General features: G+C 32.6%; 12 protein-coding genes and 1 pseudogene across 16 annotated transcripts in view; 5 read left to right on the top strand and 8 right to left on the bottom strand.

Moving 5' to 3' along the window:
- The first annotated feature begins 4,178 nt into the window (after positions 1 to 4,178).
- On the top strand, positions 4,179 to 19,813 carry Nacalpha (nascent polypeptide associated complex protein alpha subunit). 2 transcript variants are annotated; one of them, XM_067277433.1, is made up of 7 exons: positions 4,179 to 4,253; positions 9,948 to 10,042; positions 14,100 to 14,194; positions 14,975 to 15,199; positions 15,280 to 15,417; positions 15,487 to 15,609; positions 19,703 to 19,813. In XM_067277433.1, the coding sequence occupies exons 2-7, from the start codon at positions 9,979 to 9,981 to the stop codon at positions 19,715 to 19,717; spliced, it is 660 nt and encodes a 219-aa protein (XP_067133534.1). In that variant the 5' UTR covers positions 4,179 to 4,253; positions 9,948 to 9,978; the 3' UTR covers positions 19,718 to 19,813. The 2 variants fall into 2 exon arrangements, with proteins under 2 accessions (XP_067133534.1, XP_067133533.1); XM_067277432.1 differs by having other exon boundaries at positions 14,963 to 15,199.
- Positions 19,814 to 19,980: 167 nt separating this feature from the next.
- On the bottom strand, positions 19,981 to 26,124 carry LOC136981160 (guanine nucleotide-binding protein G(s) subunit alpha-like). The gene is made up of 12 exons (XM_067277431.1): positions 26,053 to 26,124; positions 23,856 to 23,985; positions 23,719 to 23,791; positions 23,589 to 23,643; positions 23,071 to 23,190; positions 22,907 to 23,004; positions 21,371 to 21,425; positions 21,211 to 21,308; positions 20,968 to 21,147; positions 20,778 to 20,905; positions 20,509 to 20,567; positions 19,981 to 20,444 (listed from the first exon to the last, which is right to left on the bottom strand). Exons 2-12 carry the CDS (start codon positions 23,965 to 23,967, stop codon positions 20,247 to 20,249), a joined length of 1,176 nt encoding a protein of 391 aa, XP_067133532.1. The 5' UTR covers positions 23,968 to 23,985; positions 26,053 to 26,124; the 3' UTR covers positions 19,981 to 20,246.
- A 13,593-nt stretch (positions 26,125 to 39,717) lies between these two features.
- On the top strand, positions 39,718 to 40,716 carry LOC136981198 (zinc finger CCHC domain-containing protein 14-like). The gene is made up of 2 exons (XM_067277480.1): positions 39,718 to 39,924; positions 40,043 to 40,716. Exons 1-2 carry the CDS (start codon positions 39,798 to 39,800, stop codon positions 40,714 to 40,716), a joined length of 801 nt encoding a protein of 266 aa, XP_067133581.1. The 5' UTR covers positions 39,718 to 39,797.
- Positions 40,717 to 42,217: 1,501 nt separating this feature from the next.
- Positions 42,218 to 44,291, bottom strand: LOC136981150 (S-adenosylmethionine decarboxylase proenzyme-like). The gene is made up of 5 exons (XM_067277422.1): positions 44,284 to 44,291; positions 44,036 to 44,209; positions 43,893 to 43,967; positions 42,961 to 43,041; positions 42,218 to 42,894 (listed from the first exon to the last, which is right to left on the bottom strand). The coding sequence occupies exons 2-5, from the start codon at positions 44,201 to 44,203 to the stop codon at positions 42,760 to 42,762; spliced, it is 459 nt and encodes a 152-aa protein (XP_067133523.1). The 5' UTR covers positions 44,204 to 44,209; positions 44,284 to 44,291; the 3' UTR covers positions 42,218 to 42,759.
- Positions 44,292 to 44,793: 502 nt separating this feature from the next.
- Positions 44,794 to 69,431, top strand: Orc2 (origin recognition complex subunit 2). The gene is made up of 12 exons (XM_067277479.1): positions 44,794 to 44,924; positions 48,082 to 48,174; positions 53,571 to 53,624; positions 54,803 to 54,891; positions 56,180 to 56,388; positions 60,045 to 60,177; positions 65,051 to 65,150; positions 65,227 to 65,370; positions 66,367 to 66,600; positions 66,673 to 66,791; positions 66,868 to 66,961; positions 69,174 to 69,431. Exons 1-11 carry the CDS (start codon positions 44,819 to 44,821, stop codon positions 66,949 to 66,951), a joined length of 1,365 nt encoding a protein of 454 aa, XP_067133580.1. The 5' UTR covers positions 44,794 to 44,818; the 3' UTR covers positions 66,952 to 66,961; positions 69,174 to 69,431.
- Positions 66,881 to 73,792, bottom strand: LOC136981173 (atrial natriuretic peptide receptor 1-like). Its single transcript, XM_067277454.1, has 15 exons — positions 73,712 to 73,792; positions 73,297 to 73,417; positions 73,142 to 73,219; positions 72,998 to 73,075; positions 72,629 to 72,733; positions 72,495 to 72,566; positions 71,959 to 72,112; positions 71,719 to 71,886; positions 71,384 to 71,552; positions 71,163 to 71,312; positions 70,972 to 71,095; positions 70,656 to 70,899; positions 70,480 to 70,578; positions 70,049 to 70,140; positions 66,881 to 67,222 (listed from the first exon to the last, which is right to left on the bottom strand). Exons 2-15 carry the CDS (start codon positions 73,312 to 73,314, stop codon positions 67,154 to 67,156), a joined length of 1,620 nt encoding a protein of 539 aa, XP_067133555.1. The 5' UTR covers positions 73,315 to 73,417; positions 73,712 to 73,792; the 3' UTR covers positions 66,881 to 67,153.
- Positions 73,793 to 74,408: 616 nt separating this feature from the next.
- On the bottom strand, positions 74,409 to 77,661 carry LOC136981196 (atrial natriuretic peptide receptor 1-like). The gene is made up of 6 exons (XM_067277478.1): positions 76,860 to 77,661; positions 75,406 to 75,569; positions 75,193 to 75,327; positions 74,989 to 75,127; positions 74,657 to 74,748; positions 74,409 to 74,591 (listed from the first exon to the last, which is right to left on the bottom strand). The coding sequence occupies exons 1-6, from the start codon at positions 77,575 to 77,577 to the stop codon at positions 74,409 to 74,411; spliced, it is 1,431 nt and encodes a 476-aa protein (XP_067133579.1). The 5' UTR covers positions 77,578 to 77,661.
- Positions 77,662 to 80,229: 2,568 nt separating this feature from the next.
- Positions 80,230 to 102,315, bottom strand: LOC136981174 (glutamate-gated chloride channel-like). Its single transcript, XM_067277456.1, has 9 exons — positions 102,238 to 102,315; positions 101,481 to 101,546; positions 90,336 to 90,439; positions 90,195 to 90,262; positions 82,974 to 83,197; positions 82,821 to 82,903; positions 81,525 to 81,659; positions 81,045 to 81,430; positions 80,230 to 80,780 (listed from the first exon to the last, which is right to left on the bottom strand). Exons 2-9 carry the CDS (start codon positions 101,531 to 101,533, stop codon positions 80,547 to 80,549), a joined length of 1,287 nt encoding a protein of 428 aa, XP_067133557.1. The 5' UTR covers positions 101,534 to 101,546; positions 102,238 to 102,315; the 3' UTR covers positions 80,230 to 80,546.
- Positions 81,797 to 143,666, top strand: LOC136981169 (fasciclin-1-like). 3 transcript variants are annotated; one of them, XM_067277448.1, is made up of 14 exons: positions 81,797 to 81,894; positions 111,070 to 111,144; positions 128,777 to 128,924; positions 131,225 to 131,340; positions 133,793 to 133,986; positions 135,746 to 135,884; positions 136,640 to 136,787; positions 137,869 to 138,052; positions 138,556 to 138,712; positions 139,234 to 139,369; positions 139,451 to 139,598; positions 139,825 to 139,996; positions 142,405 to 142,519; positions 142,596 to 143,666. In XM_067277448.1, the coding sequence occupies exons 3-14, from the start codon at positions 128,840 to 128,842 to the stop codon at positions 142,784 to 142,786; spliced, it is 1,785 nt and encodes a 594-aa protein (XP_067133549.1). In that variant the 5' UTR covers positions 81,797 to 81,894; positions 111,070 to 111,144; positions 128,777 to 128,839; the 3' UTR covers positions 142,787 to 143,666. The 3 variants fall into 3 exon arrangements, with proteins under 3 accessions (XP_067133549.1, XP_067133550.1, XP_067133548.1); XM_067277449.1 differs by having other exon boundaries at positions 81,809 to 81,894; positions 111,098 to 111,144; XM_067277447.1 differs by lacking the exons at positions 81,797 to 81,894; positions 111,070 to 111,144 and adding an exon at positions 111,899 to 112,444.
- A 233-nt stretch (positions 143,667 to 143,899) lies between these two features.
- On the bottom strand, positions 143,900 to 204,754 carry LOC136981167 (dipeptidyl peptidase 9). The gene is made up of 21 exons (XM_067277444.1): positions 204,563 to 204,754; positions 179,207 to 179,251; positions 168,209 to 168,693; positions 167,960 to 168,134; positions 167,781 to 167,891; positions 167,576 to 167,695; positions 165,687 to 165,748; positions 164,389 to 164,489; positions 160,700 to 160,868; positions 159,686 to 159,851; positions 159,543 to 159,613; positions 158,842 to 158,912; positions 158,678 to 158,759; positions 149,406 to 149,541; positions 149,126 to 149,315; positions 148,917 to 149,028; positions 145,175 to 145,277; positions 145,054 to 145,103; positions 144,845 to 144,987; positions 144,661 to 144,772; positions 143,900 to 144,594 (listed from the first exon to the last, which is right to left on the bottom strand). The coding sequence occupies exons 3-21, from the start codon at positions 168,689 to 168,691 to the stop codon at positions 144,502 to 144,504; spliced, it is 2,550 nt and encodes an 849-aa protein (XP_067133545.1). The 5' UTR covers positions 168,692 to 168,693; positions 179,207 to 179,251; positions 204,563 to 204,754; the 3' UTR covers positions 143,900 to 144,501.
- A 27,111-nt stretch (positions 204,755 to 231,865) lies between these two features.
- LOC136981172 (patched domain-containing protein 3-like) lies at positions 231,866 to 247,899 on the top strand. 2 transcript variants are annotated; one of them, XM_067277452.1, is made up of 4 exons: positions 231,866 to 231,944; positions 242,032 to 243,051; positions 243,124 to 243,438; positions 246,524 to 247,899. In XM_067277452.1, exons 2-4 carry the CDS (start codon positions 242,991 to 242,993, stop codon positions 247,771 to 247,773), a joined length of 1,626 nt encoding a protein of 541 aa, XP_067133553.1. In that variant the 5' UTR covers positions 231,866 to 231,944; positions 242,032 to 242,990; the 3' UTR covers positions 247,774 to 247,899. The 2 variants fall into 2 exon arrangements, with proteins under 2 accessions (XP_067133553.1, XP_067133554.1); XM_067277453.1 differs by lacking the exon at positions 231,866 to 231,944 and adding an exon at positions 237,093 to 237,167.
- A 3,760-nt stretch (positions 247,900 to 251,659) lies between these two features.
- Positions 251,660 to 252,628, bottom strand: LOC136981149 (programmed cell death protein 10 pseudogene; annotated as a pseudogene).
- A 17,866-nt stretch (positions 252,629 to 270,494) lies between these two features.
- Positions 270,495 to 273,508, bottom strand: part of LOC136981195 (patched domain-containing protein 3-like) — a 3,788-nt gene continuing 774 nt past the window's right edge. The window contains exons 1-3 of the mRNA XM_067277477.1: positions 273,430 to 273,508; positions 272,646 to 272,960; positions 270,495 to 271,744 (exon numbers count right to left, since the gene is read on the bottom strand). The exon at positions 273,430 to 273,508 is cut by the window's right edge and continues 774 nt beyond it. Coding sequence (XP_067133578.1) covers positions 270,495 to 271,744; positions 272,646 to 272,960; positions 273,430 to 273,508 — 1,644 coding nt within the window. The remainder of the gene's footprint in view (positions 271,745 to 272,645; positions 272,961 to 273,429) is intronic.

Below are 273,508 nucleotides of genomic sequence, written 5' to 3'. Positions count from 1 at the left end.
CATATGAAAAAGTGCTCCTTAAACTTGCAAAGTGGCTAGCTGAGACTTTACTACCCCTACTATCTCTCGACCATCCACTGTTATGCATATACTCATTGACAAAAAAGTTACACATCTAGTTATAATTCCTCCGATTACTGCAAAACTGCACACAGTAGTCTCAGCTAGATAGGTAAATGATTACAGTTGTGGTCCAATTGCACTCTAGATAATTCCTCCAGAGTGCCTTAAAATTGCGACTCCGGTATCCTATAAAAAGATTCGCAGAGGTTTACTGTGTGTCAGAATTTTCAGTGTACCTGTTTGGAAGTCTTCGAATCAGGGTTGCCAGATTGGCTTTTTTGATGCCAAATTTGCAAAATTTGGCTTTTTTTCAGTCTGATTGGCGTAAAAAATTTTGTTTGGCTTTTTGGCTTTTATTTTATTTTTTATTTTTTCCAGTAGGCATTCTAAGTTTTATATTATAAATTCTAAGTTGTATATTATTAAAAGAAATGATCTTGGATCAGACTAATTATCTCTGTTTCCATTTGCAACTCCAATAGTTCAAGAATTTGGAAGGTTAAATGGCTTTTTTCAACAAAATAAAGCAGAGCCTGCAGTTACATGAAAGTTTATTTTACACTACAAAACTTTAAAAAGTAGACTTTATTATGGTAATTATAAGAAAATTGATTTTGGAATGAATTTTTTGAATGAATGAGATAAAAACCTCAAGTAAATAATAATGATGAAAAAATCATGCAACGATTTCTAACAATCAAAGAAAGATGTTTTCACATGTTAGAAGAGGCTTTAAATAAAGTTCAACAAAGGCTTCCGTCGGCAATGAATTTATTTCAAGATCTAGTGCAATTAAGCCCAAATATTATTTTAAACCAAGCTTTACGACCAAAGTTTTCTGAATTGCCATTTTTGAATTTAGCACAAGACAATCTTAATATGATTGAAGAGCAATACAGGAAATTACCTTTTGTCAATTGGATAGACGAAGATCAATTTAAGAAATGTGGAATATCCAATGAAAGTGAGCTTTTTTGGCAAAAAATATTACAAAATCCCCAATTCAAAAAACTTGTGACTTTTGCCCTCAATCGCCTAATAACGTCCATTAGCAATGCTACAGTAGAGAGGGTGTTTTCACTTCTAACTCATTTTAAGAATAAGGCAAGGAATGGAATGCAACTTTCTCTTCTAGATGCAATTATTAGGATTAGGTCACAACTTTTGTCCTCAAATATATGTTGCAAAGAATTTGTCCCTTCTCATAAAATGTTAGAGTATTTTCCTTCTGAGAAACTGTATTCCTTTGATCCAGTTTCTTCCCTTAATCATCAAGATATGCTTTTTGAAAAAGAAACATTAACATAATAAAATAGCATTCAAGTATAATTAAAGTATAATGTATATAAAATATATAAATTTTGGCTTTTTTTTTACCTTAGTTGGCTCTTTATAAAAATTTAAATCTGGCTACCCTGCTTCGAATGTCAGGCATTTCTGTGTGACGAAATCAGAGACGTCACACAGCTGACTGAATTTGAGGAAGGTGGTATTATAGGACTGAAGAGAATGGTCGCTTTGTCGAATTTTCCATCTGGGCCGTTCTGACTCGACTAAGGTTCTGGAATCTTTGACATCTTTGTTCATTATCCAGACGTAAAAACTTCGTTACGGTACCCTGTCTCTTCCCGTATCATTGACAAGCAACTAGCGGTGGCAAATTAATTCGATCGGATATGTCGGACCCCCTCCCTCATCCGGGCGCCATTGTAGGTCTGACCGAACCTATAAGGACCTTACTAAAAAGACCCGTTTAATGTCTACGGTGCGAGAAAAGTTTTAAAAAAGCAGTGGTAAATTTGCATGCTCGGTCTCGTTTGCAATAGTGCTCAAATAGAGAAGCACGGATCATTGTTGGTGGCGATCTCGATTTGTTGGGAACAGACGACCGACCATCAGGGCCCTCGAGAACTTGTATAGAAGCCCAGAAGTAGATCGTTCCTCTTTTACAGAATAGAATACAATGCATTAATGCCTCTATGTTCGACCGTATCGACGTATGTATGCAGGCAAGAAAAAAATCCTACAAGGTATTAAAAGTTGTTTTAAATTGTGTCATTGTTCCACAGGAAAATTCCTCATCGTTATGTTATTGTAATCACTTATTACCATTGTCATTATGTTCACAGTAAAATGTTTCATTTGACCGCGAAGAAAGTTTCATAACTTTTTTTTGTCTCTCTTAGTCAACTGCATTGTTATTCTGTATACCTACCTATATTGTAAAAATGAATAAACCACGTTATGAAAAAGAAACTGTGTTTTTTAAACTCCACCCTTTTAAAATTCCTGCCCACGGGCCTGGTTTATTGACGATGCAATATTTTTTAAGCGATCGCCGAGACGTTAAGGCTTCAGCCTACCGCTCTTGGGACCCAGAATCGAATCTCGTTGGGCAACCTCAAGAATATTCATGGAGATTTCCCGGATATGTCATTCAGCCCTTAACAACCTAGCTAGGCTCACAGTTTTCTTTATTCCAAGGTTCTCTATATGGTACAACCGAAAATACGCAATATAATAACGAAGCTAAGTTAACAATAGTATAGAAATACGCTAGAAATAAAACCTTTGAAGAACTAAATAAATTTAATATAACTTATTTAAAACTAAACAGAAGACAAAAAGGAATAAAAAAATGCTTATCATTTTTAATTTATTACATTTAAAATATATGCTCTCCGCGTTAAATTAGTAATGGCTTGCCCCTTTACATTATACTTTTCCCTTAACAATAGAGTCGTGCCAGTCATTATCTAACACCATTTAGGGGAAAATTTTTGAATTAAACTAATGTAACTTCCAGTTTGTATCCGAAGTTCGTAGTATATAGTTAATTGGAGCCTCTTGCCCGTACGATTTCCATATATGGTCTCTTCTTTCCTCTATCTAACTCCGTTCTCGAAATTGAGGAAAGACAGCCGGACGGACGATAGTGAGAATTCATAGGTCTACAATTTTTTTCAAATTGCACCCAAAAAAAGAATTCAAGAAAATGGGGATATTAGAAAGCCACACTGGGTGTAAAACCATCAACTTACTTTCCTAGGGGATCCAATTTCGAGTTTTGAGTCAGAGAAAATTCTATAGATGAACTGACTCGGAAATGCCCTCATCACCTAGCCGCCTTATTCTGGGCCTGCAAAACCCATAATTGATTTGTTTAAAAGGATCATCTTATGCCCACTACCGGTTGCTTTTACCGTGAGCTTGGTTGAATCCATAATGGATATGGCAAACGATCCCCTTAGTGTACACAGGTAAGAAAGGGCCCATTAGTAGCCAAGCGGTTCCGTTCCCTGAACACAGAGTTCGGTCGTGGGTTCGCGCTTCTCCAGGACAGGTTGACCACGTGCAGTTTCCACGTCTGTAACGCGGAAACTGCACGTTACAGACAAGGGTAACAGCGTTTAAGGGAAACGCTGTTACCCTTAAAAAGACCTCGCGGAAGACATTTTCCTGGCAGATCGCTCAAGTGTTGCGTTGCCGTAAATTAACAGATAAACAGACTAACTGATAAATGACTTTTTTTTTAATAATCAGACTTATTTTGTCAAATAAAACCATTCCCCGAAAAATAGCTCACAGTTTAAAAAATAAACTAATAAATATTTCATAGAAAAAGTAATAATTATTCTCAATACACAAATTGCATTGGCACATTAAAGCTACATGAACGACCACATTTTATTCTAATATGAATAGGCTTAGTCTATAATGGGATTGGCCAGGATGAACAAACGATGTATAACGCTATCCTCATTAATAATACTCATTCTAAATTATGGAACTCGAACCCGGATCCCCTTGGCGCAACGACAAGATCGGCACAAATTTAAAAATGTCTAAAGTTAAATGGATTAAAGTTATTAATTTACTTTCTAAAATTTAATTAAATTATTTTTCATTTATATTTATTAATATTAAATGTATAAATTTTTAATTTATCAAAAATTTTTCTTAAAAAAAAATAATAAAATAAAAATATATAAAATAAATTTTTAGACAATAAATAAATACTTAAATATAATATATTAATTTAATATTTACTTTAGTTTTTTTTAATTAAGAAATAAAAATGTAAAAATTATTTTACAATAAATTTATTTTAAAATGATTTCTATAACGCAGAGGTCGCTTTACGTCTTTACCATCTTCGAAAGTCGTCTGGAAGAAAGAAAATAAATAAGGTATGTTTATCCATTAACATCGTCTTACAGTTGATCGTAATAAGTTTATAAATTAATCGCACATCATCGAGACATTATAAATAATATTATAATTACATTATTGATTGATTATTTCCTTTCTGCGCGCATAAAAAAATCCTTTCGTGAATTGTGTTGTGGTGTGTTGCTTGCTGAAATCATCCATTTTGATATTTGTGTTTCACTCTATACATTTTGTTAGTGTTATAAATACATTTTAGAAGCTAATTTAGGATCTGATATGCTGTAACTGTATGTTAGTGTGTGGTTTAATGGCTTTATTAATTGCGTAATTATGATTAGAATAATGAGGTTATCCGGTAAAAACTTTATTTATTGTAGTTACTTCATTATTTGTAACACATCAGGGGTGGATAAGCCTTGTCAGAAAACAAACAAAAATACTTTATATGAATAAGTTATATGTACCAAGTTTATAAAGGAAAATTATAGAGCCACATGTGTTTCGTGAGTTGCTGTTTGGTAACTATGGCCTATATATAATTAACTTGGTAGAAGTTACTTTAGGTAGGGGCCCAACAGTGGCCAAGCAGTTCTGTTCCCCGAAACACTGGGAGTTTGGTTATGGGTCCGTGCCTTGCCTGGCTAGGCTGGCCATGTGGTTTTCTGGGTTTTCTCCACGTCTGTAATGCCCGAATAGGGGCCAGTTACCCTTAAAAAGGCATCCCCCTAGGCAGATTGCCCAAGTGTTGTGTTGCCATAAGAATGCAACTATGCAGAAGCGAGCGAGTGAGCGAGAAGAAGTGATGATGTTTGGCGTTCTCTGTTTCTCGCTTTCATCTGTGTGGTGGTAATAAACGAGAGCGTGAAATGTCATCACCTCGCCACACATTCTCATTTGCTCGGAAAATTTGTTCGTTCATGTCTGAATAGTCACAGCCTAACTTAACAAAACAAACATACTTTAGGTAGGGAGACTAGATATCACCCTATTTAGGTTGACCATAACATTTACAATCCAATTGAGGACACACTTTAGAATCAATGAAAAAAGAGTCTAAAACTGTTTGATATTTAGTTATTTTTTAAATTTATTGGGGATACTATAGATTACCATCTATGGAATTTTAGGTCTTTGGGTATATATCTGAACTCAGGAGACCGAGACGAGTTCAACGATACCCTACTTTTGGACCGGAGACGAAAAATAAAAAAAGTTATTGTTATTTTTCCAGCGATCGCGCAATGATAGGGAGCCGCGTCGCTCTCTCCACTAAGTCGGCCTTGCTGTCGCGATCGGGAGTCGCATTGCTTGCCGTTAAAATTGCCTTTAGTAGACGTTTTCCCCTTTTTTTACTTTGTTCAAGAACTACTGTGAATTAATAACTAGTGACGTTTAGCACATGGCGGCCTGCTGGCAGCTCCCCTCCGGGAGGTCAGTCGGGAGTATGAACAGTGGGAACTGCCGCCATGTTCGCTGCCATAAGTAACATTAACCGAAATGGCGATCGTGCGATGATCAGAAGTCGCGTCGCTCTCTCCGCTCTCGTATCGCGTGTTTAACCCTACAGGAGACGACTGTAGTCCAAAGTCATGGTTTGCAGACTTTACCGCAAGATGGCAGTACTAACAACTAAGGTGCCGTTTTCATGAGAGCATTAAAAAAAGTATGATAACTTTTTTATTTTTTGTCTCCGGTCCAAAAATAGGGTACCATTGAACTTGTCTCGGTTCCCTGAGTTCAAATATATAATCAAAGTCCTGAAATTCCCTAGGTGGTAATCTGTAGTACACCCAATTTATTTATTTATTGATCTATAAATTGGCGATATTATATTAGTGTGCTAATCAGGGCTGGCACCAGCATATGTGCAAACTGGGCATTTACCCAGAGTGGCACATTTTTCTAAATTTATACAAAATTTTTGGTGTATTGTTTTTTTAAATATTATTTTAGTTTTATTGATATTACATGTACAAGTTCAATATTGATTGACAGAGCAAGGTATGGCATTTCAAAACAAAATTTTGTTTCATTTTATGTTGGGGGATAAGGGACGTCAAATACATGTCTTGCTCCGAGCATCTTAAACTCTAGCACTGGCTCTGGCACAAATAGAATTGCTGTATTCACAGATTGTTTCTACAATCAAATATTAAAAACAGGCAAAACCGAGGACAGTACCCAGAAATTGAGGATATCTTGTCACCCTACCCTATTTCCACAGACTCCAGTTTTGCCTGTTTTTAATTCAGTAAAACAGAATCAATCTTTGAATAGAGCAGTTTTATTAATGTGCTAATATGATATTGCCAATTTATAGATCAATAAATAAACAAAATTTAAAAAATAAAGTTAAATCTGTTTTAAATCCCATTTCCACTGATTCCAAAGTGTGTCCCAGTTGGATTGTAAAAATTATGATCAGCCTACTTTAGTTACTATACATAAATAAATGACCTAAAAAAGTAACTTTTACTATTAATATTTATTAATAGTTTGATTTCTTGTTTCTATTGACAAATTTATGAAAATAGAGTTGTTATTGTTAAATCATCTCATAAAAACATGATGGATGATCAAAATAAATAGCAAATTGTTTATGGTTTTCTGCAATGATTTTTAAAATTTTATATTTGAATGATACTATTGTTATATTACTGAATTATTAGTGGATTTTATTATAGTAATCTAATTGAGATTTTTCTGAATTTTAGTTTTTTTTGTTAATAATTCACTTTATAATCCTGCCTCTTCGTCGTCTTAACTATCAGCCTATTGCTTGCAAAGATCTGATTTGAACCATGCTCAGATTTTCAAATTTTTATGATAGTTTGACCCCAAGAATATTGACTACAAGACATTTCATGTATGTTGGCTGATCAATGGATGGTACTCAATTCACCCTCTTGAATTTAAAAAGTTGAAGAGGCCGAATTGATGTATATTGATTTCAAAGATTTGTCAGCAGTATGTTTCCCTCACTAATTAAATAGACTGGTCCTCACTACTATGCATTTTTACAGCTGGGTCAAGATTTGTGAAACTAGTTGAACCTCACTACTATTCTGCATATTTATGAGACTAATTGAACTTTTAATTGACATAATAAATGGTTCTTTTAGTGTCTGTAAGATGTAAGGAGTTAAAATAGATGTGTTGAACAATATCAAATTTTCTTGTGATATAGTAATGTTTCTGTCAATAGAAATAATACTATAATTAAACATCGCATTTATAAATGTTCAGTATTTTTTCGTTTCTATTTTTTAATACAATTTCACAAGAGAAAATAATTACAGGAATTTGAAATTTCTAACATTTTTTTTCCAAAATTTCACACAGAAATTTAAGTTATATTGAAGAAAATTTTACGAAATACTGTAATGATAAACAATTTATACATGTTTTCAAGATCCATAATTAATAAGGAGTTATTTAAATCAAGCATAAAGTCACTAAATTAGTCTTTGAGCTCATCATATTTAATGTTTTTTCCATGCATAACAGTGTATGAAAGTTCTCTGGGAGAGTTAATTGAAACATCCTATACTTTTTCCTGAAATAAATCTATATTTTTCCACTCTGTAGTTAGAAAAAATATTGCCTTATTTATAGAACATACTGATGATTTTCCATTCTGAAGCTTAAGTTATATTTTACATTTCCTGTATTCTTTAAGTCATGTTGTGATAAACTGAAAATATACTGAAAATAGAAACTGTTTTGAAAAAAGTTCAGAGCCTGTTTTATTGTGATGCATATTTTCTGTCTTTAAACAATTTTTAATTAGTAAACTTTACATTCTTACAATTTTGTCCTCATTATTAGAATATATACAGATTTACATTTGTTAAAAATAGGTATAATTACAGTATGCAAGATTACAAGACAATTCTACAAATATGTAATAAACAATAGTCTGAAATATATGATTTTACTTATGTATAAACCAAATTGGCAACAATTAAAGGCTGTATTTATGCTCTAAACTGATTGAATTATTAAAATTTTATTAATAAATTAATCAGTTTATAGCTTAAGAATATTTTGTAATCCATTGATTTTTAGTCAGTCATAATACGAACAATCTTTGTGTGAAAATAATACTATACTTTAAAGCAAAAAGATAATGAGAAAAATGATTAGACTCTCAACTAACTCATCAATTTTTAGACATAAAATTAAATATTTGCCTTAATTTAGAACTGTGATGTAATCAGTTTGTCCACATTATTAATTTTAATATTAAATGAATCTCTCTGATATCAACAGAGATATGTAGTATTGAGATATTTTATTTACTAAGCTGCAAAAAAAGATTACAATAAATTGCTGCTAGATAATTACATAAATAATAATCAGTGTCATATACAGTTACAAGTAAATAATGTAAAATTGTATGCAATAAAATCAAGTAGTAAAGGAAAATGTTGGAATGCAAAACTTGTCTTATTAATTACATTTTGGCACATTAACCATCTGATTATGCCTCTGTCTCGAATATTTCTTCTGTCACGGTATAAGCACATTTCGTACACTTTGATGAGGCATTCGGCTTTATACGATGTATTAGAAACTGCTTAGTTAAACTGTTAATTCTTATATTGGCAACATCATAATATTGCATTTTTTTATCACAAATTTCTTTGTTAGACGTGCATAATATTCATTAATATATATAGATTTGTTTAAACAAAGCGTACATTCCAGTATGTGTCAGACTTAGTTACAACTGATGAATCAGTGAATGGTTCAATAAGCTTTTAGTGGAATGTCTGGCAACCTAACAAGATGGTGGAAGCAAACTGCAATATTGGCATTTACAGACTTGTTTTGTCAAAATAACTTTGGGTTAACACAACTGAGTAGTAAAAATGGTGTTAATAATATAACTACGGGAGACAGCTGTATTACTTTGTCAGAGCTTGTTTTCCACACCTCGATGATGCAATGTGTATCAGTTGTTGCACTGACAAACTCCTAGGTGAATATCAGAATGTGTTTTAGCACATTGCGATTCACCAATGAGTTGTTTAATGCTTACTAGAATGTACTCAAACCTCTTAAAGTTTCTGTCCAATTGGTGTGGAAAAACCCTTGCAGAAACTGCAATATCAGAAATAATTATTTTTTTAATACTCATAATCAGAAATTCATTAACAAATACTTTTCTAATTGTTATTTATTGACTAAATGTCAATATTCCTAAGTAGAGAAATATGACTATCTTAAGACAATATTGGTCATGAGTGAGAAAGCTTCTGGTAACTCTGACTTATATTAAATGTTGTTTATATGAATTGTTGTGCTCTACAACTATATTATTTGATATTTAACATTATTTCCATTTAAAAACTGATAAGTATGTCAGATATATATTCAGAGTCAATGATATTACCATGGGTTTGTGTCTGGGAATCTTGGTTTATAATCTAATTAATGAATTGTAATACTATATGTTATTCAAATTATTTATATAGTTATTACATGTTGCAACCAAATATATTTAATTTCTCAACATTTTGTTTGTAATTCTTAGTCTTTATGTAGAATTTATAAAAATAGAATCAGTTAGTGATATCCTGTTTATGAAATATATCTATAACTTCCAATCTTAGAACAGTTTTATGTCTTCTGAGTGAACTATTCAATATTATAATTTAATATAAGATAATAATATTAAATTATTTTTATTTTGAATGATTTTACAGTTTGGCTACCTTACCAGTGCATGAGAACAGTATGCCAGAGTTGAGTACAGCCGAGGTTGATAAACTAGATAAGAAAATGAAGAAGACAGATGAAGGTATTTCTTTTAACTAAATTGTTTTTGAGTTAATAGCTATTTTACATTCAGTTTTTATTCATCGTAGTCTGCATAGAATATCCAAAAGTAAACATCAAAATATTTGTTTTGAAGTACTGTACAGTACATAGGAACTTGTTTGTAACAATAAAATGTTTTATAATTTACAGTTACAGAAAAAAAAACAGTTAATAAAGTGAAAAGAAAAACAATTTAATAAATTCTAAGAAGTGGAACTTAAAATTTTGACTGTTTTTTTTTTGAGTTTTATGGTTCCTTTTTGTAGGTACTGTTATCTTAACTACAATAAATAAATTGATGATTATTTTCAGTCTCACCTACTGCAGATTTTTATTTAAGAAAAAGAAGCATTGAAACACTTTTAGGATCTAGAATGCTTTTTTTCTTTCCACAAATTCAACTGGAGATGCCAAGGAGTTGCTGTCTGTACATACAGTGTGATATTGGAGATATTTGTAGTATTTGAATGTGTTTTTTATCAACATTATATTTGAGATCTTGATTCTCAAATACAGTAGACCCCCCTATAACACGAGTTCATATAAGATGGATTCATATAACATGACGAAAAAATTGCGATTGGTTTCGTATAACACGCTAAAAGAGGCTAGTATAACATGGTAACAGATTGTCATGGCCGACTTGTGTCTTGACAGGATTGGTCGAATCTGGACCAGTAATGGACATTGCACAAATCGTTGAGTTTAAATGAGCAGCAGACCTACTAAAAAACGTTTATTATTCAACGACCATAAAAATTATATTTCTATTAATGATGTCTCCAAAGTTCAGCAAATTTTTTGCAGAAAGAATAACTTTTCAGGAAACGTGTCCGCCATTTGATGAGCCACTCTGTGACGAAAACAAGCTTAAGCAATGGCAAAGGCAAGCTCTGAAACAACTGTGGAGAAATAGATCAAATAGAACTAGTGAGACATATTTAAGTTTGAAAAGATGGTATCAGAACCTGTGTGTTGCCAAGAATAAGAGATATTTTGAGAGATTGAATTATAGAAAAATCACGATCAGTGACTTTTTTGGAATTTGGTTAAGTGTTTCTGCAGCAAGCACGTAATTTGTGAGAGGATTGATATAGAGACCTGGTTTTTGTACTATTTAAAGCTTGAGAAAACTTATGATTCTTCTTTATTGTATAAAGAGCCAGTTCACTTTGCTGATTTACTTTTAGACAGACCTATGGATACTGATGAGATAATAAATACAATGAGTACTTTAAGAAACAAAGTCTCCAGACAATAATATTATTAGGAATTATTAAAATATTCTTCCTTTGAATTGTGTGAGTGTCTTTTTAGGTTATATAATTATATACTACGTAAGAAAGTTATCCCACACGAGTGGAAAACAATTGTGTTGAAATTGATTAATTTATAAAAAAGGCAGTGTTTTGAATCCATCCAACATATTTAGTAAAGCTATTGATGGAATTACTGATATCTTCTACTGTTAAATATTTAGGCATTACATTTTCTTTTGACAAACAGTTTACTCATCACTGTAACCATTGTTATATAAAATCAACTTCCAAAAAATTAAAAAAAACTTTTAATACAGTTAAAATCGGCCAACATTAAAACATGTTTTACATTTATAAAATTGCCAGGACTATAATTGTAAAATTAATATACAGTTTAAGACTATACAATAGTCTTTTGATGTCCTTTCTCACATTATATATATTGTGCCATCACCAGAAGGAAGTTCTGTAATGTTTTGCGTAGTAAAGGTCAACATAGTAACACTTGTTTTCCTGAGGCGCGAGAAATGACATTGAAAGACTCATTATTGTATAGTCTTAAACTATATATGTTTTTCATTATTTGATTCTATTATTGGTCAGATGTATAGTTATTTCCTGCCTATTTGGAGTATAAGTTAATTATTTGGACAGAATTGGGGAAAATGCATGTTTAAATTAGAACGATCTATATCTGGAGTTATACTTTACAAAGAATTTGGGAGGCAACTTCTAAGTTGCTGTTATATCAAATCACTATTAAATTTCTGGATTTTTTTGTTGAGACTACCTGAGGATGATTTACAACGAAAAGTTTATGATTTTTAACTTGAGGAGATATTTAAAGGAAAAGACTCCACTTGGCTTGCTGCTTTTAAAAAATTTCTGGATGGCTTTGGTTTTTCATATGTTTTTGATGCTCAGTTCTCCAATTAGGTTCAGACTTGTTCAGCAGATATCATACAGACTTATATTGATATAAAATTACAACAGGATAGGTTAATGCTTGGTACCTTGTTAAACTGTGCTTTGTATTTATTATTTCTTTAATTATTTCTTTGTAAATATATTAATTTATATATTACTAAACCATGCACTTCTGTGATGTTACTCCTGTGTTAGAATGGTAACATACTTTTGTATATTGTAGAGTTCTGGAGCCTTTCTGTAGGCAGATATTTGGCATTCATGGAAGCATTGTAAACTATTTAGTCTCTAGATATTAGTTATATGGGAGTTTGTAAAATTTTTTTTATTTCTTTGTGAAAGTTTGTAAACAGCTAATCTAATTTGTGCATACATTTAAGTACTCCTTGTACAAAATAAGTACAATAAAAATAATCATCATCATCATCTAGAGTTACTGTATGTAACAAAATATGTACAATAACTTTAGATTATTATTATTTAAATGTCATTGGTAATTGACTTCATCAGTGTCAGTGCAATTGAATGCTTTTCTGCAGATCAGTGAAATATTTTTGTGGACCAGTTGTTGAAAAACACTGATGTACTGTACATAAATTTTATAAATGACAGAGATTTGGAGTTGTAGAGACAAGATCTAATTCTTAGCACCCTTGAATTATGGGTATTTTTGTTATCTGGCCAGCATTATAATGAAACAATAACAAAATATTTTTAATAGAAGATTTATTTGCCAAGTACAGGTAATTAAAAAGCACCATTAATTGCAACCATGTACTGTATTTCAAGAGATGTTTCTCAACCAGTTTATGCTATCAAAATGTATTCACTGAGCTTTGAATTTATAAATGACATTTCAGTCCATAATTCGAGATACAGAGGTTTCTGGGAAAAAATTAGAGAGGTTGCGGCTGTCATTTTCAGCCAAATACATGAACGTTGGGTGCCGAGCGCTTCGATCTGGCAATTCTAGAAGGTTGATAATGGCATTTGCTATGTCTAGCATGGCAAGTAAAAGTTTGGCCTAAACTTTGTGTTTGGGGTTAAAATTATGACATATTTTTTAAAATAATGATTTATTAAGCATTTATGAACAATATTGTAAAGAAATAGACAATTTTAATCCAGAAATTATTTAATTATTCAATATTTTTGGCAAGTGGTGTGAAGTGCCTATAGAATTCACATATATTTCTGTTCATAATAGCTTATCATAATTCTGTAGGAGTAGGTTTTTTCTTTCACAGCATCTTCTACCATCAGGAGTATGTTTGTAACTTTTCTAAAAATAATTTTCCGAACTACTTTCGGATTTACACGAGCCACTACTTCCCTCGCCAAAAGTATGAAGTAGTCCTATTGTCTTATCGTACAGCAGGAGAATTAAAAATAATTATTTAGTGTTATTAAACTTCCTATAAATACTTTAAAATAATTTAATTTGTTTATTTATCTTTGCTAGTAACATGCGTCATTGTTAAATATTTCTGCCATTTTTCATCAATATTCCATGAGTCAGTGCGCGACATGAACGTATGGTGCAACATATTTTACTTGGAGTTCAAACGTCAAACGTGTACTTCTGTTTGCCATACAAGTTTAATGTTTGAACTTTGGCCGCAACCTCTCTGTTATGAATATGGAAAATTATTGAATTTACGTTAGAAATCCAAGGGAATAAATAAATTTCAAATGGAAGAGGTTTTAGAGATAAGCATGTTTGAGATAGACAGGTTCAACTGTAGTTATTAAAATAATTGATTGAATTATGTTTTTGTTTAAATAACACAAGCAAATTATTCATTACAATAATTTATTTCTATAATATCTAAATGGAAACTTTTTTTGTAGTTAGTGGTTCGGGGACAGATTCTGAAAGTGAAGATTCTGCAGCAGAAGTTGAAATACCAGAAGGCAGTGGTGTGAAAATTCAAGATCAGAGCCAGGTCTAATAAAACTTTCATTTTTCTTTTGCAAAAATTTATATAATAATAATAATAATAGTTACATTCGGGGCTGTGGAGTCTGTAGTCCGAGCCTCTGACTCCAACTCATGGAATTTTAGCTATTCAACTCCTAAATAATAATTTAAAATATATTTTATATTAACTCATGGCAAAACTCAGTGATCAAATTTGATACCATTCTAATACTTTCCCATGTTATATACTATACCTAACAAGCTGGGAAAGTAACTGAATTGGGGTCAGTCCATTTTTACAGACTTTGACTCCTCTAGCAATTTTCTTTTGCCTTCAACTCCAGAGCCCTGGTTTTATTTACTATGTTAATACTGTTTAAAACACTCTTCATTAGTGGTATGAGAAATGCATTTGTGTTGAACAGGTGTTTCCACTATCATATTGAGACTTTGTTGAAAGGATCTGTGATGAACATGTACTATACCATTATTTATTTTTTTGTTTATCTGTATATAAACAGAAGGATAAAAGTTTAATTAATACAAATTAAATTAATAATCAGTTTAATGCTTAATGTGAATTTATTATTTATAAAAACACATAATATTAGCATTGAATAGTTGTTGTTTAACACTGAAAATCTCTTGGATATACCTGCATTCTGTGTCACAATATATACTCCAAAACAAATGCCACTAATGAAGGACTAAATAATGATTGTCTTAAAAAACTTAATTGAATTATTGAAAAAAAAACATTTTTAAGTTTTAAAGTTCATTGTGGAACATTTAGTTATTGTTTCAGATGGCACAAGCTGCGGGTATCAATGAAGAATTAGTCAGCAAAGCAAAACAGAGTAGAAGTGAGAAGAAAGCTCGTAAAGTAATGTCAAAACTGGGATTGAAACAAGTGCAGGGAGTAGGGAGAGTCACAATTAGGAAATCAAAAAATATACTTTTTGTTATTAACAAACCAGATGTTTATAAAAGTCCAGCATCTGATACGTATATAGTCTTTGGTGAAGCAAAGGTAAATAAAGCATTCTCATATCAATAAATTGAGAGATTTGTTAACTTTAATACTTAATTATTAATAATTATACTAATCAGATTGAAGATCTCAGTCAACAAGCCCAAATGGCTGCAGCTGAAAAATTCAAAACACCTGAAGCTGGTGCTTCTGTGGGAGAACCTGCCCAGACGACAATATCTCCTACTATTGAAGAAGAATCAGAAGAAGAGGAAGAGGTATTCATTTTAACTGTTTGAGAATTCATTAAGATGTGAATGTATTTACATGGTTTTAAATTTATATAGGTTGATGAAACTGGAGTGGAAAGTAAAGATATTGAGCTAGTAATGTCTCAGGCTAATGTTTCTAGAGCAAAGGCTGTGAGAGCTCTGAAGAACAATAATAATGACATTGTAAATGCCATTATGGTAAGTTATTTGTTACCTAATTTATATTTGTATTTACTACATAAGAATTGTGAATATTGTTCACAAAATATAAACAAGCAATATACTTAGTTATGGATTTCTTCTGTATGGTTGATCTTTGAGTTGTAATACTTGTTCCAAGTTAAATATTAGCAGGAATGTTAGTTTCAATAGTTGATGATTATGTAGCTAAGCACCATTGTTAATTCTTTGACTTTAAAGTACAGGCAGTCCTCAACTCACAGACACACTTTATTATCCTAAAAATATGTATGAAAGCTGAATGAAGTCAGGCAATAGAAGTACATATTATAAAAAGTGTTTAATTCTCAGAAAGCTAAAAGTTGTTAATATCTTGGGTAAGAAAGTATTGGTTTTTTACAGTGACTATATCACAATGAATGAAACATTATTTGAATTGATACGTTACACAAATTAAACAAAAAACAAAGTAATGAAAATTAACTTTCACTGACGAGTTTGCTGTTGCCAAAAATGGCACAGAAAGTGGCATTGTATGATTGCTTGAATGTTTTATTTGTGAGTTGAAAATGTGTGAATTTGGTGAATGAAAAGCAGTTCAAGATTATAAAAGTGATGTATTATCTATAAGTCAAAGATTGCATATGATGTAATAATAAAATTAATTTTATTGTTGTAATATAAAAGAAAATACTGTTTGGCTTATTTTTAATATGATAATTTATTTTGGAGTGGAAAATTTTATATGTTAAAAGAAACTGTACCAAGATTATTTATATTTAAGAATATTATTGATTTTTGTTTTTGATGAGATATATCTCATAAAAAACAGCTGAATGTTGTCAGATTGTTTGAGTTATTAAGTAAATTGTTTAATTTAGTGACATACCAATTAAATGATAGATAATTGGTAATCGATTGAATTGGCTCCTTGACCAATTAATCAGTAATTAATAATGATTAATAATAAATAATAAGTGATAATTAGTAATTATCACTTATTATTATTAATCATTACTTCTATTAAATTTAAGCTGGTGAGAATTACAATTTAATAAATTTATACTTCTATAGCAGATTAAATTATGATTAATATTTGCTTTGCTATTGCATGCCAATGTTCTGTTGTTTTCTTTGTTAACCAAAGTTCTTTCAGTTCTTTACATTTGAATGAGCCATAGTCACATCAAATAAATTAATAACCAAATTTTTTTTGTCTGTGAACAATAATATATCTAGATGATGGAAGTGGGAGAAACATTTTTTCAAGCATCTCCATAAAATCTCTGTTGCCTCCTTCTGGGAAAGGCAAGGAGAATCTCCCTCTCATTTTAAATTTTACAGGTGCAGCTTATAATTGAAAAATAACTTTTAACAATTTACTGATTCTAAACAATTCATTTTAAAAATTAAATGTTAATTAGAAATTTCACTTAATTAATTAAAAAATAGTTAGACACATTAAACTATTATAATAAATATTAGCTGATCATACTGTAAACCAGATGTCACCAAACTTTTTCACAGCCGGCCAGATAACTGAGTGAATTATGAGCATGGGCCACACAACCATTTTGTTCAATATAGTATACTGAATAGACAAAAAACAAAGAAAACCAACATATTTATTTACCAATACACAAACACGATGGCCGCAGCAATTGTGTTTGTAAGCTTGTAATTGCTTTTCTTAGAAACTTCATTGCTGGTACTTACACAAAAAGCGCTCCGATATCCAAAGTTGCAAAAATCGTTAAATTTTTTATTTCGCTGATTTTCCTAAAAATTATATTACTGTCAAATACAAAAATCAGATTGGACCAATTTTGGCATTTTTACTTATACTTATTTTAATTTTTTCTACATAGTAAGTTCATCTACAATCTATGATATTTCCATATAAATTATATTTTAGCTCATATGTAGCACAGTGAGGTTGTGGGCTGGATCTGGCTTGCAGGCCATAGTTTGGTGACCCCTACTCTAAATAGATGAATGTATTTTACTAATGATTGAAACCAAAGTATCGTATTAGTAGTAGAGATATATGTATGTATGTATAATTCTTATTAATATTAATTGGCTATTGGATAAAGAACAAAATGTTTATTGGTGCATTGTTTATAATGAATCTAATTAATATAGCACGTATTAGTCAGATTCACTTAAAAACTTTGCCTATTGGTTAGGTAATTAAAAACTCCTTATGATATGGGCCCATAAACAAAACTTATGGACTTAAAATTGTAAGTCTTGAATATGGTTTTGCAAATCTTTAAATTGTTTAAATTTTTCTGTCCAAAAAGTTCTGAAGGAAACAGACTTCAGAACTTTTTGGACAAAAAACAGATATTCAGGGAGACAAAGGAGTTTCTGGAGAATGTAAATTATGACAGAATTTTTCAGTTTTCTTAATTTTTTTCTGGATTTTCTTTAAAAATAATTGGTAAATTGTTTGTATTAGAGTACTGTTTTGGTTGTAATAATTGTTTGAATTGAAGGAATTCATAAAAAATTACCTTTATTATTTCACAAATAGTAACATTACATTTTATGGTTATAACTCAAAAACTACTGATAACAGGCTCTTGACATTGTATTGTAAGCATGTTCATTGGGTATTATTATAGAGAGTCCATCTCTATCTTTGCTACATAACTAGTCTGAAAAGTTTGTTTCTCATACAATGAAGTGTGTATGTTCACATACAATAACACTGTCCAAGCAGTTTTACTGCAGGCATTCCTGAACAGTGTGAAATAATATATTTTGTTGCCAATTGTCTTCGAGTGATAGTATGTAATTAAAGCTACATTTTAGAAACATACGCTCAATTTATGGAAAGTAAAATGACTTATGGTTTTCCAGAACATCATCATCATAACATTTTTGTAGATATAAATTAAAAACATTGGTATGTAGGAGATATTATAGATGATTGCAAATATTTTAAATACAGTAAGATCCCACTTAACACTGGGGATGCATTCCTAGACGACAAAGCATTAAACAAGGTCATTTTAACATAGAGTAAATAGGGATAGGGGAACACGCAACCAAAAATAAACAAATTTTACTTTAAGTTATTTTTATATTAATTTGTATAATAATACTTGTTAAATAACACACACATGCACACAGAAATGTAAAGTTCATTTTATGTGATGAAGGTCCTGGTTCTTCTGAAATTCCTGTTTTTTTGTTTTGTTTTTTTTTTTTTTTGCAATAAAGTCTTGACGTTTCATTTGTCACTTTTATCTTTCCTTAAGCAAATGGTAGCAGGAGATCACATCCAAATGCCTCATTTTGCTTTTGCACTCCTTTCAAAATCTGGATTGTTTGCTACAATTTGATCAATGATTTCAGTTATTGTTACCAAACTTTTTCTAAGGAAATCTGTAGAAAAATTTTTTTAGGTTCTTCATTTTCAAAATTATTTTCCAGTTCTACTTGAATTCCTTGTTCTGCCAGTTCTTGAATGTCGTCATTGGTAACGCTCTCACCAGAAACCTGCTGTAACTCTCAATATCCTTTTCGTCTACATCTCCTAGTCCTGCTGTATCGATTAGGTTGAGTTTGGTCAACCTAACGATACAGTGATAGGCTCTTCTTGTTGAGAATTCTTGGATACCTTCAGCCATAAGTTCTTCCACACTTTGTTCATGTAATTATCAGTTAATTGTTGCCAAGCGAAGCCAATTATTGCCTATGGCATCTATGATGTTATATTTTTCCAAAACTGAACGAAACAAATATAGATTTAAAGAAAGTACACGTTTTTGCCACCATTTTGCTGATTGGTTTGTGTTTGTAAATAATTGTATTATATATGAATCAATGAAATGCCACAGTAATTTGAATTGGCCTAAATTATGAGCTTTCTTTAGGCCTCGAGCAGACTGTGTTATATCAAATCAGCATTAAGCAGAGTCTTACTGTATTAAATTACTACTATTCAAATAATATACCAATATAGTTGTTTTTAATCTAAATTAAAGTTAAATTCATTTATTTCTCTATATAAATGATTTTATTTCATGTTGATTTATGCTTTTCATTAAATTTGAATTTAAAAAAATTGATATTATAATTATATTTATTTATTTTTCAGGAATTGACCATGTAGAACAACAGAGAGAGATATTTTTGAAGATTTCTTGATGTTTATAGGGTTTAACATCAAATTATTTGTGCCGTAATTAAAGTTTTTTTGTTGTCTTGATTTGTTGTCATCAGAGTTTTAAGTTTGACAGCTTTAAGTTTTTTACATACACAGTTTTGATGATGTTCTTTTAACTGATTTCTAAGTTATTTAAACATGTTAAAAATTTTTATTTTTTATATGTTCGGTCTTACATCGCTTGACTTATGCTAAAGATAATTTGACATAAGTTTATTATCAATAAGAACCTTTATTATAGAATGCCTTAGAAAGTTTCTAAACTAGTTTCAAATGTTAACTATGGCTGTACAGCACAGATTTACATTAAAGTTTGTAATATGCTTGTAAAAATATTTAAATTATAGACTTTTAGTTAAATTTCCAACAACTGTCATTGACTTAACATGAAGATAAACTGACATTACTATAAAAAAAAGTAATAGTCTGTTACAAAACACCAGAAAGTCTACTGTTTCTAACCTTATCCTACATTTCAGTTAGGAGTAATTTTTTCTAGATTCCATAATATGATCATGGTATGGATGTCATTGAACACTGTCTTAATGTTGTTGGTGTCGGTGGCCACTGTAAAATGCCAAAAACATTCTCTTTTCTTTAAGTCTTTATGAATGTCATAATACATTTCTGAGGTACTAAATCTTCGAGGGGCTTCAACTTTTTTTGTAACTTCCTAAATAAATAAAGTTATGTTTTTAGTTCATTATACATAAACATATCAACCTAAATACACTTACCATAAATTTGTCTCTTATAAAACATCTTGCCTTCTGATAATCATCAATGCCGTCACCATCTAGAAAATTTTATAACAATTTTATAGAGTTTACATTAATTTTATGTTGGCTCGTGCAGTAAGGTATTAGATTATTTACGTGGAAATGGGTTCAAACCAGCATGCCTGCCTATAACAAGCATAATAGTGACAGACCATACAGTCTAAATATGGTGTTTATTCGTGCCAATTGATATTAATTTTATAAAATTTTAGATTTAAAATTCTTACCAGCAGGATTTGTAGTATAATTAGAATAGTCTGGAAAATATTTCTGTAGCTTGACACCTCTTTCAATTTTCTCTTTCAAAATATCTTGCTTATTCATGAAAACTATAAATCCCGCATCTCTCAGAAATCTGTAATGATCTTTGATTTTTACATAATAGATTGAAATGTAATTTGATTGATAGATAAATACCTGCTATACCATACGTCTTCAAACAGTTGAAGCGCTTCAGTTAATCTGTTCGTTTTTTGATCTTCTCGGAGTTTCATATCGAATCCACTGCTCGAAACGAGAAAAAGGACGGCGGCTATTCCGTCGAAAACCTGTATCCATTTTTTCCTCTCTCCTCTCTGTCCTCCGACGTCGAACATCCTACGGTAATAATATAATTAATTACATTTTCACAAGAAAGAAAAGATTTGTAATATAATTCACCAAAATGCTTGTTTGCCTCCTCCATATTTCTTTGGCACTTTTATTGTAAATTCAATTTTTTGAATCTCGTTTGTCCTCTTTCTACAACATAGAATATCCTGTAAAATAAACAATTGCTATTGACACAACTCTGTATTTCTGCAGAAGTATGATCGTTTACCTGATCTGAAGGCATATAATCCACTTGTCTGATTGTGTTGATTCTGTCTAAAAAACTAAAATTAGATAAGTGTCATTTTTAGTTAGAATATAAATTTTAAATAATTAATGTATATTGTATTATTGAAAATTAGGAATTATTAACCAGAAAAATATATATCTAATGAAGTTTAAAAGAAAACATTAAAAAAAAAGCAAATTCTAGTATCTAGATTTACATTGTAGAATTGTAAATCTTTACTATGTTAATACACTACAAATGACTATTGTTATGTAATTAGAAAAGCTGTAAGATATATTGTTGGTACACAGATCTTTTATGGATATTTATAAAATTTCTCTTGATTGCTTTATAGAACAGAGTATTCACAGAGTATTCTAGTTCCCACAGGGGACTAGAAGGTGCGCTTTAACCATAACCTTTATTGATTTGATCAGGCATGTGATGAAGACAACTGGATGTTGAGGGCAAGGCCAGATGTATCCAGGATGGATTGCCCATGAAAAATTCCAGGTTGTTTTTTAATTGCTGGACTGCATTGCTATGGTTAAAACACACTCTAAAGACCACAAATTTGTAGCACATGATCACATTAATGGCATTTAAAATGCAAGTCTGTTTTAAGTTTAAAATTGCATTTAAAATTATAAGTATTGATAGTATAGTATATATTTTCTCATTTATCATATACAAGGTTTTCCAAATACTATTCTGTCCAATGATATGTTGTCTTATTATAACGTGACGGTTACCATCCAATCCAAAACTATTCAATGTGTTTCTTGGCAAAGTGCTTTTCCTGCCGCTGAATTACCCCAAAATGTATCGCCAACGCATTGCATAGAGTAGAAAAACTTTTTAAGCTTTGGATCGTGATCCAGAGCTTAAAAATATCCAGCAAAAAGCTTAATTTTCAGGGTAGGGATGAGTTTTATAATAATGAGTAAAATCGTCATTAATTAAGACCGACGCTACTGGAGATACACACGCGACCCCCTTTATCTCCTCACCCTGTCGACCTTTAACAAACATTTAATAGCATCAATTCTACGAATTGATGCTATTAAATGTTTGTTAAAGGTCGACAGAAATTACCCCCAAATTTCTTTTTTGCATTTCTCGAAGTTTCAGGTTCACCTGTTGCACCTGCTTAATTACGGCACTGCCGGGTGATCGTAATTACCTCTATTCAACGCAATGTGGAGGCATTTTAGTGCAATTTAATACGGTACAATGGCATTTCAGGACACGAGAGTATTTTCAAAACTTGCCATTGTGATACTTTTGGTGCTGTAAGCAACGAAAAATGGTTTATCGAGGACAAATTTTGCATCATTGAAAGACATTTAAAATAAAATAACTCTCTGGTCTTTTGTTGAAAACTTGTATTTTGCAGGGAGGTTTGTGTATTAGGGATATCAATCCTATTAAATATTTATCTACCGGGACGCTATTCAAAGTTTAAAAAAAATGTTTAGGATGATGACGTTGATTTTTGAGGCTCTTAAAACAACAAAAGGCATTAGATTTACTTACTATTTTGCAGAATCGATAAGGTTAAACTCGTTAGAGCGTGAGTAGCATTCTTGAATTCCCAAATCTCTCCACAATAGCTCCGTGTGATCGAAGAATTCCTAAATAATAGAACATATTTTAAGTTATATTTATTTTAATTCTAGTATTAAAATTAGAAAAATTACCTGAGGGAAATCGTATTCTTCCACCATATTTAAGCTTTGTATATAACCCAGGCTGTCCTGCAAATCGGGATTATTCAGATCGATGGGTGGTTTTATGTAAGCCATGTTTCCTGTTAGTTCCTTGAAGAAAAGTGATTTTTTTAAAGAATTAAAACTAAGAGAATGCTTCAAATTTCACTTCTTTTTTGGTAAATTTACAAAGTATCGTGGAAGCAATACGCAACATGTATACCTTCATACAGAACAATACGTCCCAACTTAATACTTTATTAACAATGGTTTTATGATTAGCACAATGAGGAATGTGCAAAACTCTACATGATTTGATCAAGTTTGATGGTATACCCACAACACACGAACCACGTAAATTGACACTTTAGAGCGATATTAAGCAGATTCTCTGTCTAAAAGTTAAATTTAATTGTTCTATGTAGTATATTAATTTAAAATTTCGAACGAAAAGTCAGCCATTTTGATAATTTTCATTAAATGTTATATATAATATAAAATTTAATTACTTTAATAGCTTCTAATATATTTCTTCTGATGTCTTTAATCTTCTCTTGCCTTTCGCTGAAAAAAAATATATTAAAATAAATGAATGAAAAAGGCATAAAATATGAGGCTTATTACTAAAATAAAGATAACCTGTCTGAAAATCCTTGAATGTGAATGATTTTCATTTGTTTAATGATAGTGGTTTTACCCGATTCTCCAGCGCCTGAAAGAAACGTTTTAGTGAAATATATATAACTATTATGAACAGTCAGTAACCGATTACTTACCTAGTAGTAATATTTTAATAGTCCTGCAATATTCCTTCATCCAAGCTGCAATCTTCTTATCTATTGATTTACTAGTTCTTCTCGCCGGATCACTGGGTTTGCAGCATTCCATCTTTGAACATGAATTTTCCTTAATGAACATTAAAGGGTCGAAACTTATTATTAAATTTTAGTGTTACCACTGTTTATTTTACTTATTTTAACGCATGGAGCAGGTGGTGACTAGAATACTCCTGCCCCGTAAGGAAAGTAAAGGAAATGCTATGGGAATGGAAGTTTCTCAGGAGTTCAATATGGATGACATGAAGAGATGCAGAGAAAAATTTAATTAAAATAGAGATTAATGTTCCCCTCTATGTATAAGCTTCCTCTCTTTACATGGCTTGTCACAATTGTATAACAGTATAACAATATAATTATATTGTTATACAATTGAATGAAGCAAAGGGCAATACACTTGCATATTGTATATACTGAGCCAGTTCCTAGTGCCTAGACTTTGAGGCAACAGGTGAATGCTGTCGGTAACGCCGTTCGGATACAAGCCACCACATTTAAAAGGGTGTGTCAGTCCATAATGTAACATGTGCATGCTTGAATATAGATCCGTGGGGATACTTCGAGCATTTGCTGTGACATACAGTTCTGTAATTTTGTAATAAATCTTTCATTTTCTGTTAACTACGCATTTCCGGAGACATGTTTATAAGAGCAGTTTTGTTTCTTGTCCTGACAGTAATCACCACCCGAAGTTTGCCCCTCCCCTGTTTGGAATCATTATTTATTTTTATTTCTTGGTTATTTCTGTCTTGCTATTTAAAAAAATAATTCAACCCAGAGAATGTCGACTCTTTCAAAGTATGTTCACCTAATCTTGTAAATTCCTTAAAAACAAAAATCATTATATGTCAGGCCCCCATTAAGACTTCATATTGTTTCACGTGCTAATAACTAAATTAAAACTCGTGATGCAAGATATCACAGGACAGAATGATCTTGTGTTTCTAAGAATCGTCTGTGCCATTTCCTGTAAGTCTGCCAGCCATAGTTTTAATTAAGTTTTATCTGTTGATTTAAGCTTAAAAAGTCACTTACTCCACTGTACTTATTTTGTTTAATGTTACCTATGGTTCCAAGATGGCGGCTCTTCTCTGATTCCAGCAAATAGAAGAAGGGAACAGTGAGGGCGCACGTTCTAACCTAACCTAAGCTATTCTAATAAATTACCATAATTATTACCAACAAAATTATTAGAATAGGTTAGGTTAGGTTAGAACGTGTGTCCCCACTGTTTCCTTGCTGGAATCAAACAAGCCGCCATCTTGGAACCATAGGTAACATTAACCATTATTTTAATAATGATATACAATTCATATTTTCTGAAAGAGCAGTATTGAAAATCACACTATTTTTCTAGCTGAAAAGAAGTAAAAACTACAAAAATATTTATATGTAAAGAACAGAAGAGGCCTGGCGTGTCTAGGAGGTGCTTGGCAATACATTAATAACTGGTTGATCACGTGATCGTAATGGCGTGAGTTAAAGTGTTGGTCTGTTATTATCAAAAGAAGCTGTGGAGTTTGTTCTAAATTAAAATCTGAACATGGCACTTTCGAATTTTAATTTAGTCTACACTAACCAGTAGGAACCACGCTTATTCCTTCCACGACCCAGGAAATGAAAAATAATTCCGATTTTAACAGACACCTCACAAGTCACAGCAGCAGGCCGGATTTGCACATAAGCTAAATCAGCTGTAGCTTAGGGACTTGCGTTATCAGCCTGTAGCTTAAAGTCTCACATTTTTATGTGTATCGTTATTTTGTAGAGAGGAAGGCCCTGTTATGTGTTATTGTTTAGGACCACAAGTCTTAAATCCATTCCCGCTAAGGAGAGGAAGTTCCAAATATATATACATACATACATATTAAATTAATAAGATTATTCACAATTAATATATCTTTAATTTAGTTAAATATATAATTATCCTTATAAACTGCTTTAAAGGAAAACGACCTTGTTACATCTTTAATGATATCATTCAAATAAAAAGCTTGTGAAATATCTATACTATCCTAATTTCGCTTTAATGTTTTGAAATCACAATTCAGGCTAATACTAAGAAATATATATATTTAGAATAATTATCCATGATTAAAAGATACAAAATAAATTATTCAGATAATATAAGTATTACCTGTATTATGTTCTACTTAAAAAAAGATTAAATATACCCTGTTCTTCTACTCGTAAACCATTAAAAACATGGCGGAAGTAAAGATGGAATTATTATCTAATCTTATTGAAGATAACGTCAACAGATTACTATTTACTCGACTTCCCTGACGATATGTGAATTTATTTAACTGTGATTTTAGATATTTTGGCACAACGAAGCGCAATTTTCGATTACCAACAAAGTTTCAAAGATATCGAGTGACAATACTTTCAATGGCGGATGCTTATGATTAACGCTTCTCGATTAACTTTTATCTCGTTGCTACGCATTGCAATTCATTTAAGTTATCATTTTTTAGTTTCATTTTTCTCAGTTTTTAACAATTATTTATTGTAGGAGAGCTTTTGTATCGAGTATGAAGGAAAATTGTTTAATTGTGGTTAGAAACTACAGGTATACACGGTTATGTGGGGTGAACATAATTAAAGTAGTCATGTTCAATGCTGTTTATAGAGATATTTAACATTCCAATCGTAATGATATTTGGTAACGTGATAACTTAGGACACGCGGAAAGCATTTCCGTAAAAAATTATATCAAAATTCACCACTATGACCCTTACGGCGCTAAAAGCAATGTTAAAGCAGTTTCCTTCGCATGAACGGGCGTGTTGCAGCCAGCGCCGTAACTAGCCCGGTACGAGGATCTGTAACTACGCCCCAAAACTATGACACAAAACTCGGTCCAGGTCATTTCTGCGCCCCCAGGGTCTACGCCCTGTGCCTGGGCACCGCTGACCCCGCCCTAGTTACGGCACTGGTTGCAGCTAACTTCTGAATATAAAAGTGGCCACAATTGTTGAATGACATTATTATTAGTTGCAATGGCTATAACCTTGACGGAATGCTCATTCCTTCTCAGGCTGTTTTATGAAGACGAGCAATGCTGTAGCTATACTTCGGAAATTTACGCTGTGGGCTATTGACTCCACAGCTTTGAAGACATATTATGCTACTAATTTTCGTACTAAACACCCAGCCATGACTGGAGATTTCCCCTCACCTCACTGCTCATTAATAATATGTTTGTTCTGTATCTGTATCTGAATCTACGTAATGCCTCTAAATAAATTGGACCAGTGTCTCAAACATGCTTAAAACAGCCCTACATATGAGCCCCTTAAAGCCAAAGTGGTGTAACTCCACTTTTGAAAAAATCTGCGTTAAATGTGGACGAGGCTAGATGCTTTAAAGAGGAACAATTGTCAATGACCATAAGATATGCGAACGGTTTAGACATAGTCGAAAGATTTATAGGTTTTACAAATTGTTCCACCTCCAGAGATGCGCAAGGACTGGCTACATTAATTTTGGACACATTGAATAAACACTATTTGGGTGATGTTTCAATTCTTGCACAGTCTTATGATGGTGCTAGCGTCATGTCTGGTAAAAATCGAGGCCTACAGGCGATTATCAAAGAAATTCATCCTCATGCAATTTACATCCATTGCTTAGCACACAAATTAAATCTTGTGGTGACTCATGCGCAAATGTTTCACTAGCAAAGACATTTTTTAACGGCCTCGAAACTTTGTATATTCATTTCGCACAACCTGGTCATCACGCGAGCCTGCAAATATAACAAGACACTCTCGGAATCCATACCAGCCGTGAAATGGGAAGTCTCGGTACTATCAGACTGAGTTGTCTCTACGAAATCTGCCAAACAGTACTGACAAATTATGAGGCAATTAAATTGACTTTGGAAAAAGAGATCACTGAGAACCGTGACAGGCACACAGTGGAAGCACTTGGATTGCTAAATATTATTACGAAGTCAGAGTTCGTCGTTTCCTTACACACATTTCACTCAGTTCTCGCTATAGTGAATGTAGTGAGTAAATTTTTCCAGACTCAAAATGCCACTCTTGGTCAGGCTAGTGACCTAATAGCAAGTACTATAGATACTTTCGAAGCATGCGGAAATCAGTTCAAAATTTGGACAGAAATAGAGCAGTTTTCCGAAAAGCACGAGATTTCACTAGTACCTGTTAGAGCCTCAAAAAGGAGGCGTCAACAAAAAGAATTTTATACAGAGTCGACTGTGGGCAAAAGCAATACATTAGATTTTTTCAGCCGATTCACAACCAGAGGATACTGGAAGATCGACATTTACTACCAAGTGGTAGATAATATCATAGTAAATCTGAAACGCCGATTTGAAAATCTACGGTTAGCTCGTGCGGTGGACTCATTTCTTAAATTGGACACGAAAAACGGAGAGGATTTCATCAGTAATTATAAAAATATCTTAAGAATTGATACATCAGCCTTGGAAGCTGAAGCGATGGTCACGAAGAGCATGATTCAATTAAAAAATGTTGAGATGAATGCTGAAAGTTTAAGAAACCACATTAAAAAAGAGTACTGCCCTAATTTATATAAACTTTTTCAAGCAGCAATAGTATTCCCCGTGAGCAAAGTTTTCTGCTATGAGGCGGATAAAAACGTGGCTTAGCAGCACAATGCTTCAAGAACGAATCTCTCACATGTCATTGCTCAATATAGAGAATGCCATTGTCAAGGAAAAAATTACAGCCGAAAAAGTGTTGATCATTGGTTCCCAAATTAGACGCCCCCTGTAAGCGGTGAGAAAATGTAGAGGGCGAAAAGAAGCAAGTGTGCGGCAGGGGAGTGATGGAGGCAGGGTACTGAACTGTGACAATATGAGAAGGTTGGGGTCATTAATAACCTATCCCTTTTCTTTGTTAAAGAAACATTGCATTTAATAGTTTTAAGATGTTGAAAACAATCTACAGTAAGAACACAAAATGGAGATTCATTGAAAAGTTTTTCTAACCTTTCTCCAAGCCTTTTTCGTATCAGGGAAAATCGATTAGGAGGCGTTGGGTATAACTTTATGGAACCAAGGGGGTGTTGGCTCGAAAAAAGTTTGGGAATCACTGTTCTAGACAGGCGTCTTACAGTGTGTTGGCTAATATTAGTGGCTTCTCCAACACAAGCGACAAACGTAGGCCTTTCGGAAAAACGTCGAAATTCTCTCGTTTTAAAATCATATATTGCTTTGGTCTTTTTTTAAAGGACTGCTTATAAATACTACCTAAATTCGGTTTAGAACATTATTTATTCGTAAATATCGTTAATAGTATGGGATGTCTTCAAGATTCCCGAGAACTCTCTGAATCAGGATGAAAAGGAATTGATTGGATAAAATTATATACATTTAATTATAGAAATGTATAGAAATGTTATGTTAAACCAAGTGTTAAGATAGGATAGATTAAAGAATTACAATAAAGGAGATTTTGGATTTAGAGTATCTTTGGAGTTTATCCATGTTAATTCCATATCTATTTTTTTGTTTTTTTTTAAATATTAAGTAAATTATTGTAGTTTTCATTAAAAAAAGGAGCTATGATATATATTATTCACAATTGATATTGTGTTTATTAATTAATGAGATATTTATTATATTGGCAATTAGAAAATGTTTTCATTCATCTAATAACAAAAAAATTTATTCAATTATTCAAAATTATATTTTATCTGATCAGAAACTTTGAATCTTATAAACAAAACGTAACTTTTATTTGTTGCGGTGTTGTAATATTTATAAAGGAACCATCTGCAAACGCGTTGTAGTAAAATTGTAGTAAAAATGAATATCAAAAAATTAACAAATAAGAAAACTTAAGCCACAATTATCATCAAAGTCAATAATTTTATTTACAACTAAAAATCTTTGCCAGTAAAAAAACACTATACAGCATCTGTAAGGCGACCTTCTCACGGGAAAGTGTATTTAAAACAATAACATTGATTATTTTAGATTATCTGTTTACTGATAATCACATACAAATTAAAACTCGGCGCGCTTTCGTCACATCAAACATGGAAATATAATTTCAGAAGAATTCGTAAAATGTGTTTATGTGTATAAAATGCCAACATGGGAAATTTACAAAAATGCACTTTATATAAAAAGCTTCAGTATTATCCTTCGTGTCTATTTTACACAGCTATATTCCATACGTGGAAATTCTATTTTTTAAATGATATTATTTTTACAAAGTTGACAAAATATGCAAAATTTAAGGCACAACAGTGGCGTGCCGTCATTGGAAGCGTTGGAAGCGCCGCTTCCCTTGTATTTTCTAAAAAATAAATACATATTGCGCGATTATTTTCAAATTTTAACGTATTTTGGATTACTTAAAATTAATATTTTATTATAACCGCATTATGTATCTTATTACAAATTTCTATACTACACTTGAAAAAAAAAAAAAACGATAAGATCGCTATTGTATATTCGAATATCAGTGGCGGAATGGAAGCGCCGCCAAGACGCGTTTCTATCAGCCAATAACAATTAGTCTGGCAGTCACCTGAGAAAATACAATCACGTGGTGTTTTAATGGCGGAAAGTTCGACGTCGTTAACCGAGATAACTAACATCAGAAAAAGAGGTAAGAATAATAAATTTAACACAAATTCTACACAGATACAGTAATCATACATTATTTAATTCAAAGAACAAAACAACCGAATCTTACTCGAAATTGTATTCTTTATCGAGAGATCTTAATCGAAGAATAAGCCTTTATCGATCCAACAAAATATCTCGGTAAGATTCTTGCCGATATGATATCTCTAATCCAAAATCTTCATTCGAAACTTCGACGAAATCTTCTAGCTAAATAAAACGAGCCGTACAAAACAAAATTTGTAAACACATGGAGAGCAACAGTGCCGCTATCGTTCGCCATTTTGAATACTGAACGCATGCGCCGAAATGTAAACCGATTGCCGCTTGTGTGGTTGCGCTGCCGCGTGGCGAAGACGCGTTTGCGACACCGCATGTGCGCATCCGGCTTAACGCTTCCAATGGTTCAGGACCGGTTCTGGGTTCTGTTAGCCGCCTGCCTACTAGATATTTGGCCGCCCTCGCCCGATTTTGTGAATCAAAAGTACATTTATAACTTAACCCAACCGTTAGGAATTTACTAGCATGTTTTTATGATAGTTCTGTATAGTTGACAAAAGTTAAAAAAAAAATCCATTAAAATATTTGATATTTTTATTCCGCTCTTCCATATTATATTACTTACGGATTTCAATGTTAAACCGGTGATATTACGATTTCGTATGTCCCATCTATAAGGGTATGTAGAAGAAAAACCTGTACAATGTTAAAAAATTAACTGTTACTTTGGCAGCATCATTTACAACCAAATTTAATGAATGAGACGCACAAGGTACAAAAAAAGCTCCAGAATTTATTTTTCTTAAATTTACGATTTATGTACCCTTTGTCGTAAAAATTCCACTTTTTTCCCAAGACTACAAATATTCAGGTACAAAGTAACAGGTTTCGACTTATTTTTACTTAAGAAGTAATTAAATAATTAAGAGATTAGGGAATCGGAGACATAAATAAAACCCTGCCGAAGGAGCCAAAATTTTATTTAAACAAAAGCTTAACCGAACTAATCTCTAGCCCAGTACTGTGGGGACCGATTTCTTCGTAATATTAGATAATAGACAGAAATTTTTCCAGTTCAACGAGAGTGACTAAAAGGTTGTAAATTTTGGAAATTTTCGTGGACACTGGTCCTAAAACGAATTAGTTAGAAAACAAATGACGGACAATCTACTTAGTATTAAGTTTAGCATATTTCGATTTTTACAGCTATGGTGAAAAACGTTTAAAATTTACAACAACCCCGTCGCGTTCTTTGAGGTACACTAGTGATGCGACAAGAGGCATTTGACATTGACCGGTATCGGCACCCTCGGGATTTGGCACGCACGCACTGCACACCTACCTGGACCGTCTCTGATTCCATCCATTGGCCACTCGTCGAGCTATTTGACTAAGTGGATTGTTTTAAAATTTAAAAAGTAAAGAATGTTTTATGTTATTTTTATGTACGTTTCTTTACAAAGCTACATTTGATTATAATTTTCTTTAAAAGTATATTAATACAATTGAACAATATATTGTACCAGGTATGTATATCCACCGCACATTTTATTTCACCGAGTAAGTTTTTATAATTTATTTTTAATTCTAGCCCTTATATCGTGGCTAGCGATTTAGAATGTAATTGTGATATTAAAAATACATTTAGAGAAGTCTACGGTTTTTACTGGCTTATCGAACAAATGAATACGAATGGACCCTAGACCAGGGGTAGCCAACACTTTTTGCCCCCGGGCCGAATTGGAAAGAAAAATTTTTCACGGGCCGAACGAAATATTAAAATTAAATCATGTTAAATACAAATACGCTGACCCGGGCGGCAGGTCAGATTTGTTCGAACAGAAGTTCCTGACGCGTGCGCAGTGTCATTTTACAATGCAAAGAAACGTACATGCAAAAAAAAAGTGCGTCACACGTCAGCATAAACAGAGTGACACGGCGGAATGGCAGATGAGTTTCTGTGAATGTGGGGTCTTTCGTTCTTCAAATAGTGTAAATTTATAACAGACGAATACAAAAGTTGTAAATCCCTACAATGGAATTTTTTTTAAAAATGACGAAGTATCGCGAATCATCCATTCGACCAATTATTCGAAGTTAAGTAGCTAATAATGAAAAATTAATCGCGGGCCGCATAAAACAATTATGTTGGCCACCCCTGCCCTATACCATGATTGCCCCTGGAAGTCGGCTTCTTACAGAAACACAGCTTCCCTGTCATCAAATGTCACGGCACAAGTCGTATCCTAGGACTCAATCCTGTTCGAGTTTTTCGATTTGGTCCACGTCTTCGGCATCCAATCGGGTGATCTTGCGCTCCGAAACAGAAAATTCGTCACGTTTAAATTTTTCATTCGTGTTCGAACTTAAGAAAACACGAAAACCAGTATAATTATCCCATTTCACTTACTGAAGCAATCTTCAATCTTTTCTAACATGTCCATTGTTCTTTATTCATCTATCATGTTTATGGCAATTCCAGATTTTCCGAACCTCCCTGTACGCCCAATTCTACGAAGGTAGGTCTGGCAATCCACGTTACCATTCTGATCGACGGGCAAATCAAAGTTTACCACTAAAGTAACTTGTTCGATATCGATACCTATGGAAAAAATTGCATCTTATTAATATTATGTCGAAGTGAATGCAATTTACATTAATTTAACAATAATAAGAACTCGCATACCTCCCGCACAAACGTTGGTTGTAATGAGGACCTTCACTTTTGCATCTCTAAACGTCTTGATAACAGCAATTCGTTGCTCGATGGACAAATCACTAGATAAAAGGGCAACTGCGTGTCCCTCTTTTCTCATCATTTCGGACAGCCAAGCAGCGGCACGTCTTGTCTGCAATATTCGTTTAAAATATTTCAAGTTTTTATTATAGGAAATGAAATATTTAATGAGTATTTTCTCATTTCTCTGCTTGTTACGCAAACTTTTGCCTTAATTATAAATGATATTCAATGGCGTATTAACAATATTACTAATTTCTTACAAAAACATTTTAAATAAGAGCTCAATTTCCGTCTAATTTTCGCATTAACGCAACACTTGGCGATTTGCCTAGGGGATGCCTTCCGGGAGGTCTTTTTAACGGTAACTGGCCCCTATTCAAGCGTTACAGAGGTGGAAAAAATCCGGAAAACTTTACGTGACTAGCCCGTCTTGGCGATCCCACGACCGAACTCCAAGTGTTCAGGGAACGGAACCGCTTGGCCACTGGTAGGCCAGACTCTCGTAAGAAATTCTTTAGGACAATTTTTTGCCTTACATTTTACAGGTGCTCACTTAAAGATGGTGAACTATATTAAAGAATGGTTAAAAAAATAATTGATTGGTTAATTTTTGTTTAATGCATTGCTAGAGTTTGATATTAATGTTACGAGAACTTATGATTAAAGGAAGTTTCATATTATATGTGTGTAATTGTCGATTCCTATAGAAATTACATAACTATGAACATTTTTTATTGTTGCATTAACAATAAGTGTTAACAATATTCAAGAAGTATCAAAGTATTTTCGAAGCGAATCCTTTATTAGAAAATGAATTTTTTAAGTAAGTCAATCAATTAGTTTTATATATATACATAATATATATATAAAAAGAAGAATAAATCAATATTAACGATATTTAAATCTGCTTTAATTTTCCGTATACAACATTTTGAGCATAGAATAGATTTGTGCAAATATAATTTTATTTCTCAATGTAATCTTACACATATGAATATCTCTTTCCATCACACGCTTCTACAATTTTTATTCTATAGATTTTGTAAAACGAATTGAAAATTTCTTATTTTATATTTTGTTAATACATTAGAATAAATTAGTATTTGTCATTCTGTTTACAATAACAATTATGAAATGATTATTTCTAGGCGAACAACGATCGTTCGATGAAAGTTACATTCCTGATTTAAATAACATCGAGGTAAGTTTATGAGAAAATTTTATGATGTATGTTTTAGTTAAAATAGAGCAAATAATATTCAGATAGCAATAGAAGTCAAATACATAGAGAAATATGTAACTATATTTTGAGATTTCTGTTTATTTAAATATAATTTCACCTTAGTTAAGGGGACTGTATCCCTCCGATCCCCCTTAACATTCAATTCTCAGTTTCTGGCTTTTTGATCTCGAAGATTGCAATAATATATTCAATATTAAATGGAATTTGTTTCTCATTTAGACTAAGATACTTAGGTTTTTATTTTATTTTATCTCCAGGAAAATTTAATATTCGATCAAGTAAATTGTTGGACTTACATAAAAAATGAAACCGAATTTAATAAAAAAATTATTTATATTATTTGACACCCTTTTAAAATCGAAATGAACGTGTTTAATAACTGTTTGGGGTCTTGGTCTCCTGGTATAACTTGAACGAATACAGTTAAGGTATTTTAAACGCCTATATAAATTAGAACGATCGATACCTGGATCGATTTTAAGGCTTGAATTGGGAAATTAATATTACACCAAACATTTTAATATTTTGATCTAAAACAATAGCTTTACCTTGTGAAGATCTTCGTTGTAGTGTTTTCAATTCATTATTAAAAATTGAAAAATTTTCTTTAAAAAACAGGGTTATCTCTTTTCATAAAATATTGAATGAATTGCTTTACATTATTTATTTATGATTATACAAATGTTCTCGGAGTTGATAGAAAAAGAAAAACATTTTAAGATTCTTTATATAAATTAATCTACAATAAACTCTTGAATTTAGATTTTCTTATTGTTTTATGTTAAATTAAGGATAAAAGCAAATTTCCAAATTGTATTTTACAGAAAAATCAAAATTTGGAATGTAAACGAGAACTTATAATAGCGTGTGATCGCGAAGATTATTTTGACAGGCCCTTGAAAAGGGCGTTCATATATTTAGAAAAGTATAGTTTGGTAAAAGAAGTAATCCAGGAGGAAGATGAATGCGACGTCGAGGATGATTTGTTGGAAAATGATGCACACGTGGTATTTAGTGAAAATGCATTTTCTAACAATGACACAAATGCAATCGAAGAAATTGATGAACGTAATGTCGACGTCAGGTTATCATCAACACCAAATACAACCGATAACATAAACGAAAAATACGATTGCATGAATGATATCACTGAAACATTACCATTCCAGCAAATATCAACAAATGATAAGGATGGCGATGACTTGGAAAAATCATTTGGAGTCAAAGAATTTGAAGAAAGTAAGATTACAAATAGATGACATCTTACGTTATTTTATTTCTTTCACTCAACGTTGGTTAAAATTATTATTTAATTTCAAAATTGTTAACAAATTGCTATTACACGTAAAACACATGGTTAATAATTCTAACGTATTTTTCTAAATTACAAAGCTTAACATTTATATTTTTACATTTACTTTTTATGTATTTGTTTAATATTATTACCATAAATATTCAAAATAAAAAATAAATCGGGATTTTACTATGACACGGGTAACGTCTATTCAATGCAAACAAATCTTTTGTTTTTTATAATTGTCACAGTTTAATTTACATTATATACAGTATGAATTTATTAAACATTGAATAATTAATTACTCCTTGGCAAGAATATTTACATTATTTCAGCAACCAAATTGAATAGTTACAGGAAGTGGTATTATCTTAACGTATAGATTGTAATTCATTATTTTGTCAAATATTTATTTTCGTACATAATATACAATTTTCATTCGATACGATGATGATAATGTGCACACTATTGATCGTCTGTTATAGAATTTTTACACATTTACTATAGACTTAACAGACAGCCATCAAAACAAATGTTGAAAAATTTCATGTGTTTTTCTATATACTCTGAATAAAAGTGCGAAATTGCAGTTAACACATAAATATACAATAAACGCTTGTATGATTTTGACATCAACAGTAATATTCGAATTCTTCAGTCAGAAAATTTGCCGTTGTCTCAGAAAGATGATTTTGATCTTCGGCATTGACGTCACACATTTTGGGGCATAAGTTAATTGTTATAGTTCCGGGAATTATTTGATTAGATGCTTGTTCAATATTTTCCAAATAGAATTCATTTTTAAATGTGTTTGTACACAAACAAAAATTACTTTAATTTTCTGTGTAATGAGTAGTTATAACTTACCAAATTTTGTAAAATTAATAGTATACAAATTGACTTTCAAACACATCTCGTGGATTATATGCTGAAGATCAGAGTAGTTTTTTAATATTTGTGTTTAAATTATTATATTTTTTCATTACTCTGATTCTTTCAGTATCGGAAAGATCTTAAGTTTGTATCTATTTTCACATTGTTTAGTCAAATATACTCAGTATTATTATGTATAATGCAGTGCATTTCATCATTTTCTACGACTCCATGTTTTTACGTTATATTTATTTAATATTTGAAATTCAATAAATCCTGTATGACTCTGCACAGTTCTAGTCTTTATTGGATCATTATTTTTCAAGATATTTCTGAAATTCAATGTTATTTGAAATTGAAGAAAAATATTAATATCCTGCTGTATTATATGTTTTTAATCATTTCGTGTCTATTTAATAACAGCATTGTAAATTTAAATTAAGAAAAAATAAGATTTAAAACATAAAATTTATTTTTAGATGTGAAATCTAAACAGAACATCAATGGAAGAGTAATGGAGATGACGAAAAGCGTTAATTTCAAAGAAATTGAAAGTGATAACAACGAAAATTTACTCGGCGATGATGAACACGATGAGGTTAGTAAATATTTTTAATTTATTCCTTAATTTATATTCATATAAACTGATTTTAAATGTTGTTGTTGTGTTTGTTGGTAATTGAAAAATTAAAGTAATTTCATTTACATTTGGAAATGTTTAATAATTAAAGTAATTGTTGACATTTAGTTGTTATTGATAAATATTGGAATAAACAGCAGCTTTTCAAGTCATGAATATAATTAAAACATTTCACTCTTGATTATTCTATACTTGAATTATTTCATTATTGTTTAATTATTTATATTTTGTAAATTTGAATAATTCACAATTCGAATAATTTGAAATTCTACATAGACTCTAAACAGTATAATTTGATGATATATTTACACGATATTTGAAATTGCTTTTATTATTTTTGATTTACGAAAACATTTACTGTTTCTAGAAAACAACAAACTGCATGGATGTGTTCATCCAGTTCTTTAGGGAACTTCCATCGTTAATTTTATCGTGTTTCAAGTCGTCATCTAAATAAAATTACTGATAATTATAAAGGTATGTGAAGGATTTTTATGTTTTATATAACATTCACGTGAGAAAAGTTAATTAAGGTTACATTTATCTTGTCGAATAGAATCATTTATAACGAAAAATTAAAAATAATTCTTAAATCGCTTTTAAAAAGCAATAAACTTTTAAACATTTCAAATTTAAATAATAAGTTTCTGCAAATAAATACTTATAAAATTTTATCATTACTTTTTCAGATAAAACTGAAGAAGTTAATTAAGATCCTTTAATTTATCATATTTCGAAACCGTTCAGTTAATTTTTGTCGATTCATAAACTCCATAAGGTTTAGGTACACGGACACTTGGCAATGTCAATCAAAAAATTTATTTCAGTCGGTACATACACCTGTATTTGTGTAGATTTCGTGCTACATAGGCCCCTCTTCAGCAGACTAAAAAATATCAGAAACGACTTCAGATCTTTAAGGATTTTCCCTGGAAATCTATGCAGTTCACGTTATCACATAACTGCGGTCTCTGCCGGTTCTTGAAAAAGGTCCTGTAAGGCTAAAACCGACCCAAATCGGTTAAAGTTAATTCTATATTATTCGGCATAAGTCCGTACTGTTAAACAGTCGATACATATCTCTATGGACACTATATGTAAACATTCTTCTTTGACCTCTATCTTACAAGAGGTAAAAAATATTTTGAACAAACCACTAGGGTTTCGCGAACTTTATATTCGAATGTTTTAGAGACGTTCCTCTTGACATTTAAAACATTTGAAGAGGAACTTTTCGAATGTTTTAAATGTCAAGAGGAACTAAAACATTCGAATGCCCTTCCCCCTCCCACTAATGCCCCCTCCCTCTATCCCTCTAATGCCCCTCCCTCCCTCCCTCTAATGCCCCCTCCCTCCTCCAATGCCCCTCCCTCCCTCCCTCTAATGCCCCCCCACTAATGCCCTCCCTTCCTTTTTTCTCCCTCCAATGCCCTCCCTCCTTTCCCATTCCCTCTAATGCCCTCCCTCCCTCTTACCCCATTCCTTCTAATGCCCTCCCCTCCCCTCCCCCTCCCCTAATGCCCTCCCGTTCTTCCTCCCTCATTCCCTCTAATCTCCTCCCTCCTTCATTCCCTCTAATGCCCTCCCCCTCCCACTAATGCCCTCCCTTCCTTTTTTTCTCCCTCCAATGCCCTCCCTCCTTTCCCCATTCCCTCTAATGCCCTCCCTCCCTCTTACCCATTCCTTCTAATGCCCTCCCCTCCCCCTCTCCCTAATGCCCTCCCGTTCTTCTTCCCCTCATTCCCTCTAATCTCCTCCCTCCCTCATTCCCTCTAATGCCCTCCCTCCCTCCCTTTCTGTAAAACATTTGAAAGCCCAGTAGGGTTCACGAAAGTAGTGGTTTGTTCAAAATATTTTTTACCTCTTGTAAGATAGAGGTCAAAGAACAATGTTTACATATAGTGTCCGTAAAGGTATGTATCGACTGTTTAACAGTACGGACTTATGCCAAATAATATAGAATTAACTTTAACCGATTTGTATCGGTTTTAGCCTTACCATACCTTTTGCAAGAACCGGCAGAGACCGCAGTTATGTGATAACGTAAACTGCATAGATTTCCGGGAAAAATCCTTAAAGATCTGAAGTCTTTTCTGATATTTTTTAGTCTGCTGAAGAGGGGCCTATGTAGCACGAAACCTACACAAACACAGGTGTACGTACAGACTGAAATAAATTTTTTGATAAACATTGCCAAGTGTCCGTGTTCTTAACCTTATGGAGTTTATGAATCAACAGTTAATTAACTCGAAATTTTAATTGATAAATTATGAAAATCAACATGATAATTATTCTGCAATTTGATTTATTAAATTAAGAAAACTTCTTTCTTTATTCTTTGGATCTTTTAAAAATTTAATTGGATTCGAGAAGGAAGACTTGTCAAGACAGACAAGATGGCGACTCATATGAAGAAATATTGAAACGTAATTATTAAAGTTAATAATAATTGTCTGTATGAGCCATGGTTTGTAAAGAAGAAGTATTCATGTTGTTCAAAGAATTAACTGGTTCCAAGCATATAGGAATTGTTTGTGGATTGTTAAACATGTGTTATCCCCTGGAGCTAAGATTTTTATTGTTTCCAAGAAGTAGAACAGAAAGCAAATAACGTAAACGAAATCAGAAAACTAATCGATCTTAAAGACAACGTGACCTGGTGTAGGTTTATCGTGTCTCTGGCACTGCTTCATTCTTCCAACCATGTTTGATCAAATACTCTTTACCAAACATTGTCAAAACATTTGGATTGTATTGAGTTATTTACTGATCAAAGATCGCTCAATGAAATGCTTTTGGTCATCACAATGGCTCTCAATCATCCCGCATTCACCTTTGACCAGAAGACTGTCTTGACGCAACATCTCTTATCTGTTGAGAAATTAATCAAAGAAAATAATCAGACAAGTCACGAGAGTCATACTTGGCAGCGATATGCATCTGCTGTCATTCCCGATTCTATGCAGCCAGTTGTTTCTGCATGCCAAAACATCACTTCCTCTGTTTCTACTGTTGCAGTGACTTCAGTAGCACCAGTAATATCATCAGTTGCTGTGACTACTACTCCCTCATCATGTCATCATAACCAAATGGTCAATTTCAGAGCAAATGAAATTATTAATCAAGCAAGGATTTCTAATTTGAAAGTAAAATCAGTTTATAAGCGAAGGTCATACAGAATAAGAGCTATATGGTCAAATGGTAGATACAATGAAGTGTTAAAAACAAGTCATGAAATTATTATCTTCCATCAAAAGCTTTTACAGTTGTTTCCTCAAAATGTTTATAGTAATAATCAAGATAAATACATTCCTCCTTTACCAGTTACTATAACTAGTCAAAATGAAGAAATTACTGAAGAAGCCATTTCAGCTCTAATTTAAATGGTGTAAGCAATCACTTATCAGGTATTAACTCAGTTACTGCCAGTAGTATTTTGTCAAACCAAGGAGCTATTGATCAAATTAGTAGTGAAAGTTCTCCATCGTGCTCTTAATTGGATTTATTCTGAAAAAAAATAAATCAATTTACTTAAATTCAAAAAACATACATACAAACATTTCAAATTTTTTTCTGGTTAAAGATACTTGTGTATGTATAATTGATAATAAAAAGAAATAAATATCTTTTAAAACAAAGTGTACAGAATTTAATTTGTACTTCTTAATTTCCTATTAGCTGTATACAAACTTACGGCTTCGACCAGAAGTCACGTTGTATCAATTCAAACATTTTTCTCTGAACAGAGTTAGATAATTGACCGGCATGACTGGATTGTTAACAGGAAAAGTATGACGTACAGGAAGCGAGATACTACTAAAATCAAGAGTATATATTTTAAATTAAATAAATTTTAAATATGATTAAAAATTGCAGTCCGGCATTACAATTATATAAAATTACGTTTAGGCTAAAATTTATTCTAAGTAAAATGTCGGAATTTCAAATGAAAATACAAAATCTCGTAAACGTCTAAAGAATTGTAAGATTTATTTGTATAAATATAAAATATTCGAAGATTATTTGTGTGACAATGCGCGAAAAGCCCCCTATGCTTCCGCACCACTTGACCGAAGGGTCGACATCGCTTCGGCGATGACTACGTCAGGATAGATGACAACTCACGGCAACTAAGACTGTTTTTGGTTTAAGTATGCAAAATACAATAGTCTAGTGCTTCTCAATTTTTGTGTAAAGGACGTTTTTTTCATTTCAACCCTTCACTGATTAGTATTTTTTGTGCGCCATCCATAATACCACGCTCAACTATATACGATTGTATTACCACCAAAGGTGGTCATTTTGAATACGTTCTTTAAGAAATCGAATGACATAAGACGTGTGGGTTTTTTCACATTTCGTCATTCTTTTTCGTTTTGACCTTCCGACATTTAATTTAAACAATTTAATTAACTTATTGTCTGCCTCTCACAATCTTATTATATACGAATCAATGAAATTCCGCGAGAATTTAAATCAGCGTAAATTTTCAGCTTTTTTTAGGCTTCTTTATATCGAATCAGCGTTAAGCAAGGCCGCGTTAAGCGCAGTCTTGCTTAACGCTGTGCTTCCAAAAACAAATAACGGCTTCTGTACAAACTGGATGTTTGTACAGAACCCGTTATTTTAATTCAAAATTTTCCCTGAACTGAGATAGCAATAGTCGTGCCAATCATCTATCAAGAAAAGTATGATGTACGGAGGCAAGACAGTACTAAAAAATTGAGAACATTCACAAAAAATTGCAACTCAGTATTGTGATATCACAATAAATAAATGCTTGTTTGTATATTAATTTTATAATAATTTTGTAGACAATGATCTAAACCTTAAAACATTTTGAAATAATTTATTTTATTACCAGTTAACATTCAGAATTTATAAAGAATTATACAGTTGAAAAAATCACCTTATCTGGACATACCTCATTTGAAAAAGTGAATTCTAAAATTTAGCTACAAAAATGTTTCCAAATCTTCAAAATTATTTTCTAAATCTACATATATAATACATATTATATAATATACTGTATATATAAAGTGCAAAGAAAAAAAAAAAAATATATATATATAAAATAATTTCCAATGGCTTCTCCTCTCTCACCAATAAATATTTTCCTCCCTTATGCAATTTTACCAGGGAATTTCAGACTTAAGTATGAGCACGCCGGAATTTGCTGCAGTCTGACGCATTGTACCACTCTAAACGAGCTCGAATTTGTGATTGATCTGTCATTCATTTGACCAAGACCAATCAAAACAAAGCTTACAGCCTTCACCACAAAATATGAAAAGATGGATCACGATATTCTTTCCCCATAACACGTGTGGAAGTAAGAGACTGTAAAATTTACTTATGGGCAAAGGGCTACAAAAGAGAAAAACATTAAACAATGAGGTATGTCCAGTAAGGTGTTTCATTCGTCCTCAACTGGGAGCTTTGGCAAAGAGGGTGTAGGTCAGATCGTAATTCTTGAAGCGGCAAAACTGTAGTTCTGTACGACAGTAGTTACGAAATTCGGCACAGTGAAATTCATTGTGTGTGTTGATGGCCAGAGATAACTAAATTAGAAAGAAAGGTTTGTCAATTTAAAAATGAATTATAAAACTAACCCTTAAATTACATACCTTATTTGCCAAAATGGTCATAATGAATTTTCCTGGATGAAAAGTACGCAGTAATTGAGAAATCAATTCATGATGACATTCCTAAATATTAAAGATAAAATTCTCAACGTAAAAACCAAATTTAAACAAATATAATGCAATTCTATAATTCAACTGCATCCTCTAGACCTGTGGTTCTCAATTCATGGTCTGCGGAACACAGGTGCTCCGTGAAGCCACTTCAAGTGTTCCACAAAAATTAAAATATACAATTAAAAATTGTTGCAAAAGAAAAATTGATACAATGTACAATAACTTTTGTATGGGAATGTAATCAGTAAACACCAATGACATCATACTAGACAGTGTGCGCTCTTGATTTCAAAAAAGTTTGCCACCCCTGCTTTAAAGCTAGTGTACTGTGGGGGGTTGTCAAAGTTTAGTATTCCCTGACTTCAAAAAGATTGAGAACCACGGCTCTATACCAGTGTTTTTCAATTACTGGTCTATGGACTGATATTTTTCAAACTAGCACTGCGTCCACAGAAAAATTTTTGATCATACCGACACTGGCACAGTTAATTACAGATGACATTTAAATAGTAATCTACAATTACATACAGAAACTGTAGATAAGCATAATTCATAGTTGCATATAATTATTGGTCCATGCAAAATTATTCATAATTTTACTGGTCCATGGATAAGAAAAACATTCAAAAACACTGCTGTGACAATCTACAGTAACAAGTCTTGCCAAAACATTTCTCAAATCCTTAACTTTTTTGTAACATCCTAGTTACAAAATGCATTTCGAAACTACACCGTTAGAAAAGTTTAATATTAAGAAATAAAATGTGTGTTTTGGCAAGACTTGTCTTATTGTAGATTTTGTCGATAAGACTGAAGTTGAATTACATAAATAACCAAATTACCTATAATTTATTACAAACCTGAGGAATATTAGTTTCAAAACTCACATATGAACAAAGTGGTTCTGGTGTGATGTGAATTGTTATGTAATAACCCTACATATAAATAAGATCATTATTAATCATCAATTTTAAATTGATTTCAAAGATTAAACAAAACTTACTCCTTTCAGTAAACCATTCATAGAATATCCACATGGATTAAAGAGAAAATCATCAATAGTCACCCCTGGTAGCAGTTTATCAATTCCTGACTTCTGAGTTGCATCTTTAGCAGACGCACTCACTTCTCTTGTGAATATTTTCATTATCTTTTGATCTAAATCTTGCATGATAATGTGTTTTTCATTAAGGAATATTTTAAAGGAATTATTATGTCAGTTGAAAAAAAAAAAATTAATGAAAAGGATATCTCCAAAGTTTGGTGTCGGAACTTGAATTCCTCCAAATTGTACAGATGGATTCAATGTATACAGATAGACGGCCGGATGGCCGAGCGGTCAAGGTGGCAGCCTACTGCTCTGGGAGACCCGAGATAGAATCCGAACGGGTCGAATAATCCCCAGGAATTTTTCGGGGGGTGGTCCGTTCGGATATGTCGGGCCCCGTCCCTCACCACCTGGTCGCCCCATTGTGGGCCTGGCCGAACCCATAATGGGCCTTCTAAAAGAGGCCCTCTTAGTGCCAACAGGGCGGAAAGAGTTAAAAAAAATGTACAGTACATAGATACCTGTAATAAAATTTAAACTTCATAAATTGAAAATGATTAGATTTTAGTTTTAAGTTTATACTTCAAACAATGAAAGAAGTGCACATGAACATTAACATTTAAAATTTGGTGCTTCAGTTAAAACCAAATCAAACTTTTACTTAGCGATAAAACTTTTGCCAACTTTTATCACTAGGTGGCGATTATCAAAAATGGCGGTAAAGTTGTAAAAGTGATAATGACAGAAGATAAAGACGGCGAAGTCGTCGTGAAGTTTATAGGCGATGAAGACGTTTTCGAAAATATCGTACATATTTCTCTCAAAAGGGAGAAAAATAAAAATGGTAAATGCGTCGTATAGAACGTATACTTTTGTTTTCGGTGGAATTAATTGAGTTTTAATTGTGACGTAATGAATTTTGACAGCATGAATACACGTGTGCCACGTGTATTCTTGCTTTTAGGTCCTGTTTATGTACATTTATATACAGAAAAAAAGATTTAAATGTAATTTCTACTCAACGTGTGACTACTTTTCTCTTTGAGTATTGTGAAGAGAATTTTTCAACTCTTCCATGCAGCAATTGAAGATTTGAAAGCATATATTGAAGACTACTCTAATGGTTTCTAATTGTCATTATTGATAATGATGATCCAAAGTAATGTGGGAATAAATTTAACATTTCTGTGAAAAATGGATGGAAGTTTATTAGATAACTTCTAACTAGTGTCCTTAAGCTTTGGTCACACCTTGGAATTTCCAGCCATGCAGACGACGGCAACCGTGACAGTTGTTCTCGTTAACTAATACACCCCCTTCGGAAACCAGCGCGACTGCAACCGTGACTAGAAACAAAAAGTTTGTTCTACTTGTGCCGATTGCAAATGCGCATCCAATCGACAAACACGTTTGTGCCATGTCGTACGGTGGCAACATTGAAAATAATGAAGTATCAACAAAAGATGTTCTCCAGGTGAAATATGCATCTTTGAAGTTTTATCTTTTTTATCTATTATGGAGGTTATCCTCCTTAAAATACTTTGGAAAGTATTCTTATCCATGTGAATATATCCGTGATAACCTTTGGCATCCGAAAACCTTCATCAGCTGGTGGATGCATGATTGTTTAGCCCATTGATTTTCATTTTTCCAAGTTTTAACCCAGAATGAATGTTTTCTGTTATTTTTCTCTTTGCATACTCTCTCCAGCTCTAACAAAATGATTGCCTTTTTTTTATTCGTTGCAGAAAAGGATCTGCTTGTCATTTTAATAAGAAAAGTGGCTAAAATTCTGTAAATACTCTGAAGTAGAACGTAAAGTGTCGGTAAACTCACTAAAGTAGTAAAAACAATTTACTGTAATTTTATTGGTTTATGCATGTTTTGGAGTTGTGCAGTGCCAACAATCAATGTGACCAAGCCGAGGCACGTGCAACTCGCGCTTGTTGCAGTTGCAGTCACCTGCTTGGTTGGAAGTCTCTAGGTGTGACCACTGCTTTCAGTACAGATTGAGCTATGAATGACATGCTCGGCACCTTGCCAGAGCCGTGGCCCATGCCCATAGGGGCAAAAATGTCAAAGGAACTGATAGCCTAAACATGAGCCTTCATGAGATGCAGACCCGTCAAAATTGGCTTATTTGGAATTTCGAAGACATTCAAAAACAGGATGAAATTTAAAAGTAAAAAATCCAGAACTATCTCTTATAACAATGCTAAACATGAATCCACGATAGTCTAGGGTTGGAATATTGATGGGAAGCATTGATGTTTGATGTTTTCAACATCGAATTTTAGTAGCATCAATGTTATCAATATATCATAGAAAAAACATTGATCTTTATGAAAAATTAGATAAATAGAAAAAAAAATGAAAGAATAAATAATTTAGTTTTTACATAAATTTATTAAATAAAATAATAAATAATTGAAAATATTATCGTAGACCCCAATATTTATTATCCGGAGAGCCTAAAAATACAATCGTTCCTGCACGGGATCCTGTCGTATTACTTCTCTCTGCTGTGATCATGTTGCCTGCCTGAGAAAATAATCTTTCTGAAGGCACTAGTGTGCCAACAATTGATAAATACTTTTATGGTACTTTTTGCAAAGGTGAATTAACTCTCACCGTCTCTTTCCATATTGCAAATGAATTGTCTCCATGTCATCCAGGTGGACTGGTGAAAATTGTGACAGTTTTGGAATGACACCCACTCCCACTGGTTTCAAGACAGTATATATACATTTTTTTTTGCTATGTTTCGTGAACAACCTGCTAGTGTTCACTCCATGCAGAAAAAATTCCATTTGAAAACAAAATACAAAGTTATAGTTATGAAAGTGAAATGTTAATTAATAAATTTGTTTTGAGTATTCAAGATTACCTGAGTCAGCAACAGGACCACAATCAGATTCTTCAGACTAGGATGGATTGCTTTCAACCTCTTGTACAAGTTTAGCCGATCTACCGACGGTTCTTACTTTATCATTTGAGTTTACGAAATAGACATCTGTGAATCTGGGATCTAGGATTGTGATTAAAACCAGTATAGCAGAATCTTCTATTTTCAAAAATGCTTTTTAAATTCAGCAAGAAGAGCTTTTTGAAGTTCTTGAGTCAATGAACATTCAGGTGTAAACTGTTCTATCTACTTTCTAATATTACTGGCTATTGGAATAATTATGCTACTCGTGACATATATGTAAGAGAAAAACAGTTAGTTTTTATACAAAGTATTCTTTTTTCATTTTTATCTTATTTTATATTCCATTTGACTAAAAAAGTTTAAAAGCATAAATAACAAATATGAAATAATAATGATGTTTTGATCCTAAAACATCAATGTTATTGATACATTTAGAAGATTTCTATGATTATTATTATACACCAGAAGAAAGACATCAATGTTTTTCTCCAATGATGTTTTTAAAACAGCAATGTTCCAACCCTATGTTGGTCTGTGCTGTGTTACTGCATATTACTGCAGCCAGCCGTGATTTGTGAAACATATTGCAATATCTGTTGTAAAATGAAGGTTTTTATTAAAATTTATAATCTGTTATGAAAACATTGTGCAAAGTAAAGTTATTACACATTCGTGTAACTGATGAAAGCACATAGCTACAGTTACAAATATGACTTGTAGTAAATTGACTATGTGCTTTGAGATGAGACTGCCTGTGGCACTCCTAGCTGTAATATTTGGAAGTTAATTATCCTAGATTCGTGATACGGAAAAGGAGTCAGTTACAAAGTCGTAGGGCATGACTGATTTAGTACAAAAGGATACTTGGTGTAGAAAGCCAAAAAATTGTTCATGTCAAGCACAGGCGGTAAAATGTGTATTTTTTGTGTGTTCTCATACCTTTATCATGTTTATATATAGTGTGTGAATTTGTTTGTCTTTCTATTTTATTCATTATTGCCTGTTGTACATTATATATTGTATATGTTTTTTTTTTTTTAAGTTAAATGAGAAAATCATTTTGTTTTATTAGTTGGAGTATCTACAACAAAGTTGAATGCTTGTAAACTTTCTACTGATCAGGAATTGATAACAGATGAAGAAGTAACATGTAAAAGAGTCAGAAGTAAGTAATAAAGAAAATTTATTATTAAAATTACATAATGAATTATGAAAATAACAACACTTTGATCTTTATGCATTTGATATAAATTGCCTATGTTTTAATTTTATACAGTTTTTGAATTCTATACCATGTGTTGTATTTATATACATACAAGATATAAACCTATTTATGCTTCTATGTCAGGTAAACTGGGTCTCCAAAAGGAATGCTATCATTTGTAAATTATTATAAGAGAATGTTTTAATGTACATCAAAACTTTGGAAAATTATTCAAGTTTCTCAATGTGTTGCACATTGAGAAACTTGATGCACATTACACATCTGACTGATAGTTAAATTCTTCTTACACCTGCTATGGCATATCACTCGCCCCATGGCAGCCATAATTCTATGGCTCTCGTGGATTACTCATATTGCAGAATCAGACGTTACTCATGTCACTTTGGATGGTTACTCTATTAGTTGGTGTACTTACACTTCTCAGGTAATAATTAATGTAATTACAGTAATTTAAAATAGTGGAATTTATTTTGGAAGACACTGTATGTGACAAATAGATATTTTGATAATCATTCAGATATAAATATTCATATAATCAGTCAAATAACCTCCAGTTTAAAAGTATAACATTCAAAATTGAAAATATTTTTGGTACAGAAAAAATTAAGTTTTTTTTCTGATTCAAACTATTTTTCTTGGAATGTAAACTTTTTAAAATACTCTAACACTTGATCAATTAATTTCTGATCAAGGACTACTTTAAAACTGTAATTTCTACTGCTTGGGTATTGTGGTAGTGTGATTTACAAATACTGTGCTGCTACATATTCATGTATACATTGAGGTATTCATCCAGTTTTATGGTAGGGAATGCATACTTTATAAAGAATTTTTGGTCTGTTTGCAGAGCTACATTTAAACCAAGTTAGCTGGATACAAGTTGTATGGCATATGGCCCAGAACCTTCTAGTAGTGTTACGGAAACAATTTAACATAAACTTTGGATCTTGACACTTTATAACTACCATCTGTGTGGCTCTGTGAAGAAACATGATCTCCAAAGATAGGTTTTCATTAGATGACAAAGTATCCAATGTGATCGTTTCACACATTGGACGGTCAATAGTCTTAAGGCGAATATATATGGAAGTACAGTTTATATATTCGAACACTGTGCCACCGTAATACTAAAATAGCAGGAGTCGCAGTTTTGAAATAGTTTGTGATTAGAGTTTGTTTCTTGAAAACATAAAGTATTAATAAAGAAAAATTAATTTATTCTATATAAATATTTATGTAATTGAATGATGTAAAAAAAAATTTGATATTAAAATGTGTAATGTCTTGAGGTATTTATCTTAATATTCTATCTTAGTTTCTGTTGTATAGTTTGAACTGCATTTATATTTTGTATGCGGTTCCTAGAAATTGCCATTCAGAATGGTCGAAAATGTTTGTAATTCAAATGTGTTTGATGAGATTTATGGGGGTTTTATTATCATCTATTGTATTTTTGTTATGTCGGTCTATTAATGATAAAAGAAAAAACTCTATTGTATCATTATCATACCACCAAACAATCTGTCAGATATCTGTCAGGCTGTATTAATACTAATTACTACGAATTTGGCTAGAAGTTTATTGATTTGTTTACTACATGTATTGTCATACGAATGACAATTTACAGTAGCAGAGTTTATAAGTTCATAAAACATTAAACACACACCAAAGATGTGCAAAATCCTTAAAATCAATTAGTGGCCACATTACAAATGAAGATGTGGATCAAAAAAGATTACATCGTGACAGAATGTCAGATGTTCTTGGCTGGTCATCTACTATGTACAGTGGAACCTCGCTTAAAGAGCATAATTTGTTCCAGAACTTTACTTGTAATGTGAAACACTCATTAAACGAAACAATTTTCCCCATAGCAATTAATGTAAAATATGATAATGCGTTCCATGCCGAAAAGTATACTCAAATACCATATTTACTTGTGTATAAGATAATGTTTTTATTCATTTTTCACTGCTTGAAAAACCTAGGTTGTCCTATATGCGCGAGCGAAGGATTTTTTGCATTTTTGCAATAATTTTTGTGAACTGTGTATAGTTCATGCTGCCATTATCGAGTGCTATCGAGGTCAAGGTGAATGTCGCTTTTAAAGAGATGATCCGAAAATAGCTGGTCAGTTAGCAATGATTATAAATGTAGTTATTTCATATTTGTTAAATTGGTATTTTTAATGAATATTTGTACATTCTGAATCATTAAAAACAAACTCTTTCCTGTCAAGTGCATTATGATCTTTTCTTTTTGCTACATGGGTATCAGGTGCGTGGAAAGGCAATAAAAGCAATCTTCAAAAGCTAATAGCAGTCATTCAGGAAATACTGCATTTTAAATTCACTTGACAGATCAGAGGTCGATGCTTTGTGGAGTAAGAGTGAAAAAGAGAAGAATTGTAATGAAGCTTCAGAGAGCGAGTTCAAGTAGACAAAAGGTGATAGCGTCAAGAAAACATGGTTGTTTGCCTAAATTGTCATCAAATGCACATAGTGCATTTTATGATAATTTATTTCTGGTTAAACGAAATAAAATTAGAATTGTATTAATAAATCTAATTTTCTTTATTTTGATCTTTAAAGTCACACTTCGTCCTATATGCATGATCATCTTATACAAGAGTAAATACAGTATTTTATGTATAACGTTTATTCAAAGAAAATTATACAATGTACATTGCTAAGGAGTATGAATCATCTTCATCTTTTCTTCTAGTATGGAATGAACCAACCTGGAATGCAAATTCAATTTGCAGGAAGCAAAAAAATCAGAGATGATGGCATGATGGAGCATGCACGCAATCTGGGACTTCCCCTCTCCTTGTCACTCGTTGTGCGAAACATTGCTCGTTAAGCGAGTCATTTTTTAAAAATTTGATTTGCTCGTTATGTGAATCACTCGTTATGCGAGGTGCTCGTTAAGTGCGGTTCCACTGTATATCAGATCATAGGCATTTTAAGACTTCATTTCAGTGAATGTCTTCCAACAGAAAAAAGGAAGAGAAATAAGTCCAAGCAAAACAGCAGTGTATGTTCAAAAATGGAAAGTTCTTGCTGCGCAATGTATTCAATAGAATAGTCAAATGTAATGCACTTTTATTAATTTAAGAAGTTAATTTAAGTGGATTCTGAATAATCCGAAATCACACTTTTTTTTACATTACTTTTGATTAAATTTCAACTAGTCAATGATAAAATACTCAGAAGAAATTTTTAATTTAATAATGAAATTTTCAATATGAGTATATTTTAATTTTTATGTTAGATAAGAATAAAACTAATATTGAAAATAATGATTTATGTGAATATATATAAGGGGCAGTGGCATGCTGTAACATTTGATGATAAGGGAGCTGTGTTTCTGTAAGAAGCAGACTTCCAGAGGCAATCAGTTAATTGCGCATTAATGGTCTAGGGTCCATTCATATTTGTTTGTTCGATAAGCCAGTAAAAACTGTAGACTTCTCTAAATGTAATTTTAATAGATTATCTGATGTACTTAATAAATAAACAAGTTGAATATAATTACCTCTGTTATTAAATTCAATAGATTCCGCCAGGCCAACAAAACAATTTTTGCATTTTTATGCATCTGCAAAGCTGTTTTTTGTCTTCATAACTTATTGTGAAAATGTCGAACAAATTTTTTCGTTGAAGTATTTATATTTAATTTAGGCATTGGTCTTCCTCTTTTAGTAATGGTTTCTTTTTTATTATATGGTCTTGAGCCAAAAGTTTCTTAAAATAAATTTTTAATATCACAACTACATTCTGAATTGCTAGCTGAAATTAATCTTAAAACAATCCACTTAGTCAAATCGCTCCCTATGTGTGGCTGATGGATAGAATCAGAGACGGTCCTGGTAGGTGTTCAGTGCATGCATGCAGGCTGCCAAATGCCGAGAGTGCCGATACCGGTCAATGTCAAATGCCTCTTTTGTTACATCACTAGTATATCTGAAAGGATGTGACAGGGTTGTTGTAAATTTTAAACGTTTCTTGCCATAGCTGTAAAAATCTAAATATGTTAAACTTAATAGATTGGCCATCATTCATTTTAGAACCAGGTGTCCACGGAAATTTCCAAAATTTACAACTTTACGGTCACTCTTATTGAACTGGAAAAATTTCTGTCTTTATTACATCTAATATTACGAAGAAATCAGTCCCCACTGTACTCTGCTAGAGATTGGCTCGGTTAAGCTTCTGTTTAAGTAAAATTCCGGCTCTCAGCTGGGTTTTATTTATGTCTCCGATTCCCTAATCTCTTAATTATTTAATTACTTCTTAAGTAGAAATAAGTCGAAACTGGTTAATTTGTACTTGAATATTCGTAGTCTTGGGAAAGAAGTGAAAAGACAAATTTTTATGACAACGAATACATAAATCGTAAATTTAAGGAATATAAATTCTAGAGCTTTTTTGTACCTTGTACATCTCATTCATCAAATTTGATTGTAAATGATGCTGCCAAAGTAACAGTTAATTTTTTAACATTATACAACAATTGTACATGATTTTTCAGCATTCCCTTATAGATGGGACATACTAAATCGTAATATAACTGGTTTAACGTTGAAATCCATAAGTAATATAAGATGGGAGAGCAGAATAAATATATCAAATATTTTAATGGATTTTTTTAAAATCCTGTCAACTATACCGAACTATCATAAAAACATGCAGTAAACGCCTATCAGTTGGGTTAAGTTACGAATCTACTCGCGATTCACATAATGGGGCGAGGGCAGCCAAATATCTAGTGGACAGGCGGCTAACAGCCCAGGACTGGTCCTGGATAGAATCATTGGAAGCATTATATGCTATTTTGGTTTGTATCTTCCACCAGCTAACTGTGTGAGGTTGGTGCTCATGCACAAATGCCTATAATCTGGCTGCTTTACACCATTCAAATATTTTGGTCATGGAAGCTATCCCATATTCGACAATACAGCGCTTCCATTGGGAATATGCATATACGAATTTATATTCCAATATACAATACATATTGTTTTTTTCACATGTTGTATAGAAATTTGTAATAAGATACATAATGCGGTTATAATAAAATATTAATTTGAATTAATTCAAAGTACATTCAAATATGAAAATAATCGCACAATATGTATTTATATTTTAGAAAATACAAGGGAAGCGGTGTTTCTGCCACTTCCAAGGACGGCATGCCACTGATAAGGGGTCATTTTTAAAATGTGTGTAAAATGTAAAATATTTACATTGTAAAAATTAAAAAAATATAACATGTTTTTAAATAAGTTAATTGCTTTTATAGAATATAAAATATTAATTTCTAATTTTATATTTTAGGAAATGAAGATAACGCATCAACAAATCCAAAGAATTCAATAAAATCTACAAGAGGTATGTATACGTTGGGATACAAATAGTGAATGTAAGTTAGATTACAGAGAAGTTGAGTTAGATTTAATCGCTCACAGAATTGTCAATAATTCACTAGCATATGCTTCGAATGTCCTTTGGGAAACTAAAAATACAAATGTCAAATGAAGTATCCAAGTCAGCATTGAGAATGCTTCATATCTACAGAGTTATTGCAAAGTTCTGGAAATAAGTATAGCAGAATAATTGTTTCAAACCTAATATATTAAGTAAAAAATAAAAGGAACATGGCTGGCATTATTTACATTTAATAAATAAAAATATGAATATGCCGGCCATGTTCCTTTTATTTTTTATTTAAATGTAATATTATGATAGTGCCAAAGAACACCAGAGAATGTTCTATCTGTTTTTATATTTTTACATTTTCTTGCGGAGGCAGTAGCCTAAAAAGGAAGGTCGTCTCTGTAACTTTGTGAATTTTAAGGATTGCTGATGGTGTAATGGCGAAAAAGAAGGACTAAAGCAAGGTGTTTACCTGTGTGAAAAAGTCTTATTTATATTTTTATTTACCTAATATATTATTATAAACTATAACAAAAGATCACAGAGTAATGCAAAATGTTTGTGTTCTCAATGAAGAGAAGGACCTTTAGTATTTAGTGTAATATTTAAGGTCTTCATATTTATTGTATATGCTGTTTGTTTAAACAGCATATACATTTAGAACTCTTATCAGTACAGAACTTTTTTACAGTACAGTTTTTATTTTCTGACTTATTGAAAGATAGTGAAATTTTCAATGTTTGTATTTGAACAAAATGTGCTTAAGAATTTACTAGGAAGATTTTAAATGATGTATAAAATAAGATGAATGATGGAGAACATTATGCAAGGTGCAAACTTTCAAGTTTTTTTCATATGTCTAACACCTAAATAGGAGTCAGGTTCCCATAGAACTTCTGCTGGAAGGCTCTTCTTGACAGATTGCACATGTGTCGTTGCATTGCCATTTCCCATTACTCCTATTTTTAATTTAAAAAATGTTAACATTTAAATTATTAATGTTAAAGTTCACCTTATAATTTTTATATCATTGTAATTATATTACAGCTTTGATAAGATAATGTATTGATAATGAATGCTACAGTATTGAATTTTTTATAGATTTATTGAATATTTATATTCGATCTTTTCAGTTAAAAAAGTGGTTCATCCTCAGCATATATCTGATTCTGATGATGGAGGTGATGATGGTGATGAAGAGGACAAAGAAACATTTATAAAAGTAAGTGTTGGTTAAATTAAAATGATGGTGAACATTAAAAATACTACTTCAACTCCATTTACTTCTGTTAATTTTCTGTATGTTTTCCACTTGCTCGTCTGCTGCAATATGCATCAGGTTGTATTTGGCTCTTTTTCAGTTGCATTAATAGAGCATAGCATTTACATTTCTCATAGAAACGAATTAATTATACAGTAGAATGTACTGACTGGTATTGCTTATTTGATGGTAAAGTATATTTAAAAGTTCACAAAATAATTAAGGGATCCATAAAATAAAGTGAAAGTGTCTTCACGTTTCATTCTTTTTTACATCACGGAAATGTAACATACTTGCAGCAAAGTCACTCTTTTATTATAGGCTATCATCTGTCTCAATATGTAAAGCATTAAAAAATTTCATCCAGTGATGGTACAATAATTATGTAAATACAGTTAATGAAATGGCTGTTTTATTAATATTTTTTCAATAAATTGAGATATTTTTTAGCTGTCTTTTTACACTATTGATCTCAGTGTAATAATGATTCAAAGTAATTCGTCTAAATGGAGCTTTAAGCATCAAAAAATTTATCATCTTTAATCATTATTTGTTTGCACTAAGCAGTTTAAATTGATATTTTTTAAATAATATGCTGTATGAAAAAATGGTAATGCAAAAAAGTCAGCAAGTAAACACTGAATGAATGAATTAATGATTATAATCAATAAAACATTAAAACATTGAAAAACTGTCCTAAGTTTCACATTTGCCATTGCAGTTTCTCAGCGTGTGCATTTCATGTCACATGGCACACATCAACTAATACTCGTATTCTTTCTATGCTTGCTATGGCATATCTATTGTCATTCCTCCATGGCAGCTGCAATTCTATCGGCTTCAGATTACTTGTGCTGTGCAATGACAAATGATTCTAGCTTTGTGAACTGCAGAATTGAAAATGCCTTCTCTGTTGTGGAGTTGTCATTTTTGTTTATGATGCTTCCTAGAGGTAGTAAACAATGAGACATTTGAATGCAGATTAGATGAAACTATTGATAGGAGTACGTCACATATTTCTTAGATAATAATTAACATAATTACACTAATATGGTAGCATTTATTTTGTTAGACCATATAGTTATTTAACAATAGAGATCAGTCTTAAGCTCAAATTCCATAAATAATATTAATTTGTATTAAATTTATTAAGTAAATTTTATGTATTTCACATAATTTATAAACTATTTTTAAAATTAATTTCGGATTCAACTTCTAGAAATATATATATATTTTTTTTAAATTTCAGGATTTTGAATTTAACAATTACTTCATTCAAAGTGGAAATAATAAACATAAAACGTCATCACATACGTTAGCAGAATTGAAAATGACTGTAAGTGATGATAATTTAAGGAAAGATTCGCTCAAGAGTTTAAAAGATCTACACGAAAAAGAAAAGTATTTGCTAAGACAAAAATATCGTCATTTATATAATAAGTGGTACATTCTATTAAAGTAAGTATTATGATTTATTAGTTATAACTATAAACTTATCATCTGTTATATTTTCGCTTGGTCTTATTTTCCAAATAAAACCTAGTGTGTGTACTTTATATTTCATTCCACAACATGAGAATGAATGTTTATTTACATCATGTAATAACAGTTTACGAAATTGATATCATTGTAAATCGATGAATGATTTTACTTTGAATATTGCTTAGATACCTAACTTGTATTGTTGGGCATACATCCAATGAAAAATAAACTTTTCAAAGTCATTTCTGATAAGTGATTAGTCAATCTTGCTGACATTTAAGACATAAATAAATAATTTTTGTGCTGATAAGCTATAACTGTTCGTTTTTTCATCATTATGAAGTGAGATTGAATAATAAAATAATTGTATATGTTTAAAACAAGTTTACTAGCACGAAGAAGAACCTTTCATTTGACTAACCTAAAGAAGGCATCACTTAGTGTTAAAAATATCATTATCTTTGATTGGCCAGACGTAAGAAGAGCCTGTTCAAACACAGCCTTACACACATTTTTTGACATCTTGATAACAAAATTGAAACCAAAGATGTCTTCATTACCATTTGGATTTATTTGCTTCAATTTTTTAAATCTTAATTGCGTAGAAATCCATTTTATATTAATTAAAATAACATTCTTATATTTCAGGTTAGAAAACTAATAAAATAAACAGTAATTGGATAAACGAAACTGAATTACATCATCTTGTGAATGGCCTGACTATTAAAATCCATTAGTCTAACGTATTAGGAATGTCATCTTTTGTTAAATGAGATTTTCTGTTACCTTTTGATTACATTAATAAATATATTTGAAGCAATTTCTTTCAATCTTTATATCTAGAATGGAATTTGAACCTGGCATAATTTATATTGATGCTATAAAATCTGATGTAAAATTATAAAAAATAAAATAAATAATTATGAATGGATATTAAGAGAGTATCTAGCAATAATAACAAATAAAAACTTTAATAAAGGATTAGAAATAGATAAAATCTGGTAGGATTATGTAATTCAAGAGGAATCTTATTTTATTATACATGTAATTTATGACTTATCTTTACCTATAACATCATTTCAACATTTTTCTGCATCCATATCTTTATTTAAACTAATAAGACACTTATATTTCATTATCATAAAATGTTTTTTTAATTTCCTTTTAACAATATTTTTTTTTACATGATGTTTAACGTTATTTTTATCAATATTACGATAAAATTGGAAAAAAATGAAAGTGATATAGTGTATTGTACTTCATATAATGTACATACGAAAATAATAGTAAATATCATATAGATGAAACAAAACAGAATTTGAAAGTATGAATTAAGGAACATGAAAATGCAATCAGTAAAAATACAAATTGCAATATTGATAAAAATAATGTTAATATAAGTTTGACTATATTAATTTCTTATAACTGGATATCTGTAATTTGCCAGAACATCAAAAATGCCTTTGTAAATCCAGTAAGATATTTAATATAACATCAAAAACTATACGTACCGACAAACGTTTTCAATCCCAACCGGATATTTATTGGGTCAAATAATGTTCTACATTTGGAGTAATTAGAGGAAGAAGATTAATTTCTAATTTATATCTAGAACGGGATTTAATAAATTATTAATTTATTAATAAGAAATTAATTATGGCTAGTATTATTAATCTAAATAAAGGTGTGGATGTAGATATGTACTAGGATGATGATGTAGATAAAGAGATGCATTAAGTCACGTTTAATAAAATAAGACAAATGTTAAAATGTATTTGGAATGTTAAACTGTTTTCAACTTTAAAGCTTTTAAAGTTGTACAAGTTAAAAAAAAGGACTTGTTGATACAGATAGTTTGTATTTTACAATGTAAATAATGGATTAAAGAATTTTCAATGTAGATGTGGCAGTCTAGTATCACCACACAAATGTTCGTTAAGATTTGAAATATCCGAAGCCAGGTTTCTTTCCAAATGGATTTATTTACAGTAATCTACAATACTTGCTACACTTGTAGAGTAAAGAGATCTCACTACAAGATTTACGATAGAGCAGTACAAGTCATCCGCAGAGAAGTGAACGAGCCAGAAAAGAGAGGGGAAAAGCTGTGGTGGGCGGCCAGCACGAGTTTTTATATTCTCCCGAAAGTGCCACCTGGATTTTCGTATGCAGCGCCAGGTTATGATTATTCGGCCGCCACAAATCGCAACTTTTGCAAAATTTATTATGATAGAAAACTGAAGGCGGCCAGATTTCACCATGGCTGAAATGCTTGTTTTACATTGAAATTGTTAAAAAAATATATATATTAAAGAAAGAATTTTAATTTTGTCTGTGCTATAAAATACTCTTCTGTATGTACAGCAATCCCAGAATATTAGTGGTGTAGGCTATAAGAGATTAGAGACAATTGTTTGGTAATCTCCAAAAACTTTTTTAAAGAGTGATAAGCCACTCTTTAAAAGAAATAATTTTATTAGTTTTTATTAATAAAGTTACTACTATTTTTATTTGCTTCTATTGCTAGATACTGTGCTAGAAGCAGGCATAACTCGAGAGAAAGTGAAGTATGAGTGAGAAAAATGGAAAAAACAGAGACAGAGGTAGATTTCTTTAAAATAGAGGTTTTGAAACTAATGTTTTGATGATGTAAACCTGTCTTTAAAATATGAAATTTTATGAAGAAGGAACCAAGACTGAAGAAGGATTTAAAGACAGAATTAAAAATGCTTATACAGGATGTTTCCCTTGAATATTCCTAGTTTTATGAATTAATTTTAGAAAACGAACACAAGAAAGCTGTAAAGTACTGTAGAGAAAGTTAATAGAAAGTGCATCTGAAAAGATTAGTTACTACATTAAATCAGTACATTTCCACATATGCTGCTGATGTTATATCCAGTCTGTGCTGGATTATAGCCCATATCCAAGCTAGCATGTTAGGGCTAATGATGTTAATGGCATCTGCAATTCTCGTATGTCGGACTCTCGTGTCTGGCACTTTTGCAGTGTACACTCGATCTTTGACGGGCCCACAAAGGAAAAAGTTTAGAGAGATTATGTCGGGTGATTGGGTGGATCAAGAAATGGGCCCCCGGTGATCTAGGCTGTGAGACAGTTGAGGCCCAAATCACCACCACGAGGCAGCGGCAGCATTTTCAAAAGTGTGCACACGAAGCTTGGAGTGTTGACCAATATTCTCCAACATATTTTATCTACATATTGCAAATGGATTTTACAGGAGAGTTTATAACTAGTGACATTAAGAAGAAAACCCTGTATTTCATGAATGTATATGAACAGTAATTTGTAAAGGTAAAATAAATTGAACTGGTTTCTCGGAAGTGTATCATTTTATTATTGAACAGTAGTTAGTTTGTCGAGGAATTACTTTAAACTAAAAAATTTAGTCACGGATGATTAGACTAAAAGATTATAATGTATTTAATTCAGTGTAATATATTACTACATCAATAATTTTGTGAACAGGGAAGTGGAAAATTATGTTAATTTGTTTTTACTGTATTTCTGCTTTTATATTATCATAAAAAAACGTCAATGTATCTCAACATTTTTTAAAATATATTTTTAGAAGTTAAATAAATTAAAAATTACGAAAACTTAATTTACAGGGAGGGTTTCAACATACTTCTGTACGGGCTTGGATCAAAAATTCAAATAATGGAAGATTTTTATAAAGAAATGCTAGGAAATTCTGAAATTTTAGTCATAAATGGTTTTTTTCCAGGATTAACAATTAAACACGTAAGTATACTTTTATTCATTATAATAAAATATATTATTTTATAATTGCTTTCAAACAATAATAACAACACTTACTAAGCATGAACGTCATCACCCAAAATTGCCCATAGAAAGGATAATTCTTCCTCGTAAAGGTGGTCTTTCTTGGCCTGACTAATATAGTTAACCTCAGGACAGTGCAGGAATTTTTTCACAAAAAACAATAAGAACACACTTTTAAACTTAAACTCTGAGCACCTGGACATAGCTCAACACACAAATAACATAGACACCATTAACCTTGACCGGGCTGTTAATGCCGATAGGCATATATCACGTGACTTTCCATTAATTGGTGATGCGGCAATGTCCTAAGGTGTAAATTAATTTAAGAATTAATCAAAAAAATTTGATTAATTTGCATTATATTCAAGTTTTCCAGTGATCTTAGCTTTGATTCACTCTTCTGTAGGTCGATTGACTTTGTTGAAGCCAATGAGTGTTTTGTTACCACCCCTGGGCAATAAATATTTCAGTAAATACATCCCCCTACCATTCTACAGAAAATCTTTGCAGTTAACTACACAGTTGGCTGAAAACAATCAAAAAGAAACTCGTTCTAAAGTTTTATTGGGTATCTTCTGTCTTTGTTGACATTACTTTATCTAGTCACAGACTTGTGAAAGCAAAAAAATTGCTGCAAAAAGCCCTGCCTTCGACCTTTGAAGTAAAATGTAAACAATCGCAATAAATACGCTTTTTAAATTGTTTTTTTAGCTCTAATTAGCTAATTTAACGTTCTTAAACATTAAATTAGCTAATTTGACAATAGTTAGGCACATAAATATGTTTTTAAAACTATGTAGCAATAAATATTCCCGGAAAACTCCACCTCCCTATAGTAAGTCTATGCTATGCTAAGTCTATCTTCTTGCTGTTAATTGGTTTTAAAATTTTTGTTTATATGCCTTTTAACTCTAATTGGTAATTTATATTATGACTGAAACAACTTCAACGAATGTGAGTTTTTTCAGAACCATCTGGTCTGGATTGTCCTGCAAACAACCAAGCCACGTGATTGGAGTCAGAACGTAAACAAATGTTAAAAAATAGCTATATTGTTCATTTTAGAGCATAATTCTACTAGTTTTCGTGTTGTTTGATTCTACTTAGACAAGAAGATTTCTTATCAAAAGCTTCCAGCTGTAAAATTTATTGGGAAACTCATTACTTCTGGATATTGCGTAATTGTCGGAAAAAATTAACTAATTGCTTATTATAGTATATTATTGTATATAACATTGACAAAATATATAAAAAGTGTCAAATATTCAGTATTTGAAGCAGAAATGTATAAACTTAGGCACGTAGCTTCATGATAACAATTGACTCCTCTCCCAGCTAAGTAATTAGAGACATGGTTAGAGGATTTGATCCTGGGATCCGGACCACTTCTTAGTCCCGAAATTTTTGGGATTAAGTTTTCCTGATCCTAAGATTTTCGGGATTGACATCATTTTAAAAAAGTTGCAAAATAGACTGCATGAAGCGAAACGTTCAGTGCGAGTGCTCTTAACAGAAATGCTTGCCTATCATTTTAATATAAAACTTCTTGTATTTTGAACTAAAATGATAGGCAAGCAGTTCTCACTGGGTTACCTGTTAGATGACCAAGGCCGGATTTAACAGTCAGAGGCCCGTGGGCACAAATACGATGGGGGCCCCTTTTAAGAGTAGGCAATTTGATGATTTAGAAAATTTACACAAAATACTGTACTTTCAACTAGATTTCAACTAGGAAGTTGTAAATTTCATTTAAAAATAAGGTTATTGTAAACATACATATATTTTATTGTGTAAAACTAATTATTTTAATTTAATTGAAAAATACCTACGTAAAATATTTTTCCCGGAATTTTCTGATATGTTTCATAGTTTTTTTCCCGGGTTTGGTTTTCTCTGCCTGTGGCCCTCATGATTAGGCCACACTAGGTTGTCGCAGTAATAGAAAAAAAAATTTATGTTTAAACATAGTTTTGTGGTGGCCCTGGGCACTGGCCCCAAATGCCCTTATGTAAATTTGGCCCTGCATAAAGGTTTTTTCAATTTATGTATGTTTAAAGAGATATCACTAATGCTTAAAAAAGAATAACTTTAACATGAAGACTGAGTGATTTTAAGTCTGGTTAGTCTGACTGTAAGTCTGATTAGTTAGAGTAATTCAATTAGCTAGGTGTATACAGTAAAGCACGTTGATTTTTGTCAAAATTTTGATTTGTTGATTAAAGAGCTGATTTCTGTAAGACTTTCTTATTTTTTATTTTTTATTAATTCTCAATACCGAAATAATCCCAAAATCCCGGGATTAGAAATAAGGGCTGGGATCGAATTCCCTAGACATAGTGAAAATAATGACAATAACTTGTCCCCTGCTCTAGCTAGAGAGCTGTGGTTTGTTTTGTTTAAAAGATGACAGATGTGTCTAACTAACAGATGTACAAAGTTCAGTGAATCTCTGTAAATTAATTTGTTTTTTCTTTTGTTCATAAACTTCAAATTTTAATATTATTTTAAATTTGTATTAAACTACAAATTAAACAATTATAAACTGTAATATGTTTTCAGTCAAACACAACAGATTGAATATAATGCGATTTTGAAGCGAAATGTCGTGATTTAAAAAATTATCCAAAAAAAATGCACCGCATGACAAATTCTACATAATTATTTTCTGTAGATCACCAGCCTGGAATAGGTTAAGCAGTCATGGGCCCAAAATGTACTTCATTACTGGCATGCCTAGCTTAGGACTACGTTGATAACACTTTGACAAAGTACTGGCTGACTAGGAGCTGTCTGTTTGAAGAGATGAGTTTATGGTTATCATTCATGATCAGATCATAAATGCTAAAAGCTATAGAAAACACATTCTGAAGGATACATCATTCACAAATGACTCTTGCAGAAAATGTCACATTTTGTCATAAGCAATATAACATGTAACATCTGATTGCAAGCTCTCAGTACAGACAGACAATTTAAGTAGGCTTAATCAAGTATAAAATATATTACATCAAGAGCTTGCACACACGCAGATTATTAAACATTTGGGTACCATACTACAAATATATTCTGTGGTCAGTACTAGATAATGATACACAAAATATACTTTGACAGAGCCATAATCACAGATAAAACAATTCATCACAATAGACCTGACATCACTCTCATTGACAAATGCAGTAAGTTTGCTTATATAATAGAAATCTCTAATAGAAATTTGTAGGAGCCAAAGATTGTGATTCCCACAGATTTCTATTAGTGGTTTCTTTCTTATAAGTATTTAAAAGTGGGAGCAACAATTGTAATCTCCCACAGATTACTTGCATTACACAATAATGAGTGATTCCAACTTTGCTAACTGCAGAAAGCAAAACACCTTCTCTGTTGCAGAGTTGCATTTTTGTTATGGTGCTTCCTACAGATAGTATTTCTGAGTGCAGGGGAGATGAAACTCAAATGGTCAGACAAACACTCGTAACACAAAAAATGCTCTCACTGAAAAAAATCAACAAGTACACTCTATTTGCCCAAGAAATAAGGCAAATGTAGAGGATGGATAGGGTATTTATTGTGCCTGTAGTCCTCCCTTCCACTGGTGTCATACCACATATATGACACAAAAGTCTAGAAATGTTAAACATTAATAAAAACACATACATGACACTACAGAAAGCTGCAATATTGGAACACGTTACGTTCTTAGGTAATTTCTAGATGTGGACACACACTAATAATACAGAAGCTTGATGTTACACTTGTTAGTTATGCCTTGACTTTAGTCTGGCATAGTAACTTGGTACCAGTATCAGCTTAACATGACATTTGCAACATAATAATAATAGTGTCTTCCAAAAAAGGATTCTTTGATAACAAATAACGTAATTTCAATAATTTAAAATGGTAGGAATGCATTTTAAATTATTGTAGTTATGCTCTCCATGTTGCATGGAACACATCCAATCGATACTCAAATTATTTCTGTGCTCACTATGGTGGCATATCCATTGTTACTCCTCTCACAGCGGCTATAATTCTGTGGCTCCCACAGAGTACTTGTGTTACAGAATGATGAGTGATTCCAACTTTGCAAGCTCCAGAAGGCAGTTTCTAATATAAAGTTATTAGACATTAAAAAGAATTATAGATTTCTAAATAATTTAATAGGGCAGCATTTCTCAATCCTTTTCACTCATGTACCTCCTAAATCTTCTGCGTATAGACTTGTAGCACTAATCGATCTTTCTTGCTTACCCCTAGAGGTACGGGCACCACCGTTTGAGAACTGCCGCATTAGGGAATGTTTAACTAAATTCAATTTTGCAAACATTTTTGCAAAACATTCATGAAACTGTCAAAGAATCGCATTTTTGTTTATGGCGCTTCCTAGAGGTAGTAGATGATGAGACGTCTGATTGCAGATGGGAGATGAAACTCCGACTGTTACTCTATCAATTGGCATGCATCACATACTACTTTGATAACAATTAACGTAACTACCATAATTTAAAATGGTAGTGTTTATTTTGGAAGACCTTGTATAAAAATTTTTTAATTCTGTGCAATTGTATATAAGAAAAAGAACATTTAATTAATTAATTTTATTTCTGGTAGTTAAATAAATGTTAATAATTATTAAATTATTAAATAGAAAATTAATAAATTATCATTGAAAACATTAAAGATAACTAATATATTTAATATTAGTTATATTCAATAATTTAGTTTTAATTTATACAAACTATGTTTTAAAAAAATAAAAATTTGGTTGTTTTGATTGAAGAATATATATTTTTAATTACAGTTAATGTTCAATTCATTTTTTCTTTTAAAGATTTTAAATACGATAACAGAAGATGTGATCAAACATAATAAAACTTTCAGAGATCCGCTCGATCAAGTAAAATTCATAATGGAAGAAATGGATAAAAAAAGTAAGACAGTTCATATTATAACAACATGCATCTGGAGTATTTAAAAGAGTATTAATAGAAAAATTATCATTATCAGAAATGGAAGAGCTGTATTTGATTATTAACAACATAGATGCACCTTTACTTTGCTCCGAAAAAAGCCAATCACTTCTTAGTTACTTAATTCAGTCTCCTCGTATTCATGCTGTGGCATCTATAGATCATATAAATGCACCTTTAAGTAAGTCTAATTTATACATATTTTTTCAGTTTGATAAATAGATAGATAGAAGTTAAATAGATAGATTTTTCTAAAGTCTAATGTTAAATTTATGATGCTGTCAGATGATTTAAGTCATGTATATTTAAGAGAAGCTTAAAACGCACAAATAAAAACCAAAAGGTTGTTTTATTTGACTAAATAATTCAAAGTTTGTGAATCAGATGAAAGCCCGTCTTTGGATATGTTACGGATTTGAAAAAATAATACAAGAAAACATAGTAACCACTTGACAATTTGAAATAGGAGAAGTCGGTCGTACATAAGTTATATTGCTTTTACATAAGATTTCGAACTTAAAATGTCTTTTAAAGATTTATGAAGTCTATTCATTAATTTTTAATAATATAAGACTTTGCCTGTATCTTGGAAATGCATTACTTCCAGAAAGTTTATTTAAACTGTTAATAATTAATGAATAGTTCTTTTTAAATCTTTAAAATAAATTTGATATTTTGTTTCTGTTGCGATTAGTTATGACCATAAAATATTATTTTTTTCTCTTCATCGACCAGTATAATCTTGAATGAATCAAATGGATTATCTAGTTCAGCAAATTCCAAACTACTAAGATCTACACACCTTCAATATATATATATATAATACTGTAAAACTTAAGCTATATAGCCACAAAAATGAAAGTTGTAGATGAATTTTGGCTGTATGTGGATAAGATATACTCATATACAGGCTGCAGCCGATGTATGAGGATGAATATGGCCTGAATACGGTACTGCATGTAGTCTGATAATGGCATTCGACCAAGGTTGAAAATGTTAATAATTAAACAAAAGTTTTGCTAGAATTTCTTGGTCTGTTTTGATTTTGGCTTTATTCTTTATTGTTACTATTTTTGAAAATGAATATATAATATATTCTTTTATAAGAAATGTTACAAGAAAAACAAAGATATACTCTAGAAAACTAAATTTTATTTATTATTTTTCTTTATTACAGTCTGGGATCAAACTAAATTAAATCGATACAATTGGATTTGGTTTGATGCCACTACATTTTCTATGTATAGCAATGAAACATCATACGAGAACTCTTTACTAACACAGAAACATGGAAAATTGGTCCTGAGTTCTCTAATACATGTGTTTAACAGTCTTACACCAAATGCTCAAGGCATATTTATGATATTGGCAAAGTATCAGTATGATCAGAAAGACAATAGCAATTATACAGGTGATTAATTGAATTATCATCTTACAAGATTTTCTATTCTCAGTTTTATTAACTTAATTTTTAATTTTACAGGAATGTCATTTCAAGATTGTTATCAACAGTGCAGAGAAGCATTTTTAGTAAACAGCGATTTGACATTAAGAAGCCAGTTGACTGAATTTATCGATCATAAACTCCTTCGTCTCCGAAAGGTAATGCAGTTTTTTAACATCTGCGCACTCAAAAAATAATTGAATTCTTAAACTTATTATATATTTTATTACACAGAGTTTGGACGGAACAGAAAATCTTACTCTCCTCTTGGATGAAAATACCCTTCAAGAGTTTTTAGAATTACAAGATGATAGTTAGTTTGATACAAGTAATAAATTTTTTCCATTTGAATATTTATTGTATGTTGTTTATTATTAACTAAATTATAAAGTTATTTTTTTGAATTGATAATGATTACATCTAACGATTATATCACTAAATCTCTCTCATTTATTTTAATTGCAATTAAAAATACTTGGATGTAAGTACTATTTAAAAAGTATAATTGATGTACGAATAATCATTCTTTTCCAAAATGACATTCTCCTGTTTCTCCCTCCAACCAATATGTTCTCATTACTCCTTTGCCCTGTGATTTAATGAAAGAGGACAAGAACATATTATTAATACAGGTTTTGAATACATTAATATAAAATATTAGCAGAAACAATTACTTTATAAGAGTAACCTTATCAAGAACTACTTTTTTGATGCAGGTATGTGCCACTTAATGACAGGAATATGTTCCGAGAAATTCGTCGTTAAGTAAAGATCATAGACAAACCTATAGAGTATTATGTCTCGGACTAAACAGTAACATAACGATAATTATCCAAACATATTTAAATACAGAAAAATACTGGTGTCTATGAATTTATCGGCTCCATAATAAACTTATGGGACCATCATTAAATGGAACATTGTTAAGAGGTGCATACCTGTAATTTTTTATGAAATGGATAGTAATAGTATCTTTATTATCAATTTAAGTTTGTTTTTTTACTTTTTGATCTTGGAATATGAATGAATATTGATATTTTTATGCCATTGAGAATGTGTTTATTACATGTCTAGACAACTACTTATCTCATAGTACGCTAAATATTTACATAAAAAGAAATAATGTTTTATTAAAGTAAAGAAAACTAGAAAAATTCCAATGAATTTTATAATTGTTGACAAATTCAAATGAATTTTGTTAGAATCAATAAAGCCAAGAAACATTTTAATATCTCAGTTTTTGACTTTTGGATGTAAAATATTCTTTAAAATATTTATGAAAGTCAACCGATACAGTTGCATGTTATAAAGGGGATTCCATTTCCAAAAACTATAAAGAAAAAGTTATAAAATCTCTCATTAAGGCAGGAGGCATACTTTTGTGTATGTAGCAAAATATAAAACGTTATTTAAACTGTTAAAACCATAAATTAAACAGAAATCTCAATAAAAATGAACTTTTACTAGTGATTTTGCTATTACCAAAACCCACACTAGCAGAAATCATCAATTTGTTATAGCTTGAGGTTTTTATTTGTTGGCCGAAAAAATTTACAAAATAACAAACTTGGAATAGAAAAAATGAGTTAAACGTATCAAAGTATTGTGTACGAAAGAATGAATTGTACAAAACACAAATTTATAAAAGTCGAGGACCACTTCTACACTACTACTTACCTATTTTAGGTATTCTTTAAAATTTATTTTAAAAGTGTACAGCTCTTAGAGTCTTACAAATGATTTTGCTAATCAAATATATATCTAAAAACAGATTATTCTAACATACAATTTAAATGAATGGAGATGAAGTAAATTAACTAATGCAAAAAAAATTTTGATATCACATACAGTATGTTTCTTGTGTGTGTTTTATGAGAAAATATTTGGTACATTCTTATATGCATCAGTCTCAGCCACAATGACGCACCAGTGAATAGTTTAATAAGCTGTTACTGGAACATCTGAATAGTAAAATCATTTTTAATCATCACAAAATAATTTTATGCTTGAAATATAATCGTGGAGGAGCCAATTACTTTATCAGAGCTCATTGTATTCGTAACCCAATGAATGATGTGCATGGTTGCACCGACAAATTCATTAGTGATATTGGAACATACGTTTGTACCTCACGGTTCTCCTCCAACATGCTGTTTGGTGCATACCGGAATGTACCCATTTAAGGAATGCCTATGTGAAATTTTTTCTTGTTATGATAGAAATATATACTTATTAAACTATAGTCAACAATATATATGGTGTGTTCCGTAAATTGGAACCATGGAATTATGTTGATTTTTGTTTATTCTTTTGCAGATGCCAAGTAAGGAGAAATGAAATTACATAATTTTGATCATGGTTACCCGCAAGAAGTTGCCGAAGAGTTTAACAGGCTGCATCCAGATTGCCATATATGATTAGGGGAAGTCTAGAAGAAGCCAGGTAAACTCTTTGACAACTTCTTACCAACTGCAAATATCCACCATCAAAATAACTTGAATTTGTTCTTCCTTACTCGGCACTGTGGTTTACTCGTAAAGGAATAAACGAAGATTAACAAAACTCTTGTGGTTCTAGACTTACGGCACGCCCAGTGTATTTTTTTAACATTTACAATTTACAACAATTGGAAGATATTTTGCGCTACATGCTTTTGAAAGTAGCAGTATATATTATTAATATATTCCTCTACAATGTTAATATTGTTAAATATGCATCATAAAACATTAGAAATGTAATTTAAACATATAATTTTTAACTAAAAACATCAAGATGATGACATTGGAAGAATTATTTTGTATGAAAATACAAGTTCTTTTAATAATTTATCAGTTTTTAATTAAAAACTTCAAACATTTTATTCTATTTCTTTTATTACTTTTGATATTTTTAATTAAGATTTATTTTCTTTTCAATACAAATGCTCATTTGTGTGTGTGTGTGTGTGTGTGTCTGTAGACCCTTCAGGCAATAAAATGAAAAAGTTTATATGTTATATTATTAAAATTTTATTTTGTTTAAATAGAAAAAACATTTTGGTTTAAATATTTAAGTTATAACCACTTAATTATTACTAAATTAGCATTTAAGAGTTTGTATATTTTGTAGAGAATTGACTGAAATTTTATGAAGTTAAATTAAAATCTAGAAAAATGAATATTTTTACATATGTTTTAAAGTAATTAAATGAAATTTAATTAAGTTTTATTTACATTTCATTAAAAGAAGAAATTAAAGTTCAAAATTAATAAATTAAAGCTTTTAGAATATAATAAATATGCATGGAATAAATTTTTTCACTGATTCAATAATACCAAAACATGGTTAAGGGATTATTGTCAATTAAAACTTATCATAAAAATGTAATTTTTAATTAAAAAATAATACTTTAATATTAAAACTACAATAAACTTACCTTAATTTCTATATCACCTCTTAATGTTAATTTAAATGTTCCAAATATATCCAAAATGAATTTAGTGTCTGAACTAACGTGTATTTTCATGGCTGAAATATACAAATGTACATATTAATTTGTTAAAACGAGTAATATTAAAGACGAATGCTGGGCATGATGTGTCAAGAAAAGCAAGTTTTGGCAGTAATTATCTTCTGTGGTGCTGCTTGGTGTCGGGTGAAAGTAGACTTTGCTCATTTTTGCATATTTGCAGTGTTGCCACAGTTATGCATACGATCTGCTATTTTGAATTAACACCACATAATCTTTTAATGTAGTGACTTTCTGTGTCGTGACTGCTTCTTTGCTGACAGCATTGCAATTTTGAGAGCCATTTTTCCTTCCCAAGCCACAACGTGCATCCATCTTAAGAGTAAATTATTACGTACCTTGTCCGTTAGATTCCATACGAGAAGCCGTGTTTACGGTGTCTCCAAAAAGACAGTAACGTGGCATTTTTAATCCCACAACGCCAGCAGCGCAAGGACCTAAACAGACAAATAATTTACAGAATCATTCATTGTCAAATAATTATAAAAATGGTTTGGCAAATGTATTTGCTTACCGGAATGAATTCCTATTCTTACTTGTAGTTTTCTATCACTTCTGTGCCTGACTTTAAACTTTCTGATGGCACGGAGCAGTGATAGCGACATCAGAGCGATTTCTTTTGCGTGCTCGTTTCCATTTCGAATCGGTAATCCCGAAACTACCATGTAAGCGTCTCCGATTGTTTCGACCTTATAGGCACTGTAGTGATCGATAATGTCGTCGAAACACGTGTACAAGTCATTTAATAAATCTACAATCTGCAAAATTTGATTATGTATTAAAAATTTTAACTCTGTTTTATTTTGAAGTTATAATCCCAAAAATAAGACCTGAATTGGTGTGCTTTCTGCTGCCAGAGGTGTAAAACCGACAATATCACTGAAAAATATTGTCACAGATTCGAAAGCCTCTGGTTTTATGTGGTTACCTTTCTTCAGTTCGTCTGCTATGTATCTAAAATAATGTATATACCATGTTTAAAATCATTAAAATCTGTAATATAACTTTAAGATTATCTTACTTGGGTAGCAACTGATAGAGCAATTCGTCCGTCTTTTTTTTCTCGTCGATAAGAGATAACGTCTTTGCTTCAACCAGTTGTTCTAAATTATTTGCATACTGCTCCATGCGAGATAACAGGTTATCCAAAAAGTTTCTACTGGAAATTCCTCTGAAAATGTTAGGTATTTATATGCAGATTTGTTTAACATCAGTAATAATTTTAATTGTAAAAAGAACTACTTTGTTATTTGCTTTAGTTGACTTTTAATTTCTTGAAATGTAGGTCTGTCATCAGGTTGTTCTGCCCAGCATCTTCTCATTAAGTCTAAAATATCTGATGTTGCATCTTCCGGAGATAGTTCTGGACGGAATGGAGGAGTTGTTCCCATTTTTACCTTTTCTAATATATCTAACAATGGAATTAAAGTTTTTGTTATAAAAATTGAGACTTGTATATATATATTTTAAACTAAAAAGCCAAAGAATTTTTTTAAAATTATGATAATGAGAGTCTTATTAACAGTATTTAGTTCAAACATATACATTTGTTAGCTTTTTGTGACAACACCACTAACCTTCAGGCAATAAATTATTTTGTTTCTTCACTAATCTTTCAAAAGGACCAGTTCTAGTTATGATTTCTTGCAATATAATAGCAAAACTGTAAATGTCACCCTTCTTAGATCCTTGCCTCTCTGGGTGTGGGTCTCGGAGATGTTCAGGAGCAGTCCAAAACAATTTATCTATAAGACAGAGGTTTGCCGTCTTGCATTGATTTTGTTTAAATGATAAAAAAAAATATCATTAAAACTTACATGGATCAACCTTTTCTTCATTTGATATTTGACTGTATAAGGAATTCATACCGTAATCAGTTATTTTTACCATAAATCTTCCATCTATAACACAGTTTGTAGATTTGAAATGGCCGTGATAACCAATGACGCTCGAATGTAGGAAGACCATTCCCTATTAGAAATAAGTTACGTCATAATTTGAATCTGGAGTCTTCAAACAAGAATTCCATTATACAGAATGCAAGCATCTTTATGAACTGTTTTTACTAACTAAATCTTAAGATGTCAGGCAGATACTGCCATCATAGAGAACCGTAGTTCCAAACTGATTGACTCCCATAATTTATCACAGATGGCATGGATCTGCATCATTCTCCATCCTTCACCAATGTTGATTGACCCCATTGTGGATCAGTGCTGTTTGAATTTAGCATAATTATCCCATTACAAGTGCAGCTGGTCTACAATGGTGCCATGTAATACTGTTCCTCGTGTTAACTAATCAATCTTAAATTTGATCTATGAGACTAAGGAAATTTTACAAAGATGCTCACCTCTACAATGTCCGAAATCATCGCGTAACGAAATACCCAATCTAGTTTCATTGCATCATTGTGAATAATATCCTGAAATATTACGTAATAAATATATTAATGATGATTAAACTATTTTAACGATTGTTAATTACCTGTAAACTCCCCCTGGGACTGAACTCATTGAAGATAGCGATATTCGGTTCTTCTATACACAATCCAATAAATCTAACCAAGTTTTCGTGTGTTAGTTCGCGCATCTGTAAGAACAGTTTATCATCAGGAGCGTATGGTACAGGAGGGTCTAATGATGTGTTCACTTGTTTATAATCGATCAGCGCCGCCGTAACTTATCCGTTACAATTCCCAGACACGCACCTGTTATCAAAGAGTTGACCGTTACGATTTGACCGTTACGAGATTGACGGTTGCGATTTGCGCTGATCGATTATAAACAAGTGAACACATCATTAGACCCTCCTGTACATCTTTATTATGTATTTAAATAGAATATTCTATTTTACCTGCTTCATTTCAAGTAGCAATGTCCTATTCACTATCAACTTTTTGACATAGAAAGTTTTTATAGCAACTTGAATACCCTGTATTAAAGTGAGGGAGTTAATAATCATGTTAATTTAATCCACGACAGGTAAACGAATCATCACCTTATAAATTCCAGTGGCTACTTTGCCAATCTCTGTTTCGTCTAAAGTACTCTGATTTGATATCGAAGAATATATTCTCTAGAAACAAAATTAAAAAATTAATTTGATATCGAGAAGTTTCAATCAAAAAAAAAATGTATATATATTTAAATTACTCTGTTAGGATCATCCATGATGCTTCCTAAAGATTTTACTCCCAGTCTTTCTGTGAAGATTACGTCCTCCCAGCGAACCCTCCACCATAAGTCTGAGAGTGTAGATTCAAATTTGATTTTTCTAGATGTGTTAATTGAATGTTATTTTACAAATTTTTTGCTCCTCTGCACTCAAAGCTAGAACTATTTAAAATAAGTAAGACAAAAACCTTTCACACTTTGTTTCTAGCAGTTTAATCGCTAAATACAAATGTTTTCGGCCATTTTGAATGGCCTTCTTCAGGTACAATAAGGTCAGTTGGAATATCGGTTAGCAGATATTTAAATGACATCACAGTTTATAAAGATTTCTTCTTATTAGTGACGTACAAATTTTTGCATTTTAAATGGTGAAAGTTTTCTTCTGGAGACTTACCTATAGAGATGGAAACCAATGACAATTCCTACAAGTATCACAATGGCAAATACTATTCCAATACAAGCATATATTGGAAATGGAACTGTGTAATTTAATATTCAAGATGAAATTTATTGATTTACTGCATAATTCATTTCTTTAATTAATTAATTACACACAGTGGTTCCAAACTATGGGGCAAACTTCAGGAGTGGATTCCTGGCTGGACAAGGAACAAACTGGTTTCTATTAATGTATGTCTGGAAATGCACTGGTGCTGAGATACTTGTAGATTACACTGCATACACAGGATAAATCATTGCAAAACGGTTTGGCATACATACATCGGGCAGAACACAGTAGATGTTCAAAGTATCATCCATAGGTCTCAATGCCAGTGGTCATTCATCACTTTACAGTGTAAGCATGGTAGAATTGCTTTGTTTCCTGACCATTCCTGTTTGCTTTTCTGTATGAGAATATCATGTCCACCTGTTCCTGATAGGAATAATGAATCATTCCCACATCACTACACCACACAGTTGCACAATGGACCTGTTCAGCAGATGGACAACATGCTGCACATGCCCACTTTTACTGGACGTGGATAAGCAGATTTTAATGTCATGGTGCATTTATTGACATGTGTTAATAGGACCATTTGTGTTTTTTGCCCTTTTAGGAATACACTAAAATCTATTCCCATAGTTTGGAATCAGCATGCATAGTATTGGATAGAATTAAAAAATTTGCCTTCATCCTGACAGTGTGGCGCGTCGCCAGTGAATCCACATTCTGGGATATCCGGTGGCGGATGTTGTGTCCTTCCAGGCCAGTGTATTGATACGTCGTCTATTCTTTCGTAAATTTTCTTAGCACCAAAATAAGTAGCTACGGGCTATGAATTAATGTTAGGATTTTTGATATTGCCAATTACGGTAGAGCAGTAAAGCTACTACTCACTCTCATCGCTCCGGTTACAGGATCCAGATCATTGAGTGTGTAATCCGCTTCTCTGTCTCCGTTCTCGTTGATATAAATAGGTTCTGTCAGCCCTACTTAAACGTTTAAAACATGTTTTATTTTTAAATTTATTATCCTTATCTCTCAAATTCACTACTTAGCGAAAAGGTGGCTTCACCGCAAAGCTCCGTTTCGTGCAGAGAAGTATGATTTACAGGCGACGCGATATATTTTAAATAACTCTTCGGGTTATAAATTAAATTTAATGAAAGTGCTACGTTGTCTAGTTTAATTAATTAACATAATTAATATTATAATTAATTAGAATTTACCCCTTTGAAAGGTATTATTCCACAATTTCCTAGCTAAACTGTAACCATCGTAAGGATCGTTTTTTTCTTCTAGTGTTTTGTTTAGAGACCAAGCGTACATCAATATACAGTCGTAGAAAGCAGCTACGATGGGATTAACCTGGAAAATATAAGTAATTTTTACGTATATTTGCTGGTAAAATCGTTATATTTATCGATAATTACCGCTGTCTGATTTAGATTGGTATCAAATTCCGATTTGGACATTTTAATCACTTCTTCAGCAAAGAATTTATACTCTTGACTGGTCGGTACTCTTACAGCCACGATCATTAGTGCTTCGAATATCTTTCTAGACTCCTGTAGACCGGAAAAAAAAGTTTAATAAATTGCCACTGGAGATATCCAACGTTATTTTAAGGTAGTTTTTTCCTTAACCTTGTTTCTGTCATCTCCATATCTGTACCATAGAAGATCGGATGATCGATGATTTTTAATTAATTCAATACTGAGAAAAGTATATTCTCCGTTATCCATATCCAATTCGTAGGCATCCAAGAGAATTTTTCTTACTGTATCGCCAGTTGCAAGAAGTATAAATACTGTAATTTATAAGTACAGAAAACGTGGAATTACATTACATTAAAATGAATTAAATTCGTATTTTTTTATGTAAAAAAATCATAATTTGACACGGGATAATCCTATAAAATCCAATTTACGGAATTTATCCTATAAAATCCGGGATGATGATGTAAAGTGCACGATACGTAGAATCTCTCTGCTTTATTTTTGCATATTTTCACGTCATTTATTCAATGACCTTGCGTAGAACTGACTCGAACCGGATATAGGTATTAAATATATAAACTTTTAAACGATAAATCAGTAAAAAAAATATATATATATAATATAAAGGTAAATATAGATCTGGAAAAAAGATCTGTGAATAAAATATCAAGAGGATTATGTTTTGAAAATCGTTGTAAGGAAGAAAAACGTTCTCGTAAAGAAGTAATTAAGGATTTATGGCTATAAAAAATGACAGAAATAAAAAAATAAACTTTCTAATTGTTGTTGAGTAACTTATAAAGATAATTGATGTCAACAAAGATGGCTTTAAAAATAAATAAATATATATATTTTTTACACTGTTTAAAGATAAATGAAGCCAATAAAATTACAAAGTCTCTCCAGTAGCCATACTACAGTACTATTTTACGTATTTTTAGAAATTTTTATCACATATAATTCTGATAAATGTTAGGAATATGATCATAGAGTAATAAACGCTTCCTTCTTGCTTCGTGTTTAAATATTAATCTGTAAAATAAGCAAAAAGGTGAGCTGCTACTAGGGGACAGAATCGCATTACGCTAATTTTATATCCTTGATATGTTTTCTAGTTATTAAAAATAAAATTTTATAAACAATAATAAATTACTATTTAATATTTAAGTATACAAAAATCGTGATTCTCTTTGGAAAATATCAAAAGTTCAAATGGAGATTGGCGATTTTTTAATTAATAAACTTGTTTGGCTTTAAGTTAGATGTTTTTTATTATTTATCTGTTTAATTTTAAATCTTCTCGAATTAATTTCGACTTAGTAGATTCGTTTGTACGTGTTTTTGTTTTGTTCTCTCGGTTTAACCAATCATAAAGTTTTTATTATCGATATGAATAATTTAGAAATGTTTACCTCTGTTTAAAATTTATTTTGTATACTAGTACTTTCTATATATTAACAGGACTTATTATACTGGAAATTATGGTTGCATCCATAATTTCCAGTATAATAAGTCCTGTTAATATATAGAAAGTACTAGTATACAAAATAAATTTTAAATAGAGTTAAAAAGGATACAAAGGCATAATAATTAATGTTTACCTCTGGCTTGCGTGCTGCTATCTCGAAGAATCTGTGTGTAATTAAAGTCTCGATCTTTCTTAGAAAATTCCTTAACCAGAATAAAGTAAGCATCGTCTGATTTCTTTAAGCTATGAACGATACTAGCCTTGAGGAGTAGAGATTGCAAATCCGTATCGTCGACGATTATGGCCACGTGTTTCCAGTTAAATTCTTTTAATACTTGGAGGACAAATCCACCCGTACTGTCCAACGATAGGGAGACTCTGGTCAGTGTCGAAAACGTCACTTTGTCGGCGAATTTAGTATCGATGCCACCCGCAGTGAAGACGGGAACGTTCCAGTATGCTGCCATTCTACCAACAGGATCCAGGGCCAAGCTACAAGCTGGACCAACGAATGCTGTAACCCTGCGTAGATAATACTCTTCTGCAGCGAAAACTCCCGCAAAATTTGCCGTGCATGTAGTAGATCCATTCCTAAAAACGATATTGAATTTTATGTTCGGGTAATCTTCTCTGGTCTTCTTGATGGCTAACTCCAGAGCGGGTTTGATCACTTCTAAATTAACGTCGAGCTCCGACTGGTAGACGAATATGCCCACTATGAATGCTTCAAAGTCATATTCACCTCCAGTTATCCATAATGCTACACATAAGGTCATCAGAAAGAGACGAGACATGGAGTCTTTGTCAGGAGACCACCCGCTGAAAGGAAGAACTGGATGAATTAGGCTCATTTCTATATCTATTGTCTACTATCACGCCATCCTTAGAGTGGCGTAAGAGAATTTTCTGCACCTCCACATCACTTTGGTCCTCTGCCAATCCCCGTAGAAAAAGAGAAATAGAGAGGAAAATCAATAAAGTAAATACGAAAATATAAATTATGGGATTTGTAAATTGTTTAATTTTATTTATTAAATATTATATACTTCGTTACATCGTTTGACTCAATGTTATTAACTCGTCACGTCATTCTTCGTTCTAATTCTACCCCTCAGGAAATTGCCTTTCGTGATCATATACGAGAACACTCATTTTTGTTGAAGAAACCATTAGATAATAATTGTATTTACTATTTTTACGACTATTATTTGTTCTGTAGACTTATAAGGTCAACTAGGTGATTATAAGGTCGTGTAGGTTGAGGGGTTGAGAGCTGTCGTAGTTTCCTTAATACGGAATTAACGCCTTGTATGAAATGACCAACCACTTCGAACTTGTGTTATTAAAATCCTTGACCTGTTTATCCTAAGAGAACAGACAGAAAACACAGACCAGCTCCTATTCTTAGTGCGTATGAAATTAGAAAATCTATGCTTAAAAAAATTAGGAAAGAATTGATAAATTTGACTAACATACTCATTACTTTTAATTATAATTAATTAGATGACTTTTTAAACTTAAAAATTGGATTATTTTTAATGACTTTAAGATTACAATTATATCCATTTATATATAATGTAACCTCATAAACGCAATTCTTATTAATATATGTAGAGTTATGTAAAATAATTATTCTTACGTAAACATTTAATAAAGGTCTACTTGCTTAACTAACTGTAAACAATTAAGCCATGTATATATATATATAAACTTAATGTAGTTAAATATTTTTTCTGTTTGATTATACATTTATATAATCATTGAATATGTTTTTAAATTTAATAACTTAGAATTAAATGAAAATTATTAAACTTTCTACCTGTTTACATCGTTTAAAATACATTTAAAATTTAATTATATTTGATTGGCATGCCATCATTATCACTTCAAATAAATATGATTAGTATGAGAGATTTCAGTAAAATTTTCCAGATAATTTAAACATTAATATTATTATTATTATCATCATCATTTGAAAATCATTTAAATATAATAATAATAATAATAAAAAATTTAAAAGAAAAAAATATATATAAATAATTTGCATTTAGATAAATATTTCAGGTATTATCGATTTTAATCTATTTTCTTTCATTTTAAACGGCTAAATCTTTGTTTCATTACCTCCACGAGAATTTTATTAGTAAGAAGAAGAAAGGGAGGAAAAAATAATAAAATTTACACGCGCTGTAAATTCACTTTTATATGGAAGAAAAAAAGAAGGGAAAGAATTATTTTTAGAAGCATCAACCTAATAAAAGTGAAAGTTTCGTGCGATCTCAATTTATTTTTAATTGTTGAAAGCGCGTGTATCGTTTGGAAAGTGAAAGAAAGGCGCACATGCGAAATTTGATTAATTTTGTAGTCTGCTGAAGTTTCTCACCATCGGCAATTAGTAACTTTTCTTCGGTAGAAATCGCTCGTTTATTTTAGTTATTTTTTAAAAAAGTTACAGACTTCTTTTATCACGTGCGGATTTTAAAAGAAATTGTAAATTGCTAATCACGTGCTCATTTAAAAAATTATCGATTACTTCACACGTGCCCATTGCTGAAATATTGCCGATTACCCACTACGTGTGCATTTTAAAAATTGTCGATTACTTAGCACGTGCGCATTTTAAAAATTGTCGATTACTTAGCACGTGCGCATTTTAAAAATCGTCAATTACCTAGCACGTGCGCATTTTAAAAATTGTCGATTACTTAGCACGTGCGCATTTTAAAAATTGTCGATTACTTATCACGTGCGCATTTTAAAAATCGTCAATTACCTACCACGTGCGCATTTTAAAAATCGTCAATTACCCAGCACGTGTTCATTTTAAAAATTGTCGATTACTTAGCACGTGCGTATTTTTAAACAGTCGTCATTTCTAACCACGTGCTGTTCGTGTTATTGGAATTGACAGATTATTATTTTGTAATTAAATAATCGAACACGTGCTCGTTATTTTTAACAATTTAAACGTTTCAATATTATAAAAATTAAGAAATAGTAATAATTCCGAAAGCTGTTTTATATATATTTACGGACATTTAACAGCACGGCATTTATAAATTGTTAACTTTTTATAGATTAAAAAAAAAAGACTTCGGTTTTATATTTGATTATTTCTTTTTTAATAAGTTTAATAAATAAAAATTATGTTCTCCAATAACTATGCATTTTCATTAAAGTAATTTGGCCTTGAATATTTTAAAGAAAATCGAATTTTTTAAAGGTTTCTCTGGTAAACAGTCTATCGTTTAATCGAAAGAAATATATAGACGTCGTCTAGAATTGTAAACATAAAGATGACTACCGGCATAAGATTACTTTTACTTTATATAAACATCTTAGTTTCATATTATTAAATGATAAAATCGTGTTTTCATGTTAAAGCGTGGAGAAGCAGCCGAAAATTATATATTATATATATATATAATATATAGCCTCAAATTTTCTTTATTATTGGTAAAATTTATTAATTATATAGTTATATTATATTATAGTTCATATATATGTTTATATATAAAAAACAATAATAAATAACAGAATTTTTAAAGGAAGAAACAGTTGTGATTTGTTTATAAAATAGTCTCTGTCTGTAATATATTCTTTTGGAAAAATACACGACGTCGATACCATTATCAGTTCGAAACATTCCCTTCGTTTCAAATAACCTTCGACAGCGGATCCGTGGTGTAGAAAAGGAAGCTCACGTGCGAAAAAAATCGCCCGCGTGACCAAAGAACTCATTCATTTCATTGGAGCATAAGTCTCATAAGAACAGAGGTCGTTTTCCTTTCTTTAAAGGTTGATAGATGCCTTACAAAAATTATTTATGCTCTTCTTTCTCTTCTCGAAATAAATAGGTGGTCCAGTATACTAAATTGAAAAGTGCGAACATAATCGGGAAGAAGAGACGTGAAATGACGTCAATTCTTTTGGATCTAGAAGGGAATTTAGCAAACCAAGCTTTACAGTAATTGGTGTAGGGCGAATGGATGTGGACTTCACACTTTCTTGTCTTCTCGCTGTTTTCCGAGTTGTGGTTTCTAAATAACGGTTTCTGGAAGGATAAAAAGGGTGTAAATAACTCAACGCCACTCGAAAAAAGTTTAATCACGTCTACTTTCGCTGACACTTTTACCACCTGCAGCTACCATCAATAACACCGAATTCGGCACTCACAGCCGCACTCCTTTGTTACTTTTTCCCGCTTTAAATCTACACCATCCCAGATTATTTTTAAAAAAATTTTAATTAAAAACATAATTGCGATTAACGGCTCCAGGTGGTGAAGGTGTTCAACGAGACACACGTTTTCCTATACCATTGCAAAGTTGGCTCCATCTTCTAAATGATCCACCTCCTGCGATCGTCGCTGCTGCCTGTGCACTTCACTCCTGGAAGCGTAATTAACTAAAGCGAACTCCAACAGGGCACCAAAAACGAAGGTCAAGCACACACCCGTCCATATATCAATAGCTTTAGTGTAAGAGACAGGAGGTAGAGCCGAATTAATGCCAGATATCTGAGTAGCCATAGTCAGCAGGGTGGTAACACCTAGAGAAACTCTAGCTGGTATGGCATTCTGGTCCAACCAGAAGGAAACCCACGACACAATAACCAGCATACAACAGGGGATGTATATCTGTATGAGGTAGTAGCTGAATTCTCTTTTGAACAGTAGGTCCACTTTCAGGCAACTGTATTCACCTGAAATGCACGCCAGCCATTTGAGACGAACCTGCTTTTCTTCTACCGTAAGGTGCTAGTTCGTACCCCCTTTACCTTACCTTTATCCTCTTACCTGTATTAGTTCTACTGGAGCAGTAATCAGTTTCGTATCTTTCTAGTGTGAAGCGTGGCAGGTGAAGGTTTTTAATGAGTTGTATGGGATCATCATCCTTCCAAATGAAGATCAATTCTTCTTTCGTGTAGCCATCTAAATTTATATATTGAAAACAAATAAAAAATATACAGTTTAATCTTCTAGAAAATACTTTATACGGATCGATCTTTACGTGACTTATTTCTCTAAGAACTACTATATTTTTTTTAATGTTTATAGATTCTCTCCCCCGATTTACAAGAAATAATATTTTCGACTGGTGGATCAGCATAAATCTTTAAGGAAAGAAGATTTGAATTTATATATGTTAATTCTCTTATAAATTCTGGTAAGTTGAACAATTTCTATGTACTTTTTTTTTGGAAATTTATTCGAGTACAAGTTATAAAAGTGTGTTTTACATATCGCTCTATAAATTGCTCTTGTTTACATGTTTCTTTAGCAATTACATTTTTCAAAATACAGCAAACTAGCTGCTATTAATTACTGTAGTTAAATTGTTTTGTGTGTTTATGTACAGAAATTTATTTCAATGTGTTCTTTTTTTTTGTACCTTTTAAATATTTATTCTGCATTTTTTTCCTTTTTTTTTATTTATAAATTTTGCATTTTATTTTGACAGTTTAAAATGTGTTTATCTTTTCAATAACTTGCTTATTTAAATATATATTTTCTGGATTAAATGCGCATTTATTATATACGGTCGAAACGCCAATAACTTCCACCTGTAAATGGCGGCCGCCCAGGAATGTTTCTTTTTGAAATGCATACAAAATAACCTTCGAATGCGGCCATATATTATGTTCTGTTTCCGTGAGTGGCCGTTGTTCAGAGGTTCGATTGTACTGTACGTCTATATATAAGTTATAGGCTATATATTCGGGCTTAGGCAGAGATGGGATCAAGTGATCGTCGTTTAGAGGTTCTACTGTAAATTAGGACGTAGGCTAAGAGATGGGATCAAGTGATCGTCGTTTAGAGGTTTAACTATATATTAGAGTTTAGGTAGAGAGAGAGTCAAAAGGTCGCCATTCAGAGGTTCAACTATATATATATATATTCTATATAACTAGTTATGTAATTATGATGTATAACTCCTCATAATTAACTACATAATTACAGTTTACAACTATATAACTAGTTACAGTTCCAGTATTAATTGATATTTCAATATTAAAGCTCATTATATTTTATAAAATTCTCTAGAATTTATAGAGTAGACTTATAGAGATATTTATAAAGTAGACTACTTACAACTGACCATAGTTATAGTACATATCTGCTTATCAAGAGGATAATATTTGAGATCCATAGGGCAAGAAAGCACCAAAGATATCCTAAATTAATAAAGGAAATTCAATTTTAAGTCACGGACTCTTGACGTTACACTAAAAATCACCTACGTACCTGATACTGTAGAGAACGTCTCCTTTGGGGTAGATCCTTAGCAAGACATTTGGCATAATGATTTCGTGGAAGTGTCCCTCCTTTTCATTGGCGAAAAATAAGTCGGGTTTCCAAATTTTATCCGGATCCGTCAACGTCAGATAACGTATCTGGCCGTTATAATCGTTGAAATGCATCCTCTCGTCGGCCCATTGCTCCCTTAATGTGAGCTGCACTGTGTACTCCTGTAATGAGATCAGATACGTCACACACGCACTTATCATACATCAGAGACTAATATATTTATATATAATGGTAAAATTTATGAGTTGAAACGTGTTTATTTCATTAAAGAATCTTTTAAAGGTGCTTACTTATTACTTTCAATAAAGGTAGGGCCATTTTTCTTCTCTGTTTTGTCGTTTCTGCCCACTCTAAACGGGCAGAAATTATAGTAAAGTAGGTGTTAATTAAAGTAAACCGTATACATTTTTATAGTCAATTATAACCTGTTTATTAAGGACATTATGGGAGGATGTTGGTAATTACTTCCACTAAGTGTACACGAGTTTTCTCATCCTATAAATCAGCGGTTCCTAAGATCCACTTGAGTTGCTGTAACAGAGGGAAAGTATGGCGATCGTCAAAAATGATCCCCAAGGTTTTGACAGTTTTGGACTCGGGACCTGGGGAAATGCAAGAAGTGGGAGGGGGGTCTGTACGTATGTGTATGTGGGGGGCACGATTTTGTTCGCTCAATTTGAAGCTTAATAACTCCCGTACCCTGTGTCAAAAATTTCTGAAATTTTGACGGGAGATTTGTGTATTAGGGAGGTTGATGCTGTTAAATTTTGGAGGTTAAAGGTCGAAGAAATGGGGAGATGAGGGGGATCACGTGTCGTATCTCGAGTGGGGTCAGAATTAATTCGTTAGCATTTACAATTTTTTTAATAAAACTCTTTGAATTCCCAAAATTAACAATTTTGCTATGTTCCCCCTCCTCTTACCCCCGTTTTTCTGTCTTTTAGGGGCAGAAAAACGGGAGGAAAATAAGAAAACTATTAGAAATTTATCAAAATTAAAAGAATTCTGCCTAGGAAAATTATAGATCTGTGAAGACGAAAAAGTTGAAGAGAAACAATTTTGGCAAAGGGTCAACTTTCTCCAATATCCAGTTATCATTTTAAATAGGAAAAAAAAAAAAAAAACAGAGAAGAGAGAGATTCACTTTCATATTTCATATAAAATCTGCATATTTTTCTTCAGTTTCGTAATAGATTTCCACGTGTATACTTAGAATAAGATCTTTTATTTTTAAGTAAAATAATGAAGAGATTTATGAAGAATATTTGTTTACGAAACTCGATGAGATCTCTCATAAAAGAAGCTCTCGAAAATGAGAATAAATTGATTTTACGCTTTTTAATGACGTCTCAAAAAAAAGATAAATAAATTCTGCAGAAAAATCTTTAATGCCATCCTTTTAAAAATTTAAGAATTGTAGAAAAAATATGCATACAATACGAGAACAGAACAGAATAGAATTTAATTAATCTTCATTTATCTTCAGGAAAAATATGTAATTTAATTTGTTGTAGAAGATAGTAACGAATTGTAGCAATCTCCTAGAACAAATTGTCTTCCAGCTTCTTCGTTCTTCAGTCTTGTATTAATTCGTAATTTGTGCTAGAATCTTGCTACCATTCGCTATAACGGGTATTTCGGTTCGCTATAACGAAGGTTAATCGTTGAAGATAGTTTGTTATAGAAGGTTGCTTCCGAAATCTTCTGAAGAACGAGGCTCGAAGACAACGTTATAACGGGTATTTCGGTTGGCTGTAACGAAGGTTAATGGTTGAAGACAGCTTTTAATAGAAGATTTGAAATTGTAGATTGACGATAATTTGCTCTAGAAGATTGCTACAATCCGTTATAAAGACTGTTTATGTTCGTTATAACGAAGATTAATAGTGAATGATGACTTGAAGATAGTTTGTAACGGAAGATTTACGATTGAAGATAATTTGTGCTAGAAGATTGCTGCAGTTCGTTATAACGATGATTAATGGCTAAAGAAGATTGAAGACTGCTGCAGTTCTCTATAACGACTATTTTACTTCGTTATAACGAAGATTAATGCTTGATGAAGATTGAAGATAGTTTGTTCTACAAGATTACTACTGCATTTCGTTATAACGAATCAATTAATACAAGATTGAAGATCGAAGAGGAATTGTGATAGACGATTGCTATAATTCGTTATAACGTAGCCTACTGAAACATTCGAACAATTTCCGAACCTAAATCATTAACTAATACAATAATTTATGCTAGATGATGATGATGTGAAGATATTATCACGTAACTAACTATAATTAATCTTCGATGATAAATTATCGAATTAAATTATGTATTAGTGTACAAACAAGTTAAAAATAACAGAAAAGTTTGGAAAACAAAGAAAAATAAACTGCAAAAGTTACATAAGGAGTGAAGAATTAAATACAAGAGAGAGGAGGGTTTATTCATTTTATTATATTTATTTCAATTGATTGCAGACCACAATCAAAAGAGCCTTGAAAACCAAGCACAAGGCTGAGCCTGAGCAAAAATCGCTTACAATTAAACAACCAGAAAACTGAAAATTTATAGAGAAATCCTAATAGACGGCCGAGAAATTATAAAAACTACGAAATTCAAGTACTTGGCTCCTTTATCTCATCGAATGGCGAAATAACACACACGTGCACGAATCAATGCTGCCCGGATGAAATGGAGAGAGGTAACTCCCTCCCTCCCTTCTAGTGTGGATGTCATTTATGGACAGCCCTTAAGATTACTAACAAAATATTACAGAAACACATGTATCATCGTATTAATAAAAGCACGTATAAAAGATATATGAAAAGTGCAGGCATGCGTGTGTGATCACTGTTTAAAACACTACAGAAACACGCATGAGTATCCTGTTAAAACATTACAGAAACACGCGTAGAGTATCGTATTAAAACACTACAGAAACACGCATGAGTATCCTGTTAAAACATTACAGAAACACGCGTAAGACGTATAAAAGAAACCGACCAAACAATTAAAAACGCAAGTTCCAGAACGTGAAGAATAAATTTCAGACTTTGAAGTGGTCACGAATAGATAAATACGCACCGAAAAACACAATTGAAAGAAAAGAAAAGTGTGTTACACACGAAGAGATGATGGAAACGAGTGATATACGCACTCAAAGAATGTAAGAAAATATATTGTCGATTGAAAACACGGAATGACACTATCGATTTTTCATTATTTCGATATAACGTTTTCGTCTGTCATCATAACCGAAATTTATATAATGCATTTTGTCGAAACTCTCTTATTTCACCTTTCTTCTTTTAAGGATGTATTCTCCTCTTCGTGACATTGAACTATTTTTTTTTTTAGTTTTGTTTCTTCGCCTTTATCTTGCCAAGTGTCTAATAAAACTTTCGTTTTTTATATTACCTACTGATTTTTTTCTACATGTTTTCTATCGAATTGGGACCGTTCCAGGTCATTCTTGCACTTCGGGAACTTCTAAATTGCGTGGAGTTAAATTGGGTGGAGTATGAGATTTGTTTGATTGATAAATTAATATTGCTGGCGTGTGGAATGGAACAAATCACTTTGTTTCTTTCCTATTTTTTTTTGTGGGAAAATGGAGATAAGTGTGGGAATTTAGCTCTAAACAACTGGAAATTCAAGAAATACAGTGTGTATGTGTGTTTTGGCGTATATTTCGTATAATACCTCGGGATGGGGTAAAGATTAAGTAACGAAATTTGGCACGGCAGCTTGTGTATAGGGGGCATTGATGCTATTAAATTTTGGAGGTGAAAGGTCGTGAGGTTGGGGAGATAGAAGGGGTCATGTAACTCGAGAGAGGTAGGACTTAATGAAGATTTTATTTGTTATTAACATTAACATTTTTCTTTTAATAAAACGCACCCCTATCCTCAAAATTAAGCTTTTTGCCATTTTATATTAATTAAAAATATTAAAAGTTTTTAATAAAAAACTCTCATAACAGATGGCGCCACACACAATTTTATTTACTTTGCTGAATAATATAAAAGTTATTTTTTTTTATTAATAAAACTCATAACAGCCGGGAAAGTTATGCAACTCTGTTGCTGGATTTTTTAGGCTATAAGTTGATGAAATTGTTGAATTTTCATCCAGTTTTGTAACCAAAGAAAATACTTAAATATTCAGCAAAATTTGTTAAAAATGACTTCAAAGTATAGATTTTTGTCTTTTTCATTGAAAGAAATGTGTTTTAACTTAATTTGTAACCTTATATTGGTTAAATTAAAGTCTAGTAAAGCTACTTCATTGGCTCATTAAACAAATATACTGATTATTTTTCTTCTAATCACGTAATTACATTCCTTTTATCTATGCAGAAAAATGTAATAAATACATTGAAGCAACAAACACGTATACATTGACATCGAACTGTAAACATTAAGCTATAAATTAATTAAATCTTTTATGCATAAGGCTTGAGAGGGATGAGTTAAGGCCCTTAAACGTTACAAACACTGGACTTGTCTGTGAAAACCATAAAAAGTATGTGAACAAAATCACTAAAGAAAGGGCATAGATGATTAAATTTTGGAACCCCTTCTCTGTTCGAGACCCTAAATAAATTATAAATATATTGGCCCAATATAAATATGCAAACCTCTGAGCAATGGCATTTGACACACACTTTTCCTGGGCTCTTATATACATACAATTAAACCTCTGAAGAATGGACCTTTCTACCTAGGTCCTAATATGTATATTACATATTAGGATAATCTAGGTGTATATATATATATATATAGAACGACTACTGAACCTCTCTCTACCTAGGCCCTAATATTTAGAGCCTAGGTAGAGAGAGGGTCAGTAGTCGTTTATACATATGCACATTAAAATCAATGAAGTATGGCCACGACCCCTCTCTCTAAGCCCTTATATGCTATATATACAATAAAACCTGTGAACAACGACCGCTTGATCCTTCTCCTACCTAGGCTCTTATATATATATAGCCTACAATGACACTGAACAATGGCCGCCGTTTAGGGGGGGGTCACTTTTGGAAGGTGGCCTTTATTTGAGGTTCGAGAGTAAAAACTGTTCATGATTTTATCAGACTCATCTAAATTTACATTTATTATTTTATTTTATGGAAAAATAAACTTTTATATCTCTCTATCTTCCTGTAAGTTCGTTTATAATCTAGATTTTTGCTACGATACAGAGCAAATTAGAGTAATTAGCTAGGAATTTTTGGTAATTTTAACAAAGCATTATATTTAAATGAAATTATCTTCATTAAAGTACATTCTAACGAAGAAAGTTTGGGATTAATTCACCTTTCTAGCCCAATAATCCATATACAACGGGCAAGGACACTTACAAAATTAGAAAAAAATTAACATTTTTTATATTGTTTTATCCCGGTTATAACGATGTAATTGACTTCTCTACATCGAATTTCTACGAAGAAGTAGCGATAAGTAGAGGTAACTTTAATGTGAGGTATCTTCCATGTTACATTAGGGGAACTCTGCCGGCCCCCTCTATCTGGGCACAGAACAAAGGTGGGCCAGCAAAGTTTCCCTCTATCCATCTCCATCCTCTTTAAGTTAGTGTAAGCAGGGCCTGGATGAAGTCAGACAGAGTCTATAGAAGTTGGCCCTAAATTCGTAACGGGCCCGGCTCCATCTCATATCCCCGAGCCTTTCTTAAAGTCATTCGCATTACTTGTTTTATATAAAAATTCCGAAAAAAAATCAATACAGTCAAATCTTCGAACAATTGCCGTCGTTCGGGAGTAATTCTGTATGCAGTTCGAAAGGAAATGGCCCTGAAAAATGGCCGTCGTTTACAGGTGGCCGCTGTAGGGAGGTTCGACTGTAGTTTAATAATTATTTTGGGCCATTTTGTAGCCTATATTAAAAACTATACTCAATTTATATTAAAAAAAAAGAGAGAGAGAGAGAAAGAAACTACTCGATGAAGCGATAAACACTTAAGTAAATCAAATTAGAGATTTTCTAAAATAATAATAAAAAATTAATTTATAATGTTTAAAATAATAAACAAAAAACAGGGTGATAGACCATTAAATTCTTAAAAAATCACATTTTTCACTTCATAAAGCATTTGTTAAACACGTAAAATAAGCGAACTATACCTTTTAAAATAGGGAAAATTTAAGAGAATTAAATTTAAAAAAATTAAAGGTGGAAAAAAAATCCCTTTTATACATCGTTTAAATATAAATTACCAGTAATTACAATCTAGTAAAACAGAGGGGAGAAGAGGGATGAAAAAAATCAATTTATCACAAATGCAACCTTTTAAAAGTGGACGTTATCCAGGTTTTTATACATTTTTAATGATACTTTTCCCACTACCAAACTACGTAGAAAAATGTATTAAAAATAAAAAGTCTTAATAAAAAGTACAGGAAATGTTATTTGATTTTATTCCAAATCGTTATTCTATTCTATTCGAAAGAGAATAAAATTGTTTACTGCTCATTTTACAGCGTGCTTTTATTAGTTGTAGTTGCATTTGTCTCTTTAAATAATACAAGGGAATAAAAGTCTAATGGTTTTTTAAGAGATGCGCAAAAGTCAGATCCTTCTAGAACATATTTTTCTATAACTCTACAATATTCTAGCATTTTGTTTTTTATTCGTTTTTACTTTCACGGCTGTTATATATAACTTATATCAGAGGGAAAGTATGGCTATCAGTCAAAAACGACCTCCTAGATTCTTACATTTTTGGATTCGGAAGACGTTCAGACGTCGAGAAATGAGGGTATGTTCTGTATGTATGGATGTATTCTGTATGCACACACTCATTTGTGTGACACGATTTTGTTCACCCATTTTTAAGCTTAACAACTGCAAAACTTCTGAAATTTTGTAGGGAGGTTTGTGTATTAGGGAGATTGATACTGTTAAATTTTGATGGTTAAAGTCGAAAGGGTCACTTTCATATCTCGAGTGGGGTCGGAGTTAATGAAGATTTTACTCGTTACCCTCAAAATTAAGCGTGTCGACATTTTATAATAATTAATAATAAAAACAGATGGCTCCATACACAATTTAAAAGTTTGGCCGGGAAAGTTACACAACTCGTTGTTGGATTTGTTATATTATATCGTGTATAAGTAACATTAACATAATTATCTCTTACCATATTCAAATCATCGATTTTACTGATACTCCTTATATATACATTAACTCGAACTATACAGGGCCCATCTGTAAATTTAACGTAAAAAAATTAAATTCAGAAGTTCCTGTAATGTATAAAGTATTAAAAAAAAAGAATTACCTGTATTATTAACTCCCAACGGCCTAATTCTACTGTCGTAACGTCCAGGCCCAATGATACTGTCCAAAATTCGTTTTTCGATTTCTCTGAAATTCTCTTTGGCACTGTAAAAGTTAATTTTGTTTCATTAATAATTAAATAATAATTGAAAAATACGTCAATCCTCAACCATTATTATGTATTCTAATCATAGCTGTGAAGTCATGGTCTGGCGATTGTTCTACGTTATTTTAAATGCCATATCGTATTTTAGTCAAGAATAAAATATGTAAAGGTGTGGTCTATTGTTAAAAACTACTTTTCTTAATCATATTTTTATCTACGAATCTCCCTTTCATTACTTACATATTCATAAATATGTGTATTTCGTGTACACGTGATTTATATTTGAATTTTGTTTGTTGTAATTTACTTTTAAATTTAAAACAATCTATCGATTTCGCTCGGTAGCACGTGAAAATTCATCGTTTTCATGTTAAAAATAATTCATCAGTTTCAATGTGTAACACGTGAAAATTCATGTTAAGAATCGTTTACGCTTTTCAGTTTCATTAACAATGCAAATAATTGTTCAATTTCAATTTAACAATTGAAATAGACGTATTTTTCGATTGAAATTTAAATAAGACATCAATTTCGCTTGCATTTAACACAAGAAACGTACTGTACATAATAAAGTGAGAAAAAATCGTATATTTCAGTTGAAAATTGATTACGATTAAAATAAAATTGAAATAAAAAAAAATTCATCGTTTTTGCCTCACAAACACGCGGAATAAATACATTCATCAATTTCATTAACAGTTGATATAAACAATACATTACATTATAATTAAAACAAATAAAAAGATTTAAAATTTGAATTTTAAATAAAATATAAAATGCACGTTTTTCCTTAAACGTAAGCTTAAACAAGTCATATAGGCTATACACAGAGGGACCCAAAAAGTCGGTTAATCATGTTTTGTATGTTCTGGATGTACAGTACTTGTGAATATGAATCGTAAACACACGAGACAAAAGCGGAGGAAACGTGACGAAAACACAGATGAATTAATTATAATTTTTAAATTAATTTAGTTAATTACAGTGGGGTTGCGGGGTTGGTGTCAATAGGTAAGTTTGTGCACCACTGCAAACAGTCCCAGATGATTACTTAGACACTTACCAGGCAAACCATTAACAGAAAAACGTTAAAATGTGCTAAAAACGTTACGTTTCTCGTTATATATACTGAATATAATAATAATAATAATAATAGCTTGTGAATCCGTGAAGACAAGGGTAACCAAATCATTCGTCATCCGCGTATAAACCCTATTTAAAACAAGAGCCTACTGTAATTGCAGTTTTATTCTTTACTATGTTAATCGACTTTTGGACTACATTCGACACCATTAATCACGATTAAAACACAAGAAATAACACGCGAAATAAAAATTCGTCGCTTTAATTTCACGAGTACGGAGAATAAATGCTTCAATTTCATTAACATATGATACAAATAGTTGATCAGTTTCATTTAAAAAAAGAAATTTATATTTTTTAAATTTGAAATTTAAATAAAATATCAATTTCATTCGCTTTTAAGGAAGGAATTCGCTTTCGTACGAACACGTGACATAAAAATTCATCATTTTCACCTTACAAGCAGGTGAAGTAAATTCTTCAGTTTTATTAACAAGTGGCTCAAGTAGTTGATCATATTTATTTCAAAAGGTGCGAAAAGAAGTAAATAAAAATTATTTATATTTCAAATAAAATATTACTTTAATTATATAGGCCTACTGTACTAGTAGCTACATGTGACCCACGTTGCTCGGAATTTTGAGGGAAGTGAGAGATTGGTGAATTTGAGTTGGGAGAGGGCGATGAATGGTCTTAGTAATTAATTAAAATATACATTTATTAACTTGACGATATCTACAATAAACGGACTTAAGAGGGGGTGGAGACCCTCACTGTATTTTACCTAGGATGTCGAAGAACCAAATTTAGTGAGGATACGTATAGAAAAGACTGGCATATTTTGGCTTTTATATACTTAGATGTTTAAATAGGGTAGCTGTACTCTTATTGGTTTAACTTTATAATCTTTTATTCCAGGTATAGTATTTCCTACAGCAAACAAATAGCCAATGGTTTAACCACGCACAATTTATTATTCAATGCAGAATAGAAAATTGAATAATAAATTGAATAATAAATTGTGCGTGGTTAAACCATTGGCTATTTGTTTTCTGTAGGAAATACTACCAGTATACCTGATATAAAGGATTATAAACTATATAGATGTGACTATATTTCTTTATACATTTAAACTTAGTATCAGTTTGCTTCTATAAAGTGTCGGCATTGATGTTCAACCCACGGTATTTCTGTAATTATATTTTAATTATTCATCTTCGTAATACTCGATATCGATTCTGTTTTATTTTGAAAAATGAATTAAGAAACGTGTACAAAAGTTACAAAAATTTTCTACATCTAATTTACTTTTCCCCCTTTTCTGCCCCAAAAATTTTCTGCCCTATATGTTTGGTGCATGTTTTAATTTGTGTAGAATTTTCTACACGTTTTTCAGGATTTTAAAATAATTTTTTAACATCACTTATTTCGTTGATAACTATGTAATTTATTTCAACGAAACACGTGTTTTTTTGTTTTGTTTCTTTTTAATCTTGAAAGTGTACATTTCGTGCTTTAGGTATAAGCGAAATTGATATTTTATTTAAATTTCAATTGAAAAGTATTTGTTTTTTAATTTTTAAAGCGAAATTGGATCAATTATTCACGCTCTCTTTTAATGAAATTGATAAATTTATTCCACGTGGCTGCGAAGATAAAAATGATCAATTCTCTACACGAAAAACACGTTCTTCTTCTCAACTTACATTGACAAATATAACTCGAATAAAACGAAAGGTTTTTGGTCCACCTTATATAATTTTATTTTATTTCTTTCAGCCTATGAAACAAAAAATGAAATCGATATTTTACTTACATTTTCAAATCATTTTTTATTGTTTAATTTTTAAATTTTAATATAAACAAATTGCTCAATTACAATTTACGAAAATGATCGATTGTTCGTATTACCTGTTAGTGAAATTGATGAATATATTCCACGTGTTCATGACGAGGAAAAAATTAATTTTTAACCATTGATAAAACACATGAAATAATGTATAAAAGTATAAACTTTATTTTAAAAAAGACGAAAATATGTGTGTGTAAATTCAGTCAAACCTCCGAGTAAGTCCACTGAAGCGAACATAAAAAATGGCCGCTGTTTGAAAGTTATTTTGCATGCGTATTTGTTCAACCTAGCTGAAAAAACGGCCGTCCTTTAGAGGTGGGCCTTTATTGGAGGTTTGACTCGACTGTGTGTATTTGTGTTTTTTTTTTTCAACTGAAATATACTCGTGAAATACACATTTATTTTTCGTCTTGAATGCAAACGAAATTGACGTGTTTTATTTAAATTTCAAACAGAACAAATATCTCTTGTTTTTTTTTAATTTTAAATTGAAATTGATCAATTGTTTACGTTATCTGACAATGAAACTGACGAATTTATTCCACGTGTTTTTGCGGAATGAAAACGACGAATATTTATTTCACGTGTTACAAATTGAAATCGATGACTTTTTTTATTCCACGTGGCTACAAATTGAAATCGACAATTTTTTTTATATTATTTTTATTTTTTTGATTCCACGTGATGTAAATTAAAATCGATGATTTTTATTTCGTTTCGTATTTGAAAGTATTGTTTTTCTACTTCGTAAATATTAAAAAAAAAATAACAATAATAAAAATAAAATAACAATTTAAAACGTAAACATTGTATTTAAAAAAATATTTTTAAAGATTTTCAATTAAATTTCTATCATTTTCAGCTCCTGATATTACAGATCAATAACTTACTTAGAACTAAATAATGGTTTACGGTTGCTTTAAATTAACGAAACCTCATATTTTACTATTCGATATTGAATTTCCGCTTATATATACGGCTGTAAAACAAATAAATCTTGAGAAACTAATAGAATTTTCAAGGCTTTATCGTACTTTTTTTTTCTGAAATCTTAAGTAATTCGAAACATAAATTCTCTTATTCAAAATGGTCAAATAACCTATATATGTGTGTGTGCATGGGTCTTCGAAAAATGTCTTTTCGCATCAAAGGAATGTGAAAATACATTTATTTTTGATAAAATAGATTTGATTTCTATCATAAAAGGATTCGAAAATAACTTTTCTCGAGGAATTTTTATATTTCTTTTATTATTTTTATAGAAATGTATATACATATAAAGGTGTAAAAATTCAGTGGGATCTTTGTGTTTTTTTCTCTTTTTATTCTTATAAGTATTAAAATTGATTAAGTAAACACGTCTACAGTATAAATGATCGCTTTGTTATAGCCTATAGATTTTTTTTTTTTTTTTTTTTTTTTTTTTTATATATGGTAGATTTCCCGCCTGTCGGATTTAGCTTATATTAAACACGAAAAAGAGAAACGAAGTAGTGAATGTTTCTGCATCCTCTTCCACTATGTGTCAAGTTCTGATGTTATCGTGACAAGCATCTTATCACTTATTTTTCTGTTTTCAATTTGAAACTCAGCAACGTCAACAAATCGTAAAGACTTTAAAATTGTTGAAAATATCGGAGGGGGGAAAAAAATTAATTAAATTTGATCGCTAATTCGGAAGATAATACGACGTCGAGTACACATTTAAATTCAAATTTGCGGTTAAAAGTAAGAACGAAAATTTATTGGCTTATTTAAATTTAAAATTTAAGATTTAAAGATGATTGGTTGGAATAAAATGACCGCACGAGCATGGAATAAACATTATTGGTGTATTTAAATTTAAAATTTTCGTATTCGCGAGGTTATTGGTTCGATTAAAACGACGCTGTAAGAACGTAGGCAAATTTTCACCTGTTTGAATTTAAAATGTTTTTATTTGAAACGTTATTAGTTCAAGCATTTAACGGGTATATATATATATATTTAAAATAATTTAATTTGTCAGTGTAAATTTAAATTCTTTTGTATTTTAAAAGCGTTTGTTTAATCCAATTACGCATTAAATCCAATGTACTTTCGTGGAGATTTGATTGGTGTAATAGCATAAAGAAATGCGATTGGTCAATTCAAATTTACAACGAAACTGATAATATCGATTCGAACGAATTCGTTAAAACTTAAATTAAATCCACATCTAAGAAACCAGCTTAATTAAAATAAAATTCATTAATGTATATTTTGTCAAGCTGTCATCTCGTACGGTTCGATGACGATATAATCTTATCGTCTTAATTTAAATTGCAGATTTTTCCAACTGTACTCGTCTCCTCCGAGAAAAATATGCTCTTTTAGTCAGGATAATTTTAAATTTTAGGCATTTTTTACCCATCTCTCCTCTCGTACATTATCATCATCAAGTGAAATTCGAATCCATCAAGTATTATTAGTATTTACGGTACTTTTGCTTGGCTTCAATGTATCGTTGTATTTTATATTTTAGTATCAAAAGAACATAGAAAATCACTCAAACTTGCTTTTTTTGGGTGGGGGAAAGAAACTTATTTTATTCCCCACGTCACTCCAACCAATTTTCCATGTAAAGGAGCAAGAAGATGCATCTAACAATCAGTAAATTTTGCATCATAAGTAACTCCATCCCTCATCTATTTTCGTTGTATACTCTGCTGATGATACTCTTGTCCAACTTAATCTTTCGGTAATTAATTATGCTATTTTTGATGGGGATTTCATTTCTGAAAGATTTAATTGCTCTTCATTCTTTTCGTTTACTAAATTGTTTTGTTATTCTTCAGAAGTCTAATCAGCTTATACTGTATTATTAGTCCTTTGTGCATTGTGCCATGTCTACGTTAGATTCTTTCGTAAATAGTCTCCCTTACATCACGACAGAATAAAATTTCCATTTCGTAAAAGGTGAATTCCATTTCCTGTAACGTGAAACTTCTCGGAGAGAGAAACTAGAGATTTTTTTTTAACGTTACTTTTCCATGAAATCTACGCTGTCATATTGCTTTTAATGAAAAGACAACGTTAATTTAGCGAGACTTCAATAAAATATTCTTCGAATTTTATTTTCTTGAAGATTTTTAATAATTCTTCTCGTATATTTTCTCTGTAGGTTTATAAATTAACTTTAATACGATAAAGATCATCAAGTTTATGAAATATATTTTTAATTGAAAGAGATAATTCAAAGTTTTACTTAAAATTCTTTAATATCTTCTTCCAATTAATTATTATTCTTGTGACATCCTCTTCCCAGATGGGTGCAACTGATGATTCATTTCTCTCCATCTTTGAGAATTCCTCACGAAATTCTTGGTGCCTTCCTTCTATATCTTTTTGGGCATTCCTCTTGGCCCTTTTTCCTCTACCATTCCCTCTATCAGTGTCTTTATTAATTGGCCCCTGGTCAAATGCCTACTAAAAGCAGACTTTCCTTTCTTAGTGCTGGTCGTTAATGTAAAATTAAAATTAATTAACAATTAAAATTTTTCACATAAACTGAAGTCCTTCATGTAGGCTACTGTACAAACATGTATATGTACTGTAGGTGTACAGTATATTAATATGAAGAATCAGAACAGTAAGGCGAAGGATAACCGCTCCTTTAACCTTCCTTAAACGTAATTTGCATATAAATTTTAAATTGAATTTTTGAATAAATTAAAGAACGTCAATCCATTCGAATGGATCAAAATTAAATTCTATTCAATCTTCAGATTATCATTCCCATTTTAGACAAGTATGATAATCGACTAGGATATTGCTACACTCACGGATAGTAAACAGGATAAAGTGATACTAAATATAATTCTATTAATATCACTGATTACAGCTATAAATGGTCATGAGATGCTGCGGTTATTTAGGCTATTCCTAATTAATCGATAACGTATGAATTAGAAATGTAACGTATATGTCTAATGTTCCACTTTTAAAGAGAATCTAAGTAAATATTTAATCAGTAGTTAATGTTATATGATGAATTTAGATACTTAAAACATTGTTGACTACAAAATTAGAAGAGGAAAACAAATATTTTTTTCCCTACTCTTTCACTGTTTGAAGTTTCGAATTTAAGAGAGAAGTAGAACTGTTTTAAATCTAAAAACAATATTACGTAATGCTGAATAAGTAAATTATTTTTGCGAGAGAAATATCAAATTACTTTCGATTTGATGCTTAAGGATGGAAAAAAAGACGACGTTGAATGGATTCAAAACTTTCTTATTATCCATTGCATTAGGGATTCTCGACTTATTTCTGCTTCCTATACGCCTTAAATTTTTAAAATGAGCTCTTGCACCCACATGAAAAATTGTTTAAGGTATATTAAAACCCATTTTCTCGCATGTATTTTATGATAAGCTTAATTAAGGAAGAACCAGCGCAAAATTCGAATGGATATAAATGAAATTAGGGCTTAAAATTATGGATGTAATAAGGTAAATAACGATATATTTTTGAAGAAATGTTTCATCTGTAATACAAAGTATCGCACCCGAGGTTAATGGCATCAGATAATGAGTGATACAAGGTATTAAGACATGAATATGTCATTTAATCTGAACAGATTTGGGCTTTTAATGTCCCGGAGCAACTAAACATGCCTTTAAAATGCGCTAACACATCAATATTTCCATTACTTAATTTTCTCTAATTTCACGAAACCGTTGATAATTGTTACTTGGAGCATAAACATTAGTTTAAAATTATATATATTAATCATAAGTTAAATTATAAGACGTAGGCGTTAAAAACTTTTTTTTTACATGTAAGAATATACGTAGAATATTTCACATTTAATATATTTCATAAATCTTATACAAGGCAGTCAATATTAAAATTTTAAGTTATGACTTAGCTGCAGCTCCTATTTTTAATAATTTTTCAGTTTAAAAAGATTGAATTTATGCGTAATTTACTCTTTAAATTTCAAATTATAAAATACAAATTAAAAAAAAAATCGGTTAAATAAACAGAAATGAAATCGAGGAATTAAAAAAATTGTCAATTAATAAAAATAAAAAATTATTTCTATTTTGTATACGTAACAAACGGAAAATAAGGGTCATTGTTTTCATTTTTAAATTTGAAAACTGAAAAAACCGTCATTTTTATTTTTTATTCATTTTTTACGTAAAAATTGAATTAATTAATTTAAAAATTGTGTAAATTTAAATACTATAATAAAATTATTTTTTAATGCTAATTAACCATTAATTTAAATATAATAAAAATTAAATAAGTGAAATAAAATTTTACATACCGAGAAAAAAAACTCGTAAAAATTGTTTTTGCTCATTAATAATATAAAATATGAAACACTAGTGAATATATAGCGAGATGTTTTTTTTTTAAATTAAAATTTAAAAATTTTAATGAGGTACTTTTAATTGTCAATAGAATCAAATGAATTAAATATCGTTAAAGTTCAAAGTTGACAATAAGAGAAGCACTCGATATAGTTACATAAAAGCACTTAAGAAGAGGAAGATTGTGTGATTTTGTAAATGGCAGCAACCCCTTTGTAGTGCATTGTTTCTTTAATCAATAAGAAAGTTTTGTATTTTTATAATGGAAACAGTATAAAAATTAAAGGTGAAAAAATAATAAAAATAAACTGGAGTAAGAAGTTTGTATAAACTTTCGTAAGGAGATCGAAATTTTCATGTTGTATAGGGCCCACCAGTGTGGCCGAATGAATAAAACCATTGAGGTCGTGGGTTCGCGCCTCTCCAACGGTGTTTTCCGTGTTTTTTTTACGTTGTAACACCTAAATAGGGGCCAGTTTTCAGTAGAAAAGTTCCCCCATTTGTCGCGTTGTAGTATACAATCGGTTTGTGCAGATACGCTATACAGGCCTAATCGTAGGGGGGGACAAGCAAGACCGTTTAGCTCAGGCCTCAAACATATTGGTTACAAATTATTTATTATTAAAAAATAAATTTAATATATTAATTGCAGGTATTCACGCCGTTTTGTTATTTTTAATACACCAGGGGCCTCGAAAAAGATAAGTGACTTGGCCTCTCCTGAAATCCAAAGGACCCTACTGGGAGGCTGAAATCTGTGAACTATTATTAAATTAAGTTATATAGAGTTAAACTTCTGAACGGCGGTCACTGACGGAAAAACGAAAAATAGGTCGTTGTTTGGAGGTTATTTTGTATACATTTGAAAAGAAACGTTCTTGAGAAAATGGCCGCCGCTTAGAGTGGTCGTTATTGGAGGTTCTCCAATAACGACCACTCTGTAAAGGACGGAAATGAAAACGATTTTTTAAAATTATTAATTAATAGAAAAAAAAAATATATATATTTCTATTTCTCTTACGTAACGAACAAAAATTAACGGTCGTTTTTTTTTAAATTTGAAAAACGAAGAAACCGTTACTTTTTTTTTACAGAATTATAATTAAATGACATGAAATAAATTTTATAATAAGGAATGGCATTAAAATGAGCAAATTAACTGAAATTTCAGAAGGCATTTAAAAAGACTTTTCCAGAAAAATCATTTATATTCATTTATACATTACAAAAAGTCTACGTTTCTGAGTTAAAATGCAAAAAGTGATGAATAGATTTATAAGTGAATTTAAATAAATCAAAGAGAGTTTAGTTAAGCAGACAGAATTATTGATATTATTGATTAATAAGACAAAGTTTTCAGAGATTCTCTTTTAAACATGATGGATGAAAAAATGGAAACGTGTCACAAGAGTATAGGACATCGGATTGAAATTAATTGATGTTTATATGTAAATTTGAGATCCTTAGAAGTACTGTAGTATTGATGGCATTCAATGAAAGTTTAGTGTATAGTTTTTGATATATGATTACAGTTTTAAGAAAGTTTGGTCTGGATATTATGTTATCCTGTATAATCCGCACACGCCTGTATATATATACTACACACTGCAACCTAACGTGTTTTGTGATAAGCAAGTATAGAATGACGTAGGTGTATCACGTAGGGCCATCGAGAGGGGAGGAAGTTAAGACTGTATTTCTGAGCAGGAGTCCGAAATTCTGGTTTGGTTTATTTGTATACGACAACACTACACGTAGGCGATTTACCGGAGGGAGGCCTCCCGGTAGGACTTTCTATAGAAAACTGGACTCTAGGTGGCACTAACATGAAGAAAACCCAGAAAACTCTATAGTTTGTGGCCAGCCCGTTGTCAAGCTCGGTGTTTTATCCATTCGGTCATTGGTGGGCCATTTTAATTGTGTAGTGTGAAAACTAAATTTATGTAATTTCAAGTACGTAAAGGGAGGAAAAGGAAATGTGATAAGCCGAGAGCGGAAAGACCCCTCTATATAGACTTATTGCAGAATCCTCAAGGTTCTAGATCCATGCCAGTAATTTACGTACACAATCCTGATTATAATATACAGAACCACATAGGTATATACTTTATACTCAGAAGGATCCCTATGTATAGGCTTGTAGAAGGATCCTGAAGGACCTAGTCTCACGGTCCGTGATTTCTGTACACAGCCATGGTTACAATGCACAGAATCGAATAGGTGTATACTTCATAATAAATAGAATATCGTAGGTATGTAGGTTACAATGCCCCAATTCTTGAAAACGTGTTAAGCTATATTTTCTTGAAATTCGAATATCTTGTACAATATACAGTACACATCATTCATGTATATAGATTACAGGGCAAAGAATAATATAAATAAGTCAACCTTGTGCTCTTTGATATACGAAAGATTGTAGGGGGATTTAAGAGGGTATAAGGAGGAGAAAAAATAAAAATAAAAGGTTTATTTCGTATAGAAATTACTAAAAAAAGATCTTTAAATAGAAAAATGTAAAAGTACTGTAGATGTACAGTAATATTCAATTATATTCTTAATGTAAATGTTTTAAATAAAAATGAAAAAGAAGAAATTTCGTATAATTTTACATCTCGGATTTTAAAAATAAAAAGGAATTGCTTTTAATTTTATTAAATTTCCTCCTAATTAATACAAGAATTTAAATCCACGAGGATAATTATATAATAATTAGTTAGAAAGAAAAATACGAGAGATAATTTAGGAAAAATTCGAATTTACCTGTAGAAACTTGCGAATAAAATAAGAACGATCAGGCATCTTAAATGCAGCATCACTTTTTATTTTCTAAAAAAAAAAAAAAATAATTATAAATTAAAAGAAATATTTTCATTTCTTTCTTCTACTGTAAATAGAACATGATGATAAAATTATTTCTGATTATTATAGCCGAATTTTTGTTCTAGAAAATAATAATAACATTTCTATATCCTCTTTTTCCCGATAGCCTATAAATTCCTTGGGATAATTTAGTTAAAGCTACATATAAATCACTACGTTTGAACTTTTGTCGTGGCTGCGTGTTACACTCGGGGACTACATCCTTTATACTCATGATCAGCTCGCGTGACCGCACAATTTCATGTGATTTGCAACTCATTCCTATATTTTCGGGATACCTGGAAAAACTTTCTATTACTCAAACTGTACGCGTATAAAGTAATTACATAGCATATTTATATGTAAAAATACCTTTATATCGTATAAATAAATAATATAGACCCCGTAAAGTTATTAACAAACAATCGTTTTACACAGGAAAACCGCGCGGAAGAGCGCGAGCGTGGTCGATTGCTCTGTGTGACTTCATCAGAATTAATTTGAATTACGCTCGTTAGGTACGTCCTAAACGAAGTTAAGTTTTATACATTAAGTTTAATTTAAGATTAAGTTATTTTTAACCCTTACGAAGTTAATAAGATTTGGTAATTCAATATGTAAAACCGTGACAACGTAAAGATTGTTAAAGGTATCTTACCCCTTTGTATCTGGAAGTGGTGTGTATGGAAGTGTGCAGTAGTCTTTATATAATAAGCGTGCACAACATAGTGTGAGGTAGAAAGGATGGTCGACCTGTCTTCAAACACCGGTTGCTAGGACGCGACCAATAAGATTACGTCTTCTAAATCGATTTTTGAATTCCCACGTGCGGCCGAACTCCGCGCATAAATATAATCTATCACATATAAAAGTATATAAAAATGTTTGTTTTTATTACTCTATAAAACAATTATTTTGGTTAGTTCGTTAGAAGGAACATATTCTTTAGAAATTACGCGCGGTGTTAGCTTTAGGGTGTATTGTTTTGTGTTACGCTTTTAATTTAAATATTTATGACCGGAGAAAAAAAAACAATGAATAAGATTTTCTTTTCCTCCTGCTGAATAAAAATTTTTTTAAAAATAAGGGAAATTCAATGTCTGCTTTCTTAACTTTTCAATTTTCTTTATTTTAATAAATTATATTGACTTCTCTGTGGTTCTTACTTAAACTGGAGAGTGCATGCACTCAGGTATGCCTTCTGGGTAGTGCCAGGCATCTTTTCTTAAGCTGTTAAACACCCGTTCTGGGATTGAGAGTGAGTTTTTTGGGGGCGTTAGAACCTTTTCTTAACATGTGAGACATTCTTTCTGGGGTTGAGAAAGATTTTTTGGGGTGTTAGGTACCTTTTTCCTTTCCTTAAGGTGTGAAACACCTGTTCTACGATTAAGAGAGAGTTTTTTGGGGGTGTAAGGCACCTTCTCTTAAGGTGTGAGACATTCATTCTAGGAGTGTGTGAAGCATCTGTTCTGGGTAGAGACACTTTTTCCTAATATATGAGACATCTGTTCTGCAGATCAGTGAGAGATTTTATTTGTATTAAATTTTTATCATGACAGAATTTAAATACATTGATTTGTTATATTAAGTAAAATTAAATTATAAAACATCTTTAAATTAGTAATAATTTAATAATAAACAGTGTTCTTAATTATGATTAACAGAAACACTTCAATTTTTACCCCCTTTCTAATGTTTTAAACCACTGAAGAATGGTTCAGATTTGAACAAAGGTACCTAAAGTATAATTTTATGGAAATTTAATTATTTCAAAAAAGTAATATTAAATTATTAATTCTAAATTAATTAATTGAACTTTAGTTACATAGCTTCAATTTATTCAAATTTTCTAAAATGTTTAACGTGGAGAACTAATTAAAGTCATAACTGCAATTAACTGCCACGTCTTTATTGGATAGTCTGATTAAATTTAATATTATATGTTAAGCATTTGGTACTCGAAGGAATATAATTTACAAGATATTAGTCAAGATATGAACAAAATTACTTGTTCTATAAATATATAGCGGATAAATTAATGTGAATTGCGATTTATCATTCACATCGAGCAGTGTATGGTGTGAGTTATTGAGAAGTAAGTTTACTGAATGAAAATATTTACAAATTAATCTCTTAAAATTGTCTCAGAATTAACAATTACAAAATGGAACTGTAAAAATTCCTAATTGGGAGCATTACAAAATGGAACTTTAAAAATCTCTCATAAAAATATATTTTGGGGTTTAATTAATATTTGGGGATATTATAAATGGGGAGAGGTTTATGAGAGATTTTTTAGGGTTTAATCCAGAGGTTTTCAACAGTGGTGCCGCACACACTAGGCTGCTACAATGACACTTTAAAGGTGCCACGAAATATAGTGTCCAGCAACACAATAACACTAATACTATCAGAAGGGGATTGTCTACTATCAGAGATCAATAACTCTACATTGTTAAAGAAGTAAGGGTGCTGCAAGAAAAAAAAAATTACTAAGTTGAAGATGCCACTATTATAAAAAGATTAAAAACTCTGGTTTAATCTAATTAAGAGATAATTAATTGTGATAAAAAGGAACCCAAAAAATCTCTTGCAAAGAGAGATTTTTTGGGTTCCTTGGAATTTTTGGGTTTGAGTTTTTAAAAAGATGTGCTGAACCCAAAAAATCTCTCTTTGCAAGAGATTTTTTGGGTTCAGCACATCTTTTAAAAAGTGAGATTTTGGGATTCAGGTAATATTTCAAGACAAATTAACAACCCAGTTACAAAAAGAGAACCCTAAAGATCCTTCACAAAGAGTGATTTATGAGATTCAGCTAACACTTCAGGACAATTAACAATTATATTAAAAAAAAGGAACCGCAAAAATCCCTTTTTATAATTACTAATTGTACTACATATCAGCTCCAAATTCTGTATCGACCGAGATCATTACAAATGACTCCAAAAGTCACTTTTTATAAGATATCACTTGCAGTGATTTCAGTTGGCAGGTGAAGGAGAATTTCTCCACGCCAATGGGGAGAAAAAAAGTTTAATTTTGATGGATTTGACGGATGTAATCAATATTAGCACAATCTGTAAAGAAAGAAATGTATTTTATTAACTCTTAGTTAAGAGGAGAACTCGAAAATAATTTAGGAATGGTAAAAAAAATACAAAAAATTTATTTATTAAAGAGATAATGAAGGTTAAATAATTATTAATAAGCTAAATATTTATTTAATTTAACAAAAAATATCGCAAGAAATTGTTAGTGTTGTGTTTTTTTATTATAAATTTACACAATAAATTATGTATTGGAGTAATTTTTTAGAGAAAGTAAAACTGTTTGTACAGTGGAGCAATGCCTCGACGTAGAACTTAAACAGAGCATTAAATGATAAATGGAAAGAAATTCTTCTTGACATGTTTCCTAATTTAATTTAAACAATTTGAATGCATACTTTGAAGTTATTTTAAACAGGGAAGGTGTCTTTATGGAGTTATTAAATTTCATTTTATTCAGAAATTTGCATTTTAAATCTTTTGTTTAATTCTCTTCTATTGATCCGACAAAGATATTGTTGTAATGTTTATAAGTATTGTTTTAATTGAATGCAATGTGATATCTTTTGTATTCTTTTTAAATAAAATAATGTAGAACATAAAAAAATAAATAATAAAATAAAAGAAACTGTCCGAACAATAATTGTTATTTCTTCCAAGGTAATCTTAGATGCCTTTATGTGATTGTTTATGATGGATTTTTTATGTTTATCATAGAAGACCATTATATATTTAATTTTTAAAAATCAATTTTGTTTTTTTTGCTCAATTTTTAAAGGCTATTATATTCATTTATTGTTTACTCTAGCATATAATGGATTTTCTTTTTATATGGAGTATTTTTAGACATTTTCTGCTAAGTAAAAATGTATAGTTCTATTTAAAGTTCATAAAAGTTTTTTATAGGAAAATGAGCATATATAATCTGAAAATTTTGAAATAATTATTGAACAGGCTAATGATACTTCTACATGGGTTTTTTAACAGTCATAGATAGGTTAAGAATATTGATAGTTGACTAGAAATGCTTAAGAGAAGCTTCTTCATGTTATTAATACATGGAATTCAATGAATTTCTACTAAAACAAGTAACCATATTTCTATTCAAAGCTCAGACATTTCTGTCGGTACGACCCATTTCCCTAAGCATGTGAGCATAGAACCATAAAAAGAGATGCCCATTTATTCTTTCTAGCTGTAGTTCTATTGGAAGTTCACAATACTTCTTATCAGTTCGACTCATTTCCATAGACAAATAGCCTCAGAATCATAAAAGATGCTCATCCATCTTACCAATATATAAAATTCAATGAATATTTGAATTACAGTCTACTTCAAATGTTAGTATAATTCAAGGTAAGTTTCCATTTTTCTTTATATCAGCATTCACCCGACAACATCAATATCTTTAATCTAAAATTTTATTTACTAATAAATAAAGACTATTTACATTTGTTTGAACTATGTAAATTTGCTTGACAAATATTTAGAAATAACAAAAGTGTTCAGAGACAGTTTTTTAAATGTGTAGTGTGTGTGTGTGTATTACTCAATTGCTTTCTAGAAAATTAGGAAAATATAAGAGAAATTAATAAATAGACAGTGTAATTTATTAGGATAGAACAAATGTAAGCATGTATTTTTCTTTTTAAGCTTATAGCAGATTTCAATAAACAGCAAACCCACTCTTAGCAGAGTTATTGGAAGTTCTTATGAAAATTTCAGAGTCGAGTGTCTATAAAGACAATATATCATAAAGACTTATGCATTTATTTGTGGAATTTATATTAGTTAGGAGGAATAACCTTTCTAGTTGTTTATTTGTCTACTTTTTTTTACTTGCTGCATTAAGTCTTGGATATCTCATAGAAGCAATGATCCCACTATACCCATTATTAACCTCAGTATAGTGTTGTTCTCCTCTTTGATCCGCTTTGTGATTGATAACGGTGAAGATGCCCTCTTCCATACATCACTAAGTACTACGTCCTTTCTTTCAAAAGGAAAAAAAAAAAAGAATTCCAGACATTGGGGTCAGTTGGGAGAGACATTTAATTTATGCATATATTTTTCATAAAAATGATTCAAGAAAACCAGGGCGGATATTTATCACAGCTCTGTTAATGATAGGAATGGTTCACAGCGCACTATACGCACTATACGGCAATTTTTCTTTAGTACGAAGTTACTTAAAAGTATTCATATTTAGATAAAAAGAATATTTGGGAATGTGTTTAAGACACGTCAGCTGCTTTACATACTTTTTCCGGTATATAAATATGCAAATTCTTGCCCGAAATTTTTATGATGCTTCCTTGACATGCTATCGTAAAGACGTAGATTGCGCCAACTAATAATAGGTACAACCACTTGTATTGATTGCCTACACACCAGGTGCAACCGGATAGAGTACTCGTTCTAAATGCCCCTCCCAATACTTTTATGATATATAATATATTAAACTCGTGCCATTTTATTTTACTGCTTTCTACGTGAAATTCATTACTCTTTACCAAATTTTTGTATCATTTTTCTACGAAATCGAAAGGATACACGAACAAACTATTTGATTATTAAACACGTAAGACAGAGAAAGAGGGGGAATTGCCCTAAACGAAAAAAACTATTCAATTATTAAACAGGTAAGACAGAGAGAGAGAGAGAAAATCGCCCTAAACTAAAAAAACTATTCGATTATTAAACAGGTAAGACAAAGAGAGGGGGGAGTCACACTTAAACGAAAGACTAATGTACAGAATCGATATCAAAAGATCTTTAAGCTGTTGTAAATCCTCTATATTTCAAACCGACAAGCTCTTAGTTGTGCTAAAAGTAAGATTATTCGACTCAGTTTTGTAATGTATCAATTTTTCTCCTCCTCCTCCAAACTGTTGGAAGAGATTAACCTTGAAGAGAATTATCTTCCGACGTAAGAGAGCACGTGACCGGGAGGGGTTAACAAACTTTTCGTAACGATTAATATGTAGGAGAGATGACAAGAGTTTAATAACAGATTCGATCACGCGAAAAATAATTGCATTCTTGTCATTACATATGGTTAATGTTAGATTCCATTTAATCTAAACGGTATTATTTGATCGAATTAATAATATTGAATAAATCTGACATCGATATGTCTACAATAACAATCAGTATCAAATGTTTACTGTTTCAGAATCGACCATAACTAGTTTAGTTACTCGATCTGCTGATCTATATATCGATCGGTTAGCTTTAAATAACCTAACGTCTATATTCTGTTATAACAAGAGAAATTGACAATAACTATATAATATCGATGTATTTTGTAATCAGCTGTTTATATCGATTTCAACAATGAAGTCGATCAGGTGACGAAACTGATGTTTTTTTCTTTTTCGATCAGCTGATTGATCGGCGCGCAGCGCCATCTAAGTTCGATCGTTAAACTGCATTTTCGTTAACAGAAAAAGCCAGTTTTTATGTGAAAAATTATCATTTATTATTAATTTTTTTAAATAAAAAAATACAAAATTATTATTTTACAATTCTTTCATATTTTTTTTTATATACACGTTATATTTTATATATATTTTATTGTATTTATATATTTGTATATAGTATATAAATTAAATAATTGCCTATACCGTCATCTATCGGCTGTTAATCTCACTAAACATAAAATTCTGATATACAGTATTTTATTCACGGACGTACAGTACATCAATTATATTCGTGACAAAGATTCGAAGGTTTTAATTTATATTTAGATGTTTGTATATATAAATATATATATATATAAATAACAAATAATGTTAGTTTGTATACGAAATTCGAGTTTATAAATAAATAATTAAAGAAAATAACCGGTGAAAATTCGACTGAAGTGGGTTGGTAACTTAGTTACTCGGATATCTAATTATTCATCACACCACCTAACTGGATGATATTGTGGTTTTGTAGTTAGTAGAAACGGGCCTGAATCCGTTCTTTGAATAATTTTGTTTTTGTGGTGTTTTTTGATAACTGGACACCTTGTAACTCGTTCTGATAGGTTGACCCTTAACGGCCGAGTAACTGGGAGCGCCATATACTGACTGAGGCAGAACGTATCGTGTGTTACCACCCTGATACGGTTTGAAATACTTCTGTAGTTGTCTATAGGGTATGACCTGAGGTTTGTAACTGCTTTCCGACATAAATAAGGGCTTGGAATTTGCTATATTTTCCATTTTGAATCCGTTAAAAAGGTAGTGGTTCGGATAGAATTTCTTCTTATCCCTTCGGAAGAAAAGGGCATTCATCAGGTTCCTAATCCTGGTGGTTATCCCCGGTCGGTAGGCTGGACTTGTTTGGTATCGGTAAGGTGATAGAACGTGGAAGTTGTTCCCGTATAGATTCTGGTATCCATTTAGGAATTGCTGATAGTTGTCTAACGTCGACTGTTGTGCCGATATGCTGCTCCGACATGTATTACATGCCAGAATTACAATGGCTAATATCTAGAGGGGGAAAAAATACAATTACTTAAAATAAACTTCATAAACAACTCATTTAAAAAGTGGCCACGAAAGCAATATATAAATACAGTGGAAGATAAATTTTTTAGTGTGTAACGTGTCAGTTTTAATGCCCATATTAGGTGGCGATGACCTCGCAGCTTGCTTTCCTATCTTCCATAATTTTTCATCTCCCGTGTCACTAGAAATATCCGAAAAATCTTCCTATTGGCATAAGAGTTAAACCAGTTTACTTTACTTCCGTGTTTAAATTCACCTAATGAACTTGACACTTGTTAAAATCACAACTGCGTAAACATTAAATTTTATCGATTTTTTGAAATATTTTTGAAGGATGACGTCTAATCTATCTTCTACACGAGAGCTGTTAAGCAAAAGGATCGTCTCGCTGATGTCTCGTAAAAATAGATGACACTCGCGTAACGGGTACAGTTTATCATCCGTTAAAACAAAGATTGCCAGGGAATTTAACCCAGTTCCCACCGGATAACACTAAATATAGTGCATAGAACCGTATTAAAAACTGAAAATCCTACAATACAAATGCGTCGTGTTTGCACGTATATCAGTCAAACGCGAGGCCCACTTCCTGATCCTACCCAAAGCCGTGACCTTCTCTGCATTCGATACGAGGTCACATCTTTAACACCCGGAGCTAGCAGTGACCTATATCTCCCCCTTCGATTCCTCCTCCTGAAATTACACAGTCTACAAGGAAAATTTTTACGCTCTATAGTCTATAGTTAACACATATTTACAATCAGAATCATACTTTAAGTGAGAAAAAATAAGAATAAAAATGTCCACCCACGTCACTTATGTATATATATATATATATATATATATACATTCTTTACATATATATGATTTTTTATAGATACATAATATAAAATTGAAAAATTAATCAATTAAAAAAAATATTTCAACTTAAAAATTATTAAAATTTAAACACAATTAAACTCTTCACATATGTTGAAACTAACAGAAAAATGGGTATTTAGTGATTAGCGAGTGCGAGGCATTAAAAAATTAAATTTAAAATTAATAAGAAACTCGTCTCCATCAGATTCAATAAGAAAAAAAAAAAATACTTTACCTGTAACCAGCTGTTCTTCATTTTACAGAAAGGATGAAGCTAATGTCTTTCCAGTTCCGCGTTGAACTTGCCTTATATAGCTTGACATCTTCTAGGTCAATAACTGGGAGATCTGTACCAATAAGAAGCCTCTTGCAGATTAGGGTCGATCATACACCGCCTTCAATGAACGTAAAACCTGTAATAAGTATATCTTTAAGCGAATTTAAACAGTGTTAATGAACAAATTGTTCAATAAATCTTTCGAATGTAGCAGTAAAAATGAAAGAAAGAAAGAAAATTAATTTAAATTAAACTAAATAACACCAAAAAGTCGTAATTGTAATTATAATTACTGTTTTAAAATTAATTCTACGTAAAAATATGACTCAAAGTGAATTTAATTTTGATAGGTTATAAGGTCATTTTTGTAATGCTGTTCCCATTTTTATTACTTATTTATTTATTTATTTTGTTTTTCAGGAAATCCGTAATTTCTCAAGCGCTTAAAAATTAATTATTATGATTACTTACTTATTTAAATATTAAATTATACTACCGTTTAAAATGTTTGAAAATATCTTAAAACTACATTTCTAAGTTGATTAATGCTAATTAAATGTTTTTAAATTTTCGACTTTACTTGATTTTTTAAAAATTAAATAAATTAATTAAAGTAAATCTTATGCAAATTCATAAAAATAAATTAAATGCCTTATACCTTCAAAAGTGGATATTTAATTAAGTCTTATTATTACTAATCGAGAGTTAAACATCATTAAAACCGAGACGTTTATTGTGTTTTAGAAAATATATACATTTGTATATACATATATACATTTTTTTCCTTTGTTTTTCTGTTTTTCCAGTTAACAAGTGTCGTATTTTTCACGCTAGATGGCGCTGCAGCAGCTGAATGAAATATACAAATTAAGCGAGACCGAGTAAGTGAAATAGATTAAAATTAACTTTAATTGAGTTCCATTTCATACTTTAAATTTCATTTAATAGGTTAATCGCGGTTAAGAAATGTGTCGATTACGTTTAAACGCATTTAAAAAAATTTAAATCCATTTCTAATTTATATCTGTTGCATATTTAATTATAATTAAACAACGGCAGTGTTTACGGAGACGAAAGTGTAAATTTTTAACGCGGTTATTTTTCTTTTTTTTAACCTCTTCTTAAAAAATCCCTTTAAAGATTAATCTTATATTTAAATAGCATTTTGTATAATTGAGAAACGAAATAAATAAACAAACGAGAGGCTAATGTAAATTGAGTTTTTAAGTAAGATTTGTCTAGTTTAGTAAATACATTTAAAAAGAAAAATTAAACAAGAAAAAAAAGTGAGATTTTTTATGGCTTACATTATACTGAGTTCTATCGAGAGAGATGGAAGGGTGAGGTGAAGGAAAAAAAGCCTTTTATGGGCCATTTTTCTTTTATTCTATTTTTTTTATTTAACGGATGTAAATGCGTGTTAATTATTAAAAAAATAAATTACGTAAAGTTTTTTTTTCTCTTACGTAAGCGACTAACGATAAGCAAAACTTGACCTTAACAATATATAAATTCCAAGTGGGTTTATTAACAACCAGCCTACCAATTAACATAATTGGTAGACCACATATATAGGCGATATTATTTCCTGTTTAAGTCGAAAACATTAACCTGAAAATACGTGACGCATCGACAGGTGTAACAACATCCCTTACGGATGGTGTTTGAACATCCACCCTTGGATGTCACGTGGGGGGGCGACGATATCCGACCGGTTGGCCCGATTCGCATCCGAAGTGTACATTCGTAAATTCTTAATAGTTAAATCAAACCGGGGGTAGGCGTGGCATGGGGTATAGCTAGCTAATGCCATCTAGTGATGGTAAAAGTTACCACAAAAGCGGTTAGTTGGGAAGGATCATCTACCGAGGAGCGAGAGAGAGAGAGAGAGCGAGAGCTAGTGTGTGTGTATGTGTGCATCTGACAGAAGCCCTCTTAGGATTGTGTGATAGCCACCTGACTTTAAGAAATAAAGGATTATATCCCTTATTTTGATTTACCTAATCTGTCCATAACGGAGTGATTGAAAGGAAAACAGGAAAAAAAGGGAGAAGTGGAGAGGGTGCAACTGTGCCCAACTCGGCAGCCATGAAGTGCATCTTGGTGTTATTTTGTCTTTGTGTAGTCATCCGGTGTGAGAATATTTTAGATGCCATAAGTAAAAATCCAAATCTATCGAAAGTAAGTTCTTTCATATATACGTATATGTAGATTTTTTTTTCCTTCGTCGTTACGAGGTGTAAATCCCGTAACAAAGAAAAACCTTATCGATCCGAAGAAGGTTAATTTTTTGAAGTCGGGATAACATTGATTGTTTTGTATTTAACGCGAAACGGGCGATTTTTTTCCTTTAAAAAATTAAAAAGAAATTTTTTCCCCCAAATTCTTTCGCCGGTTTTTTCCCTAGTGTTAAATACTACCTCAAGGGCTGTGTAGTTACCATATTGAAACCGTGTAGACAGTGTAGCGCCTTTGAATGACTCAGCCCCTACATAGAATCGATTCTATATAATGTCACTCTCCTAAACGTATCCTGTACAACACACTCCCATACAGTCAATACTAGAGGATAGCTTTTCCTTTATGCACCTTTTAACTGTCTCCTTTCTGTCGAAGCAACTCGTGCTGCTCTAGTTTATCTCTTGTCTTATTTTCGGTCGAATTAAAGTTAGTTTCAGTTCTCTCTTTTTTAACCATGAATATAACCATTTGTCTCGTAATTAAATTGAAATAATAATAAAAACTATATTCTTGTGTGTTCGGAGAAAGACCTCCCGAAAATCGATATAGAGTAACCAACTTGATTTGCCTGTCGTTGACAATAAAATGTTATTTAATTACTAAATAAGGGTCTTTTTTCGAATTGTCACCATTGCAATAAACCTAATTTTTTATTCTAATTACTTTAATTTATATGAGTAAACGTACGTAGAAGTCTCCATTTTTACAACGTAAACAATAGCTTTTTTTTCCATTTTTATTTTTATTTTTAGAATAATCTTTTATTTTATTTTAAAGACATAATCTGTAAACTTTCTAAAAAAAGATTCAATACAGGATTCATTTATTTTCTCTTAAGAGATATTGTTTATACTTACTAAAGATAAACATTATTCAATTACCTGGAAACGTTAGAGTTAAGGCTCTGAGGCCCTTCCTCTGTCGTAAACATTAACGAATTTATAATCGCGAGGCCCTAAACTGCACCTCGACACGTGAATATTACGTAGTATTTTCCACCTGCTTATATAAAAATATAATTTTAATAGGTTTAATATAGTACAGTAATATATAGTTGTAGTAGCACAGTGTAGTGCGTATTTTTCCGCTTACAACGTTATCAATAGAGAAAGAAACAAGAAGAATTGGGTACTTTCATGTACGGTGTCGAAGAAAATAATAAATTATTTTCCCAGAAGTCTCATTGCTAACAATGAAAGAACAACAATGCTTTATTGGAGTTCTACTAGATGATTCACTCATCATCTGGCAAAACTCCATAATAGAGTTTAAAAGAAAGAAAGAAAAAAAAGAATTGTTTCACCCAGTAGCCCCTAACAGAAGGGGAATTAATTTATGTCTAGTTATATTTAATTGGGATTAAACCGTGTGCCCTCCTATTGTTGTATTCTCTCTCTTCGTTATCGAGTTCTGTCATTATTAAATGCATCATGCTTTAAATATGTAGATGATCTTTAAGAATCTTCTTACTCTTCTTCTTTTTGTGTTTGAAATTAGTTAATTTTCCCCTCTTTTCGTCCGAATTTCTCCCCCCTCTTCGCCCGAATTTCCTCCGTTTTACATTAAACTGAAAAAGTTTTCTTTCAGTTCGCAGCTCGCTGCTCTGCGAACTCGTTTATTGACGTCTCCCCTTAATGAGAAATTGTCGAAATTTGAACTTCGTGAGAAATACGGCAGATGATTAATGCCGCAGAAATTGCTTTCCTGCGTTTTTAAGTGGGTTAATTATTGTTATGATGCGTTACGTTACGTTTATACATGGGCGTGATTATTATCTGTTTATATTTGGTGCGTAATGAAGTCCTGTTATGCGTTAGCTCTGTTTAGATAATTAGTATTGTTCGATGTAGGTCAGAAGGGTTTGCAATATATTAGCTGGTAGTGTAATCGAGTAGGATTTCGGGGAATTTTCGGCTCTCCGGCTGGAGTGAACCCCCCTCAAATTCTCCCGATTAGAATCGGAACAGGTGGGAGACGTCACCACATTCTGGACCGCAACCCCACCCAGTTTGAGCCTCTTCTTATTCTTAGCTTCATCACGAACAGCCAATCGAAGATCATTGCTGTAGGTGGCCAGAGGGGCCGGAAGTCGTAATGAACGAAAACAATTCTGACCCCGAGGGCATCCTACAAGACGGAGGGAATCAACAATGAATATAGTTAAAACATAGAGCAATGGGGCCTCCAAACAACGAACTAACGGTGCTTTGTAAGGAAGCCCAACTCTTATCGATTCCGGAGGGGTGTCCTACTTCACTCCAGATATTTACGACTCTCTCGATCCCGTCATAGCTTTACGACTTCTCTCGATTATCGCTGATTCCCCTAACCAGTACATCAAGTTGGAATTAGAGAGAAAGAGGGGGAGGAAAATCGAATTTAAACCATTAAAAAAATTTTTTTTTCCTATTTCCTGGGAGTGGGAGCCTAAATTGACAATTAAAATGCTAATTCGGTTCTAACAGTGTTTTAAGGTGAAGCACAGCAGGTAACTAATTGAAGTTATCAATGGACTGTACACGTTAACCCCTACGGGCACGTCCCATCACTCAACAGTCTGCTGAACATGAATGGCAAATTAAACAAGTAAAAAAAACATTTAAAAAAATGTGACGATGAAAGGCAAACTGTGTCACATGACGTCATAGTATCCTGTTTTATTATACAAAAGAACTTATTACTACTACTATGTTAGAAGATTACCTTTCAGAATTCGCTTCAATGTTTTCTATCTTATCTTTACCAGACTTTCATAAATAATGATGTTCTTAAACTTGTTCACTTGATATTTTTTGAAGATAAAAACTTCTTTTTTCACCCCCCACACTCCAATCAATACCTTCCAACCAGATGTAATACAAATAGGTACACACTTATATATAAAGAAGAAAATAATATTTTTAGTAAGCAAAAGTGTACATTATTTAAGCCATTTCCTGTTATTTTATCGCACGGTGAAGAGAAATCTATAATAAAATTGATTTATAATTTAATTTTTGAATGATAATGGTGAAAAATTACTCGACGGAGCAAGTAGATTCAGTTCTCTCCTCTCATCATCTTCCCTCTCCACCTACTCCGCTGTCTCGAATCCGAGGAGGAGGAAAAAACAACGGAGCAAGAGGTTGCAATTGCTAAACAATTGCTATCGTGTATGAAATTGTTAAGCGGGCTCGATACATTCTTAGAAAATTAAAGGTGCGACCATTATCGAAATATCCATCTAAATTATTCTCCCATATTAAAAGCCTCTTTAAGATAATTTGGAAAAAAACAGATTCCATAATAAGTAAATCAAATTACGCGGCAATAAAATGCATCTATGATTGGATTTCTTTTCTCTTTTTTTTTTTTTTTTTTTTGCTTCTTATTTTTGTGCTCTTTTCCCTCTTAATATTCCAAAAATTAAATTAAACAGAAAAATTGTTTCAAAACAAAACAGAAAATAAATTTGCATAATAAATGAAGTAGTAGCCCAGCTACTACTAAGTTTTAATTTGTTAATTACTCAAATTGGATTAATGTACAGATTTTTATTTGCCAACGTAGATAAAAGTTAATTTTTTGGCCAATTGACATTCCGCCACGGTTGTAATAGGGGTTGTTATTTAATGTATGTATCCCATTGGATTTCTGCTTTCACTTCGTTTTCTACATATTGCTCTGGTTTGTTCTCAGAGGGGAAACATCTCTCTGCATTTTTATTTATTTTTTTCCCTCTTATTTTTTAGTCTCCGAAACATTATTTTCCTTTCTTTATTCGAGTTTCAATACTAAAGCCAATTTGGACTGATTCCAACTTCTGTTCCTCTTCACTTCTCATTAATTCTCTGTGTTATGGAAGGGTAAAAAAAAATTTATATATTGTTTCTTTTTTTTTTTGTCGTGACTTTTTCAAATTATTACAAAATAATAGCTATCATGTAATGGTAGTTTATCTTATAAGAAAAAAGGGTAAAAGCAGTATTTTATTTGTAATTAAAATTTAATAAAAAAAAACAAAGCAAAAACAGGGGGGAAATACTGTTGATGGAAATTTAACTTTCAATAAAATATGGTAAAAGCTTTTGGGCTATCTGTTTATAGCAGAAAAAATACACTTAAGAAGTTATCATCGCCATCTGTCTAACCTTTAAGAACTTTAAACTCGACAGAACATTTGTGTCTGATAGAATAACTATCAAAGAACCTGTAACTCTATGTAATTCTCCGCTTAAAAAATATTCTTGTACAAGAATCCCTTTTATTTAAATGACATTAACAAATTATAAATTTATTTAAAATGCTCTGTTTTTTTTATTCGAACAAACCTAAATCACGTATTGCTCCCAATCGAAGCCACGTAAAGTAATCGAGTTAGTCCAGAGTTTGCATAGCCGAATGTAGTTTGTCGGACGATGCGGCGCACGATACACGAATGCTCTTGCTCTTCTCGGAGACTGTTTCGTTGCATACGGGATAAGGAAGAGCTCGAGTTGCAATTTTACTGCTTCGGCTGAACCTATAAAAACTTTTTATCTGAAGAACACCTTAAAAAAGTTATTCAGGAAACTAATTCATTTCTTATAGAGAGAGGAGGGGGGGAGAGAGAGAGAGAGAGAGAGAGATAGAAAGACATGAATCAAATTAGTTTTAGATGATACAATTTGATAAAATTTTAAAAGGAAAATTAAAATATTTATTGAGATAATCTAAATTTTTACATAAAATGAAATGTTAAAAAGTTACTCATTGATTAGCAATTTTTTTCCATTTGTACTTTACTCACTCATAGCTAAAATATTTTCCACTACATTTTATTTATTGATGTTAATAAATTAAGAATAAAGACTTTTATAGGAAATAAAGGCAAATTAAAATGCTGATATTTGAAAAACTGATCAATAATTCTTTTAGCCAAAGTGGAGTGGGAGAGACAAACATAAGAGTTAATGTTTAGCGAGAGGAACATCTTCATCTCTAATTTTCTTCCCACTCGCGGAGTCATTTAAGAAAGTTAATTTTCTTTCCAGCTTTATGGAGGGAGATAAATTTTTTCTTTTGCATTTTTCTAACCTTTACTGGTATGTGACGCTCCGATACATATGATAATTTAGTCGATTTTGGGAAGTGTGTCAACCGGCCTTACACCTTACGGAAAATAGAAATGATGCAACATTCATTTTAATTTCAAATTTGCAAGGAAAAAGAAGAAACTTGCTAAGGAGATTTATACATTTAAGAGAAGTTAATGTGCATAATTGTAAGTGATTGAACTGTAAAAACAGAAATGTTTTCATTTTATTTACTATACTTGATTTCCTTTCTTCAACCTCACCTAGGGATATGTATGAATACATTATTTATTTATTTTTTTTTGTAATTTTTTTATTTAAAAATTTATGAAAAATACACAATTTAAGGATCATGTTACATTATTATGATAACACATTTGGGATCCTCCTGTCAGATTTGCTGTCCATCCCTGTTAGGACCTAGTTGTTCGACTCCTAGTCTTATGCTGTTTACTTTTGCTTGAATGTCTTTTTATAAATGGCTTTGATGCCCCCAAATCTTATGAAAAATACATCAACTTAGAGCTGAATGTGACAAGGGAATTAAAGATTTGTAAATTTAATTATAAATCTTAATAAGAAAACAAAACTGTTTAATCTCTTCATTCTCCAGATATTAATTCGAGTGCTTTTGTAGGAGAGAAAAATAATCTTTCGAGAGACATCACTTTCCAAATCTCCAAAAGTGTTTAAGGAAGACAAATAAGACATCGCAGAACTCTACTCTGTCTCTGCTTTTAAAGAAAGGTGTAAATATAAAGACTGGCAGTTGCTGTGAATAATTTATTTCCACATAAAATAATAAAATGCTTATTCTTTTACCCATCACAAGTAACATCCTACTGACCTCTTGCACCAATAACTTCTTCTCAAACGGAAAAGAAATAGTTTTAATCATGTTAAATTTAAATGGCAAATAAAAGCTTCCGACTCTTGTCAAAACCGGAATTCCCATTTTCAAACATCACAAGTGAAGTAGGTGTAAAGATGGCTAGAAATGGAAGCAAACTACAAATTGTATTGTGTAATTATCATAATTATCCAATTAAAAATAAAGTTGTAGTATTTTTATTAATAATTATATCTAAAAATTTTCAAGTATTTTTTTTTTTATAGGATAATAACTGGTGTAGGTCTCCCTCTTGATCTCTCTCTCTCTCTTTCTCTCCTCTACATCAGTTTTGACATCACAGGCAGATGTGGAAAGCAAGGTCATGGAATGTTGATTTACAGGTCATCAGTCAGAGCGACCTTACATTTTACAAGTGATGTCACCTCTATAAAAATATTCCACTTTAATATTATCATATTTTACATCTATACCATGGTCAGAAGTGCAGGAAATGAGGAATTTTTTTTTATTTGCTAGTCTCACCTGCTTTTTGATTATTTTGTGTGTTATTTTTCTAACAAAAAAGGTAGGATAAAGGATGTAATTATGATTAAATGAGTGTGTTTCATATATAAAAGGAAATCTTTTATAATCGAGAAGTGATTCAGTGCCTCTAGCTGCATAGTGTGCATTTTTTTATTATTATTATCTCATTTGTCAGGTTTCCACTAATAATAAGGAAGAGATTAGACACTTTCAATAATAAGGAGCTGATACAGGATACTTTTAATCACATTATAACATTTTCTCTCCCATTTTTAATCTGGCGTAAATAAATTTTCTGAAGGGTAAGGTGCGGCAAAACTAGTTAAGCAGGTGAAGGAAAGAGGATAGCTAAGGGACATATATTCTTCCCATTTTCTCTTGGGTTTATTAAGTGAGAAAATCATTAAAGCTGCACATCAGCACAGACCTAAACACAATTTGAATTAACCTTTTAAGATTATCATGAAGTGGGTCAAGTAGTTGTAAAGGGTTGAAGTCAAAAGTATGGGAATATTAACATGTAAACAGGATTTCCAATGATAAATGTCTTTGGATTTTTCTATTAAGAGAATCAATCTTGCTTACATTAAACCAGGAAAAAATGTAAAGAAAAAATGGCAGAACTTTATAATAAATATGTAAAGAAATGGGGGAGGGGAAGGATTGTGTTTTCAATAATTCTACTCCAGACATTTACATTCATCAAATATGGAAAGAAGAGTTTTTCTCACGCAATATTTTTTTTTAATATTAAAAAATAAATAAAATAAATCTAGATAAGACAATGATAAATTAATGATTATTATATATATCTACAATTTATTTACTATAATTTTTTTCATAAGCGTCATTTGTAGTTTTGCTTTCCCAAATAATATATTAGTGCAATCATTTGTATTCGGATGCGATACTACAATCGATTTTTCAGTTTTCGTTTCGTCCCATTGATTTTTTTTATCTGCAGACAGACCCTTAAAAAGGAAGAGAGAGGCTGATGGGAAGAGGAGGAGGAGGAGGATGGAGAGGAGAAGGAGGAAACAGGGATGCCCAGAGGGAGGGAAGCAGAATTGTTTCTGAATAATAATCAGAACCAGATAAGAATAAGATACGACAACCCCTATCAATAATCCACGATTGGAAACTAATAAATTTACGGCAGTGTGTCGGTCTGTAACTGCCTTCTTACAAATGTGTAAAAGGAGAAATAGAAATCTGTTAGGAAGAGGATGCAGATTAGATGAAGAGGACTCGATTTGTAAAAAAAGTCTTTTAAAATAGAATGAAGCGAAAGGGGAGAAAAATGATCATAGACCGGTGTCGGTGCCACATCACTAAATTCAGCTTTATCTGCAAAATTTAAATGAAGTAGAAAAGGACGACGACATCAAGAAAAGGGTGAAGGAATGCGAAGAATGGATCCCACGATTCTAATCTTTTAAAAGAGAGATAGGGACCGAGGGAGGATCGGTCACGAATGGGAGCATTAGGAAGGAAGAGGGGGATAAGGAAGGGGGTGGTCGGACACAAAACCCGCACAATTGGAAAGTGATAAATCCAGGCAACACACAGATAAGAGGGCATTAATGGAATGCCACAACGTGCCCTTGTCGAGCTATAAGCAAGCATTCATATCCTGTGTCTCGTATCTGGCTTCGGGCCAATTTTCAAATTACCTGTCACCTATTTCCGCGTTGCACATGGTGATATATGGCCGGAGAGTGTCCTTTTGTTTCTGTCGTTGCTGTATGGTTCGGTGTTGTGCGCTATTCTATCCACTCCCTATTTTAATTTTTGTGCATAAACCGGATTGAAAGAAGATCCTGCGAAATCTCCCCGTAACTCAATCGAAAGCTCCTTCACGCTTCGTTCGATTTTCTTAACAGTAATCCTAGCCATCTCTTACGTTCTTACGTTACGTTGCGTTTCGTGTTACGCACCCACCTTTACCATAACAATGGCAGGAAGCGCCGTTCAAGAGGAAACACACACATATATATATAGAGAGGTTTTTTCTTCTCCCTCGATAGCCTTTACTTCTTCCTTTATACTCCCTGAATGGATCAAATCACCTCAATACTATTTTATCCTCTTATCCTCTCTAACTGTTGTTATTGTCGTGGCAATCCGGTATTATAGCGCTATCCTTATAATTGTTCCGTTAGAAGCACTCGCAGTTTTAGTTGTATTCTCCACTATTACTTTAGCGGAAATTACGTCAATAGTCGCTCTTAAAATTAATGGGATCCTGTTACTAAAATAGCATCCGAACTTGTTGCTGTAGTGGCACATTATGCAGTTTAATTCGTAGCGCTCTTTGGCATCTATTGGTTGTACACGGATCACGTCAAGCAGTTACTTGGAACTCTAGTGTAATTACTCGTCAGGTATGTCACGTTAGACAGAGTGTCACCCACGATCGCGTGGTATTTGAGGATTACGTACGGATACGGAATCACGAAATGTAAAGCACCGTCCCGAATTCGGTTTCGGTCACGTGACGCCGATCCGCTAATTCTTCTCTCCCCCATCCGAAAATTCGGGAAGCCCGTGGGAGATGGTATACAGTGGAGGTTCACACTGATTCTTATGTCAGATGCATTGTGTAAGGGGACAAACAATAATTGTTGTAAGTGAGTGACTAATGACGGCCATTAGAGACTTTAATGAATAATTTGCAATGAATTTATTCATGACACACGTTGCTGACGTGATTAACAATCGTTACAGAGTTTCTACCGCTGCCGAAGACGGCTCCCTCCTAATGACTCGGGTTTTCAAGGATTGGATCTTCAGGAGGACGGCTCACCCACCCTCTTTAGCCACCCGTTACGCCCTCCGTTTCCATTGTGTGCCACGGTAGCTGCACCTTGACACGAGACGGACACATCTCACGTCGCTCGAGTGACCCCCGAACAAAAGGAATCCCCTTTTTTTCCTCCTGCCTGAAACTTCCATTACATACCTCCGGACGTCTGTCAGACGGATAAAGATAGCGTTACCATGAGAATCTAGCGAGATAAGATAATCGTTACGTGTGATATGAATGCAGATTTATTCTGGAGCACGGATCATCTCGAAGACAAACTGATAAAAAGGATTATTTTTTTTCCTCGAAATATTTTGCATCCAATCTTATCACGCACCAGATAAAACTAATCTATAAAAAATAATGCTCCTATTATCTTCTCTTCGAAAACTGATTATCATCGTCATCAGAACCTAACCGATGATAATTTTTCATATAAATCTTAACCGATATTATTATTATTATTATTTTTACCTTTCCTGCAGAGGATCTTCTTACAAGAGGATTATCCCACGGATATAGAAACCATAAAACGATGTTGGAATGATGGAAAGAGATTTTTATTATCTCAAATAGTAAAGATAATACACTTTATGTGTAAGATAATAACAGTCTTTTAAATTGCTTCTTTTTTTCCTCTCTTCTTTTTTTTTCATTCTCCGGCACAGAGGAGGGGAGGCGATTGTAGAAAATCAATAAGAGGAAATAGTTTAAATAGAGTTTCCTTTCTAGATAATTTTAACTTGGATTTTTTCCCTAACTCTATTATCACTGATGCCTTTTTTCTTGCATTTAAAAAAAAAATACAATAGTAAATATTCAATTTATATTTTAAAAAAAATCAATCTAATTTCCTCCTCTTTTGAAGTTTTCTAGAGTTTCCAAAATAATTTATTTTCCATTAATCGGATTTTTTACTTATTAATTTCTTGATATTTGGTAAGGAATTCTTATCGATTTGAGCGGAGCTCCTAGGAATTTTCTTTTTTTTTTTCTTTTATTAAATTGTCAAATGTCGTTTAGCACTCGAAGCGTCGTCTCGTGTGAAACACTCCGCCCAATTTTACGCCACGTTAAACATGGCGCACTCGAAAACATATAACGTTTAGTGCAAGATTACCTTATCGAACCGTTCCCAGTTTGTAGTATCGATTCTTCATTTAGCTGGATCTATGAACTCCGCCCGAGCCAAGATAGTTCGCCATAACCCAGTTCCATTTTAATTTCTACTATGGTTTATCGTTAACCTCACCCAAATCGACCTTCCAGCTTTTAGTTAGAGTGCATAACGAGGCCCGAGCTCCACCCGATTTTCGTAGCCACTTCAATTACAAAACCCTTTAGCCGATTCATATCTATGTTTAACCCATTAACTCCACCCAATTTAAGAACGTAGAAGTCATTTAAACCCCAAATTTTTCCGTTATAATTAAGAACGATCGTTGAAACCGTTACATTTTGAACGAGCTCATCCGTTGTCATCAATTTCAAAAAATCCTGTAATCGTTTCCAATTGGTTATTATTGAAGAAACCACGTGGTATCGATCAATAATAACGCCAAGTTAAGGGCCATTTTAAGCTATTAAATTTAATGCTGTTCAGCAATTCTTGGTTAAATAGGTAGTATACCACTTTTACGAAAATCCCTGATAGAAAACGGGTTAACAGCATTCTGTCTAGTATATATTATTATTTAATCAAGTTCCGTCCTTCTTTCACGATAGAGTAAACTCGCCCTTTATAGTAAACTCCATCCAAATTCCAGTTTCCGAACTGATAACTGTGTTTCGAGCGCAGTAGAATATAGGATCCTGCAACCGAGATCCATTTTATCAGGCTTTACCGGGATAAAGGAACCGTCTTCTTCCTCCTAACATTGCCGAAATCGTACCTGGAAAACAGATAATCGCTGGAAATCGTCAGATAAAAACCCTCCCATCCACAGTCGTCCCTCATAAAAATGGCTTTTAAACTTTTTTTCAGACCAATCATTTTATTGCAGTTTGGCCAAGTCGCTACAAAACGATCTCCAAAATAAAAAAAATAAAAATGGAGGAAGAAAACTTCAATCGGTACAAAATAAATCATCTTTCTTTCCCTTTTATAAGTTCGCAAAACTTCTCTTTAAGATTTACTTTTATTCTTTTGATAAAAATTGCTCCTGTCCTAAATTTTTTATGACCCTTCCAGTGTTACGTGCGACTAACGATATACGGAAAAATCACTAGTGGATATTTCATTTTACGTTTTTCTCACCTAAACTCACCAAAAAAAAAAAAAAATTATATAATTCAAAGAAAGGAAGGAAGGAGGGAAGGAAGGGGGAAGACTGAGTACAACAAACTGCTTCCAACTTTAACTAAGCTTTCAAACTAAAGTGCCTAAAGGTTTCGTCTTCCTCAACACAACTTGTTCTTGATTAAAGTACTTAATTATGAAACGTATTTAATGTTTAGTCGAGGCGGAAAATGATTATTGATTTTTATGAATACAATTTTTTTTGTGTGTGTGTGGCACTCCTGTTTCTTTATTGAGAAACTTTGAATTAATTTCGAGAAAAGGGATGTTTCTGTAGTGTGCTCCTGAAAAATTCTGATTTATAAGAAGTGTTCCTACCTTACAATTAAGCTCTTGTCGGGGGTTTTTTTAAAAAGAGGTCCGGCCTCGTTACACGTAAAAACTCTGAACCACTTCACGTTGAAGAACGGGTTTAAATGCCTTGAATCACATTGCACATTGCTGTAAATTTTATGATGAAAATCCATCCAGTAACTTCTTGATTTTGTGTGATTCAATGTGAATTGATGATCTTTTCACCGGGAAAAACGTTCCTCTTTTTGTAGTGTAAGCGAAAGAAAATCAAGCGAATCATATTTGAAGAGGATTTTTTAAAATATTTATACGAGTCTCTGGAGAACGAGCACGCTACTAAATAGATAATATCCTTATAGAAGATTCAAAACTGCATCTTTAATTCCGAACGGAAGATGCATTGCACAACCCTACCCTTGAAAAATACAACACAGGAATTAATTTAGTTTGTTTACAATTTAATAACACGTTGCTGAATGAGGGGAAATAAAAAATGAAGAAGAAAAAGAATATTAGGAAGAGACCTTGACCCTAAATGCCGATCCATAATTTTCAAAATTGGAGTAAGAGGAGAAAAACCTTGACCACAAATCTCGCAGTTAGAGCATCGGAAACAAATGTCAACAGGCTTTAAAGGCTGTTACTCCGCAGCGAAATATCTAACAATTGCCGATTTGCATGGTAAATTCCGTTGCAAGATCAATGACGTTGGGGATTGGCGGGACTACCATACAAATTCCATCCAATTTAAATTGCCATTACTACTTTAATAAATGGAGAAAATGAGGTGTAACAGAGTTGTTAACTATCCCTTTTTATCTCTTAACAATAGGGAATGCCTGCCTTAAAAATAGGAATTGTCGTATTTAATCCCTCAATTACGTCTCCCGATAGCTGTGCAGTTTCATCCCTTTCCCTAATTCTTGTGTTGATTCAATGCAGACGGTTGGATAAACATTTAGATAAGAAATCTCCTTATCCGCCAAAGAATCTTATTTCTTCCACAATTTATTCTCTATGGTGTTAAAGAATCACTTTTATTAAATCCTCCAAGTCCCAACAGAGCGTAAGCCATTAATCCCCAGGCACTCGAACAATACTCGGAGAAGAAAAGGAGTAAAAAGAAAATAAATAAAAAAAAAATGGATTTGCCACTATTTACTGTCGAAACTTGAGGCAAAAATCGGAAATTTTTAAAGTGCATAGAAGTTGTGGATAGGTGGAATAGTAGCGCAACCGACTATCGATCCGGAGGCCCCCCAAACCCAGTGTTTAATCCCCGCTGGGGTACCACGCGACAGGGTTGTTTCCTCTGCGATATCGACCCTCCCTCTTTGGAAGCGGTGGCCAAAACGAATTTTTACCATTAATAATAAAAAGATTAACGAGTCGAAATCCGGGTCGGTGGTGTGTGTGGGGGGGTCGGCCTACGAAAGAGCCTCACTCGAATCGAATGTGAGAGGTTTCTTGTCATAAATCAATAAAAACACATTGGCTTCATAAAGACGCGTTGCCTTGGCAACGTCTCCGACCCTACCCAGTGTCCGTCTCCTGTGGATTATTCCATTGGGCCGGGGCTGAGTCACCTAAGTCCAGCGTGTTGGCGCCTGGGTTTCGATTTTTGGCCAAGGTACTACACGCTCCAATGATAATAGCCTCTCCGAAGGGAGTGGAGATGTGCCATTGATGCCCTCCTAATCGATGACACAGGTAGTACCACCGGTTCTAATCTCCCACCACTCAGGAAAAAAAAAATGTCCACCTGGCCTCGGGCGTTGTTTGTTTGCGTCACTCGGCCGAGGGGGACGTCACCCAGCCTCACCCGCGTTACGCGCTAGTTATGACGTAATTAACTAGGGACGTTCGTTTCCCCGTGACGTCGCCTTCACGCTCTACAGAATGTGACGTCCGAGAAACAAAAGGCAAGGCTGTCGTCGAAAGAGGCGAAGAGGGGTTGGGAAAAATCGATAATACCCTTCAAATTAGTGCACGACGGAGAGAGAGAGAGGGGGGAGAGCCACGGTGACGTCAACACCCCGCGTGGTTTATCCTTAAATATTTCTCTCGAACTGAATGACGTCTTACACGACCACCTTTCATCTTGTCATTCCCTGAGTGATTACACGATCCGGAGAAGATCCGGATATAACGATCGTTCCTGTTCCTCTTTTTTAAATTTAGTTTTTATTTTATTTTATTTATTTTTTTTTTTTTACTTTTGAAATGGCTCGCCACTCGGAAAACTCGCTCGCAGCAGTGAAGAGCCCCCTGCAGCCTTTTTTTTTCTTTTGGTTTGGAGCAATCGATGTTGCATAAACTGTGCCGTTAATCGCGTGTAAAGTCACAAAACATATTAATAACTGTATTCATCGAATGATAGCCGACGTTAGTGTCACATCAGCGAGATAATTTTGACATTTCTGAAAGATCAGCGCTTGCATCTGATGCGCTTTGGCGCTCCTATCGGCTCTAACTCGTCGTTCTTTGCAAATTTCCACGCGCGAAAACCGGCCCAGTACCTATTAAAGGGCATTAAAACCCTCTAAAATCGGTACGGAATTGGTTGAAATCGCTAGGGACCTACTCTAATATCTCGCTAACTGGGAAAGTAAAGCCTTTAAATGTTCCGTATTCCACCATTGCCCGTGTTTTAAATGCCAAATTATGATTATTACAGCGTAGGTGTGCCTTTAATTTCCACTCCAATTTCAATCGAGCGTAATTATAGGTTCTTGGTTTCCTCTTAAGAAGCATTTTGGCTACTTTAAACTGATAATTAGCGTCGTTCAAAATTCCGAAAAGCGAGAAAAATTTGCCTTTCGGGGCGTTAACATCACGAGAAATTCCCGTTTTCCCATTATTGTCTGGCGTGGAAAAGGACGACACCTCACTGTGACGTCGAGTGGACGTTTAGTTTTTATTGTAACGTCACGATAAATGTCTGTTTCTGATTATTATGACTTTTTTTTTTTTTAGCAAAGGTTCATTGTATTACTGAAAAGCCTGGATTTTCTATTGTTACATTTTAAAAAAAATCTGTAGAGATTTCGTTAATAAATCCCGAAAAAGCTTCATTTTCTATTGTTATGTCACAAAATATTCATTATTACGTCACAAAAAGTGTGCTCTTTATTATTGCGTAAATAGAAAGCCAGATTTTTCTTATATTATTACGTCACAGGAAATTTTATTTTTAGTTGTTACGTAACCCAAACCCGTTTCCCGTTACGAAAAACTCATTTACAATTAGTAAACACGTAAAAGCTTAGTTTTGTATTATACGCCACGAAAAAAAGATCTAGCATTATTACGTCACGAGTACTTTATATTATTACGTCGGGAGAAAGGACCGTGCGTTATTACGTCACATAAAAGGCCTTTGTTTTTCTATATATTGTAACACATCACAATGGAGTCGAACGCATTGAAAAATTCGCCGAACTGAAATGATCCATTAATGATGACGTAATGACCCGGCGGAGGTTACGTCACAAGCGACGCCGGAAATTACGTCACGGGTGGACGGAATTTTATTTTAGCGGAGGGAGGAGAGAAAGAAAGACCATTTCGAAAATTTCTTTAGAAAAATAATCGAATGTTTTTCGCTACAGTGACGTAATTTATATTCTACCCCTTCGATTACACATAAATAAATAAATAAATATATATATTTAATTAAATTTCAGATAGGATAAAAATCAAACTAGGAAAAAAAATTCATTATTTTATTAAATATCTAATTACTCCAGTATTTATTTTTATTTAAGAAGTAATAAAATATTATAAATTTTTAATTAAACTAAAGAAAAAACGAAAAAAAAATTATCCAACGAAAGAAAATTAAATAAACACCTCTCGACACATTCTTCTATTTTAGCCATTAAATTTAATTATCCTCTATAAACAAATTACAAAAATTTATCAAGATATTTATTGTAAACTTTTTCTTAAAAAAAGTTAAAAAAATAATAATTATAATAATAATTATAATGAATAAAAGAAGAATTTCATAAAAATTACTTTTAAACAATAATAAATAAATTCTGCTAATTTATTGTCAAAAGCTATTTAAATTTGAAAAAGTAAGTGTGACGTAACACCAACGTCACTCTTTTTAAAACTAAAAGGGGGAGGGAGGGGGAAAACAATCCCGGAAATGACGTCGAACGTTCTTGGCAGCATTTCAAGCATTTTTCTGTTTGCTAAAAAGCTAATTTATTAAAAACGAATTTACGCCATTATGCCCAAATAAAGGCATTTTGTACAAATGATAATTTCTTTTTTACTATTTGCCCCCCACCCCCTTTAATTATTTTCAATGAGTAAATATTTAATTAACGTCGTCTTTATTCGAATGATGACGTTTACCGTGCCGTCAATTTATTTATGCAAATGACTCTTTTTACTTTCTTTTCCTCCCCCCTTCAACCCCCACGTGCAGTTCACGAACATAGTAAGGAAAGACAATGTCCTGGTCAGCCATCTACAGTACAAAGTCAGCACAATGTTCGCACCCACCAACGACGCCATCGATAGAGCGAGGAAGTGGTCATCGAAGAACGACGACAAAATTGGATCTTATCACACAAGTGAGTAGTGTTTTTCTCATATAAAATTCCATATATCGCCGTGTAATCCCCCGCTGTACTAGATGTAGTAAATGGCCTGGAGCACTCCCTCCTGATCTACCCGGATGAAGGATAAAGCTCCCTGGTACGCACCCGAAATAAGAAGCAGAGGATGGGAAATTAAAACGGGGTCAAAACGGCGTGCAAATTAATTTCCTTGGCTAAGATCCCTCCAAATAGCGAATCGATACTGTCTTTTAAGATGTAAATGAGATCTTACCACGGACTGTTGTCTTTTATTTTGAAAATCCCCGAGTTAACATCGTCCTAGATTATTAATTTATATTTATTAACAGCGTTAAATTAAGGATCTTGATGTAAATTTTATAGAGTACCAGAACCTTCATCAAGTTCTTTAACTCTCTTTTAACTAAGATTCCGTGACGCTTCCTGTGTTTTGGTACTTTTAAACGCCCATTGCAAGCCCTCCTTGATTAGATTTACCAAGTGTTTAGGCCTTGCTTAGAACTTTAAATTATATTTTATCACGGTCTGAGCCATTGGTCAGGACCATTATCTGGATTTAATCGATTCCCAAAACTTTGCTCGGAATCATTAATCGGGAATCACAGTGTTCCCAATAGTTAATTGGTTGCCCCTCTTTTCTATCTAAAGTTTGTGCTGCTCTTAATCTTTATCTGAACCTTTCAATTAAGGACTTGTGGAGATTTCTACTTACTCATGAGTTATATTTTTGCGAAAATGCTCCCGATCCTAGACCGGGACAAATTAGGAAGTTTCCAGGAGCAATTGGAAAACGTCAATAGCAATTTTCAAAGCTGCACGACTCACTTACCAAACTTTCTTAAAAGGAATTTCTAACCTTTCTAGCTTAATTTTACTTATATTTTTAAGCGAGCGCACACGTCGTTAAATATTTTGAGTGGGAAGAACCAAGATTGCTGTTTACGATTGCCGAAAACGACGTTATCCTTCTACACAAAACCGCAGCAGGAATGTAGGGTAAAGGATTCGGATTTAAATAAATCCATTCAGAATGAAGAAAATGTAGAAAGATCTTGCCGAAGAGTGGGAGGGAAAAATCTATTTTGTTCGATTGGCATAAACGTTAGAATCGACTTATTAAAAGTCCGATAGATTTCCTATCTGAGCATCGTTTGGACAAAGATAATCCAAGACTCTACTCGATCATCAACCTTCCCAAAAATAACGATCGGCATCATCTGATGTTACCATGGTAACAGATGGACACGGGGGAGATGGAAGTTTACGTCAAGATCAATCTGATATATGAAGTAATAGCGAACACCTTTGCCAAGAATATATCGACGTGTCGGCCCAGATTTTTTGGTTTATATGTCCAAATTAATTTCGTCCGTCGACTAATATCTTGGGATATTTCTTTTCGTCACCAAAACTTTGGGAAATTTCGTAAAATAATAAAAGAAGCTAATGTTATAATCGATACGTAATAAGCGGGATTACCTCACGTAGCGGTTTAGGATGCCAGGCGTGAATATTTTAAGTCCTATGAATTTGTAAAGACGTGGCAAAGGAGCAATAAATTTTCTTAGGAGGGAGAGGAGGAAAAAAAGTGGTAAGCGTGAAGAAAAACACATTCACGTACAGAAGATAAGAACAGTTATATTTATATATTATCGCTTTATACATTCTATACACTCGAAGGATATAAAAAACAATAATTCTAAGCTATCTACGCGTGTTTCCACTTCTAACAACGAGCGGATAATGCATCATTTATTATCCAAACGACTCGTAATAAGGAGGAATTTTGCCAAGACCCAACTCAAGTTTTATATCTTCCCTTCTTTGGGCCCGTCGGAAGCGTGATGGGGGTCCTTGCCTCCACCAAGAAAGAAAAATTTGCTTTATATAAATGCCCACGTTGGCACCGAGCTTGCTTTTTTCTTTCTTTCTTTCTTTCTTTTTTTTTATTTCTTCCGCTTCTTCCTTCTATACTTTCGCCATATCTCGTATCGGGAACGCATTTGCCCACTAAACTGTACCAAATTTTGCTTAAAATGTAAGAATTTCATGGTTTGCTGGACATCAAAGCTACTTTCTTTTTACATATACGCTGCACGAAAACATGCCGGAACGATACATTCGATAAACAGTCGAATGTACTCTTCCCCCTCCTAAAAAAAACATGGCGCCCATTCACAATAGGGAATGGCATTACAAGAAGTGGCTTTTTGGCCATTCCTCGAAAGATTTTTTTAACATTAATTTATTCTTCTCTTCTTTCTTCTTATTGCTTTATTTTTTTTTTATTCCAGTAAACTCTCTAGTACCAAAAGAAGTCTTTGACAAAACTACAAACCCATCCTCTATGGTAGGAGGCCCACTTTTCTTATCAGTTCTGAAAACGGAAAAGGATTCTAAAGTAGAAACGGTAAGTGAAATCCCTAAAAAATATACTAAACCTTATTTATTACCCAGATTTATCAGATACGTAGCAGTCGATCCTTCCTCTAGAAATTAATTCCCGAAGATTACGATACTCCCCGGAAAATAAATTAATTTTTAATAAGTTCAGATTATAAATACAAATTCTTGGGAAAATTTTAACTTTTCTTATTGCTTTTTCATTAATCTTATCGGCAATTTAATTCGGATTTTTAAGAAGAAAACTATTTTTTTTTTTTTTTTTTTTTTTTTTTTTGCACGGCGCTTATAAGCCTGCAACGGCTCCTCCTCCGTGGGTAATTCAGGAAGACTCGGAGCACCCAAACTTAATAATTGCATGGAATTTTTAAAGTTCTGTCCGTTATACAACTCGCATTATTTAAGATTGGCCCGTGGGATGAATTGGGTGCGACAGTGAACCGAAACCGCTTTGCTTCGGAGTAACAAATCGCGACGCACCATTGATCCATTACGAAGCACGCGCTTTCACGAAGTTCGAAAAGTGCCATGCAAGCGATTTTCTCAGAAACGTCTACATTATGAAAGATTTCAGGTTAAAAACCGGGGTACAGATTTCTTCTCTTGATCCCTACCACGCTATAGAACCGGTGCTTAAGCGAAGAGTAATGGAGCCATTGTACTCTACCGGGTCACAAATCGAGCCACCGAAATGCATTTTTAATGTTTATTATGGAAAAAGGAGCGCATCAATCAGACTGACAGTTCCTAAACATCCGGAAAGTCTTCATCTTTTCCATACAACCATCCGAAGAGGACCCTTTCAACCAGATGAGATAATAAAATAACAATAATATATAAATACGCGCGCATTAAAAGAAATCTATGGAGGAGATTAAAAAAGTCGGAAGTAAAAGGGAATGGATTTAATTCCGGATGGATTCGGAATGACGTCATTTCCGCGCGTTATCTACGGGTTAAGCTTTTTGCATGAAGAGAGAGAGAGAGAGAGAGAGAGAATATAAAGAAAAAGATTGCATTTTGAAAAATATGACAGCTTGTCGTTTGGCAACATGTGAAATCTCTTGGTCGTTTGTTGTTGACAGTTGATATACAGAACTACTCGGTTTGTTTTATTGATGATACTTTATCAAGGAAATTCCATCTATTCCGACCATTCGATACTGAAGAGAACAATTCAAATTGATTGTTTCGATAATAGATATTTTATTTAAATCGCTCCGGGACGTTTTCTAGGCTTATTCCTCTATTCTCTCCCCCGTTCTGTGACGTCGTCGATACGTAGACAAATTTTTTGAATTTTACCATATTTATTTATTTTTCCTTCTGCCACCTCGTCGGTGTTTGGCGGTAATGCGCCGCCGATACGACGTCACAAAATCGGAATTTCAGTACCGTCCTCCCCCCGGATAAAAAGCCAAGAGCAGTCGAAATTTGTTAGAATTAAATCCCTTTCTTCGCGTATAATCCGATAGCGCATTATACGCGGTGTACGGAATTAATTTCTAATTTCTTTCCTCTATGTTCTTCGGGCGAAATCCCGTGTTACCGAAATTCGAAATTAAAAACATGGTCTCGGCTTCCGGAAGAATAAATCGAAACGTCAATTTCCCTGTCCCCCTCCCTTTTTCCGATTTCTTCCTCGTCAGTGACGTCAGCCAAACGAGAAATTCGAATCGGGGGGGAGGGATGGAAGCTTAGAATTAACTCCCCCTCCCCCCGACTGTGTTAATATTTAGAAAAGTTGCGTGAAATTTCATTAAACCGTGTGTACGTTCGGAGCGTTGCGAAACTCGTTAAAGGCAGTAAATTCGCTTTAATTTATGCTAATTAATGGCCGCTTCGCGTTTATCCGTAAGCCAATTCGAAGCCATCGACATCATTAATATATTTCTTCACGTTTTATTTTACTACTACTCGAACGTACAAGTATCGGAACGATGGCTTTAAAGGGAAGAAGACGAAGAAGAAGAGGAGGAGGAGGATAAAAAAAAGGAGCATCGTGCCGCGATTAATTAGCAATTAATTAATAAATACATCATTTAGGAATGTTTACTTCCGAGAAACCACTGTTTCCATCTCTCACTCTCACTCTCTCTCTCCTTCTCTCTTTCGCTACTTATTCCCACTGAGCAATTGCTTAATTACTCATCCCACACTAATTACAGTGAAGAAACCTTGACACGGCTAATCTACTTACTTTCTATAGGTTACTACGTATCAATGTGAGAGTTTCGACAGGGGTGGAAAGAAAAAAAACAAAATAAAAAAAAGTCGGAACTTCCGGAATTCCTTTATTGTCTCCGAGGGATGTTTCTCTTAACTGTGATTGTAATCAGTAAAAGAGTATATCGGGAAACGGCACTCCATTGCAATTTTTATTATGTTTGCAATTCGTGAACGGAAAGTTTATTTGTTTTCTCCTCTTTCCCATCACCCCGTGTTCTTCTCTTTTCCAGGAGTATTACGTCAACAATGCCAAGATCATCGAGGAGGTCTCTTTCAAAGATTCTAGCACGGGAGGGACGTGGCAGATCCTCTACATCATCGACGAGATGCTGGAACTGTATCTCGACAACACTAACACTCCCTCTTTGGATGCACTCAAGTTTATGGAACAACCCAGCGCTTATGATATTGGGGAATCTGTCAGGTGAACATCCCTCACAAATCTACTCTGCTGTGTAGCGATGCAGTCTCGAAGAAGCGAAACGAAGGATTTTTACGTGTTACACGTGGGCATTATTATTGATTTGGTTCGTTGAACCTCTTTTACTCGGGAATCTTATTTTTTGTGCCATAAACAAAACATTTTTGTTTTTTTTCGATCGGATGGGATGTTGCATTTGTTTTTATCGAAGAGTTCGGGAGTTTAACCCGTATTTTTACACGCAAACTATGATAATAGCGACGGGTGTGATGTAAATCAAGTTTTAAGACCCTTATCTCGGTTTTAAATTACATTTTACACATTTCTAATCATGTTAAAGTCACCCCCCTGCTTTGTGGTGGCACCTTATCCAAAAACTTCATTTCCCAATTACTTAATTTAGATATTCCTGAATTAAGACAGTGAAGGATTTATAGAGTCCTTCACTGTCTTAATATGGTGAAGGATTCTGTAAATTCCTCACCATCTTAATTCAGTAGTTTTTGAAGTAAACCATGATATAAATCAAGTTTTTAAGACACTTTTCTTAGTTCTAAATTAATTTTTTTACATTCCTCTAATTATATTAAGCTCATTAATGATTCTGTTCTGTTTTTTCAATGAAATCTTACCCAAAAAATTCTATTATTTTCTGATTACTCAATACAAAGATTCATAAAATTCACTCAGAACCCTTTGTAAGATTCAAGTAATTTGATAGATACCTACTTATCATATAATCAGCTAACTAGACCAACCCCCCTCCAGTCTCCTCCTGCAATTTACATAACAAAAAATGAGAAAATTAAAATGTCTAAAAAAAAATCCCCAGTACCAAGTCCCCTACATCATTTTACATCTTTCTAATATGACGGCGGGTTGTAAAAAACTGGCTTTGGACGCTTTATTTTTAAAAGAAACAAGTACCGAGCCTAAGTCTCGGCCGCGTTATCTATCAACATTAAGCCAAAGAAACATTAATTCTAAAATTATCATAAAGACAATTGACATAATTTAATGTCAAGACAGTTAATCATAACAAGATGCAGATGGTTCACTATCAACCATTCATCTTGGTGACAAAGTCAATGATGCACTCCCACCCTCCCTCAGGATAGGCTGTACATAATGAACTCTCCTTAATGCTGCTCCTTCCTACAGAAATTAATAACTCTTGGATTCTCTGGAGTCTTTGTTAAATTTTTACTCAATTGTGATGCGAAAAACTATTATGTGTGTGTGTGTGTGTGTGTGTGTGTGTGTGTTTTTTTCCTCCTCTATGGCTAATGCATTAATTTTAAAATAAGATGATTTCCTCCTTTCTAATCTCTTAATGCTGTTTTTAATAACTTCAAAATTTTTATCACAGAAGCATATTCTTACCTGAGAATGAACCAAACAATTTCCTTCCTTTTTTTTCGGTTCCAAAGATAAATATTTTCCAGCGCTGCGGGCAAGAAAAGCCGAGATAATTATTATTTTTTAAACCCACGATAATCAATTAAAAAAATCTACCTTTTGATATTTCTAGAGGACGGCCTTCGTTTCCTCTACGAGTCCGGAGAAATTCTTCGATAACAAAGCTAATTTCCCACTCGAAAAAATGGCGAGCGGCTTATGTAAATGATCGGAAATTGTTACGGCTAATAAGCGCTTCGAGACTCGCATCCCCCTCCTCGCTCGTCGTCAGTTTACCCTATCAAAAATATGATTGTTTTGATCCATTGCAAAGATATTGATTTTTCTCTTTATCTTCCCGTAGCATGTTTTTATCTCGTGTCAAAACAGAGAAACAGGAAGGAATTTTCCGCCAAGACGGAAGAAATACTTACTTCATTCCGATAGATGTATCAGAAAGTTACGGATCCAACATGGAGAGGCTGAAAAAAATGGATTTGGCAGTAATGTTGTTTTTCCTTTTCTCTTTCTCTTCTCTTATTTTCTTTTTTTTTTTTTTTTAAATATTTCCTTTATTGTATAATTATCTTGATGAGAAAAGTAAGAAGTATTAAATATTCTCTTTTATTTCTTTTTAAATTTCTTTATGAAATGATAACTTTGATAAATTCTTTCTTTATTTATTTTTTTTTCCCTTCTCCTCCTCTTTTCTTTTGTTGAAAGATATTTTTTGATCCTTCAATTTAATTTTAAACTTTTTGTAGGTAGTAAAGAGCTTATACAACAGTTTTTTTTAGTGCAATAAATGTAAAAGTGACTTTACACTTTTGATCTTACCATTTTAATAAAATTTAAGTAGAAAGTTGAGGATGTTTTAGAAGAAAGTATGCTGGCTGACAAACTGCTAGTCTCTTCTTAAAATATCATCCACTCTCTGACTGAATGTAATAGAATTTAAAAAGTGGAATGTGTGTATATTTATAAAGAAAATATCACTCCTATCATACCACACATCAAAAATATTTCTGCCATATATTAAATTATTAAATTGCTTCTTATTTATATCACTGTTACAGTTTACTTTACAAAATAACGTTAAATGGACCCGCAGACTTCTTAAATTGTTAATGCAAATTGCTTCTCGGATTCCGAGCTCCGAGGAAGACCGCCCGGCGGGTTGTTTGTCGGCGAAATAAAATTAAACGGGAGTGCGAGTAAAAAATGAAACCCGATTCAAATTCTTGTCTCTTTTTTAAAGGTCATCAGGGGTCACATCGTTCCGGGGATGGCTCTCTTTACGAGAACCGCGGGTAAGAAGGCCTACCTTTCCGAGACCCGCACCCAAGTTTTGAAAGTGCAGCTGTCCATAGTAAATCAGTCCGATCCTCACGGCGATGGATATATATGTAAGTTGAATTATCACCTTTCCTATTTTTAAATTTTAAGATTCATTCTTAATTCTCTCAATACTGAAAGTGTTGGACCATTCCTGGCTTCCATCAGAGTATTCTACTTACTATCTACTTCATCTACAGTGACCAAAAAAGAAAAAAAACCGAAATGATGCTGATATCAGAGAGGAAATTGAATTGTGCACACCTGGATAATGTTCTCGCTTTAATATCGGCCGGCATTAGTATATTAGCGGGTTATGAAATGTACAAAACAATCAACATTACCGTGCTTTTTCGAGATCTTGATCAATCTAATGAGTCTCTGCCGTGGAAATCGGAGTTCGGAAATGCCATTCCACACTTCTTTCCCCTAAATTATTAAAGCCGTTAGTGCTTTTCCGCGGGAGGAATGCTTTTATCTTAATTATTCCTCAATAAATAACCGCGGCACCGTTACCGCGAAGACACGCCAACAATTTGTATACATGCAAAACATGACTTTGGGCTTTAATATGTTAATTTTTATAAATTTCTTAATTAAATGAAGGATATTACCACAATACTTAAGAGATCAAATTCATATGCTAATATATTGTGCTCCAGGCTTTGCTAACTTTCTTACATATCAGTTAATAATTTCAAGATGAAAGAGTATTCTGTAACTTTAAGCTGTAACCTCTCCTACTAAATTGCTGCTGTTACAGCTTTAAAACCAGAAAATAAATTAATAATTACCTATTGAATCAAATCTAGGGAAAGAGAACAATAATACTTCATTAATAAATAAATTATTAAGAACAGTTTAGTGTTGGATATATGATGAAGTATTGATCCAGATAGGTCCAATATTTCATTAATAATTTAATAAAACATTGCTTGTTCTCCGGGCATGTATCCTAACAGGAAAAAACATGGGTTCACTCAAGATTCAATAGAGGAAGACACATTTTCCTGTTGCGTACATGCCGAAGGAATCAATATTAAATCTCCTATTAATAAATTAGTAGAATATCAGAAGTAATAGAGTTTTTCAGTAAATTATTAATGAAAAATTCTGTTTTTTCCTATTGATTCTTTATATTTTATGTCGTAGTACACGCCGAGAGTAATGTCGTGCATAACCATCTGAAGCAGAGCAACATGAAAGGTCTGGTACTATCAAAAATCATCAGGCCAAACATTCCGGTATCGAATGGAGTAGTTCATTTGATTGAAACTCCACTGCTGATCGTGGATAAGACGATTTGGGAATTCATCCAGAGAGATGCACTGTTAATGTAAGTATAACACGCTACATTATAGCAATTGCCATCAGAATTTCGCTGGCGGAGTGCCTTTAACTCGCCGGTCACGCGTACAAACGTGATACGATTTCCCACACACTTAAAATTTAGGCCTAACAGTAAATGGTGTCGAAAACTCAATTTTCTCGTGGCAAACGGTTGATATTAATGACGTAAAGATTACTCAGATGACGTTAAATAACTTTGACAACGTATCATTCTTTTTCCTTTGATGTACGTCGGAGAAAATCGTTATTTTTCTCTTCTTTATCGCGGTAACATCATGGCCGCCGGGTACTAAACAGAGGGCGCTTTTTATTACCCTTCCGATCGTAAAATTTACTATTTTCATAAATAACAAAGGAAGAAGAAGAGAGAAAAAAAGGGGAAGAGAATGATATAAAATTCCGTAACGAGTTAATAATTTGTTTTAGTTCTGTGTGACGCGTGTTTACGTTTAGCAGAAAATGATGCGTGACGTCACGTTCACCTTTCAGGGAATTCCACAAACTGATGATCAATGCACCGAAATTTACCGAATTGTTGACGCACACGCAAGAGAAAACGCTTTTTGTACCGTCGAACAAGGCGCTGAGGCAACTTTCCGAAGAGAAATTCGAGAAGATCAGAACAAACAGCACCATCCTCACTAACGTAAGTACTTTCATCTGGGCATTTTAATACCAGCCGCCGGGGATGACAAATACTCGATATTGCCCATTTTAAGAGCCGAAAATACTGCCTTACGACGCTCTTCTTACTAAAATTTCCTTAATCGGCACTTAAAATGTGGAGAAAAATCTATTAAACAGTAGAAATTTTCACGTAGTGTCAATAAAACTCTCCCTGTTTACCTAATAAACAGCGATAAATCATCGTCATCGTTTGCTATTATTGGAAATTAATACGGGCCAAATCCGTGGTCGTGTATTTTAATTCAGTCTCGAATTTATCATCGTCATAAATTTAATAATTCCTCCCCATTTTTTATACTCGGAAACATAAGCCCGTAACTGCGACTTGGGCATCCATATCTTTAGTCGCAGTTGCGGAATTCATATCACTATTTTATGTATATCGGATAACTCATATGATTCCGGATTTGTGTTCCGTCGTGAACGCATCAAAGGGATTTAACAGTGACACCTTTTTTCCTTCCTTTCCTCTCCTTCCAGTTACTAAATCTACACCTAGTGATGAAAGCCATTTCGATAGAGGACATTGTATCGGGCTCCATACCAAACGAGTTCATTTCTTCGGATCTCAACCGAAATTTATACTTTAAGGTGGTGGAACAGGACGAGACACAGGGTACAATTGAGACCATATCTATAAATTTTTATACACGCGCCCCTATAATGATACTTTACGTATTATTATTTTTTTTGGCAGTTTTAACGGTAGAAGGCGGAGGAGTCAATGCCACTGCAGAGATAGCGAACATCAGAGCTACAGACGGGGTGATCCATATCATAGACAGGATTTTGGGGATGCCCTTTCAGACCGTCTTCGAAAAACTCAAGAATGATCCGTCTCTAAGGTAATCCCCCTTCTTAATTCCGCTTCATCTATTAACGATTACTTTAATTTCTTCACAGGAACTACAATTTGACTTGAAAAAAAAAGTGTTAAACGCTTTCCGATACAGTTTATTGTCGTATATTTTTTTTTCTAGAGGCGCAAAAAAATGCCTCACTCGAGATAAGAGGGAAGCCATTAAAAAATATATATAACTTGAGATCTTTTGTGTTTGTTTTTTTTAACAGGACCACCTACGAATTTAGTCAGCAAGATTCGTGGAACGAACAATTACACGACGAAAATATGAGATTTACATTTTTTGCACCGAACGAAGAAGCATGGGAGAAACTTAAATCCGAATATCCTAGTTCCTTTAAGAAGATCCAAATCGGGATTGTACCTCTTCATCTGAAAACCGTAAGCGTAAAAATTGTTATTATTTTAAAAAATTTTGGCTACAATTTGGCTATCGATAAAATTGACAAGAGTCGAAATCTGGCATCGGCGTATGACGTTATATATGGCGATCGATAATTGGCTACTGACCTAATTACCGTATCTCTGCGATGAAAACATAGTAACGTTTAAAATTTTGCTTACAAATGGATTTCGTTTTCGCTTGGAAGGATTTTAAATTTAAATATTAACGAATAATTTAATAAATATTTGAAGTGGAGCCAACGTAATTACGTTATTGAATTGTGGAAGTAAAAAAAAAAAAAATACGTTTCTTAATACGGCGGATGAATATGTAAGGAACGGGAGCATCTCCGGCCCCAATTTGAGACCCCTTTTTTTACGGTTCCGAGAGGCACGAGCGACCCGAAAAGCGCTCTTCCGACGTCGCCGGTTAAAAATCGAAAATTTAAATTAGTTCCGTGCCAGCTAATTTATTTCCATGTTTAAAATTAATTTTTACTTGTAGAAAATAGATGCTATCGATACCCGAGTGGCTTATCTGTTAGTTTATTAGACACGAGAGATTATTATTAACAATAAAAAGAGTTTCTGCGATCGATGAAAAGTCAAAATAATAAATGGCATTTTTTTTTTCTTTTTTAAATAGTTTTGTACCATTTAAAGTCGAAAGGTGGCGCCACTTTAGAGAGAGACGGGCATCGCTGCGCGATACGTGCTGCCATCTGGCGTGTCGAGATAAAAAGAAACCGCCGTTCTCGACCTTGGACGAGTTAACAATAGACACATGAATATTCAGGTGTGTTAATGTACACACAAATCAAATTAAGCAGGAACAAATATTTTCACATCTACACGATTCGAACAATTATATAAATCACTAATTAAACTCCCAAGGAAACTTTTAATAGTTGTTTAAGTATTTAGCTGTTTGAACATCCCAACACTTGTAATTGTAATCTTCGGTGTCTAGCCAATTTATTCTATAATTAGTCTAGAAACAAGATGGCCGACCAGTTCCGATTTCGATACGAGTAACCTTTATAATTATATGCGCTTTTGTCCATATCAATACTTCCCGCTCCTTCATTTTGTTTATCCTCTTGGTAATTCGACTGCACAGTAAGCCATCAGCCAAAAAAATATTCTATCTTTCGATTCGAAGTAACTCTTGTAACCGTCCATTAGTTACTTGTACTATAATTCGTGGACCCCCTTGACATTGAAGGAATGACTTTAGTGGCATAAACTAGGCCATCGGTTAGAACTTGCGTCCATGTAGACAATGCATCGATTCCCCTTAAACTGACAAGCGATGGGTGGCCCAAGCAAGCAAATTGATTTTTTGGACTTTAGTTTTAAATATACTCGCAAAGTATTGTGGCACCGTTTCCAGTTGCCGGAAGTTACGAAGAAAAGGTTCTTTCGTACGTTCTGTCTTAGAAAAACTTCCGAGGCTCCTCTAAGAGCATTCCACACGTGCTTAGGATTTCTTCGGTTTTGTGGTCCCGTGTATACATCCAGTTAAGCATGGTAACCTTTTCTAATCCGTCGGATCGAGTGGCCTCGATTGAATTAACCGACTAAAATGAAATTAAATGACTTTTGTTTCCCGTAAGGTCCAAAGCAACGTCCGGGACCCGTCGAACGTTGTCGTCTTTTGTTTTCGGAGCAGTCGAGATGCTAAACTTGACGACGGATTTTCCATGCCGTTATTGCTACGAGTAAACGTGTTCTAGTTGCACTCGGGCTTGCATTCTAGCATTAAAAAAAAGTGTGTGGAATATACAGAGTTAGTATGCTAAAACCGTAAATTCAAATCATATAATTGTGCATAAAATTTAGTTAATGGCATCGCAACTTAGTATGTCTTAATTAGAAAAATTATACTGGGTGGTCCCGTAAAACCGATTCTGTCTGAATGTCCCCGCGGATGCAGTTCGTCCCAGAGTTTGATGGTATGCGATCTGTGTTATGTATTTGTGATGAGAATGCGGGTATGCTTTGTTGCTCTGCCCTTCCGTTGCACCCTCCGATTATGGGTGGTTCGGAGTTTGCGGCATTTCTCGCAAATGTGGTGGTTTAATATGGAAGCACAGACGAGGATCACTGGAGGGATAAATGTTATGCATTTTGTAGAATAATGTTTCTGTTCTCTGAATAGTATGTCGTTGTAATATTTTATATAGAACTTACGGAGTAACCTGTCATGAAGTGAAATTATTTGGGTAACTCTAATGATGTACTTAACCCCTTCGTACCCGCAATGGTAATGAAATTGTTCTGAACCGATCAAAATATATCCCTCTGTCCTGAAACAATGATGCAACAAAGCTCTGCCACATTTTATTCGATAAGCATTGTGTTGCGAGTTAGGAATTAACCACATTTCAATATATTCTTTGTAGATATTGAACCGTCACTTACTTGTGGGAAAAGAATTGTCCATTCAACATCTCGAAATGCACGACGAGATCCATATGCAAGAAGGAATCTTCAAAATCTCGAAAGGTTACGGTTACGGTAAGCGACGAAATAAATTTCTAATTTTGCGCGTTGTCTGCAGCGACTGATTCGTTTGCGTTCTCTCCCTCCGTAGTTCAAGTGAAGTGGGAAGGCGAACTGGCGCACATCATGCGGCCGGGCGTCCAGGCCACCAACGGAGTCATTCACGTCATAGATCAAGTGATGATGAAGCCGCGCGATCTGTCGACGGTAAACTCCGCCCTCGCCGTCCGACAGACCGTGGCCCTGGTGTCGACGTGTTGTCTGATACTGCTGGTATTTTAAGGAGGCCGAAATGTGCATTCCTGTCTGTGTGAGGAAAACTGCCAATCCCGAGTGAAGAACTCCTACAAAAAGAATTTTTTTGCATCACACAAAATGTCTGCCGGCAGCGGCGACCAGTTCGTCGTTGCCAAAATATTGGCGTGGTGGGTCCAGTATCGCTATAATTAGTTAAGAGATTAATTCTCAAACGTGCACAAAATTTAGAAATTTGATGTTTTTTGATCGGAAGTCGTTTATTTCTTCTCCCAAAGACGTGCGGCGCGGAGGGGAACGGGTACTTTTTCTTTTATTCCTCGGAACAATGTTTGTACACTAGGTTTAGTTTCGAAAAGAACAGGAACAATTCCTATTGACAGCCAAGCTGACCAGCTTTCCCAGTTTTATGAAAATTGCTTTTGAATTGTCAGAAGTCATTTGCTTGTATGTTTAATGATGTATTTAAAACAACAACAACCACAAGTGTTTGATGTTTACTGTTGAAGGTCACAAAAAAAAAAGAACCAATTTCGCTTCCTTCTCTTCATTCCATTCACCACAACTTAGCTTGTGATCGATATTAACGCCTCTGCAATCCATGCAAAAACATCACAGCACTCGCGGTGCATCTTGCTATTTTGAAGTCGTACGCTGTCTGTCACATCAACACAAAAATAGCAATAAAAGGGTTTTAAGTTTTAAAACAACTGTAGTTTTTGGTTCGGCGAACGATCGGACCTGAGCGGTCTCACCACACTGCCTAGCGTGAATGGAATCCGGGAGAGAAGGAATCACTTGTGAAAACATTGTATTAAAAACAATACCCTATCTAGGGTCAAATGGTGTAGGATCTGTATTCTGATTGTATATGTTAATAAAGTGCACATTGTGCAATGTAATTTTATATCCTGGAGTACTCAATTGATCCGTGCATGATTTGTAGTCTTACGACTAACCATGTAAACCGATCAGTCTATCATATTTCTACACAATCCTTATATGCAAAACAATTACAGATTATACTTCTTTTAGAAATTTAAAAATTAATTGCCAACATTTTCCGCTAAACTGCGTGACCAAATTATTTCAATCTAAGGAAGCGCATCCCCTACGAATACAATTCAGCAATAAACAGACTTCTTGTTACTGAATTGAAATTTATTTATTCAAAAGAATTTCTGAACAAAACCAATATTGCACGTTGCATAAATTTTCTCTGCCGGGATTGTGGTCTCCCCCTTCCTCTCGTTTCTTTTAAGTATAATATTTGTTCATTTGAACAGTGTCTGTCCGGACGAACAAGATAAATTATGACGGACAAAAATTTTACCACAGAATTTGAATGATCACTTTATTAAACATTGGGCATTGATGAGAGGAAGACTTAAAAAGAACAAAAAAAAATTTAAAAAAAAAGATATCGAAAAAGTCGTTCTGAATTAGATGCATAACTTCGTTACGTCCAATGTTTATGGGTATGGCAATCAAATTTTGGAAAGAGCTGTTCATTTACTTATTAAAATGTCAAGCACCGTGTGACTTCATTGCCGTTAGCCAATGTCAGAGAGATGCTGATAATAAATAATCGAAGAATTAACTGTCCAACTCGTCGCATTTAAAATATCCATTTGTCGGAATCACACGATCATCAGTTTTTAGACCTTTTTTTTTTGAAATCCACCATCAAATAAATCAGAATATTGTCAAGTTGAATGAAAAATGTTTTGTACTTAAAAAATTTATAGGTACTGCTGGAAAAAACTCAATAGCTTAGTGTCGTAGTGTTCGCTGGCATCCAAATGGCGCAGACTGTGCCTCTCGGTAGGATACACCTGTCGAACCAAATTTTAAGTATCTTTTTGTGTAATAATGGATTAAACAATGGACTTTATCATTACCTGTAACTGATATGGTTTTCCCGCTTTGATCATGGCATTGATGAGTTGACTTGTATGAGAAAAGTGAACGTTTTCGTCCATTAAACCATGAATGATTAGAAGTCTGTTCTCGCTATAAAAAAAAAAAGAAAAGCACATGAATTAAAATTCAGAAAACGTGCAAACTGACAGAATATGAACTCACTTGTTTGGCAGTTGACTGACGTACGAAAGCACCGAACCGTTCGAGTAACCTTCAGGATTATTCGTGGGAGTGTCCATGTAGCGCTCGGTGTAACCCGTATCATAGAGATTCCAAGACGTGACCGGAGCTCCTGCCACAGCAATCTAAAAACGTCAAATAGACTTCTATTAAAACACTAATTGAAAAACACTAAATTTAAATAATCCTACCTTGAAGATATCTGGTCTCTGTGCCAAACCCATTAGTGATAAATAACCACCTATGTCAAATAAAACTGCAGATAAGAAAATTGCAATGAAAAAATGTGTACCACAGTATCTAAAAGCTTACCGTAAGACCAACCGTGAATGGCTACCCGGTCCAAATCAATGTAATTTGTAGTTTCTGCCAGTTTTAACAACACTTCCACTTGGTCTGCAATCTCCACAGTTCCCTAAATAAAGAAACAAAGAACATTTAGCACAAAGAATTTCAATAGCAACTAATTACAGTGAATAATCCAGATGCTAAAACATTATTCTTTGGTATTACAAAATGACTTTTTCCATTTATCTAGAACTCTGTTAGCAATCAACTTTGCAAATATATTCATGAAACGAAAAGTGTTCCGCCAAACACATTTATGTAACACTTAAAGAATGTTCATTTCATGAGCAGAGTTGTGAGAACCTGGAGTAAAAGGGAAGATATTTCACTGAATTTATTATGTTAATCTTTTAATTTTTCCATCAACTTGAATTGATAATAATATTTGACTTCCTCTGACTCGGGGAGAAGAATATTTACTTCCTCCCAAAATGATAGTTTCAGAGCGGTGAACCGCCTGAACTCTCCATGCAGTGGCCTGGCTTCCTTCTCTCGATGAAAGTATGGTGTGAGGTTCAAATAATCTTATTGGATGTCAACTCCATATAAAAGGGCAAAGATGACCTTTAGACATTGCTCTTGGCATAGCTCAGCCATTGACTTTAACCCAACATGAGCTGCATTCCTGGTTTGGCACCCTCACTGAGGGACCAATGGATAAATAGTCTGTCTTGTTTCATTGTGTGCCTGGTTCTCGCAAAATGGAAGAAATAGTCAACATTTAAAATACAAGATACTCAAGGTAAAATGATAAGTTGTATATGTTAACTCTTTCAGTAAAACTATAGATTGTAGGTTGATATACTTATCCAATTAGTTTGTTGAATTTATCCTAATATTAATTTTAGTAATTCATTCATTATGATAATCTCATATAATAAATATACTTTTAGGCACTACTTAGACAGTTTAGAATCCATGACATTGTCGGTCCATGTTAATGCAACCCTCCTAAGTTCCAATTAAAGGTTCAATTAAAATCTTCACCCACTCAGAAGATAAAACAAAATTTAACTCATCTTAGTTTGCAAATATAAATAAGTGGTGTTGAGAACTGACAAAAAAGGAAAACCTCAACGATCTTTCCTAAACCATAATAATAATTTACCATCCTGATCGTGAGTGGGATTAGACCAGAATAAACCCACCATTTCAAAATTATTTTCATCAGAGTGGGGTTTAACATACCCTGAGCTCATACCCTTGTCTACATTATCAATTTAAATTTTCAAAACAGAACACTGAACTTCTTTTTACATAAACTTGATTTATGATATATTTTCCTTAAGATATATGATACTGCACCAAGATGGCCAGCAAAAAATATTGGGTGAGCACAGAGATGGAAATTATTTTAGTTGCCTGTAATTTTTTCATAAAACACAAAATTTAACAGTTTGGAGATATTTTAAGTTAATTTATGCCCACACTTGTACACTTCTGCATGTCCACTGCCACAACCGTAACCTGTCGGTAAATTTTCAAACTGTTTCATGCAATGCTGACTTGGGATGTAAAGGATTTCATTCCAAATTCTCTCTCTCAACTCCTCAAAGTTGGTTGGTTCATTGACATACATTTGCATCTTAAGTGCTTCTTATGATTTAAAATTTAGTGCGGTCGTGTTGGATGACCTTACCGACTATCAAAAGATGTGGAACGGATGCTAACTTTTACAGCACGAATGATCAAATTTTATAATTTATTGTACAAAACATATTTACATACTGTAGTTTGCAGATTTCCTAGTTCCAAACTAGGAAATCCACTCTCTGCTGGAATTGTTTTGGACTTGTGTTGAATGCTTCACAAACCCTTTCTACAGCTTTTGTTTGAAACTGTTCATGACCAGGGAGATGATACTGAAGGCAACAACTGTCATTGTAAAAAGGTAACGTCAATGATCATTTCTAGCAAATGTATGGCCTACAGTGATACTCAACTACACCTTTAACTTGTCCTGTGTTATTCCCGAGATATCTCATTTCAGCATTGGAACATTTTTGAAACTAGATGTCGCTAGTCGTTATAATTTTTATATTAAAACTAACTTTTAAAATATATTAATAAATGTAATAACCAAAAAAATTATATCTATTTTGTTTGTGCAAAATAAATAAATAATTTTGGATGATACAATAGCCACAATTATTCTTTTCAAAAACATGTAATTTTTTTAGGAGTAACATTGATGAAAATTGAACATGGCGTCACACGCAATGAAGAAAACTTTGAACATCAGATAGGTTAACATTCTCCTTAGGTTTGTACACAGGTGTTCGTCTTGAGACGAACACGCAAACCACAACATGTGTGTGTTGCCGATAGTGGAAATTGACCGATTGGCAATGAGAATCATTTCTTCCCATTTTGATCACATGATATTAGCACCATGTGGAGACAGCAGGTAACTTTAAGTGGGGTTTCATTTATTGTTTTTATAAATTGATTTTTATTCTCCATGTTAGAAAAATTATAAGTTGTAAAACTTCTACAGTGCAATACCAAATAATGGTAGGGTCCATGAGTGCATATAAGAAACTTTACAGTTAAGCTGTTCATATATTTCACTATCACCTATAATTGAATAATTATAAAGATATGGTAGCATTTCATAATTGAAAATAAGAGAATGCCATGATGTTCAGTATCAGGTTTCCAATTTGTTAAGTGGTGTCATAACATACTAAGCAGTGTCGTTAAACAAAACATGTATCACCCCCCCAGGGCTGTAACATTTAACTGTTTCATTAAAATTTTCATCCAATTCAGCAATGTTTTTCCTGTAAGCAGTTCTTGTTGGCATCTCTTCTGAAATTTCAAGAAAAAGTTCAAGGCAATTAAAATCACTTCCATCTTTCGTGTTCACTCAGTATGGTACTTAAATATAAATTTCTGTTAATGCTATGAAAGGCCGTAAGTATCAAACAAGGATCTATTGAATACTGTTTGGTTGAAAGTTCTTACAAGAATTTTATTGCAATCTTCAATATTTTGCAAATTTTGTAACTTTTAATAAATAAATAATTAATTAATTAATTTTTGTTCCTTAAAACAGAAGAAATTATTTTTCATACAATCTTGATATGTATTAATTGGAAATTAATTGTGAATGTATGTAAATGACAAGCTTACATATTTTTAACATCAATACAACATTTTTCAGTTGAAATTTATCAAATGTAACTGTTTTTTTTCCTGTTTTGTAAATGTATGTCTCTTTAATCCAAATTAAAAGTCTACCGAAATTTAGTTTTAATTCAGATTAAAGAGACATACATTTACAAATGTAACAATTTGCAAGTCTTGTATGAGTTATTATTGTTATTTTTATTACAAAGTATTTAATTTAAAATTTGAAGTGACTAATCAGGTTTTTAACTACAAAAAAGTCCAAAAGAAAAAATAAAGAGAGAGAATAAGTGATTTTTACAAATGAAAATAGCATCAAACATCACCAAGGTTTAACACTGCTTTTAATTTACATTGATTTGTTACAAATTTTAATAGAAAATAATCAATGAGAGATTTAAGATTTATTGCAGTCTTGATTTCAATATTGACTGCTTATGTTATTTTGCATTTAATGATGATGAAATAAAACATCATTTTGTTTTTATATAAAATAATTAAATTTAGAGAAATTTTAAATGTAAAATCATATTTTCTAAAATTATTTTGTAGTAATAAAATACGTATAACTTGCCATGCGCCCTTTTATGTGACTTTCGAAGATGATTCCCCGATTTCTCGAACCTCTGCAGTCGGCTGCTACCACTATGTATCCCTCTTGGGCTAACAGATGCTGTCTCAAATGCCTGATAAAGATAAGCTTGCACGATCATTTCAATTGCAAACAAGATAAAGCATTTACTTGTAAATTACCACCCGTTGATTTATAACTACAAATATTACCTCATGCCCTTATATGTATTAGTAACTAATTGTACCTCCGGACCACCATAGATAGTTAGAACGGTCGGATATTTCTTATTGCTCTGCATAAATGGCGGTTTGAATATCATACCGTATATCGTTTGACCCGACTTGAGCGAGTGACTGAAGAGTTCGGGCTGCAGATATTCAAATTCTGATAACGAAATCGCTACAAAAAGATAAGTGTAAAAAGATGAATATAATATCCAATGTAAACATAAATTTAAATGATCAAGTTTTAAATTACAATTATACTTACAAGGTGGTTCTAAGAGATAGCCTAGAGATTGGGCTGTTAGATTAAAGGGTTTTGACCCGTTCTGTACCAACCGATATACTTCTCCGAACGGACCATGATTTATATTACTCTGTATACTGACAAACAGGGAACAATCCTATAAAATGTAAATATATTGTATTTTAATAAATATTAAATTAAATGTAGTTTATATAGAAAGATATTTATGATGAGTAAATTTAATTTAAAAAACTTTCTTTCCACTACTTCAATCCTTAAATATCTGATGGATAATGCAACATTGTTAAATGAAATTTTCAATTGCGGTTTATCTCAAATTTGTAGCGAAATAAATAAATAAATATTCTTATTGTTCCACAATAGACTTAATTCATCAGCTTGCATCGGCCATGTGCAATTACACATGGAACATTGTTAATGTGTCAATGACTGAATGAAGTAATTTCTTTCATTGTTCAAATATGTTAGTCTATCACAATTCAATCTATTTTTAAGTATGAATGATAAATACAATACTCAATAATCATTATCTATGAAACAGTAATTTATATTAAATACATTATTATTATTCTAATAAAATTCAAAATTTTTTATATAATATATAGTTGCTTCATTTATTTACAATTTTAGCTTCAGTTTTAATAGATGTAAATACACTTTAATTCTATAAGTGAAAATTTATGATAAAATGCACTGGTGTAATTGCTTCCTATTTGGGGCGTCCATAAATTACATAAGGTATTTTGGGGTGAGTGGGGGGTCAAGGATTTCTTACTCAGGGGTAGGGGGTAATAGATCTCGTCTTACGTAATATTCTTATTTTTAAATTTTGATCTCGTTGAGTGGTAGAGTTTTGAATTTGGCTTCAATTTGGCAGTTTCTATTAAGAACGCTTGTAATAACGCATCTCCTGTGACATGATAAAATAATAATGCCAGCAGACTCACGCTCTACACATTTTTTATCACGGGAGAAAGGCCATGTGGTGGTTTTTCTCTTTTTTTTTTTAAATTAGAATAAGTGCATCACTTCTATGGGTATATAACAGTAAGAATACATAAAATCAGTATTCGGCTTTTAGTGAAAACTAGAAACAAGAAATTATAGACTGTTCTTCCATACTTTTTGAACATAATTGTAAAAAGCATCAAACAGTGGCTTCTGAACAAGGCCACATGAAACCCAGCATAAAGATGTCTAATTTCAGAATAAGTCTATCTTGATCATAAATTGGACAACGATAGATCATATGGTCGACGGTGTCTAGGTTTTCTGTAGAGCAAAAGCAAGAGGCAGTTTCTGCCTGGTTATACATCACCAGGTAGCTTTTAAAATTACCATGCTCAGTAAATATCAGGTCAGTCCATAAGTTCATGCGTATTTTTATCTACAAAAAAAGCAGCAAAAAATTTTAATTAAATTTTATTTCAATCTATAATGTATTCACCGTTATTTTGTACAATTTCTTGCCATCTTAATGGTAGCTTTTTAATCCCATCTTCGTAAAATGATTTTGGTTTTGAATCAAAATATTCAGAAATAGCCTTTTTTACATTGTTCTCATCCTCAAAAGTTTTCCCTTTTAAAAAATTCTGCAAACTGCAAAAAAGATGATAATCACTGGGAGCAATATCTGATGAATATGGTGGATGAGGTAAAATTTCCCAGTTGTAGCTTTCAAGTTTCTGTACAGTTATTTTTGCAGTGTGTGGTCTGGCATTGTTATGCTGCAAGAGAACCTGCTTTCTGTTCACTAACGATGGTCGATTTTTTTTTTTCAATTTTTCATTTAAACGCTCTAATTGCTCACAATACATTTGAGCTGTAATTGTTTGATTAGGTTCTAACAGCTCAAAGTGAATTACACCTGACATATCCCACCAAACAGACAAAAGAATTTTTTTTGGATGCAACCCACCTTTTGCAGTCGGTTTTTGGCTGCTTGTCGTGATCCATCCATTGTCTTTTTCTCGTAACATTATTATAGAGGATCCATTTTTCGTCTCCAGTAACCAGCTTACCAAGAAAAGGTTCTAAAGCAATACGGGATAAAAGAGACGTGCAAATGTTTACACGTTGTTGTCGGTTAGCTATTGACAGTTCGTGTGGTATCCATTTTCCTAGCTTTGAAACTTTTCCGATTTGTTGTAGGTGTCTATGAACGGTTCCATGGGATGAATTTAAACTTAAACGTTCCACAATTTCATAAACTGTTAGAGATGGTTCTGCTTCGACTAGTGCAGAGAGAGCATCATCATCAAAGTCAACGGGTCTTCCAGTACGAGCCTTATCCTCCACAATAAAATCATTGTTTCTAAATCTTTCAAACCACTTCTGCGCAGTCCTTGCACTAATTACAATTTGATTATGTACAGTATTTATTTTTTTGGCTGCATTTGTAGCATTCTCACCACTTAAAAATAAAAAGTATAAAACATGTCTTTTGTATTTGTTGGTTACTTCCATTTTAACAAAAATAGACAACTGAAATGTTCACAATTCTGAACAGTATAACACTTCAGTGTAAAAATTATCACATTAGACTGACATGTTTAACAGCAAAACAAGATTTTTCTCAAGGTCATAAAAATGTACATGGACTTATGGACTGACTTGATAGTTTAAGCAGTAGCAAACATTAAATCTCTAAGTGGTGATGAAGCACTACATTCAACACTAAAAAAATAAAGTCTTGTTATTCTACCAGTTTTACTGCTCAATTATTGTTAATTTCACTTTTGCATAGCATTTCATGAATATAATTTTTAAGGCTGCGACATGAGAGAGGGATGTGAGTGTAGTGCAAGCCAGTGTCCTCTGCGGCTGACTTATAGTCTATTTATCCTAACTTGGCAGCTACTGTAAACAAAGATTTTGTTGTATTAATCCGCCGGAGATTTTCATTGGTCAAATCACAATCGGAAGTGGCTAGACACGTGTTGACTAGTTGAGCCCCTTTCTCTGCACTTGTTAAAGTAGGTCAGAGTGGTCACAACAATTTAAAAATTACTGAGATAATACTTAGAAAACTTATTATAGCCTACTTTAATATTTTTACGTAGCCGTTTAAATTATTTCCATCGTTTAAATATAGTTTGTCAAAAATTATTAAATATATATTATTAAGACTTACACAAAACATATTTATAATTGTGTAGTTGAACATACTTCAGAATTTTTATCTACACAACAATTTTATTAAATAGATAAAACAAAACAAAACAAATTCTCTGGCAATCCTTAAAAATCATATTCCTATTTACATTCAAGTTTTCAATTTTTGTAATTCGACAACACACAGTTTGAAATAATGAAGGTATTGTAATGAATGGAAAACAAAACCAAGCCATTATAGTGCGCATGACTGGAAAAAGTTTATTTTTAGTGATTCAGAATGTGAAAATATTCATTAAAATAACAATTTAACAAATATGAAATAATTACATTTATAATCATTGCTAAGCGACTAGTATTTCATTAATGATTTTATAAATAACGAAAAACTATTTTCTGCGGACAAATGAGATGCAACGCAGTTTCTAATTGATGGATGTGGGTTTAAGCCAATAAACAAAGGGAGGTGTGTCTTAGTTTGTTTACAATAGCTGCCAAGTTAGGATAAAAAATAGACTATAGTGTCAAAGTCAGCTTTTTCATTTCCTAGTATGCCAGTATGGCCAGGAACAAATTAAAAGTTATCTTATTAACAAGATTTTTAATATGGTGCTGGATATATGTGATTTTATTGCTATTGCAATTGGGATCTAATAGAGCTTTTATGACAGACTGAGAATCACTGTAAATGTTGATAGACAAAATTTTGTTTGGTAGTAAAGTGGCCCACTGAACAGTTTGGTAGACAGCATCTTCTTCAGCTTGATAGATGGAGGTATGTGGGCTGTATCTGTACCTTCTAACATATTTTGGGCAAAATATGTCAGTTTGGAGGAAGATACAGATACTTGAGCCGACACGAAGGAGACTTTTGGACACATCTCTGTAGATATTAATGTCTGAATGGTTATCCATGGAGGAAACAGATGACACCAAATGTACCCTGGGGATAACCCTTGTTTACAGGGTGATGATCAGAGATAGGGTAATTGCAATGTGGTGGCATATGAACAGCTGTAGATAGGAGTACAGACAGTTGTTGAGCCTTGATATTTGTAGTTTTGATGTAGTAGCTTAAAACCTTTTTCTATACTACATAGTGGCAAAAGGAGCTCTGCTAGTATCAGAGAGGCATTAGTAGAAACAGTTCTGCAACACTTTGAAATTCTGATGGCAAACTGTCTTTGAAGACAAATTTACTTGCTACTAAATTTTTACCAGTTACATGACCCCAGCTAGAGGCCCTATAAAGTAGCATTGGTTGTATTGCTCCATTATGTAGAGTTTTACAAACTTGATGATTTAGTCCCCAGGTGTACCTAGCACATTTTAGCATCATGTAGTTTATTTTCTTGGCCTTAGCCAAGATGTAATCAATATGACAATGGAATGTGGTTTCTCTCTATTCTCTCGTTTTATTCCGTATGACGTTTCTGTTTACATATGCACCAGCTAGTCGATCTGTCAACGTTTTTTGTGTTCTTTTGTGAAAATTAAAATTAATATAAAAATGAATATTATGATGTTGATTAATGATGATGATAAAAATATTGTTAATAATTAAAAAATAAAGTTCTTAAAATAAATTGTTCATTCAAATTCATTCAATTTTTTTATTTTTAAATTTGTTCACTTAAAGTCTTTATAAATAACAGTAGATATTAATTAACCAGTTAATAATTATTTATTTTGTACCTAAGATTTTTAGGGTTTCATAAAAACATTTTTTTTGTTAAAATATTTCCATAAAATCATGCCTAAATATTATGTAAGACAAAAAAAGGGAAGGGGGGATCAAAAAATATTACGGTTAAGAAACCGTAATATTTTCTTTGATCCCCCTTTGGGGGTGGGTGGGGGTCTAGAATGGCCGAAGTCACCCTTATGTAATTTATGGATGGCCCTTTTCATCATAGGTTTTGATTTTTTTATCAAAATTAGGTAGTCCTTAAAAGGGCATTTTTTTGAAACAATTATGTTTTAACCTGGTCGATGATCCAATTTCTATTTGTCATTCGAAAGTGGCATAATGCCACTGCAGTCATACCAACTGTTGCTTTCACTGTCGTCATCATCTGCTGTGTTGATCAGTGTGGCTAAATGACCTTTTCTTGTAGTGCTGGCATTCCATATGTCCACATCTTTAATTGAATGGTGCACATAATTCCTCCAATTTTTGGCAGTCACTTGCAAAAGTGTAACTTATCAGTCTCTGGACATCCTGTAGTTTGAAAGATGTGTTTCCCTGGATATGTTACTTGACTCCCTACCATTTCTATTGGATTTAACTGATAATGGTCTGAAGGAAGACATAACGCTCAGCATCCATAAACTTTTTCCAACTCATCAACAACATTTTTCATGTTTCTCCCTCACTAACTGAAGAAGTTCAATCTTCAGCATGTCTGGGGTATGTAATACTTCCTTTTCATACAGTCACAACAAGATGTGATGTTTCTTCCAAGCTGCAGTTGGGGATTTTTTCAATTTTACACAATGGTATTTCACATTATCATGATAGCTGTTGGGCTCAAATTTCACTAGAACTGATTCAAACCATTTATGGGGTAATTTGTCATTCATTTCTTTTTGATAATTCAGCTGTGTTTTGGATTTAAAGATTAAGTTGGCTTTAACAAATCCACTGTCACTTCCAATGCAAGCCAAAATCAGCCATCTTTTTTCCACTAGAATTTTTTTGAATCTATTAAGTGGCCATCCATGTGTGTTTGCTTGGCTGATTTGATTGTACTGTCCGTTACACTCTCAATATAGTATGTAACCCAGGTATCATTAGTGAAGTAGATTTTCTGTTTAGAATTCCAGATGTTTCTTATTTCACAAAGATCCTTTATCTTTTGTCTCCACAACAATCCCTTTTATCTCATTTGCATAAACCGATAATTCAGATATTTTGTGGATCATGAATTCAATGAGTGCATCAAACCAAGATTCTAATTTAATGGATTGATAAATATTTTCAAAGTCCATTACCATTCCTATCTCCTCATTAGTTACAGTTAAACCCTACAATTTCCATATGACTTTGGTAGATCCTGGGCAACATACTGTCTTCTATTTCAGAGACAGGCAACTTTTTTCTATGTAATGGTCACATTTCACAACTTTAAGTAAATGAAATTTTAATGTTCATCAACTAAATAAAACAGTTCTACAAAATTTTAGTCAGGCATCTCCAGAAAACAGTGACACACCACCGTGATAAATTTGAAAATGTGCTCCGAAATCCATGCTGGAATTCTGAATGAACAGGATTATTGATGGCTGGATTTTGAATGTCAACCTGTACTTAAGTAGCTTCTGGAACTGATGTAGATGTAATATATTGGAAATATTTGGTTAAATATTAGTCACTGCTACTTTTAAATTAGTTTCGATGTGAGTCTGTTACCTGATTTCTTGTTTTAATTTTTACTAAATTCATTGCAGGAAAAACTATTCATATATATAAATTGTAGAAAATAACATTTAAATTTTTGCTGTATACTTCCTTAAGCTGGGAAATTGATGTATCTATTCATATTTTATGTGATGTGGGCTACAAAAAATATTAATGAGGGCCACAGGTTACCCATCCCTGCTCTAGTTAGCTGGATATGTATCTATGTAGTTGTTTTTAAAAAATATAAGTTGATACCTTGCATTTTTCTACTACTGGTCTAATTTTCTTGTGAGTTTTGGTAAAGGCAAAAATTCTTGGCATTTGGAGACTAGGGTTATGTGACCTGTTTTAGAATGTTGAGACAGAGGCTAACAGGGATTTTTTAAGTTTCGTAACTTTTCTGTTTATTCTCACAATAATTTTTTCACCTACTGTTTTACAATCTATTTTTTAAATATAATCTTCCATAGTTTTGTTATAGAATTGGTTTTTCATGATTACCAATTGTTTACTTTTAACTGCTCTTGTTAAGATCAAATTATTCTCCATTAGCCATTGTTCTGTTGTTCTTATGTTTATATTTTTGGTTTTTTTGTTCTATGCATCTCTTATTACTGAGTAAAAGTGGGTGAAGCAAAAATTTAAATGCAGTACACTCTCCGTCTCTTGCAATGGCCATAGAAAATATATATATATATAAATATAAGAGCAAAATTAATGACCAATGCCTAAATGCCAGGGAAGCAAACAAATTACCCTTGGCTAAAAATATATAAAAGAAATTAGAGTATAAAAACCCTTAGTTCTCACATGGCCCTGCAATCAACTTTATTTTTATTTTTGTTATATTTTTAAAAAAATTTTATCTAACATTTTTATGTAATATCTCTTTATTTTTGTTAATTGTATTTTGTTTATTATACATTTATTTTATTTGTTCAAATTTAAATGTAAATTTGAATATCTCAATATTCCATTTTTTGAATAATTTATTATTGAATGTAAAAACCTGAAGATGGCCTATGATAGTAGGTTGAATCAATATACAGTTCTTCTCAGCAAGCATTAGGTGATGAAATAAGATTGTTATATCTCTCTGTTGAATGCACTATTTTATGTACTTCAGATTAGTGAGTGTAATGTGAAGACAAAACAAAAATAATTTGTAATTGTAGCATGTCTTTCTTGACCACAGGAATGTAAACGCAGCTGACCTTACCCTCTGTATTTAAAACCATGTAAAATTGCTATTGAAACCAATTTTATAGGTTTTGAGATAGAAAAGAACCTGTATAGATTTGATTAAATGGCCAGAACAGTGAGTATAAACTTAGAACATTCACAAAAAGAAAAAAAGTATACAAAGCCTGTCCTTTTTACACACCTTAGGAAATAACAAGTCTCATGACAGAGTTGACCTTTCTTTAAATGTTTCTTGTCTGTCTTAATATGTAAAAATGTTACAATCTTCCTTTGAATGATTTTTTAATTGTGCTGTTGCCTAAGGGAAGATTGTAACATTTTACAAACCAAGGCAGATGAGAAGCCTCTAAAGAAATGTGAGATATCAGGCTTCAGATTTTAGAATTTTATTAAAATATTGAACATTTAACAATTTAATAGAAGAGAAATTTTAGAAAAAAAAAAATCAGCCAGGAAATAGTCTTCCTTTCACACAATGCTCTGTCCGGTGAAAGTTAGTCACCTCTCACAAAGAAAGAGAAGAAAAGATCTGATTGGTCGACAATCAAAGCTTTTCTGAACCTGCCATTTTGGGTAGTGATACGAGTCAACAACAGACAAAAAAACATATGGTCGAAATCATCCAACTCAGGTCATTGTCCTATTGTCATGGAAGACAGTTCCATCAAGAGTGAGACTCAACATCCACTTGCTTATTAACCAGGATTACAATGGACAGTTAATGAGAAAATGGAACTTTAAATTCATTGCTAGTGGAAATGATTCATCCCAACTTTGAAGGAACTTTTCATCATTGAAGACATCGTATAACTTAGAGGTATTTATCTATGCACGACCAATTGTAAACTCTCTCTCAAAAATCAGGTTCAGTTATTAAGACAGAAGTTAGAAATAGTATATTAAATAGGAATAGAGTATGTTTGATAAGAATAGGGAGATAGAAGATTTTTGTTAGAATTGTTAGAGATCTCAGAATTGTATTATTTTTCTTATATATTCTCGTTGTATAGTAATCCAAGTATAATCACAAATACATATAGTTATGATTAGAGTAAATATGGTGTTGAGTACTTCCTCCGAACCACCTCATCTCTCTAACTTTCCCTCCTCCATCTGCCCACATTCATCCTCATACGTGACAGCTTGTGTACGAGTTGTGAATCGCATGGGAAAAATGTAAATCAAGAGTTTCTGTATTTGCATTAAAATACAGTGGTGCCAGAAGCCTGATAAGTGCTTCGAGCATTTCACAGAAAGATCAATTCTGCCATGAGACTGATTTCCTAAGGTGTGAAGAAAAGACAAGATGTGAAGACACTTTTCATATCTTTTTTGTGAAAGTTATGTAAATAAATTATTTTTGTGTTTATCTTAAAATTACATAATTTTTCCTTTACAAAAAGTTATTTTATTCTTATGAAAGTATGTTTTATATTATAATTGCCATGAAGGAAGAGAATACTCAAACTATATAAAATCAAAATGTAATATATATACTATATTTCAATTTTGTGTGTACATGTAAAAATACCATAAAAACAATTGCCCTTACCTTATTCATCGCTACGACATGAGAAAATCCAGGAACTGTCAAGCAAGTTATATTCCTTGGATAATCTAAAGAAACTACATATCTGAAAAAAATTTAGTACATTAAAAATTTATTAAATAATTATTTTATAAAGAAAAGGATTAAAAAAATTAATTAATGCTTACAAATGTCTTTCTAAAGGAGTGTCTTTCAGACCAATGAAGAACACTAATCTCTTTTCTTCTTGAACCCAAACCTTATTTAAAATAGTTTTAATTATTTTAGTATTCAAGCATCTTTCTAGTTTATAAATTTTAGATATTGTTTAATGAATTTCATCAATTTTTGTTTAATACAAACAATATCTATAAATGATAAGATATAAGATGGTAACTACTACATTTAAATTTATTATATTAAAAAAATTTTGAATACACCTAGGCCTGTGTAAAATGTCTTCAGAATAGTTACTAAACTTAAAAATTCAAATGTGCTAGAATACTTAGCCTAATATCCAATTCTAATTGGTAATTTAATTATTTAAATCAGTCCAACAGCTACTAATCAGTCATCTTATGCAGTCGACATACCAGAAATAATAGATAATATAGAGAAATATGTAGTAAGATACAGAAAAATATGTTGCATAATTTTAGAAATTGAGAGGGAAGTCAAATATCTAATTTTGACTTTCTTACATACCAACAAGAAAAACATGCTTACTATTTTAATTTTCTGAACCAAATCAACCACAAAATTAATCACTTTATAATAAAATCATACAGAAATTACCTTTACAACTATACCAAAAATAATGTACACAAGCCCAAAGTTACATAATTCAGGGACTAACTTTAACAATTAAAAACAAATAATGATAACTTACATCTTTGTCAGAGACTTCCCATTCTCCTTCAGTTAAAGTAATTTTCTTTTGAACTCTGTTACTAGAAAAAGCTGTAAGAAGAAAATTAGCACTTCAGACCATGGAGAAAATAAATAAATTGTAAAATTTTGCCAAGAGCTTACTTTCTGGTTTTTCAAATGTGTTATTAACGATATAATCAGAAAAGTTTTCCATTAACAGGCTCACAGTTATTAAATATAAATGTCGAAAGCCACTTTCCTCACTTGCCCATAAGAATGTAAGCTCATCTTCTGGTTCTTGTGTGAAAAAATGAAGCACATCATGTACCTGTAAACATGCGAAAGAAAATATTGTAATTAAAAAATATTTGTTAATCAATCTTACTAAGAAAAATTGTTCTGTTCGTGTTAATAAAGTATTAAATTTAACTTTTTAAATAGCAAACAATAAATTAAAGAAAAAAAAAAAATATATATATATATATATATTTGATATTAAACATTCCATGTTCTATTTCTAGTCTTCAATAAACTAAACCTTAATAAATCCAGCTAATAAATTTATTGAAATAACATCATTTTCAATCAGATTTTACTGATCTTCAGTTACAAGTTTCTCAAATTCTTTAGAATGTGTAATTACAAATTCAAAATAATGAAGTCGTGAATACAAAAATTTTAAGAATTAATAATTAAAATGTAATAATTAATAAACACAGAAAATTAAACTTTGTAAGATGTAATTCTTAATTAAACATTCATAAATTATATTTTGTAAATTGCCCTCCAGACATTGGATAAGTTTTCTGCATCCCAATGATTGATGCAGTGTGACATTTTATGTGCTTTATATAGCTCTAATTTTTATAGTAACCCAATGTTGTGTAAGTTAGAAGTGGGCCTAATGATTTTGGCTTGATCCCATTGAACATGCATGTCATTATTCTGTGAATAAGCTACCAGCACTGTGTTACTTCAAGCAAAAACACTATCAGCACTGACTTTGAGGGATTCCTTGAAGTCAGTGCTGATAGAGTATTTTTTGCTCAAAGACTAGTTTTTGAATTTTTAATGTTTAGAATTATAGTTACACAATTAATTTTATAAGAAAATAACCGATTCCATGCTTAACTTAATTTTTGTATTTTAAATAATAATAATAATTTTTTTTCTTACATTAATCCAAACTTTTGATGTTTCTTCATAAATCACTTGCATGGCAGGATGACTAGTGACATGATTAGTTGATACATCTACCATATGGTCTGGAGGTACAAAGTATGAAAGAGGTATTAAAATTAACTGAAGATGGCTTTGTTGTCGTTCCAAAACTTGAGTCCATACACTACAAAATAAACGAATAATTTGGCTATTAAAAATTAAGTATATGATCAGACTGCATGCAAAATTTGTTACTTAAGCAAAAAACATCTAATTAAACAACAAATTAAAGAAGCCAAACAAACTACTGAATTATTGGGCTATAATATGGTTTTGTAATTAATTAAATATTAAATAATTTGTCTAGAGGTAGGCAGTTAAGCTGCCATCTCATGCTAGATTTAATACTTATAATACATTTAATTTAATTTAGAATTTTCTAACCATATTATAGCCTGATAATTTGGCAGTTTGTTTGGCTATAACTATAAATCAGGTTTTTGAGATGATGTAGATGTAAAGAATATACATTTCACCTATCATTCACAAATATGTTTTAAAGATATAATATCTACAAGTTGTACATTTTAATTTTAATTATAATGGTCGCTGCAAATTAAATAATAATTAGATGGGTAATTTGGAATGTGTTTTCAGTCTCAATTTACCTCTTTACATTCTTCTGGGACTGCATAACATAACTAAACACCTACTCAAAAACCTTTAAATATTTAAAGGTTTCTGAGTAGATGTTTAGTTACCTCTTTACATTATGTATAATTGCAATATTCTATTTTCACTACAAAATTTCATTGATAGTTTCTACATTATTTAATTTCCAAAGAAAAAAAAAATTCATCAGCATAATAATGACTAAAAATATTAAACTGATAAATTTTGATTATATTTCTAAATCCAAGCAGTGTAAAAGAATTATTTATGAATTATCTATGATGTTTATTAGTGAAAATAGCAGTAATTATGTGTGAAAAATATATTATCTATTAAGGTCTGATTCATTTTTATTTATTAATAATTTTTAAGAAAATTAATTAATATTAACATTTTTATTTTCATAAACAGAGCATTAATTAAAAAAACAGAAATATACATTAAACTACTTTTGTTGGACTGCAATTCAAATTGCAGACCTATACATTCCCATTGTCATATTTCTGTCCATCCTTCATTAATCTTGAGAATGGAGTTAGAAATGAAAATCAAGATCATATACGGAAAACTTAGGAGTCGGAGACTGCAATTAACTATATACGAACTTCTGATCTAGACATAAATTCATATGACTTTTCAAAATTAAAATATGATTAGAAATTTCAGCCCAGCATTGCAATTAGTCACAATAATATATAATTAATTGTTTTATTAAAATTTCATTAAATTCAATAATATAATTAACAGATTATACAAATCATAAATCTGGTAAAAATGTATTTGATTTGACTACCAAAAATTCTAGAATTTGTAAATTTCCCAAATTTTTCAAAACAATTTCAAAAAAGTACATATTTCTTATCACGTGTAACCCAGTGTAACTTAAAATACAAATGTTATCATTGCAGATAACAATTGTGGCATGTTTAATACTGATTAAATTTTGTGATAACACAATCATAACTGAATCACAAGAACGTATGTTTAAAAATAAGTGCCTATATTTCAGATCAGATTATTTCTGATTTAGATTAAAAGAAATTATATAAAAGACGAGATTAACGAATTAATAATTCATTTCAACAAATAATCTTTATAAACAACACTTTTCATAAACCGAAACAAAAAATTTATTTAATGTTTTCATAAAGGATTGAAAAATGCCTTAAACTATTCTAACAAAAATAAAAAAGCAATGTATCCAATCAATTCTCTACTTAAGAAATTAGTTATCATACCAATAATAGTTTATTCACTTCAACTTTGTTCTATTTGATAGATTTTTTGAAGAGGAAGTTTCCACAATAGAGAGATTAATCACAAATCGTTGTATGAAATTAAAACATTTTAGCTATAATTATGTTTTATAACATTTAATGTTCTCATAAAATATATAATTATTTTTGTTAAAATAACTTATTAAAAGTAAGTGAAGATTTTAAATAAAATTTTTAACTATGAATTCACATTAACCACTATTGTAATATATAAGCTGTATTAAAAAGGGATTTCTGTCCTTAGGAGCCAACAAACTAAAGTTCCTGAATATAATATTTTAAAACCAATAATCCAGAAATAAAAATTGAACTTCAATGGTCATCTTCAGGTTACGTAATAGAAGATCGAACATAGAACGTAAGATATAAATTTAAAATCAGTAAGAGCAACAAACACTCCTGGGGAGATGGATTCTATATATGGAAGAAGAATAAATTCAGAGTGAATGATAGCTTCATACGTGAATGTACAACATCCAAGCTGGATTTCCTTCTGAGCTGTCATTCATTCCAAATTTATCCTGCTTTCATATATAAAATCCACCTCTCTAAGGAGTGTTTGTCACTACTACCAATTTAAAATTTATATCTTGTGTTCTATGTTTGATCTTCTATTATGTAACCTGACAATGCCATTGAAAATTATTCTTTTTAAATTATATTTGCATCCAGCTTATTTTGGTGTTTATTAAAGTTAATGAAAGTGGAAAAAGGCAATTTTTTTTTTAAATTTTGATAAAATCTCAAATAGAGATTTCAGAGAAAAGATGCTTATTCAACAGACTGGTTTCTTTGAAATTGTATATGTGTATATATATGTATATTCTATATTGTAGATGGAACTGCTATAAGTAAAGAATTAATTACAGGAAATCCTCATTAGTTCAAAATTCAGGGAATAAAATATTTACAACTTTGAATTATCCAAGATTTACATATTTCTGTATATGCCAAGTGCCATGTAACTGATGTAATTTATTAGGCAAAAGAAATAAGGCTATGTATACAGAATGCTATTGTCAATAATAATAATAAATAACAGGTAAACAGCAAGTATCCAGTGAGAACTCACAGGTTGCCAGATAGGTTTTTATAAAAAGTAAACCAGAATTTCTCAAAATGTAGCTCAAATTATTTTTAAAGTGGCCCAAAAAGTAGTAGCCTAGAGCCCAACAAATATCTCAATCTTGCAATCCCAAAAACAAGCTGTATTTTATGATAAGACAAAAAAAAGGGTGTTCCGTGGGTAAGATGACACTAGGAAATGTGTTACCATAAAAGCAGAGCCATATTGACCAGATTAGTTGTTTTTGGTCTATTGTTCTCTTAAAATATGGAGGCGCTTCAATCTAAATGAATGAGTTAACATAAGCATATTACAGTTTGAATGGGATTTTCCGTTGGAATTTCAAAGTAGCTGTATTTTGAACTAACTGAATTCCTTAACAAGTAAATCTGTATATCCCCAGCCAGGACAGAAGTACAGTTACAAACTAATAGGATTTCAAACTATCTGAGTTCAAATTAAAGAGGATTTCCTGTAACTGATAGTATTAATTAGTTCTTTATTTACAGCATAATAGAAATAATTAATAAAAGTAGATAATCAAATAATTATATAATATTAAAAACACATGTGCATTAATATTTTGCATAAAGTATCAATTTATAAATATTAATCAAATTCAACTTAGTGCTTAAATTTTATATTAATAAAAAAAAATTTATATATATATATTCAAAATTATATCATACTATTTTCCATCTTGTGTCCATCCAGCTCTAACAATGTATTCTATACTTGGATTAAGATAATATAATGGCTGAACTAATTGTAGATAAACTATGTTTTCTATCTGTAAATAAATGAAAAAATATATTTAAAACAAATGCATATTTAATTCACATAGACATGTTACAAAACTTTGAAGTATTTCACACACAAAATCTAAAAGCAATGAAAAAATATAACTATCATTTCATGTCTACAATTATTCTACTAAAAGGATTCTTCTTTGAATGTGTATTCAATACTCAGATATTAATTTGATGTAAAGTGTGTGATTTAAGCAGAATAAATTATTATAATACATGTATCAGGTATAATTCGTGGGTGCTTGACAAATAGTTTTTTATATCACAGAAATTTGGTTCTGTGGACAATCTTAAATTTTGACAATAAACGAATGTTCAAACATTTAGTTCTTATTAAATTTTACTTACCTCTAAGAAAATAACGGTATAAGGTATTAAAAGTAAAAAATATATTATATAAAGAGATTAACAAATATCAAATGTACAGTACTTATAGTTTCATATAAGTTCCAGAGAGAACATGGAGGTATTAAAATGGATTTCAATTATTTAACCAGAACAACAATTGAATGATTTAGTTTCAAATTATTCTAATGAAACAGAAAAATTAATTTACAAAAAGAATTCCTACCTTTAGACCCATTACGCAAAATTTAATATACCTAGGTTTTGATAGAAGAAGCTTTCAAAATTTGAAAAGCTTCCTTTAAGCATCAAACTATTTCCTGATTGCAAAAGTTTCTTTTATAACCTTTTAAGAACACAAATAAATAAATAAATAAAACTGTTTCTTATGTGTTAAAGCTTCTTAAACTCTTTAATGTAGTTTCTACGTCAGTGGGTTTGTTCTTATTCAAACTATTAACTTTTGTTTGCTTTCATTTTGATTGTCATTTTCTTCATTAAATCAGTTCTAGCATTTTATTTTCCAATTCAAGACCTAACACAGTTTGATTAGTACTCATAAAATTTTGAATTATTATTAGTTCCACAAATGCATTGCTTTTAGAGAATTATTAATACTAACAAATATAGTTAAAAAACAGGAAATATCATTTACTTGTTATTTTTTTCAGAAACTATCATTTATACTGAAAATTTCTAGACCAATTTTTTGTTAAAATTGTAAAAATAAATTAATTTATATTTAAGGATCGAGAGAGAAAACTTAATACGGAATTGGCTACATTGATATTTAAATAATATTTAAATTACATATTTAGAAATGAAATACTTACTTGACCAGATGCAGATAAGCTAAATTGAACCATTTTCAATGATGATTGAGCATTGGAAGTTCCTATGAAATGAAATTACTTGATAAAATCACTGCAAAATGTTTTAGTAGTATATTAGGTCCTTGATTAAAAGGACCACAATTTAAAAAAAAAAACAAAACATGTCTGTCCTAAAGAAACAATTTGAAAAGTTTTTATTCATAGTTCCATATTTCCATAGATTCCATTATTCATAGTGCCCATAGTTAGAGGATGGGCAAATGAGTTAATAAGTATAAATTACTCAATGTACTTTAAGTTATTACTTTATTCATACTTATATATTATATTAATACTTTAATATATATATATATCCTGTACATTGTAAGTTTGTTATTAATGAATGAAACTAACTTCTACATATAACTAGATTGATATCTGTAACCACATACACAAATCCAAATTGTTATAACCCTATTTTATAATTTAATGTAAATTCAACAATTGTTTTTGATCTGATACAAGTTCTACTTCAGGTCAACAATGCTTTTAATTGGAATGAATAGAACAAATTTCAAATTTTTTAAGTAAAATACAGATACAAAATTAAAATGTATACCAATATCAGAAATATTAATAATCATGTATAAATATACCATAAAAATAATATTAACTAATGTACGTTGATATTGTCCAGTTTTACATAGAACATTGCCATGCATCTGAGATGCTTTTTCCATCTTTAAGCTAATGCAACTGCCCATCAGGTCAGCTTTGTGGATTTCTAAAGCTTCTAGAGCCATAGTGTGGTAATTTTGCATGTCCATCTCTGTAGAATAAATGGACAAGGTAGTACTATTTTTTGTTCATTATATTATAACATTGTTCTTGTAACCTTTTGCGTATGGAGTGCTTGATAGACTCAATGTACACCAGGACCAATGTACTTTTGTATAGCCCTGGAGCCCTACATTTGTCAGCCTTATCTCTTCCATTGTGTAGAAACTTACATAGTGTGAGAATTCACTTGTAGGCTAACTTATACAAGGAAATAGCTGACAATATGGGTACCAAGTTAGCCTACAAGTGAATTCTCACACTAGATAAGTTGCAAAACAATGGAAAAGACAAGGCTGATGAATGGCTGATGAACCCAACATACACCAGTGGTGTATGTTGGGTTCACCAAGTGCTCCATATACAAAAGGTTACAACAACAACATTACAATATAATGAACAAAAAAAACTACTCTGTCCATTCCATTTATGTCACAGAGACCAGCATGCAAGCCAAACTCCAAAATGCCATGCTAATCAAACAATACTGGCAAACCAACCACACTACAGCTCTAGAAGCTTTAGAAATCTACAAAGCTGACAGGAGGGGCAGTTGCATTAGCTTTAAAGATGAAAAAAGCATCTCATATGCTTGGCAATGTTCTATTTAAAACTGAATAATATCAACATACATTCATTATTATTACTTTTGTAGTATATTTATATATAATTATTTATGTTGGTATCTATTTAAATTTTGTACACATTATTTAATGCATTGTACTTTGGTAAGCTAATCTTTATTCAATTTTTAATTTTGTATTCCAAAAATTTGAAATTTTTTCAATGCATTCCAATTTAGAATACTGTTGACCTGAAGCAGATCTTCTGTAAAATCAACTTTACATTAAATTATTTACTGGGATAATCAAGGTTTTGATTTTTGTACATGTTTGTTAATAATATATGTTTTTAAAAGACATCTAATTTAACATCTAAGAATACACTCCTCCCCTAATTAGTCCATTAAATCAAGAACTTACTGTAGGATATTTTAACATTTAATAAAATAAATATAATTAACAAAGCTTGAGAATTCATTCGAAAATGGAAAAATATGATATTCATTTTACCAGCTCTAGGAAATCTGAATTCCTCCACATCATGTTCATCACAGTAAGAAGGAAGGTGTAAGATTTCTACATCACTTTCATCAACTTCTTCATATAAAATGCGATAAATATTTTTTTCATCTAAATCAAAAATATTATTATAAAATAAACAAATGAAATCCAAAAATATGCTTTTAAAAATCAAGTTCAGTATGATGATAATTACTTGGATAATGAACAGGCTGCCACCAGTATCCACTATACCGATTAAACTCTTCTTGGATGACATAAGAAGGAATACCAGCACTAATGGGATCAGTAGATAAACTGTTTGATCCTAAAATAAATCAATAATTAATATATTTGACGAGAAAGTTTTAACAGATAACAATGTCTTATTTTTACCTTTTCTTGCATATGTTAATCTAACTTCAGTCAATGTTTTTATATGATACAACCAAAGGTCACTGTTATAAATATAAGCTACCAAGTCTGGATTTTGAGGACACATGTGATGATTAAGTCTTGCTCCCGATACATTGCTTCGAAGTTCTTGAGGAAAATATGGGGGAGACTTGCACTGAAATTTTGTTTTTTGTTTTAAATATATATTTAAATTTTAGTATATTATATGTATAAAATTTAAATAAATACCTGAGTGTTGTTATCATCACAATAAAATATCGAACCACATGCAGGGAATATAAATCTACCGATTCCGTTATGTAGATCATAAGCAGTTATTCCCCACATGACGAGTCTCTTTCTTTCCCATTGGAGCTGCTCTTCTCGTGAAAACTGGCCTAACGGATGCAATACTTGAAAAGTTGATTCAAGCAATGGCTGCCAAGAAAAACTAGTATTTTCTTGAGTGGAAGAATTATGCATAGGTATATCAGCGTAGAGTAATGTCGTCTCCCGACCACCAGAGAGAGTACCAAGAAAATAAATGCGCGTTATCACCTGGCCATTTTCATTTTCGATGAGTCTGAAGGATAACGCACTGGGTATTTTAGCCGATATGCTGGAAAAATGGCGTCTCATGTTACGAACAACCTGGCGCAATTCATGCCATGATTTCTGTTTTCTCAGAGTGTTATTTTTCTGTTTGTCCTCCCCATTACCTTCTTGGTCCATATCTGAAAAATAATTTACAACACAATAATATAATAAGAACCATTTATAAAAATAAATCTATATATTTTATGCATATCTATAAATATACTTAGAAACTATAAATAGATTTCTGTTGAATTTTAGTATGTCTTCCACAGTTAAAAGCTAATATTTGCTTGATCAATATAGTCAAGGTCATGTCAACAATGATTAAATACCATATCTGTACAGTACAGCAATAATGCAAATGTACCGAACATATCACAAACTCAATTCCACATAGTATAGTTAATGGATCTGAAATAATTATAGATACTGTCTCTATATCTAGTTTTAACTTAATGTCATAATTATTATTCATGTATTAAATTATCCACTGTGAGGCTATGTACAGTACATAAAAGAACCATTCATAATAACTTCTGTTAAATCATTCACGTTTCCATAAAGCCAACATTTTAGAAACGTGAGGAATGAAGAAATAATTTTTAGCATTCATTTTATTTTTCATACAAATACAATTTTTATCTGTTATCTATGTTATATCCCTTAACCCAAACTTACATATCCTGTCAAAAAGTAACTATATCTAAATATAAAATAATAACTATTTAGCTTTAATACAGAGTTTAATTTATGTTCCAAAAATACAATTTTAACTACAGTGACATTCTGTTAACCTGGCATCGCCGAGAACAACATGGTGCTGAATTATTGGATATGCTGCCTGAAAGTTTTCTCAGTTTTTTCGATCCCAAGGACACCAATTTACATATCTACACTTGTAAAACTGTACATATCTGCCTTTTTACGATTGTTTAACATCAATTTTCCAGGCTATTCCTAAGCTTGGCTGGCTTGAAACAAGAATGCTCTATTCTTACTTTGTTTTGTACACTTTTATAGGGTATAAATACAGATGCACTCTAATTATCAAAGTATATGAACAGAAATGTACTGTAACTGTTTTTACGATAATTATTGATTCCAAGTGTAGTAAATATTTCTTCTCATATCATACCCGTGCACTAATGTCTTTGGAAAGGCACGTAGAAAAAAATCATGCACAAACTAGCTGGTTTTTACATAGCATGTAAAAAGAGAACTCGCATCCCTTTCCAAGAACTACATATTTTAAGCGCTTTTACATGAAAATCTTAAATCTGGACCTACCTAGTGCATCAATAAACCAAACGACAAGCATTTCATACAGTCATAACAGATAATTTATAGTAGTTGTGAAAGTGGAGAATAAATCCTTGGAATTACATGGCACCTGAGACATTGCAGCACACATTTTTCAACATTTCTTATATTTAAAATTTTGGAAAAAAATTGAAAAAATTTCCACTTTTTGAACTTTTCAACCCAGATGATATGCAATTGACACACTGTTTTTGATACACAAATACTAGTCAAGAAAAAAATAAGATGCCACACGACTGTTTCCATTGCAGGAAAACATGTTCATGTTCTAAACTGTCTCTTTGAACGAGTGTAATGTGACACAATAGCAATTTAAAATAAATTTATTATTACAAAAGTACCATTCCTTACATTCTTTGCTATTTCTTTGTCGCTGCACAAAAAAATCAGAGTTTTATTAATAATTCATTTTAAATGGGAGCATTGCATTGCATGCAACAATATGACAGAGTGAGCAGTGCATTGTTGCATGGCAAAAATTAAAAAATTAATTTTGATAATGAAGACTTAAAACTAAAATTTTTATTTATTTCATAACAGTGTCATTGAGGCATAATGAAAAATGCATTTATTTTTTCATTATGCCTTAATAACACTGTTATGAATACTGTTTTGATAAAATCCCCATATCTTTGTGAGTTATAAATGTAATAATTTATGCAGCTGACACTGTATGGACACTTGCCAAGTTTTAGGTGATCCATGCATTACTTCTTTGATCATTTCATTTCTCACACAGAAAGCATTCCAGGTTAAACAATCAGGAAAAATTTTGATACGTTCTGTAATATTTCAAGCAATATTAATTTTTGAATTAAGATAATTGATTTTTGATAACTGCATGACTATATCCCATAAAGAAAGAAAACTAAAATAATCAGTTCTGACAAAAGTGGTTGTTACTTGTTAAAGAAAATAATTTTCCAAATAAAATATTACAAAACAATTGTCATTTGACCCAGTTTAAAGTGGGATAGAAGCTTTTGTTTATAGGATAATAAAATACTGCAGTTTGTTTACATTTGGAGTAGGGGCTCAATGCCACTGCCACTGTAAATTTCTCTTTAAAGTAATAAACTTTTTCTATCTTGACCTTGAAAGCAACCTATCCCTCTCCACTTGCAAACAAACCTAATGTCAATCTGTAAAGATTGACATTAGGTTTGTTTGCCTCATATAATTTACAGTGAAGTGAAATTTGATGTGTTTATTTTTCTTCAAATTACAAAAATAAACACATCAAATTTCACTTCATTGCAAAACTAAAAATATGCATTTTCACGTGTATTTTACATCAATAGAAAGAACACAAAATATGGAAATAAAGATATATAATTTTAGTTTCTGATGTGAATGCTCACAAGGGGGTCTGAGATGTCTCAAAGAGTATTTGAAGAAGGTTGCTTCATGTAACTCCCACAAGAGTTAACATAGGGAATGAATGAAAAGTAACTAGACATTGAGAAATCACTATAATTTCTATATTGCCAATGCAAAGATGATGAAAATTATTTGACAAATACCTTATTAAATGGAAATATGGATGAATACCTTAATATTCAATGCACACACTAGTGCCATCCACCAACTTCCTGAAACAACTGAGATTCGTGATGCAGATGGGCAGCCACTTCTCTGTGCATCCACAACTAAATGTGTGGTCATTAGCTTCAAATGACTTTTTCAGTTCGGGGAAGAGGTAAAAGTCACTCAGCGATAAATCAGAGCTATATGCTGAGTGGGTGTTTAAAATGTTCCAAGCTGAATGGAAGTCTGAAAGGTGGAAGTCATTACCATCTTTAATGTGTGAAGACTTCCACCTCTTCCCTGAACTGAAAACGTAGCTAGGAGGGCAGAGGTTCGGGACTAATAACGATCTTCAAAACAACATTAAGGCCCATCTCAAGTCCCTGGTGGCAACATTCTATGAAGAGGGGATTGCAAAGCTCGTCCACAGATATGACAAATGCCTCAATCTTCACGGTGATGATGTCGAAAAACAACCATGTTTGTACCAAACTTTTGATAATAAATTCATTTTGTTATTTACGCTTGTCTTTGTTTAATAGACCATTAAAATAACTTCTTACACAATTACTGGAATGTATACTTTACACTTGAGAACCTTAAGAGTCCAGTAATAACACTTTAATGGAAAACTAATGTTTTTGACCGTTTCTTTGCATTCCAAGTTCGAATCTTACTGGTTTTAAAAACCTGAGGAAGACCAGCATATGGTCAAAAACTTTAGTTTTCCATTAAAGTGTTATTACTGGACTCTTAAGGTTCTTAAGTGTAAAGTTTCATAGACCATTGGAGATTGAGAAAACCACTCTCATAGATTGTACATACTAACAAGGAGTATACTCTTCATTAAGTCCAATCCCATTAGAGATATTACCCTTGACCTTTAACCATCAAAAGTGTCAATGTCCATAATACACAAACCTCCTTGCAAAATTTCAGATATCTTCGACAAAACACATGGGAGTTATTAAGCTTCAAAGTGTGTGAACAAAATAGTGCACTCCTATGCAAACATCCATATATACAGTACAGAAAAACCACTACTGTTCTTTTTTTTCATTTCTCAACATTTCAAGGTATCAAATCCAAAATATAAAAAAATGTTGGGGATCATTTTTTTGATTGATCCCCAACATCTGTTATATACAACAATCGGGAAAGTAAATTTTTATGATTAACAATTTGTTTGCCTTTACACTTGACTACACATTTGTGAGGGTTAGAGTTTTAGGACCCATGAAATTGGAAAAAGCCATAAATATCTCTGTTCTCAAAACTTAACTTTTCATGCTGCTAATCATATTTCATACAGAAACAAGTAAAACAATACAATACATTGCAACAGTATGTTTAGCACAATTTAAAATTATAGTATTAATAACATAAGCTAAATACATACACACACAGAGAGATAGGGTGCAATACAGTACATGTGCAGCATGGTCGCCAACATTCTTGTACAAAAGAAAGGACATTGCATGGATGGTGTATAATGGAGGACATTTACTTATAACTCAAAATTTTAAGTAATTTTGAAAATACATGGTGCAATTATGTACATTTCTTTATTGTGGGGCACAACAAACTACGTGAGCATACCCTCTCAGGACAAGTTTGAACAAGCCTTCGTCAATTGACCTGTGAAGCAACAGGTGCTGAATAATTCATGTTTTTCACAAACTTGTTTCTGAGGGTGCTCGAAAGCACAGAGTTTTCAGTTCAAGAGCAGCAAATATAAGCATCTACCAAAACTGATTCTTAGCAAATATGGCAATTATGGGTGTCTATTTCAAGAGCAGCAAGCTATTATCAAATTTTTGTTCACTTCACGGTGAAAAAGTGGCTGATATTCACAAGCAGTTAATGGATATCTATGAAGAGTCTGCTCTGCTGACTGCACAGTTTGCAAGTGGGTTCGAGAATTTGCAGGTGGAAGAAACACCATCAAAGATGAGCCACACTCTTATCACCCTGCCAATGCAACTTCTGAAAACTGACATGATTACTGGTCAGTATACAAAAGATATGCTGGGAAGCATTTGATACATCATGCTTCATGCATCATGAATGGAAACTCATCATGAATGGAGACTCAATTTTGGCAGCACAAATTTTGTCTTTAACTGCAACAATGCTCCGCCACAGAGTTCAAGTCGCCTGAGATTTTCTGATAGAAAAGGCCATCAATAGCTTTCTGCATCCTACATACTCACCAGATCCGGTTTTGAGTGACTTCTGGCTGTTTGCAAACCTGAAGGATTCATTCCATGGTAGGCATTATTCGTCAAGATCTGTTTTTGGCAGGTCAGTTTTCCAGTGGTTTTGAAGGACTCCAGATGTGTTCACACAGTGCTTTGACAAGCGATTAAAAAGATGCCAAGTGTATCTTGACAAAAATAGGGATTCCTGTTGAAAAATGACATCAAAAGTTTTCTTCAGAACTGACTGGTTCAGAAATTATGGCTAAATGGTATGTAATTTTGGTATTCACCTTGTAAAAAAATCTGTTTTTTTTTTTTAAATATATTATATTAATAATATGATTTCATCATTCTTTCCATTCTGCTTAACATTTTTATGTTCATTCAGCTATAATTGTGTGGATTAATAAATAATTTTCACTTTGTTAATTTAGGATAAGTTGGACAGCTTTCTTTTTGTAATTTTTTACATGTGCAGGAATCCCAGAATTCGATTCTTAATTTATGTTTTGTGGTTTATTTAGACTTTATCATCCTGAATTTTAATTCAAGCAGTATTACATAGGAAATATTAAAACCATTAACTCAAATTCATCTCTTCTAGCATCTAATCTTAATATCTTATCTTCTCTAATGGAATCAATTAATTTGAAAACTAATCTTGCTATATATTTTTTATTAGTCCACAAACTTAATCTTTCATCATTTTCTATTAATGGGCATTCCATTAACTATGTGCATTCTGTTAGCAATCTTGGAATTATCTCTGATGAGAAACTTACTTTCCATTGTCACATTGACCTCACCATTGTCTCATTTCCTCTCAGTCAGTCTTTCAAGCCTTATTTTTTGCTGCTTTTCAATCCATTGTTGATTACTCCTTGAGCCACTGTGGCACCAACTCTTCTTCAAAAAGTTTATTTTTTTTCTCAGCAAACTATGTCATCTACCTATACCAATTCTTATGAGGTTATCAGGTCAAGACACAGATTTTAATGATGATTTTTCCATCACATTTCTTATTTTGACAGTATTTTGTTTTGAAGTATTTTAGTAGATTTTCATCCTATTTAAAGTTTCCTTTGTGTGTGTCAATGAGAATTACTAGAAATAATTCATACATTGCATTATCTAACTTTTATTTTAGTTCTTCTACAACTCCTAGACAAAAAATTAGTATATTCACCTAACTGAAAGTTTAGTGTACATTTTCTCACGAACAACACAGAGTACAAAACTTTTTTCGACACTACATAATACAATGTATATGTATATTTATTATACCCATTAATCAGACAAATTAATTCAAAAGTCTTTTTATGAATGGAAATGAAATGACAAAAAAAAAAAAAAAACAGCAACACTTTTACTGTGACAAAAAATTAGAATATTAGCAAAAACAGTCAGACAAACAGCCATAAATAACTAAATTGTAATGAAAATTTGGATATTGCTGGACAGCACAGCATAACAGTACAATGTGGAGTGTAAGCATGACATCAGTGACAGAACTAAAGATACTATCACAGCCTTGCACAAAGCAGGAAGAACACAGAAAGAAATTGCAAATAATATAAAGTGCTTGTAGCCTTCAGTACTCTAGTGTCTAGAGTACTGAAGCAACAAAACCGTGTTTAAGTTTTAACCAACAAACATCAGAAATGTGGATGTAAACTAGCAATGACCTCGAGGAATAAGAGAAACTTGAGAAGGATTGTCGCGCAAAACTGCTTTAAGAGCGTTAAACACTTGCATGCACAATGGAGAGCAACTGAAGTGAACATTAGTTGCTGAATCACATGCCAAAGATTGCGCAACTTGTACTTCAACTGTCATGTTCCAAGACAAAGCCATCTCTAACAAAAAAACGACAACAAGTGCATGTCAGATGATGCAGAGAGAGGCTCGTGTGGGGACAAGATGACTGGAATAACATTCTCTTCAGTGACAAATCCCCGTTTTGTCTCTCCTGTGGTGACCAAGGCCCATGTGTATGGAGAACAACCAAAAAAGTCTTTGAAAAGGACTGTATGAAGAGATCCATAAAGTTTGCACCGTCTGTCATGATCTGGGGATGCATGAGTGTGAATGGCATAGGACAACTGTGCATTCTTCAGGAATGTGTCAATGCACAGACATATCAAGACATCTTAGAGATATTTATGATACCATCGGCAGAGGATTTAGTTAAGGAAACATTTTGATTTTAACAAGACAAGGCATCCTCTCATACTGCGAAGTCAACGATACATTGGTTACAAGAACGACAGATTGCAATCCTGCCTTGGCCAAGCAATACCCCAGACTTAAACCCATTTAAATTTTGTGAAGAGTCATGAAATGAAGACTTAATGAATGGTGCCCAACTTCTACGAAGGAACTAGTGACGTACATTTGACATATTTGGAATTGCATCACCAGAAACGAATGTGAAGCATGTACACTAAACTTTCAGTTAGGTGAATATTCTACTTTTTTGTCTAGGAGTTGTATGCATTCATTTTTCTCCTGTTCTATTAATGCCATGTCATAACTAAAGAATTATATTCACTGAATTAAAATAAAGCTAAGATTATGTAAAAAAAAGATGATATGTTAATTCAAACCAAAATGCCAAAATTATTGGGCTATTATATGGCTCAGTTAATGATTATAAACTAATTGATTTGTATAGAAGTAGATGGTTACGCCACCATCTTGTGTTAATTTTACAGATCGTTTGGTTTAAATTAGCTATTAAAAAAAAAAGCTAAGTTTAGAGATGTTCGTATACGTTATGCTAATTTTTTAAGTCTGGTTTTATTTAATTAATTTTACCTAATTTTTGTATTTGTACTCTTTATTGTAGTTTTGACTTGTATTTTTTTAAAAATGAAATTAACACTTATATGATTTTATTACTGCATTTTTGTTCTATGGAAGCAATCTACTCTTATCTTTCTTCATTACTTGTTTTAAAATAAGTAAATAAATATAATGTTTTATTATAAGTCAAAAAAACAACAAAAATTAAAACATCTTACAGTCCCTGGCCAAATTATTAGACGCACTATGGATTTTTCATAATTCAATGTTTCATACCCGGTTTGGTGTAGGTCTATCTTATAAATCATAATTTTGATAAACGAAACTTATTTTTTAATGTCATTGTATACCTATATTTGTTATATTTCATTACAATGTTAATATATTGATAGGTATCAGAGCTTAGACATTGAAGTATAGCGTACAAGTACGAACGTGTTTCAGTCGCGTTCTCGCTTGCTACTGGTGTGGACGTGTTTCTGTTCACCTCTTGTATTTAGGTCATGGTATACAATTACGCAAGTGTTTGTTTTCTTCGATAGTAGTATTTTTACCAACCAGATATAATAAATTGTGATCTTTTGACATGGGGAAAAAGGGAGACCTTTCACCACGTAAAAAAGCTGAAGTCAAAGCCCTTGTTAATACAAAAATGTATTCCAACCGTGAAATTTTACGAAGGTTGAATGTGTCTGAAGCTAGCGTACGACGTATAAAGAAAAAAGTTGAATCAGATCAAGATCTGAGTTCGAAAAGAAAAAATAAATGCGGCAGAAAGCCAATTTTCAACCCAAGGTCAGAAAGATGTCTTAAGAAAATTTGCTTAGAAAACAGATTTGCTACCACTAAATCAATAAAATCTCAATTGGAAGATGCAAAAGTGAGTGCTTCTGAGTGCACTGTTCGCAGAAAATTGAAAGATCTGGATTTTAAGACTTACCGTCCAGTAAGAAAACCCAAGTTAACAGTTGCAATGAAAGCAAAGCGTTTGAAGTGGGCCAAACAGTGGCGTGATAAGGATGTAGACTTCTGGAGATCGGTAATTTAACATTAAATAGATTATTTACTATAAAATAGACAAATTAACAGTAGGTACTTGATTCATAAGATATATTTTTTTTGTTTTCTCAGGTCTGTTTCAGCGATGAAAGCACATTTGAAATTTTAGCCAACAAAGCTCATTTTGTCCGTCGTCGTAGAAACGAAAAATTTCATCCTGACTGCATCATTCAGACTGTTAAGCACCCCACGAAAGTAATGATTTGGTCTGTCATCAGTGGCAAGGGCACTGGGCGCCTGTACGTAGTAAAAGGCACCTTGAGGCAAGACCAATATAAAGAAGTCTTGCAAAATCGGTTGCTGCCACAGGTTAGAGAATGGTTCCCAAATGGGGAACCATTTATTTTTATGCAAGATGGAGCTCCCTGCCACACAGCCAAGTCTGTGAAAACATATCTACAAGAGCAAAATATCCCTCTGTTGGATTGGCCGGGTAATAGTCCTGACATGAACCCCATAGAAAATGTGTGGGAGCTCATGAAGAGGGAAGTGGCCAAAGAGGTCATCACAACCAAAACGCAGCTTTTGGAAAAAATCATCCATGTGTGGAATCATCATCCACAAATACAAGAGACAGTCCAGTCTTGCATCGACAGCATGCCGCACCGGATTGAGGCTCTCATAGCTGCAAAAGGTGGCTCAACAAAATACTAAAATTTAAATGGCAATTTTGTATTTTTTTACTATGTTAATAAAAACAAAAATTTTCAATAAATATAACGTTTTATTCGTGTTAGCACCTATGTAATAAAGTAAACTGTACATTACAAGTTAAATTCATTGGTAATAAATATTCAAAGACCAAATTGTAGTAGCTGATAATTAAAATTTGCATAAAAACTATAGTGCGTCTAATAATTTGGCCAGGGAATGTAATATCTATGCTGGCCAAGTAAAATCAAGTATCTGCAGTCCAACCAATAATTATAAACAATATATTACTTCAGTTCTCTGGATGGTACTGTTCATAGTCTTTTAATATATGGTCTGGGTATAAGTATCCAACTTCACTGGGCAAATGTAAACATTAGGCTGGCTTTATTTTTGCTGTTCATTCCTCTAAGAATGGATCTATAGGTCTCAAAACATTAAGCATCTTTGTACAATTTTATTCTAATAAAGCAGTGTTTTATATTCATTTGTACTGAAGAAAGTGAAGTAAATTAAACACAACAATCATAATAATTAACGATGGTCAGCAACAAAATAAATTTTGAACAAGAGCCAGCAAATTTTCAATTATTTATAATAAAAGAAATAAAGAAACACTACTACTATTATAAAATTTGCAATGTTTATTCTCTACTAAAAAATTTCAGGTGATTAACCTACAATATTAGCTGAATAACCTGAAATATGACTGCTACAGCAAATTTCCTAAACAAACTATCACTTAATGATAACAAAGCAATAAGTCTGGTTATTTTTAAAAATAGTAATGATAAATAAAATAAAAAACATTTTTAACTTGTCGGAAGAAAAATTTAGCTCGGTTGATCAGCTAAAACCAGCAAGAGAGAGGAACAATGAGCTTAACTGTTCTTTTTATGTCAATTTTTTTTGTGTGTATAATGTTTTATAAATGTAACACTTATGAATTATACATTAATATACTATTTTGTTAGTTATTCATTTTAAATTTTAATCTGAAATTATTTATAAACCAAGAATTCTATAATAAAAGTATAATATAAATTTTTAAGTGTTAAAAATTCAAGTAATTGAAATGATCACTTACCCACCACCTGAAATCTTATTCAAAGTAGGCCTCAACTTGAAGAACCTATAAATATAATTAAAGTTCCAATTATTATATATGAAAATAAGTTCATTTCCCACTTAGAATAATATAAATCACATATTTAAGGAATGTGAAAAATTAATCAAATGCAGGTATTTTTCTTTAGTAAGACTTTATATGCAAGAATTTTTGGAAACTGATCACCTGAAGTGGTTTGTTTTACTGAAATTCCAACTTAACTAATTAACAGGTTGATCTAATTTGTTTTACAAAGATTGCTGAACTTTCTTATCTACACATTAAATAACTTTTCAATAGATAGAATCATAATCATTGTCAGCAACTGATTAAAGTTTAAAAGAATGTTAGATAGAAAGATAAATCATAAATATAAGTACAAAAGTATTTTTTTCTTACTTAATTAAACAAATGATATTTTAATTATAATAATGTGTTCTAACTACTGCTCTTACTACTAGAAATTGGAAAAAAAATTAATGACTAAAATTACCAAATAATTATTAAGAAAGATGTGCTAAATTCCCAATCAATTAAAATATTAAATTTAGAGCTGATTTTTGTGATGAGATATTGTGTGTTCTCAGTTAAATTAATTAATATTTAATAAATATTAACTGGAATGCACTCTCTTAGAGATATTAATAAACTAACTTATCAAATTTCCTTGTACAGTTATTGTGTAACTTTTTTTAATTGTAAATTGAAACACTAACTAGACAAGTGTCATTGCAAATTTAAAACCTGGAATAAATGATAAGAAAAATATGATGATAAATTACGAAAAAGCACTCACTGCATAGAAATAACTTTATCTAAATTTGATTTTCGTTGGTTCCAAATTTATATAAATGTTGTCAGAAAATAGTGATTTTATAACAATTTATGCCATGTAAAGGGCTTCTTCAGAGATATCTGTTATGATATTATTATTATACCATAGTAAATAATGTCTCAATAAATCTATCAGTAACATCTTCAAAATATAAGCTAATGGTTAAAAACATTTTATTCAATCAACCATTGATTAAAATAAACAAATAGGCATTTTTCAATCTTAATGTTTTAGAGTTTTACAAGTTGTTTACAAGAATACAAACATTAAATTCCATCAATTTACAATAAAATTTGGTAGTTTGCTACTGCCATGGTAATGATTAGTAGTAGCTTTTCTTGAAAAAACTTATTAGTATTACCTATCTTCGTGAATCAGTAGAGATGTAGCCTTGTTTTCCCAGAAGTCTACAGGATGCAGGAGTTAAACACACAGATGACGGAAAACAGACGAGCAAAATCAAGCTACATGAATAGAAGGAAAAAGGATGAGAGGAAGAAAAAACACGAGACTCACTTGGAGTAAGCAATGAAGGGAGAAAGGTGTGCTTTCAGATATTCTCAATACAAAGCAAATCTGTTGTACATTGTCACGACCGATATTTTTTGGTGTAGTTTCTGTTTTGTTTATTTAGTCGGTAAATAAACTGGTTTCAGTCTAATAATAATTGCCCTTAAATATCAGATGTACTATTATTAGAGTTTTTCTGAAAACTTTAGAAAGCAATGTAAAGTTAAACACCATAAACTATGGTAGGTAAGTGTTATATTTAATAAAAAAACCCTAATAGAAAATGAAATCTGTAAAATGTACAATAAACAGCAGGTGTCTGTTAATTTTAATTATTTTCTTATTAATGGTATATAGAAAGTAGCACTTATTATAAAGATATCAGTTGCCATTTTAGGAATAATTTGTCTACATTTATTCCTAAAATGGACATTAAATATTTCAATACTTTATTAATAATGGACATTAAATACGTACGTGAAAAAAATGATGACAGAAAATATCAGTTAAAATAGTTGCTGCAGGTATTATTCAAATAAAACTAATATTTAATATTTATATCTGTAGAAGTGTTTGATAAACCCTTGGGGGATCAAAGTCCTCTTAACACTTGAATTTACAAACAAAACTTAACAAATGTATCATTATCATCACACTCTTCCATCAGTGACGGGTCGAGTCCTCCACGACTTCACTCTTTTCCTCCAAATCTTCTGATCTCTAGTCCGAGATATAAGCCAATAGTAGATTCTAAATTGTGAATCATTCCTGATTAATTTTATCAGACTTCTCTTCGGTCTCCCCTTTGGTCTCTTCTCTATTATGTAGAAGGGTCTGTTAGGTAGCCTTTCTGGCTTTTTTTGTTTCACATGTCCAAACTACTATAGTTGTTTCTTCATTTTGCTTGTACAGCATTTCGGAAATCTCAATTCAAGTCCTCTCTAACTTTCTCGTTAGTCTTCAGTTCAGTCCATTTGGTTCCATTTATATGTCGTAAGCATTTCATATCAAATGCAGCCAATCTGTTTTCTTCCTGTTTTTTCAGAATCCAAACTTCTGAGGCACAAGTTAGGGTTGAAACAATAATCAAGTTCCAAAGTTTGATTTTAACTTCTTTTGTAAGCTTTCTATATTCCATATTTTATTCATCCCGTTAAATGCCAACCAGGCAATTGCTGACCTGTGCTTAATCATTTCTATGTTACCTAAATTGCCAATGATGAGGGCCTCTACGTAATTAAATTTATTTACCTGTTCAATGGGTTTTCCTTCTAATTGTACATTAAAAAGTTTTCCTGCTTCTAGATATCATCATTACTCTTCTTTTATCAACATCAATCAACATATTATATTCTTTTGCCACTTGATTCAGTTTTACCAATGATGTTTCTATTTTATTTTTGAATCTGCGGTTAATGTTACCCTAGGTTCCGAGATGGCAACGGGGGAAATTTTTCCCTACGTTGGAGACTGCGACGGGGAAAAAATTTTTCCCTCGATTCAAGATGGCCGCGTTTCTGGCCGCCATCTTGAATTTCTCTGCAGACTCCGCGGACGTTAACCGAAATAACCAAAAAAAAAAAAAAAATTATTTTTTACTCACTTTTCGATGGTGGTTGCCTACTTCTTCCTACTTTTTTTTTCCTTTCCGATCCATTCTTTTTTCGGTTTTGCCAGCTTGGATACTTTCCTTTTCTCTTGGTGCGGCTCTTTTCTTCCCTGTTCTTTTCAATTCGGCTGCTCTTTTATTGGTCGATTGGCGTTTCCCTCTGTTCGATTTATTACTACTTAGCCATATAAACGACAGAATGCAACCCAAGAAATGTGGCCAAATTTACTTTTAAATGTTCCTTCAAAGGCAGAAGTCTTCGTTTCGCACTTACTACATCGCAATAAACAGCCTTCTCTATTACTCCGATGACATAATTTGCATTTAGAATTGCACGGAATGCAAACGGACTCGGTCGGCTGTATGCCTAATTTTACAGCAAATTTCGGAAATCTCAATGCGTTATCGACACGGGGAGGCAAACCTAGCTTCAAAAAGTCGTCTTCCATTAACTTGTAGAAATCACGTGTGGTGCAACTCGACTGAAATTCGTCGTTGAAACTCAAATCGGCAAAACTACTCATTATCGAATAATTGGCAATAAACTAAACGCGGGGAGGTGGTGAGGAAAAAAAATGAAATATCGTAACCAGAAAAATAAACAGCAAATATTCCAATACGCAATTCGTCGCAACACTGCAGTAAACGATTCCAACTGGAAACTAGTCGATTTGCATAAAATTGCATTGAAATGAACAGAAATCCCGTCACAGATCGAGCATTTGCATATTCGTTCGTAACACAACTACGAATTTCCCGCCGATATTACTCTCGCACGACGTCACAAAAAGGCTCCCTCTACCATCGCAAATTTAGACACGACCGTCGCCGTTTCGAGGTTACAGGATACTCGGCAACATCGATCTCAGGGTTGAAACCGAATGGGGAAAAATTCTCAACTGCGTCGACGTCACGACTCTAGGGAAAAAATTTTTCCCCACCGCAGTCGCCAAGATAGGGAAAAATTCCCACCGCCGCCAACTTGGAACCTAAGGTAACATTAACCGAATCTGCAATCAAAACTAAGTCATCTGCATACAATGTGGCATACCATTTGGTATTATAAAATTAGAATAAGAAAAACTTAATGGGAAGAAAACTGTAGAAAGACCACAGTTAAAAACAGAAGAAAAGCTTGAAATCAAATCATTGTTATAATTATACAGTATAGTAAATTTCTATAAAAAATATATATTTTTTAAATGTAACAAAATATCCTAATCTATTGTAATTACATAATTTTTAAGGAAGTTTTCAAGCATAAATAATATAATTCAACTACTTTTCATGCAGTAAAATATGTTTAAAAAACTTTTAAAACATTTTTCAAACAGTTTTCAAAAAGTTATGCTCTAATAAAATCAATTTGAATTGGATCTCTCGAGATTATTTAAACTGTATCATGTTATGTACAAGTGTACATAATATGATATTAGTTTGTTTGTATGCGAATGATTTAGTGTTAACAGCATTGAAAAATAAGCAAACTCTTGTGCATAAAATATACATTATTAAAAATATAATATATATAAACAAATACCGTATTTTACAGACTATAAGACGCACCTGAATTTTGGAGGCAATTTTTCGAAGAAAAAAGTGCGTCTTATAGTCCGTAAAATACGGTAATTGCTCTTGAATGCAGTTATTTGAATAAATTTGTTAGATTTAAAAACCTATCTTAATTATTTAACATTGTATTTGCTACTAATTAATTTAGTTTTGTTTGCTGTAATTGTTCAAATAATGTAAAAAATGCAACAATAAAATCAAATAATGTAATGTCATTTGTAAGTATTTCAATCATTATTCATTGTGACCTGACAAAAAAAGGAAAAAGCAAATCTTAATTCGACAACGAGACGAAAGATAACTAAAAACTAAAAGAAAAATATACAGGATGTCAAATTATCCTTTATATTTTTAAAATATTTCCAACCAAATTTAATAAGATCACTTCTTATACATTTAAACATATAAAATCTTTATAAGAAATTATGTAATTAGTTCCACAAAAAGAAATCCAATACCACTTGACTAGAATAAAAGAAAAGAAACTGTTTGTTCTATCTCTGATATATCATTTATCATCAATCACTAGAGCAGAGAGACAGAGACATTTATTCATTCAAACATTTTATACTAAGAGAACAGTAACAGAATGATTTCTTGATTTTTTTTTCTTGTTTACTTGTAAAACTATGTTTATTTTAAACATAGTTTTACAAGTAAAAATACAAATCGTTAATTAATTAACTGCAAATTCTAAAATAAAAATTGTTGTAAGTTCATTTTTCCAAATTTTAATTTTACATCAAAATTATGCTGTAAAAACATCAATGTAGAATATTACATTATCATCATTAATGGTGAATGCATATTGTAATACTATATATTAATGTAACCAAAACTTTTCCTTCACTTATTGGAATTTTGCATTAATGTTTAGCTCTTATGTATTGAGATATTATAAATCAAAGACAAGATTGAGTAATGTATCAATATTTCACTTTTAGATGTAAAAATAACTAATTATACGAAAATATTGATTTTTTTTCCATTGTTAATTTGAAAATTATCATTGATCACCTTAATAGCTGTTCAAGATTCAAAAAATAATAAGCTTATGCATGAATATAACTATTTATTTCAAGCAATATTTATATGTAGTAATTTCTTCAGATATATTCATCAACTTCATTATGGCTTTAGAAAGGAACAACATTTGCTTATACTTCCAGATGTTAACATGTTAAGATCATGGCTGTGGAGTTGGATGGAACAACTTTGACTCCTTTTTTTATGATAATGCAAGATAGGACCGTTAACCTCTGTTAATGCAATATCATATTTTATGATGATTCCCATATTCATGATCTTTCTTTGCACATCACTAATTACTGTCAATTTTCCTTTCATAAATTTATATTTTGATATTGATACATTCTGTGTTAGCTAATTCTAAATTTTTACTGTCAAAATACCCAAACTAAACAGCTAAGATGGGCTAAATCTAATGTTTTTACATACAGATATATATATATATATATATACATATACATACATACATACACAGGCATGGGTAAAAGTCCCCAAAAATGTGTCTTGAATATAATGTATTAAAAGAGACATCACAGTGTCATATCATGCAACACTTCTTGTAATAAGATGTCTACATACACTTTCCATACTCTAACAGCAGTCAATTTTCTGACTTACAGAAGTATCGGAGACATTGTTAGGAATGTATTGCATTTTATTTCTGGTTTTTTTAATGCAAAGTTTTCTCTGCAATTTTACTACAAAATTTTTAAAGCAAATCTTTTTATTGCTGTGTAATATCTGTTGTGCCATATATGGCACAGCAGATATTATACAGAAAGCCTCTCTCTGTCATATTTTTGTTTTCTGTATGATGTAAAGTTTAAGCAAATGTGCCATTATTAAATTTTTGACTGCTGAAAACATTCTTCTAATTGATATTCATCATCAAATGCAAGCTGTATATTGTGATAATACATATTGTGATGTGAGCACAATTAGATAATAGGTGTATGAAAGTTTTAGCAAGAAAAACAAGTTGAGTGACAACCAAAAGCAAAAAGGTCAGTGACTAATAAGTCTCATAAAGATGACACTGAGGAAATGATTTGAGGCAATCATCAAATCAGACAAATATTGCTCTTCAATTACGAATCTCAAAAAAGTGTGTCAACTTATTGAAACATAAAGTAACTTCTTGGGTTCCAAGAAAGTTTGTGCCAGAAAGTTCCCACAAAAAGTGACTGACTATCACATCCAGATTTCACTTCTAGCAATATTCACTTGTTTCCCAAATTGAAAGATGTCCTCAGGAGCTGAAACTTCTATGCCAATGAAGAAGTAAAGAGTGTAGTATGTCACCAATTTTAGGTGAAAAAAACTTAAGAATGGAGTTCAGAATCTTGTTAAAGAATATTGAAGTTGAAAGAAATTATGTGGAAAAGTAATTATCCAGATTTGTAAATAAAAACTCTTTATATGCAAGATTGGCCAAAATTTTGTCAGATTATTGATATTCTCAATCAGGGGCGAAGTGTAATGACCTCTAAATATACAATTGACTGTATATTATATTTATAGTCTGTAGAAGCAGCCCATAAATGTAATGTGACTAGGGTTTGTTGGTTTTTAAAATCCAGTTTTCCGAAGAAATTAATATAATTTGATAACCAGGTTTTCCCAACTAAAAAACCCGGTTTTTGATCCCAGACTTAAGAGATAAAAATTAATTATTTGATATATTGACACAAAATCATCTTTGTCATAAAACAGGAATAATGTTAATAAGTTTCATAAAACTAACTACAAAAACAAAAAAATCCCCCTATGCTTAAAAAGTATCCAATTCAATAGGGAGAAATCTTGCAACAATGGAAAAACATCTGGCAATACTGGATGGGTGCAACATTCATGTGCGCCTCTCCCAAGATCAAACCAACTTAGTCCAGTTTTTCAGTTAGTTGAAGTTCGTGTTGTTGTTGTGATACTTCTTTTAGTTAGTAAAAACAAAAACCATGTAAGTAAATTTATCAGTGTTTATTCTACTGATATTTTTAATTTTTAATTCCATTAAAAATACAGTCAACCTTTGTATTACTGCGAAGCTCCGGGCTTGGATGAAAAAAACATTCTTTTAATCATATCCAAACAAAAACAAATCTTGATCTTTGCAATTAATTAAAATTAATTACAGGAAGTAAATTATAAAGGAAAAGGGAAAAAATAAAATTATTTTAATATTAAAACCATGTGGTAAAAAAGAGAAAAATTAGTAAATTAAATTTTTTAAGACAAGACAAACAAAAAAAACGAAATGTTAGTTAAGGTACATGATAATTGTATTAATAAACGATTGTTTCTCGGGAACTGATCTGGTCCAATTTCACCTGGTAACAGAGAAAGGGGATTAATTAATAACCAAGAAATTAACAATTTGCATGAGACCAAGATATTTAAGCCCAATAGAAGTTCGATTCGTTGATTGTATTAAAAATATTTTAATTAATCTTTTAGACCAAAATGAGTTCTTCAAATAAGCCAGAAGTTTGGAATAACTACAAAAAGGTCGAAAAAGATAAGACGTGCTGTAATTATTGTTGTAAAATGTTGAGCTGCAAAGGATCATCTACAGGCAACCTCCATAATCAGCGTACAGCATTTTGAAAATAATTTTAATTTAGGATTAGTTTTCATAGATAGTTCTTGTGATGCTAAAAACAACATTAAAACTGGTTTCTGAGAGGCTACAAATTTTTAACTTGGATCTAGCAACCGATATAGTTGCGGCAACAAATGATGGTGCTGCTATGAAAAAAATTGGCCAAATATCACTCATAATTAATAAACTATGCTAGTCATATGCCATACACTTAGCAGTTACTGATGTATTATATAAAAATAAAAAAATAAACCCGCTGAAACTGATGTAAATGTTACAAGTGAGGAATTGGAAAATGACGAGACTGAGGATTCCGAGGATGACTTTGACAAGTTAAGTTCTCTTGATCTCAACGATTGTAGATTATCTGTGTTATCAAACAAATATAAACAATTGATTCACTAAATCAGAAAAATTTGCAAACTGTTTAGAAAATCTCTCATAAGAAATAGCATTCTCCAGAATTATGTAAAACGGAAAAACGGGAAGGAATCAAGTCTAATTTTTGACTGCCAAATGAGATGGAATAGTTTAGAGGCCATAATAGAAAGATTTTTACACTTTAAAGAATGTGATGTTTTAGCTTTGAATGATATCGGTGCTTCTCGCATGTGGAATGAAGCAGAGTATTGTAAAATTATAGAGCTCTTTAAAGTTTTAGGACCAATATGTTTAGCAGCTGATGCTTTAAGATGACAAGATGCAAATTTATTAACAAGTGAAGACATATTTGAATTTCTGTTAAGCGAATTTAAAAATTTCAAAAGTGAAATTAGTTCTAAGTTGTTACATGCTGTAGAGGCACGAATTCAAGAGAGAAGACAAACAGGTTTAATAACACTTCTTTATTTACAAAATCCACAGAACGTTTGAACAAAAAAGTCATCTAGCGTATGTATTCCACTAGCTGCAAAATCTGATATCATTAAATTATCTGGACAAATATATCGAGAATATATCCAAATTATTCTACAAAAGATGACTGCGATGACGGAAAAAGTGGCAAAGAACAAAATAAAGCCATAGATTTAAAAAATGCTATGGAAAAATCGATACATAAATATCTTCAAGAACCTGTAGAAGTGACTTCATCCAGCCGTAAGACACTAAAAAGAAGGAGTTTTTAGTATTAGAAGGTACAAACAGAAGAACGAAAAATTTAGATTTATTATTTAATGCTTTAAAGATAATTAAACCTAGCTTAATAGCAAGTGAGAGAGTTTTTCTATTTCTGGCATTTTTGTCTCCAAAATAAGGACATGGTAGAGCAATAGATCTATAGAGGTTCTTTGCTTTCTAAAATGATATTTTCTTAGGAAAAATAAGAAATAAAATAATATTTTGTAGACATTCATTGTTATTCGTTTTTCTTTGTGATTTTCTATTGTGGTTCTTTTGTTTTGTTTTGTGCAGACGTTGGTCGATTTTATTTTCTTGTATTTTTGAAATTTTATAAATATTAAATAAATTAAAAAGTTTTAAAATAAGTCGTAAATATCCCTTATCTCCATTTTTTGGGAGGGGGTGAAAATTCGAAAACCAGTTGAAACCAGTTTCGTTGAAAAGTTTAGATTTGAAAACCAATTTTTTAAAAGTCGGTTTTTTTGTAGAAACCTGAAAAGTGACCCATCTTGCATCAAACACTACTCTTCAAACTAGCAGATGAGATTCAAATAATAGTAACTAACTAATTCAGTGGGCTTAAGTCAGTTTTTAAAGTAATTATTTTTGAAAAATTAATTTAACCTAGATTAATTAGCAGAATATAACATTTTAATTTTCTAAAAATACTTATTTTATATTCATTACTTAATGAAATTCTTTGACGATCTGATTATTATTTACATTGAATTGATGGACCACTCTTATATATTCCTTGAATTATAATTCAAGGTTTAAGAGTGAGTACGTAACAGTTATTCAAGGTATAAAATCAAAGCAGCATTATCAAGAGATGAATTATTCGTAAAAATAAATTATTATAAAAATGATCATTATAATCTGAAAACTGGTAAACAGATGGCTAAATGAGAGAAGTGCCATTATTATATTAAAACTAGACAATCCAGCCTTCTCTAAACACTGTTTTTATTTTACTGGAACCAATAAAATAGATAAATGTTTTTCAAAGAAATAAAATTATAAATGAAGATTTACGTTCTAAAGATGGAAATCAAAGAATCCACAAAAAATTCTTGCTTTTCAATTTACTGCTTCATTCGAAAATGAATCAATTGTATCTAGAAACAAGCAGTTTATGATTTAATAATTCTTTTTTTCCTCATTCTGTCAATGTCTATTATCAGATGATCATATTCATGTATGTCAATTAATTCATATATAATTCAACAATTATATATTACAAATCTTCAATGAAGGAAGTTGAGAGGGATCATATGTACAGTGTATCTCTCTTTTATACAAAAATTTATAAATAAATACCATATATCCTATTATAAAAAGGTCAATTGTCTGAACCGAGTTTCAAATTTCACTGAAACTAGAGATTACTTATACAGCAGGTGTAAAATGTAAACTTTTAATCATGGAGTGATAAATAAATTGAATAGCATTCCTAATACAGTAATTGTTGTGTACCACTTACTATAATTTCACTGGGCTGTCTAAATACTATATTTCCTACCAAAACTTGCATCTGGTGAATTTGTTTAATTTATTTGTAAGTGAAAAACATTAAAAATTTGATTTAAATGAATGTTACACTACATTCTGTTTCTAACAGTGATGCACTAACCAAGCATTATCGATGCAAATGGCAGAGAATATAAAGATGTACTATAGTAAAACATTATAGTACATTATATTTAACAGTAACTGTTGTGATACTATGCTACACAAATTACGATTTCTCATTTCCCGGTCTTTTGCTTGTGCTGGGATTCCGGGACAAAAGTGAACTGTTTCCCGGGATTCTGGCAAATCCTGGGATATAATTAATTATTTTTCATTTTTAAAAGTAATTTAATACGTTCTGCAATCTCCAAAATCATAATATTAATAATGCTGTGTAAAATATATATTAAAATTACCTTTGAATTACATAGAAATTTTCACAAATAGAAAAAAATTTATTAAAGATTTTGGAAACTGCTTACAAAAAAATGCCTTTGAATTAAGTTGAAATTTTAAAGAAAAAAATAAACTTAGATCAAACTTCTAACTTAGAAGGTAATTTTCGTTTTTTAAATAAAACATAATACAAAATATTATTATAAATTTTTATAAGATTTTGAAAACCAAAAGACGGTCAATACTCCGATCACTCAATCTGGTTATTATTTTAATAATGAAAAGTCCCACTACTGAAAATGCCCTTTCCAATTCAATGGATGCGGGTGGAATCATCTTTAATGTATTTAAGAAAAGACAAATGTTACATGTTTTTTCATCCATAGCATTGAAGATTTATAGTTCATTTTCGAGATATGTTGAAGTACTTCTTTCGCTCTCAAGTATTCTTTGATTTGTCTACCTCGGCTGCTTTAATAGAAACATCAAGCTTACAGCCCAATAATTTGGCAGTTTGTTTGGCTTTAATAATCAGGTTTATAAAGGAAAACTTCATACTTGCAGACTTCGTACTCATTTGTATCCTAGCCCAATGCAGTTATAGAAGCTACTGGGCATGGTTAAAATTAAGAAAGCATCAGTGCAATTATTCACGATATTACAGGTTCTGACAAGTAAAAAATTTTCAGAGTCCTGCCACAAATACATATTGATTATTGACAATCTGTGAGATGTGATAACAAGCAAAAATTTAAAAATCTAATAAGTGGGCTTAAAATTAATAAATACAAATGTATTCTGACAGTTTATGAGTTAATTATCCTTTCTATTGGCAAAATTTCCTCAACCTTAACACAAAAAAAGAAAAAAGTGAACTTTTAAGAAATTTGTGGGATTTCTTGGGATGAGAAGAATTTCCCAGGTTAAAAAAAACAGCTGGGATCCCATTTGAGAAACCCTAATGCAAATCTATACTACTACGTAAAGAGACAATGTATTTTTCGTTTGTTCCAACTAATTGCAAAAACTATTGAACCAATCGTTACCAAATTTTAACTGTAGCATCTTTATGATCCCAGGAATGTTCACCACTAATCAAACCTACAGATTTTTTTTATTAATTAAATAAAACCGCAATGGATTTCTGTCTGTCTACTTGTCTCTCTCTTCACTAGATGCTGACACATGAATTAGTACTTTCTGTCAAGGCATTACCTATAAGAAAAGTGTATTATTGAAGTTTACTATTATATTTGAAGACCTGACATTAAATTATAATTATTCTCTGCACTCAAAGCTAGAACTACATAACATCAGTAACACAAAAAACCTTTCACACTTTGTTTCTAGCAATTAAATCACAAAGTGTGAAAGGTTTTTTGTGTTACTGAAATTTTAATTAGTTAATTAGCAAAATCTTCAAGGCATTAAAAAAGTGACGTCATCATGCTAGATGGCAGTACGTGTACATATGGCGGGTTTTTGAATCATTACATATTGTGTTTGTGATTCGTTAGGCTTAGCTGTATTTGCGTGAGTTTTATTTATTTGTGTGAGTGAAGATTATGCTTACTCAAAAACAACAAATCCTTGACACAAAAAACTCTGAAATGCTTTCAATTACGACACTCTTAGACTATTCATCATCAGCTAATATTGGGTCTATAGATTAAGTACTTGGGTATTGCAGTGCTCTGAAATATAAGGATAAATCACAGGGGATTTGCTGCTCTTCTGGCAAAGTTAAACTGGATGTTGTACTTAAGTGAAACAAGACTTTATTAAATTAAACTTTTTAAAGTATATTTTTACATCAAATGCATTTCGGGCTAGCATATACAACAGCTAGATATACTTTAAAAGTTTAATACAATAAAGGGTATGTTCGTTAAGTCAAACGAGTTAAACGAGAATGACGTCATCGTTATTCTTGTTTCATTAGACTTTTCGAACAATTCGTTATAATTAAATGGCTGTTTCTAAAATCGAAGATATGAATGTTGCTAGTGCAGCCTTAACCAAAATATTTTTCTTAGGTTGTTTCGGATGGAAGTTATTTCAATCATTTCACCTTTTAATTCACAATTTAAACACTCGAGTAGATCTAGAAACATCAATATTGTCGGGCGCCATTTTCTTAACGAAGTAAATTAACTCTTTCCTTCGTGAGCTTCGTTAGAGTTTCGTTCAATACGTCATCACCGTGGAGCATGCGCACTGAGCGAGACTACTACTTTTCGAACGATTTGTTACTAACGCGTTTAACTCGTTCGACTTAACGAACGTACCCAAAGTCTTGTGTCACTTAACTTGGACTAGCTGTGTGAAAAATCAACCTATCAGGATTAAAGTGATTTTTGCATCTATCAACAATTATACAGCACCCATACCATGTGGGTAGAATGTGTTTATTGATATATCTAATGTACAAAAATTACTGAAGTTCTTTAACAGTTGACTGGTGTCTTACATTAGGTTTATCAGATGACCTGCAATATAATCAAAATAAAACCTCATTTCCAAATTATCTTTGTTTAACAAAATTACTTAAAAAACCATAACAACAATTTTAATCAGTACAACACTGTTATACATTACCATACATAGACAAAAATTTCGGTAATAAACAAAATTACAATATACATATATAAAGTTGAGATCATCATCTTATCATGTAAAAAACCACAAAAAACTAATTATTATTATTAATTTTATTATTACATCTACAGTGAATTAAATCATCAAATGCCAGATTATTTGGGCTATATTTTAAAAACTAGAGCTAAATGGCAGATTATTATAGAATATTCAAATTTAATTGTTTATTAGGCTGACCCATAAGCACCATTTTGAATACGACAGTACCATTATTTGTTCAGTCCTGGCCATCCATTATTTTAGTTAAAGCCAAAAAGCACCTCTAGTTTGTATATTAAACACATTTGAAAAAAAAAGGGAAAAAATGAGGAATGTCTCTAATTCTTTATTTTGAGATATTTAAATTTTAATTATTAACCTTCTGATAACTTTTAAAATAGTGCATATAGAAAAAAAAATTATATATTGTAACACAAAGATATTCTTTACTAATTAAAAATAAATTTTATGTTTGTATTTATAAAACAAAGAAAATAAAAAATTTGTATAAATGAAAATAATATGTAAAAAACAAGGAATATCACATTAATGCATCACAATTTTTCCAATTCTTTTTCTGTTTTTCTTACTATTATCACTTTTGTCACATGTTACTATCAAAAGATATTGTTTATAACATTAATATAACTTATTTATTAGAGTAGAATCCTGAGGTAATGTAGATCAATACTAACTCGGATAACCAGAGATCCGAATTAACAGAAAGCCACAGCCATTCCGAATTAAAAATTATAAATGTAAAAGATTTATATGATACGTCGCTTTTAAGTCTTTTTTTGCACCTTAGTGAATTTAATCATATACAAGAAAAACAATTTTTACATCATTAATTGTACAGGTAACACATACAATAGTTTAAAGTAGGAATCTCAAACTCAAATGCAGCAAAGAACTGGTCAAATAGATATATATCGGATGTGGGCAGTATTCATTATTATTCATTAAACCAAAATATACTGTAAACTAAAAAAATAGACTCTAACAAAGGCTCGTTTGTTGCTAGGCTTTACAACTTACATAAATGGTTAGAAGTTTGATTTTTTTCTGTTTTAATCCTTGCAAAATGTTAGGTACATTAATTTTTAAAAAAAGAAATGATTTAGAGTGTGGAACACCAGTTTATGACCCTTGGTTTAAAGAATAAATATGTGTATTATTGTAGTTACATTTTAATATGAATGGCTTATCTTGCACTGAAGTTAAATAATAAATGGTAAGAGAAAAATCATTTCATAATACATGTTATCATTTTAAAATTTCTTTTATGAATTACACTATACAGAAAGTAGTGTATTCATTTGAAACGTCACCTCAGATAATTGGGGTTCCACTGTACTAAATTAAGTTCAACCTAAAAATATAATTTATTATATGTAATTGATACTTGATGATAAGAAAATTATTTCACTAAAATAATAAGATTTGTACAGATTTGAAGTTAAGACTATTTACAAAAATACATACATTTTCGAGTCTATCTTTTAATCTTTTAACACAACCACAGAAGTAACAGTTACAATGGTTTGAAGAATAAATTTCATTAAAAAAGGCAATAATAGATAAAAAATTCACAAAGTTAAAAACAATCAAATGTCACTTGTTGGCAACAGAGAGATGATCGTTGCACCTGCTGGGCGCAAAAGAAATGATTTTATGCACTTACTCAGTATTGATTGCACCTAATGGAATTTAGAGGTAAAAATAAGAAAATAGTATTGCACATACCTAATGGAAAATGTGTGGCAAAAACAAATAAAACATAAGAACAAAGCAGTCAATGCCAAGTGAATGTAAGGATTACCTGTTCATATCGCATCAGGAAGCACAGACATTGTCACTTTGACTTCAATGTATCTTGAAAATGAAGTCATGGACCCCCATCTTTTTTATTACATTTTTGGATTCCTCATTGTAATTGATAGAAAATGGCAAAGTTTAATCAAAACTGACTGATCAAATTTTAAAAATGAACAAAATTCTGTAAACCACATAGAATAGGATTCGTTAATGTTCTCTCACAATTACATATGTTCAGAGAAGACTTAATTTAAAATTTGAGATCTGAATACAACAAAATACCACAAAAAAATTGGTAAAAACATTTGTATGTTAGGACAATAGCCAACATTTTTTGCTTCAATAATACTTTTTAAAACATGAATTTTATTTTTTCAATAAATAAATAAATAAGGTAAAAGATATGAAGAAGCATATTGGACAGAGAATATTGTTGTCTTGCTGTTTCTATTCATAATCTGGCGAGAGAAGTGGATCGGATGGCCAGCTTCATGCTAATGCTGATTTTACTACCTGTAGATCATTCTCCAGATATCGACTGGAAAGGAGATTGATTAACTTCACACCCAAACAGACTATTACAGAGACTAACCATCATCAAGATTTGACATCATTTCATCCAATCCAGTACTGTATTATAGGCCTCTCATAAGTAAACGATATGAGAGAACTTATTTTAATGCTTACCAATTAAAACTATTAAAATTAAATTTTTTTTATCATTTTCCATCATACAACAATCTAAGCATGACGACCAAATAAGGACACTGGAAGCTCTTGAAATATTCAAATCCGCAAAGATTGGCTGTTGCATTAATTTCAAAGATGAAGGACACGTATCTTATGCGTATGGGAATCCCTATACCAAAGGGAACAGTTGAATTAGAAAATCATTTTGGAGAGATTTAAATTATTTAAAAAATATATTAAGAAAATTAGTTAAAAAAATTCTCATTTATATGTTTTTTAAATAATTCTTTAAAATGTTCCATTTCCCTGCATTCCAAGTTAAAGAATCCTGAGGAAGATCTGTGAAGATCGAAAATGTTAGAATTTGCAATTGATTATCCTGAAATTTCTTTTAAAGTTCAATTCGTTGCTATTTTATCATGTTTTTAAATATCAATTTAAATCATTTGGCACTCAAATGATGATAAATAAGAAAAATTTAATTGTTTAATAAAAATTTTATTTTATAACAGCTCTTACTTATATTTTATAGTATTAATAAAATTAATATAAGAATTATTAAAATGCAGTTTAAAGAATCAATTGAAAACATACGTATAGAAAAAAAAAAATATAATTATCTAACCTGTAGACATTTTTTAGAACCTTTATCTAAATAAAGACAAATATCTACTAAAATCCAGGAAATTATTATAATTATTAATTGTATAGCATTTAATATTGTCAAAATATTACATCGCCAGACAATTAAATATATAAAAGCCTAGTAACTTTATTTATCATGCATTAATGTCACATTCAGCTGCATATTACACATGGTATTTGAGTATTTGGCCACCTGTTTCAGAATATTAACAAACGCATAAATTAATCACATATCTGAGTACGTGGTAATTTATCTCATATTGTCACAACATTGCTAATACTTAAATAACTTCGTCTTAATATTGAAAAGTTATGATAAATCAATTAATATTTCATCTTTATATTATTAACCAATTAATTTTTGTAGTTTTCTTCAACATTATTGCTAGTTTTATGACCTTTATAAAAGCTTACTATTATCATTTAGACATTTAAATACAGTAGTACAATTAATATCTATCACTCATTAGTTTTAACGATTATTTTTTGGACACTAATTTCAAAATATGCCATATAATAAATCATACAGATTCATTATGTAGACTCAGAATGATCATAAAACTCGAAGCGAGTCATTACAACAACAACATTAGTAGTTAATATGTCAGTAACATTTGACATTTTCAGTTCTGTTTTGTTAAAGTTAATGAGCTATGAATGCTAATCATACTAGATAAATCCATTTTATGTAAATTAATACCCGTTGTACATTATTTCCGAAGAAATTATTTTTTTTAATATAAATTATCTTCAGATAAATTTACAAATTCCAAAATCTTAACACTTTTCAATCAAGAGATGTTTTCAAAGACAGAGAAAAAATATTTAATTACAGTAGAACCCCTCTAATCCGTAACCTTTGGGACTGGGAGTATGGTTGAAAAGCAAAAAAGGTCGGATTATCAGAAAAAAGTAAAATAAACAATCTTTTAACTCAAGAATGACTGTATTGTTCTCTACAATAAAAACATTGCAATAAATCGCACAAAAGCTGTTATTATTAATGAAAAAGAGCAATATTGTATGTAGTAAATACATACAGTATTGCTCTTACAGCCCCGACTTGGCAGTGAGTCACCGGGACAAGTTTCTCGATTCCGACCACAGTCGGATTAACCGAAGCGACAGACTAGCCGAGGGCAGACTAGAGGGGTTCTACTGTAGTCTAGTAACATAATTTTCTACTGATTGCTATAACAAAATTCTAAGTGATGTGAATTATTTACCCAATATTAAATCAATAAGATTTATGAATTCACATGTATGAGCTAATAAGTTAAAGTCTATGTTGTTTATATACCATATTTATAAAATTTTATTGCTTAAAAATGCTAACTAATAACACTCCTATATCAGTATTGTCAATGAAATTTTTATAGAAAAGTTTTTTTAGAATATGCTCATATTTTACCTATTCTGTTCTGTCATTTATGATCGATTGCATGTTAGTTATCGTATAAAAAAAATTTAACTACATAATTCATATAACAGCAGTAAAATAAGTAGCTTTGAGGAATATCATTATGTAAAAGAATTACAAATATTTTTTTGTACTTAAATTGTTTTGAATATTTTAACATTTTAATAGGAATATTAATTCTACATTTTCCACAAAGAAATCATTAAACTATCACTATGAGTTACTAATGTTGTGCTCTTAAGATGGCATATGGTTGTCTTTGTTTATGATTGCAACACGATGAGATACCAAACAGTACATATGAAGACATGCTCTTTATGTCGATGGTGGTAGGAAGATTATGTTATCATCTTAAATATTATTTTATTGGGCCCTAAACAATTTCAGTTATATGCAAAATGCGTGTCAAAGAGGAACAAAACTTATAATTTACAAAACAGAAAAAAATAAGATTAGTTTTCATTAGGGTAAAAATATAAAATGTTGCTGTTTAATTTATGCCTTAGTGTACTTACCAAATATAGCTAATGTAGAATGTCAATTACTATACAATAAATAAATAAAACCATGTTTTGCGAGCATAATTTTAAAACTGAGTTAATAAGCTTTTATAGACGAATAAAAATGTAGTAGATTATCAATGATTTTGCATCATAAAAGTAGGTAACATCTCAATAAGTTGACAAGGCCTGATACATAGTAATGTTTGATTTTAATAATACACCGTCAATTGCTGTATATCTTCAGACTATAATTTTGTAATAATAATTATAAATTACTAAAGAATTTGACCCTAGGGAAGGTGTTAGGTGCCATCTCTTATTAAATTTCATAACTATAATTTAATTAAATGAGTGGGGAGTTTACAGGATGAGGGCACTCAAACTGTCCCCAGTCGGCACTGTAGTAACCGACAATGGTTATATCTTAATGTTAAATATACTGGAAGAAGAGATCGAACCGGAAGTCCAAGTAGCGTAATTGGCAATGCATCTGCACAGTAAGCAGCAGTTGCGGGTTTGAGTCCTGCACCGGGCCAATTGTTTTCTTCCAGTTTAAACTAAAATTATTTAATTAAATTATAATTATTAAATTTAATAAAAGATGGTGCCTAACACCTCCCGCTAGAGACAAATTCTTTAGTAATTTATAATTATTATTACCAAATTATAGCCTGATAATATATGGCAATTGAAGGTGTGTTATTGAAATGTATGAGGTGTAGTTAAGATGTTTATATTTATATTTGATTTTGTTGTAACTTAAATATTCTACTATTTTTTGAATATTATACTAACTTGTAAGTAAAACTAATTTTAAACTAAGTAAAACTTAAGTAGGCCTATCTATTTTTCCAAACTTTACATTTCATCAATACAATAATTTCTTTTTTTACTTGATTTTTGTCCTTTCCTCTTAATCTATGAAAAAATGACTTATAGCATGACTCAGAATTCAAACGAATTGTATCTCTCACCAAATGTATTTCATTCGATGATAGTTTTGTGCATAACTATTTGTGTACTGATTAATTCCTTTCCTGTTAATCTTCATCTACAACATCAGCTAATGATAATTTTTTAATATCAAATATTGTGGAAGAATGAAATTTAGTATTTTGTATTTGTATTATTTATACTTACATTCTAAGTCATTGATTATTTGTTTAAATTGTATAAATAATAAAAATACAAAATAGTAAATTTCATTCTCCTACAATGTTTGATAATATAAAATGATAATAAGCTGATGTTGGAGAGGAAGATAAACAAAAATAATTAATAGTCATTTTTTGCAAATGAAGATTATTATGAGATGATACTGCTGCATGGAATGCAGACAAAATGTTGAGGAACCTTTATGGCAGTATGCATTACAGTTTTCTACCACTCCACATTTAACAACATAAACCAACTGCATTCAACTGTTTGACAGCTAAGAGAGAATGGTAGTATTGCAACTCATCTCAAAGCGGCTGATCCAGCAGCACAGATAAGCATGTACTGCCCAACTTTCTATTTGCACTATTTGTTTCTGTGAAATGTAATGTCCTACTAATTCTATGATGCTCTGCAACTTCTCATTTATTTCTTTCTGTATCTCTCAGTTTCCAAGATAGGAATGCCAGCTTTACCATACCATTACCAAACTTCCATAGCTCTAGATATCTTTGTTCAAAAGATATTTTGGCATCTTACAACTTTACTGTGCACTTCATATAATCAGGAAAAACATACTTCCAGATAAATTTCAGTTTACATAGAAAAAGAACACCAAAAAAAGTTTGTCCATTTCACATAAGATTTTAAAAGCACTATTTTTGATGAGTTTTCTCATATGAATTAATACATTTTGGAGATATACTTTTTGACAATTATATAATTGTTTTTTGATGTTTACAGTGTATCTACTACAATGTCCATAATAATGGATTACAAGAATCGAAAAGCACCTGGTACCTAACTCCAAAAACAAGCAATTTAAGAAATACATTGATATTGATGATTTTGTGTTAAGTAATAATTTATTTGTTTTTGTAATTTATTATTGACTAAAAACCAAAATGTATTAATAAACATCACACATTGTCTTTAATTAATAAGAATATTGAATTTTCCTATCTTTGCAAAATTATTAATTTAGTTGAATATGTATTTATTTGATTTCTTATGTCATAGTGCAGTGATTTTCAACCAGTGTGCCGCAAGAGGATTGTAGGTGTACTGAGAAAATTTTTTACGGTTATTAAATAAATTATTTTTGAAAGAAGCCAAAAAAACAATAAGCATACATGTCAAAATCAAAACTTCTTTAAATTGATTATATGAGTTTTTCATTATTATAATAAATAAATCTATACATAATGTACTAAAAAAAATATATAAGCAAAATTATATGTGCATAATACTTTTGATAGATACATTTTTAAAAATCAAAAATGTATCTATAATTGTCCATATTTAGTTCAAATTATTTTAACTTAGAAATAGCAGGACATTGGGCAGGTTTCTAAAGGCAATTATCATGCCACTATTAACATTAATTCTTGATTTTCATTTAATTGCTTTTCTTATGTAAATGAAAATTATTAATTTAAATAACTATTGTTGTAACCTGTTGCTATTTTAAGGAACAACAATACTGTTTTATTTAATTTACAATAAACATAGACAGAAAGAATTAGGTTAAGTGGCAAGTAATATGACGAGAAAATGTTTACAAACACAACTTTAAATCACATGATTTTTTCCACGGAAATTTAATTATTGGTTCAAGCATGCTGTGAGATAAAAAAGGTCGAAAAACACTGTCGCGGTGAACATGAATAATCTTTCAATAGTAAATTTTCAAAGATTTATTCTATTAGTAAAGCACAATAAACAATTGTTAATTAACAGATTAAGAATTAAATTATACTTTCAATAACCCTAGTACAACTGTTTTATAATTATAGAATAATTCCCTTACTGAAGAGTACTGATGCTAAAATACAAATTTTTAACAAATCTAACAGACCAATTTTTTATAAATTAAATGTTTTTAGGATATTAGCTCCCAACATCAGATTCCACTATTATACAGATTAAAACCCTAATCTGTATAAGGGTGGAATCTGATGACAGAAGCAATTAACCAAAAAATGTTTAATTCATAAATAAAAGTGATCTGTTGAGCTTAAAATTTGTTTTTCTAGTATCAGTGTTCTTCATTTTTCATTAATGGAGTTGAATATCATAAAGACTAATACTTACAAATACCTACTTACAGATTTAAAAATAAAAATGTCTTTTTTTTTACAATAATCAAAGTCTTATATATGAAACTTACTTTTAATTAAATTAAAATTAACGATTAATAAGCAAAATCTATCTAAAATTAATTTTATATAATATATTGAATTAATTTACCGATAGTTTTTTAATTAGACATTCTCTATTACATATGTATATGACTTACTGATAAGTGAACTGGTTTACAATACACTTTTCCTAATCGAAAATAATTACTGTATGGAGGTATTTGGATTAGTGGGGTTATATAAAGAACAGGAAATCTACAGGAATGCAAGCTAATATATATATATTTCTTTTACAGGAAAAACAATTTTTCAAGTATAAATATGTATTTAGAAAGCATATGTATACTAAAACATATAGTACAAATTCCTTGTATTTTTACAAAATATCATACGATTTATTTGTTTTTAGATGATTGGAAAAGCAAACAAAACTGATTCAGCTTAGCATGAATGCACTTTTTGTTTAAATATCATGGGTTTTCATAGAGGGGCAAATAGGGCACTTGTCCTCTTTGAGATCAAGAAAAAATTCCACAAATTATAAGTGACTGAGATATGTAATTTCACATCCTCCACGATCGAACATTTTGTTATTTGTATTGATGCAATCATTTGTCTCCAAGCTTTGTCCCCTCCCTTAAAAAGTCTTCTGTAGACACCCATTCAACACAGTAGGTGTTGAATGGATTAGCTAAATTTAAAAACAATAATTATTTTACAAATATATAAACTAATAAACAACCTTGAAAACTTTGTGGTGTTGATTTAAAATACTGAAATTTAAAAATTCATGGCTGGGCATTGTGAACTGGTTTACAATAGAATCAAATTTTATCATCTAGCTCCATATTGTTATTCAAATAAAATTTTATATAGGTTATATTAATATTGAATACTAATATTAAATGAAAAAAATAATTATAAAAAAAAATATGCTTCTCCTTAGATCAGAAATTCAAAAATATAATTCAATATTGCTATTTTAAATATATATATTTCATAACTTTATTCATTTATTAGAAAATGATATTAAATTTCTACAAGGTTATTTATGAAAAAATACTTTCAATAGTTATAAATACATAATTAAAACTAGATTGCTGCTAGATCAGATAAAAAAAAATTTACAATGGAAATGTGGTTAAAAATAAATCATTACTTTTACATTGTAACAATGTAAAAATAAAAATTTTGTACTTACTTATGTTATTATAATAATTAAACTTACTTAAATTGTGTAAAATTATTTTATTTTAATAAATTTCTAGTACAAAAATATTTCAAGATGTTTTAAAAATATAAAAATATTAATAAATTCTTATATAATGGATAGTTTTTCAAGAATATAAAAGTAGTTGCTCATCATTCATATGACCTAAATCTATTTTCTAATATCCTAATATGTCCTAATTGGATATTAAATAAACATGTTTTTTAGTTCATATTTTGCTATAGGGCCATTTTACATCTTCATGCAATATATTATCTATTCAAAACTGGATTGCACAAAAATATTTTAATGTTTTGTATCAAAATTATTATTAAAATATCATAATTTAGTGTGTAAATTAAGCACAAGATATTTTATACATATATAAAGATAAGACCTCATTCGAAAAATATTTTTAAAATGTATAAAAGTGAAACATAGTAGTTAATGATATTATCTAATCTAGTACCCTTAAATATATATAAAGTACAGTATTTTATACTTTGCTATAAAGAATGCAGTAAAACATATGTAAATGAATAAAGAATTATATTTTTAATCAGTAACTAAACGAAATTTGATTAATCTCTAATGATAAAATGTGTTTCTAAATCAATATATAAGAGGAAAATCAGTGCTGTTAATATAAATAACAATACTATGATTAAAAATACAATCCATTTTATCTAATCTTTAACTATTAAAATAAATGATAATTTTTATAATTTTATCAAACATTTTAAAGTTTAAGAGGCAGATTTTCAGAAAAATAAATTTTAAAAATATGTGTATAATACTTCTCTCAGTATTATAACAAAAGAAAATATGAAATTTGAGCTTATGTACAATTACTCTATTAAGGTTTTGGTACAGACAATAAAAAGAGAACTTCAAAATCTAAAATGCAAACTCGAAATTGAATTTCCTTCCATTAAAACAGGAAATTTTCTTAAATATGACTCATAGTAAATCGAAGATAATATAATTTATAAGATTACATTGGCTGCGTTCGGCAGACTAAACAGTTCTGGAGCAGTCGAGTCCGGAACTGTTTTTCTGCCGAATGCCCTCTACAATAGTGCTCTTTCAGAACATGTCTGACATTTCAACGTCAAATTTATGCTACCCGAAACTGACCAAGGCTTTTTATTCCAATGCAACATCCAATCACTCGTCGTTCGGCAGACCCCGAACGCAGCCAATAACCTGTCTGCTTTACGTAAATACAGCAACATGAAAATGTTAAATTAAAACTCAGATTTATACATAATACAAAAAAATTACAACACAGATCCTTCCATATTGTCAAAACTGATCAGAGAAACAAACCGCAAACAAGTCAATTTCCTAGTTTAACGTACAGATTCAATAGCAAACGACACTGAAGTAATTAACACGGTACATATCCGGTTTCAGCCGAATCACCTAGGTTCAAAACGGGCCACAAGACTCAAAAACGGCTCAAAGTTGGAAAGAATCCCAAACAAATAAAACTAGTCGAGCCCTAAAAATAGAAAGGATACATTAATAGGGATAATCAACAGAGCAATTACCCATAAAAGAGCAGGTGAAAGTATACTTTCTTTTTTTATTCTTCCACACAATTACTTGATGCAAAAATAATCATCTGACATGGAAATATGTGAAAATCAGTATTTGTGAGTGATAAATATGTGTTTGTGTGTAATTGGAAGATGAAAGAGTATCCATTGGCGTGTCCATTATATTAACAAAGTGGTTATTTAACTTCATGTAACCTTTAGGAGTCAATCACTTGATTTATTTAATAATGTATTATTGAATAAAAGTGATTTTATAATGCATGGCGATCATTTCTCATCTCTGTAAGCAAATATGTGTCACTGCTGTTGTTTATCAATCATAATAATAAATTAATTGTAAATAGATGATAAATAAGGCGGGCCAACTTACTTTAGTTATGGCCTCCGTATTATCGATCAAACGCTTCGATGTTTCTTAATACATATTTTAACAAATGTAGATTAATAATTTATGTAGAATCGGCAAGAATTTATACTTGGAAAAATGGGATTTCTGTTTATTCTTCTGGTTATCACGAAACCATGAGGAACGAGGCCAGACGAAGACTTCACTTTTCAACTGATACTTACCGGATTCCATTGTATCTACGAAAATTTTATAGCCAAAATATATTTGTTCGGAATTAATTTTTTTTTATTTTTTTTAAATGTTTCGAAATTAATTTATTAATTTATTATATGTAATATTTTAAATTTATAAACTTTAATTTTTTAATTTCGTTCATTCCTACTTAAGGGCCATTTTTCTTATTTTCGAGTTAAGTCTCTGAGCTACCAATTGCTCTAATGATAGGCATAAAAAACATTTTTGTCACTTCGAGCGCTGCAATCGTTTCACGGCGTATATTTAGCTTGAGCATAGGAAGAGTCAGCTGTAAACATTCGAAATTTTCTCGTTTTTAACTCAGATATTGCTTTTTCCTTTTATTTTTAAGGACTGATTATAAATACTACTTTAATTCGGTTTTTAACATGTATTTATTCGTAACTGTCTGTAATATTCATAATTGTACATAATAGCCCAGGATTATTTTAGTTAATATTCATATTTCTAATAACTGTCACGTTCACGATTTTAGACTAAATTTATTAGACTGTTTGTTTTTGCTTACAATTTGTGTTCGTGATTAAATATTTTTTGGGAGTTTTCGTTAGTGTAAGAAAATTGGGTCAAAAAATTTATAGTTAATCAAACCTGTATATACATTACTAATATGGGATGTCTTCGGGATTCCCGAGAACTCTTTGAATCAGAAGGAAAATGGATTGATGAGAATTATATACAGTGGTACCTCGTATAACGTACGCCTGGAATAACGGACGCTGCGAACAACGGACTTTCTGTTTGGCCGTTACGTGACTCGAGCAACGAACTGGCTGCGAACAACGGACTTTCCGGCGTAATAGGTGACTGCTCCATGGGTGCGTTCTTTAATAGCGGTCGCTCTGCGTCTCCGCTACTACGGGAGTGCGCTGCTGTTTGTAAAAATATAGGAACGACGGTGAAAGAAAGAAAGATGGCGGCGCCCGCACTATCGATAGTATCGTAATGGAGGAATCTATAATTCTAAAATATGAGCTTTAAAAGGCAAAAGAAGGGACCCAATTGTAAAATTTAACCATAAAATGGATTATTTGTTGAAAGAGGATTCAAAACAGCCTCGAAAAAAATTCGTAAAGACACTTACATCACCGCGTGCGCTAACTCGCGCTTTCACAATTTCTAAATTTTCATTCATAAAACCTCATAATGGACCCGTAATCGAAACTATCTGAGCCATGGAGGACGCCATGTTGCTTTCCACCATAAACTACTGCTACAAGCGATCGTTTTTGCAGTTCGACGGCGCGCACTCCCACCGGAATTTAGGAACGCGTTCCGCAGGAATTTTTAAACGGATGTCGCTCGCGCAGAGTTTCGCGGAGGAATAAAAGAACGCACCCCGTGTCAATTTTTTTATGATACAGTACGGTTATTTTATATTGCGAAACGAATTAGATGTTTCAACACCTATTTCTATGGGAAAATACGTTTCGTATAACGGACGTTTCACTTAACGGACGTGCTCCTGAAACGGATTAAGTGCATTATACGAGGTACCACTGTACATTTAATTATGGAAATGCATAAAAATGTTAAATCAAGTGTTAAGATAGGATAGATTTAAAGTTTACAGAAAAAGAGAGTTAGGATCTAGAGAAGCTTTGGAGTTTATCAAAGTTAAGCCCGTATCATTTTTATTTATTAATATTAGTTGAATTATTGTACTTTGCATTGAGAAAGGAGCTATAATATATGTTATTAACATTTGATATTGTTTTTCATATGAGATAGAGAAAAACTATTTTTGGCTCAAAGTCAGTAAATTTAATTCTTGAATTTCAGATATGAGCTGTTCGAAGGGGAAAAAATAGACTTAGGGTGAGCCATAGAAGTGACAAATCCAACTATTTAGACAACATACTCAACATATTTATAGGCACATAATGACAGAAGAATTAGAGGACGATGAGTTAGAGGTTGACAAATAAAATAGGTAAATGTAGGATGGCAAGGGTTCAGACAGAAAACGGATTGGAATTAAACATTTATTATAGAAATTTATTTTAAAAAAACTAGAGAAACAAAAACCTCTATTATTTAAACTAATAAATGATTTAAAATCTAGATAAAGGAAATAAAATTATTATCGATTTATCCACATCATCACTTGTAATTTCAAAGTATCATCTTATTAAATTTTTCTAAAAATTAAATACATTTTCTTTTATTTTTTTAATATTTTGTTTAGTTACGGTAATGCAACACTTGAGCAATCCTACTAGGGGATGCCTTCCGGGATGTCTTTTTAAGAGTAACTTGCCTTTATTCAGGCATTAGAGACATGAAGAAAACCCGGAAAACTCCACAGGGCCAGCCCTCTTGACAAGGGACGAACCCACGACTGAATTTCAAGTGTTCAAAGAATAGAACCGCTTGGCCACTGGTGGGCCGACTTTGCTTTTAAGGCATTTAATTTTAATAATTATATATATATATATAACATAAATCAAACTATTGAATCGAATCCTAGTCATCAAATAACTTAATAAAAAAATGTAATATTCAAACAACTCATCTGTAATTAAAAATTTCGCTGTTGAGTGACAACGTAGAAACATCACATGCTTTAATTTGGATGAGCGAAAATAATTTTTTTTACCATAAACCCCGCTATTTTTCAGATTGATCCTCTTAACATTGATTATAAACGAGGTTAATTTACAAATAGAAACTGGATTTAAGTATAAAAGTGGATAAAAGTAATAAAACTAGACTGGCTTTATGAATCCCAAAGTTTCCGTTATAGTGGAGACGACAGAAATCGCTACTAGAAACGCGCAGACCACATTTGGTTTAAACAACGAAAACACAATATTAATACCGATGTGACCCAAAACATCTGCATTACAATGTCCATGATAATTATTCTCTGTTCAGTTAAAATCGATACCGGACTATGTATACTAAAACAGTGAATGGCGCCTCTTCTGCAATCTTCCACATATCATTTTCATAAAAAATTCTTTTTCTTGATGATTCGATTCCAAGAAATTATGTTCAACCTCTGCAAAAGAGAAAAATTCATACTTTTAATTGATTAAGTATTAAATATTTCTGTAGTATAAATATCTTTTTAAACGTTGTGATGCTGAGGATATGTTTCTCAATGATAAAATTTGAAAAATATATTAATCAATGCATTGTGAATATTTCTTTTGTTCTTGTGTCAAAATTAGTTCCAATCATGTCCACTAGGTTTAACTTCATAAAGAAATGCACCACAGCAAATAACACGGAAGATTTCGTTGTCGAGATGGCCTGAAAACAAGTAACGACATTATGGACAGCACAAAACAGCATTTCTTAGGATATCATTCTTACCTCTTATCGCATAGAATATTTTAACACAGCCAAAGAGGTTTGGATATCTTTTTGAACCTGTAACTTCTAGTAGCCTCATAACAAAAATTGCAAGGTCAGGAGATCTCACTGGCCATTAATTCTGAAAATAACGGCTTATCACTCGATTCTTGCCAAACGAAGACAGTAACAGTTGTTTCACAGAAGAAGCAACATAGTAGATTTAAATTAGTCATACAAGCTTGTATTTTTTTTTTCATGAGTACATTTTATTTTAACACATTACATTTGTAATATTGTTATATACAGGCGCAGAATAGATTTATATATATATATATATATATATATATATATACAGAATACAGATATAATACAGATATATAAAATTTATATACAGATTAAAGAATAAGAAGGGTTAATATTACCTATGGTTCCAAAATGGTGGCTCGTCTCTGATTCCAGCAAATAGAAGAAAAGAAACAGTGGGGACGCACGTTCTAACCTAACCTAACCTATTATAATAATTTTGTTCGTAATAATTATGGTAATTTATTAGAATAGGTTAGATTAGGTTAGAACGTGTCCCCCCACTGTTTTGTTTCTTCTATTTGCTGGAATCAGAGACGGGCCGCCATTTTGGAACCATAGGTAACATTAACCATAATAAGTAATGGCTTTTTATTTTTTTCAAAGCCACATAGGTTGTGGGTTAATAACAAAATAAACTATTTTTGATTTAATAAAACATTTTAATTATTCCACAATTATATAAATTATTTTTTCTAATTAACAGTTACATAACTAATTAAGAAGTTAAAAAAAAGCAATAGCATATTTGCATAGTAAGTCATATACCGTTTTATTTTGTTAATGTGCTGTACTGTGAGGGTCGGAATTTACAAAGTTGGCAGGGGATATCATGGAATTTAAAACAAAAATTTGAGTAGGAATATGAGATGTATATATATATATGAAATTCGAAAAGTCAATCAAATTTAAAATTTTATAAGAACGTTTAAATATATATATATACTTGACAGACTATTTCAAAATTGAAAAGAATGTACTTCAAGACAAGGAAGGTGTCTCATGTAAGAGAGGAAAACTATATTCGAAATATTCTAAATGTCAGAAATATTTGTGTGGTGAACATAGGAAAATAATATGCAACACGGTTATGATAGGAACATAGTGTACAACATAGCACGCAAGTACACACGGGGAAATCTCGTAACAACCTACAAGCTGGGGTAAGATCCGTTGGAAAATAATATGTTCAACTGTCAGTAGATATGTTTACTATTTATTAGACTAGTTATCTGATGTTTGCTGCACTTATTAAGAACAAAAAACAACGAAAATTAAGTAAAAAAATGCTTTTTATCATGATAATTTGTTTGAATTTTCAGTTATCTCGAGGTTTTGTTTTTAAAATACACAAATAATATAATTAAGATTTTATTTAAAAACCATGAATGAATAAATAATTTTACTATTTTAATTAGTTTTTTTTTAACTATATAAAATATCTTGTATAATTTTAATTTTTTTTATTCTCAATCTGCTCTAATTTCTTCCACCCTTTTTTTCCTCTAATTCTTCCTGTTTTAATATAATGTAAAAACCACTCTGGAGGCTCAGATGATGTTTTTCTTTTCTTCCGTGGTGATGGTGGTGGTGGTGGTGAGGTTGGAGGTGGTGGTGGTGGTGCTGGTCTTTTTTCAAAATTTTCCTTGTTAAGTTTGAAATGTGAACGTACTGTCGAAGTTAACAGTGTTTCAGGAGGAGGACTAACGTTAGTTTTTAACCAAAGAGGAGGTCGAAATCTTCATGAAATTCCCAAAAAGGAAGTCGACCACTTCCAGATTTTTTCATCTGGTCTTTCCTCCTCCTATAAGTTAGTATTAAATTTCGCCACTTCCGATCCACTGCTCCTACGTTGAAACGTTCTTTTTTCATTTTTAAGCTGGCATTTCCCCACATTTTAACTTTTTTACAATTTGGTTTCTCAAATAATGAGTCCATTTCTTGTCGAATTTCAATAAGTTTTTCACTGAAAATGATGTCCAGACAGTTTCCTATGAAAAATGAAGTTTCGTCAGCATATTTAGGATAGTTTTTTTTTTTTTTAAATTTACACTTAAACATTACTGCTACTAAGTAAAAAGGCTACTTAGACAATAACAAAAATATGAAGAATATATAATATTTTAAATAAAACTAACACAATTTAATGCTTACAGAATCTGATTTGTTGCCTTCATTATTTGATAAAACTGAAACCGTACTAGTATTTTTGAGATTTAAATCTGAAGAAACTGCAATTTAAAATAATAAGATTACTTTTTTCCTTCTATCCACCTTATAAGTTTTATTTAAACATCTCAGAATGTAAGACATACATATAACTACTTAAATATAATTTAAAATATTTCATTTACATTTTAAAAAATAGGATTTTAATGGAACGGATATGTAATTGAATTAAAATTTAGTTTTAAAACAGACTAGTGAAACCTATCGTATTAAAATAAGAGACCAAGGGGTTTTTTTTTAAAGAGAACAGCTATTTTATTCTTTTCCGTTATAAACAGCAAAGTATTTCGAACTAAATTTTTCTTAATTCTTCCTCAGACTATGCAACTTGTTTCCCCCAGTTCTCAATTCGTTGACCTGAGTAATATGGAGGTTTTTCTGGTCATCGCTGTTTTCACCGATGGTGTGATCATACGATCCGTTTTTGCCGGCCGAAGCTTACTGCTTGGCCATGCTTGGGAAGCGAAGAATAATGCCTCCCGGAAGGTCTTTTAAGGGAAACTGGCCCCTATTCAGTAGTTACAGACGTGGAGAAAACCCGGAAAAGTCTCAGTCCTGGGGACCTATTCTGAGTAGTATCGTTAAGCCGGATGCACAAATGCGGCGCGGTAAGGAAAAGCGACAGAATGACGTCACTTTTTCTCGCCGCAGAGGTCTACTTCATGCCGCTTTCCTCCTGCCGCGAAAGTTGGTCGAATTCTATCTTTCGCGGCGGCTGCCGCCAAGACGCATTTCTATCAGCCAATAACAATTCGTCTGGCAGTCACGTGAGAAAATACAATCACGTGGTGTTTTAATGGCGGAAAGTTCGACGTGGTTAACCGAGATAATGAACATCAGAATAAAGAGGAAAGAATAATAAATATAACACAAATTCTACACAGATACAGTAATCATGTATTATTTAATTCAAAGAACAAAACAACCGAATCTTACTCGAAATAGTATTCTTTATCGAGAGATCTTAATCGAAGAATAAGCCTATTTTGTACATCAGTTCTTTATCGATCCAACAAAATATCTCGGCAAGATTCTTGCCAATATGATATCCCCAATTCAAAATCTTCACTCGAATCTTCGACGAAATCTTCTAGCTAAATGAAACAAGCCGTACAAAACAAAATTTGTAAACACGTGGATAGCGACAGTGTCGCAATCGTTCGCCATCTTGAATACTGAACGCATGCGCCGAAATGTAAACGGATTGTCGCTTGTGTGGTTGTGCTGCCGCGCGGCGAAGACGCATTTGCGACACCGCTTTTCCTTGCCATGCCGCATGTGTGCATCCTCCTTTAAGCTAACGAATACGATAAAAACCAGTTCCTATCGGAACCACGTGATTCGCGTTTAATCAACTGTGAAAATGCTATTCCGAGCCGTACGTTTCGTTTTCGGTGCCGATAGCCACGTGCGATAACTAAGCTTTTGTTATCGGTCACTCTCGAGCTGCCGTTCGGAACGTAACGAAAGTGAAAACAACATGGCGTCTTTTCGGGTAAGAATGATTTTACAGTACTTCACGAACAATTGGAGAGAGGGGACAGCAGTAACACTGATTAAATTTAATACTCTTTCTTCAACTTCAGTTAATTTTTGATTAACTAAAGGCCCACCTCCTGTTTGAAACGTTGATTTTTTTTTTATTTGTGAGGATTTACTTTTAATGTTTGCTTTCCAGTCACTTCATGTCTATGCAAATAATATTTACATTTAATAAGATGTATTGCATTTGACATTTAATCATAATACTAATTCTAATTTGGTTATAAGGTTTATAGAAGTAGAACTTGTGGCAAAATTAAGTTTGTCATTTTATTCTTAATGAATGAATTAAAAATACATTAATTACACGAAGTTATATAGAAATATACAAAGAAACTTAGACATACTTTGCATAATTGTAAAATGTTAGCATTACGTAATAATAGAAATCTTTATTTTGTAGATTTTATGTAAGTTTAATGTCGGCTTTAATTCATTAGTTTTAGTATAAAAAAAAATACATTCTATATACGTAACTTAACAGTAAACTATACACTATACATATATGACTATCTATCACATAAATTATAATTTTTAAAAACAAATATTTGCTTAACGGATGGGCTGACAAAATAGACCCAGACATTTTAAAACAAAACTACATCACTAGCGCTAGTACACGACAATGCTAAAAGCACGTGCTTCGCTTAGAAAATGGCGGGTTGCAGTCACGTGACAAAATACAATGTTAACTAAACTGTGATTGGTTAAAGCGTAATAGCTATCGATAGCATGGAACCCAGATGCATCTCGACCGACTACCCGTAGCGAAACCCACTTAACGTGAAGCACAGAATAGCGATTTGTCTAAGGTTCGTTAACTGCCTTTCGCTAAGGGGACTTATCGAATGTCCCGTGTATCGCTCTCGTTCAGTTATCGGAAGAGCTCAGAATAGGTCCCCTGGAGAGGCGTAAACCTGCGACCGAATACCCAGTATTCAGGATACGAAGACCGCTTGGCGACTGGTGGGCCGAATTCTCTTATTTAGCTTACGGCACAGCCTACAATAAGAAACAGCCTAGTCAAATGGGGGAAATCCCATTGAAGAGTTGTATCCAAACGAAAATATTTTCTCCCGCTAGATGGAGCCACACAACGGACCATAACAACACACACTGATTAAGTTATCCTAGCTACATGCTGTCATATGTTCGTAAAATAAAACAGTAATTCAAACAGGATATAGCAAATTATTGATTTTTTTTAATTTAGATTTTGCCCGGATTTCTGCAGAACAATCTAAAACAATAGACATGTTATCAATAATTATCTAGACGGTTAAATGCGATAATAATTAATGGGCTAGATGTACTGTACCTATTCTGGTCATATTAAAACAATTTTCAACTTTAAAAAATATTTTTATATCCTTACAATTTTTTTAAGCAATGAAACAGTAAAAATAATGCAAAAAACATGTTCTCTTTTACTTTATTACAATAATTTTTATTAATTTTAACATTTTATAAACAAAATTTAAATTTTTTAAAATATACAAAAATCACGAGTTTTCACCAGGCCTGTACCAGTTGTGGCCACCCCATGTTTATAGAGGTGCCACTTTTATTATTTTTCTTGATAAAGCTTTATTATTTGACGTTTTGGGTCTATGATTCTCCCGAATATAAGTGTCGTTCACAGTTCTTATGTAGTTGGAAATGTAGGGTCTGATGAATTTTCTTAGAATTACATTACACAGTATATTTTGGTGTCCATCTTTACCACACATAAACAATGGATTTTTCTCCATCCAAGGAAGAATAATCTTACATAAATTATGCATCACAGCTGGTTGCTGAATTAAAAATGGTAAGCCTGCATGAATAGCCTTCTCCAGTTGCAGCAAAAACCCAATAAACTCTACTTTTGGATATAAGAGCCCGCCTAGATCATTTAAATTTATTATGCCCATGATAGGTGCAGGGGATTTCACTGATGCAAGTATGTCCAAACAGTCGGAACATTCAATTTTCTCTTCGGTGATACGTACTAAGTATCCAGCAATGTATGTCATTGTAGCAGATTGAATGTTTGGCTTTATAATATTGGAAGGTCTAATCTCTAGCTGTTTCAGTTGTGGCTCAATATGCTTAGTAACTTCCTTGATAGTATAGTTCTTATCCATGCATGCCTTTAAAAATAATAAATTATTATTATAATGATTACTGTATTAGGTATATTAAATTAAATTAAATTAGGTCTATTAAAGTAATTTATTAATCAAAATATAATACCTGATTTACAATAATGGACATGTCTTCATTAGGAGACATCCATTCCTCACAATCTAAGCTTTCTGCATTGCTTTCAAGGGATGCACTAATTAGTCCTGTTTTAAGAATTGTATGCAGTCCTTGCATTATGCTGCAGGCGTTTGTCTGGTCATTGAATCCAGACATGGACCGCAGTCCACTAAAAAGATTCTCTATATCATCTGAATTGAATTTTCTGGTTAATATAAAATCAAAACCATTCTCCAACAAATACCTGATACACAGAACAGTGGATCTGGTTGTGAGACAAGCAGCTTCATAAGTTTGCTTACTGATAAATTGAACATTGGGACTGTCACAGCTATCTTTCCAGGACTGTAAATATCCCAAAAACTCACCATCCAACCAATTGAGCCTTTCATCATTAGCAGAAATTTTTTAATATATGACATGGATCATATGATAGGAATATTGAACGATTATTATCCATTGGATGTGGAATCTTTGGAATTGGAGGGTTAACAGCACTAAGTAATTCAAATAACTTAACATTTTTACTATGGCCATCAGCAACTATCCTGAGTACTTTTAGACCTGCTGTCTCCACTGAATGAATCACATCTAAAGTTAAAGTATAAAGTTCCTGACCTTTTAAATCATTGATAAAAAAATATGCAACAGGAATTCGAAAATTTTTTGATAATCCTGAAAACACAAAACACAGGAGACTATTTGCTGTGACATGTTCAAGTCCAAGTTGTTTTTCCAGGCCATTCATTTTTACTGTTCCCACTACTTCGTCTGCTTGCTTGTTATACTGTTGATTAGGTTTAATGGTCATTTCATCCAAAATAAGTGAACCTAATTTTTCCACTTGTGACAACTTTTTTGCCTCCTGAGTTAATCGTTGCTTAATTAGGGAACCCACACTAACCCCAGAAACAGAGCCTATATATCTTTTCAATGTTGATTTTGATGGTAATGATAAAAGTGGAGTTTTCCTAGCAAATGTATATGCCCTAGAAGACTTTTTGCTCCATAAGACACAGTATTTTACTGTGTTGTCACTCCAACGAGGCTTTTGTTTATTGTAAACAACCAGACACATCAATATTCTCTTTTTCAATCCTGGTTTATAATCTGATTCTAGAAAGTGCTTACTGCAGACAACTGACCAGTCACTTGGCTTCCAAAGTTTGGAACTGTTTTCATCTGTAAATTTTAAAAAGAGTTAGCTTATACAGTAAATCTATTAGTTATACCATCTATAAATAATTTGTATGCATAAATAGATAAATTGTACAAAAATTTAAAATGCAATTGCAATATAGCCTAATCTCATTGAAGTTAGGGGTTGTGCAAAAACCGTACTTGTCCTCATTAAGGGGGAGTATATGTATTTAATTTTATTTGTATTTTAAAAAGCTGAAATTAAATGCTTTTCAAATACACCCATGTAGTTTTCAGCAATGTCTTTCTACCGTTTTTGAAATATCCGAGAAATTTGATAAAAGGAAGTAATATATAAATTTTCGAGGGTTGAAATTTTCCATGTGCTTTTTTAGGGAGGTTTTATAAAAGCCACAAAAGATCATAATGGGAAGGGGAAGTAAGATTTGGGAAATATGGGGACACGTGGTTTTTGCACGAACCCTTACAGCATATAATAAAATAATTGCAAAAGTGTAGCATCAATGGCAAGTAGCATAGATGTTATAAAATTATTCGTTTTTCCTACATTATTTAATTATGGAGTATTAAATAAATCTTACCTTTTCTACTGACAGCTTTTATCCATTTTAAACGTAAACTCTCTTCTGCTGGATATTCGTGAAAACTTGTTCCATCTTTTTTTGATTTATTTGATGTACAAAACGGCACAGAGCAATGAACCATTTTAAATCAAACTTTATAAAAATTTACCAATATCTTGATGTAAAATATTTTCAAAATTTTAATTTTTTAAATATATTATAACCACGTCTTTACAACAGAATTAGCATTGATCACTTGATCGAATAGTCCGGTCATCAGCGCTTCTAGTGAGGACTATGTGCAAACCGCCTCAGGAATCGACACACGTGTTCAGAGCAAATGACTAGGCTGTTTCTTATTGTAGGCTGTGCTTACGGTCAATTATACGGGGTTAATCTCCATTCCATTATTTAAATTGAGACGATTTTTACATTGTATTATTGCGATAAACCGTCGCGAATATACATATATAATATTACCGATGTCAATTCCTCAATTATTCTCTTCACAATGAGGGGATCACGGGAACTGATGATATTTTAAACGAATGGCTGCTTCATGCTCTTTCAGTCTTACTCCCAGTATTAGTTTAGTTTCTCCTATATACAGTAGAGCGTCGAAAAGTGGAACCAGTTGGGGACTGGGGTCCTTCCAGTTAATGATTTGTTCCAGTTTCCGACTTTGTACGAAAAAATACATTAACCTGTCCGATGTTCAAATTTTTCTCCGTTGCGTATCGCTTCCTGTTGAAATTTTCTCCGTTGCGTGTCGCTTCGCGTTGAATTTTCGTCGATTTTAAGCCTAACGAAAATTTTTATAACAATCATCGAGGCTATCGTATCGTTAAAAATTATTTCTGCATTTTGTACAAACAAAATAAATATATTAAAAAATATAAAAAAAACGTGAAAATTATACTTTAGAAGTAAATTTAGTATCAAAAACATTCGATTCAGCACGACACAGTCCGACTGAAAATCGTTCCACTTTCCGGCCATTCCACTTACCGACGCTATACTGTAATACATTTTTTCATTACAAGTACAATTTAACTTATACTCAACACCTAAAAAATTTATATTTTGCAATTGAATTTGATCATCATTAATACTTTACATTCAAATCCACTTTATTCTTTACTTTTGCAGCCAATACTTTGCCCTATATATAAGGAAAGAATATGTGTTTATAATCCTGTTTTTTTACATTTAACTTTATATCTATTTTCTGTATAAGTTTTAATCCATTTTAATCTATTTGAATAACCATTTAGTATAAATTTCGTAATTAACTGTTATTTTTCTTTTAGTCTATCTTTTAACATTGTGGTTTTCCTCCATGTACTTAATAAGAATGTATGAAATTATTTCTCTTTTATAAACGACGCACAGTATAATTTATAATTTATTGTTTTTTTATAGTATTACAGGCTTATTTATATGTTATAACTCTAATGTTATGCACAAAATTTAAAAACAATGGGATCGGTAATATTCTTAAAAATTTTTTGTAAATTTTAAAAATAAATATTCAGCACGGTTATTCTTGTCTTTTTAACCTAATAGCAGCTTCGTGTTCTTTTCGCCGTGTCTCCAACTTCCTTCCTGTTTCCCCTGTGTAAAGTTTCGGTCTTGGACAAATACACGATAATTTGTAAACGACACCTGCAACTTCGAGTTGGTTTTTTAACAATTTTGGTCTTCGTTATTTATGACATTAATTACATTTACCCCCTTGTTTTTTTGTTTTGCCACTATACACATAGAAAATTTCTTGAAAACCGGTTTATGTAATATATATAATATTTATACCATTTACATAATGTACTCTTTGGGCAATCGTTTAATAAATATTTTGTAAAGAGTTGACTTGTTTCTATTTCTATATCTTCTTGTAGCGTTGTTCTATTTAATATTTTCTTTAATTCCATAATGAATACATTCTTCTTAGTTTCTGTAGGGCAATATGATTTGCAATTAATAGTTTTCTTTGTGTTACATAATTTTTCGTACTTACGAAACAAAATTTGAGTATTTTCGGGAACTATTCCGGACAAGTTGATCAACACTACGAATTTCTGAGTGAGGGTTTGTCATGTACATGTCGAGTCACGTTCTCAATACCCGACCGTCCCAATTTGGGCCTGGCTGAACCTACGATAGATTACAAAAGCCTTCTTACTGCTGACTGGGCACTATGGCCTTTGTATCAATTGTATCGATCTTTTTAAAAAGACAGGAAGATTTAGAGATTATAACTAAAACATCTTTTACTGAGTTTTTCAAATCTTCAGATATATAAATATCTAAGACAGATTTTTCCTTTAATTAATATATCATTGAAGAGCAGCCGGATTGCAGCTTTTGGAGTCGTTGCCCATTTATCAGCAAGATAATGATCCAAAACATACATCCAGGAGGGCAAAATCATGGCTTCGGAATCAAAATATTAGTCTGCTCGAGTAGCCGCCTGGATCAGCTGATCTCAGCCCGATTGGACACATCTGGTTCCTTTTTAAATGCCGCTTGTCTGACCATTCAGCATTGTCTGAAAGCATCCATCATTTATGGGAACGTGTACAGGATGAGCGCAACAAAATAACATTGCACGATTGCAGGAATATTATTAATTCTATGCCTGATTGCATTAGGAAGGTGTTAAGCTTTAAGTCCTTTAAAATAGTCTCCTGCATTGTTTGGATGGATTTTGACGCTTACTGTATATAGTGACAGGGCGAAGTGTTGACTACAATAAATCTTAAGCTAACATATTTCTGTATTTGTTTTGTAAGAGATTCTAAATAATAAGCATAATTCAAAGCAAAATTTTTAAAATTTGAATACATTACGGTTTTCACCGGAAGTTCGAATATAGTTAATTGGGGCCTGCTGCTCCGTAGCTTTCAATATCCGGTCTCGGAATTCATCTATGTAACTCCGTTCTCGATATTATAGACAGGAGACGAACGACTGTGAATTTATAGGTCTACAAGTTTTTCAAAGTGCTTAATACGTATCCTCGAAAAACCGAGTAAAAAACCACCGAAAACCGGTAGAAGGTCAATGGATATGCTCATGGCCAACGGACTGTCCACGTGCAGTTTTCTTAGTTTTCTTCTCGTAGTAACACCTAAATAGGGGAGAGCTTCACACAAGTCTTTCCGAAATGCATTCTCGTTGGCGGATTGCCCACCTATCACGTTGCCAAACTATATGAACCAAACAAATTCTAATAAATTTTCTATAAATATTCACGTGGACATACTTCACTACTAAGTAACCGGACCCCAAACTTCACCATTGGTACTGCTTAAATATGTTCTAACGTTTAGCCAAATTAATGTACGTGCAACGATTTTTAGGCACAAAGTAAAGCTCAAAGTTATTTTTTTGCCGATATTTATTGTGGTGGACAAACCTTCCTGTAGTTGTAGTCTGTGTAATGTGCACTTTATTCACATGTTGAGTCTCAATGTCAAATCTACTTCTACTATATAACTACAAAGGATATATCAATCTAACACATTTTTAAAATAAAAATTCTTTATTCCTCTACTGTACACAATTTAAAGAAATTTTTAAATATGTTAGATTATTCACTCGGTGTCATAAACCCTTACATAAGATAAAGTTTGTGGTTATGTGAATCAAATACTATAATATAATATAATGGAAAGTTCGAATGTTTGTTTTTATTTATTACCGGGCAACTCAAGGTTTACATGCTAGTATGTATGTATATATATATATAAATACACACCATTAAAAAGGAAATTGTAACTATAATTATAATCAGCCCCAGAGAAATTCTTGTAGACAAACCAGAAACGAATTGGATTTCTTCCAAATTGCTATTTGATTGATTACTCTCAGACAAGTAAAATACTCCTTTGTATTTCTTATAAAACCAAAAGGAAAGCTTTGTAGCTTTATGTTTTAAAGTTGAGTTTATATAAATAATGTTTTATTTCATTATGCTGTAACGAATTTAATAATTTTACATAACTGCAGTTATCTAACTAGTTTATTGTTTCTGATCGCTTTTCAAAATTATCGGAACATAATACCGCCCTTTTTAAAATTTATCAAATATAATTACATTCTTTGCTCTGTTACATATAACAGAAGGAAAGTATGGCAATCGTTCAAAAAATCATCACTAAGATTGTTACATTTTTAGACTCATAACATCGAGAAACATCAAAAAATTCGGATGTTTTTAGTATGTATGGATGTTAGCTTATGTATATGTGTGGGACACGATTTTGTTCATCCTATTTGAGGCTTTATAAGGCCTGTACTTTCGTCGAAAGTTTGCTTATTACAGGCATTGATGCTATTAAATTTTGGTAATTAAAAAACGACAGGGTGAAGAGATGAAGGGGGTAGTGCGTCATATCTTATGTAGGGTCTGACTGAGTGACGATTTTCCTCGTAATTAGCATTTACAACTATTATTTAACTCTTCCCGCCTGTGGGCACTAAGAGGACCTCTTATAGCAAGCCCATTATGAATTCTTGGGGATTTCTCGATTCGATCCGATCTCGGGTCACCCAGGGCGGTAGGCTGCTAACCTTGACCACTCGGCCATCCGGCCGCATTTACAATTATTTATAAAACTCGTCCTTACTCTCAAAATTAAGTTTTCTGTCATTTTATAATAATTAAAAATATAAAAAGTTTTTTTAAAATATCGTAACAAATGGCTCCATCAAATGTTTCGAGAAAGTTAAGTAACTCTTTGCCGGATTTTTACCCAAAATGCTTCAATATTCTTTTGTGTATATAAAATGTCTTCATTATCGTTTTGCCAGTCGACCGACCTTTCCTGTAAATGTGGGGTCATCGTATTTAAATCCACGTTAAAAGGGTAAAGAATCAAACGTATTTATTTTCAAAGTTTCATCCCTTAGTTTCGCATGTTATACAGTACATGATGTACATTTTCTAATATTGTGAATACTTAAAGGACCCTTATTCCTTAAAACATAATATTTTAATAATAAATAAGTTTTAAAACAGTACAGCAATCGCATCACCAATAAACTGGTTTGATTTTTTTTACAAGACTGGGAGCTAGACTCTATCTTGTATGTATTGGTAATAAAGTTTTATGAATGTCTCCTTCAGAAATTTAAACTTAATTATACCTTAAAGCAATTCTTGGAAATAAATAAATGAAAATTTAAATTCACGCAAAACTATTCTTATTTTTGTATGGATTCAAAAAAAAAAAAAAAAAAAAAACAGAAATTCAAGGGCACTTTCGCATTCGATATTAAATATTCATATGATATATATATTAAAATTATCTTCGCTACTTTTTAATTACATCTTAGTTGAAAATAAATTTTTAAACTGTTACGAATTTAAAAATATCAGAAAACACTTTCTATTAATATGTGGGTGCCGGGAGGTGGCCGATTTCTCGTTCCCCCTTTTTGTCGGCTAACAGGTCCGTGAGACCTGCCCACGTCAAGATGGCGGTTCGGAGGAGTTACGCGTTACGCGAGTGGATGCGAGTGGAGGAAGTGCATGGGTTCGACGGTAGAGCGGCGGATGATGACATTCGAATAAAGGACATTACAACGGATAAAACAATAACAAAGATTTATTAAAGCTAACTGGTCGATTACAGATACGGCGAGCGTCGGTCGCCTGAGTTCGGATTCGCGGAGGGAGAGTTTACAAAACTTCGGGTCATACCTCGGGATCCGGGTCGCTCTTCACAGTCGATACGATTTCGTGGATTTCCGGCGGTTCCCCTCGACTTTTTGGCCGCACGCGCACAGGCTAAGAGATAAACGTAACCGACCCCCCTTTTCTCCGTCGTCGCCCTTTTATTCTCTCGGTCACGAGTTTCAGGTTCGCCAACCCGCGTTTTTCGACTCTTGTTCCTCCTGATTCATTTTTTCTATCTTTTGACTCATATCCCTTTTCCTTCTACTCGCGCGGAAAGGGATGTATCATTACCGGCTAAATTCCGGTGGGTTCGAATTTTCACACCACCTTGGGCTTTCTAAAATCGAAGCTGTCCCTGAAGGCAGGTTCGATTTTTAAACAGGTTGAACCCTGAACCTCATCGACAAATAATGTTAGAACAATATCCGCGAGAATATCCGGAGTAAAACGGATAGGAGGCTCACGAACTAATTTAAGTGGCTGCCTCTTCTCGACGGGAGACGTCCTTTTGTTCACCTTCCAAACCCGTGAAACGGAAGATAAAAGGATCCAAGAGTCACGGGAGACATCCGGAAAGACCGACGAATCAAGAAGCGGACGATGCTACTCAGTCGCGACAATGATTGACATGGTGAAAAAAAATTTTCCACGATTTACTTGGCGACATTGATAATTTAATGATTACGCGACAATCAAGGATTAATCGGCGCGCGTTACAATAAGCTGTTATGCTAAACCGACCACGGTGAGTGGGTAAATAACAACGGTGTTCCCGGAAGTAGGGTTGCTTCCTGGCTGGCACGTGGTGCAGACGTAGTTTTCTTTCGTCACTTGGGCACGAGAGTAAAGTTCAAGGTCTTGAGTGTTCGTTGTTCTCGCGCGTTATGTGAAAACTTTGGGTTCGCCTCGGGCTACAGCAACAAGTAGTGTATCTACTGGTAGTTCGGTTGTGTTGGTAATAGTTCTATGTCTGGCACAGATGTCGAAGTTAAACAGGAACTTGAGGGCTGGAGGATTCCGGTGAGTGGTGTCTTGATATCGTTTTGTTGTAGTGTGGCGGTGTCGTCGGGTATGAAGCTCGGAGCGGTGATTAATTTTGGTGGAGGGTCGTCATAGTCTTAGTCCGTTGCGGCGAGGATGTCGTCCTATTGGTACTCACAAAAGTTAATTAAAAACAGTATTTGAAATGAAAAGATGATTTGTTCTCGGATCGAGGTACACATTACAAAAAGTTATAACTGGGGTTACTCTCCCTCAGGTCGCTAGGATAATAAAATTCTAACTTAAATCTAAATGAGATAAGCTAACACGTTGGTCTAATTCAAAACGGTGGTTAACATGGTTAAATAAAATTCGAACGATATTAATATAACGAAATATAAGTAATATAATATTTGACTAATAGTAAGTAATAATATAGGTTAAGATGCGATATAAGATGATATATTATAATGGATTATAATAAGGACAAAACTTCGAAAGAAAGAAGTTGAACAAAGGATCTAAAAATGGCGGTGTTAATAGGTTTGAACAATGGTCCGTTGGTGAAGGCGGGTGGGATCGCTCCGGGGTGCTTCCTGTAAGGGTGTGTCGCTTCCCGGAAGCGGGTTAGTTTCTCTTTCTTGAAGACGGATTTCTTCAGGTCGAGTATCTTGCGATTGTTGTCGGCCCGCCGGAAGTTGTTGTCGGCGGCGTATAATCGATCGGAAAGTATAGAAGAGGCCAATCAGAATTACGGCAGCACCAAGGCAACTAGCAAGTATAGTGGATGGGTGCATATAGGAGGCTGGCTCGGGGTTTGCTGTCATTCGCAACAAATGATTGAGATCATATTTGACGTTAGAGAGAGATTGTTCAGCCATCTGGATGTCATAGTCCGTCGTGGATGAGAGTTTTTCCTGCATTGCGGGGTTCTTAAAATGGTTCAATAGGAGTTGCATCTCCGTTTGATTGATAATCTGGTCGATGGGTGGAATGACCAATTGGTGGGTCCACTGTAGTGATATAGTTGATTGGCCTTGGAAATGTGAGGTAAGGATAACTCCGGGCAAGGATCCGGAAGTATCCAAACAAACGGGAGTGCTTCTTAAGTGGCCGTTCGGCTTCGGTTTCTGTCGGTAGGGCGGCGGCGAGAAGAGGACGAGCCAGTGTTTGGTTCCGCTGGGGCCGCTGACTGGGGATGGCTAGCCTTCATTCCCTGCGCTCAGGGGATGACGGTAGACTAGTCGTCGGTGAAACGAACCGAGGGATGCGACTACGATTTCGACTGGGCCGCGGCATCACCCATGGCTGTTCGGGGACCGGGCCGCGGCTACGTAGCGCGTATGGAGGCGTACTCTCTGGTTCCTCAGTTTCCGATTGTTCGCGTTCTGAGTCCTCGTGCTCGGTGTCCTCTTCACTTTCCCTTTCTACTATTTCTCCCGAAGGGGGTTGAGTAGGGATAGAGGTTAAGATAAATTCGTCCCACGGGTCGAGATACGGGGATGGATCAAGCTCAGTGGGTGCGGTCAAGGTTGTGAGCTGATCATTATTTTGCGTTTGCCGCAGGTGGACTTCCTCGCGGGCGGTTGTTGGTTTGATTCGATCCGCGTGGACATGCATCTTACGTTTGGTTTCTAAATGTTCAATTTTAAAGTTTACCGGACCGAGAGCTTCGATAATTCGATAGGGTCCAGACCATCGCGGTGCTAATTTCTGCTTTAACCCTCTTGGCGTAACGACTTCCTTTAATAGAACTCTGTCTCCCACCTTATAACAGGGAGGTTTATTTTGTCGCCGGTGTCGTTCTTGTCGAGCTTCGGCGGCCTGTTCGGCCACCTGTTGAGCGGTTTGATGTGCTAATTTCATCCGTTGTTGTAATTCTGAGGCAAAATTGTCATCTATATCATAACGCACTTCCACCGGCTTGGTAACTATATCAAACGGATAGGTAGGGTCTCTACCATACAAAAGGAAGAATGGGCTCTCATTCATAGAAGCGTGAACCGAGGTGTTGTACGCGAAGAGAGCGTAAGGTATCCACTCATCCCAATCGTGTTGATCTCTGGCTACATAATGTGCTAAAATATCAATTAATGTTTTGTTAAATCTTTCCACAACGCCATTACTGGCGGGATGATAGGCGGTGGTGAGGAGCCTGTTTATGTTCAGAAGCTTGCATACTTCGGTAAACATTTTCGAAATCAGATTCGGAGCTCGGTCCGTCAGTAAGTGCGTCGGCGTCGAGTGACGTAATATAATATTGGTAACGAAGGCTTTCGCGATCGTCTTACTACTAACATCCGGTAGTGGAATAGCCTCAGCATACCGGGTAAAGTGATCGACGAAGACTAAGATATATTTATTCCCCGTAGTGGTGCGCGGGAGTGGTCCAACAATATCCATAGCGGTACGTTCAAAGACGTGTGAAAGGGGAGCAAATAATTGTAATTCGGCTTGGGCTCTGCGTCCGCGCCGACGATGTTTCGCGCAGCTTAGACAGCTTTGACAATAATTTCGTATCTCCTTGGTCATTTCCGGCCAATAAAACGACTTAGCTATTTTAGAACGCATCTTAAGTTCTCCCAAATGTCCAGCGATGGGATTATCATGGAAGGTATATAGGAGATAATCCTTAAGAGCGGCTGGGACAACAATTTGTTCCCACCAGTCGGACTGTCCTTTATTGGTGCCTTTGTGGCATAGGGCGCCTTCTTCATTGAGATAGAATTCATCTAAGGTAAGGCCGTTCCAATTTCCTGAGATTGCTCCGCTTTGCAATTGTTGGATAAGGGATTTCCACCGCGTATCTCCTTGTTGCGCCTTCGCGATTTGCGTCAGGGAAAATATAGGTTCTACCTCCTGGATTTGCCGAATAGGGATACGGCTAAGAGCATCTGCATTTTTATGCGACTCTCCAGCTTTGTGAACCACGTCAAAATCGAATTCTTGGAGGAAGATAATCCATCGTGATAGCCGCGAATTGGTAGTTGAGTCCTTACAGTCTAATAACCAACGCAGAGGTCGATGATCTGTGAGTATCGTAAATTTTCGTCCATATAAGTAAGGTTTGAAATATCTCACAGCCCAAACCGTAGCTAAACACTCCTTCTCAGTCGTGCTGTAATTAAGTTCGGGTTTTCTCAGTAATCGACTTGCATAAGCAATCGGTTTCTCGGTGCCATTTTCCTCTTGGGATAATATGGCTCCTAAGGCAACATTTGAAGCATCTGTAGCAAGGATAAAAGGCTTCGAAAAGTCCGGTGATTTTAATAATGGAGTGGAGGTTAGAATGTGCTTTAGCGTCTCGAAACTTTCTTGTTGAGCCGGGCCCCATTCGAAAGAGGCATCTTTCTTCAATAAATCCGTTAAGGGTTTCGCAATTTTTGCATACTTGTCCACATGTCGACGATAATAACCAGTTAATCCTAAAAAGGATCGAATTTCTCGCTCATTTTCGGGCCTAGGGAAGTCTAAGACGCACTTTACCTTATCGCTATCTGGTTTTATACCCTGTTCAGAAATTTCATGGCCTAAAAATTTTATTTGCCTCTGCAGGAAATGACATTTTTTTGGTTTTAGCTTAATTCCGGCTTCGCCTAATCGTTGGAATATTTGTTCCAAGCGTTTGAGGTGAGTAGGGAAGTCGGGACTGAAAGTCAAGATGTCGTCCATGTAGACGAGGCATGTCTTTCCCTTCAGACCATGCAGGACGAAGTCCATGGTTCTTTCAAAGGCTGCAGGTGAGTTACGGAGCCCCATGGGGCACCTGTTCCATTGATAGTGCCCATCAGGTGTGGAGAAGGCTGTTTTCTCCTTATCACATACACTCAATTGCCAAAATCCTGAGACTGTGTCCATGGTGGAGAAATATTTTGCTTGGCCCATCAAGCTAAGGGATTCCTGCACTAAGGGCAGTGGATATGGATCTACTTTAGTGATTTTGTTTAACTTGCGGTAATCTATAACTAATCTCAAACCGCCTAGTTTTTTCTTAACGAGAAGCGCTGCTGAACTCCAGGGTGATGTAGAATGTTCGATGATGTTATTCGCTAAAAGTCCATCGATTATTTCATTTAATTGCTGCCGTTGCGCATATGGAATTCGATACGGGGGGGAGTAAACGGGCGCCGCATCGCCGGTATCAATTTTATGTTGCACAATATCACAATACCCCAAATCGTAATCATTAACGGCGAAAACGTGTCGATATTTATATAATAAGGTTAAAAGCTCTTGGTGTTCATCTTCCGGGATATCAGTCCAATCAAATAATTGGTTAAATTCGGCCTCTGATAATTGTGCCGTTTCTCCTTCTCGGATAGTCCCGACCGGGTCTATTTCCTGGACCGCCTCGAAATACGTGCCTACTTTTTCTCCTTTCTTTAACGTTATCGTCTGGTGGGTCGAATTGCGGAGACGGATGGGTACTTGTCCCTTTTTGTTGGGTGTGACCAATACATCGGCTCCGAATATTCCTTCCTGGGCAAGGGGAAGTGTCTCAATTACTCCCATTTTATTACTTGTGCGACGTCCTCGGATGGTCGCGCTTACGATATTATCCGTCATGGGGGGAAGTCGGCACGGTTCTATTAAGACTACCTCCTTTCCTTCTCCGTTTACCTGTCCTTGTGATCCCTTTTTAGATCTTATAGCCGCAGTTACCTGGGCCTTTTCCCTCGATTTATTCCGACTTCCCTGGACCTGTCGGTTACGCGTTGTCGTTTCGTCGGGTAGTTCCGTCCCCGACTCATCTCCGGACATCGTGGAGTTTAATAACGTTACTACCGTAACAGGAGGTATAATCAATTCTCCTTTCTTTAAGTTGATAAGAAAGCCCTTATCAGCGATCATATCCCTTCCAATAATGCCGTCGCAAGGATATGTAACGTCTATATCCACTAGACAACACGCAAAGGGGAACTGCAGGTCGCCGATTTCGAAGGTAGGGTTCGCAATACCGTAAGTTTGAATGATATGACCGGTAGCGCTTCGTAAATCGGTCTCTTTATGGTGATCGATGTGTATCCTTTCCTTCATTGTTTTGGCAAAAGCTTTAGACAAGAGGGATACCTTAGCTCCAGTGTCTATCTGCACAATGGCCGGGCTTCCTCCTATATAACATTCAAAGGTAGCTTCGCTTCGAATATCGGGATACGTAATAGCAGTGACCGCTTGAGCCTGGGGTTTCCCGGTGTGCGGGTTTCGCTTTTTGTCCTTTTCGGGAGTGTATTCGGCACGAGAGGGTCGTCGCCGGTTATTATACGGGGATCGCTGGCCCTGGACGCTTCGTACTTTTCCTCTCCACCTGTTGGGTTTCTCCTCTCTAGCACGACCCCGATAGCTCTCGCCGCTCTCGCGCCTTCTTGGGGCCTCCGCATGCTCGACGTCGCTTCGCGTACGCATAGGAGCATCGCTAGGATTGTTCTCTCGGCGATCGGAGGGATTCCGGTTCCGATAGGGTTGATTATTCGGTCGATTGGACATACGACTAGTGTTACCGGCGCGGTAGCCTCCTCGTTGGGAAGGCGGATTATTCCGATTACCTCGATTATCTCCCCAATTATTTCGCCTCTCTGGAGGGATTCTAACATTACCGGTCGCGGAGGTTCGGGTTAACCCTTCCACTCTGGCTTGCAGTTCTTGCATAGCCGACGTCAATTGAGCTATCTGATCCTGTGAGGGGGGGTCGGTCACTCGCTCGCTGTCCCGGACTGTTCGTAATATCCCCCGCGGATGGGAGGTGAGCTGTTCGATCGTCTCCTCACTGATCGCGGCTTTGAGTGCCTCATCGAAGGTCTCAGCCTCGCGACTCATTACTCGTCTACGGATCTTTATATCTATTCCGTTAAGAAATTGCGCCTTTAACCGTTCATCTAACTCCTTTCTTTGAATGCGCTGAATAATAGCGGCTTCTGCGGCGTCGGCTCCGGGCTCCGGCGTGATCTCGATTTCCATCGCGAGCGCTTGAAGTCGGGCGGCGTACGTTTGTACGTCCTCGTCCCGTTTTTGGACGCAGGTATAAAATTTACTAAGCCTAAACGAATATGGTTCCCTTTCGAACCGCGCGATCATTAAGCGCTTGAACTCGTCAAATTCGTCGACCTCTTTAATTCTTCTATCCTTCCGTACGAATTCCCGAGCTATCCCGGTGAGTTTGAGCTTGGCTACGGCCAGCATTTGGGCCTTTGACCATGCCGCGACTTTCGTTACGTCCGCTAACGAGTCAAAAAAATCCGTAATTCGGAGACCTCCCGTTTCTCCGGAAAATACGGGCAGGAGTGGAATGATTCCGCCCAACCCTCCTAGGGTGAGGGGGTTTGGATTCGGATTCGCTTGAGCTGGCCCTACCGCGGGTTGTGGATTGCCCTCCATTTTTTTTGCGATAGGTTTAATTAGCTTAGGAAGACAGACTAGGAACAGTATCGGAAGTAGTTCTATGACTTAGGTCCCTACTTCGACTGGAATGGTCCCTTTTATTCGAATATGATCCTTTCCGCTCTATCGATATTTCGAAGGAGTCGAACCCCACTCCTGAAAAACCAATTTGTGGGTGCCGGGAGGTGGCCGATTTCTCGTTCCCCCTTTTTGTCGGCTAACAGGTCCGTGAGACCTGCCCACGTCAAGATGGCGGTTCGGAGGAGTTACGCGTTACGCGAGTGGATGCGAGTGGAGGAAGTGCATGGGTTCGACGGTAGAGCGGCGGATGATGACATTCGAATAAAGGACATTACAACGGATAAAACAATAACAAAGATTTATTAAAGCTAACTGGTCGATTACAGATACGGCGAGCGTCGGTCGCCTGAGTTCGGATTCGCGGAGGGAGAGTTTACAAAACTTCGGGTCATACCTCGGGATCCGGGTCGCTCTTCACAGTCGATACGATTTCGTGGATTTCCGGCGGTTCCCCTCGACGTTTTGGTCCGCACGCGCACAGGCTAAGAGATAAACGTAACCGACCCCCCTTTTCTCCGTCGTCGCCCTTTTATTCTCTCGGTCACGAGTTTCAGGTTCGCCAACCCGCGTTTTTCGACTCTTGTTCCTCCTGATTCATTTTTTCTATCTTTTGACTCATATCCCTTTTCCTTCTACTCGCGCGGAAAGGGATGTATCATTACCGGCTAAATTCCGGTGGGTTCGAATTTTCACAAATATAATAGATATTATATATTATAATTTAACTTGTTCCTACTAGTAATGGCAATTTTCTATGAATTTATTAGTTGGCCAAAGTAAGAACTTTCGAATTTTGACGCCCGTTCGTTGCTTCCTTTGTCTGCCCTTTCCGCGACACTGAGTACAGTTATACCTCGAGTTACGTCGTTCTGGATTATACGTCTTTGTCAAAAAAGTATATGGAAAAATAAAAATCAAGTTTAAGTCATTTTATTCGTCTTTACATCCGTCCGCCACAAATATTGAAGTCGTAATATCACTAGAAAAGCGTTAAAAGCACATAGAATCATATTAAAATATGTACATTTACAGTAAATGTTAATATAACCATCATAAATCCTAGAGAACGAAACACGAAAGCATCTGTGTTTCTGTGTTGTCATCTTATTTACTGGTTTTTAAGTGCTCGTTATTGGCGTTTTCCGCGGTAGTTCCAATATCTACCGTTTGGCGTCGTTGTCAGCGCCACTGGATATTGGTAAATTTAACATAAATTAGTTTATTTTCTACTATCGCAAAATAATTTTGGTAACTGTATTTGTTATTTAACCTTAAAAAAATCATATTATTTTATAATGTCTTAGAGAAACCACATTCACAAATAAAGAGTCCGCGATGTACTGTAAACATCACTAAATTGTAAACATGTACTGTACTGTACGTTCACAAGCATGTACTGTACATGTATTAGTAAATTTAGATAACTTTTGTCTGTACTATATTAAAAACTAAAATATATTTGTTTGTAAGCTTAAAATGGATTCTTATTAACCATATATTATTAAAAATGCATTTATAAATACAGAACTGGGAATGGTAATTTGTGGTTTAGCTTCGTGACAAGTAAATTCAGAGACAAGTAAATTCGACTTACGTCGCCTCTCCTGGAACCAATTACCGACGTAAGGTGAGGTATACCTGTACACCTTAAAAATGTAATGCAGACAGCAACTTGTCTAGCGATCCGATGAAATTTTAGTCTATTAAAATCGATTTATCTCGTCGACCTTTAAAATAGAAATATTTTAATTTCTAATTTAAAGGTCGACGAGGTAGAGAAAGGGTTGTTATTCGATTAGGGTCGAACTTAATGACGATTTTACTCGTTACTATCATCTACAATTTTTTAATATTTTTTAAAATAAAACTTATCCCTACTCCAAAATAGAGCTTTTTGCCGTTATATTATAATTAAATAAAGCTTTTGGTTAATGTTACCTATTGGTTCCAAAATGGCGGCTCGTCTGATTCCAGCAAGGAAACAGTAGGAACGCACGTTCTAACCTAACCTAACCTGTTCTAATAATTTTGTTGATATAATTATGGTAATTTATTAGAATAGATTAGGTTAGGTTAGAACGTGTCCCCGGTGTTTCCTTTCTTCTATTTGCTGGAATCAGAGACGAGCCGCCATCTTGGAATCATGGGTAACCAAGCTTTTAAAATAAAATATCATAACAGATAGCGCTACCAGAATTTGAAATGTTTCCGGGAAAATTAAGCAACTCATTGCTTCATTTTTTTTTACTAGAAACAATGCTACTTGTGAATTAGTGAATTAATATATGACCGTTAAAAATAACTAGACGAAACTGTTTTCCTGTAAATTTTACGTTTGTCTACATTTATGTTTAATCGATTTATTGTGTAAGATCAACATAAGATTACATTTTAGAAAACTTCGACATCCTAATCTTAATATGAACATTCGTAATCAGGGACGTTCGAAGCACTTTCAAGGCCTTCGACTTCGTTTCTTTTAGAGACATCATATACATATAGAATTAAAAATATTAATAGTGAAATGAGCCCATTAAGAAAAAAAAAGAGGCAAGGTCACAATTTAGTGCATTTCTACGCATAAATTGAAGAAACTTTATGTTAAATAATCAGACATTGTGAAAATTCTTCTGATGTAATATCCCAAACGTTTTTCTGTTATCGTCGATTTTAACTTTTACTTTCTATAGCCTGAAGGCCAATTAATTCTTGAAATTTATTGGCAAATAAAAGAAGTTGTTTGTTAAAAAAGAAGCCATTGATTTTAATCTTTAAAACAAGTTTTACTGAATTATTCTGCACGCCATCGCATATACACGCAATATACATATATGCTTCGATATGAGGTATAAAATAAAATTCGTGCACGAATGATGTTCCATTTACATTAAACAGTATTCAGGTAAGCTCACTTTAATTTAGTATGAATTTGTTAATTTCGCGTGGTAGGGGACCAGACCGGTGCCAAAGTATCTGACGTTTGTTTGGAACAAACGAAGACGGTTATAACGTTTATTCGAATAAATGAAATAAAGGAATTTGTTCCTTTCCTAGAAATTAAAAATTCGTAGAAAATTAACGAAGTGGTTATTCAAACTTTCGAACCGCAGATTAATAGGAAAATTAAGTAGAATTTTAATGGAGAAAACTCTTTGGTTCTATCTACTCCCGTTCTCGAGAATTTTTGAAATATGTTTTAAAATTTTAACGCCGTATGCTGGAGATCGCGGGCACAACCAAAAAAGATTAGGAACAGCTTAAATCGTATTAAGAATCATATTGCATTAGATAAATACGGAGTGAAAGATATTCAAAAACAAAAACATTTTTGCAATGTATCTAATTACAGTTAGATACATTGCAACTTGTTATTTGACATAAATTACAGATACAGGTATCCCTCGTATAACACCGAAGTGCCGTGTTATGCGAATTCGTACTATACGAAACAAAAGACTAATGCAAAACATAGATACGTTCCAGAATTTAGCGAAAGTATATCATTCTTTTTTACTGTTACTAAGAGAAATATGTTTATTAAAGCAATCGTTAATTTATTTCCAATCAATAAATAATTAACAATCACAATTAAAAGTACTGTATGGCGCGTTGATATTTATTTTATTGTAAAAGGGCGTGTTATTTTTAATAACTATCGTTGTCCTCTCAGCTTTTTGCCAAACTTGATCAGAAGTATCAGCAACATTTTCATACTTTTATTTTTATCATGAAAATTTTTACCGACGACGAAACGAAAATATACTATTAATCGAAAACTTGTTCTAGAGGGTCGCTTTTGTTCAGTCGAGTACCGAGTGACTTCTTTCCAAAATTTTTTTAAGGCTAGCCGACTGTATGCGATTGCCGGGACGGTTGAGGGGTTGAGAAAATTGTGTATGGGCATGAAATTAGTACTGAACTTTAAAAGATTTTTTTTACTAATTTACAAGGATAGAGTTTCTTAAATTCACAAATAATTCGTAGTGGGTCTTCCTCGGTTACGGTCAACAGGATCGAGGCGCACTGTAGCTTAGAAAAAGATAGTCCTAGTCGCAGGGATGAGGCTAAAAATGGCTCTTACGCCAAAAAACCTAAATTAACATGAGGTTAAAAAAGGACGAACAATTCCGGGAGATCGATAAAAGATCGAACAGCAGATTTTCGAAAGGTTTTTAAACGACACCTCTGCTGTTTAAAACCGCTACCGAGATAGACATTTGTAGTAAAGACACGTTTTGGAATAAATTAAAATTAATTATTTCTTTTCCTTCGGTACAAGTTACGTATAGTAAATTACATAATTGATTATAGAATTTGGAAAGTATAAATATTATATTTTCTTCAATAATGAATTAGTGTTTAATTATTATGCCTTTGTGTCATTTCTATCTTAATTTAAATTTATTTTGTGTACTAGTACTTTTTATATATTAACAGGACTTATTATACTGGAAAATATGGATGCACTTATTTTCCAGTATAATAAGTCCTGTTAATATATAAAAAGTACTAGTATACAAAATAAATTTAAATTAATGTATTTATGTGTCTGGAATGCAAAGTGTACAAAAATACTTAATTTAAAATGGAATAGAATTATAATAATTCATATTGGATTACTATATATAGCCGATCTTATCCGTTTTCATCGAGTGCAAGAATTAGGTCCTCTCTTCCGAGACTAATGAGAAAATTTATCGATGGGTCTAAAAATATGTAAGATTTATTGTAAAAACGCAAAATCCCGTATCTAATACAGTTCAGTAAAAGCCAAGTTCTTCAGGAAATACCCCCCTCTCTCTCCCGCGAGGATTACCAAAAATTTCTTCTTACCGTACATTCTCATGACTTACCCTAACTGTATACCAAATTTCAACTTTCAACTACAGTACTATACTTTTTAAAATTTATTTTGTGTACTATTATTATTACTGTGTTTAGTGGGTTATACTCGGTTGACACCGGTGGCTGTGTACTATGTTGAACAAGAGTCAGAGCATGGCAACCAAAACAAAACTAAAATTAAATAAGTGTGTCAGTGTCAGTGTCTGTATTCAGAAATTTCCTAACATGTAGCATGTATTCAATATAGTGGCCTTCCGAAGTGTGCTATATGTATTTCTATTCAATTGTAATGCTCCCAGGCTTTTGTATAATGTGTGTGGTACAGTGGCGTGCCGTCATTGGAAGCGATGGAAGCGCCGATTCCACCTTTCAATGACCTTCCCTTGAATTTTATAAAATATAAATTTTCATATTTTAACGTACTTTGAATTAATTAAAATTAATATTTTATTATAACTGCATTATGTATCTTTTACAAATTTCTATACTACATGTGAAAAAAAAACGATAAGATTGCTATTGTATATTCGAATAATTCGGTGGCGGAAGGAATGTCGAAACCGGGTCAGTCTCCAATCAGCCAGATTATATAGGCATTAGCACATGCGGTTTACAGTGCACCAACCTCACCCGGTTTAGCTGGTAGAAGCGACACACTCGTAAAGAGTACAGCTTTATATCCCGGAGCGGTTGTGGGCTGTTATCCGTCTGCCTGTCAACTTCCAAGCAGCCAGATTATAGGCATTGGCGCATGCGCTTTACATAGCACCAACGTCACGGTTTAGCTGGTAGAAGCGACACACGCGTAAAGAGTACGCGACTTTATATCCCGGAGCGGTTGTAGGCTGTTAGCCGCCTGCTAGATATTCGGCCACCCTCGCTCGATTATGTGAATCACGAGCAGACTAGATCAACGGCGGGCAACCCCCGGCCCGCGGGCCAGCTACGGCTCGCGAAAAGTTTCTATCCGGCCCGCGAGATCTTTAATAGATTATTAAATTGGAAAAATAACTAATTAATAGTTATTTTTCCAATTCTTTGTAATTTTCGAAAACGATAAGAGAAATAAATGTAGTAATTAACTTTTTATTTATTTATTTCATATTTGCAGACTAAAAAAATTACGAATCACAAGAAGGCGTCAATTAACTACTACGGCGCGGAAAAAAACGTAAAATTTATTCTGGCCCGTGTTATAAAAAGGGTTGCCCACCCTAGACTAGATTTATAACAACCCAACCGATAGGAGTTTACTGGCACGTTTTTATGATAGTTCTGTATAGTTGACAGGAGTTTAAAAAAACTCCATTAAAATATTTGATATATTTATTCCGCGTTTATTCCGCTCTCCCATCTTATATTACTTACGGATTTCGATGTTAAACCGGTGATATTACGATTTAGTATGTCCCATCTGTAAGGGGATGCAGAAAAAACGTGTACAATTCTAGTACAGTGTTAAAAATTAACTGTTACTTTGGCAGCATCATTTACAACCAAATTTAATGAATGAGACGTACAGTACATACAATGGTACAAAAAAAAGCTCTAGAATTTATTTTCCTTAAATTTACGATTTATATATCCGTTGTCATAAAAATTTGTCTTTCCACTGTTTTCCCAAGACTACAGATATTCAGGTACAAAGTAACTGGTTTCGACTTATTTCTACTTAAGAAGTGACTAAATAATTAAGAGATTAGGGAATGGGGACATAAATAAAACCCTGTTGAAAGAGCCAGAATTTTACTTCAACAAAAGCTTAACAGAACCAATCACTCGCTCAGTACAGTGGGAAACTGATTTCCGTGTACACCTGGTATTAAAACGAATTAGTTAGAAAACGAATGACTATTAAGTTTAACATAGTTAGATTTTTACAGCTACGGTGAGAAACGTTTAAAATTTACAACAGCCCTGTGGCGTCCTTTGAGGTATACTAGTGATGCGACAAAAGAGGCATTTGACATTGACCGGTATCGGCACCCTCGGGATTTGGCACGCACACACTCACTACACACCTACCTGGACCGTCACTAGTTCCATCCATTAGCTTCTCGTATCAAGATATTTGACTAAGTGGATTGTTTTAAGATTTAAAAAGTAAAGAATATTTTATGTTATTTTTATGTACGTTTCTTTACAAAGCTATATTTTAATTATAATTTTCTTTATAAGTATATTAATACAATCGAACAATACATTGTACCAGGTATGTATATCCACCGCACATTTTATTTCACCGAGTAAGTTTTATAATTTATTTTTAATTTTAGTCCTTATATCGTGGCTAGCGATTCGGAATGTAATTGTGATATTAAAAATACATTTAGAGAAGTCTACAGTTTTTACTGGCTTATCGAACAAATGAATACGAAGGGACCCTAGACCAGTGATTCTTAACAGGGGGGCCGCGGCCCCTGGGGGTCCATAAGAAGTTTGCCGGGGGCCGCCAAATTATGCAAAATTTCCTTCAGAATATAATAAAAAGAAAATTGATGTATAATCCGAATATCGTATTGAAAAGTGAAATAAGAAAGATAAAGTTTTCCTATTTAGTTTTTATTTATTTATTTTGTATTTCTTCCTACATACAACTTTGTTAGTACAGAAGAAATAAATGTAAATATGCTACTTACACCGCAGTATTTACTTCTTTTATTCCAAAGCAATTTTAAGAAACTATTAATGCTTGGAATTTTAAAAATAATTAGGAAAAATAGTAGGCTTTGAAAATTTAAATATTTTTGCAAAAGTTATACAAAATCCTTACGACAAGTGGGCGTTTTAGTTTTAGTTTAGTTTTAGCATCGACATTGGATCGATTTATCGACATGTTTCTTATTTTATTTTCTGTTAAAAATTAATGAGTTTTCGTGTTTAATTGTGAAGTTTGAATGTTATTTAAATAGATAATGAAATAATAAAGTTATGATTTACATTTATTATATAAAAAATAAAGCAATAATAAAAAAATCAATTTATTATAGATAAATTATCAAATTATCAAATATAAATTATTATTAAAAAATGGGGGTCACAAAAAAATTATGAAATATTTGGTGGGCCGCGAGTATAAAAAGGTTAAGAACCACTGCCCTAGACCATCACTGACGCGCAATTAACTGATTGCCCCTGGAAGTCGGCTTCTTACAGAAACACAGCTTCCCTGTCATCAAATGTCACGGCACGCCACTGGTGTGGTATCACACCTGTAGAGGAGAGAACAACAGGTACAATAAGCACCCTATCCATCCTTCACTGATGCCTTATTTCCTGGGTGAGTTCTGTGTATTTGCTAATTTTTTCAGTGCATATGTTTTGTACATTGTGAGTGTTTGGAATGGATATGTCTATAATGTATGTGATTTTATTGTGTTTGTCGATGAGTGTGGTGTCTGGTCTGTTGTGGTAAATTGTTTTATCTGTGATTATGGCTTTGTCGTAGTACATTTTGTGCGTGTTGTTTTCCAATACTGTCTGTGGAATGTATTTGTAGTATGGTTCGTGGATGTCTAATAATTTGTGTTTCTTTGCAAGCTCTTCATGTATTATATTTGCTACTTGATTATGTTTATGTAAATAATCCGTCTGTGCCAAGAGCTTGCAATCGGAAGTGATGTGTTGTATAGTTTCTGGCACGATGTGACATTTTCTGCACGTGTCATTTGTGAGTGTTGTATCTTTGAATATGTGTTTTCTGTAGTTTTTAGTATTTATGACCTGATCCTGTATGGTAATCATGAATCCTTCCGTCTCCCCAAAGAGGCATCCTCGAGCTAACCAGCTGTTTGGCGCAGTTTTGTCAACAAAATCCTGGGCCAGATCATAAGGATGCCTGCCATGGAGTGCCTTTTGAGCCCACGATTGCTTAACGGTGTCTATGCTTTTTATGTGTTGTATCGTGTTCATATGTTGTGAGTGTAAATTTAATGGTGTGTTATTCGAGTCTGCTAGAGTTACTGCTTTATGTAATTGTGATGTTTTTTGTTTTTTGTAGAAAAACTCTCGCAGTGTCTGTATTTGTTTGTAGTGAAGGTTAACTATGTCAATCAGGCCACGTCCACCATCTTTACGTGGAAGGGTTAGTCTTTCCATGGCGGATTTAGGATGATGTTGTTTATGCTTAGTGAGTGTTGTTCTTGTTTTCCTTTGGAGTTACTCGAGATCTGTGTGAGTCCAATGTATAACTCCAAAAGAATATGTGAGTACTGGGATGACATACGTATTTATTGCTTTAACTGCGTGTTTTGTATTTAACTCTATTCTGAGAATAGCATTTAATCTACTTAGATATTCTTTAATTAATCTTTGCTTTATTTGTGCATGTTCTGTTAGTTTGGCCTGTTGGAATTCTAAATACTTGTAGAACTCGCCCTCTTCCATGGATCCAATAATGTCCCCATTTCCAAGTGCAAAATCGTCTTTCTCCAGGATTCCTTTTTCTATGTGAAGTGTTTTGCATTTATCTAGGTCAAACTCCATTTGTATGTCCTTGGTGTATGAATGTGTGATTTGTAGGAGTTGATGAAGTTGTTTTTGTGTGGATGCATAAAGTTTTATGTCGTGCATGTACAGTACAGTCGCCCATGTACAAAAAACACAGTTTACACTGTCTGATGTGACAGTGTAAACTGTGTTGTTTTTTCATGTCTGATATTGTAACCATATTGCGTGTTGTTTAACATGTTGAATAATGGGTTCAAGGCTGGGCAGAACCAGAGAGGACTCAAGGAATCTCCTTGAAAAATTCTGCCTAATAAAGATTTGGTTTGTTTGTATGGAAGTGTTATGAACCCTGAGATGTAGTGTTGTTCTCCAGTGCTGCATAGTGTTTTGAAAGAATGCAATGAGTGATGGATGTATTTTGTACATGTGTAGAATATGTAGCAGCCAACTGTGTGGAACACTGTCGAATGCTTTTCTGTAGTCTATATATGCCATGTGTATGTTTCTGTGTTGTTTGTGTGCTTGCCGTAGAATGACTGAATCTATGAGTAAATGTTCTTTGCATCCCCTGTGGTTTGTTTCTACGGCAACCTTTTTGTTGTTCTGTAAGAATGTCGTGTTCTTCGACAAGTTTGTATATTTTGTTTGCGATACAGGATTATGTCAATAATTTGTAGAGTGTTGGAAGACATGTAATTGGTCTGTATTGTGTGGGGTCTGTGGTATTGTTGTTTTTAGGTTTCATGTAGGTGATGCCCTGAGTAAGAAAATTTGGCATGTCTTGTGGATTGATGATGATGTGTGTTAGATGTTTAGCTAGTTCCTGGTGCAGTGATGTGAACTTTTTGTACCAGAAATTGTGAATGTTGTCTACACCAGGTGTCTTCCAGTTGTGTGTTCTGTTAACAGTGTATTGGAAATCATGTATGTTTATTTCAACACAGGGCATAGTTGGTATGTTGTGCAAGTTTCTGTTCTCCTCCTCGATCCAGCCTGCATCAGCATTATGCGTGACAGCACTGGACCAAAGAGAAGACCAATATGTTGTGAGTTCTTCTTCTGTTGGTGTGCCACTGTGCTGTGTATCAGTGTTTGCTTTGTTATTAATTTGTCTGTAAAAGAGTTTTTCATTGTTTGTAAATAATTTATTTTGTTGTTTTCGTAGTGTACATGTTTTGTATCGTTTGAGTCTACGTGCTTTGGCAGCAAGTTTTTGTTTTAGTGTATCAATGTATTCTGTAATGTGTGTGTTGTGATGTTCATGTTTTGTGTGTGTTTTTATTTTCTTGAAAATGTTTTTGAGCTGTTTCCTTAATTTGGGTGTTATGTTGTTTTTAGCGTATTGTGTCAGCTTGCCTAATTGCTGTCTAATGTCATTTATTTGTATTTCTATTCTTCTCTGCCAGGCAGGCTTGTGATAGAATTTTGTTTTCTGTGTGTTTGTCTGTGATTGTACTTTCAGCCCATGGTGTGTCACTACTGTGACTGCTCCAGCATAAACTAATGTATGAATGTCTGCGAGTGTAGAAATTGAATGAATGTAGTGTGGTAGTAAGTGAGTGTTTACGTAATTTAGTGTTTTTCCTACTTCCTTTGACGTGTTGATTTTTGGTATTCGTGGTCGTTGTGTGGGATCTGTGCCTGTATATTTAGTGAGTGTTTCCTGAAATATATGTGAGAGTGTATTAACTAAATCCATGTCTATGTTATCAGTGATGGATGAGGAAGTGTCTGTAGTATCATTAGTGGTAATTGTTGTATGTGTGTTATTATCAATGCTTGTTGCTGGATTATCCTGACAGGTTACATGATCTTCATTAATGTTAGATGTTTCTGTCTGTTGATGTATTTGATCAGCAACCTGTTGTTTGATAAGTTCAAGTGTTGTTTGTGGAATAAGGTTGTTGTGTATAATTGTTCTTTTTTGATCAACAACCCTTTGTTCAGTGACAGTGAGGTGAGGATACTGTTGTGTGAATCTATGGTGTAGTTGTTGTCTGTATGCTGTCATGTTTGTTTCGAGTTTTGTGATGGTGTAGTAACTACGGATGATAAACTTGTTCATTTCTACTGTCCATTTCATCCGTTGGCGTGGTTTTCCAGCCTTTGTGGTCTGTGGATGCATTGCCACAGAAACACCAAGGCTGGGTTTGTTCCTCACATCTGTTGAGGGCATTGCAGTAGCCATGCTTGGGCCGGTGCTGCTTTCGCCACCGGTAACCAAGGGAGACTGTGGCCTATTTTTCGAACGTGAGCCTCTGCCTAACCCACGAACGCGGACCTTGTTAACCCGGGCGACGTCCGAGCCGGTATCACACTTTGATCTAGTTATTACCATAATAAATATCTCCACAGAATGTGGGTGTGGTCACTCTTAGCTTCATTTCTCCCCATAGACCTTACTGGCATGGGTGTCCCTACCAGGAGCTTATGCTCCAGCCTGCATTGCCCTATGGATCAGTAAAATTACTGGGCTCTCCCACCACGACCAGGTGGTGACCACGGGAGAGTTATTATTATTATTATGTTGGGTTAAGTGAGATATACTCGGTTAACACCGGTGGCTGTGTACTATGCCGGACCAAAGTCAAGGCATAGTAACCAAAACAGAAATTAAAGAAGTGTATTAGTGTGTGTGTCTGTATTCAGGAATTTTCTCACAATATGACATGTATTCAATATAGTGGCCTTCTGTAGTGTGATGTATGTGTTTCTATTCAATTGTAATGTGCCCAGGCTTTTGTGTAGTGTGTGTGGTATGACACCTGTAGAAGAGAGAACAACAGGTACAATAAGCACCCTATCCATCCTCCACAGATGCCTTATTTCCTGGGCGAGTTCTGTGTACTTGCTAATTTTTTCAGTGCATGCGTTTTGTATATTGTGAGTGTTTGGAATGGATATGTCTATAATGTATGTGATTTTATTCTGTTTGTCAATGAGTGTGATGTCTGGTCTGTTGTGGTAAATTGTTTTATCTGTGATTATGGCTCTGTCGTAGTACATTTTGTGCGTGTTGTTTTCCAATACTGTCTGTGGAATGTATTTGTAGTATGGTTTGTGGATGTCTACTAATTTGTGTTTCTTTGCAAGCTCTTGGTGTATTATATTTGCTACTTGATTATGTCTGTGTAAATAATCTGTCTGTGCCAAGAGCTTGCAACCAGAGGTGATGTGTTGTATAGTTTCTGGCATAATGTGACATTTTCTGCAAGTGTCATTTGTGAGTGTTGCATCTTTGAGTATGTGTTTTCTGTAGTTTTTAGTATTTATGACCTGATCCTGTATGGCAATCATGAATCCTTCCGTCTCCCCAAAGAGGCATCCCCGAGCTAACCAGCTGTTTGACGCAGTTTTGTCAACAAAATCCTGGGCCAGATCGTAAGGATGCCTGCCATGGAGTGCCTTTCGAGCCCACGATTGCTTAATGGTGTCTATGCTATTATATTATTATTATTATTATTATTATTATTATTATTATTATTATTATCATCATTATCATCATCATCATCATCCCATCTCGATTATAAGATATACTGTTTTACGAATGCTTTTGACAATTAGTAATTAATTTCAAAACGTAAATTTAATGTAGCAGTACTGTGTAATAGCTTTGTCATATTCATAATAACTTTTAAATATGTTACAAAGTAACTCTCATTGTCATTATATTCAATATATTTACGTTTTTTCAGCGGAACAGAACATCTTTCAAGCATGAAAGTCGATTGTATTAAATGTATATTAACCCGGATTTTCCAGAACCTAGGAGAAATTATTGCACGTCGACCAGTTTACTTTATAGTTTTACCTTTATTGCTTTCGTTTTCTCTTTCAATTGGGATATTCAGATTATCAGCAATGGAAGATATCGATGATTTTGTTGTTGCTGATAAAGGAAAAACTCTTAGAACAAAACTCTTCGTGGAAAAAATGTTTCCCTTCAATTCTTCTGTATTCTATGATATCTTAAGATATGCCGATCTTCCCCGGAGTGCTATAATTTATATTATAAGAAAAGACACGCGAGACATGCTAGTAAAGGAAGTACTCGAAGAAATTAAGAAAGTAGATGAAACTATTAAAAATCTCACTGTTGTAGTTGATGACGTTTCAATTGCATATCGCAATGTTTGTGGAATAGTTCGCGGAAACTGCTACGAGAATCCTATTTCGGCTGTAATGTGGGATATAAATGATTTATTAACAAGAAAAAAGAAAATAAAATATCCTGTAGAGATAGACAGATTGACCTTATCTTACAATGTTTATATGTTAAACTTGGGAGGTGTGAAAACTGATCGACAAGGATATGTCGAAAGTGTAAAAGCCATCAGATTATTCTATCCATTAGATACCACAATGAAATGGAAGCAGAAATGGATCGAACAATGGACTAAAACAGTTTATGACGAAATAGGAAATAGTCGCTTTCAGCACATTAATGTCTTCATTAATCCTTTATGGTCTGTTGTAGAGTATGCTAAAATTTTGTTTTCAAATCTACGACCAATGATTGCTGCGGTGGTCATTTTTATCTCTGTTTTCTCCATGACCACATACATGAGTGTAAAGTTAGTAAGAAGCAAACCTTGGTTAGGTGTTCGCGAGTGTCGTATCAGCTGGCCTGGCAATAAGTGCATCCTTTGGATTAATGGGATTCTGCGGCACGAAAAACACGTATTGGAATATTTGTATTCCGTTCTTAGTAATTGGTAGGTATTCTTTATTTGTAAGTAGTTTATAAATACACATTGGCATTCGTTATAATTGTTTTTGTTTCACAGTAACGGAGATCGATGATGCATTTGTTCTGATCGCCTGTTGGAGAATTACCGATCCCAACGATAACGTGGTAAATCGTCTGCGTAATACGTACAGAGAAGCAGCAGTTTCTATCACTCTGACGTCACTCACCAATTTCCTGGCGTATTGCATAGGAATGACGACTTCGTTTCCCCTTGTGAGAATATTCTGTTATTATTCAGCGACTTGCATATTCTTCACTTACGTTTTTCAGATAACATTTTTCGGTGGTTGCGTGGCGATTAGTGGATATCGAGAACAGAAAGGCCTTCATCCGATTACACTTCGATTATTTGGTAAGAATAAGTCATATTTTTGTAAATGAATATGAAATGTTCTAAATTTAATGCATTTTTATTAGGTTTTTATGTATTATACATTTTTGTTATACAGTGTATGTAAAATTTAAACTATGAATATTATATAGGTTGTTCTAAAAGTCAGTAAACATTTCAAAAATCAATTTTTGACACTTGGTAACGAGATTAACATTAAAATGCATACAATCGAGGAGTTTCCAGCAGTTTCAAAATTAGTTCGAATTATGTCCATCAGGTGATGCTTCAACACGAATGACGTCCCGGAGGTGTATTCTTTTGAAACTATCACTATCACTGATCAGTTGCTACGCTTTCTTGGGGGGATTGAATGTTGTGACATTCATATAGGATCGACACCACTCTATGTTGCTCCTCCTGTGAAACAACTGTTATTGTCTTCGTTTAGAAATAATCGTGTGATAAGCCGATAGTTTCAGAATTAATGGCCACCGAGTTTTTCAGACCTTGCTGTTTTGGCTATGGGGCTACGAGAAATCATGGGTTTACAAACATATCCAAACGTCATTTGTTGTGTTAAAATATTCTATGCGATAAGAGGTAAGAACGATATCCAAAGAAATGCTGTTTAGTGTTGTCCATAATGTCGTTACTTGCCTTCTGGCCGTCTTGAGAACGAATTCCTCCATGTTATATGCTGTGAGGCGTTTCTTTATGGAGTTAAATATAGTGGACATAATTGTAATTAATTTTTTCGACACCGGAACTAAAAAAATATTCACAATGCATTCATTAATATATTTTCCGAATTTTATCATCGAGAAATACATCTTCAACATCACATTGTTTTATTCTACGTGGTATGGATGCTGTATAATGTTGATAGATTTGAAAATCACTTTAATCCTAACATGTTGATTTTTCACTCAAATAGTCCAAGTTAAGTGACACCAGTCTTTATTTCAGCGGTTCCCAAATTGTGCGCCGCCGCTTCCTCACAGGGGCGCCGCGAAATATTATGAATTTTCATAATTTTACATCCAATTTCAATTCAATGTGATAAAATACGATATTTAGCAGACCTGATGCGAATCGTTAACTCAATAATAAAGGTGGCACATACAATCGCAAAATGTAAAAAGCCTCATACCATCTCAGAAAAACTCATTCTACGGGCTGCTGTAGATATGGTGAACATTATGATCAGTGAGTCTGCTGGGTAGTGCCTTTGTCCAATAACACCATCAATCGCAGAATACAGCACACAGCATGGACCTCCAATGTTCATTTAATTGAAAAAATAAAATGGAAGGAATTTCGGTTGCAGTTTGATGAAGCTACAGACAATAATTAATAATGATGCTATCTTGATTTGCTATAGTTTATAGGTAGTAATAACATTGTAGAAGATCTTTTTTGTAAGAGTATCACTGCGGTTGCTAAGGCTCACGACTTGTTCGAGATCCTTGATATTTTTATTTCCGAAAATAATTTGGAGTGGACCAAATACATTGGTACCTTTACTGATGGTGTTCATTTTATGTCCGGATGTTATGGAGGATTGCAAGCAATTTTTCGAAGCACAGACCCTGATGCACTTTGAACTCATTGCGTTATTCACACGGAAGCACTTGCTTGAAAAGATCTCAGTCCTGCATTAAACCAGAATATGTAGTACATGTAGTAAACTTTATAAAAACGGCCGTTAAGGGCAAGATTTTTTAAAAAACTGTGTGAGGTTGTGGGATACGAGCACACGTCTTTGTTGTACTACAGCACTTCGCGATTGCTTCATTTAATGCCAGTGTTCCATCTGAATTTATCGTTGCAGAAGAAGAGAATCTTATTGAGTTGTTTCGAGATAATACGTTGAAAAGAAAATTTAGCATCATGAAATTAACTGAACATTGGATATCAATAAAAGATGAATATACCTTCTGGTATGGTACAGCTCATAATTCCATTTGCAACTTCTTATTTGTGCAAAGCTTAGTTTGTCGCTGTGATAAAAACTAAGCATTAGACGAAAATCAATGTGGAGAAGGAAATGAAGGTGGCTGTGTCCAGTTTGATTCCAACGTTTGAGAAAATGTGCGGTGATCAACAGGCTCATCCATCCCAGTAATTATAACTAATTGAATTTGTTCAATTATATTTTTTGTTACCTTAAATACGTGCTTTATTTATTTTTTACTTAACATCCTAAGTGTTTAATTAAAAAGATATTAGCTATTTCGCTATTTCGCAAATTGTACTTGTTAGAATTTGACATAGGGCTCCCTTGGGAAAATCTGAATTTAGCAAGGGCGCTGAGAATCAAAAAAGTTTAGGAACCACTGCTTTATTGCGTTAAATTTTTAAAGCTTATCTTTACATCAAATGCATTTCGGGCTATTATAAGTTTATAGCTCCTCTTCAGTGATATTAAAATCAAGGGATAAAGTAAGTCACGACATTATTGTGATAAGCAATAATATTTTACATAACACAATTTGCATATTTACTTACAAGCGTGAGAACGTCGAAATAATTTGAAACTCCAAAATACATTTTTCAACAAATTTTCAGTATAAATACAGCAAACCATTACGGCATCATATGATTACACATTGTACAATTTTAAAACCTTAAATATTAAAATTCACAAAATTAAACCGTACATGTACAATTCATATGGACAATTGTTAAATAAGCCAAAATTCAATCTTACTTTATTATGACAATTGTTTTAGTATTTACAATTTTTTTTTATACAGATGTTATGGAGGTATTCAGAATAACAATCACATGCAAATTGTGTTATGTAAAATATTACGACTTATCACAATAATGTCATGGCTTGTTATTTTTCCCCCCTTGTTCGTAATAGCACTGAAGATAGGATACAAAGTTATATTAGCCCGAAATGCATTTGATGTAAAGATTAGCTTTAAAAGTTTAATGCAATAAAGTCTTGTGTCACTTAACTTGGACCAGCTGTGTGAAAAATCAACCTATTAGGAATAAAGTGATTTTTGTATCTATCACAATGTTTGTAAATATGTTTATACTAAAAACATTTAATATTTAATAAGTTAAAAGTATGAATTTTTCTCTTTTGCAGAACCTGAACATAATTCCTTGGAATCGAGTGAATCGCAGGAAGAATTTTTTATGAAAATATTCAAGAATCAGTTCGGAAATATTCTTTCCTTTCCAATTACAAAAGTCATTGTCATAATTTTATATTTTGCAAATTTGGGTCTTGGAATTTACGGTTGTTTTTCAATTAGACAAGGAATAGATTGGCAGAATTTATTTCCTGAAGATTCTCCCATCACACAAGCCACTAACGTTCTGTATAATAATTTTGATGAATACGTATATCCCGTTCATATAATCATTAATGAAACTTTGGATTACTCTGACATTGCAGTACAGCAAAATATAGAGTCACTTATCAAGAGATTCCAATCTCATCCTTATATTACTGACGAACGTTTAACCATTTCCTGGTTGAAATATTACAAAGAATTCCAGGAGCATCCCGTTGCTAAATATTCGTTGGCAGGTTACAACATGTCGGCCAAACAAGATTTTTTGGAAGGATTGCGTAAAGTATTCTTGAAATTTAAAGGCGCCGACGAATTCTCTTCGGATATCGTCTTCAACGAAGATAAGTCTGACATAATATGCAGCCGATTATTTGTTACAGCAAAAGATTTATCTGGCAGAGAAATGGAAATAAAATTTCTTGATGACATGTGGAAGATTGCAGAAGCGGCACCATTCACTGTTTTAGTGCATAGTCCGGCATCGATTTTAATAGAACAGGGAATAATTATCATGGACATTGTAATGCAGATGTTTTGGGTTACATCGGTACTAATACTTGTTGTGTTTTTCCTGTTTATACCAAATGTGATCTGCGCGTTTCTAGTGGCGATTTCTGTCGTCTCCACCATAACGGAAACTCTGGGATTGATGAGTTTATGGGATGTGAACGTAGACGTCGTTTCCATGATGAGTTTGATTCTGTGCGTAGGATTTTGCATAAATTATCCCGCCCATATCTCTTACGCATTTGTTCGGTCGAGTTTGAAAGATCCAAACGAGAAGTTGAGAGATTCGCTTTATCATTTAGGTTATCCTATATTGCAAGGTACTTTATCGACTACTTTTGGAATATTATTTCTATACAAGGAAATGTACTTCTTTCTGGTTCTCATAAAGATTGTAATTTTAATGACGTTGGAAACGGCATTCCATGCCATGGTGTTCACTCCGGTGGTTCTTTCGTTGATGCCATTGGCTAATCGAAATGAAAATTTTGATTATGTTTTCGTACGAAAACGCCCATCGCAAAACAAGTAGAATTGTGTTAAATATAATTGAATGGAAAGAACGAAAAATTTATTTTTTCAACACGATTAACATGTCTTTAAATATTATAATTATTTGTTTTTTGTTTTGTATTGTAATAAATATTATTAATATCTATATGTAATTTTCTATAAATTTTAAGGACTTATCGCACCACTTTTGCATCATGGAAACAACCAGTTTACATGGATTTTGATGTTAAAAAACGAAAAAAAAAACTTTTATTTACTGTTATTTCAAAACTTTTTGATGCAGGATATACTGTTGTTTTTGTTGCTAGTAACTGCGGTGGACAAAATAAAGAATTATGCAAGGAATTAGGGATAAATATATTCAATACTAAATTTATACATCCATCTAATGGAAATAATATATACTATTTTCCAGATGCACATAATTTGTTAAAACTCATTAGAAATTGGTTTTTAGATACGGGTTTTTTAACTTCAGATCATACATTAATAAACAAAGACTCATTATAACAGTTACTTCAAATAGATTCCAATGAAATAAAAGTTTGCCATAAATTAAAAGAAGAGCATATTACGTGTCAAAAATTTCAACGACAAAATGTTAGATTAGCTTGTGAATTATTTTCTAATTCTACAGCTATTGCTATTAAAATATATATTATAACTGAAAATGCCTTAGCAGCTTCTGAATTTATATTATCAATTAATGCATGGTTTGATGTTACGAATAGTTCAACACCCAATTTTCATTACAAAATTGATTATCCCTCCAAATGTGCTTATGGCATTAACATAACTGAACAAAATAATATACTTGATAATACTTACAGAATAATTGAAAGTATGAGATGTGTATCTAAACAATCACTTCAAACATTTCAAAAAGGAATGCTTATATCTATTAAATCTATTAAAGATTTATTTTTTGACCTAAATACCATTATATCTTAACATGTAAAGTAAGTCAGGATTCTTTAGAAAATCTATTTTTACAGATTCGAACTAGAGGTGGTTTATATGATCACCCTAATCCACTCGAAGTAATATATAGAGTTAAGAATGATAATTTTAGGCAAATCACCAGGAATATTGCAAAATAAATTAAACACAGAAGATCAGATAGTTGAAAATTATTTAATAAATGAAATGTTTGAAGAGGCAGATTTACTGCAAGAAGTTTCGGATATGTCTAGTTTTAAAGAACAAGGAATATCTGAAAATTCACGCAATGTAAATGATGATGATTTATGTCAGATATCTCAGGAAAATGTAGAATTAAAAAAATGATGATTACAATATTTAGCAGGATGGATTGTGAGAAAATACAAAAAAAAAAATTAAAAAAATAAATAAAAAATAAAATCCAAATTTAAGAAGTGTCAGTCACCAAAATAAAAATGGGTTAATGTTACCTATGGTTCCAAAATGGCGGCTTGTCTCTGATTCCAAGAAAGAAATCTTCTGATGGTTGTGATAGTCCAACAAAAGATAAATCCTGAACAAGGGGCATTATTGTATAATTAGCTTAATGTTAATTGAATCTTATCATGAATTGATTTCTCGATTACTGCGTACTTTTTATCCAGGAAAATTCATTATGACCATTTTGGCAAATAAGGTATGTAATTTAAGGGTTAGTTTTATAATTCATTTTTAAATTGACAAACCTTTCTTTCTAATTTAGTTATCTCTGGCCATCAACACACACAATGAATTTCACTGTGCCGAATTTCGTAACTACTGTCGTACAGAACTACAGTTTTGCCACTTCAAGAATTATGATCTGACCTACACCCTCTTTGCCAAAGCTCCCAGTTGAAAATGAATGAAACACCTTACTGGATTGTTTCTCATTGTTACTCATTGTTTAATGTTTTTCTCTTTTGTAGCCCTTTGCCCATAAGTAAATTTTACAGTCTCTTACTTCCACACGTGTTATGGGGAAAAATATCGTGATCCATCTTTTCATATTTTGTGGTAAAGGCTGTAAGCTTTGTTTTGATTGGTCTTGGTCAAATGAATGACAGATCAATCACAAAGTCGAGCTCGTTTAGAATGGTACAATGCGTCAGACTGCAGCAAATTTCGGCGTGCTCATACTTAAGTCTGAAATTCCCAGGTAAAATTGCATAAGGGAGGAAAATATTTATTGGTGAGAGAGGAGGGGCTATTGGAAATTATTATATATATAAATATATATTTTTTTCTTTGCACTTTATATATACAGTATATTATATAATATGTATTATATATGTAGATTTAGAAAATAATTTTGAAGATTTGGAAACATTTTTGTAGCTAAATTTTAGAATTCACTTTTTCAAATGAGGTATGTCCAGATAAGGTGATTTTTTCAACTGTACAATTCTTTATAAATTCTGAATGTTAACTGGTAATAAAATAAATTATTTCAAAATGTTTTAAGGTTTAGATCATTGTCTACAAAATTATTATAAAATTAATATACAAACAAGCATTTATTTATTGTGATATCACAATACTGAGTTGCAATTTTTTGTGAATGTTCTCAATTTTTTAGTACTGTCTTGCCTCCGTACATCATACTTTTCTTGATAGATGATTGGCACGACTATTGCTATCTCAGTTCAGGGAAAATTTTGAATTAAAATAACGGGTTCTGTACAAACATCCAGTTTGTACAGAAGCCGTTATTTGTTTTTGGAAGCACAGCGTTAAGCAAGACCGCGCTTAACGCGGCCTTGCTTAACGTTGATTCGATATAAAGAAGCCTAAAAAAAGCTGAAAATTTACGCTGATTTAAATTCTCGCGGAATTTCATTGATTCGTATATAATAAGATTGTGAGAGGCAGACAATAAGTTAATTAAATTGTTTAAATTAAATGTCGGAAGGTCAAAACGAAAAAGAATGACGAAATGTGAAAAAACCCACACGTCTTATGTCGTTCGATTTCTTAAAGAACGTATTCAAAATGACCACGTTTGGTGGTAATACAATCGTATATAGTTGAGCGTGGTATTATGGATGGCGCACAAAAAATACTAATCAGTGAAGGGTTGAAATGAAAAAAACGTCCTTTACACAAAAATTGAGAAGCACTAGACTATTGTATTTTGCATACTTAAACCAAAAACAGTCTTAATTGCCGTGAGTTGTCATCTATCCTGACGTAGTCATCGCCGAAGCGATGTCGACCCTTCGGTCAAGCGGTGCAGAGGCATAGGGGGTTTGTCACACAAATAACACTTCGAATATTTTATATTTATACAAATAAATCTTACAATTCTTTACACGTTTACGAGATTTTTCATTTGAAATTCCGACATTTTACTTAGAATAAATTTTAGCCTAAACGTAATTTTATATAATTGTAATGCCGGACTGCAATTTTTAATCATATTTAAAATTTATTTAATTTAAAATATATACTCTCGATTTTAGTAGTATCTCGCTTCCTGTACGTCATACTTTTCCTGTTAACAATCCAGTCACGCCGGTCAATTATCTAACTCCGTTCAGAGAAAAATATTTGAATTGATACGACGTGACTTCTGGTCGAAGCCGTAAGTTTGTATACAGCTAATCGGAAATTAAGAAGTACAAATTAAATTCTCTACACTTTGTTTTAAAAGATATTTATTTCTTTTTATTATCAATTATACATACACAAGTATCTTTAACCAGAAAAAAATTTTAAATATTTATTTTTGTTTATATAGACCATTGAATTACATTCAAGGTTTCAATATTCATACATAAGTGTTAGAATTTATATTTATCACATATGTTTTTATTCATTCACCTTTCAAAACATTCAGTATTCTCTGTACATAACCAAATGTTAATAATTAATCTACAAAGATTAAAATTCCTTATATTTCATCTATCTACACACAGAATTTTATATATTCCTTAATAATATTTTATAAAACAAAATATTTGGAATGTTAAAAATAAATGATCAAAATTAAATTGTCCCTCTTAGTTTACAGATAAAATAAAAAGGGATTATGGTAATTCTATATACATCATTTACATACTGCATGAATCAAAGGGTTCTTTTTCTCTCTCTCTTTTTTTTCAATGCTATATCACAGTAACTTTCATCTTTGTATGAATTCTTGTTCAGTGGATTCTGATGCATGCTGTTAATGAACTTTGGAAGGAAATCTTTAATCCTTAATCACATTTACTCTTCACTGTTAGCATTATAAGATTAGTTTAATGAATCAAATAAATGGCACTTACAAATACACTTTAAGCTTGTCCCTCTCTAAAAAAATCTTTTAATGTGTTACTTAAACGCTTAGAATACTTCACAAATTCTCTTTTTCTTTGCTCTAATGCCTGTTTTCCAGTAGGAGAGGGAATATATCCAGAAACTTCATTTACAGCATCCAAAAGTTTTTTAATTGCACTTGCCATTTCTTTGATTGTTTCCAAAAATGTTTTACGATCATTAATTTCATCTGGAATACGACTCAAAATTTTCTTTAAGGACGAAGACTTCCTGTTCAATTCTTGAAAACTATCCTCGGGACGACTACATTTGTATTCGTTTGTGTCTGGAATTGATCCTTGTAACTTTAATAAACTTTCTGCCATATTTACTGATAACTCTGCTCTTCTTACTAATCCCATGACAAGATCATATACAAATCCTGTATGTGCTGCTTCAACTTTAGAAATAGCCAATTTTAGCTGTTGTGCAGCAGTGACATCTTTTCTTTCTAACTTGTCCAGTATCGGACGAACTAATATCGGTAGCACGAGTGCCGTAATAGGTGATTTTTCGCCCATTTTCATGTTTAAATATTATTCAAACTTAACTCGGTTTACGATTACCTTTCGAAAAATCAAGTTAAATTAAGATTTTACTACTGTGAAAAGCCTCTTTGGAAATCCTTAACCAGAAAAAAATTATAAATGTTTGTATGTACGTTTTTTGAATTTAAGCAAATTGATGTATTTTTTTCAGAATAAATCCAATTAAATTTTGAAAAGATTCAAAGAATGAAGAAAGACGCTTTCTTAATTTAATAAATAAACTTGCAGAATAATTATGATGTTGATTTTCATAATTTATCATTTAAAACTTTGAGTCAATTAACTGTTGATTCATAAACTCCATAAGGTTAAGAACACAGACACTTGGCAATGTTTATCAAAAAATTTATTTCAGTCTGTACGTACACCTGTGTTTTTGTAGGTTTCGTGCTACATAGGCCCCTCTTCAGCAGACTAAAAAATATCAGAAAAGACTTCAGATCTTTAAGGATTTTCCCTGGAAATCTATGCAGTTCACGTTATCACATAACTGCGGTCTCTGCCGGTTCTTGCAAAAGGCATGGTAAGGCTAAAATTGACCCAAATCGGTTAAAGTTAATTCTATATTATTCGGCATAAGTCCGTACTGTTAAACAGTCGATACATACCTCTACGGACACTATATGTAAACATTGTTCTTTGACCTCTATCTTACAAGAGGTAAAAAATATTTTGAACAAACCACTACTTTCGTGAACCCTACTGGGCTTTCAAATGTTTTACAGAAAGGGAGGGAGGGAGGGCATTAGAGGAAATGAGGGAGGGGGGGAATTAGAGGGAATGAGGGAGGGAGGGAGGGGATTAGAGGGAATGAGGCGAGGAAGAACGGGAGGGCATTAGGGGAGGAAAGGGGGGAGGGGGAGGGCATTAGAGGGAATAGGGTAAGAAGGAGGAAGGGCATTAGAGGGAATGGGGAAGGGAGGGAGGGCATTGGAGGGAGGGAAGGAGGAAGGGAGGGCATTAGTGGGAGGGGGAGGGCATTAGAGGGAATGAGGGAGGGGGGCATTAGATGGAGGGAAGGAGGGAGGGGGCATTAGAGGGAGGGAGGGGGCATTAGAGGGAGGGAGGGAAAGGGGCATTAGAGGAAGGGGAAAGGGCATTCGAATGTTTTAGTTCCTCTTGACATTTAAAACATTCGAAGAGTTCCTCTTCGAATGTTTTAAATGTCAAGAGGAACGTCTCTAAAACATTCGAATATAAAGTTCGCGAAACCCTAGTGGTTTGTTCAAAATATTTTTTACCTCCTGTAAGATAGAGGTCAAAGAACAATGTTTACATATAGTGTCCATTGAGGTATGTATCGACTGTTTAACAGTACGGACTTATGCCGAATAATATAGAATTAACTTTAACCGATTTGGGTCGGTTTTAGCCTTACAGGACCTTTTTCAAGAACCGGCAGAGACCGCAGTTATGTGATAACGTGAACTGCATAGATTTCCAGGGAAAATCCTTAAAGATCTGAAGTCGTTTCTGATATTTTTTAGTCTGCTGAAGAGGGGCCTATGTAGCACGAAATCTACACAAATACAGGTGTATGTACTGACTAAAATAAATTTTTTGATTGACATTGCCAAGTGTCCGTGTACCTAAACCTTATGGAGTTTATGAATCGACAAAAATTAACTGAACGGTTTCGAAATATGATAAATTAAAGGATCTTAATTAACTTCTTCAGTTTTATCTGAAAAAGTAATGATAAAATTTTATAAGTATTTATTTGCAGAAACTTATTATTTAAATTTGAAATGTTTAAAAGTTTATTGCTTTTTAAAAGCGATTTAAGAATTATTTTTAATTTTTCGTTATAAATGATTCTATTCGACAAGATAAATGTAACCTTAATTAACTTTTCTCACGTGAATGTTATATAAAACAGAAAAATCCTTCACATACCTTTATAATTATCAGTAATTTTATTTAGATGACGACTTGAAACACGATAAAATTAACGATGGAAGTTCCCTAAAGAACTGGATGAACACATCCATGCAGTTTGTTGTTTTCTAGAAACAGTAAATGTTTTCGTAAATCAAAAATAATAAAAGCAATTTCAAATATCGTGTAAATATATCATCAAATTATACTGTTTAGAGTCTATGTAGAATTTCAAATTATTGGAATTGTGAATTATTCAAATTTACAAAATATAAATAATTAAACAATAATGAAATAATTCAAGTATAGAATAATCAAGAGTGAAATGTTTTAATTATATTCATGACTTGAAAAGCTGCTGTTTATTCCAATATTTATCAATAACAACTAAATGTCAACAATTACTTTAATTATTAAACATTTCCAAATGTAAATGAAATTACTTTAATTTTTCAATTACCAACAAACACAACAACAACATTTAAAATCAGTTTATATGAATATAAATTAAGGAATAAATTAAAAATATTTACTAACCTCATCGTGTTCATCATCGCCGAGTAAATTTTCGTTGTTATCACTTTCAATTTCTTTGAAATTAACGCTTTTCGTCATCTCCATTACTCTTCCATTGATGTTCTGTTTAGATTTCACATCTAAAAATAAATTTTATGTTTTAAATCTTATTTTTTCTTAATTTAAATTTACAATGCTGTTATTAAATAGACACGAAATGATTAAAAACATATAATACAGCAGGATATTAATATTTTTCTTCAATTTCAAATAACATTGAATTTCAGAAATATCTTGAAAAATAATGATCCAATAAAGACTAGAACTGTGCAGAGTCATACAGGATTTATTGAATTTCAAATATTAAATAAATATAACGTAAAAACATGGAGTCGTAGAAAATGATGAAATGCACTGCATTATACATAATAATACTGAGTATATTTGACTAAACAATGTGAAAATAGATACAAACTTAAGATCTTTCCGATACTGAAAGAATCAGAGTAATGAAAAAATATAATAATTTAAACACAAATATTAAAAAACTACTCTGATCTTCAGCATATAATCCACGAGATGTGTTTGAAAGTCAATTTGTATACTATTAATTTTACAAAATTTGGTAAGTTATAACTACTCATTACACAGAAAATTAAAGTAATTTTTGTTTGTGTACAAACACATTTAAAAATGAATTCTATTTGGAAAATATTGAACAAGCATCTAATCAAATAATTCCCGGAACTATAACAATTAACTTATGCCCCAAAATGTGTGACGTCAATGCCGAAGATCAAAATCATCTTTCTGAGACAACGGCAAATTTTCTGACTGAAGAATTCGAATATTACTGTTGATGTCAAAATCATACAAGCGTTTATTGTATATTTATGTGTTAACTGCAATTTCGCACTTTTATTCAGAGTATATAGAAAAACACATGAAATTTTTCAACATTTGTTTTGATGGCTGTCTGTTAAGTCTATAGTAAATGTGTAAAAATTCTATAACAGACGACAATAGTGTGCACATTATCATCATCGTATCGAATGAAAATTGTATATTATGTACGAAAATAAATATTTGACAAAATAATGAATTACAATCTATACGTTAAGATAATACCACTTCCTGTAACTATTCAATTTGGTTGCTGAAATAATGTAAATATTCTTGCCAAGGAGTAATTAATTATTCAATGTTTAATAAATTCATACTGTATATAATGTAAATTAAACTGTGACAATTATAAAAAACAAAAGATTTGTTTGCATTGAATAGACGTTACCCGTGTCATAGTAAAATCCCGATTTATTTTTTATTTTGAATATTTATGGTAATAATATTAAACAAATACATAAAAAGTAAATGTAAAAATATAAATGTTAAGCTTTGTAATTTAGAAAAATACGTTAGAATTATTAACCATGTGTTTTACGTGTAATAGCAATTTGTTAACAATTTTGAAATTAAATAATAATTTTAACCAACGTTGAGTGAAAGAAATAAAATAACGTAAGATGTCATCTATTTGTAATCTTACTTTCTTCAAATTCTTTGACTCCAAATGATTTTTCCAAGTCATCGCCATCCTTATCATTTGTTGATATTTGCTGGAATGGTAATGTTTCAGTGATATCATTCATGCAATCGTATTTTTCGTTTATGTTATCGGTTGTATTTGGTGTTGATGATAACCTGACGTCGACATTACGTTCATCAATTTCTTCGATTGCATTTGTGTCATTGTTAGAAAATGCATTTTCACTAAATACCACGTGTGCATCATTTTCCAACAAATCATCCTCGACGTCGCATTCATCTTCCTCCTGGATTACTTCTTTTACCAAACTATACTTTTCTAAATATATGAACGCCCTTTTCAAGGGCCTGTCAAAATAATCTTCGCGATCACACGCTATTATAAGTTCTCGTTTACATTCCAAATTTTGATTTTTCTGTAAAATACAATTTGGAAATTTGCTTTTATCCTTAATTTAACATAAAACAATAAGAAAATCTAAATTCAAGAGTTTATTGTAGATTAATTTATATAAAGAATCTTAAAATGTTTTTCTTTTTCTATCAACTCCGAGAACATTTGTATAATCATAAATAAATAATGTAAAGCAATTCATTCAATATTTTATGAAAAGAGATAACCCTGTTTTTTAAAGAAAGTTTTTCAATCTTTAGTAATGAATTGTAAACACTACAACGAAGATTTTTACAAGGTAAAGCTATTGTTTTAGATCAAAATGTTAAAATATTTGGTGTAATATTAATTTCCCAATTTAAGCCTTAAAATCGATCCAGGTATCAATCGTTCTAATTTATATAGGCGTTTAAAATACCTTAACTGTATTCGTTCAAGTTATACCAGGAGACCAAGACCCCAAACAGTTATTAAACACGTTCATTTCGATTTTAAAAGGGCGTCAAATAATATAAATAAATTTTTTATTAAATTCGGTTTCATTTCTTATATAAGTTCAACAATTTACTTGATCGAGTATTAAATTTTCCTGGAGAAAAAATAAAATAAAAACCTAAGTATCTTAGCCTAAATGAGAAACAAATTCCATTTAATATCGAATATATTATTGCAATCTTCGAGATCAAAAAGCCAGAAACTGAGAATTGAATGTTAAGGGGATTGGAGAAATACAGTCTGCTCGATACGTCTATTGTTTAAAATATTTGTAGGAAAACTGAAAGGCAGTTAAATTTATACGATGTTATGTTTACAAAATGTCTGAATGTTTTTAAAGAAAATTTTCAGCTTTCAAATCATATTTAAATAAACAGAAATTTCAAAATATCGTTACATATTTCTCTGTGTATTTGACTTCTATTGCTATCTGAATATTATTTGCTCTATTTTAACTAAAACATACATCATAAAATTTTCTCATAAACTTACCTCGATGTTATTTAAATCAGGAATGTAACTTTCATCGAACGATCGTTGTTCGCCTAGAAATAATCATTTCATAATTGTTATTGTAAACAGAATGACAAATACTAATTTATTCTAATGTATTAACAAAATATAAAATAAGAAATTTTCAATTCGTTTTACAAAATCTATAGAATAAAAATTGTAGAAGCGTGTGATGGAAAGAGATATTCATATGTGTAAGATTACATTGAGAAATAAAATTATATTTGCACAAATCTATTCTATGCTCAAAATGTTGTATACGGAAAATTAAAGCAGATTTAAATATCGTTAATATTGATTTATTCTTCTTTTTATATATACTGTGGTCTATACGTATAGTTTCTTATTCGTTGCAATTAAAAAGTTTATCTCGAAGACGATCGAAACTAAATTTCTACGCTAATTTTTGAGAATTAATTGTAAATACCCTCAAGAAGTTGTTTTTTCTTTTTAATTGAAAGAAATCAAGAGGAAATGTAGTTGCAATTCGTATCATAATGTGCTATATAACATTTTCATTGATTATTTTAAATCTTTCGTTAAAAAATTACGATTAATACAATTTTTTAATACACATCATTCGCATACCGATAAATAATTCTTTAATTATGTATATATATAAAACTAATTGATTGACTTACTTAAGAAATTCATTTTTTTTATAAAGGATTCGCTTCGAAAATACGCCAATACTTCTTGAATATTATTAACGCTAATTGTTAATGCAACAATAAAAAATGTTCATAGTTATGCTCAGAACAGCGCGTGCGTTGAGCATTACGCTCGAGCTAAAGAGCACATTCATAATTTTCATGCTCTTCGACTTCATATTGTCTTTTTAAAAATTTACTGACTGTTTCATTCAACACTTAAGGTTATTCTTTGTGTACCTCTAGCTGTACAGCTAGGAACAATGAGGTTGTCAAGTTGTCAATCAATTGCGCAGCTCAGGAAATTGCTCATCCGTGACGTAAGAACGTTTTAATCGTCATCAAAGGCGTGGCAAGTGGACTGCTCCGATTTCAGCCGATAGGGACGCAGAAATCGATCAGAGGGACGCGTTATAGCATCATAGGTTGATAATACTAATCGCTTATCGCTTTTCTGATGCTTAGCATCGGCCATTTTTATTTTAAAATCGTAGATGTGCTTGCAACTGATTATAAAAAATGATGATTGAATCTGTTATTTTCATACTTTTCTTTCTTTATAACGTTTTATTTGCGTTTATTTTCCTGTAATTCGAGACGATACAGCTTTAAAATAAACAGATCAGGTTTCATTTTCCAATAGATTATCTCTAATGACATCGGTTTCTTTGAAATCGGAGAGGAATAGATCCTGTGTCTATTTCCAGTGTTAAGTGTTTATTGCTTTTGCGGTAATCTGAGTAGAGGGGAGAAGTTACTTAATAAACCGCCAAGTGTTTTATTACTGTTTAAACAACTGCTCCCTAGTTGTTATTTTTAGTAATTAGAGAAGGGTATATTGTCAGTCGGTTAAAGTTTATTATTTTCACAACATTATGTCAAGTGAGCTGCCTCCCACTCCCTGCTATTAATGACAACAACGTGCTAAGTGTTTTATTATTATGTAAACAAAAACTCCTTTCCCTCTCAGAAGTGGGTCAGATGTCAAGGTTAAGTATGCAACGTTTTTATGACTTCTTAGAAAAACACAGAGATTAGAAATGACGACTTACATTTATTATTAACTTTAAGAATTTAGAGAATAATATTTAGAGAATAATATTTACAGAATAATATATACAGAAAAATATTTACAGAATAATATATACAGAATAATATATACAGAAAAATATTTACAGAATAATATTTACAGAATAATATATACAGAAAAATATTTACAGAATAATATATACAGAAAAATATTTACAGAATAATATATACAGAATATTATTTACAGAATAATATTTACAAAAAATAAACATTGCAGATGGTGGGGGAGAGGGTCAGTATCTGGTCCACATTCCGACCTTATTAATGACCTCATTTAGTCGTTCAGGCATGCTTGCCACAAGCTTTTGGCAATCTATACCTGAACGAAGGGCCTCCCAACGACCTCTGACAATTTGCCATAGTTCGTCAGGAGTTCCCGCCTGAATGCCTTTAGAAAGCTTAGCCCAAACGTGTTCGATAGGATTTAAATCTGCCCCTCTCCCCGGCCATCCAATGTCTATCAGATACTGCTGATTACGCAGCCATTCTTGAGTTTTGCGGGCCGTATGGACTGGGGAGCGGTCATGGACAAACAAACATGGCGTATCGCCAAACATCGCTCTAGCAGATGGCACCAGCACATCTTCTAATATTTGTAGATATTGGTTTGTGTCCAGATGGCCATCAATCCTGACCAACTCCCCAGGTCCCGCAGAAGTCATCCATCTCCAGATTGCTGCAAACAGAAGACGTCAAATCAAGTTGTGATTTATAACTTGAACGAAAACACGAAATGTAAAAACTCACCTATCGAGAAGCGACCGCTTCGTTGGGTTCGCCACACGTATTCCTCGTTAAAACGTGTTGATGGTGGTCGGCGAACCCAAACAGGCCCACTGTTCTCTGAACAAAATATTTTTTCGTCTGTAAAAATGACTGCTGACCAGTCGGCCACGGTCCACCGACAGTAGGCCTGGGCAAAGCCCAACCTATCGAATTGGTTTCCTACTGTCAGCAGCTGTTTCTTGGCAGCCCTCCTCCCATGAAGGTTGAATTGTCGCAACCTATTAATAAAACAAATATATATATTATCCTGTTTACTACATTTCTGTATATGCAAGAATGCGTTAACACATAACGCACTGGCGATTCATTATATCGATAGAAATATATTTCAATGGAAGTTTCAGTATTATACTACAAATGTTACATACCTTCGTTTTACCGTCTCTGTAGAAACGTTTAAATTAAGTTCCCTTCGAAGTTCGGGGGCAGTTTTAAAAGGGTTTGCCTCACTGCTTTTTTTCAGGAGAGCGTCCTCTTCTTCCGTAGTTTTTCTCACACGGCCCGGAGCCTTTCTCGGCGAAACAGAACCCGTTTCCCGATGTAATTTTGTTATTCTAGATACAGCTCTAGTCGATACACAGAACATTGCAGCAATTTCTTCCTGCGTTGCACCTTCTTCATAGTGTTTGATGATTAATAATCTAATATCTTTGGAAATTGCCTTAGGCATGTTTTTTCGGTAATATCACGTCAAACTTCAGCAAACGACTTTATATAAAATACTTTCGCTTTCCTTATGCAAATGAGCCAATGATTACACGTTACGCAAATGATGAGATCTCATTTACCAATGATGAGATCTCATTTGCATAAAGATTTATATAAGCCCCTACTGCAGGGGCTCATTTGCATAAAGATTTGTATTCACAATGCATTTATTTTGTTTTAATGTCGAAAATGGTTCCTGAATGGCATCTCACCCTGATAAACAACATTACAGAGACAACTTTAACGCCTGCAATGATGGCTTTCCCGTAGAAATTCTGTGTGATGCAGGGAAGCTGCCATTCGTAGATCAGGTCACATTAGCTTAAAAACTAATTAAAAACATTAAACATTATAACATAAAAGGAGAATAAATTAAATGATATAAAAATAGTGTTTACATAAGTAGTATAGAATTAAACGAATAAAATATAATGTGATATGTAAATATTTACAAATTATAAAAAGGTCAATTCGAATATAATATGAATAAAAATACAATATCATAAAACAAATTGATTACAATAAGATCTGTTTATAAAATGACAATATATTTTATTCATACATATGTAATAACGAAGATGTAGCGATATGGAAAAATTTTTGCAAAGTTGAACGGATAATCAATAAATATTTTTTGAAACAACAAAATGTTCATTGCAATTTTAACTCGTAAACTTTATATAAGTATAATTTAAAACAAATCGATTTAAAACATGACAAAAACAATTTTTTAAACGAGCAGAAATAAATTATAAGAAAGATATTAAAAGTAAACAGTTCTCACAAAACTGAATTCTTAAATATCAAGGACAACTTTCTGTTCAATACCATTAAAAAGTAACCTTGACATCTGACCCACTTCTGAGAGAGAAAAGGAGTTTTTGTTTACATAATAATAAAGCACTTAGCGCGTTGTTGTCATTAACAGCGGGGAGTGGGAGGCAGCTCACTTGACATAATGTTGTGAAAGTAATAAACTTTAACCGATTTTGACAGACGATATACCCGTCTCTAATTACTAATAATAACAACTGGGAAACAGTTATTTAAACAGTAATAAAACACTTGGTGGTTTATTAAGTAACTTCTCCCCTCTACTCAGATTACCGCAAAAGCAATAAACACTTAACACTGGAAATAGACACAGGATCTATTCCTCTCCGATTTCAAAGAAACCGATGTCAATACAGATAATCTATTGGAAAATGAAACCTGATCTGTTTATTTTAAAGCTGTATCGTCTTTAATTACAGAGAAATAAAGGTAAATAAAGCGTAATAAAGAAAGAAAAGTATGAAAATAACAGATTCAATCATAATTTCTTATAATCAGTTGTAAGCACATTTACGCTTTTAAAATAAAAACGGCCGATGGTAAGCATTAGAAAAGCAATAAGCGATTATTATTATTAATCTACGGTGCTATAACGCGTCCCTCTGATCGATTTCCGCCTCCCTATCGGGTGAAATCGAAACAGTCCACCTGGCACGCGTTTAATGACAGGTAGAGCGCTCTGACGTCACGGATGAGCAACGCCCTGAGCTGCGCAATCGATCGACAACTTGACAACCTCATTGTTCCTAGCTGTACGTGTTACAGATCTATTTACATAATTTTAAGATCGTCTTAAATCAGTGGCGTTCTGTCCTTGGAAGCGGTGGAAGTCCCGCTTTCCTTGTATTTTCTAAAATATAAATACATATTGCGCGATTATTTTCATATTTTAACGTACTTTGAATTATTCTTTAATATAAATGTTTTGCTGTACAGCAGATATTATAACGAATTTAGTCTATGTAATCCAAAAAACTTTTAATGTCAATTTGCCAACCACAATGATGTAAGATTAGTCTACCAAAAGTTTTTTGGATTACAGAGACTAAATTCGTTATAATATGTACTTTGAATTAATTAACTATGGCTCCAAAATGGCGGCTCGTTTCTGATTCCAGTAAACAGAAGAAAGGAAACAGTGGGACGCACGTTCTAACCTAACCTAACCTATTCTAATAATTTTGTTGGGCCGGATGGCCGAGCGGTCAAGGTGGCAGCCTACCGCTCTGGGGACCCGGGATCGAATCCGAACGGGTCGAAAAATCCCCAGGAATTTTTCGGGGGTGGTCCGTTCGGATATGTCGGGCCCCGTCCCTCACCACCCGGTCGCCCCATTGTGGGCCTGGCCGAACCCATAATGGGCCTACTAAAAGAGGCCCTCTTAGTGCCCACAGGGCGGAAAGAGTTAAAAAAAAAAATAATAATAATTTTGTTGGTAATAATTATGGTAATTTATTAGAATAGGTTAGGTTAGGTTAGAACGTGCGTCCCACTGTTTCCTTTCTTCTGTTTACTGGAATCAGAAATGAGCCGCCATTTTGGAACCATAGTTAACATTAACCTAATTATACAATAATGCCCCTTGTTCAGGATTTATCTTTTGTTGGACTATCACAACCGTCAGAAGATTTCTTTAATTTAGTTAAAAAATGAAATCAATTTTTACAAAAACTGTGAAACTGCATTTCAAGTGTAAAACGGTTTCATCTATTACATCATTAATTAAACAAACAATTAGCTTGCCAGAAGACATATAAACGTATGTAAAGCAACGTATATGGATTAGATTGAAATTTTTGAACAATTTAATTAAATATGATCGTTCCGCTGTGAAAAAAATAGTAAATTGTAATAACAATAGGAAATTTAAAAAAAAAAGTTTGTACCTCATTTAATTGTTTTTACGTAACACTTAACTTGTATATATTGATATCAACCAATATAATTTTTGGTTTAAAAAAAAAAAAAGTAGTTTGACGATATATATAAATCACCTACGTAGAATTTACCAAAATTAATCTTTTAAGAAACTATTGTTGTTTTAATATCATAAAATAGATAAAATCGATTTTCATTTACAAAGTAGAAAAACGCATTTTAATTTCAACTTTACACGTAGAAATTACGATTTGCTGAATATTCCAGATTTTTCTTATTTATAATCCATTTTTATTCATATTTAATTAGGTAAGAATCGTAATTAATGAAATATTAGTGTGTAATTAAAGATACGAGCCTCTGATCGGTAGTGTTTTTATCATAAGCACATAGTGAGATGATTTGTTTTCGACTATGAGGGACGTCAAATAAGCAAGCAAGGAGAAACGTTTCTTCTCTATGAGGCAACCTTATAATCTAGGACCTTGGGAGAAACTAACTACTGGTGTTCGGTGGTTTTATCCATTCCGCTACCGGATGGCACGTATTAAGAAAGTATTATTCAGAAATAAAAAAAGGAGGAGTGGCGAGTTCTATATGCTACCGGTCGCAGTAATCGAGTGAATGTAATATACATCGTTTTAATATTATATTTTATTTTGTAAGAATTATATTTGGTTTATGATTTTATTAAATGTTTTGCCAATAGATGGCGCTACGTGTAAATTCAATGCATATAGAAAGTACTAGAGTATTAGATATCGGAGTAGCGACATACGAGTCATCGCCGCCATGTTCTGTCGACTGTCATCACGTGGTCTATTGGTTTACATTAAGAAATGGCGATTTTTTTAGTTTAATAAAGCATTTTATTCGTAAAAATGCTTTATTAAACTAAAAAAAAAATCGTTATTTCTTAATGTAAACCCATAGACCATGTGATGACAGTCGACAGAACATGGCGGCGATGACTCGTATGTCGCTACTCTGATATCTAGGTACTCTAGAAAGTACTGTAATTGATTTACAAAAATTCAATAAATATTTCCGGGTGTTATGTACGACATAATCTAAGTTAGAAGTATGTAAACGTATATGCCGAGTTTTGTAGCAATGTGCCGAGCGATTGTTTATTGTGACATCGTCGCAATGCTGGGCTGCAACTTTTCGTCACAATGTTATCAATTCCTTTAGTGGTGTCTTGCTCCTGTACTTCATAGTTTTCCTCTTAGCAATAGAATCGTGTCAGTTATGTATCTAACTTTGTTTGGGGTAAAATATTTGAATTGAAATAACGTGACTTTCTGTTTTCATCGGAAGTTCGGATATAGTTAATTGGGGTCTCATGTCCTTACCTTTATATATCTGCTTTCGGCATTCATCTATCTGACTCCGTTCTCGAGATTAGGAATAGACAGCAAACTGACAACAGGGAATTTATAGATCTACACGTTTTTCAAGTTGCAGCCCAATAAGTATCCTCCAGTAACCGAGTGGATAGAACCACCAAACACCGGTACTCGGTCGTGGGTTTGCTCGTGGCCAAAGGAATGGCCACGGGCAGTTTTCTAGGTTTTCTTTGCGTTAGTAACACTTAAATAGGAGTCAGCTTCACATAAGTCTTCCCGAGATGCATCCTCTTTGGCAGATCGCTCACGTGTCGCATACTTAACTACCACAAAACTGGAAAATCTCCCTTGATTTCATCTTCCCTTTTTAACTGATAAACCTATTGCCCCAAACTACTTTCACTGGTACTTCTTAAAGATGTCCTGATTTTCAGCCAAATTAATATACGTGCAACAATTTTTTGGCACAATGTATTTCATATTTATTATTTTGGTGTAATTGCTTCATCCAAACATTCTTGTAGTCGTATTCTGCATAATGTGCACTTTATTCATATGTTGAGTCTTACTGTCAATTCTGCTTCCACTATTATTATGCTACAGTTTTCAAAACTCTTTTACTTAGATTTTTTTGCCGAACTTCACTTTTTCAACCCGTTTTCATCAGTTTTTTTTTGTAATGGGATAACCTAAAAGCAATTATTCTTGCATTTTTATAGGTTTTTCATATTTAAACAAGTCTTATATTAAGTCTTTACCGTTAAGATTAGCAACTTTCATCACTGGGCGGTTGTAAGCGGGGCCATCACAACTTATCCAATACAAATCACTTTTCAAATATTAATAGTTGAGCGTCCTCTATTCCGGCAGGCGATCAACTAGTATTTTTAGTCAAATTAACTTTAATCCCCTACTGCAACAGTACTTTTTCCTATCGGACCAGCATTCGAATATGAAAATTGCATAATAGGAGATTACCGGCAGTACAAATATGTTTTAATTAAGTGGTTTCCAGGGTGCCCAGTTTAATTTTTGCTCTATTTTTCGCAAAATTTGATTGGATGGTAGATTATCATTTGGTATTCGACTGTGAATGAAACAGTTTGTTATAACTAACAATCGAAAACAATACGATATCTTAAAAATGTAATGTATCGTATTTTCGATTGCTGTGATAAACCCTTACGTATTTAAAAGTTGAGTTTATATAATTAATGTGAAATAAAACATTAATTATATAAACTCAACTTTAAAACATGAAGGTTCAAAATTTTCCCTTTGGTTAATTAAAAATATAAATGAGCATTTTCCTTGTTTCAGACTAACTTTGCTGTCACAAATTTAATAATTTTAAATTTTATATAACAGCTGTTATCCAACTAGCTTATTGTTCTTGGTAACTTTTCATAATTATCGCCCTTTATAAGTATCGGAACATAATAACTCCTTTAAAATTTATCAAATATGTAAGTTCACTGACCTGGTGGAGATTGGGGGACTTAAATCCCACTTCTCACCAGCGTAAGTTCTCCGACTTCTAGGGGGGAATCGTTAATCCCGTGACAGGATGGTCTAGGGTCGTTCGCGTATGGGTGTGGCGGAGGAGACAAGGATGACAAGTGTCTCACAAAAAACCCGTTTATTTAAACAGAAAACACTATGCACAGTTCTTTACACAGTTTGAATGTTCGAACGTTTTTAGTGTCCATGGTGTTTCCTATCGTTGCTCGAAAGTAGGCCCCGGGGTTGAGGCAGGTGAAGCGACTCGTCGGTTGGCGTCGGCGGACTTCACGACGGGCACCTCTTGTCTCTCTTGAAGCCTCTCGAAAAGTCCCCTGTCGTGTCCTTCAAAATCGGCCTCCTCAATCTCCGTGTTCTCCCCTTTTTCTATCTGATTGGTTCTACGTCCCTCTTTCCCGCTCCCCGATTGGTCCCTCGTCAGTTCCTAAGCGAAAAACCACCCCTGTTCGATTCACGAGAAAGATCCGCTTTGAAGAATCTACTTGACACCATCCGTTAACTCTGGACGGAAAGTGTTGATGGGACTTAGAACTTACGCTTAGAACTAATCCGATCTTTGGTCGGTTTTTAACAATGGAGGTTTGTTTTTTTTTTAAGTTACGTTTTAGCAATTTTCTAATATAAATGTTTAATGTCAACCCGTTTTTGGGACCTCACAAATATTATTATTTTCCCGGCTCTGCTATATATAAAACAAACGGAAAGTTAGCGATCGGTCAAAAAATCACCACCGAAGATTTTTGGGACAACATTGAAACATCTAGAAACACAAAAAAATTTTCGCGTTTTTCAGTACGTATGGATATTAGTGTATGTATTTGTTCAAGTGTGTATGTGTGGCACGACTTTGTTCACCTTATTTGAAGGTTTATAAGTCTTGTACTTTCGTTGAAAATTTCTAATATTTTTCAGGGAAGTATGCTTATTAGCAGTATTGGTGTTGTTAGATTTTGGTGATTAAAAGAGGAAGGGGTGAAGAGATAAAAGGAGCCGTGCGTCGTATCTCATGTAGGGTCGGACTTAGCGACGGTTTTCCTCGTTATTAGTGTGAGAATACAGGCGAAGGTGGAACGTCTAGTCGAGGTCGAGTTGATAAAACTCGGTCACGATGTCACTGGATGGCTTTAAAGTAGGAGGGTCTTAACACATTTGAGTGAAAAGTGCAATAGGCAAGTCGCTAGGTGTCCGTTCTCGAGAAAGACATTCGCGAGTTTAACAAATACAACGAGAGTTTATTATAACTAAAATTTAGAATATACAAAAGAATTATATAACACACGACTATATATGGGGAGTAACTCTATAAAGCAGCGCGACTATCCTACAGTGTATGTCGCTTACACGAGGTTTACAGATACCACCTTTTTTGCTCTGTACGATAGAAGAGAGAAAGTTAAATATAAAAAAAATCTCGTGTAAATGCTAGATTAATTGTTTTCATGTGATAATGAATTTTTTTAAAATTTTGGCCACAGATTGTATAAACTATGAGGGAAGTGTGTTTTCGTAAGTATGCGTTTATGGAAAAATTATTGAAATCAATTTGAAAAATTGGGCCCACCAATGGCCTAACCGTTCCGTTCCCTGAACACTGGGAGTTCGGTCGTGAGTTTGCGCCTTGCCAGGGTAAGATAACCATGTGGAGTTTTCCGGGTTTTCTCCACGTCTGTAACGCTTGAATAGGCACAGTTACTGTTATGAAAGGCTTTCCCCTAAGCACATTATCCAAGTGTGGCATTTTTGTAACTCAACAAAACATTCAAACAAAACAAATGAAAAAAATGTAGACCTATAAATTTCTGTTGTCGTTCCCTATCTATCTGTCCTCCTTAATATCGAAAAAAAAGTTAGATAGATGAAAGTCGAGACCAGATGAAGAAACCTTGGGGCAGGAGGCCCAAATTAACTATATACGAACTTCCTGTTTAGAACGTAATTAACGTTACTTTGATTGAAAACTCTTCTGCAAATAGAGTCAGATATATGACCGACACTTTATTGCTAACAAAAAAGTTATGATGTACAAATCAAAAACTATTATACTCCATGCAGGCGTGGGAACGCCGGGAGGTAGGACGGAATCGTACCTCCTTCTTTTCGGCGAACAGGTCGGCAAGACCCACCCCACTGTCAGGGATGGCTAAATTTTTATATCCCGACTTGTCGGGATCGGGTAATTAATTGTCAGGTCGAGTGGAGGAAGTGTGTGGGTTCGTCCATAAGTTCAAGGCGATATTCGAAATAACGGAACCATGAGGAAAACAAATAACGATTTATTTAAACGGTAAACAGATACAAAAGCTCTAACGCGTTCCGTTCCTAACCGCGGGAGAGAGAGTTTACAGATTTAGGGGGGTCATACCTCTGCCTAGGATTAGTCGAAGGATTAGCTGTAATCGTAGGATTAATCGTTTCAGTTCTCCGGTTGTGGAGGTAAGCAGGAGGATCGGGCGTGGCGGCTCGTAGTCGGTGGGCTTCGGTGACTTCGGGTGTCGGCCCTCGATTCTCGGGACGGATCCTACAGGTCGGGCGTCTTATGCGGACCTTCAGCGACCCCGTTCTCAGCTATTTCTCCCCTTATATACTCCCGGTCTCGTCCGCTGCGATCACTAATCGCGACGGTGGGTGATGAGTCTTTCTCCGTGACTCAGAGGTTGGATCCGGAGAGGAGAAAAGCGCGTTTGACGGCGGAAGACTGCACATCCTTTGAATTTTGATCGCTAGACTGATATCTCCCTAGGGGATTTGAACAATAAAATTTTAAAAGCTGTTGGGCCGGGTTAATCCGGTCCTCACACAGGCAAGTGCTATGTGCTACCTGTCGCAGTAATGGCGTAATAACGCTCCTATGTCGCGCTGCATCATTCTCGCAGTAATTGTTCACTGAATATAATATATATTTTTAAAAATTATATCCTTTTTGTAAGAATTATATTTAGTTAATTATTTTGTTAACTTTTTTGCTAATAGAGAGCGCTACGTCTAACTCAGAATATCAACTAACAGTAAATAAAAATTAACTGATTTATAAAAATGCGATTGGTATTTTGGGGTGAAGTGTACGACAAGATTAATTGGTACCGATTGATCGTGTCGTAGCAATTGGTCGAAGGGCCTAGAATGTATACCAAACAAACAATCAAGCGAACAAACATCCTCATTTATATATATAGATGAACATTTATTTATTACAAGAATAACTGTGAAAATATAAAATTAAATAATACATATCTTGACAAAACGTTATGCATGTTGCCACTAAACTTTCACTTGTTAGACAAAGAGTACCCAAAATTTCAAAACAAAACAAATGTACTTCTGCAGTTTTCATTCTCGGGTGTCTTATTTGACGAATTAGGAAAGTACTGTTAATGTTTAAGTCTACAGATACATGTCGAATTTTCAAAAGTGGTGGGAATCGGTAGACTTTTAAACAAATATTTAGTGATACAGGGTTATTAATCATTCGAGTAAACAATTATTCGAAACTATTATACGAGATCGATCTTATTAACAGCTTTATGTAATTTCTTATACATTTTAAGGTTTTTTAATTGAAAACTGTTTCATGATAAGTCCTTAAAATTTATAAGAAATTACATAAAGCTACTAAAAAGATTTATTACAATACAACACAAAAAGTAAATATTTATAATATTCTAAGACACGATTAAGGTTCTTATATGCTTAGTTCAATTGATTCATATATAATTAGTGTATGAATTAATTGAAAATATAAAACTTTCGTTCTTTCCTGTAACCTACACTCGATAATCCTACTCGTTTTGCGATGTACGTTTTCGTACGAAAACATAATCAAAATTTTCATTTCGATTAGCCAACGGCATCAACGAAAGAACCACCGGAGTGAACACCATGGCATGGAATGCCGTTTCCAACGTCATTAAAATTACAATCTTTATGAGAACCAGAAAGAAGTACATTTCCTTGTATAGAAATAATATTCCAAAACTAGTCGATAAAGTACCTTGCAATATAGGATAACCTAAATGGTAAAGCGAATCTCTCAACTTCTCGTTTGGATCTTTCAAACTCGACCGAACAAATGCGTAAGAGATATGGGCGGGATAATTTATGCAAAATCCTACGCACAGAATCAAACTCATCATGGAAACGACGTCTACGTTCACATCCCATAAACTCATCAATCCCAGAGTTTCCGTTATGGTGGAGACGACAGAAATCGCCACTAGAAACGCGCAGATCACATTTGGTATAAACAGGAAAAACACAACAAGTATTAGTACCGATGTAACCCAAAACATCTGCATTACAATGTCCATGATAATTATTCCCTGTTCTATTAAAATCGATACCGGACTATGCACTAAAACAGTGAATGGTGCCTCTTCTGCAATCTTCCACATGTCATCAAGAAATTTTATTTCCATTTCTCTGCCAGATAAATCTTTTGCTGTAACAAATAATCGGCTGCATATTATGTCAGACTTATCTTCATTGAAGACGATATCCGAAGAGAATTCGTCGGCGCCTTTAAATTTGAAGAATACTTTACGCAATCCTTCCAAAAAATCTTGTTTGGCCGACATGTTGTAACCTGCCAACGAATATTTAGCAACGGGATGTTCCTGAAATTCTTTGTAATATTTCAACCAAGAAACGGTTAAACGTTCATCGGAGATATGAGGATGGGATTCAAACTTCTTGATAAGTATTTCTATATTTTGCTGTACAGTGATGTCAGAGTAATCCAAAGTTTCATTAATAATTATATTCAAAGCAAATGCGTATTCATCAAAATAATTATACAGAACTTTAGTGGCTTGTGTGATGGGAGAATCTTCAGGAAATAAATTCTGCCAATCTATTCCTTGTCTAATTGAATAACAACCGTAAATTCCAAGACCCAAATTTGCAAAATATAAAATTATGACAATGACTTTTGTAATTGGAAAGGAAAGAATATTTCCGAATTGATTCTTGAATATTTTCATAAAAAATTCTTCCTGCGATTCACCCGATTCCAAAGAATTATGTTCAGGTTCTGCAAAAGAGAAAAATTCATACTTTTAACTTATTAAATATTAAATATTTCCTTAGTATAAACATCTTTTCAAACATTGTGATGCTGAAGACGTAATTCTCAACGATAAAATTCGGAAATTATATTAATGAATGCATTGTGAATATTTCTTTAGTTTCGGTGTCAAAATTAGTTCCAATTATGACCACATCATTGAACTCCATGAAAGAATCTATCAAAACAAATAACATGGAGGTATTCGTTGTCGAGATGGCCTAAAACAATTATGGACCGCACGAAACATCATTTCTTAGGATATCATTCCTACCTCTTATCGCACAGAATATTTTAACACAGCCAATAACGTTTGAATATCTTTGTAAATCCATTACTTCTCGTAACTCCATAACAAATATCACCGGGTCTGGAGTCCTCGGTTGCCATTAATTATGAAAGTGTCGGCTTATCAGTCGATTCTTTCCAAACGAAGACAGTAACAATTGTTTCACAAGAGAAGTAACATAGAGAGGTGTCCATCCTACGTGAATGTCACAACATCCAATGCTTTCCTTTCTCCCAAGTTAGGATAACAATTGATCTATGGGGACAGTTTAAAAAGAAGACACCTCGATGAAGTCATTCTTCATGAAGCGTCACCTAACAAACATAATTCGAACTAATTTTGAAACTGCTGGAAACCCTTCGAATGTATGTATTTCCATGTTAATCTCGTTACCAAGCGTCAAAAATCGATTTTTTAAATGTTTACTGATTTTTAGAACACCCTATATAGGCCTAACATTCACAGTTTAAATTTTATATACTCTGTATAACAAAAATATATAATACATAAAAACCTAATAAAAATGCATTAAATTTAGAACATTTCATATTCATTTACAAAAATATGACTTATTCTTACCAAATAATCGAAGTGTAATCGGATGAAGGCCTTTCTGTTCTCGATATCCACTAATCGCCACGCAACCACCGAAAAATGTTATCTGAAAAACGTAAGTGAAGAATATGCAAGTCGCTGAATAATAACAGAATATTCTCACAAGGGGAAACGAAGTCGTCATTCCTATGCAATACGCCAGGAAATTGGTGAGTGACGTCAGAGTGATAGAAACTGCTGCTTCTCTGTACGTATTACGCAGACGATTTACCACGTTATCGTTGGGATCGGTAATTCTCCAACAGGCGATCAGAACAAATGCATCATCGATCTCCGTTACTGTGAAACAAAAACAATTACAGTAGAGCGTCGATAAGTGGAACGTCGGTAAGTGGAATGGCCGGAAAGTGGAACGATTTTCAGTCGGACTGTGTCGTGCTGAATCGAATGTTTTTGATACTAAATTTACTTCTAAAGTATAATTTTCATGTTTTTTATATTCTTTAATATATTTATTTTGTTTGTACAAAATGCAGAAATAATTTTTAACGATACGATAGCCTCGATGATTATTATAAAAATTTTCGTTAGGCTTAAAATCGACGAAAATTCAACACGAAGCGACACGCAACGGAGAAAAATTTGAACATCGGACAGATTAATGTATTTTTTCGTACAAAGTCGGAAACTGGAACAAATCATTAACTGGAAGGACCCCAGTCCCCAATTGGTTCCACTTTTCGACGCTCTACTGTATAACGAATGCGAATGTGTATTTATAAACTACTTACAAATAAAAAATACCTACCAATTACTAAGAACGGAATACAAATATTCCAATACGTGTTTTTCGTGCCGCAGAATCCCATTAATCCAAAGGATGCACT

Source organism: Centruroides vittatus, unplaced genomic scaffold (genome assembly GCF_030686945.1).
Source record: "Centruroides vittatus isolate TY-2023 unplaced genomic scaffold, ASM3068694v2 contig_747, whole genome shotgun sequence".
Classification (NCBI taxonomy): domain Eukaryota; kingdom Metazoa; phylum Arthropoda; class Arachnida; order Scorpiones; family Buthidae; genus Centruroides; species Centruroides vittatus.
Note: the sequence above shows the minus strand (reverse complement) of the source record. Positions and strands in the feature narration are given on the sequence as shown.

Excerpts from the sequence above, each read along its gene's own strand:
- LOC136981196 (XM_067277478.1), bottom strand. The coding sequence starts at position 77,577 with ATGAGCCTAATTCATCCAGTTCTTCCTTTCAGCGGGTGGTCTCCTGAC. Across the intron at positions 75,328-75,405 it reads ATGGAGATGACAGAAACAAG|GAGTCTAGAAAGATATTCGA; the intron begins GTTAAGGAAAAA and ends TCCGGTCTACAG. Across the intron at positions 74,592-74,656 it reads CTGTAACCGGAGCGATGAGA|CCCGTAGCTACTTATTTTGG; the intron begins GTGAGTAGTAGC and ends ATTAATTCATAG.
- LOC136981198 (XM_067277480.1), top strand. The coding sequence starts at position 39,798 with ATGGTTTGTAAAGAAGAAGTATTCATGTTGTTCAAAGAATTAACTGGT. Across the intron at positions 39,925-40,042 it reads ATTTTTATTGTTTCCAAGAA|GATCAAATACTCTTTACCAA; the intron begins GTAGAACAGAAA and ends CCAACCATGTTT.
- LOC136981169 (XM_067277447.1), top strand. The coding sequence starts at position 112,352 with ATGAAGTGCATCTTGGTGTTATTTTGTCTTTGTGTAGTCATCCGGTGT. Across the intron at positions 128,925-131,224 it reads AATTGGATCTTATCACACAA|TAAACTCTCTAGTACCAAAA; the intron begins GTGAGTAGTGTT and ends TTTTTATTCCAG. Across the intron at positions 136,788-137,868 it reads TCACGGCGATGGATATATAT|TACACGCCGAGAGTAATGTC; the intron begins GTAAGTTGAATT and ends TTTATGTCGTAG.
- LOC136981173 (XM_067277454.1), bottom strand. Across the intron at positions 72,113-72,494 it reads TGATTTCGGACATTGTAGAG|GGAATGGTCTTCCTACATTC; the intron begins GTGAGCATCTTT and ends TATTTCTAATAG. Across the intron at positions 70,900-70,971 it reads CAGAAAGCACACCAATTCAG|ATTGTAGATTTATTAAATGA; the intron begins GTCTTATTTTTG and ends CAAATTTTGCAG.
- LOC136981160 (XM_067277431.1), bottom strand. The coding sequence starts at position 23,967 with ATGGAATGCTGCAAACCCAGTGATCCGGCGAGAAGAACTAGTAAATCA. Across the intron at positions 21,309-21,370 it reads ATTATATGCCTTCAGATCAG|GATATTCTATGTTGTAGAAA; the intron begins GTAAACGATCAT and ends TTTATTTTACAG. Across the intron at positions 21,148-21,210 it reads GGAGGCAAACAAGCATTTTG|GATGTTCGACGTCGGAGGAC; the intron begins GTGAATTATATT and ends TTATTACCGTAG.
- LOC136981150 (XM_067277422.1), bottom strand. The coding sequence starts at position 44,203 with ATGCAAGATTTAGATCAAAAGATAATGAAAATATTCACAAGAGAAGTG. Across the intron at positions 43,042-43,892 it reads TTGAAACTAATATTCCTCAG|GAATGTCATCATGAATTGAT; the intron begins GTTTGTAATAAA and ends TTTAATATTTAG. Across the intron at positions 42,895-42,960 it reads TGACCATTTTGGCAAATAAG|TTATCTCTGGCCATCAACAC; the intron begins GTATGTAATTTA and ends TTTCTAATTTAG.
- LOC136981167 (XM_067277444.1), bottom strand. The coding sequence starts at position 168,691 with ATGGACCAAGAAGGTAATGGGGAGGACAAACAGAAAAATAACACTCTG. Across the intron at positions 165,749-167,575 it reads ATTCAGATTTCCTAGAGCTG|GAACTTCCAATGCTCAATCA; the intron begins GTAAAATGAATA and ends TTCATTTCATAG. Across the intron at positions 149,029-149,125 it reads AATACATATAAGGGCATGAG|GCATTTGAGACAGCATCTGT; the intron begins GTAATATTTGTA and ends TATCTTTATCAG.
- LOC136981172 (XM_067277452.1), top strand. The coding sequence starts at position 242,991 with ATGGGATTCTGCGGCACGAAAAACACGTATTGGAATATTTGTATTCCG. Across the intron at positions 243,052-243,123 it reads TATTCCGTTCTTAGTAATTG|TAACGGAGATCGATGATGCA; the intron begins GTAGGTATTCTT and ends TTTGTTTCACAG. Across the intron at positions 243,439-246,523 it reads GATTACACTTCGATTATTTG|AACCTGAACATAATTCCTTG; the intron begins GTAAGAATAAGT and ends TCTCTTTTGCAG.
- Orc2 (XM_067277479.1), top strand. The coding sequence starts at position 44,819 with ATGACAGAAGATAAAGACGGCGAAGTCGTCGTGAAGTTTATAGGCGAT. Across the intron at positions 53,625-54,802 it reads TTCAATAAAATCTACAAGAG|TTAAAAAAGTGGTTCATCCT; the intron begins GTATGTATACGT and ends CGATCTTTTCAG. Across the intron at positions 54,892-56,179 it reads ACAAAGAAACATTTATAAAA|GATTTTGAATTTAACAATTA; the intron begins GTAAGTGTTGGT and ends TTTAAATTTCAG.
- LOC136981174 (XM_067277456.1), bottom strand. The coding sequence starts at position 101,533 with ATGCTGCATTTAAGATGCCTGATCGTTCTTATTTTATTCGCAAGTTTC. Across the intron at positions 81,660-82,820 it reads TACTATAACTATGGTCAGTT|ATGGCTACACGAAAGAAGAA; the intron begins GTAAGTAGTCTA and ends ATATAAATTTAG. Across the intron at positions 80,781-81,044 it reads ATGGAGCCAACTTTGCAATG|AAACCGTTATTTAGAAACCA; the intron begins GTATAGGAAAAC and ends TTATCCTTCCAG.
- Nacalpha (XM_067277432.1), top strand. The coding sequence starts at position 9,979 with ATGCCAGAGTTGAGTACAGCCGAGGTTGATAAACTAGATAAGAAAATG. Across the intron at positions 14,195-14,962 it reads AAATTCAAGATCAGAGCCAG|TTATTGTTTCAGATGGCACA; the intron begins GTCTAATAAAAC and ends TGGAACATTTAG. Across the intron at positions 15,200-15,279 it reads TAGTCTTTGGTGAAGCAAAG|ATTGAAGATCTCAGTCAACA; the intron begins GTAAATAAAGCA and ends TATACTAATCAG.